This window comes from Balaenoptera musculus, chromosome 9 (genome assembly GCF_009873245.2).
Source record: "Balaenoptera musculus isolate JJ_BM4_2016_0621 chromosome 9, mBalMus1.pri.v3, whole genome shotgun sequence".
In the NCBI taxonomy this organism is placed as follows: Eukaryota; Metazoa; Chordata; class Mammalia; order Artiodactyla; family Balaenopteridae; genus Balaenoptera; species Balaenoptera musculus.
The window spans coordinates 43,545,646-43,834,003 of NC_045793.1; the positions used below are offsets into that span (position 1 = coordinate 43,545,646).

General features: G+C 40.3%; 2 protein-coding genes and 1 non-coding gene across 5 annotated transcripts; 1 reads left to right on the forward strand and 2 right to left on the reverse strand.

Moving 5' to 3' along the window:
• Nucleotides 1-51,217: 51,217 nt before the first annotated feature.
• On the reverse strand, nt 51,218-192,268 carry NPSR1 (neuropeptide S receptor 1). Of its 3 annotated transcripts, XM_036863888.1 has the most exons (10): nt 192,125-192,268; nt 158,624-158,756; nt 92,958-93,061; nt 87,480-87,573; nt 81,113-81,314; nt 70,947-71,023; nt 57,974-58,060; nt 52,740-52,920; nt 51,799-51,898; nt 51,612-51,659 (listed from the first exon to the last, which is right to left on the reverse strand). In XM_036863888.1, the coding sequence occupies exons 1-10, from the start codon at nt 192,266-192,268 to the stop codon at nt 51,612-51,614; spliced, it is 1,170 nt and encodes a 389-aa protein (XP_036719783.1). The 3 variants fall into 3 exon arrangements, with proteins under 3 accessions (XP_036719784.1, XP_036719785.1, XP_036719783.1); XM_036863889.1 differs by lacking the exon at nt 51,799-51,898 and having other exon boundaries at nt 51,218-51,659; XM_036863890.1 differs by lacking the exons at nt 51,799-51,898; nt 87,480-87,573; nt 92,958-93,061 and having other exon boundaries at nt 51,569-51,659.
• LOC118901420 lies at nt 73,564-73,671 on the reverse strand. The gene has a single exon (XR_005021392.1). It is a non-coding gene; the product is annotated as a U6 spliceosomal RNA (small nuclear RNA).
• A 63,497-nt stretch (nt 192,269-255,765) lies between the features above and the next one.
• Nucleotides 255,766-256,777, forward strand: LOC118900531 (purine nucleoside phosphorylase-like). Its single transcript, XM_036862937.1, is given in 2 exon segments — nt 255,766-256,457; nt 256,459-256,777. Coding segments are annotated over 2 exon segments (1,011 nt in total).
• Nucleotides 256,778-288,358: the final 31,581 nt, after the last annotated feature.

The window sequence follows — 288,358 nt, forward strand, 5'->3', positions numbered from 1 at the left end:
TTAGTTTTTGTTTGTTTGTTTGTTTTGTTTTTAATCTGCTTGGAGGAAAGACAGTTTAGCTTAATTCATGCCTGTATAATTAATTTTTTTACACAGTAACACCTTCATTCTCTGACATGTTTGAGGTCAGTTATTCTCAAATATAGTGTGCATCAGAATCACCTGGAGGGCTTGTTAAAACACAGATTGCTGCACCCCACCACAGAGGTTTCTGATTCAGTTGGCCTAAGGTGGTGCTATATGATCTGAATGTTTGTGTCCCCAAAATTCATATGTTGAAATCCTAATCCCCAAGGAGATGATATTAGGATGTGGGACACTTGGGGGTGATTAGGTCATGAGGGTGGAGCTCTCATGAATAAGATTAGTGCCCTTATAAAAGAGGCCCAAGAAAACTCCCTCCTCCTCCATCATGTGAGATCACAGCTACAAGGTGCAATCTGTAAGCTAGGAAGTGGGCTCCCACCAGATGCTGAATCAGCTGGCACCTTGATCTTAGACTTCCACCCTCCAGAACTGTAAGAAATAAATTTCTGTTCTTAATATGGTACCCAGTTTGTGGTATTTTGTTATAGTAGCCCCAAAGTAGTAAGTCAGGTAGGGCCCCCAAATTTGCATTCTAACCAGTTCTCAGATAATGCTGATGATGTTCCTGCAGGGACTGTACTTGAGAAAAGTGGCTCTAATGGATGGGAAGAGACTATCTGGAATCCTGGCCTCTAGAGGGTGCTCCATTCCTGACAGCACTTATCCCACCAGGACAGGCTAGAGGGTCCCTATACTGGGAACTGAATTTTACGGAGTCCTTTCTTTGTCTCTTAGGGAGCGTGCTTCAACGGAACTTGCAAGGAACAAAGAATAGATAAGGTGATTTTTAACCAAGAACAGATAAGGTAATTTTTAACCAGACACTAATACAGCTCACTTTCATTGTGTTTTCTGAATAGGTGGTATGGGTCATTTAAGTATTTTGAACTTGTACACTAGACTGGGCTTAGACCTGTTTCTTTTCAGTTCAGAGATGGAAAAAGAGTGAAATCATTTGAGATCAAATTTACTTTTTAAAATTACTTTGCCTAAAAGAAAATAGATATATTCAGTGATGTGTGTGGTTTTTAAAACTTCATTTTCCACTTTATTACTTTTGTTTGGCTCCAAAAATCCTTAGTCTTCTCCCTCTATTAGGGAGCAGTTAAGGATCAGCTCTAGTTCACAGATCACCTGTTTCTCTCTTCTGCCTTCCCTTTCTCCTTCCCCCAACTAGACCTTTCTAATTTAAATCCGTAAAATTGTTCCCTGTGCAGAAAAAGAGGAGGTGCTTTTGAACTTCATTACATTCTTTTTTTTTTTTTTTGTATATATAAATTTATTTATTTATTTATTTATTTTTGGCTGTGTTGGGTCTTCGTTTCTGTGCGAGGGCTTTCTCTAGTTGCGGCGAGCGGGGACCACTCTTCATCGTGGTGCGCAGGCCTCTCACTATCGCGGCCTCTCTTGTTGCGGAGCCCAGGCTCCAGACGTGCAGGCTCAGTAGTTGTGGCTCATGGGCCCAGTTGCTCCGCGGCATGTGGGATCTTCCCAGACCAGGGCTCGAACCCGTGTTCCCTGCATTGGCAGGCAGATTCTCAACCACTGTGCCACCAGGGAAGCCCCAAACTTCATTACATTCTTGAATTGATCTTTATTTCACAGTACTGTATCAGTACAAATACATTTTTACATTCAAAGTTAAAAAGGACATTAAGATATAGAAAAGTCTTGAAAACTCTTTCCTCTTACCTTTCCTCCCATGAGAGAGATTTTAAAATTCCGAATGAATGTGAGAGTTGAAGACTTTTTCTCTTAAGATTTTGAATCATTGTAGTGTAATTAAAAGGTAGATTTTTTTTTTTTTGCAAAGAGCTTAAGATAGTATTGATATTGGCTCTGCTTTCAAAGCAATGCTTTCTGTACTTTTAAATCTAACCCAAAATTCTAATTAAGTAATGAGTTGTCAAAATGACTTTCAAATAAATGGTAGCACTATCGAGTATTCTGTTCATGCAGCATGTGCATTTAAATTCAGCATAATATAATTTCATTGAATTTTTAAAAGTAGCTGGACTTTTTTTTCCTGTATGCAGATTTAATACCTTGAAAGAAAGTTGAATGTAGCAGAATTATGCTCATTCAGTTGTTGTGCTGATCGCTTTTAAAGCTTTAGTACTTACCCATTTCTAAAAAAATAGAAAGAAGTGAAAATAAAAAATGACCATTTCTGAGAAGATTTGGCATCAGGCCATGAAAACTGATTTTTTAAAAATGGTGCCTGAAGGCCAGCTCTTCAGCTTAGCTTTATGGACACAGCTAACATCTCTGGTTCTGCCCCCCTGGGTGATGATGCCCCCTCTGGTCTTCACTCTTGGTATCTGCTTATTAACCAGAGTCCAGATTCAGAGGCCTCCCTCTTGCCCTAGAACATCCTCTTCCTAGGAAGTGCAATTTGGTTATTCACTCCAAATCTATCATGAATTTGGCTTTTTCTAACAAAGACTATTTATGGCAGTCGTCCTCAAACTTGTCTGTACATCGTAAATAATTTGCGAAGCTTTGAAAATACTGAAACCTTTCCCTCACCTCCACAGATTGAGATTTAATCAGTCTAGCGTGTGTCCTAAGATTTGGAACTTTAAAAAAAGGCCCAAGTGATATTTTAGAACCAGACCTCTCTGCCTTACGTCTGTATGTCCACCCTTCCCATGTTTCTGCCCAATCGAATTAGAAACGGTAAGCAAGTTTCTCTCACACAGTCTCCTTTATTAATAATGATTGACTCTTTCTACTTTATGAATAATGGAATGTAGTGTTGAGTAGACTCTCTAAGGAAAGAATTCTGTGTTTGGTTAGAGATGAGTGCCATGGTGGCTGTAGGCGGCAGGAGAGTGGCAGCATAGGTATGTATATGTATAAACCCTGATTTGAGTGCCAGTGAGAAATGGGGATATAGCAGCCAACAAATAAAAAAACAAAAAGGAATAAAAAGAGACTAATTTAAAAATCACTTTGACATTTTAATATTAGTTGTGGAGAATCAGGTTTTTTTCTTTTTCGTGGAATGTGCTTTCTTGATCAGTTTTCATTTCAAGATACAACTCAACTCAAATGTTACCTCCTCTGTGAAGCCTTCCCTGACTGCCTATCCTTTGGCTGAGTGAACTGCCCCTACTGTCCACACTCCTATAACCCCTAAATTCCACACATTTAACATGACTTTTTCTACTGCATTGTGTCCTGTCAGGCGGGACCTGTGTCTTATTCCATTCCGAATCCACAGTGCCTCCTAGCACCATGCCTAGCAAGTGGTAACACTTAATGATTTTTTAAATAAACCATACTTTATTCAACAATGCAGTCAATTCCATTGTAGATGGCACTAAAATTTATTTTTTTAAACTAAAAGAAATGGAAGATTATGTATTCCAACTGTGGAGATGAAATAATAAGGAAACGCAGTATCTCCAGATTAGATTAATATCATACATAGGAGAAAAATGTCCTTGATAAACAGCTAAACAAAAATGAACCTCACAACATATCCTAGCTAGCTACCTTGATACATTCAGAAATGGCTGGTAACCAAATAACTACTGGGAAGCAATATGGCAAAGATGGATATGTCTGTCTCCAAAGGAAGGATTCTCTTTGGCCTAGTTTGGGTTGTGTGGCCCAGGATACTATGATGGCTGGTCCTGGGCACATTCACTGCTGGTCAGAAAGCAGGGAACTCTGATTAGGAATTTATTTCAAGTCTGGGAGGAGGGGATTTCCAAAGGATGGGGAGAGACTCACGTTGTCACTAGATGAGGATGTTAGACAAAACATGACAGCAGTCATACAATTAATATTACCATAATTGAGACAACTAAATTAGAATCCTGGATCCATTCTTTACAAACTTTTTAAGGTAAGACATGTTTATTTATTTGAGAATCAGTCTTCTTACTTTTAAAAAGGATATGCCTCCAAGGGTGGTAATTAAAAACAAGAGAAGTAGACAAATTCACAAACACAGCAGGAAATTTTAACATACCTGTCTTAGAAATTGATGTAATAAGCAGGCAAAAAGGTCAGTAAGGATATACATGCTTTGAGTAATAAAGTAATCTTGATGTAATGGTCATATATAGAACAACTACACTGAACAAATGAAAAATACACATTCTATTCTAACATGTGGGACATTTTCAAGAACTGACAAAGCGTGAACTCCAGGGAGGCATAAATTTTTAATCTATTTTTTTCACTGATGTAACCTAGAACAGTACCTGGCATATATGTGTGCTCAATATTTGTTGAATGAAAAAAATTGATGCTACGTGGGGCCAAATAGTGATTCTTAAAAAAAATTAATGATTAAAACCCCTTAATGTGAGAAATCAATACAAAATTTAAAAAAGTTTTAAATACTCCATGAATCAAAGAAGAATCTTATGATGAAAATTTGAGGAAAAAAACAGAACAATGGTATACTACAAACTACTTGAGGGATATAATTAAAGCAAATATAGAAATTTGCTTTTTTCCTATTTAGTCTAAAATGCACATATTAAACTAAAAATGAATTCAAATGTCAATATCAGGAATATAGACAAAGAACAACAGAATACTCCCTCCCCAAACTGAAGGAAATAACAAGCAGAACTTGATGAAATAGAAAACAACGATATCAAAGCCAAAGTTGGTTATTTGAAATAATTCATAATTGAGAGAAAATAAGAAGGCATAAAAATTAGGAATGGCAAATTACGGAAGCTGCAGAGAGTAAGTGGGGGAGATGTTATGCAAAACTTTGTCAATAAATTTGAACACTTAGATAAATGGTTAAATTCCTAGAAAAATACAACTAATCCAAAAAGAAATAGAACTTAGGAATAATCTTATCCCTAGCAAAGAAATTGAATTAGTAATATTTTAAGATCTCCCCTCAAAACAACAAATCCAGAGAGTTTTGCAGACCTCTTCTGCTAAACATTCAAGATACCGATTATATCAATTTTGTACAAACACCCAGAGAATAGGAGATAAGAGAACTCCAGTTTTTTGGCAACTGTAACATTAAACAACAAGAGCAGAGTAGGATTAATGCAGTATAGGAAAATTACAGGTCCGTTACATTCATGAACAAAGATGTAAACAAGAACCAAGAATGAATTGAACATAAGTTGTAAAAATACTAGTTTACCTCAAATTGACCTATATTTTAATCAACATACCAATAGGGCTTTTTATAGAGCTTGATAAGCTGAATGTAAAATTTTTATGGATGAATAATCAAGACAAATCTGAAGAAGGACATGAAAGGACATTTTTTCCTATCATCTAGAAAGATTTATCACAACAGCAGTAAAAGTATCAGCACAGGGATATGGAAATTGACTAATAGAATAATAGATAGCTCAAAATAAACGTGCATATATTTAATAAATGAAGCTGACAATTGGTTATCTATATGGAAAACAATAAATTGTTTCCCTACCTCACATCATACATAAAAATAAAATTCCAGATAGATGAAGACCTAAGTATGAGAGATAATACTATAAAATCTAGAATACAATATAGGATAATATCTTTATGTCCTCAAGGAGAATTTCCTCAAAGAAGGACTTCCTAAAATCCCAAAACAATAACTTTTTTTAAAAATTTTTATTTATTTTTCATTGCATTGGGTCTTCGTTGCCTTGTGCAGGCTTTCTCTAGTTGCGGCGAGCGAGGACTACTCTTCATTGTGGTGCACGGTCTTCTCATTGCGGTGGCTTCTCGTTACAGAGCATGGGCTCTAGGCGTGTGGGCTTCAGTAGTTGCAGCGTGCGGGCTCTAGGGTGCGTGGGCTTCAGTAGTTGTGGCACACGAGCTTAGTTGCTCCATGGCATGTGGGATCTTCCCGGACCAGGGCTTGAACCCATGTCCCCTGCGTTGGCAGGTGAATTCTTAACCACTGTGCCAACAGGGAAGTCCAAAACACTGTAAAGGAAAGGAGTGATCAATTCACTATGTTATGGTTAATAACTTCTATTCACTAAAAGACATGAAGAGAGTGAAGCAAGCCATGATGTGTAGAAGATATATGCAACTTGTCTACCTGACAAAAGATTAGTATACAGAATAAAGAACTCCTACAAAGAGTAAAAATAATGAAAAGAAAAATTGGCCCAAAACCTGGCATTTCCTGAAAAAGAAATGCAAATGGCTCATAATCTTTAAAAAAATCCAACCTATTCATAATCAGGGAAATGCAAAATGCAACCACAATTAAAACATTTATAACTTGCAACATTGGTTAAAAATTTAAAGTACTAGGAAAAGGGTGGGACAACACGAAGTCTTCTTCCTTCCCAGTAGAGGGTAATTATTTTGGAAATAAATGGCATTTCCTGATAAATCTGAGATTATACATACTAAGACCCGACTTCTCCATGCCTTAGATTTATACCCCAGAAAAATTCCTACACGTGCATCAGGATACATGCCTAAGAAGTTTACTGCCAAGTGTTCATAACAGCAGAAAATCAGGAAATCACTTGCACATGTGTCTGGAGTAAATAGAATGGATAAAGACATTGAGGTATAGTCATCCAGCAGTGTCCTATTGAATATGTAAAACTAAAACAGCTGTAGGCAACAACATGGATGACTCCTGGGGAAATAATTGTTAAGCCAAAAAGAAAAAAAACTAATTTGCAGAAGAATGCATGTGATGTGAGTTCATTTCGAGAAAGTTCAATAACATGTAAAGTTAAACAACACATTTTTAAGGGATTAAAACATGGTAAAATATGAAGAAAAACAAGTAAATTATAAGTAAAATTAGATTAGTGACTGTCTCTCAGAGAATGGAAGGCACAAAGGGGTCTTCAAAGTTGAAGTATATGTGCTCTTCTTTAAAATTGGGTAGTGGGTACATGGATGTGATTTTACTATAATTATTTATACTTTATGCATATTTTATAATTATTCTTCAACAAATATTCAATATTGAAAAACAAATAGACACTCTCAGATACTAATACACATGAAAAGGAGAGCCCACCATAGGTGTGGCAGGTGGTTGAGAGAAAATCCTCAATTTCTCTGGCAATCACAATTTGTAAATAGTATTTCCCTTGGTGCCTGGCACACCATTGGCCCTCAGTTCAATATGAAGGGAACAGAGGGAGGAGGGAAACAGGTGTCTCATTTAAAAGGCCAGCAGCAACCATTTAGGATGATAAAATCTGTTACTGAACTCAGGTCCAGCTGCTCACCGCTCAAAAATCAATACCCCAGAGGCAGTTGGTGGTGGAAAGGAAAGTTGCTTTTAATCAGAAAGCCAGCGATCTGGGAAGAAGGCAGAACTGTGTCCCCCAAAACCAAATCTGAAGATTCTGCTCGGCCATGAAAGTTTTAAAGGGAAAAGGAGAAGGAATCTCAGTTAATCATTGAGATATGGGGTCAGAGGAGTCGCCACCCCACCCCCACCCGTTGTGTGCAGGCTCCTTGACTTCTTGTGATCTTCCTCTAGATGTTATCTTGTTCAAACAGTTTGTTCGCAAGATTACTGAAGGTGAAGCTAGGGAAGAGATCTGGTCATCTGTTAATTACTTATTCTTCATTTCTACTTCTTTGATCTATGGAAGGAACCAACAGGCTAGGCAACGTACTGTGTGATCAGAAGATTTGAAAAGTGTGCTAGGGCTGGAGATGAGCAGAGCACAGGAGTGCCTGAAACCAAGTTTAGTTACAATATAGCTTTGCTAAAGGGACAAGGCAGACAGTAACACAATCATAGTAGGGGACTTTAACACCCCACATTCACCAATAGACAGATCATCCAAAATGAAAATAAATAAGGAAACACAAACTTTAAATGACACATTAAACAAGGTGGACTTAATTGATATTTATAGGACATTCCATCCAAAAACAACAGGATACATTTTCTTCTCAAGTGCTCATGGAACATTCTCCAGGGTAGATCATATCTTGGGTCACAAATCAAGCCTTGGTAAATTTAAGAAAATTGAAATCATATCAAGTATCTTTTCCGACCACAATGCTATGAGATTAGATATCAATTACAGGAAAAAACTGTAAAAAATACAAACACATGGAGGCTAAACAATACGCTACTAAATAACCAAGAGAGCACTGAAGAAATCAGAAGAAATCAAAAAATGCCTATAAACAAATGACAATGAAAACACGATGACCCAAAACCTATGGGATGCAGCAAAAGCAGTTCTAAGAGGGAAGTTTATAAGCAATACAATCCTACCTCAAGAAACAAGAAATATCTCAAATAAACAATCTAAGCTTACACCTAAAACAATTAGAAAAAAAAGAACAAAAAAAACCCCTGAAGTTAGCAGAAGGAAAGAAATAATAAAGATCAGATCAGAAATAAATGAAAAAGAAATGAAGGAAACAATAGCAAAGATCAATAAAACTAAAAGCTGGTTCTTTGAGAAGATAAACAAAATTGATAAACCACTAGCCAGACTCATCAAGAAAAAAAGGGAGAAGACTCAAATCAACAGAATTAGAAATGAAAAGGAGAAGTAACAACTGACCCTGCAGAAATACAAAGAATCGTGAGGGATTAATACAAGCAACTATATGCCAAATGGACAAATTCTTAGAAAAGCACAACCTTCTGAGACTGAACCAGGAAGAAATAGAACATATAAACAGACCAATCACAAGCACTGAAACTGTGATTAGAAATCTTCCAACAAACAAAAGCGCAGGACAGATGGATTCACAGGTGAATTCTACCAAACATTTAGAGGAGAGCTAACACCGATCCTTCTCAAACTTCCAAAATATAGCAGAGGGAGGAACACTCCCCAACTCGTCCTACGAGGCCACCATCACCCTGATACCAAAACCAGAAAATAAAAACTAAAAATAAAATAAAAAATAAAAATATAAAACTATAGGCCAATATCACTGATGAACATAGATGCAAAAATCCTCAACAAAATACTAGCAAACAGAATCCAACAGCACATTAAAAGGATCATACACCATGATCCAGTGGGGTTTATCCCAGGAATGCAAGGATTCTTCAATATACACAAATCAAACAATGTGGTACACCACATTAACAAATTGAAGGATAAAAACCATATGATAATGTTAATAGATGCAGAAAAAGCTTTTGACAGAATTCAACACCGATATATGATAAAAACTCTCCAGAAAGTAGGCATAGAGGGAACTTACCTCAACATAATAAAGGCCATATATGACAAACCCACAGCAAACATCATTCTCAATGTTGAAAAACTGAAACCATTTCCTCTAAAATCAGGAACAAGACAAGGATGCCCACTCTCACCACTATTATTCAACATAGTTTTGGAAGTTTTAGCCACAGCAGTCAGAGAAGAAAAAGAAATAAAAGGAATCCAAATCGGAAAAGAAGAAGTAAAGCTGGCACTCTTTGCAGATGATATGATACTATACATAGAGAATCCTAAAGATGCCACCAGAAAACTACTAGAGCTAATCAATGAATTTGGCAAAGTAGCAGGATACAAAATTAATGCACAGAAATCCCTTGCATTCCTATACACTAATGATGAAAAATCTGAAAGAAATGAAGGAAACACCCCCATTTACCATTGCAACAAAAAGAATAAAATACCTAGGAATAAACCTACCTAAGGAGACAAAAGACCTGTATGCAGAAAACTGTAAGACACTGATGAAAGAAATTAAAGTTGATACAGACAGATAGAGAAATATACCATGTTCTTGGATTGGAAGAATCAATATTGTGAAAATGACTATACCCAAAGCAATCTACAGATTCAGTGCAATCCCTATCAAACTACCAATGGCATTTTTCACAGAACTAGAATAAAAAATTTTACAATTTGTATGGAAACACAAAAGACCCTGAATAGCCAAAGCAATTTTGAGAAAGAAAAACGGAGCTGGAGTAATCAGGCTTCCTGACTTCAGACTATACTGCAAAGTCTACAGTAATCAAGACAGTATGGGACTGGCACAAAAACAGAAATATAGATCAGTGGAACAGGATAGAAAGCCCAGAGATAAACCCACACACATATGGTCACCTTATCTTTAAAGGAGGCAAGCATATACAGTGGAGAAAAGACAGCCTCTTCAATAAGTGGTGCTGGGAAAATTGGACAGCTACATGGAAAAGAATGAAATTAGAACACTTCTTAACACCATACACAAAAATAAACTCAAAATGGATTAAAGACTTAAATGTAAGGCCAGACACTATAAAACTCTTAGAGGTAAACATAGGAAGAACACTCTTTGACATAAATTACAGCAAGATCCTTTTTGACCCACCTCCTAGAGAAATGGAAATAAAAAGAAAAATAAACATATGGAACCCAATGAAACTTGAAAGCTTTTGCACAGCAAAGGAAACAAGATGAAACAGACAACCCTCAGAATGGGAGAAAATATTTGCAAACGAAGCTAATGACAAAGGATTAATCTCCAAAATATACAAGCAGCTCATGCAGCTCAATATCAAAAATACAAACACCCCAATCCAAAAATGGGCAGAAGATCTAAATAGACATTTCTCCAAAGAAGATATTTAGATTGCCAACAAACACATGAAAGGATGCTCAACGTCACTAATCATTAGAGAAATGCAAATCAAAATTACAATGAGGTATCACCTCACACCAGTCAGAATGGCCATTATCAAAAAATCTACAAACAATAAATGCTGGAGAGGGTGTGGAGAAAAGGGAACCCTCTTGCACTGTTGGTGGGAATGTAAATTGATACAGCCACTATGGAGAACAGCATGGAGGTTCCTTAAAAAACTAAAAATAGGACTACCATACGACCCAGCAATCCCACTACTGGGCATATACCCTGATACATAATTCAAGAAGAGTCATGTACCACAATGTTCATTGCAGCACTATTTACAATAGCCAGGACATGGAAGCCACCTAAGTGTCCATCGACAGATGAATAGATAAAGAAGATGTGGCACATATATACAATGTAATATTGCTCAGCCATATAAAGAAACGAAATTGAGTTATTTGTAGTGAGGTGGATGGACCTAGAGTCTGTCATACAGAGTGAAGTAAGTCAGAAAGAGAAAAACAAATACCGTATGCTGACACATATATATGGAATCTAAAAAAAAATAAAAAGACGTAGAGAATGGATTTGAGGACGTGGGGAGGGGGAAGGGTAAGCTGGGACGAAGGGAGAGAGTGGCATGGACATATATACACTACCAGATGTAAAATAGATAGCTAGTGGGAAGCAGCCGCATAGCACAGGGAGATCAGCTCGGTGCTTTGTGTCCACCTAGAGGGGTGGGATAAGGAGGGCGGGAGGGAGACCAAGAGGGAGGGGATACGGGGGTATATGCATACGTATAGCTGATTCACTTTGTTATAAAGCAGAAACTAACACAACATTGTAAAGCAGTTATACTCCAATAAGGATGTTTAAAAAAAATCATATAAAAAAAAAAGTGACAAAGCAAAAGGGGTTTCCTGCTGAGGGTGGTTACAGTATCTGTAAAACAACTGCATCAGACAGTGGGTCTGTGACTCTACTGTCCTAATCCTTAACTGCTTAAGCCTACTTTTTTTGACTCAGGGAGGCGTGGGAGATTTCAGCTTATCTACAAACGAGACAGGAGACATGGAGCGGTCTTTGTATTGTACTTGAGGGGGCTGGGGGCGCAGGATTCTGCTGGGTTCCAAAACCACAGGCCGTTAGAAGAAAGTGTTTGCTGGCAAGGTTGAAGTCAACATCTTTTTATAAATGGAGAAGCTGAGGCTGTGAGAGGGAAAGTGACCTGCCCACATTCCGGCTAGTACTCAGTAGTAAAGCTGAGATTAGAAAGTTGCTCCCCGGGGCCTAGCCCGAGGCACCCCATTCATCTTGGTGTGGTAGGAAGAACATGGCCTTGGCCTTGGGAACACAGTTAATGGGGCTGGAATCCAAACTCTGACACTCAGCTCTACAAGTACCGAGTCAGTTACATCTGGAAAGCCCAGTTTCCCCCTGGGTAAAATGGGGATAAGAAATAATGCCAGTCTCACATGGCTGTTATGTAGATTACATGAGGTATTGTATGTAAAAGTTTTGTAGTCAGAGTGTAATAAATGCCAGTTCCCTCCTTTACCTCCTACCCATGATGGCAGTGGATGAGGAGGCTGAAATGACGTGGCCTCGTCAGACCCCCACACCCAGGCAGGAAGGCACCACACTGGAGAGTGAAAGAGACTCCTGTGTGTACTGGCACACACAAGGGCACATCGGGGTTTCTAGTTAAGTGTGTCTTGGTGCCCCTTGCTTCGTGTTTTTGATACTCATACAGAATTTATTTCTAGTTCCAGGTGACTAAACATTCGCTTTGCATTTGTGCAAATGATTATTGTGGTTCCCTGTTTACTCCAGACACAAAGACCTTTTGTTATCACCAAAAGATCCCTCTGGTAACAGAAGAATCATGCTGAGCAAAGATTTCTGCCAAGAATCAATTTCCTGAAGTCAGGAGGCCTTATCATTCATAGTCTGTGTGCAAAGCTTTTTTATTTTAATGAATGGTAGCCTCCTTTATTGATTTCTCCCTTCACCCAGCCTCCCATTGCTTGCTGTTTCCCCCTGACTTCTGGAATCTTACCCTGGGTGGTAAAGAATTGGCGAGACATTCCCTACCCAAGGAGGTGCTGTGCAAAGCCAACTCACCCCAGCACTGGGACCTTTTAGCTTGTCTGGGAGCAGAGGTGTGGCAGGCTGGGGGGCTTTGTGGTGCCCCCAAAGGGCCACTGGGAGGTTGGCTGAAGGTCCTCAGTAAATGTTTACTTGAGGCAGATCTGGGTCACATTTTAGCTATGTGATCTCAGGCAAACTAATTAACTTCTGAGTATCTGGAGAATATTCTACATGACAGAAATTGTAGGATTTAGTTTCATTTTTTGTTGCAGTTTAACATACATATATTGAGTACCTGCTGTATGCCAGGCACTGGGAAATCATCATAGAATAAATAAGTCACGCTCCCTGCTATCAAGGAGAGCCAGAATTAAGCTCAGGGACGTACAAGTTTTATCCCAAGCACACTGGTTAGGAGCACATGTGCTGCTGAGGGTCAGAGCAGGGCATGCAGCCTGGCTTTGCCATTCTCTGGAAAAGGCTAAGGGATCTTAGGGAACACATTGACCTTTGTAAATTTCTGTTTTCAGGTCCGTAAAATAGGAATAATGATTCTTCATAGCCTGGGTGTGACGTTTAAATGAGATCTAATTTTTGTGACCAAGTTACTGCCAGCTCTCTGCGCTCAATCTTCCATTTCACATAAGAATAAAAATGATCTAGGGATCTCGTCCCACCTGCTGTTGTTTCACCTCGCTGGCCTGTCAATCACACCAGCATCTTCTTTCATCTTCTTTCCTATCGCTGTTCTCTCCCCCTCACCCTGAACTCAGCAGGCAGCTCTTTTCCTTTAAGCCCCCTGGACACGGCTGGCCAGACACCAGAGCCGCCACATCACACACTTCCCCTGAGGTCTGGGGTGAAAGGAGGGCCTGGGTGGTGGTGCTGCCATCGTGCTCCCATTAAGACCTCGGGAAATGTTTCGCTGCCTAGGCTTCCTCCCTTGGCCCTGCCCTCTGCCGGGCTGCTGGACGCTGTCCTTGCTCTGTTGCACTCTCCTTCCTCCTCTGGTCAACAGCCCCCCACTTCCAGCCACTAGTGAGCCCCCTCTGGTCAAGTCCTAAGTTCTCCTTCATTACGCAGAGCAATTTATCTCCTCATTGCCTAACCCTTTTTTAAAAAAATTGCGGTAAGAACACTTAACATGAGATCTGCCTTCCTAACAAATTTTAAGAGTACAGTAGAGTATTGTTAACAGGAGGCACAATGTTGTACAGCAGATCTCTAGAACTTTTTCATCTTGCTTAAGTGAAACTTTATACCTGTTGGTTAGTAATTCCCTATCTCCCCCTCCCACAAGCCCGTGGCAACCACCATTCTATTCTTTGCTTCTAAGAGTTTGACTATTTTAGATACCTGATATAAGTGGAATCATGCAGTATTGGGCCTGTGACTGATTTATTTCACTTAGCATAATGTCTTCAAGGTCCATCCATGTTGTCACATATAGCAGGATTTCCTCCTTTTTAAAAAGACCGAATAATATTCCATGGAATGTATATACCACACTTTCTAAATCCATTCATTTGTCGATAGACATTTAGGTTGTTTCCACAAGTTGGTTATTATGAATGCAGTGAACATGGCAGTGCTAATATCTCTTTGAGATCCTGATTTCAATTCTTTTCTCTAACCTTCTTATCTAGGTTATCTATTCCCAGGGGGCTTCTCATTCATAACCAGACATTTCTGTTAGGTTATTTTTCCCAACCAGAGGATCAGGAATCTCTTTGAAAAGAATTCCCTATCAAGCTTAAATAGCAGACACCTTAAAAACATTCTCCCTCTGGGACTTCCTTGGTGGCGCAGTGGCTAAGAGTCCGCCTGCCAGTGCAGGGGACACGGGTTCAATCCCTGGTCCGGGAAAATCCCACATGCCGCAGAGCAGCTAAGCCTGTGCACCACAACTACTGAAGCCTACATGCCCTAGAGCCCATGCTCTGAAACAAGAGAAGCCACCACAATGAGAAGCCCGCACAGTGCAACGAAGAGTAGCCCCCGCTCGCCGCAACTAGAGAAAGCCCATGAGCAGCAACGAAGACCCGACGCAGCCAAAAATAAATAAATAAAATAAAATAAATAAATTTATTTAAAAAAAATTCTCCCTCCATTTCCCTTCCCTTAATCATAGTGCCGAGCACAGATGAGCAAGTCAGGGTGGAACTGATCACTAACCATTCTTAATACTGAAAACCTCTGAGGTTTTCTTTTTGTGCTTTTCCTCCCAGATATCTCCCCAACCCCTCCAGAATAATTTTTTGCTGTTCCTCTTTGCTGTTCATTGAGAGTAGGAATAATTCATCCAAACGTAAGGAGAGGAAAAAAAAGCTTTGGGGTGGGGGGAAGGGAGGAGAAAATCAATCTCCTGTCAAAATAGTCTGGCTCCCACATGTGCCCCTTTCGCTCAGCCTTTGCTTAAAGTGGGCCTGGCTGGTTGAGACGGGATGGGCCGGGGGCTCTGCTCAGCACAGCATCTGTCACTCCCTGCAGAGCTAGGAATGCCTTCTGAGCTGAACAGGAAAATGACTAAGTGATGACAGAGAAATGGCTGCCAATTCCAAGTAGAATTGCCACCTCGGAGAACGCACAGCATTGTCTTTTCACATGGTATTTTCACAACGACCTTGCACTCCCTGCAGAGGCTTATGATCTGAAGATTTGATTCCTGTCCAAATGCCCAGGCATCCACTGACTCCTAGAGTTGTAGAGTTTTATGCTGGGAAAAATCCTTTTGAGTGAAAGGCAAAGTTATAAGCTGTGAAATTGGTTTTGGAAGTGTTACCGAACCAAACCTGGGTCCACTTGCTGGCATAATACAGCCAATCTACTGACACTGGGTTGTGGTGAAAGAAAGTGCAGCATTTATCATAAGGTGCCAGATGAGAAGTCCAGGACAACTCATGCTCAAAAGACCCGAACTCCTTGAGGGGTTTCAGGGAGGTATTTTTAAAGGCAAAGTGAGGGAGGGGAGTTGCAGGGTATGTGATCAGCTTGTGCACAGTTGTCTAATTGGTTGGTGGTGAGATAACAGGGTGGTGTCACAGGGGTTAGGTTCTCAGTCCTCAGGTACCAGTAGGCCTGGGGGCTATGTGCTCCATGATTTTCAAGTGGTTTACTTCTTCCATTTGGCAGAGGTTTTAGCATCTGTAAAACAACTCAGGAAATGTACATCAGATACTGTTATCTAGGTACTTCAGAGAGGAACTAAAGCAGAGGATATGGGGGAGGGGTCTGCCCCAGGAAGGCCCCATAGGATCCTGCTTGGTCATAGGATAGGAAATTCCTAAGGAAAGTTTCAAGAATTCCAAGGTTTCTGAGTGAATGCTGAGGAAAGAACACTGGACTTATTCTAGAAGACTTAAGTGTTAGTTTCCACTTTGACACTAACATTTTGTGTGTTATTGGGCAAATTACTTCTCTGAACTTTTTCTCACCTATAAAATGAGGATGTTGAATGGGAACAGTAATTTTCAAATTGTGTTCCTAGGGTCCTATGTGTCAATAAGTTGGGGAAATGCTGGAATAAATGACTTAGAATACTTTAGTAATGACCTTCTCAGAACCTTTAATATGCCAATATGCACAATGACTTTCCAGGACAAGGATAACCTGCAAGTTCTCATAAGCAATTAAAAGCCCTTTAGTGGAGGAGGTGGCAGTCAAGCCACTTATGACTTTATTGGTACTAAGTGAAACTTGTTCTGGACATTTAGTTACACAGTTCAAGAAGGTGGAGAGAAGCTAGAGGAGTGTAAAGAAGAGCAGCACAAGTCCTGAAGGTAAAGAAAGTGAGTCCCATGAGAATAAAAATCAATAGAAATGAGGATGTGAAGTTAGAAGAAGAGATGGATAAAAGGCAATTTGACTGCTACTTATATGAAGCTTTAATGAAGAGTTGGAGGTCATGGAGGGCTAATTAAAGGTAGAATGACTTGAAATTTAAATAATAAGAAAAAAATCTTACATGTTTGCTCAGTTCCATGTTTGCTCTTCATGCCTTTGTGTAGCTCATGATTTCCACCTGGTATCATTTTCCTTCTACAGGAAGGACTTCCTTCACATTTCCTGTGGTGCAGGTCTGCTGGTGATGTATTCTTTCAGCTTTTGTATGACCGAAATGGTCTTTATTTTGCCTTTGTTTTGAAATATAGTTTTACAGAGTGAAGAATTCTAGGTAGACAGTTTTTTCTTTCAGTACTTTAAAGATGTTGCTCCACCGTCTTCCTGCTTTCAGCACCTCCAAGAAGAAATCTGCTGTAATTCTTATTTTTCTTCCTCCATATGTAATATGTCAGTACTCTCTGGATGCTTTTAAAATTTGCCCTTTCTCACTTGCTTCTTAGCAATTTGATTGGGATGGGTCTTGGTATAGTTTTCTTCATGTTTCTTGACCTTGGGCTTCATTGAGCTTTCTTTGATCCATGGGTTTATAGTAGTCATCAAATTCGGAGAATTTTAAGCCATTAGTTCTTCAAATAAATTTTCTGTCCATACCCCTTTCTCTGTTGTCTCTTTTGGAGACTCCAGCTACTTACATTTTAGGCTGCCTGTAATTGTCCTGCAGCTTACCGATTTTTTTGGGAGGGGGTTGGGGCAGGAGGGAGGGATTCTTTTTACTCTCTGTGTTTCATTTCAGGTGGTTTCTATTGCTGTGCCTTTAAGTTCACTAATCTTCCCCCCTGAAATGTCTAATCTACTGCGAATACCATTCAGTGTACTTTACATCTTAGACATTATAGTTTTCATGCCCTGAATTTCTATGTGGGTCTTTAAAAAATATTTCCATGTCTCTCCAGAACTTTTGAGCATATTGGGTAAAATACATTTTAATAAATGATTTAATGTCCTTCTCTGCTTGTTCTACTATCTATGTTAGTTTGGGGTCAGTTTCTATTGATAGATTAATCTTCTCATGATTTCTTGTTTCTTTGCATATCTGAAAATCTTTGATTATGCCAAACATTGTGAATTTTATCCTGTTTGGTGCTGGTTATTTTTATATTCCTATAAATATCCTTGAACTTTGTTCTGTGATACAATTAAGTTACTTTGAAACAGATCTTATATGTCTTGCTTTTATAGTTTTTTTAGGTGGGTTCAGAGCTGTGCTCAGTCTAGGACCATTTATTCTCTACTACACGATTTTCCTGGGTACTCTACCCAATGTGTATGAATTATGTGTTTTTCTCTCTGGCTCGTAGAAACAGTCACTATTCACAGTCCTGTGTGAGCACTGGGTGCTGTTCTCTAATCCTTCAAGATGGTTTGCCCCCAGCACTGGATAGGTTCCTTAAGTGCATGTGCTGATCAGTACTGTGCTGAATACCCAGGGAACCTCTACAGATCACCCTCTGGGCAGTTCTCTCCTTTTTGGTACTCTGTCTTGCAAGCTCAAGCCCCCTTTACCTCCCCAGACTCTCAATTCAGGGAGTCCATGATCCTCTTTCTGGCTTCCCCCTTCATAGGCTGCAGACTGTAAACTCTCTCAAGGCTGTAATCTGAGGCAATTCTAGGGCTCACCTCATTAGTTAGCTATCTCTGGGATCACTGTCCTTTGTTGCCTAATATCCAGTGACTTAAAAATCTTTTTTTCATATATTTTGTCTCTGTTGTTATTTCAGTAGGAGGGTAAATCCAGTTCCTTTTACTCTATCTCAGGTAGGATCAAAAGTCTTTAACTTAAAATTGTAGCAGAAGATTGTAGCAGAACATAAGCAAGTGTTTTTTTCTATCACTATTAGGAAAAAAATCGTAGAGATAGGAGACTCAGGGATATTTTGGAGTCCTCGTCTTGGAGGCCTTAATAAAGGGGACAGAATGTGAGGGCAATCTGACTGTGACATCTGTCACCCCATTGATCACGAGGGTTGATTTGGCTGATCTGTCTGGCTAGGCAGGTGTCCCCTTCCTCCCTCAGTGCTCCACAGGCATCCCTCCCAAAGCTGCACACTTAGTTGAAGAGGACAACCTTCACTTATAGAGGAGAACCAGCCTTTAGTCAAGGCTACATGAGTAGCTGCACTCCCCTGCTAGAACCTCCAATCAAGCTCTCCAGGTCCATTTGCAGGAAAACGTAGGGTAGTCAAACTTCCAAGATTGCAGACACATCCAAATGTGGTGCTGCATATGGCAGTCTGCCTTTCTTTAAAAAATAAAATAAATGAAGTGGACAAATGGCATTAGTAATGGGTGGTTATTTATTAAGATTTCTCTCTGATGTATGTGACAGAAAATAAATTCCAACCTTCAGCAAAAAGAGTCATTTATTGGCTTAATACTTTTCTGGGAAGTCCAAGGAGTTGGGCCAAGCACATCTGTCATTCAAGATATGAATGGCCATTCTAGATCCACATCTTTCCTTAACTCGAGGGCCAAAACAGAGAGAATAATCCTCTCCCCAGCAGAAGTAATCTGAATGGCCATTTAAGTCATGTGAACACTGCCAGATTAATTATTGTTTCTAGAGAAATGATTTAAATTACTCTCTGGTTGTTTAGTTTGGATTTTGTTTCTCAGCATCTCCACACTCCCCTCCAACCCTACCCATCCCCATGATTGATAGTTTTATTAGAATTACGTGCAGTGGGGGAGGGAGGGAGTGGGTAGTCAAGATTTTACCCATGAAACATGAGAGAGCTATATGAGATGATCTTACAAGATTTCCACCTACTCTAAAAATTCATGATTGTAAGGATCAAAATGAGTATAGAAAGGATTTGAAAAATATCAATTATAGGGCTTCAGACAACACACAGTAAATTGATTCCCTTTTTAGGAAGCATTTCTTAAGGTTTTATTTTTCTGAATTTTTTAAATTAACGTATAGTTGATTTACAATGTTGTGTTGATTTCTACTGTACAGCAAAGTGACTCAGTTATACATATATATACATTCTTTTTATATTCTTTTCCATTGTGGTTTATCACAGGATATTGAATATAGTTCCCTGTGCCATACAGTAGGACCTTGTTATTTATCCTGTTTTTCTGATTTTTTAAAGTAATGCGTGCTTATAACTGAAAATTTGCAAAATTGAGAAAATCTCACTGCCCAAAGAAGACCCCTGATAACATTTCAGCATATATCCAAATTGTTAAAGAACTTGATCGATTTGAATTAAAAGAAGGCATACCTGAATAAAGTCTGTTGCTAAGTCTCTTGATATTTCATGCTTAGAGAACAAGTTGAATACCAAATCTTGGCATTTATGCTCCTAGTAACAGTGAGCAGATTTTTCAATTAATTATGGCATGTATGCACTTTTGAAAGTCTTATTCCTTTAATCACTTACTAGTTGCTGCTCTACATTGTGCGGATATTCAATAAAAATGCACATCATTAATGTCCAGTCACTGCTGCTCTATCCTGCATTACAAAACTTCACTGTAATACACAGCTTATCTTGACATATTTCTGAACGGTCTTTATATAAATAGGAATGGTACGGTATGGGTTGAATGGAACCCATGGTTAATTTTGTGCTCCTTCTACTCATTCATTCCTGCATTCATCATTCATTTATTCATTTATTCAACAACTTTTTATTAAATTCCTTCTATATTCCAGGCGCTTACAGGGTAGTAGAGAAATAAATGTGAACAAAACACACATGGTTCCTTTCCTCTCATAGTTGGAAGTTTAATGGGAGATATGGAAAAAAATAAGTCAATGAAATAATTACAAACTGTGATAAGCCCTATTAAGGAAGCAAAGAGTGTTGAGATTTATAAAATTTAGACCAGACAAGGTTCTTCTCTCTTCAAACCATCCATAGCTCTGCATTGCTTATATAATGCAGCCCAACTCCTCAGCCTGACATTCCAGATTCTTTATAATATGGCCCCTACCTGATATTCCCAGCTTCCATTGCCCCTAACACTCAGACACATGTAAATATTGAGCACTCCTTGGACATGTATGTAATGCCAAGGAGCTCAGATTTTGACTTGCTAATACTGATAAAGAACCTTCGAGTAGTTCCAAGTGAGGCAGTGACACAAGCTCATACAATGTATACTTTGGATGGTAACTTTGCAGAGTGGAGTGTGCAGGAGGACCTGGTCAGGTGGACGCGTGGGGATCTGTTAGGAAACATCAGCAGGGCTTCAGCAACAGCATATGGCATAACCTGAAGTGTCAGTGGGAGTGACAGATCTACAAGATACTGAAGTGGTCCATTCTCTAGGACCTGGCTGTGAGGGCCAGGAGAAGGAGATAGCAAATGACTCCCAGCCTCCTGGGCTTGAAGAGGTTGGCGAGCTGCCAGCTGAGGCAGTAAAAGTAGCAGTAAAATGGTGTTAAGGTAGTAATACTACTTTAATCAATATATAGATTCTTCCAGAGAAACTCAGAAATAATTTCTTCCTCTGGGGCTCATCAGAGTCTTACAAAAAAAGTACCCAGACTTCTTGCCAGTGGTTTTCTGACATCAAAAGACATGGCAAGAAACGTTATTTCATAAGCCTCTAACCTGGGGTCTCACAAGGGTGGTCTATAGGCTGAATCTGTCTTACAGACCAGTGAGCTGTCTTTTTAAAACATAGGAAGTTCCCCCCTGAAATTTCTGATTTCCAGCTTCTCTTAATTAAAAATGAGATCTGCTAAAATGTTCATGACACCAATTGGCTGGAACTGAGGGGTGACTCTCTCCTTCCAAAGACGTCTGCCCCTCAAGTTCACCAGGGGCCCCACCACTCCCTAATGTCCATCTGGACAGCAGAATGAGAAGTCCTCCGTGACTGTTCTGTATAAGGACTCTTGTGCAGTGCTTGCAGGGACACGTGTGAGACCATGGGGCACACAGGTGAGGTCATAAACACAGTCACCCTTCTCTGGTTCAGAAGGCTTGGATCTTCCCCCACACCGCTCCTCCAGGTGCCTGGCCCTGGAGTGCCCCGCGCCGTGGCTGCTCTCCCCACTCCTGAGTCTCTCCCCCAGCAGCATGTGCCTTGATGGGGTCAAACCCAACACTCTGCCCTGTAGCAAGGAGTCCTGGAGGTGAACTGCAGCCTATCTATTATTTAAGCATTGTTGGCAATAACACTTTCAGTGATATTAATAGGAACAATTATAAAGCACTTAGTCTAGATATAGGACTCCTTCAGTGCACCTCAGGGTAGACATTATTATTCCCAGGCTACAGATGTGGAAACAGAGGTACAGAGAAGTACCTCGCACAGGGTTACACCATGGGTGATTAGGGAGAGAGGAGAATCTAGGTTAAATCCTTAGCACCTACCCTTGAAAAATTTCTTGAAAGATTATATATTTTTAAATACAAATTATTCCTCTTACATCTATTTTGTTAAACCTTAGTATTATGCATGTTTGGAATTATCTTTAAACAGCCACATCTATCTGGAATTGCTGATTAACTCTAGATAGTGGGCCATATGCTTTCCTGTCCTGCCTCTTTGTGCACGTGTCTCTCCTGCTTAGGTTGTGGTCCCCTCCTCCTCCTCTTCTTCGCCCATGTGAATCTCTACTCTGGAAGCTTCCAGTAGCAATTTGCATATGCCTCTTTTAAAATTTTTTTTAATTAATTTTATTTTTTTACTGAAGTATAGTTGATACACAATGTTGTGTTCTTTCAGGTATACAGCAAAGTGATTCAGATATATATATACATATATGATCTCTCTTTCTCTCTCTCTCTCTCTCTCTCTATATATATATGTATATGTTCTTTTTCAGATTCTTTTCCCTTGTAGGTTATTACAAAATATTGGGTATAGTTCCCTCTGCTGTATAGTAGGTCCTTATTGGTTATCTATTTTATATACAGTAGTGTGTATATGTTAATCCCAACCTCATAATTTATCCCTCCCTCCCCCCACCACCTTTCCCCTTTGGTAACCATGAGTTTGTTTTCTGTGTCTGTGGGTCTATTTCTGTTTTGCATATAAGTTAATTTGTATCATTTTTTTAGATTCCACATATAAGCAGTATCATATGATATTTGTCTTTCTTTGTCTGACTTACTTCACTTAGTATGATAATCTCCAGGTCCATCCATGTTGCTGCATATGTCTCTTATAGGTGGCATGGACACATTTTCTGAGGCAGTCTTGATTTCAAATATTTGGTCCTATTGTTATACTTTCTCACAGCTTGTGTCCAGACCATGGATTCTTGATTCAAAATATATGACTATGGTGTGTGTACAGTCCTTTTAATCTCTACTGAGAGTTTGGTTTTTTTTAACTGCACATGAGTCTCCCTTATGAGACAATGAGGTCCTAAGAGCAGAAATCACATCTTACTCATGTTCATGCTGCAGCCCAGCTTAAATGATAAAGAGCATTGCATGGAGTGGGCAGAGTTTGTCTTGCATCCATTTAGATATCAGTTCTCTTTACTTAATAGCATGTTCAGATTCCTTTTTCTCTCTCACCGTCAAACCAGCTTGGTTGAAATGATAGAAACTCACTCTGAGGCATCAGAGACTAATGCCGATTTTGTTTGGTACTTAATTTTCAATTGGCATCAAAGACCTCATCCAGAAGCATCCACATAGAAAAGGTGGGTGACTAGAATCCCATGTGTGTGAGGGCAAGTGCATATTAAAATGGACAACCATGGTGAGTTCAGAGCAGAGGTACTGAACCAGGGGTGATTTTCCCCCTTTCTTTCCCCCTCAAAGCAATGTCTGAAGACATTCTTAGTTGTAACCTGGGGAGGGACCTTCTACTGACATCTAGTGGGTGGAGGTGAGGGATCCTACAAAATATCCCACAGTTCACGAGACAGCCCCACAACAAAGAATTTTCCAGCCCAAGATGTCAATAGTTCTGAACTTGAGAAACTCAGGTTGAGAGGGTTTCCTATTGCTACTGTAACAAATTTCCACAAACACAGCAGCTTAAAACAACACACATTTATTATATTATAGTTCTGGAGGTCAGAAATCTGAATGGGTCTCACTGGGCTAAATCAAGGTGTCAGCAGGGCTACGTTCCTTCTGGAGGTTCTAAGGGAGAAAACATGTCCTTGCTTTTTCCAGCTTCTAGAGGCCACTCACATTTCTTGACTTGTTCCTCCTGCTCTCTTTCTTCAGCAATGTCAGGCCAAGTTCTCAGGTGCCATGCCTCGGGTTCTCCCTCTGCTGCCTCCCTCTTTCACTTAAGGACCCCTGTGATTATGATGGGTCTATCCAGATAAACTGTGATAATCTCCCTATTTTCAGGTCATCTGATTAGCAACCTTAATTCCACCTGCAACCTTAATTCCTCTTTGCCCTGGAACCTTACATACTCATAGGTTTGGAAATTAGGATGTGGGTATCATTGGGGGCCATTATTCTGCCTACCACAGAGGTCTGTCCATGTCCTGCAAGTATTGGCCACAACACAATCCTAAATCAAATGCATTTACTGGCTTTATCAAGACCAATTTTCAAGTCATTTAAGTAATGCCCAAATACCATGATATGATTTTAAAATAATTATGTGTGGACGGCTCAAGATATATAATTGATTTCATTCCCCTTCAATTATAGTTACTTACTGATCAAGGCCTACCATATGACCTCCTATGGTATTATTTCCTGAGCTGTAGGACTTGTTAAGGGCTCTGGGCTCAACTACACTGGCCTCCCAGTGTCAATACCTGGTAAGAGGTTTACACACAAGGATCAGTAGCCAAACGGAAATCAAGGTGCCTTTTCATTAAGTGCCAGATGCCACAACTCTCAATGTAAAGATAGGAATCCAAGAGAGGCTTCACTCCTCTTCCCTGAAAATGTAAGACCTCAGCCTAAATTTCCTACCCAGTTACAGGCAGAGTGGAGGTGGAAGAGAAAGAACCCTGGCTGGGCCTGCCGAGAGACTGAGGCCCCGCCCAGGTCTGCCTATCAAAGGACCCATCATTGTCTGCTCCCTTAGATCAACTTAGAAAATTAGGTTAAAAAAAAAGGTAACGTGATCTTAGGTGGATATTGGAGAGTTAAATTACCCTTAGGAGGCATGTTGGAATTTGGGGGCCTTCAGCAAAAGGATTGAGGTTAGCAGTGGCGGTACAGAATGGGCGGTGGAGAGAGTACTGGTATTGGAATCAGAAGGTTCTGTGTTCTGGTGCTGGCTCACCTCCGCCTGGGAAGGCTGCCTTATATAGCTTTCCAGGATCTAAGCCACTGTCCTGCCCCCCTGCTGTCCTACAGCGTGGTGTTCCAGCCCCCTTCAAGCAGGGCAGGTGCATGCAAATTACTATTCCCTACAGAAAACGCACCTGCGGATCGGTGGTCATTATTTTAGGAACACAGTAGGAACATTGCTCTGATTCCAGGCACTCTCCAGCTTTTGATAGTAAGGCCTGAGTACCTGGCATGTCACAGAGGCTGCTGTTGTTTCCTGGGTTGCCATGTGAGCCCAGAGAAATATTCTCCTTTGTAGCCAGTAATATGATTTATTTGAAAGAAAGTCTATAATGAACATGTGCTTCAAATGAAAGAATCAGGATGGTACTGCCAGAGTTCAGCCTGTTACGCTAATGCTCTGCAGGGTGGTAGCTTGAAATTGCTTTTATTAAGGGAATGGAACACAGAGTGGAGAAATGGAGCCTGCTGGCAGCCAGAGGTCTCCTATCTCTTCACTTTCGATTTGCAAGCATCTGGGATGCCAGCTGCGGTTGGCAGGGTGGTTTGCTGGTGCTGGCCTGGCAGGCTGACTGGGCCTGGAGAAGTGCCTTCCTTGCATCCCACGGTCTGCCTGAACTTGCTTTCCCCAGCTCTCTTTCCTCTCTCTGGATGAGAGTCAGGAAAGAAGAACAGACCCCATTGTCCCCACAGTGCCAGGGTGAGGCAGGTCACGCTTTAGTTAAGAGACCTGGTGACAGGTAGAATGGCTGTGTCCCACTGGCGCTAACATACACAATGCCGTCAGTGTGGAGGATTCCAACAGGCTCTGGGTGGACACTGGCCTACCACCTAGGTGGGTGACCTTGTTGGCAACATAAAAAGCATTTTACCAAGTGAGTGAGTGACACAGAGATGGCCTGGGGACCTCAGAAGGTGCGGATGTTGCCATTTGCAGCATATCTTGGCCCGTGAAGTTTTGGAAAATGTCCAAAGCCCCCATGTGCTCCCATCAACCCTCCCTGCACTGTATGGAAGTGTATTCATCTCCTACAGCCACTGCAACAAATTAAATCAAATTTAGTGGCTTAAAACAACACACATCTATTCTTTTACAGTTCTGAAAGTCAGGAAGCTAAAACCAAGATCTTAGCAGGGCTGTGTTCCTTCTGGAGGCTTCAGAGGAGAATCTATTACCTTCTGTTTTTCAAAATCTAGAAGCCACCTGTATTCCACTCCACTCCAGCTTCTTGCTTCTGTCATCGCATCTCCTGCTACAGACTCTGAGCCTCCTGCGTCTCTCTTGTCAGGACCCTTGTGATTACATTGGGCATAATCTCCCCATCCAGGGATCCTTAACTTAATCATATCTGCAAAGTTCCCTATACTGTAAGGTAAAAGGTTCCAGGACTGAGAGCTGAACATCTTTGGAGGGCTATTCCTCAACCTACCGCAGGGGGACCACAGCTGGTGGTGGTGTGGGACGGGGAGACCACATCAAACCTTGCCCCATCCAGCCCAGCAATGCCTCCTCCAGTGTGGCGGCGCCAGACACCATGTCAAAGGGCGGCTCTGGACCCCACTTGCTAGGATAGGCCTCCCCTAGCCCCTTTCCATGACCTCTCTCCTGAACCTGATGCTGCTCATCTTCACTCTGCTGGCAAGTGACCTTGCAGCTCCTTCTCTCCTTTCGGACTTTTTCTTCATCACTAGAGTGATCAGGTTGGGCCATTTCCTTTGTTCTATCCTTGGATTCTCTTATCCCTGTCCCACTTATCCTCCTTGTGGCCCTACTCAATTGAACATTTTCCCCAGAAAGCTTACCATGGCCCAAGAAGTTCTGTGAAGTTTGAGAACATTAACGTTACAACAGAAATGCAGAAATATACCATCTCTTGAAGCCAAAGATAAAATCTGAGGGTAGCATGTGGGAACAGGGATGAGGTCTCAGTGCTTCGGGCATGATGACCAAGGGCAGAGAAGAAGTAGAACCAGGGGGACAACCTGGGGGCAGGAAGCAGAGATTTGTCATAGGTGCGGGTGCCTCAAGGTGAGACCTGCTTAAGAAAGATCTGACAATGAATGAGAAACCCCCAGGGGATGCTGATGAGACCTCTGCTCAGGAAGTGTTGTCTCTGGGACAGAGGAGACAGTCACTGCTTAGGGCAGCTGGCGGGGGTGGGGGTGGGGTCCCAGGAGGACAGACTGTGAACCCAAGACAAGACCTGGACCAACCAGAGAAGATCAGGAACGTGGGAGGGTGAGTTTTCTCACTTATTAGTGGAATCCATCTTTTACCACGTGTGTTAGTTTCCTGAGGCTGCTGTAACAAATTCCCCAAAACTTAGTGGCTTAAAAGAATAGAAATTTATTCTCTCACAGTTCTGGAGACCAGAAATCTGAAATCAGTATCAGTGGGCTGATATCAAGGCATAGGACTGTGCTCTCTCTGGGCGCTTTGGGGAGAATCTGTTCCTTGACTCTTCCAGCTTCTGGTGGCAGCCGGCTTTCCTTGACTTGTGGCTACTTCAATCTCTGTCTCTGTCTGACTTGTGGCTACTTCAATCTCTGCCTCTGACTTGTAGCTACGTCAATCTCTGCCTCTGTGGTCACATTGCCTCTCCTCTGCGTGTGATCTCTCACTGTGCTCTTTTATAAAGGCACTTGTAATCACATTTAGAGCCCATCCTGATAATCCAGGATAATCTTCCTATGTCAAAATCCTTACTTTAGTCATACCTACAATGATTCTTTTTCCTTATAACATTTACAAGTTTCAGTAGTTAGAACCTGATATATTTGGGTGACCATTTTTCAACACATGACACCATCTTTACACCAGCCTTGTCAATGGCCATCAGCAAGGAAGGGGGATAAGTGACTGCATTTCCAGCCTCTCATCATAGCTGTGACCTTTGTAAAATCAATCACGAGGTGAATGCCAATGATGAGGACCCTGACATTCTTAGAGAAAAATGCACAGAACTTTCCCAGGCAAAGAAGACAGAGGATGTGTCTATGGACCTATGGCCTGGGCTCCTTGTTAAGTGCACCATGAAACCCTCAATGTACCAACTTCTTGACAGATGATGGAAGACAGATGACCTGTTCTAAGAATTCCTTTTCTTTGGTTCTTTTCTCTTCTAGTCACTGTTTTCAGAGATAGTATCATGGGAGGAAAAACTGTGGAAGCAACTGAAGACCCAATGCCATAGGCAACTCTTCTGTTGTAAACACAGGGCCCTCAGATCCAGATCCTACCAACTCCCAAGGCTTTTTTCCTCTCTCTCTCTCTTTTACTCTTTCTCCCTCTCCCTGCACATGGCTGAGTGGTAAGATTTTTAATAAGAATTTGTAATTGAAATACATCAATTCAAAGTCTCAGTATCAAAATTTGTTGCCCTTTCCCCCTCTATCTGACATTGGGAAAATCACTACCCCTTTCTAGACCTCAGTTTGCTCCCTTATAATTTGGAGGGAATGAACAGAGAGGGCAGAGGCAGGAAGGGATGTCTAATGTGAAAAAGACTGTATAAGGTAGTGGAGAAACTCAAGCTTGAGAACCAGGCAGCCCTGAGTTAGAAACCTGCCTCTGACACTCTGCTACTCAGGTGCTCTTGAGCAAGTTGCTTTCCCTTTCTGAGTCCCTGGCTCTTCATCTGTAAAATGGGAACGACAGTTGGTGTGAGGATTGTTTATGGGTTGAATTGTACTACACAAAAAGAGATACTAAGTCCTAATCCCCAGTACCTGTGAAGGTGACCTTATTTGGGAATGGGGTTGGTGCTGCTGTAAGGTGTTAAGATGAAGTCATACTGGAGTAGGGGGGCCCCTAATCCAACATGACTGGTGTCCTTATAAGAAGAGGAGAAGACACACAGGGAGAAGATAGTCATGTGACGATGGGGGCAGAGATTGGAGTGGAGCATCTACAACCCAAGGAATGCCTGGGACTACCAGAAGCTGGAAGAGGTAAGGGAGGATCCTCCCCTGGAGGCTTCAGAGGGAACATGGCCCCGCCAACACCTTGATTTCAGACCTCTGGACTCCAAAACTGTGAGAGAATAAACCTCTGCTGTATTAAGCCACTCATTTTATGGTTGTTTGTTATAGCAGGCCTAGGAAACTAATACAGTTGTCATGTCTACTCAGGCTCCTCTTGGCTGTGACAGTTTCTCAGATGTTCCTTGTTTTTGATAAACTTGGATTTTGTAGAGTGTCCTTCTAGTGGAATTTGTCTGATGATTTTCTCATGATTGCACTGGGGTTATGTATTTTGGGGAGGAAGACCAGAGGTAAAGTGACGTTCTAATCACATCATATCAAGGGTGCATACTATCAATATGATTTATGACTACTGGTGCTGACCTTCATCACCTGGCTGAGGTAGTGTTTGTCAGCTTTCTCTACCACAGAGAAAAAAGCTTATTCTCCCTTTTCGTACTGTGCTCTTTGGAAGGAAGTCACTATCTGCAGCCCACACTTAAGAGGTGGGAAGTTATAATCCACATCCTTGAGGGTGAAATATCTACCAACCTTATTTAGAATTCTTCTGTATGGAAGATTTGTCTCTTCTTCTCTATTTATTAATTTATTTAATTATTTTAATATGAATATGGACTCATGGATATTTATTCTACACTGTGGATTATGATCCAACATTATTTTGTTGTTCAAGTTGTTTCAGCTTGGCCATGGGGGCTCTTTCAGGTGGCTCCTGAGTCCTTTTGAGATACCCCCATCACTGTGGGGTTTTTTCCTTCCCAAGAACTCCCTTATTTCTGGCACTACAAGATGCTCCAGGCTCATCTTGTATATTTCCTGCCCCAGCCGTAGAATCAGCTCTGGATAAACCCTGGCTTTTTGAATTAGAGAATGGTATTAGAAATCACTGTGTGCTCACTGCTACTGGAGTGTCACAGCTTTTAGTCCCTCTTAGCTGACAGAGCAAGAAAATATATGTGGGTTTACTAATCAGTGTTTTTCTAGGTTGCTGTTGACCTTAGATTTGGTACTTCTTGGATTCCTCCTCTTCATATTCCTAATAGGAATAGAAATTGTTGGGTCCAGACAAAAGGGTCTATCAGCAGGACAAGTCTATTAAAATGCACATAATGAATGAGTCTGAATGGGCTTTCTTTCTTTATCCTAATTATCCATGTTTGTCAAGTCTGTACCCTTATAGCCTCCCTAGTGTACCTCATAAGGTTCTACCTTGGGACTTAGACTTACGTTGTTCGTTTTACCTACCATGCCTGGCTGGCCCTTTACCTTCTACTTATCCAAATTTTCCCCATTTTTCTAGGTCCAACCTGGGTGGTTGCATGGGTGTGTTCCCATTATCATGATTCATCAAATTGTACATCTAGGATTCGCACAAATTTTTAAATGTTGGCTATACTTCAATAAAACGTTTACTTAAAAGATACCTTTGATCTAGGTAGAAGGCATCAATGACTTTGCTCCCATGAGGTTGTAAGTAAACTTCATGATACTAAAAATAAAACTTACTCTTATGCATCAGTTAAAATATATTTGTCTTTAAGAAACTCCATCTCAAGCTGGTTTAAACAAGGACTTTATTATCTCAGGTTACAGGAAGTTCTGATGTAGGTGGACTTCAGGCACAGCTAATTTGGTGGCCCAGTGATGGCACTGAGGACCTAGGTCTGACTGCTCAGGCCCCCTGGGCGCTGACTGTGTCCTCGGTGCCAGCAGCCACATTGAAGCATCACTCCCAGACCTCTCAATACTCAGAGTGTCTCTTCCTGTGGCTCCCCCTAAAGAGCAAGGGAACCTTCTCAGCAGCTTCCCCCTCTCAAAAAAGTCTTCCCTTCACACCCCCTGAGTCAGAATTGAAAAAGGGAAGGGAAGAATCTTGGTATCTTTGTGTCAGTAACAAATGCTGTCACTCCTCCTAAGGAAGGAAAACTCTTTCGGGCAGGTGAACATATGAGGCTCACATTCCAGGGATTTTCCTCCTAACCGCCCTCAACAATTTATTTGTTGGCTCTTCTCTGCCATGTCTTCTGATATTGCTGGAATCTGGTTTGAGTGGCCATCACCTTCTGGACCTGCCGGAGGAGGTGGGCAGTGAAGGGTCAAGCAGTACCCGTTATGAAGGAGGTTGCATGCCCCTGGTGCCCTGGTGGTTATTATGGACCAGGAAACAGCTTCAGCGCCCCGACTAGGGCTGCATTGTTGGTAAAATAGACCCTAGACCTGGGCTCCTGGCCCAGGATTTTAGAGGTGGGCTCCGGGCCACAGAAGTGTTCCTTCAAAGTATTTAGCACAGTTCTAATTTTATATTTTTTGATGATTAATTGATTAATATCTTCCCCCCTACTATTCTGTAAATTCCCCAAGACTAAGGAACATGCCATCTATTTTGCTCAGCTTTGTACATCCAGCATCCAGAATAGCATCTGGAACACACAAGGGTTCACCACTATTGCTTGAATCAGTGAATATAGTGGAAAGGGTATAGGTTTTGAGATCAAACCAATATGGGTTCAGTGCCTAACCCAGGAGGGCCTTTCAGTTTCCGGCTTTGACCAGGGCCATTTAACTTCTCTGAGCCTCCAAATCTCCATCTGTAAAATGAGGAGAACACTACCTACCCTTTAGGAGAGCTATGTGTTAAGCTCTCACACATGTTAGTGTGTCCCTTATTTTTCAATCCTCTGACCCCAAACACCCCACCAGACTGTTTCTTTATAAATCAAATGGGGACCAAAGGCTTATCTCATAGAATGGTTATGGAAATTAAATAAAGTAAAATTTGTGAAAGAAGGTGCTATGTAAAAGTTGGTGCTAAAATTACGAGGGCCATCATTTAAAGAGGCAGGTAGAAGAGTCCTGAAGTCTGTGTCTACCTCACAAGATTTTCCAAAATACACAAACCTTCTTACCCTGCAATTGATTTTGCTCTATGTCATTTAAAGACCTCAGTGGCATTTTTGAGGGTAGATTATGCAAAGCTGTATTGACTATTTTTTTAAATTTTTTAATTAGTTATCTATTTTATACATATTAGTGTATACATGTCAATCCCAATCTCCCAATTCATCACACCACCACCACCCCCGCCCCCCTGCTTTCCCCGCTTGGTGTCCATATGTTTGTTCTCTACATCTGTGTCTCTATTTCTGCCTTGCAAACTGGTTCATCTGTACCGTTTTTCTACATTCCACATATATGCGTTAACATACAATATTTGTTTTTCTCTTTCTGACTTACTTCACTCTGTATGACAGTCTCTAGGTCCGTCCACATCTCTACAAGTGACCCAATTTCATTCCTTTTTACGGCTGAGTAATATACCACTGTATATATGTACCACGTCTTCTTTATCCATTCGTCTGTTGATGGGCATTTAGGTTGCTTCCATGACCTGGCTATTGTAAATAGTGCTGCAATGAACATTGGGGTGCATGTGTCTTTTTGAATTATGGTTTTCTCAGGGCGTATGCCCAGTAGTGGGATTGCTGGGTCATATGGTAGTTCTATTTTTAGTTTTTTAAGGAACCTCCATACTGTTCTCCATAGAGGCTGTATCAGTTTACATTCTCACCAACAGTGCAAGAGGGTTCCCTTTTCTCCACACCCTCTCCAGCATTTGTTGTTTGTAGATTTTTTGATGATGCCCATTCTAACTGGTGTGAGGAGATACCTCATTGTAGTTTTGAAATTAGTGATGTTGAGCAGCTTTTCATGTGCCTCTTGGCCATCTGTATGTCTTCTTTAGAGAAATGTCTATTTAGGTCTTTTGCCCATTTTTTGATTGGGTTGTTTGTTTTTGTATTGACTATATTTAAAAAATTTTTTGTATCCTTAATACTCTGGCATTTGGTGCCTTGATCTTGGAGAGACTGCCCCTCCCAGGGCCAGCTAATTCCTAAAAATAGCAAATGATTTCCCCAAGAGTGCACCTGTCATATACAAACCAACCAACCCAGAGCCCACATGTACGTCATCTCCTTTACCAAACTTGCACACAACAAGTCAGTATTCCTCCTGCTCTTAATCACCCTAGAGCCAGGTGCCAGACACCTAGAGACCACCCACACAGCCCAGAGCCTGCTGAAATTCTTCAAACTTTCCCATCCTAAGTTTACTCATTGTACCTACCCTGCCTGGCCCATCCTCTCTGGGGAAAACCCTAATAAACAGCTCTGGGCCATGTTCTCTTCTCTTGCCTCTTCTGCCTCCTAACCTACCCTGGTGCTTCTCATGTGGCCCTGCATGGCATGGCACGGTGTACTTGTTTCTAGGGATCTGTGAGTATGAATTTCTTCTTCTGTGACAGTCTTGTCTGTGTCATACCTGACTGAAGAAAACCTGGGTATATTTTAACACAGAAACAGACCCCAGGACCGAAAGCTCTGGGTGGGGGAGGGTGGAAGGGTGTGCGTATGTTGGAGGGAGGATAACAAAGAACCCCCTTCTCATCTTCTGAGAGGACATTCAGTGGCAGAGGCTACGTGGACAGTGGCCTCAGACCCTGGGAAGGGTTCATGAATTTCATGCCAATGCACAGAAGACCATCTGCACTGCTCAGAAATAAGTGGAAAAAATATTATTTAATACCCTGGAGACTTAACTGGAATAGAATTTGCAGGAATTTCCAGTAAAAGGGTCAGAAAAGAAAACATTCTGTTGAGTATCTACATTGTGCTTGTGTCAGGGACACAACAGCCTCCCAAAGAAGGTACTATTTAGCCTCTTGTTACAAATGGTGAAACTGGGGCATGGAAGTCCGTTGCCCAGCTTGTAAGTGGCGAGGCTGGGACTGGGGCACATGTGTGTTGCTCCAAGGCCTCCCTGACCCCATCCGCCTGTTGTCTCTAGACCAGAGTGACGTCATCAGACATGCACACAGGGACAAGGGAGCCTGAGGTCACCCCCGTCCTTTGGGCAGTGGGGGTGGAGAACAGAAGTAAAGAAGAGAAAGGAATAAAGAGAAAACCCTATAATCCTATCATCCTACCACCCAGATATCTATGCATCTATATATCTAATGTGTGTGTATTTGTAAAATTGGAAGTATACTGTTTATTATATACTACAAAACATATACATGCACACACACACAAAAACAATTGGAGTTACACTATAATATTGGCATTTAACTACCTTTTATTAACAGCATTTTGCACAGTTGGATGGTAGTATTATTTTGCATAAATCAATACTTTTCAAGTTTGGCTGTGCTTCATAACAGCCTGAGGAGCTTAAACCTTTTTGTAAATTCCTGGGCTCTTTCCCACATGCTACTCTGTCAGAATTTCTAGGTTTGAATGCTGCAATTTCACAAGCCTCCCTGGTGGTTCTGACATAGCCCAGACTGCTGTGACCCATTTGCAGAACCACTGGTGTCCGTGTGCCGTCGTGAGCAGTAGGAAGTAGCAGAGGGCCCAGGACCACCTGCAGCACGTGGTGAGAGCAGAGGAGCCAGGAAGGCCCCGCTGGCTGAGCTTCTGCCTTTCTCCTTGAGGGCATCACGCAGTCAGCCTCCTGGAGCCGACATGGAAGAGAGGACTCCGGGAAAGAGGAAAGGCTTATCGAAATGAATACGTGCCGGGGTCTTCCTATGTGTGACTTCATTTTGATAACGCCTCACAGGACATATAGCCCACCCCCCACCCCTTTTTATTCTGTGAGCATCTCTGATCATTTCTTTCATCCTCTTCAACTCTTTCCCAAGGGCTGGACCCTGCTGCTGTGTCTGGGTCTGCTGAGGGGACAGTGGCATCATGGCCGACTCCAGCTGAGTGGCTTCCTCACAGCCTCACGGATGCCCCTCAGGTGTCAGCTCTAATCCTGTCCCTGGGGACTGAGCAAATCTCTAAGCCCTTGTGAGTAAACACACAGTCCCAGACCAGCAACAGTAATCTCACCTGGAAGTTTGTTAGAAATGCAGAAAAGTTTGTTAGAAACGCATTTTCACAAGATCACAAGGGATTCCTATACACACTGAAGCTCTGTTCTAAGGGGTAACATCTTCTAAAGAGCATAGCTGCTTCCGGTGCCCTACACTCAAGGGTCTGATTTGAGGGGTGAGATCAGAGGCTGCAAGTTCAGGCAAGCCACTGAGAGGCCCAGTAAGGGCACCGGGACCTGCAGCTCCATCACTGGATTGGCCTGGAGATCCCCAAGTTTAAGGTGAGGAATCAAGCCATTCTCCAAGAGGGTGTCAAGCCCCAGCACTTCCTGGAGGCCTCCAGCTGTGCTGGCTCATGCCCTTGGTGACACCTGGCTGCTATTGTTAGGGAAGAATAAGGACCAGCAGGGACAGTGGCACTGCAGATACTGACTAAAGAGGCGAGGCTCCTATCTGTATTTGGAATGACAGGCCAGATTCTGTTTTGGAAAGAAACAATGGCTCTTTCTTCACTAGATGTTACAGGATTTCAATGGCAGGAACCAGCCAGATAGGCGAGGGGATGATTAAGAGACAAAATGCAAGATATTGTGTGTACACCACACTTAGTCCAGCCCTGAAAGCATTATTGTAACAGGCTTTGTTCACATAGCCCCTGCCTGGGCCCTACCACCTTCCTCAGAAATACTGTAGGCCTTGGACATGCCGAGGTCTATTCACCTCTTCTCCAGAAAATGAGGGTGAAGCTACAGCAAACCCTGATGGAGTCTTGGGAGGGGGAGTGGGGAGGGGGAGATGAAGGGGCAAAGGACATGTGGACAAAAGAAGGTGACAGTGAGGGTTGGTTAGGTCATAGACCACAGCAGATCAAGGAAGAGATGTTGGGAGCCAGATCAGTAAGTGTTGTACTGGGGCTTTGAGGAGAAGAGAGAAAGAAGAGGGCAGATGAGGGCAGGGAAATGTCACCACTGGTTCACACCATGAGACAGGATATCAGAAAGCCCGAGTTCAAACCCCACACGCCTTAGGGCTATGTGGCTTGGACATTTTGCGTGCCCTTTTTGAGTCTCATTTTCCTCACGTCTAAAGTGCAGATACTGACATGTGCCTCTTGAGGGGATGTGACAATGAAATTAAATGAAATGGAGCATGAGAAAGTAGCATACTTGGCACAAAAATCATGAGTTCTAGTTCAGAAAGATGTCGCTTTCTGTTGCCTGTCGACTAATACACACCACCACCCCCAGCCCTGCCATTTTCACCCTCTAAGAAAGGTTCAAGTTGTGATTCCAAAAAGCAGTGTGTGGGGAGGGCGCGAGGCAAGTCTGGTGGTAGTTAGAAGACTATGGCAATTTTCCTAGTGGTAGTTAATTATGGTCTGAGCTAAGGTGGGGCGTGTTGGAATGGAGAAAAGGCAGCGATTTTAAACAGGATCTGATGTCACCAAATTTGCATTTTAGAATAATCACTTTCAAGCACTCTGAATGACTGGGCCTGTGTTTTCTCCCCTTGAATTGTTTTATTGTTTCACTTGAATTGTTTTACTGTCCAATCCCTTTTTCACTGATTCTTGCCCTCACCTGGTAATGAAGGACAATTCCTTCCTCACAGTTTCCAGAGAGTGTTGTTCAGGAACAGTTCTGTCTGCTATCATACTGGGTCCTGGGTCAGCCCTGTCTTGGAGGGTGGCAAGGTGGACAATGTTCTTTCCGTGGTCATTATGGGACTCGCTTCCTCAGAACCCTGGCCCGAAATGCTGCGCAGAGTGAGCTTTCCTGTGAGGTCTTTCCAATTCCTCACGAGAGGTTCGTCTCAGCTCTACCTGGAGCCACTGCTTCCTTCAAACAGGCTTGGTGTTGCAGCCGGGGCCCCTCGTCGTCTGGCCGTCCCCACCCAGGCCTTTGGCAATGTGAGGAGTGGCGGTACCTCTTTCCCCATCTATATTCTATTTTGACAGTGGTGGAGGGGGGACAAAGCAGCCCTGATGGGTTTAAACTGGAGTTGCTGAGGTGGCAAGCACAGTGCCGGATACCACAGGACTCCCAGTTGCTCTCCTCTGAAGAACCAGGCCTGTGTTACCGGGCCGTGCTGGGCACCCAGCTCTTCCCTTTAGCGGGAGTTCACTCTCTCTCATGCCAAGAGCAGGCTCACCCCCACCCACCTCCTAGACAAGCGCAGATGCTGCTGTGTCCCAGAGGTGGGCCCTGCTAGGGTTGACGCTGGGTGTCTAGTGCAGCTGTATGTTCAGATCTCATCCCTTCCTTTGACTTGGGGGATTACCCTCTGCTGAGGGACCTTCACCTCTCATTGGTCAGGGATGCTGAAATTCCCAGTCTCAGTGTTCTCTGCAGCTAGGTCAGAGCTACTCAGAGATGGATGAGCCAGGCAGGCATAAGGGAGTGAGGGGAGGTGCTGGCTGGGGGATGCTGAGGGGAGGTGCCGAGGGGTACTGCCGCCTCATCTCTCCCTAGCTTTCTAGTGGAGGATGATGAGGGGTTCCAGACTCCAGCTCGCTGTTACTTCTGGCACACCCCCTGAAACCTGCCTTTCTCCTGCCGATTTCTTGCTCTTTAATAAAGGAAATTCACCAGAGGTTTATCTAATAGTATTCTAATGTACACCAGATTATTTGGCTACTTGGCTAGTTTGAACTGTCAGTCAAATTCATCTCATTTGATGGCCTCACTAACTTCTTTATTTTAGGGGCAGAAGATTGAGATAATTCAATATATTATAGCTTCCCATGTTATAAATTTTAAAGATTGGGAATTTTTTTTTTTTTTTTGGCTGCACCGCACGGCACGAGGGATCTTTAGTTCCCCGGCCAGGGATCAAATCAGTGCCTCCTGCAATGGAAGCGCAGAGTATTAACCACTGGACCACCAGGGAAGTCCCAAGATTGGAAACTTTTAATAAAACTGACGGGCTTTCTCCATCTGGGGTAGATGTGCCTCATTAGTTTATTCATTCCACAGATTTCAAAGTGTCTCCTTTTCATATCTGAACTCCCTTATTGGATGTGAGACTATGCACACGCACAAAGTCCAGCACCACGATGTCCTTGAAGAAACCTCCTTTGTTTCCCCATGTGGCCTGGAGAATTCTTCTTGCTGTGATGTCTTCTTCTTTACCCTAAACTCTGAGCCTCATAATAACCTAAAGAATAAAGCAAAGATTCACCTACTTATTCTCCTTTCTTCCCAAAGTGCCGATCTTGCCAAACTCTCTATTATTTATTCACAACTTCTTCCCAAAGCTAGTTGCTCGAGCCACCTGACAGGTAGGTAGGAAGAAGCTCACATGTTCATGGTCTTCTAGGGGATCACTCATCACAGTCTGATAACATTTATGGAAATGAATTGTTCTGGTCAGGCAAGGCACAGTGATGCACTCAAGTTAAGTCAAGGAAAAAAAGGGTTATTATAAGGACAGATGTAGAAGGAACTGAACAACTGTCAGATTCAAGATACCGCCGTGGATGGGTTCCTCCAAACTGTGTCCTCTCTCTCTCTTTCTTTCTCTCAGGCCTCCCTCCCCCCTCCTCTCTTCATTTGCATTTCTCTGTACAACTACCCCATTGTCCTTTCTCTGTCAGTCAACTTCCTCTGCTTACTCATGGGTCCTGCTGTCTTATGGGCTTGAAAGTGTCCATTGTGACCTCTCCCATTTGAATCATATGAAATTTAGGTTTCAGTTCCCACTAAATGACTCAGTCTCTTGTCCATAGTATGCTGACCAGTCTGTGGATGAGCCCCCATGGATTGGGGGTCTACCTTGGTCTAATCCGCTTTGATCAGGAGGTGCTAGGCCACATGGGACCAAACGTTGGCCTGAGTATTAAAGGCTGTGCAGGACAGTGTCCTTCAGAAAAGACTGTGGGTGTGGTAGGCACACTAAAGGGAGCCCAGGCTGGCATTATTCCTGCTATGGTGAGGATCTGAGCTTTTCTGTCTCCATTTCAAGCAAAGGAAGGTGGTCTCCAGGGCAGGTGGACTCTGAGGCAGGGAGTTGCTGAGGCCACAAACTTCCCTCAGAAAAAGCCTGGTGATTTGTAAGTAAATGCCACTATTCTTTAAAAAAAACAATAAAAGAATGTGCTAAGGATCTCCTGTTATGTCTACTGAGAATGACCCTTTGTGGACTCTGAAATTGGGAGCAGGTAGAGAGGCAGGTCAAGAAGGGTTGTTTCTCCTTTAACTTTCACCCAACTTTGTCCAACGAGGACTATTTGGCTGGCTTTCCGTGGGCTAGTCACAAGAGAGAAGCAAATGTAGTTCTCCTCTATTTTATACCTAAGGAAGTTAGGAAGGGGTGTGTCTTGAGAAAGAGCTAACTGAATCTGGATGGGGAGCAAAGGAAAGATTGTTGGAGGTCAAAACAGGAGGTGCACAAAAAGAAAACACTCTTTTGGTGGGGAGATAGATCCTTCCCTGGGAAGGTGTGATCATCTTAGTCTCTGGAAAGAGGACCCCTCAGTCCTACCTGGTGGAGCTTAATCTGATTGGTTTGAATGTGGGAAGATGATACTGAACATGCTCAGCTCAGCTCCACTCTCTTCCTCCTGGGCTTGGGCTGTCCACAGGGTACAGAAGTTTTCTTCTGCTCCTTTGTGTCTCCCCTGCACAGCTAACTCCCTGCTGTAGGAAAACCTATCCTGGGTCAGTGCTTCCGGGAACCTGGTGGGTATATCAGGCAGGGTAACCTAAGTGCTGCAAGAAACAACTTCTGGAAATTGCTTAGCTTCACCCTTTTCTAAGTTCTCAGAGTTCTTTCCATTCAGCTTGCAGATGGAGTTGGGAAGAGCATGAGAAATACTCATGGGAAGTTTTTATGGATCATGCTAAAAGGGAGCACATAAGGGTGTTGTTTTAATTTCCCTTCTGTCATCTTTTGTTTTATTTTATAATCTGTTCAAAGCTCTCATGGGAAGAGAGAGGCTATTTTTGGACCCCTCAATTCCAACATTTGGTGCAGGTCCTTGGAACATTGAGGAATAAAACATAGGCGTTGAATAACAAATTGGGAGGGAATTGGACTCTAATTTTCCTAGAACCTTAAATCACAAGGGGAAGAGAATATGATTTTGGACCTTAAACCCTTTGGACTTTAATATCTTTGGACTTTAACTTAATCATTGACTTTAGTCATTGAAATTTAATTTCTTCCCAGAAAATTCATGGTGAGAAGGGGTTGATACTCAAACTTGGAACATCTTGTAATTGGTATTTTATTGCTGGAGTATATTACCGTCATTTAATTTCTTTGTAGAACATATAATGATCTATATTTAGAGTGACAATATAATTTATCACCCAAACTAGGATAGTTTTGAGAGAGAAAGGAGGCTCTATTAATAATTATGCTGGGACAACAGGCATAAACCTATACTGTTTGGATCGAACTGGGCTGTACAGTCACTCTAGCTATATTGGACAATGTGGAGAGACATCATTAGGAAAGAGAAATGGAATAGGGAATTAATTTCCAGCAATGTAAAGATTTAATTAATGGAGATTTTCTGACTCACGTAGGAACCCTCTGGGGATCAGTTCTAACTTGTCCACCAGTGGTCCCAGGAGGATCCACAAAGGAGCTGTACCAGTCAGGGGCCATCCAAGGGAAAGAGCAGCTACCATCCCTCAGACTGGGGGAACAAAAGGAAAGACATGGAGTTACCCTACGAGTTCAGAGGAGGGCCCCAGGGCAGATGCTGGGATTCTTGGAGCAAGCTCTATGCACCCGAGGAGAAGTGTGGTCTGAATCCTGCTAGTAACTCTGAGGAGATGATGAAGCTGATGATTGGAATACAAGAAAGAAGCCCCTCATACTCCCCAAAGTGTGTTCTTTTTTTACAATATCCTGCCCATCTCCCTTTGGCGGACCCTACCTAACAAGAAACAACTGTCAAAGGAGTTGGGAAATGTGGTTTGCAGAGTCCCTGCCCCAGCTTCAGCATCAAAAGTGGAGTGGAGGGTGGGCTTGGAGCTGAGAAACAGTAGGGACATAAAGGGCCCAGATGCTGTGGATGGTATTGGGGGAGTGTCTGATGAAAGAGGAGTAGAAAGGTCTTGATAGGACTTCTGGTCTCCTCATCTGAGGATCACCACACCCCTGGTTGACCATAGGCTAAATAGTTAAAGCACAAAGGGGTTGAGAACAAACAACTGGGGAAAGTCGATGGTGGGTGATGCTTCTTCATTTCTGATGTTTCCTTTCATGTGGAGATGCCACATTTTCAACTTTTATTTGCTCTTCAATCGCCCAAAGGGGAAGGAATGGCCTAATCTGCGTCAGGAATTTGGAGAGAATAAACTGGGCATGCTCAGCTCAGCCCTCCTCCTCTCTTGGATGCAGGCTGCTTGCAGGATGCTGATGTTCTTCTCTGCCCCTTCTTCTGTAAATCTTACTAGTTCACTAATATTTATTGACACCTACTCTATCCCAGGCACCGTTCTGGTCCTGAGGATATAGCAGTGAACAAAATAGACAAAGATACTTGTCTCATGGGAGATGCAGGCAATAAGCAATAAACATAATCAATAAGTACATTATATAGTGTATTGGGAGGTGATAAATGCTGGTGCAAAGAAAAACACAGAACGGTGTGAGAGATCTGGATTGTGGGGTTGGCAGCTGCAGTGTTAAAGAATGTGGTCTGGGTAGGCTCACCTAGCAAGTGCATTGAGCAAATGAGGAGAGCCATTTGTCTGCCCACACTCAGAACCCTGTAAACACCACAGCTTTTGAGGTGAATACTGGCCAGTCTGTTTCTCAGTCCAAGCACCACTCGTCCCCAGTCCTGGACATGCCCTGAGTATCTTGTTTGAGTAGGACTATGGGCTGTGGCTCCCAGCAGAGACAGGTTTAATCACTAGGTTTACCTGTTGAGGTGTCGTCTTGGAGCAAAGCCTCAATCATAATTGCCTATAATTAGTGCTTTACCCAGCTTTGCAAACAGAGGCATGTGGACCATTAGCCTACCCACCTCACCCTGCCTCAGTTTTGCAGCCAAGACAGCAGTATTAAAGCAATAGCTATTGCTATTGGCAAACAAATGTGCACACTGTTTTTCTTTAAGGCAGCAGTCTTCAAAGTGTGGTCCAGATCCTGGTGGGTGGAGAGTACCTTTCAGGGAGGGTCTGTGAGATCAAAACTATTTTCATAGTAGCACTAGAACGTTTTTTGCCTTTTTCATTTTCATTCTCTCATGTGTACAGTGGAATTTTCCAGAGGTTACATGGCATGGAATAGCACAACAGATTGAGTGCAGAAGCAGATTAAAATACTTCTTTTTTCCCTAACTACATATTTGTGTGAAGCCTGATTTTCTTTATATATTTCTATCAAAACAACATATTGCCACAGATTGAATGCAGATCTGAAAATCCAGCTGTCTTCTATCAAGCCAAACTTAAAGAGATTTGCAAAAAGTTAAAACAAGTCACTCTTCTCGCTAAATTTTTTTTTGAAGGGGGAAATACAGTTACTTTCCATATAGGAGATATTTATGTTAATATGTAATGAGTTTATTATTGTTATTTATAAATGAATTCATAAGTAAATATTAAACATTTCCCCCCTTTAAATTTTAATGCAGTAAATATCTGTGGGTATAATCCACATAAACAAGCATAAAGGGGTCCTGAGATCAAAAAGTTAAGAAAGGCTGCTGTCAAGGGCTTCAATGTGATACCCCATTTGCATGTTGTTACGGCCCCCAAAACATCCCTTCAGAGGCATCCTTCCTTGTTCCCAGACATCACATAAACTTGTGGCCATACTTCCCCACTTGACTTTCTTTTGGGGTATCTACCTGCATGCAGAACTACTTTATACTAAGGTCTGTCTTCTTGGGTTGGGGGGGAACAGCATTTAGTTCAGAGTGGAGGGAAGAAATTAGAGTTGTCCTGGGTTTACCTAACAGATATCTGGAGAGTTGCAAGGTGATCAAGTTGGACTCTTAGAAGAACATTTGTCCTCAGGTTGGACCCAGGGCAACTGGACAGAGGTAAGGAAAGGTGGCCCACACATTTCGTGGCCATGAGGAACTTGGGCTCTAATGACCCGGCATGCTTTTGAGTGCTGGCTCCTCAGTACTGGCCCATTGAAGAGCTGCACCAGAACCCCCTGCACCAGAATCATCTGAGTTGCTTGCTGTACATACGGATTTCCAGGCTCTACCCAGAAACCAGTGAATCAGAATGGGGTTGGGGATCTCAAAATCTGTACTTTTTTTCTAACCCCTTGGGTGATTCTGTGATGCAGCCAGATTTGGGACCATTTGATCAGCCTTCTTAAACCCTGTCAAATCGTTACAGAGATGGATTACATGATTTTGGCCCCAAATATTTCTTCTAGCCCCCTCCTGCAGGCCCAAAGTACCTACTTTTTAGCAATTAGTTCTTTGGGGATAGGTAACACCACCTCAAATGTTCCCTATTTACATGATATCCTATCTGGAGGAATGCTGATTCAGCTGTGATCTGGGAGTAACATAGCAGGTGTATTATCTATCTGCTATACATGAGGGATGAGAAAGGGCAGAAGGGATGGAGACAAGGAAGAGCAGACTCTTTGTAAGTACATGGGAGGCTAGGAGTAAAAACTTCAGGACTCAAGGACCCCTCAATAGGCAACAAGAGAACAGAAGCTAGTTATTGATTTCTGCTGAACTGACACCCAAGGCTCTGCAGAGGAGCCAAGATATATTTCTGCAGATTTTGAAAAATGTTGGCATCAAATATTCCTATTACTGGATGCTAATGATACATGCTGGCTCAGATGCAGAGAAGGAACCCAGAAGGATCTTTCAGCCATCTCATCTGTGCTGTTTCTTGTATGTAACTGAGACCCAATTGATCACCTCTCTGTTTCCAGTCTGGCTCCCTTCTCTGCACAGCTTCCAGAATACTGGTCCTAAAAGGCTTTTTAAAAATACAGTCTTAGAAACTCTTTTTATTGTGCAATGTAACACACACACATTCATAAAAGTGCACAAAACGTAAACATATCGCTTAATGAGTAATTAGAAAGTGAACACCCAGAGCAAGAAGTAGAACCCTGCCAGCCTCTTCTCTGCAGGCTCCCTCCTAAGCACAGCTCTTCCCTCCCCACAAAGGTGCCCCAATCTTGGCTTTTATAAAAAGTAGTTTCCTTGCTTCGCTTTAGAATTTTATCGTCCATGGGTGCGTTCCCAAATACAATAGTGTAATTTGGCTGTTTTTGAATTTTACATAAATGAAATCATATAGTATCTTTTGGTATCTATCTTCTTTACTTTTATATTATGTTTTTAAAGAATGTTTCATGTTGTGGCAGGCAGCTAACGTGGGAGTTTTGGTCATTTTTGCTGCTGCAAAGTAGTCTATTGTATGAAATATACCACAATCTATTTATCTGTTGTACTGGTGGGCATTTGTTTTCCTCCAGTTGGGGTTCTTATAATCAATGCTATTATGAATATTCTTTCACAGATATCAAGGTACACATAATTATACTCTTCTGTAGTATCTGTACTCAGGAGTGGAATTTCAAGGCTACAGGGTACATGCATCCTTAATTTTTATTAGTTAAAGGCTAGAATGGTTGTACTAATTATTTACCCACAAGCACAGAACGAGAATTTCTCATACTTCACATCCTCACCAACACTTGATATTGTCAAAGTTTTTTAATTTTTGTCAATCTGGTGGGTGCATTTAGTATTTCATTGTGGTTTAATTTACTTTTCCCTGACTTTTAATGAGATTTAACACCTTTTCATGTGTTTATTGGCCATTTGGAAAATCTCTTTTCTGAAGTCAAGCCTTGCCCATTTTTCTATCTGCCTTCTATTGTCTTTTCTTAGTGATTTGTATGAGTTTTTATATATTCTAAACACTACATCTTGGTCATTTGCAAATATCATTTCTCATTCTATAGCTTGCCTTTTCACCCTTTTTTTGATGTCTTTTGGTGAACAGAGTTTCTAATTTTAGGTAGTCAAATTTATCAATCTTTTCCTTTTAGAGCAGCAGTTTTTGTGTTTTGTTTAAAGAGCTCTTTCCCTATTCAGAGATCTTAAAAATATTCTTCTACATTGTTTCTTCAAGGTATTTTGTCTCATGCAGTTAGATCCAGAATCCACCTGGAACCACTTTTGCATATAATCCACCAGGCTTTCATTTTCAATTTTTCCCATGTAAATGCACAATTGCCCTCACATCATGTATTGAAAGGAACACCCTTTTCCCATTCCTCTGCAATGCTATCTGTGAAATAAATCAAGTTTTCCTATATTTGATCATCTTTTTCTGGACTCTTTTTTCTGTTGCGTTTGTTAATTTGTCTACTCTGACACAATACCACAACTTTTATTATTATGGCTTTGTGATAAGTTTTGGTATGTGGTCAATCAAACATTCCCATTTTTTTCTTCTTAATCAAGAGTATCTCGGCTAATTTTGGCCCTCTGCTTTTCTATATAAATTTTTAGAAGCACCTTGTACAGTTCTATAAAATTCCTGCTGGAGCTTTGTCATTGTATTAATTTTATGGATTGATTGGAGAAGAATGGATGATTTTATGATATTCAGTCCTCCAAATAATAATCATGATGTATTTATTTCTATATTTAGTTCTTCTTTAATACCTCTTAATAGTATTATGATTTCTCCATAGAGATTTATACACCATTTATGAACTTCATCTTTTAAGGATTGTAAATCATAATTAAAAAAATAAATTTCTATTTGTTGCTGTCGTGTGGAGATGATGTAGGTTTTTGTATATTGATTTTGTATTCTGCAACCTTACTAAACCTCATGATTACTTCTAATAATTTATCTCATTTAGAATTATAATAGAATTAATAATTCTAATAATTGTATATTATTTTTGATATTCCACTATACATTTATATCAATAATACTGATTTTTATTATTCATTACCAGTTCTTACACCTTTCTTCTTCTTTTTTTTTGCTTGCTCCACTGTATTGGCTAGGATCTCAATATGATATTGAATAAAAGTGATGATGCTGGCATTCTTTACTCATTCATTATTTATTTCAAAGGGACCACCTCAAAGTTTTATCATTAGGTTTTTTGGTACATAGCCTTTAGAGTTAGGAATTTCTTTTTATCTCAAGTTTTTGAAAATCTTTTATCATGCCTGAATGCCCAATAATTTTATCAAACATTTTCCTGTATCTATTACACTGATTTTTTTTTAATCTTGTAATCTATCAGTGTAATGAGTTATTTGAGTGATTTTCTAATATGAAGCCAGCTTTGCATTCCTGGAATGAATACAACTTGGTCACATGCTTTAGTCTTTTTATATTTTGCTGGATTTGGTTTGCTAACATTTTATTTGGAACTTTTTATTTTCATGACAGAAGTTCACTTGTAATTTTCCTTTTGGTAATATCGTTGTAGGGTTTTGGCATTAAGTCTTTTTTAGTCTCATAAATATTTTAAAAGTCACTCTTTTTGTAGTCTCCTGAAGACTGTATAAAATTGGAGCTTCTTTGTACTTCATTGGTGTTAGAACTCACCAATGAAGTCATATTCTTTCTTTAGTAGTTATGATACTTACTACTCATATTTTCTGTTTCTTCTTCTGTCATAGTAAGTTGTCCTGTTCATTTATATTTTCAGTTTGTTTTAGTATAAGCTTGATCATAATATCTTTTTATTATCTCTTTATTGACTTTAAGACCTACAGTGATATCCTTAAAATAAATGATACTGCTTATTTGCGCCTTCCCTCTTTTTTCTCCTTTGCCAGTCTCACAAGAGGTTTATAATTTTATTATTTTTTCAAAAAACAGAATTTTATCTTTTGAGCTTTTAAAATTATATGTTTGTTTTCTTTTTTCTTTTTTCTTTTTTTTTTTTTGCCATGCTATGCACAGCTTGCCGGATCTTAGTTCCCAGACCGGGGATTGAACCCGCACCCTTGGCAGTGAAAGCTCAGAGTCCTAACCACTGGACCACCAGGGAATTCCCATATGTTTGTTTTCTATTTCATTAATTTTACTCCTACTCTTATTATTTTCTTCCTTATATTTCCTCTGGGTCTATTTTGGTGAATTTTCCTAAGTTCATAAAATAGATGATTTATTCATTGACTTAAAGGAAAAGAAGAAAAATTCTTCTTTTTAGTGTTTGTCTATATCCTGCACATTTGATATAATTTCATTATCATTCAGTACAATTATTTTCTACTTTCCATGTATTTTCTTCTTTGACCATAAGTTATTAAGAAATATATTTCCTAATTTCCAAACATATGGTAATTTTCTAGTTATACTGTTGCTCTTGAGTTCTAGCATAATTGCATTGTGATCAGAGAAACCAGACTATATGAGCTCAATCTTTTGAAAGCTTTTTATTTTTTAATTAAAAAAAAATTTTTTTTTTGGCTGTGTTGGGTTTTTGTTGCTGCACGTGGGCTTTCTCTACTTGTGGTGAGCGGGGGCTACTCTTCGTTGCGGTGCGTGGGCTTCTCATTGCGATGGCTTCTCCTGTTGTGGCTCGTGGGCTCTAGAGCACAGGCTCACTAGTTGTGGCGCATGGGCTTAGTTGCCCTGCGGCATGTGGGATCTTCCCAGACCAGGGCTTGAACCTGCGTCCCCTACACTGGCAGGCGGATTCTTAACCAGTGTGCCACCAGGGAAGCCTCCTCAATCTTTGAAAGTTTTGAAGCCTGTTTTATGGCCTGGCATATGGTCAGCTTTTATAACTGCTTCACATGTGCTTGAAAAGACTGTTTACTCTGGGGTGGCAGGATAAAGTGACCTACCTGTGTTACTCATGTTGTTCCAGTTGTGCAGATCATTCCTTATTTTTGCCTGCTTCAATTACTGGAATTAAGAGTGATAAAATTCCCCACTACGGCTGTGGATTTGTCTGTTTGTTTTGTAGTTCTGACAACTTTTTGGAATACATACTTTGAGGCCATATTGTAAATGCATAGAAATTTAGAATTATTATATCATCTTACTGAACTAAAACATTTATCACTTGAAATGTCCCTGTTTAACTCTACTAGTGCTTTTTGCCTTAAAGTTTATTTAGTCTTTATTAATATAGTCTCACCAGCTTTCTTTTAGTACTGTTTCCACGGAATGCCTTTGTCAACTCTTTTACTTCCAAACTTTCTGTGTCGTCGTGTTTTAGGCATGTCTTTTGCAAACAATAGTCTGACGATCTTTGATTATTAACTGGAGCATTTAATCTGCTTACATTATTACAGTTACTGATATATTTGGACAAAAAAAATCCACCATTTTCCTATGTGCTTTCTATTTGTCCCAGATGTTCATGTTCCTATATCTCTTGTTTCTTGCCTTCTTTTGGACTGCTAGAGTGATTTTATCATTTGTTTTTCTTCTCTTTTACCTTCGAAGTTATATATTTTACTTCTATTATTTTAGTGATTACAACATGGATTCTTGAAGTTAAAACATGCATTCTTGGTGTATCAATGGCTAATGGTAATCTATATTTTACCCTCATTCCAGATAATTCAAGGATTTTAAGCAATTTAACTATCTTTAGTTTCTTCTAGACTTACACATATACTATTGTTGTGTGTACGAATATGAATACTGAGTCACCTCTTTGGGACTTCTCAGGGGGTCCCTGAGCAGACTGAAAACCATGAGACTACATGACCCAAGCCTCTGTCCACCTTAACATTCTATATGCATGGAATTGCACATTAAAAATGTTAACCAAACCAGCCCTGCTGAGGATAATGCATTCTTAAAATGCAACTGCAGAGAAATGAAGCATGTGTTTTTCAGGTTTCCAAAAGCTAGGAGGTTGGCCCCTAAACAGGACCATCTCCTTTCAATCAAATACAATTGAAAAGCTGCAGAAAACACTGGTAGAGCTGCATATAAAATGAGGTATATTCAGATGATGATAAAAGAACTGTAGTTGCCAGTAGCCCTGTAGTTCACCTAAGATGATTCTAGAAGAGCAGAACTGCTTTATTTCCTGCCAAAAATATTTTTGTTTTCCTGTTTCCCCAGCAGACCCAGGCTTGTGGTCCCTTTTGACACTGTGGATGCAGAAGGAAGAGTCAAAGTCCTTTCTGTATATGGATGTACAGATTTGTCCAAATGAAATGAGGAAGCAAATTCAAGCTGCATGTTTGTTTGGTTGAGAAGGAATACTTTTTTTCTCATCATTAATCACAAATTAAAGCCATTAAAAAGGTATTACCAGTTTCTGGGGGGAAAAAGTGGGAGATGTTGCTTGGCAAAATTAAACTTCCATTAAATTATGCTCAACACAAGCCCTGAAAGTAGAGAAGTTTTTACCATTTATATTTTAGTTCAGTAAAACGGAGACACATTTTCTCTAGCATGGCTAAATATATTAAACACACTTATTCTCGTTATCCTGAATTTTCACCTGTGCCTAAAGCTATGCGATAATGCAACCATAGGTTTCTTTGACATCTTGGTGTGGGAAGTAAGCACCTTTATTTTATATAGCACCCTGCTGGCTTCTCTGCCCCAACTTGGGCATCCAAGGCTACAAACAGTGACATCACAACACTAAGCTGCTCACTTTCTCCAAGAGCTCAAACTGTATTTCCCAATTAGGAAATGATGTTTCTCTCACTTCATGGTGATGGAGGGGGAAGTTACAGCTTCTAAAGAGCAAATAACTCAGCTTTGAGTCATATAGTCATTGGTCCCCTGGGGAAGAAATTCCAGAAGCTCTGACTCTCTGGATGTAATTTAAGTCTTTACAATCTCAGAACCTGTATCTCTAAAGAACCCACAAGACCCTCTGCTCCAGACTTATTTTGTTCCCATCCTACAGATGAGACAGTTGATGCTCAGAGACATTAAATAATTTGTCCAAGGTCATAAGACTATGGAACAATTACCAGTGTTCCTCAATGTTTAAATCATGTTTCCTCAAGCTCAGAAAATACATGAGAATGAAGATTCTAGAATCCACACCAGTATGAAGCAAGTTTCATTTTAATGGCCGCTTACCCTGCAGCAGCCTGTACCATCATCTTACTGATCTCCAGTCTTCACTGGGAATGGGAGACACAGCACCACAACAACTACAAAATCACATTCACAGTTTTTAAGGAGCACAGAGCCCCTCACTCAACTCTCTCCTTAACTTTCAGGGTCTATTGATAGGTGAGGTAGGCTTGTAATGTCTTTTGCAGACCAGAGCTTGACAGAGATTGAAAGCATCTGTCAAAAGAACCCAGGCCTCCCATTTTGCCATTTAGGACAGCGGCCAGATTTTGCTCTGTTAATAGGCTCCCATGCAGGCAGTTATTTTAGCAGTGATTCTGTGGGTCTTCTGTGGCACATCTTGATTTAAAGTGAAATGTCAAAAAGCACTTCTCAACCACTCAAAGGTTCCAGGGTTTCTCACTTTTAACTGATTGGACAGAAAGGAAGGCAGCCTTCAAAACTGTTCTGTAGACATACAACTAGATTATTCAGTCTCTTCAAATTCAGGAAATAATTCGGAGAGATGGTGACTGAGGAATCTGATTTCTGCCTAAGAAATACTTTCCCTAAGGTCAGATGGAATTGGAAAGAGAGTTTATGGGGAAAATGCCACTGTGACCTTAAATGTGAAATCTTTGGGTTGACACCATAATGAGGAATAGAGTGCTATTAAAATATATTGCAGATTTTAATAACCCCACTAGCAGTAGACCAAAAAAAAAAAAAAAAGGCTTAAGCTCAGAATAATTCTAGGAAGGAGGGTTTTGCCAAGGAGATTTTAATGTCAAGAATGTATGTGAGGCTAAAAATAAGGAGCTCACGCGCATCCCAGAGCCGTGGGTGTGGATGTATATATAATCAAATTAAATTATTCCACTTCTACTTATGGAAAAATCTGATGATAAAAGTTGACTAGAAAACATTTAGTCATATTTCACTTGGATTATGCTTATATATACCAAACTCTGGACTTGTCAAAGTAAGCCTCACCAGCGCTTCCCAGCCAAGGTGTTAGATAGACAATGGGTACAACATGCAAAAATGATAAAGATCTTACAGCAACATCATGCCTGGAAAAGCCACAGGAATTCAGCTCCCAACTAAAGAGAGAGAAGTGTCCCTGAGGTATGATGAATAGAGCCCAGAGTGGCCTAAATGTAGAATGCAAAGGGAGGAGCTTTCAGAGAGCCGAAAAGCCATGTGTTGAGACCCAGGTCCCAACTCTCAGAGCCTGGAGGTCAGGAACCCATGACTTTTTGCACTATTTCTTTTCCTACCAGGGAAAGTACCCCTCAATTTCAACCTTGCTCTGGAGGGCCAGCATTTGTGTTCTCTCTACAAATCATTTGTTGATACAATGAGACTGTGAGGTTGGCTGCTGCCAACACATCCATCTGCCAACCAAGGCCATCTGCAGAGGAGATGCAAAACTCCAATGCCTGGAAGTGAATTTGTTGGCATTTCAAGACAAACATCTCTTTGGCTACAACTACTGAAACTTAAATCCAAAAATGGGACGAAAATCTAGGCCCAGGTAAGACTTTTATTTACTTCTTAAACTGTAATTATAAGACACATGTACCATGCTTCTTTAGTTCCCTCTGCTTGCCCAAGCCTAGGCCCTGGGCCAGTGAAGTCTCTGTCCATTGATTCTGGTGCTGACCAGTGGGACGGACAGCTGGGAGTGGTGGGGAAAGAAGGGGCATCTTTCCTGGCTGGTGTGAACAGTATGTGACTTCATATTGGCTAAAACTTGGCAATGCAGGTGACACACACTCATTAGGATGTTTTCCTTGTGCATCCCCCAAGTGATGAAAAGTGCAGGGTGGAGAAGTTGGCTCAGGCTTCGTGCACATGCCCAGGGTGCTGATGGGGACCCAGGAGAGCTGATGGGGCTCAGCCTAGCAATACCACTGCCTCAGGGTCTACATGAATTCTGGCTTGGACAGAATCTGCATCTCATGCCTCTCAGTTCTCTCCCGACATGTCATTCTGGAATCCCGTGATCTTTGCTCCCTAGAGAAAGAACAGAGCAGAGAGGAAAAATAATTTGACCTGATGAAAAGGGAAGTAGGGATGTTAAGAGCTAACAGTTATGGAGAATGTATTAAGAACCAGACATTATGCTAAGCACTTTATATGTAATACCCCTCACCTTCCTTCCCCACCACTCACAGCCCTCCTCCCTACTGGTCAGCGCCAGAGCCCAATGGACGGAGACATCACTGGCCAAGAGGTAGGCACTGCTATTAGCCCTTTTTTACAGGTGAGGAAACAGAGGTTTATGGAAGTTAAATAACTTTTCCTAGGTCACATGTAGCTATGAATCAGCAATGACAACATCAAACCCAAGCCTGAAACCATTCTATGATTCTATCACGGAGACAAGAGGAAAGGGGAGGGGAGGGGAGGGGAGTGCGGCAATGAGCGAGAGGCCAGAGGCAAAGCGGGGCAGGGGATGGTAGCCATTCTAGTACTTATCAATGAATTTTAGGATCATTGAGAAATGCTACCATCCATAATTCTAGAAGGACTTGAAAGATTTTGTCAGTTGATGGAGGAGTGATCCAGTGGAGGGCATGAAACCCAAACCTGAAACCATTCTACGATTCTATATCCTATGGATTTTTCCACCTACTCCCTGTAGCTGTGCAGTAAAACAGCTGAAAAACAGCAGACTGAGTAGATGTGGGAGGGATCTAATTTCAGCTCTGCAACTAATTATTCATATAATCTCAAATGTCATGTAACCTTGTGAGCCTGAATTTATCTGTAAAATGATAATAATGCTTCATGTTCTGCTATCACCAAGGCATTGTATTGCGACAACTCATGTAGAGAAGCTTTGAACTAAAAATTAAAAGGTCTTCTATATGTGACCTGATTAGGATGGCTGCTATAGGAGGTGATGTGATATAGGAGAAAGCATGAGCCATGGATGAGGCTGGATATGAATTTGTCATACTAGCGGAACATTTTTGACCCTCCAGTGTCTCATCTATAATCTGCCAGAGAGCTCTGGCATGAGGAAGACACAGGTTGGAGGTGACTGCAGTGGGCACCCCCATGTCTGACCCAGGCAGGAATGCCCCTTACCCACAAGGGAAGCAGATGGAGCTGCTGAAAACACAGTAGATGAGGGGGTTGATGGCGCTATTCAAGGCCGGCAGGTTCTGAATGATCACAGAGGCATAGAAACGCTCCTTAGTGTTTGGAAGGAGGCTGAAATTGTCCAAGATATCGAAGAGGAAGTACGGACTCCAACAGCAGATGAAGGCTGGGGAGAAAAGAGCCATTAGCACCATAGCAGCGCACAGCCCAGGGGGCCCTCTGTGTTGGCCCTGATTGCAGCTTCAACTAGGAGCTTCCTTAGCACCTGGAATCTCTCAGAAATATTTAGAACAGTTGTGTGTGTGTTAACATTAATGTCATATTTACTTAAACACACATATCTACACATACATACATTACATCCCACAGATGCATTTCTAAAATTGAGTAAATTTGCTGGAGCTTCTCTATTCGTAAAGGGAGACTCTAATTTGACCACTGTAGGGATTACTGAAAGGCTGGGAACTGTTCAGCACGGCCTTAGCCTCTCATTCTACACAGTGTGAAAGAAAACCCAGCAAAGCCCTTTGGAGACTCTATGGGAAAAGACAGAAAAGGGAGCACTTTGCCCAGATAGTAACTCCTGATTTGGGGTAGACGAGGGGAAGGATGGTACCTAATGTTTCAAAACACAGCCTGGCTAAGTCACAAGATTCTCAATTTTCTTTTCCATTTCTAAGTCAACCACTCCAGAAAACACCGACCCTATACCTCTTACAAATCAGGTGGTGTGGGTAAGACTCTGTCTGATTTCTGTTTGGATCCAAATCCTCAGAGGAAGGGGGTGAGAAATGGAGATCCAGAGTGTGATGGCCAGTTTTATGTGTCACTTTGACTGGGTCATGGGGTGCCCAGATATTTGGTTAAACGTTATGTCTGGTTGTTTCTGTGAGACTGTTTCTGGATGAGATTAACATTTGAATTTGTAGACTAAGAAAAGCAGATTGTCTTCTCCACTATGAGTGGGCATTATTCTATCCACTGGAGTCTTGAATACAATGAAAAGGCTGAGTGGGACTTCCCTGGTGGCTAGTGGTTAAGAATCCACCTGCCAATGCAGGGGACATGAGTTTGAGCCCTGGTCCAGGAAGATCCCCCATGCCACGGACAACTAAGCCTGCGTGCTGCAACTACTGAGCCTGCGCTCTAGAGCCCACAAGACACAACTACTGAGCCCACATGCCACAACTACTGAAGCCCACACACCTAGAGCCCATGCTCCACAGCAAGAGAAGCCACTGCAATGAGAAATCTGCACACCGCAATGAAGAGTAGCCCCCGCTCGCTGCAACTAGAGAAAGCCCGTGCTCAGCAATGGAGACCCAACGCAGCCAAAAATAAATAAATAAATTAAAAAAAAAAAAATCTTCCTAACACTGGTTAGGGGAAAAAAATTAAATAAATAACTAAGGCTGAGTGAGAGGCGAGTCACTCTGTCTGCTTGACTGTCTTCTAGCTAAGACTTTGATCTTCTTTTGCCTTCTCACTTTGACTCAGACTGAAACTTATACCTTTAGCTCTCCTGGGTCTATAGATCTGGGGACTTCTCAGCTCCACAATCATGTGAGCCAATTGCTTATAATAATCTCTTTACATATATATCTATCTTTTATTTCTCTGGAGAACCCAGATTATTACCACACAGATAAACCTTCTTGAGGTTGACTGGACACACACATGTGCTCTCCTACTTTCTTGCAACATCCTCTCCACCCTTTTTCTCCCCCTTTCTCACGCATAGGATTTTTTCTGCAGAGAAGTCAGGCTTCCTTTACCATCTGGCTGCAGGAACCAACTTTCCTCCGTAACGCTTTGACTGACACATTTTTTACCCCAGACCTTGGCAATCTATTAAAACGGAGCAATTCAAAACACAAAGACCACTAAACATTCTGGGCTAAGGTAGTGAAGCCTGGCATTGGCCCAGAATAGTGGTTCAGGGGCATGGAGGGGCAAAGCTTCCATTTGGGGGAATTTTTTAAATGCGTGTTTATGTATTTGTGTGTGTTAGGGGAGGGTTCCGGTTTACCTAGGGATACCGGTCCTCCTGCACGATGTGGGCAGTCCCACCCATGTCCCATACATCCTTCAAATGTTATGTAGCAGAGAACCCTGTTTATAATGACCCCAATCTAGAAACCTAACTCTGTTTTATATATGAACACAATATTTTAATTAAATACTGAGTCTTCCAGAAGTGTAATTCCCTTGCAAATAGAGGAAAGATTACTTTGTTTAATTTGGAACTTTAGCAGAATTTGCTCACCTGTTGGGAAAATAAAGTCACTGGCAGCAATACTGCTTTATTTTTCACGTCTCCATGAAAACACACCTGCATTGGTTTTCATTTGGAGCTATTACTACTTCACTGGGCTGTGCCCAAGTATTTCTATATTGAAATTTGTGTTATTTTATTATAAATTATTTTCTTTCTAGTCCTCCTTTATATTACTGTATATTGATCCTTTAAGAATTACGTTAACTAGATAGTTTTATGTATACATTTCATTTCATGGTGGTAAAGGGGCATTACAGAATATTTGTTATAGGAAGGAGCGTTTTGGTCTGACTGGGCTGTTGACACTGGCTGACCTCCTTGTGGGCATCGCTGCTCTCTGACTAAAGGGAGCCCAGTGCCCGGGAATATAGTCCCTGATTACGAAAGGCTATATTGGCTCTGAAACACATGATAAGTTTCCTAACTCAACATCCAGGGAATGTGTATCTGTGCTTCTGTTTATCTGGGAAGGCAAGATAATCTTTGATCTACTTCAGAAGCTTCTGGGAAGGGATTTTGAGCCCTGGTGGGTGGTATATGCTCTATTCCCAGGTCTGCCTGCAGTGTTGTTTCGTGACTATGTTCTGCTCTCTGCGTCACACTGTTTGTGGTCTATTTGGCATTTTGCAGTTGCATTTTAGAAAGGTGAGATGGACGGTTCTGGTGATTTGATACACTAGAAGAGCTAACATGAGAGCTATGCTCCCAGAGCTCCCAAGAGCTGCAAGAAGGGTAGGGAAGGGTAGTATTTGAGCTAAATAAAAAGGAAATGGTACAAATCCCTTTCCTTCTTGCATAACCTCATTCATTCATTCAACTAATATTAATTAAGCACCTAGTGTGCGTGGACCCCCTAAGGCCTTGGTGATAATAATGTAAGGAACACAAAAGCAAAGTCATTGCTCTCATGGATTTCTTATGCCAGCAGGAGAGACAGACAATAAGCAGATCAATATATATCCTATACTGTCAGGTAGAAGTAGAAATATGAAGAAAAATAAGGTAGGGTAAAGATTACAGGAGAGCTATTTAAGACTTACAAAGGAGGTCTTTCTGAAGAGGTGGTATTGTTGGAAAACAAGATGATGTGAGGGATAAGCCATGCCACCATCTGAAGGCAGAACATTTCAGGTGGGGGAAACAGTGCAAGGTATGAACAAGTTGACATTTTGAAGAAATAGCAAGAAAACCAGTGTGACTGTTATAGAATAGGAAAGGAGGAGAGCAGGGGAATGGGGCTGGAGTCTTGGCTGGGGGATAGATCACACAGGCCATATAAGACATGGGAAAAAGTAGGACTTTATTCCAATGTAATGGGAAGCTATATGTGGGTTTGCAGGGTAGTGATAGTGTCTGATTTACATTTTTAAAAAGATCACATTGGCTGCTTTGCAGGGAAGGAATAAGAGAAGATCAGTTGCAGGTTCCAGGGAGAAGTTGGTGGGATCTTAGACCAAGGAAATAATTGTATAGATGCTGAGAAATTGTTGGATTCGAGATCTCTTTTGTAGGTAAAACCTCTAGGCCTTACTGATGGACTAGATATGTGAGGTGGGAGAGAAATAGAATCATGACAGACGGATGATTCTTAGATTTTTGGTGTGGACACTGGGTGAAAGATGCTGTCATTTACTGAACTGGGGACAACAGGAGGAAGAGTTATCTTGCAGGAGGTAGGAGAGCATGCTGAGACTTCTGGGTTTTCATGTCGAGTATGATAAGCTTATTAGAAATTATACACAGAGATTTCAAGTAGAAATCATAGATCTAATTTCCAAGCAAAGGAAGAGTTCCAAAGAAGGATGAATCAAATGTTGCTTAGAAGTCAAGTAAGGTAAAGATCGAGAATTGATATTTGGCATTTTGTTGGTTGTGGTGACCTTGATAAGGATGCCTTTACTAGAGTAATAGGAAAGAAAGCTAAGAGAAATAGACTCCAGAGAATGAGAGGTGAAAAGTGGTGGAGTTCTGCTAGAAAAGAGAGTGTTAAAGAGGGTCTGTTATGGGAGAGTTTATCGAGGGAGCTATTACAGTATGCTTGTGTGCATACAATCCAGGCAAGGGGCACATCTGTGGGGGAGAGGAGATGACTGGAGAAGCAAATCTTGAGTTGGCAGGAAGGAATGGGATACAGGGCTCAAGTGAGCATTTTGGATTTAGAAAGAAGCAGAGACAGTTTATCCATAGTATAGGAGAAAAGACAGATAGAGATGCAGGTAGGTCCATGGATGTGAAGGCAGGAGAATGAGGAAGTTCTATTCTGATAGAGTATTTTCTAAGTGAAATAAGAATCAGGATCATTAACTGAGAGGGTAGAAGGGAGAGAAAATTTTGAAGGTTTGAGAATAACAAAGAACGTACAGCAATCTGACATATATTAGGTACTCTAGAAATACCTTTTTTTTTTTTTTTCCTGAGATGAGGTGACTTTATGGGTGTTAAGAGTAGAGAGAAAGGAAAAGGAAAGGGAAGACGACAGTAGGGTGGAGAGAAGATAAGGCATCCATTAGGGAAGGATTTATAGTGACCTTGACATTAAATATCCAGAAGAAATGGAATGCCACTTTTGTCTTCCTCTGGCTGATGGACTTCAGCCCTGGGGAGAGTGTGCCTTCAGGAAAGCAACTGGGTCAACTGGATGATGGTGAGCATCAGCTTCAGCCAGTTATGTCCTAATTAGATTTTCTCCACATTATCCACCCCAGGGCTGTGGTGGACAACAATATTCATAAAGAGAGTGATTAGAAACCAAATGTCAGCCCTTGAAGGAGGCATAGATGGACTGATTAGCTCCACATATTCTTATCTAATCAGACAAAGGTAGAAGTGCCTGTAGACAAATTTTTTAATTGTATGGGCTCTCTACCTACCAGGTTCTAGGTACAAATTTGCTTTTGGAATGTCCACACAGTTCTGCAACAAAAGGAGGGACGTTGCTTACCAAGAATGATGACAATGCTATACTTGATGGCCTTGATTTTTGCCTTTGAGATGAGGCCTCGGTTGGAAATGGTGCACCACTTTCCATCTGCAGGCACAAAAGGAGAATGGTAAAATAAATGCTGCTTCTGCCAATAGGAGCATCATAGGTTAGACCCACAGTTGTCATGGGACCACTTCCATCTTCCTCACCTATGCCCAGGAAGACCCCCCCTTGGACATTTTCCTAAAGATGGCTCTGGTCTGGATGCTGGAAACTGCTCAGTTTGCAGCTTAATATAAAATGCAAATGCATTGGGACATCCAGACTCTCTCAAGAGGCTTGGCTGGATGCCCTGAATCAACTGAAGCTGGAATTAGCCATGTGACCACAGGGGGCGATGCTGAGACACCCGTCTTGTCCCTTCAGCAACCTAGGGCAAAGCGGTTTGCCTAGAATTGTTACCCCAGACTAGCGTACTCATTTAACTCAGAAACCCTACTCTCAACAAAAGCTCAAGCCAGGGCTATAATAAAAAGCTGTCCCAAATAGGAGCCTGGTTATAACTTTAAGCCTATGTGGGTTGTTTGATAGTAAAACGTGTGAGGGTTAAATATAAGAATCCACTAGAATGTAAGCTTAATGGAGACAGAGACTTTGTGTTGTTTCTGCATCCTCTAAACTTAGTGAATGATTAACAAATATTTGTTGAACGAGTTAATATAAACCTCTCTCTAGTCAAGAAGTAGTGGTAAAACAAATATTGATTAGGATGGGCAGAATTCAGTGCAATAGTTCTTAGTAGAAGGAGTAGTTAGATGACAAATTTGGGGATGGAGATGTTGTACACAGGGTGCCTTGATGTTTTTACTGTCAGGGCTTCCACCAGCCCGTATGGTGCCTTTGTGAAAATTGTGTAAAGGTGCCCTCCCTCCGGATATATGCAGACCTGCCCCAGGGCATACCTTCAGTGAGGGAGTCATGGATAGAATGCTAGCCCCACACACCCTCAGCTGGGTGCCATTGATTAAGGCTCAAGGGGCACAACTCTAGTGGTGGCCCAGGTCAGAGGCCCACCCAGGGCGCCTAAGTCATATGGGGCAGGGCGGTTATACCCTAGAGGCCAACCACTGTGCTCGCTGGTCCTCACTACATCGTTCAGATTTCACGTTTGAAGCGTATTTAAATCCTCATGGAAACTGGTGTGAAATTTACCTTTGCACTATTTATTCTACCCCCTCTGCAATCCAATGCAGTCCAACCCACCAAGCATAGCACATCTGCTGAGAGATAAGGACTGAACAAGATAGGCTAAAACAGAGTTCCTCTTCTCTAGGAACTTTCAATCCAGCAGGAAAGATCACACACTCCGCACACGGCTGGGTGAGATGAGAATGAGGAAAACCAAAAAACCGACTATGAACGAAGAAGGAAGCCATCCCCCTACCGTTAGGCAGAGGAGGCCGTGTGGCAGAGGCAGAGATTCCCAAGGCAGAGCTGGGGATAGGGGCGTGGGATTGGGAAAGACGTGTGAAGCAGAGGGAACGTCCTCAGCCAAGACATGGAAACAAGAAAATGTAGGAAGCGTTTGGACCTCGGTGAGTCATCTCGCTTGGCTGGAGCCTGAAAGGACGCTGGATTTGAGAGTGGGGAGAAGAACTGAGGCCAAAGTGGGAAGACCTTAAATGTCTCCCTGAGGAGTTTGGGCTGAATTTCTGAGGCAGCTGCAAGCCATCGAAGCTTCTGAGTGTTTTCACAGCGGGAACACTTACTCACTGGAGAGGACAAACGGTTAGCAGGAATCCTAGGAATAAGGGGCTTTTTATGTGCAATGAACTGAAATGCTAATTAGAATTGATTTTTACTTCTTAATGTCTCCCCTGGAAGGCCACTCTTAGGCACTATTAGGGCCTTCAAATCATTCTGTGCATTTCACAGCACCACAAAACTTCAGTGGTGTAAGGAAGCAAATGCTTCAGAAGCATTTACAGCCGTGGTTCTCAAGTGAGGGCAATATTGCCCCCTGGGTTATATTTGGAAATGTCTGGACACATTTTTTTTTTTAATTAATTAATTAATTTATGGCTGTGTTGGGTCTTCGTTTCTGTGCGAGGGCTTTCTCTAGTTGCGGCAAGTGGGGGCCACTCTTCATCGCAGTGCGCGGGCCTCTCACTATCGTGGCCTCTCTTGTTGCGGAGCACAGGCTCCAGACGCGCAGGCTCAGTAATTGTGGCTCACGGGCCTAGTTGCTCCGCGGCATGTGGGATCCTCCCAAACCAGGGCTCGAACCCGTGTCCCCTGCATTGGCAGGCAGATTCTCAACCACTGCGCCACCAGGGAAGCCCCATGGACACATTTTTGATTGTCACAAATGTTTGGGTGTGGGTGCTGCTGGCATCTAGTGGGCAGAGGCCAGGATGCTGCTAAACATCCTTCAGTACACAGAACAGCCCCTCGCAAAAAAGAATTATCTAGTTCAAAACACTGATAGTGCCAAGGCTGAAAAGCCTTGATTTTCAAGGTGATATCTTGGGAAGGATACAGACTTTAGGGTCAAACCTGAATACACCCTCCAGCTCCACAACTTACTAGCGGTGTCACCTTATGCAAATTGCCTACTGTTTCTAGCCTCAGTTTCCCATTTCCAAAAATGAAGCATAAAACACCAAACTCACAGAGTTATTTTGATAATTAAAATAAAATAATGTATTCAAGATGCCAAGCCCCACACTGAGAATGTCAATTCCCTTATTAGTTGAGATGATGGGTTTTAACGGTATTTCAGGAGGTATGAGCTGCCTTTATGGAAGTGAACAGACGGTATTACCATATACATTTAGATAGGCTATTATACAATGTTATCTGTATATAGGAATTGTATACATCAAATAATTATCAGGGTGGGATTATAGCCATGGGAGGCAAGTAAAAGACAGCAGATCAAATTGTATCTTTTTGGGCTTCCCTGGTGGTGCAGTGGTTAAGAATCCGCCTGCCAATGCAGGGGATACAGGTTCGAGCCCTGGTCTGGGAAGATCCCACATGCCGCAGAGCAACTAAGCCTGTGCACTACAACTGCTGATCCTGCGCTCTAGAGCCTGAGAGCCACAACTACTGAAGCCCGTGCGCCTAAAGCCCATGCTCTGCAACAAGAGAAGCCACCGCAATGAGAAGCCCACGCACCACAATGAAGAGTAGCCCCTGCTCGCTGCAAGTAGAGAAAGCCCACGTGCAGCAACAAAGACCCAATGCAGCCAAAAATAAATAAATAAATAAAATTAATAAATTTATTTTTAAAAAATTGTATCTTTTCAAAGTATCTCCATTTGCTGGACTAACAGCTGGCTCCTAAACAGTATGGCTCTGAAGACTTAGTTGGTTTTTCAGAAAACTTCTCGAGAATGACATTTGTGCTCTGAAATCTGCTTAAAATGGAAACTTGCAGTACTTTCCACAGAGCAAATGGGTGACAATATAATCAACTCCTGCCCTTCGATCTCCCAATGAAATCAGTGAAAAGCATATTTAATCTAACCACTCTAGGAAATGCAAAGCCTCCAGCTCCTAAAGATGGCTCTTCAAAGTGAGCTGAGCTACAAAATCCCAGTATTCTCCTTTATTGGGAGATAAAAGGATTATTTCTACTCAGACCTTGGGGCTGAGCTGAGGCCAGAAAAGCAGTGAAATTCAGCTGTCACTGTGCATTAATAGGGGGCAGCCTAGAGGCGGTGGGTCGATTAGATTCAGGACTGGAAGCAGCATGCTGCCTTAGGCTGTCTTAGTTCAAGGATGCAACCCTAGTGGCGGCCCATGCTGGAGGTTTAGTCTCCAAGTGGCCAGTTCCTGCTCCTTACCTTCCCCATGCTTCATGCCCCTTGCAGAGTCACTGGGAACCTATTTTTCTTGTGCACTGAGCCCATGAAGGGGGAGCAGTTGGTATCTAGAGATTTTAAGTGAAGCAGAATTTATTCCTGGTGGGTGGAGGGGCCATCAGTGGACCTACAATGAGTCCAGGTGATTTGTTTGTTAACAAGGAAGACTACCTGGTTAATATTTTTAAATATTTTTTTTCATATGTTGGGAACTTTATGTACTTCAGGTTTATTTAAAAAATTAAACATTTTAACAGTTATGCCTGATTGCCTGATTTCTAAAATTTTAAACTTAAAATTCACTTTCAATTTCTGATCATTGATGACCTCTTTATCTACGAATATAACCTGAATGTTAACTATTTTTAGCATGTTATGTCTCATCTGCTTAGCTGCAGGACTTTGGCGACTTCCTTTTGTTTTTTATAGGAGGTCATAGCTAGATATGAGGAGGTATGACCTAACTTACCTAACTCACAGCCTTTTCTGTTCCTCAGCTCCTCAGCTCAGGCAGAACCAGGAACCCTGACAGACCTAGAATAATTGTGGCAGAGACAGGTTAGCTATCCACCAAATCCTTTCTTTGCCCCCAGGGCACACAGAGAGACTACATTTCCCAGTCTCCCTTTCAGCAGGGGGTAGTCATGTGACTAAGTTCTGCGTCTAGGAACATGGGAAGAATCCATATGTACCATTCCCAGGCCTGGCTCAGATAAACCCCATGAGTAATCCTTCACTCTCTCTTCCCCCCTCCCCAGACTGCTGGATGCTGATGCTAAGCAATACCTTAGCAGCCGTCTCTTAAGAGTGGCAGAATCTCCATCTGCTTGAGTTTCTGAATGACTGTGTATCCATCCCTTTGACCTTTACTGTTAATTGGACTTTAATTGAACAAGAAACAAACTTCTATTTTAAGGCTGCTGTATTTGGGGGTTTCTCTGGTATAGCTTCTAGAGTTTCCTTAACTAAAAGCAGAGGTTGGGTCTTCATATGCAAGCGCTGGTCATAACACAAACCTAAAACATGTGGCATTGGCCTAGTGAGCAGGCAACAGGTATAAGGAAACTGATAGGGAAAAGCTGGGGACACTAGAGATGCATTGGATAGAACCGTTATATATGATGCTTGGAAGGCAGATTGTGTGCCTACTGAGACTGGACCCCCAGGGAGGGTACAAGGGTGGTGTGGAGTTAGGACTCTCCAGAGAAACAGAACCAATAGGGTATATATATGTGGAAATTTGTAATAGAAATTGACTCATGCAGTTATGGAGGCTGAGAAGTCCCATAATCTGCTGTCTGCAAGCTGGAGAACCAGGAAAGCTGGTGGTATAAATTCAGACCCAAATCCAAAGGCATTTTCATGGAGAAATACCAGGGGAGATGATGGTATAAGTCTAAGTCCAAATGCTGGAGAAAACAGGCAACCAATGGTATAAATCTCTAAATCCTAGTCTGAAGTCCCAAGAACCAGAAATGCTGATGCGCGAGAGCACGGCAAGATGGATGTCCCAGCTCGAGCAAATTTACACTTCCTTTGCCTCTTTATTCTATTCAAGCCTTCAGTGGATTGGATGATTCTCACTGGCATTGGTAAGGACGATCTTCTTTACTTAGTCTACAGATTCAAATGCTTCCAGGAATGCACTCCAGACACACCTAGAAATAATGTTTTGCAAGCTATCTGTCTAGGGCAATCAAGTTGACACAGAAAATTAACTACCACAGTGATAAACAGAATGTTAATAGTGTGTGTTTGATTGCCACCAGCTGTGTTTAGCAAGTATCAAAAAAAGAGATGAACTCAGACAAGAGGTTGGTTGGTTTATGAACAAAAATGAAAGGAAGTTAAAAGAATGTTCTAAAATTTGGGATCTTGTAGAGTTGCAAGGGTCAGTTGCTCCTAGCCCCTCGTAGCAACAGCAGCTATATACTTTGCGTGGGCCGGGTACAAAATGAAATGCGCATGTGTATACCTTCTGAGTGTGCAGGTCTTGTGCCGATGAAGCCTGAACCCAAATTCAGTTATTACAGTGAGGGGTTTAAACCAGCAATGAGGGGAAGATCAGACTAAGGATGTGACCTCCCACCTATGGTTTCAGGTGGCCTCAAGCTAGCTTCCATTCAGTTAGGGGAAAGGGATTGGGTGAGGAAGCAAAGAAACAAGTCAGGCCTGAGAATTATTTTCAGAAAGACTTTTTGAATATGATTGCTGGCATGTGAAACTGACTGGAAGCAAATAAATCAGAAGTCTACTAAGTTTTTTAGGAATGATATTGCCAGATGAACCATGAGGTTTATATCTTTGTCAGTACTTAGAAATAGCAGACTTTAAAATTTTTACCAGTCCTGTGAGTGGAAAATTGTATCTAATTGAAGTTTAAATGGGCACTTTCCTGATTTATCAATGAGGTTGAGAATCTTATTTTTGGCTATTTCTCTTTTCCCTCCTATGAAATGTCTGTTTGTGCCTTGCTCATTTTTCTTCTATTTATCTTTTTAAAAAATATATTTGATTGATTTTTAGGAGTTCTTCATACATTCTTCATACATTTTCCCAGATTACGTGTTGCAAATAGCTTCTCCCACTTTTTGGCTTGACTTTTAAATATAAATAGAGTCAAATTTATCCATGAGTTTTTTGGTTTAATGTACCTTGTATCTTGTATCTCATTTAAGAATTCCTTTATTCTAATGTCATAAAAATAACACCCTACATTTTCTTTAAAAATTTTTAAAAGTCTTACATTTCACATTTAAGTCTATAATTTCCTGGAATGTAATTTTGCCTAAGAATTGAGGTGAAGTTCCAATTTCATTTCTTTCCCTATGATCTTCTGACATGTATCAAGTTCTCATATATGTGTAGTTCTATTTGGGGGCTGTTTTATTTTCCATTTTTCTATTGAATTGTGTCAATACCACACTCTATTAATCATTCTAACTTTATGATAAATCAATATTTGGTACAGTAAACCTCTACTACCTTGTTCTACTTCTCCAGAACTGTCTTCATGGCTTTTTCTTGGCTCTTGAAATTTCCATGTATGTTTTTAAATTGGCTTGTCAAGCTCAATAAAATGTCCCGTTTCAATTTTGATTGGAACTGCATTAATCTGTAGATCATTTGAGGAGAATTGACATCTTTATGGTACTGAATCTTACTATCCACGAACATGCTATAAGTGTCATTTATTTATATATGTATATATATATATATATATTTTTTTAAACTTTGGGTTTATTTATTTATTTATTTATGGCTGTGTTGGGTCTTCGTTTCTGTGTGAGGGCTTTCTCTAGTTGCGGCAAGTGGGGGCCAGTCTTCATCACGGTGCGCGGGCCTCTCATTGTCGCGGCCTCTCTTGTTGCGGAGCACAGGCTCCAGACGCGCAGGCTCAGTAATTGTGGCTCACAGGCCTAGTTGCTCCGCGGCATGTGGGATCCTCCCAGACCAGGGCTCGAACCCGTGTCCCCTGCATTGGCAGGCAGATTCTCAACCACTGCGCCACCAGGGAAGCCCTGTATATATTTTTCATAAAGTCCTTTATGTCTTTTGCTGAAGGTGTTGTTTGCAGAGAAGCCATTTTACTCTCATGTACTGATGAAGAAAGGTACTTAATGGGCTTATTTCAAGTTCATTTAGTTAGAGGTGAACAGGACTCTAACCCAGTTCCTAATCTGAAGATTTTTCTTCACCTCGTTCTTCCCCATTTAATTGGAAACATGTACTTTGGATATAGCATGGATCACATCACATCTTCTAAGTCATAATGGACAGACTCAGTTATATCAGATATGTTATACTTCATCTATTTCATGGGTGCACCTCCCCCATCTCCTGCCCCCATGTGATAAATGTTCTGTTTTATAGGAGTAAACACCCCTGGGCATCAAGAGCAAGCTTATTTATGAAAGATAACCTATGGGATTGGAAACCTCATATTCTCTACCTCTCACCTTCCGTGCACTTGTTTTTGGGAAAGTCTGTAGATCATTTATTAAATAGTTCTTTCTTTTCCTTTCTGTCAGCCTTTGAGGGGGAGAAATAGGCATACTTGCCAGAAAGAAGAGTGATTCTTAAACTTGAATTTTGCAGCCCATGTTTACAAAGTGAGCTTCTGTTCACACTAATCATTGCTTATGTCCCCTCGTTGAGGAGCAGTAATCCTGGGGTACTAACACCACTGGAGATCCTACTTACCAGACAACTCCAGAGCTACTTGGCTGTAATGACAGAAAACCAAGTGAGTTCTGCTTATGAATAAGATATAGAGAGTATACAGGCTTTTGAAACCACCATCTGCCTGCTCCTCATTCCAGAAAGGGGTCAGTGATGCTGATATAAAGATATAGATAGACCACTAAAAAATAGGTGTGATGGACATATAAACTTGTATTAAAGAATAAAAACTGACTGTAGCCACTTCCACCTTTGGGGAGGAGTAATGGCGTACTGTGTATCAGTGGGAAAATGGATCTCTATGTGGCTTTGTAATATCTCAGGGACTAGAGGATGGGGGAAACCCAAGAGTGCAGGGACTGGAAAATCGAGTAGCAGGCAGATATGGGGCACTCTGGAGAGAGACAGGGGCCCAACCACAGTGGTGAACGGCCTGCTGAGAAAAAAGGGGTGGGAGACACCCCGGGTGGTGGGGTAGCTGACAGAATGTGGAAACTTTTCATCATCTCAAACCTAAGGAAAATAAGGTGAATTCCATGGTTCATTGGACCAGGAGCAGAGGGGACAGAAGAGCTGTTGGAGGTGAGACAGTGGGGTAAGGACCCAGAGGGACAGGGAGAGAGGACACAGCAGTCTCCTGGAACTGGCAGAAACCACAGGACAAGGGTTTAAAGCAATCTGATTTAAATCTGAAAGTACAGGAAGACCTCAGCCTACTTAAACAAAATTAGGTCACCTTTTAGATTTTTAAATATATCAAAACAAAACACTTCGGGAGATGACTCTGGAATAGTGCTCTGAAGGCCAAGCACAGCAGGGAGGCTGGTGAAAGACAGCCATGCCAACAATCCTGTTTGGGTGTTTTAATTAAAAAGATGGTTTGTCTGTTTTTTTTTAGCTTGAGCTCTTTTTTCAGTCATTCACCACCTTCCTTTCTGTCATGTCCTTCTTTCTGAGAGGGAGCTTGATGTAGAGGAGAAAACATAGGCTTTCTAGCCAATCATATGTGCATTTGAATCCTGCTGTGCCATGCGCTACCTATGAAAACAAGCAAATTGCTTTACCCTCGAGCCTGTCTTCCATGTGCAAAAGATAGACGATAATATCACCTTTCAGGGTTCTGTAAGGATTCAGGGAGGTAAAGTACGGAAAGGACCCAGAAGTGGCTGACAGTAAGTGCTCTGTCTGTCCCTCTGTCTTGTCAGTCTGTGTTGACAGACGGAACAAACAAATGGATGGTGGCCAGATCATATTTTAAGATGGAACTCTGACCCACACTCTGCAGCAACCAGCCCAGGAAACCAACCCATTATCTACAGTAACCAGACCAGGAAGCCAACCTGCTATGTGCAACTCAGACTTGGAGGAAGTCAGACCACTGTCTCTATCTCGCAGTCCATAAGCCAAATAAGAATACCTGTAACAGTCTACCCCAAATAGCCAAGACTTGATAAATGACTGACAGCTTCTTTAATATTTGCCCCTGTTTTTTACTTAAAGCCATCCTGAGAAAGCCAAATATACACCCGTAACCCATCACACAGGATGCCATGCTTCTAGTCAGCGCACTTACAGCTGCCACATGCCAACAGCCACCAATCAGGACGTACTGGAGGCTCTCTCACTCCACTGCCTGCTTTTGTACTTCTGCCAAGAGACAAGTGATGGTGGCTGAGTCCCTTGCTATAGCAAGCTTTGAAAAAATAGCCTTTGTCTGTTCTCATTTGGTTGGTCTTTGTTTATTTCCACCATCTCTTTTTTTTTTTCCTGACTCTTCCCCTGTTATGGACTGAACGTTTGTGTCCCCACAAAATTCATAGGTTGAAGCCCTAACCCCCAATGTGATGGTATTTGGAGATGGGGCCTTTGGGAGATAGAGTTAGATGAGATCACGAGAGCAGGAACCCTATGATGGGATTAGTGCCCTTATAAGAAGAGACATTAGAAAGATTTCTCTGTCTCTCTCCTCTCTGCCATGTGAGGAGATAGCAAGAAGGCAGCAGCGGACATCTGCAGTCCAAGAAGAGAGCTCTTACCAGGAACAGAACTGACTGGTACCTTGATCTTGGGTTTCGAGTCTCTAGAACTGTGATAAAATAAATTTGTTGTTTAAGCCACTCACTGTGGTATATTGCTGTGGCGCCTGAGCATACTAAAACATCCTCCTTTTCCCTATGCATCCTTCCAACCCAAAGCTCTGGACCTTCCAAAGCCCTCTGGTCCCACTACACTTGATCTGTTCACCATCACACTAGGGTCATGCACTCTGTTAAGTGACAACTCACTTGAAAAGCTCCCCAGGCAATGCAATGATATATCTATATATCTATACAGATATGTATAATTTAAAAATTAATATGATTTCCATTTGTAAAAGATAGAGATAATTTTTTAAGAAATGAATATATGTATACAGCCTCAGCGTTAGACCTCTCAGTATCCAAGCACAAAAAAAAAAAAAAGAGGAAAATAAAAATCAACTAAGATTCTACCACTCAGAGATAATCACTATAACATTTAGTATTTGTCCTCCCTGACATTTTCTATCTATGCATCCAGCTATCATCTATCTGTACATGCACTTATATATTCTATTGTATATTATATATTCACACATTTATAAAGGCAACACCATACAGCTTTCTCCTTCTTAATCTAATACATCGTAACCATCTTTCTAAGGCAATAAGTATACTATACAATAATTTTTAGAGCTGTAGTATTTCATTGTATGGCTGTATAATTAATGTACTTAATCCCTCATTGTAGGATGTTCATACCTTTTTCAGTTTTTCCTGATTATAAACAATAATTCGTATATTTCCTTTTCTTTCCCTTAATCAGTAGTTTATTTCCTTATAGCATATAAGGTAGCAATCATGTGTATTTATTTTTTTACTTATTTACCTATCCATCTATTTCCAAATAGTTGTTTAGTTTTCTCAACAACACTAATTTTCAAACAATCTCTATTTTCCTATCAGTTTGAACTACTTCATCATACCCTAAATACCTTAGGTTTCCTTTAGAGTTTCTGTCCTGTTCTATTCCCCCTTTCATGTAATTCTATGATTGTTCAACAACTATTTGGTGTATTTCTTTGATATCTGATATAGGAAGGATGCCTTCATCCATCTTTTTTTTCAGACAAATATTCTGATCTTTGACCATCGCCAGCCACCCACAAAGAATAAAATGAATGTATCCCCTCTGATTACTCTTGTTCTTCTAGAAGAACCAGAGTGCAAAGACTAGACCAGCATGAGGGAGGCACAAGGATCTGTGCTGAGCCACAAGCAAATGATAGATTCTTCATGGGTGGAAAATTTCCCAGCAGCCTGTGAACACCTCTGGGTTATACTCGTCACTCAGAGTGGAAGTCAGCTGCCTGTGACAGTGTCTCCTACTAGACCAGAGGCTGTCAAACATGGGTCCACATTAAGATCATCCGAAGAGCTTTTCCAAAGTAATGATGCCCACACCCCACCCCAGATGAAGTAAATCAGAATCTCCTAGGCAGCAGTTTCTGGGTACTGGTGCATTTGAAAAGCTCCCTGGGAAACACTCTTGTGCAGCTAGGGCTGGGACCCAGTGCACGAAACTGTAGGCTTCCTATAGTCAAGATCCATGCTATTTACTCCTTAGCATTCTTGGTCCTTTGGACCACTCCTGACACGTGTTGGAACACAGCAGAATTGAACTGAATTCAGATGAAGACACCAAGACTTACACATCTCTACTAATTCTCCTAGGGAAAGGGATACAGATTATTAGTGCCCAATAATGAATCCTCTTAACTTTCTCTCAGTTACACTAAAAGAAGTAGCTTCGATGTGGAGGAAAATGAGCTCTGTCTTGGTCCAGTAAAGGTAACAGCTGAAAGTCTGAAAAGAGGAAGACTTAGAGAGAATCTAATCTGTCCCCTCATTTTAACCCCTTGGAGTCCAGAGAGGTTAAATGACTTTGCAAGGTGGCACAGCTCTTAGTGGCACATCTGGAACAGAAACGAACTCTTCTTACTCCAGGGATCGGTGTTATACCTTGCTGCCCTTGTGTGAGCCTATGTGGGTGAGTATGTATATGTGTGTGCATATGGGCGTGTAAGTGTGTGTGTGTGTATGTGAGACTGGGTGTTTCAATGTGTGTGTACATGGAATGGGAGGAGGTGTGGAAGCTCCATGGGCGCAGAGCTGGTCCCCTCCTTCAGAACTAGTCGCATTAAAGTAACTAGACACCCAGGAACACTTTCTCTTTTCTTTCGGGCACGTTGGTTTGCTGTGTTCTCTCCAGGTTGTCCTCAGAGGCCCAGCAATGTCTGCCTGGGAAGCAGGGTAGGGTTCCAAGTCTCAGCACCGATTATGTAGGCGGTGCTCGGCATTAAGGTTTGCTGAAGCGGGATTTGGGGAAGGGTTGTAGCTGGCAGCCTGAGGCTCATTCTGCTGTGCGGTGGTGTGCTGGGACAGTGGGGACGGCATGAACCATGCCTTGACTGTCCTAGGGTCCGGACTGTTCTGTGGATAGATGGCAGTTTTCTTGTGAAAGTAAGCCAAGCAGAAATGTTTGTCCTCATGTTTTGCTGAATGTGCGGCTTCCTCCCTGCACTGTCCTCTCTTTTCATCCCAGAGTCCTCCAGGGGCCCTCTCTCCCAGACCTACCAGACTAGGGTGACCCTCAGGTCCTGGCTCAAAGGCTGCTTCGAAGAACTCTGCTGGCACAACTTGGCCAGGCCCAAAGTCCTCCTTCCTCACTTTTTAGGGAAGCCACGTGGAGAAAGCAGAGCCTGCCCAGGACAGCCTTTGGGGGTCTGACCTGCCAGCTGGGCCCTGATATAACAGAGCAAGCTTGTTATAACCAGAAAACCCAAGCTCATATTTGCTAGAGGAAAACCGGTACAGAAGCAAAATTAGCTAAGAGTTGGGTAATGCAGATGAGAGACTTACCTGAGCAGCTGGAAATCACCGTCTCATGGGCTTTACTTTTGACCCAAATAGTTCTGATCACAATGGCATAGATGACACTGTGGAAAGGACCAAAGATACTATTAAAATGTCTGGTGGGTCCATACTGTGAAGACTGCTCCCAGTTCCCTGAGTGTGAGGTGTGGAGTCAGAGGTCTCTCAACCACGGTCTGCCTGCCTCTGTAGAGTCACAGTAGATGGCAGCTACTTCTTTTTTTTAAGCCAGGAGGCTTGGACCTGGTGAAGTTAACTGATTTCTCCAAGATAACTCATGTGGTCAGAGGTATAGCTGAGGTTGGAATCCAAATACAGGGTTTGGGGTCAGATTTAGATTTGTAACCAGCTCTACTACTTGCTGGTTATATGACCTTGATTTTAGACAGGCTTTCATGTGCCTCCATGATTCCCGCCTCGAGTGTTCACATCACTGTGTCATCCTCTCCCCTTGAGTGTGGCTGGACCTGTGACTTGCGTCTAATCGATGCATTGGGGTGAAAGTGATGGGATGTCTGTGATTACACAAGTGTGTAGCACCTGTCTTGCTAGTGTCTCTCTGTATTCCTAGCTTTGAAAAAGCAGGTTGCTGTGAGTCCTACAGCCCCAGGAAATCAATTCTGCCAGGAGCCCAGGGGAGCTTGGAGGAAGATCCTTCCTCACTTGAGCCTCTGATGACACCCCAGCCTTGGCAGACACCTTGATGGCTGCCTTGCCTAAGCAGAGGACCCAGTTAACCCATGTCCAGACTCCTGACCCACAGAAACTGTGAGATAATAAGTGTATGTTTTAAGTCACTAGGTTCATGATAATATGTTACCCAACAATACATAACTAATACACTGAGCGAAATAGGAGGAATGTTTGTGTCCCTCTCCTCCCCCAATTTACATGCTGAAATCCTAATGCCCAATGTGATGGTATAAGGAGGTGAGGCCTTTGGGAGGTGCTTAGATCATAAGGAGGATGAAGTCCTCATGAATGGGATTAGTGCCTTTATAAGAGGAGACCCCACAGAACTTTCTTGACCCTTCTGCCATGTGAGGCTACAAGGAGAAGTCTGCAACCTGGAGGACAGCCCTCACCCGAATGTACTGGCAACCTGATCTCAGACTTCCAGCCTCCAGAACTGTGAGAAATACAGTTGTGTTGTTTAGAAGTCACCTACTCTGTGATATTTTGTTATAGCAGCCCGAACCCACTAGACACTGGGCCTCAGTTGAGACTGTCAAATCGAGGTAGTAATACAAACCTCTTAAGAGGTTTATAGGGATCAAATGTGACAACATTAAAGTGCTATGCACAGGGCTTGAAAATTAGCAGAGGCTCAATAAATGCCATTTTCTTTCCTCTCTTTCTTCCCCAATTTTCACATAATATCACACCTACTTTTACATGATATAATCTGTACCTAAAAAGAAAAAAAGTGTTAACGACTCAAAAGCATTAGCAAATTTTGTATCCTTTGTCCCTTTGATAAATATAAACATGCATGCCTTTCTTTAATTAGTTATTTGACATTTCTAATTTATTAAGAACCTTGACTAAAAACTTTGAGACAAAGCACTTCTTCATTTTAAAACTGCACTAACTTCCCTCTTGAGAATCACTTGGTTGAAAAAAAAATCAAGAGTTCTAGTTTGCAGTAGCTGACAAAGCACTAATTGCTTTTAATGATCTTTAGAATATACCTTAATTAATGGCTGTGGTAAAACCCTCCTTATTGATTTTCCCCTGCTCAGAGGAGCGCTCTGAGTGTTCCAGGAAAGCTCGGGGCCTTTTTGGAGCATCCTCACTCCTTCTCATATACCTGCCCAGGGACTTTTCTGGAAATTGTTTGTCTACATTAAAGAAAAAATGAGAAAGAAAACTGCTAATGAGTCTATTCTTTACCCTAAGTTGAATATTTGTTAGAGCAGGGAAACTTTTTCCCAGGTAAATGAAATACAAGGAAAGGTTACAACCACCATCAAGCATTAATTGTGTACTACAATTGCAACCCCAGGACTTAATTGATCAATAATTCAAATATTTGTTGACCATCAACCATATGTACAATGGAAAATTAAGAAAGATTTTATGTGTTAGGGGTTTGGGCTTTAGTCACCCGCACCTCGTCTCCTTAGGATCAATCAGGCAGGTGGAAAGGCAGTACCAGCTTTACTGTTAGCCAGGAAAACTAATAAGTAAGATGCCTCTTTAGTTTATTCCCCAAATCCAGCCACTTCTCAGGGTGTAACAGTCATGCGTCAGAGAGGACTCTGAATACATTGATTTCCTTCTTCTTGCTGATTTCTTTCATCTAATTAATCAACAAGTTCTGTGGACTGTCCTTCAAAATGTCTCCGTCACCTGTACCTTCCTCTCCATTCCTGATCTTCACTATCACTTCGGACCCTTATGATCTGTTTTTGTTTAATATTGATATTTCGATGATTTTTTTATTGTGGTAAAATAAACATAACATAAAATTTACCATTTTATCCATTTTTAAGTGTATAGTTCGGTGGCATTAAGTGCACTGACATTGCTGTGCAACTATCACCATCATCCATCTCCAGAACTTTCTCATCTTTGCAACTGAAACTCTGTACCCATTAAACACAGAAGTATGCATTACTTTCACAAATTAATATGGTCATCCTTATGCAGGGGCCATACTAATCTTCTCTGTATCATTCTAATTTTAGTATACATGCTGCCAAGCAAGCACCCCTTATAATCTCTTGCCTGATTATTTGCCATAGTCTTCTAACACCTCCACTCTGCTAACATCTTGAATGCCCACACCTCCTGCCATCAGAACTGGAGCTCTGGGACAGAGCAGCATTCCCTGGCTTAAAAATCCTCCAGTGCCTCCACTTTCCTACAAGATGATATCCAGTCTCTCAAGCAGGGCATCCAAGCCTCCCACAATCTGTCTCTGCTTTCTTCATCTCTATCATCCTGCCTCCCTCCCTGCCCACTGTCTCTCAACACATTTTTTCTGTGTGGGCAACAGGAGAAATCAACTAACTAACCCCGATTCCATGCTTAGTTTGTGGTTGACTTTGGGTGAATGTGAGATCCAAGGTCTTCCATTCTCTGTGTCTGCTTTCCTTTCTTCCTGAAAATATTTTTTTTAGCCCATTCTCCATATATCACTTTGCTGTGAAACCTTTCTGAGCTGCCTCTGTTCCTCAGTGACAGTTAGCTCCCCCTTCCTTGGGGCTCCATGCTGGTGTAACACTAGGCACGCTGACTTTGTCTATGGCAGTTGTATCTTAAGATCAAGCAGACCTAGAAATAGCCCATTCTCAGAAACAGAGCTGAGGAATAGCACCTCCATTCTTTTGGGTCAACTTCTTCCATGGTCTTTTCTTTATCTCCACTCCCTCAGCAGGTGTAGCTTTTCTTCAAGTTTCTTAAAAATCTGAAACCTAAGGGTCACTAAGATTGAGTAAAAATACCTCTTCCCTGCAACTGGCTGGTTTATTTCTTGATTTATGGAGACAGTCCAGACAAAGACCCATTTTCCTTCATTACCTTCATGAAGGCAGCTCCTGGCGGTGGGAGAGTGCGGGAGGTCCCAAGCCAGAGGAAGACCTTTCAAGTGGCATTAAGTACTCAAGAGGATGCCTGAGGCCAGTTCCTGAGTCTTGCTTCTGGATTGTGTATGAGAGTGTCAGGAAACAGAACAAAAATTCTCTCTGTCCTCAAGACACATGGAGAGCATTCCACTCAGACCAAAAGTGCCCCCTTTCACAAACGCTGCAGGACTCAGCACAGGCCTGGGGACTTTGAAGGGTGCCCATCACAGTCTTGGAGCCACAGGCTCCATCTCTGCCTCCACTTTGCCTCATTTTGGGGCCCTGAGGATGATGTCCAGTTGTGCTCTGAAGTTCTCAATTAGACGCCAAGCATAGGGAGGGGGAAGTAGGGGGAGCTGATGCTTCACTTAGCACGGTCCTTTTTACTCTTCTCCTAGCAGGGGCTTAAGGATGCTCCCTGACCAAAAGTGTCTCTCCCCTTTATTACTTATTTCACTAGTACTAATGCTATGAAGATAAAATATAGGGAGATACAAGAGTATATAATAGAAGGCTTGGCTTGTTCTGGGGGTCATGGAAGCCTTCCCAGAGGAGGTGAAATTTCAGCTAAGATCTGAAGGATAAAATTGATTTTTTAAATGCAAAAGAGGATGATCATTCAGGCAGAGGGAACAGCATGTGCAAAGTCGCTGAAACAGGAGGGATCATGTGCATTTGAAGAACTTAGAGAAGGCCAGCATGGCTGAAGCATGGTGAGTAAGGTAGCTTGTGTGCCTTAAGATAAGGATGGAGAGTGAGGCAAGAACCACATCACACATGGCCTTTAGTGCAGGGTTAGAGGTCTTGGACTTTATCCTGAAACAATGGAAATCCACTGAATGGCTCTAAACAGGAAAGTAAAATGATTGATTAACATGTTTTTTCAAAGATCAGACATTGTTCAGTGTGTATAATTTGTTTCTATACCTATGTATATGCTGGTGTATGAATTGAACAGTCCTGGAAGGGTATATAGCCCGGGGTCCCCAACCCCCGGGCCGCGGACCGGTAGTAGTGCATGGCCTGTTAGGAGCCAGGCCGCACAGTAGGAGGGAGCGGCCGGTGAGCGAGTGAAGCTTCATCTGTCACTCCCCATCGCTCGCAATTCCACCCAAACCAGGCCCTCCCTCCCCATCCCCCCATCCCCCCACCCCCGCCTGTGGAAAAATTGTCTTCCACGAAACGGGTGCCTGGTGCCAAAAGGTTGGGGACCACGGTATATAAGAAATTCTTAACAGTGCTACTTCTGAGAGGGGACAGGGCAGAAGTGGAAGGAAGATTTTTATTTTTCATTTCATACTCTTTTGTGGCTAGAATGGGGAAATCTTCCAGAAGCGCTTCAGAGAGCTCCCATTTCATTGCTAGAACTGGATGACGTGGCGTTCCTGAACCATATCACATGCTGAGGGGAGGGGTTTGCCATGAGTGGCTTAGAGTGGAAATGGATTGGGAAATTCAAACACAAGCATCCACCATAACCTGGCAGGCTAGTGATAATGGCTTTTTCAAAAGACCTAACTCTTGCCACCCCTCAGGTAAAAATATATAAGATGTCACTTCCTTCACTGATGCGATGGGTCATCTGACCTTGGCCTTGGACTTCATGTCATGGACAGTGTGGCTAGGATCTTGGGCCCTTTTCCCCACCATGGCCTTGTAGGCCATAGAACTGTACTGACCTCAGCCTGGGGCTTTCCCACAGTCTGTTCCCATTTCCCCAAGCAAAATAAGATGGATTTTTCTTTTCGTGTAACATAAATCAGTGCTCCATGACAAACGTCCTTTCTTCCACTTATTCCTTTGCAATTGTCGGCTCTGGATCTTTTAAGCCTCTACCTTTGTCTCACAGAGTAAAAATGATAGGAGAATGAGAAATCAATTAGGTAGCAAGAAAATAACCATAGCTAAGTAAAGCAATTACACCAGGGCTGAAAACCTTTCCCAGCAACAGTTAGACAGTTGTGTCAAATAAATTTTGAAACAACAGGAGTTGTGTTGACCCAGAAAAACAGTGTATTGCCTTTATTGTCAGTCACTGTGGTTTCAAGTCTTGGGAGCCTGATTTAATTAATGACAGAACAGCTAAATCTTTATCCATACACAGCTCTCATGACAGTTTGCCACTGACAATACAACTCCTTCCTTCCTCTCTTTCCCTCCCTCTCTGCCTTTCTTCCTTCCTTCTTTCCTTTCACATATATTTATGGAGTATCTACCATATGCCAGAAACTGACCTAGGCACTAAATAACCAGAAATTTCCATACTAGGGGTGTGTGTGTCTCTGTGTGTGAGAGAGAGAGAGAGACAGAGATGGAGTGACATGACACTTCTGTCTGATTGATGAAGTTCATCAGTCAGGTCTGCATTGTTTATTTAATCAAACATTTATGAAGTGTCCATTGTGTGCTGGGTTTGGAGTCTAGAGATTAAGAGACAAGAGTCCATGTACTCAAGAAATGTAGCCACACTAGCAGGCAATGACTCTCCCGTGAAGCCTTAATGGCAACATGGACAAACTGAGGCGGGATGCGGCCTAGGATTGGCAGGGGCAGCTCCGTGTGGGGTTGGTATTTGAAATGAGACAGAAAGAATGTGAATCATTTTGCCAGAAGCAAGGCAGGGTGAGTCTGGAGGAGTGCTCAGGCATAAGGAGTGATGTGCACAAAAGCCCAGGGTGAGAGGAGTGTGGGTGTTACAGAAACAAGAGATGGCTTGTTATGGCTGCAGAAGTGGGTGCAAGGAGAGTGTGTGAGCAGCTCTCCAGGAATAGCCCAGAATCTGAAAAGGACCAGCGATCAGTCTTAGCAGATATTAAATGTATATAAGCTAGACTAATGAAAACAATGTGGTGTTAGGGGCAGAAAAACCACTAAGTTAGTTATTTGTGTGTTTTCTCCTTTTCTTAACTATGTCAATCACTACTAACTGGAAACAAATGAAACATATTCAAAGTGAAGAAACAAATGACAAACTAGGGAAATTTTTGCAACATATTAAAAAAGAAAAAGGTTATTGCACAAAGAATTCTCTAAAGATAGAGAATAGAGAAATAAAAACAGAATAAAGTGAAGGGAATAGAAAGCTCAGAAACATAAGAGCATTTATAATATAAATATGCATATGATAAAATACCATTTCATACCATAGAGAAAAGATAAATCACTCAGTAAGTGATATTGGGACAAATGACCCAGCATTAAAAAAAAAAACCAGACAAATTTAACTTAGAATCTCTAATTCATATTACATAAAATCAAATTAAACATCAAAATCAAATAAAAAATATTTAAGGTGATATTTTTAACATACTCTCAACACTGAAATTATTTTCAAATAATTAAAATTATAAATCATTAAAAAGTTAAAGTATAGATAAGTTTGTGAAAGGGACAATTTCCTAAGAAAGAAAAGAAATGAAAAAATGTAAAGAAAATTGTGTGTAGATGTGAATACATTAAAATATAAAATGCTTATTTATTTACAGAAAGCCATATACATTTCATTCATATTTTCACATGCATTTATATAAAGTTTTGCAAAGTGCTTTCCTATGATTCTTTTTTTAAATCGAGTCATTTGACTTTCTAATTTAGGTATTCATGATTTCTCTCCTTGATTATGTCAGTCTTATTAACTGAAAGCAAAATAAAATCACATTCAAAATGAAAAGGCAAACTAGGGACAAAACAGGAAATATCCTAATCGTATAAAATAGGAAAAGTTTTTATATAAAAAAATATCTCTAAGAGAGAGAATAGAGAAATAAAATAAAATGGAGAAAAACGGGTAAAAGAATACGAATAGGTAATTTACTTAAAAAACAAAATAATAACGAACATATAAAATGTGTTCAACCTCATCTGTGATGAAAGAAATGCGAATTAAAACAACAATAGTATATATGTATTTTTGCCTATCAATTTGGTAAGAATATACTATATATATGTATATATATATCTGTATATAAATGTGTCACACATGAGCTCTTTTGTCTACTCAATCTTGGAATTAAGAATTTAACCTTATCTGAAAGAGTCACTAGCAACAGAATCAAGCTCAGGGTACCAAAGTGTGATTAAGAAAACAACAACAACAACAAAAGAGCTGAGCTTTAGCTCTGAGATGAAATTATAGCAACTTATCCCTCAACTAGCTGGCAAACAATCCTTCACAACAACTCCATCTGGGCCTGGTCCTTGGTTCAAGAAGCGGGGAGTTGCTATGCTGCATCCCCCAGAGAGAAGCTTCTCTCCCGCAGAAGCCTGGCCATGGAAGAGGAAGAGGGAAGATGATGACTGAGTAGGTAGGAAATGCTTCAGGGAGCTCAAGGACAGACAGAGCAAGGTCACTGAATTTTCATGGTTCTACCCCAGCTGGAAGCAAGGAGCAAGGAGCAGGATTTACTGAGGCCTTTGTCTGACAAGGGCTGAGTGATTTTGAAATCATCCCCTTTAATCATTAAATTAGACTTTGCGTTTTCCAAGGACACTACAAAAATGCACAAGTTGGGCCGTAGGCAAGTTGGAAGGAGAAGAAGAGGCAGCTCGAATTAATGGGGGAAATTTCAGACGTGAAAGCCCCGCATGAGGGATCTGGCCAGACAGCATGTTGTGAGCCTGTGGTTCACGGCTGCATCCGCCCTGCTGAGCAGGGGTTTTGACTGATTCAGGAGCTGATGGGAAATTAATCAGGAGAGAAGCAGGGACATTGCTGCCACCGAAATCGTTATGTCAGTTGCCTGTGACGGCCTGAGTCACTTCCTTACAAATACTTTCTTACCGCTGCAACTGGCCTGTTTCCTCTTCCATGGGCTTCTTTTAATGTGGCTGTTACTTACCTTTGATTGATTGTCTAAATAACCTTCATCTTCCCTTCAGGTTTCCCCCCAGATTCAGCTTGGTGGAGAGGAGAGCAGTAAGTTGAAATACAATATAGATGTTAACTTGTAGATTGAGCAGAGATGACTGGACAATATCTAATCTCAGTAAGGCTGAGGGGCTAACTGTGGGAATCACTCTGCTCCTGTCCAGCTCAACCTCTGATGCTGATGGAGAGCAAGTCATTTTGCGTCTTTTAGCCCTAAGTCTACTCGTGAAAAGTTTAGGGGCTGGACTATGTGGTGGATAACATTTTTTCCAGCTTTAGTATCTTAAGGGACTAAAGACGAACAAAGAGCAAGAACAAGAGATTCCTATGATGTCAGAAAACACTTGAAAAATACCCAACCACTTAATCTAAGAAATGCACATTGAAACAATGAGGTACTTTTTTAAACCTCTGTGGTCAGCAAAGACTTAATAAAGAAATGATACCACCTTCCTCTGGATCAGGGGAGGAAAAATGAGAGCTCTTGTTTACTGTTGGCAGGAATACACATTTTTTAATAGGGCAGTTTATGCATATGCATCAAAAGTCTTAAATGAGCATCATCTGTGATCTAGCAATTCCATTAGAATGAGTTCTGAGGAAATAATCAGAGACTCATGAATAATTTTAAGTACAAAGATTTTATCACAGCATTATTTATACTATTGAAACCCAAAGGCTGATTGATCTTCCTTTGCCCAGGACGAATTACATGACACTCGATGGCAGGCTTGGGGACACTCAGAAGGTGCAGGATGAGCAAGGCCCATGTACTACTCAACATGCCAGGTGTCTCCTGCACTTCCTGATCCCATCCACCCATGCAGAGCCATCTCTTTCAGAGATGATCCTGCCATCTGACCAAGGGAGACCCTGCCTTGTCCCGGTGGTTGTGGTCTTCTCTGTTGAAAGACCGTCTTTGGCCCACCATTGGCTGCAGGACAAAGGGAACATACTATGGCTTGGTTCCTAAGGCCCTTCACAATTGAGTCTCACCCCATCCAGAAAGAGCTTATTGCCAACTTCTTTTCCATTGGCACTGCCTGCCTGTCCTTTCCTGTCACCATACGCACTCTGACCCCTGGTTACCAGGGAAACTGCTTTCTCTCCACCGTCCCCTTCTCCTATCTGAAGCCTTCCCTCCTTCAAAGGATGCCTCCAAGAAGTGTTCCCTGCCATTATTTGACCTCATCGCATACATTGTCTAGCATATTTTTGTGTGTTCTTCATTTTTTTTGCTCAGTTTTGTTTCAAGTTTGTCTTTTCGATTATAAGATCTCTGAAACTGGTACTACTACGTCTTATATTTGAAGGTTGCATGATATAGGAGAAAGAAACAGGGTATGGAATCAGACAAACCTGGGGTTAAATCCTGCGTCATGTTGGGTAAGTTACTTAACCTCTCTGAGTTTGAGTTTGATCACTTATAAGATGGGGATAATAGTTATTTCATAGAGCTGTAGTGTGGTTGATGAGATCAATGTTAACCACTTGGTACAATGCCTGCCCCACAGCACATACTCAGAAAATGTCAGTTCCCTCCTCTTTATCCCACTTTGGAGGAGTTGAGCTTAGCACGGAGCAGCTTTAGATAATATCTTGTCCCCTAGCCCGTTCCCCAAAGGACACTAGGAGCAGTGAGCGACCTGTAAGGGAGGAGAGCGGCAGTTGGTGAACCGCGAAAGCCCCTGTATGGGTCTGGCCTGCTGGCCTCTTACCTGATGATTGTCAGGGGGATGAAGTACACCAGGAAGGCCACGATGGTCATGTATGGGGTCCAGTAGGAGTCGTCGGGCCACAGGGCCCAGCACTGCACTTCACCATTGGAGAGTTTCCTTTTCCCAAATATGATAAGGGTGGGAATGGAGAACAGGAAAGAGAGGCTCCAGGCAATCACGCTGAGGACCTTGGCCTGCTTTTCTGCTCAGAGAAAAGAAAGGGATGCTTGGGCATCTGGAAACATCCTTTGGGGGCACGCTTGGTGTCTAGTGTGGAAAAAGATCATGGTGGAAGAGGGATTCTGGAACTCTCAGAGCCTCAGTTTCCTCATGCATAAAATGGGGATAATAGGACCAGCATCTAAGGCTGATGCAGGGATTAAAAAGAGTATGCTTACACAGAAGCTAGAACACTGCCTGGCATAAGGTCAGTGTTCCCCAGTTTCTCCTCTTTTTCTTCCCCGATTTACCTGCTTGACTTGAGATGCTGATGCATCCATTCCTAAAGTATTACGGAGCTCAGTTTGTACCGCATACATTTGATAGGTTGCTGTGCGAATGCTTGTCTCTTGTACCTTGCCCATCCTCAAAGGCAAGGATGGGACCTTTGGTCTGTCTGTCATCCTTCTCTCGTACCTAGCACTGTGAAGCACTGTGACAGTGTTTGAAAGCTGTTTGCTAAACGTTAAGTAACCTTCTTTCATTTGAAGGAACAAGGGAGGAATTGTAAGGCAGAGAAAGAACACTGGACTTGGTTCTAGAGAGCAGGGTTCATTCAAACCAAGCCCCGAAGCCTGGTAGATATGACCCTACACACTAGATTTGGGCTCTTTCAGATGTGATATTTTGACCTTGGGCAAATCACTCAGTCTCAGCCTGAGTTCTTCTCTTAAGTGGGATTAAAAAAAAATACACACTCTGCTCACCTAACCAAGTCATGATGAGGCTAGAGAGAGACATTTAGTATACATGAGAGTGCTTTTTGAAAACAGTTGTTTTGATGTGATGCTTTCTGTTAAGCTGTTGTTGAAGGTCTTCATCTTCATCCCCATGGTGGCTCTGCTGTCTGTGCTGACTGGTCCTGGTGGCCCTTCTTCATCCAGGGTCAGGAGACCTCCCTCCACCTTCCAACTTTCAAATTGGAAAGCAGGTGCATGTTTCTGGGCGGGGAGGGAAATGTAGAGTCCGGTGGTATCGTAGAGAGGTGTGTAGGGTGTGGTCAAGGAGCTATAAAAAGTGAGAACAATTCTAGAAGAAACTAGGGACTCTAGTAGAATCTTGAATCCCAAATACTTGGGAGAATAATATCTGGGGTTCTGTTCTTGCTGAACTGTCACTCTGAAAAGAGTTATTAGAAAGATTTAGAAAACAGATACTACTGGCACACTGAACAAGCAGGAACCTCGGGGTGGAATTATAATACAGTCTTTTTAGGTCTTTCCGTCGTCCCCGTACATGGATCCAGTGATCCAGTGGAGTGGGAGCTCTTCTGCCTCTGTTTGAAAACTCAGCCCCTTGGTGTCAGTGATAATTAGGCAGTTAAAAAAGCCCCTGCAGTCACCTTAAGTGGTAAACAGTGCTTCAATGTAGTAATGAACTTAAAAATTAATAAGTAGAATCCCAGATAATAATAAAGATTCAAAATTCCTAAGATGACTTCAAGTTAAGTCTTCTCTCCTCAGATGGGCCTGCATCAGGCATGAACCTGGAGTCTGGGAAGGGGGCCGAGCCCTCTGCTTGCTTTTCTCATCTGCTGTTCCTACTCCTCCTCCAGGCTGCCAACAAGTCTGGGGCCTCTCTAAGCTGGGGTGCGGGGGGCAAGGAGGGGAGAGGGGACAGGAGAGCTCTTACTTGACTAGTAGTGTCACAAGATGGCTTTTTGTCCTGGCTCCTGTTTAAGGCGGATGCTTCATCTCCGGAGGAACTTTCCCGGGTTCTCTGGAAACTCCTCTCCAGTTCCCAGTTGCCTTACTTGGTTGGCCTCTTTCCACTGGCTGGCTGCTCCCATTCCTCCCTGGTAACCTCCAGCCTCTTTCCTTTTCATGTTCTGGTAGCTCAGGCTGAGGCTGGGTGACAGCCAGGATCTTCCAGACCTGTCCTGGAGCAGGTCCACAAAATAAACCCTCCAAGGGCCAGTGTGTGCAGTGCAATTTAAAAAACACGGACAAAATAACATTTTTCCATGGTTAAACTAAACTACCACTTCTTCAAAGTATTAAGTATTTAAATTGTTTCCAATTATTTTGTATTATAAACAATTCATATGCATCTCTTTGCACTGCTCTGGTTATTTCCTTAGGATGAACTCTTAGAAACTGAAGGTTTGGGCAAATATAGCTAAGTTTCCCCCAAAGTGTCTACAATTTATGGCTCCCACTGGAAGTGTACAGAAGTGTCCTTTTCCTTACAGTCGCCCAACACTGAGGATTCTTCCTCTTAGTCTAGTTATCTTGTTGGTAAGATTTCCTATCCAAATGTTTAATCTTGCAGTTCTTCAATTAGTAGAAACAATAAGGGAAATAAAATAAAAATTAAAATTATTTATAAATAGTAAACATACTTAAAAAGCAAAATGACAAATAGGAAATATTTGTATATGACAAGCAAAGGGCTAATATCCTTCTTATAAAGAACTCTGGCAAAGAAATAAGATCACACCAATTGAAAAAGTGGGCAAAGGACATGACAAAATTATGAGAAATTTTTAAGAAACAAAGCGACAAATAAATGAACGATATATAGAAATGATCTTTTTGACTACTAAAGAACTGCAAGATTTCTTTCCTAGAAAGATATTTTCCTCACCAAAATGATGAAAGTTTTACCCATACCCATACCCTCTCATGTTTAAAATTTTTACTTTTTCAATCCAATTGGAATTTACTTTGTAATGAACTGTGACATGTAGTGATCTATTTTTTTAAAATGGCTAGACAGCTATTCTAACACCATACACTGGCAAATTCATTCTTTTCTAACTGATTTGGAATTCTATATGCTTTAGATAGGTTCCAGTATCATATTGTTATAATTATCAGAGTTTTATATTATATTTTCATACCTGCCACTATATCTCGCTCTTCATTATGGGTTGATGTTTTTCTAATTATTCTCACAGTTATTTTTACTAAAGAGCTTTAAAACTGACAACTCCTCTGGAGTTGCTGGCTAAGGAAATTACCACTTTAGTGAAAAGCAATAAAACACCAGTAAAAATTCCCGACCCCCCATTTCTGCTCTCCTTCCCTTGGTTTTGTTACCATTGCCATGTGCTTGCTCAGCCACTGGAGGGTTCCCCCTGGCTTCCACTGGCTCCATTTTCTGTGCTGCTCTGTGGGGAATCTCTTTCTCCCGCCTTCTCTCAGCTCCGTCACATAAACCCCCAGCCCTGCCCCTCACAGCTGCCCTTACCTTCCAACGTGCTGGAACACCAAGGTGACTCTAGCCCAGGGTTCCCTGGACCTTCTTACACCCTGTTCCACCAACTGCCACATCCTATAACCGTGCGGATCTTTTCAACTTCCTGCAAGGCCACGCAGCTTTCCTAGGGGGCTTGGCATCCTTGTTAATATTTAATCTGCTCCCTGTGTGCTGGGAATTCCTTGAAGTTTCTGGTCTTTGGATGGTGTCTTTCCTTGGCTCCCATCCCAGCTGCAGGTCTCCTCCTATTTGTATGCTTCTTCCATGACTTCAGTTGGGATTGGGCAGAGGAAGGGAAGATGGCTAATTTCTGTTTCCAAGCTTGCATCTTTCCCTGAAGCTATTAGAGATGATTATTTGCCAAGTGCCCTAAATGAAGCGTCTATTAATTTTATAGTGAGGAAGTAAATTGCTTTACATCTTTTAAAGAACACTATAATATTCATTCCTGCCTTTCCTGTAACTTAGGACATGATTTATAATATTGCACAGTATCTCCCAGAACCAGTCATATTTCCCATAAGCTAAACAGTTGATTAATTTTTATCTAATGAATACGGTGGTGAGACATGTAACTGACCATGTTTCCCTCTTGACTGTGGATCCCAAAGCCTCAACCTCCAGCAAGTGTCCTGGGACACCCCTCACATGTTTTCTTATACTTATGTTCACTTTACTCCTATTTCTTCGCCTTGAAATACTCTGGTGTGGGTGTCTTTTTGTACACCAAATGCAATCCTTCCCAGAGCCTGCAGGACGTAAATAAGTGGTTGGCTGAGTAAGAGTATCACACTTTTGCATACATATATCATAAAATGTCTCTCCCATTTACCCTCATCCCCTCCCCTGCATCCTTCTCTGCCGGAGAAGATGCTAGAGCATGACGCTGTCTGTAAAGCTTGGTGCGAATTGCACACCTTCCTACACTCACACAACCTACAAAAAGCCTGAGAAACAGGTATAAATTCGATCTTAAAATTACTTTCAATTGCACACAACACACTGATATGTTTCTGGTATAAAAATTCCCTAAAGGCATGTAAGTCCCTGTGTTCTCTATGGAGAGTCCAGCTCCCATCCCCAGAGGTGAGGACCAGTTGGTGTGCATTTTTGCGGGCAGTTGTTTATTATTCTGAGACCTCACTTTTTCTTGCATTCTCTCACACTCTTCTCTCTCTGTCTGTACACAATATCTAGCATTGTTTTGAGTTTTTCTTTACAATAATGTTATCATACAGTATGCATACTGCATGTATGTTGTTTTTATTACTCAATATATGATGTAGATGTTTTCATGTCAATGCATATTACTCTCCATGGCTCTACCACCTCCTCACTGAGAGACAGTAATCAAGGACACCTAAACCGAACCCAGACCATCTGGGTTCAAATCCTGCCTCTGCACCTACTAGCTGTGTGACCTTGGGCACACTACTTTAACTCTTTGAATTGTAATTGCCCAGATTAAGATGCAAATAATAATAGAATTTACATCACAGAGCTGTTGTGAGGATTAAAGTATTTAACATATGTAAAGAACTTAGAATCATGAATAGCACATAGTATGCAATCAATGAACCTAAGCTACTGAAATGTCTACATAGGATGCTAGCCTTTCCTCCATTGAGGGACACCAAGGTTAGCATTGAATTCCTGCTATTCTAAGCAATGCTGCAACACACAACACATGCGTGTGCATGCACAGATGTGAGTGTTTGTCCAGAGAAGATACCAAGAAGTAGAATTTCTATGTCAAAAGGCTGCACATTTTATATTTTATTAGATATTATTAAGTTGCCATTCAAAGTATCTGTGTCAGTACTGCCTGATGTATTTAGTAGTATCTGATGACATTAATTCTACTTATTCTAAAGTTCTGCTTGCTCTATTAATTTTGCTTCCTTAGCTGTAAATTCTGCAGAATGGTATTTTAAATGTATTATCTATTTTCCACAGTTTGGCTTTTGTCACATTTTTTGTGATATTTGATTGCACCTCATTTTTGTAGGCAAGGTTTCCTATTAGGTTCTTCATTTTATCAGTTTCACAGCCTGCTTGGGAAAGTGTAGTATGTTGGCTTCTTATTTGCTTTTGGGGGTCAAAGAGGTAAGTGGGCTCTGCCTGTGGGCGGAGTAATAGACAATTAGTCCTGTGACTAGGTACCCACCATCCCTCTAAGCTGTCATTGCTTCCCAGGGCCCCACTCTGTTTCTCCAAATCCAATATCTCCACGACTTGGAAGCAGAGACCTCCATCCCTCCTGCACACCTGGGAACGGGAAGGGCAGTGGGAAGGGAGATGTGCTGTGATTAAATGTCCTCATTGTACTCCAGGAATCATCCTACCAGTTTCCTTGAGTCCTTCTTGCTCTGGACATTTACACGATCTATTTAGGAAGACCTCTGCCATATTGCTGCATCATCATCTGTGTGTATTGTGGGTTGTGTGGTTTCAGCCTTCCCTCTGACCCATCTGCTTCCTTCTTTCAGGGATTCTTTGCTATCTCTGGATCAAAGAGGGTTTTCCTTGTTTCTATTATAATTATAAATTAAAACATCTTTCCAATTATTTCCATGGTTTTACGGTAAGGAGGGCAAGGTGCTTGTTTCTGGAAAATAAGCAAGTAGAAGTGGGATTGTTCATTAGTTTGGATAGGTATGCGTGTTGACACTGCTCTTAAAAAAAAAAAACCAAAAAACCTGGCAGCGTCAGCATCAAGGTAAATGGTCACAAAGTAGGCCCAGCAAAGCACCTTTCCTAGTGGCTCTTGGCCATCTATAGAAGCCATCAGCATTTTCCCAGGCACCCAAACTTTCTTTTCTGCATCTTTTTGGACAATCAGACTCATGAAGTGGGGGACGAAGTGGGAGAGGAAAAGACCATTACTAAGAGGATAATATTAGTGAAAACCTTCACCCAAGAATAGTACTTGTTTGAGCCAGCTCACCTCCTTGCAGGAACTTCATGGGGTAGACGATGGCATGGTACCTGTCTATGCTGAGGGACACCAGGACATACGTAGAGGCATAGAGCAGCACAACCTGAAGACAGAAATGAGAGGAGGTGAGTGGCCTCACAGAGGTGAGGAAATGCACATCATGGAAAGAAGAGCATTTTGTGCTATTTAGAAACCTTGGCACTGAACCAGAGGATGGATGACGTTTGGAGTATGGACAGGAATGACTGACTCCCATGTCAGGAAGAAGATTGCTGTTCTTGGTGCTGGGATTTGCACTGCTGGCTGTGACAGGTGAGAGTGCTTCCAGCTCTCGCTTGCTCACTCATTCACTTGGCTTTTCGGAGAGGCCGCATTTCTCCAAGGATCAGTCCCTCTTGACATTTGCGTGGTACATTTGTTTGTAATTGACTTTTAAAGCTAAACTAATTTTCTCTGCCACAATTGACATTCCAGAATAATTAGAAACAAACGTTCATTTGCCTTTTATCAATGTGAGCTGTTGAGAGATGATAGAAGGGATCTGGCTTCAGGGAGCCCATGTGCTGTTTTGAATCATTTATCACCATCTGTGCTGACACTCTCAGAGCTCCCCTGCCTCATCCACTTCTGCAGCAGAGCTGTTCACTAGGGTCAGCCCTTGGGTCCCCTCTTCTGCCTTCCCACCCTCTCTTTTATTAAGCTTACCCATGCCCTTTAGTGATATTTGCATACTTTGCAGAGAAGGAAATTGGGATATAAGAGGTTAATATCTCTTCTGTGAAGAGCATACTCAAAATGTAATTAAATGAAATACCCCTGAAAGGATGATCAGGGTGGAAAATTTTCGAATAATTTTGAGCCTCATTTCTACCAGGAGTCTAGCCATATCACTGCTTTGTAACCTTTGGGTCAAATTCAGAGTGGTAGAAAAGTAACTCGAAGAGTGAAATCTAAGGGTGAGTGTCTGAATTTCTTCTAAGATGAAATAGAAATAACATGACTTTGGTAGTAACCTTTGTCTGAATTTGTATCTTTTTGTTCATCCCCTGGCTCAGACAAACAACCATCAACTACATCGTTGTTCTTTATTATTTTTATCTCTGTAACACTACCACAAATGCATCCCAGCATCAGTGTTGTAGAAGGTGCCGTAGGGAGGGCGTTCTGAAGACTGATCAGAGATTGAAGGCTCCCCTGAGGGATATAAGAAGAAATTCTCGTCTTGCTAAAAAGGTGATGAACGGTCAGAGAGATAAATGATGGCCAAATTTTACAACAACAAAAATAAGATGACTGTCTCCTTAGAGAAAACTGGGATTTTTATATGGGATCCATGAATACAGAATTGTTAAGGCTGGCCACACTCAGTTGAGGAGATAGTATCAGAGAAGGATGGGAAAGAGAGCTCCCAAGGGCAGAACCCCATCGGGTAGAATGTTGTGATGAGACAGTCATAAGAATGGCGGCATCCGCGGCTGTGTTGAGTGAGATGACTCACACAAGTTCAGAACCTGAAGCAGGAGGAAAGGTCACAGTAGAGTGCCCAGAGGAGCAGGCAAAGTCGATAAAAAGAGATCTACTTTGAGACACAGTCAAAAAGAATATTTAACTTCAGGAGTCTTCAAACATCTAGGCAGGGTGGGAGGGAGACGCAAGAGGGAGGGGATATGAGGATATATATATATATGTATAGCTGATTCACTTTGTTATACAGCAGCAACTAACACAACAATGTAAAGCAATTATACCTCAATAAAGACGTTAAAAAAAAAAAAATAGAGTGATGGCCAAAGGTATATTGAGCAACTGAAAACTAAAAGAAGGCATTCATTACAGTACTACTGTTAGACAAATTAAGTTCAAAGAAAATAGCACTACATGGAATAAAGGGATTATTTATATTGATAATAGATACAAGACACAATGGCAATAGAATATTAATAAACCTAAATGTAACAAGTAACATAACTCTAAATATATAACTAAGATGTTCAAAGTTCTACAGAGGAAAAAATCACAATAATACATAGGTAGAAATAATTAAACAAACTCTAAGAATAATACACATTATTGTAAAATATCTTGGCAGTATTTCAAAAATTAGTCATACACTAAACTACCAAGAAGAAAAACCCTCAATAGATTCCAAAAAGTGGAATTTATACAATTCACATATCTAAAACAACAAGCAATAAAAGCTGAAATTAGTATCTTCTTTTTTTAAAAATACCACTTGGAAATTTAAACACCCTTATAATTAACTTGAGTCAAGAAGGAAATTAAAGTATAATTATAGTCAATTCATAAATGTCAACAATGAAAATTCTACACGTCAACAACATATGGGATACCATTTGTAGAACAGATGGCAGCTTGAGGACATATGTCTAAATTCTCACTACCCCACCCTCGATTCTGACAAAAATGACCTAGGAAATATGAAACCAAAAAAAAAAAAAAAAAAAAAAATCCTTGTAGAAAAGTGAGACTTAAATGCAGAAAACTTAAAAATTTTTATTTAGAAAAATGCCAGATTGGATTCATTTAAAGTAGAATCTCTGGACTGACTTTAAAAAAAAGTCAATATACTTTATTTTTTAGAACAATTTTACTTTTACAGAAAAAATTGAGCAGATAAGACAGAGAGTTTCCATATTAGCCCCCCTTCCCCACACTTTCTCCTCTTATTAACATCTTACATTAGTGTGGTCAATTTTTAAAAATTGATGATCCAATATTGATACATTATTATTAACTAAAGTCCAAGGTTTATATTGAGATTCGCTCTTTGTGTTGTACAGTTCCATGGGTTTTGACAAATGCGTAATGTCATTTATCCATTATTGCAGTATCATGCAGAAGAGTTTCACTGTCCTAAAAATCCCTTGTGCTTTATCTATTTGATCCCTCCAAATCCCTGGCAACCACTGATCTTTTTACTGTCTCCATGGTTTTTCCTTTTCCAATGTCATGTAGTTATAATCATACAAAAGTAGCCTTTTTAGACTGGCTTCTTTCACCTAGCAATGTGCATTTAAGATTCCTCCATGACTTTTCATGTCTTGATAGCTCATTTTGGTTTATTTATCCATTCAGCTTCTGAGGGGTATCTTACTTTTAGTTTCTGGCAATTATGAATAAAACTGCTATAAACATTCTTGTGCAGGCTTTCATGGGGATATAAGTTGTCAACTCAATTAAGTAAATACCTAGGAGCACAATTGCTAGATCGTATGGTAAGAGTATATTCAATTTTATAAGAAACTACGAAACTGTCTTCTAAAGTGTACCATTTTGCATTCCCACAAGAAATGAATGAGACCTCCTGTAGCTACACATTCTCAGTACCATTTCATATTGTCAATTAAAAAAAATTTTTAGCCATTCTAATAGGTGTCTAGTGGTATCTCATTGTTGTTTTTCTTTGTAATTCCCTAATGCCATGTAATGTTGAACTTCTTTCCATATGCTTGTTTGTTATCTGTGTATCTTCTTTGGTGAAGTGTCTGTTCAGTTCTTTTGCCCATTTTGAAGAGGGTTGTTTGTATTCTTATTGTTGAGTTTTAGGATTTTGTTGTATATTTTGGATATAAATTCTTTATCAAATATATGTTTTGCATATTTTTTCCCATTCTGTGCCTTGTTTTTCCAGTCTCTTGACAGTGTCTTTTGCAGAGAATAAATTTTAAATTTTCACAAAACCCCAACTTTCAACTTTTTCTTTTATGGATTGTGCTTTTGATGTTGTATCTAAAAAATCATTGAAAGACCCAAAGTCCCCTAGATTTTCTCCTATGTTATCTTCTAGTAGTTTTATAGTACTGCATATTTCATTCCAGTCTGTGATCCTTATTTAGTTAGTTTTTGTGAAAGGTGTAAAGTTGGTTGGATTCTTATTTATTTATTTTTGCAAGTGATGTCCAGTGACTCCAGCAGCATTTCTTAAACAGGCTATCCTTTCTCCATTGAATTGTCTTTGCTCCTTTGTCAAAGATCAGTTAGACTTTTTGTGTGTATCTGTTTCTGGGCTCTCTATTCTGTTCTATGGATCTGTTTGTTGATTCTTTTCCAATATCATGCTGTCTTGATTTCTGTAGCTTTATAGTAATTCTTGAAATCAGATAGTGTCAATCTTCCAACCATGTTCTTCCTTTTCAATATTGTATCTGCTATTCTGTGTCTTTTGCCTTAAACTTCAGCGTTTGTCCATATCTATAAAATAACTTGGTGGGATTTTGATTGGGATTGCATTGAATTTATAAATCGCATTGGGAAGAATTAACATCTTAACAATAGTGAGCCTTCCTATCTATGAACATGGAATATCTATACATTTTAAGATATTGTTTGATTTTTTTAAACAAAGTTTTTCCAGTTTTCTTCATATTGATCTTGCATATATTTTGTTAGATTTATACCTAAATATTTCATATATCTGGTGCTAACATAAATGGTACTGTGTTTTTAACTTTAACTTCAAATTTTTTATTGCTGGTATATGAAAAAACAACTGGCTTTTGTATATTAACCTTGTATTCTGCAACCTTGCTATTTTTCACTTAATTGTCTACATAGACAAACTTGTCATCTGTGAACAAAGATGTTTTTATTTCATCTTTCCCAATCTGTGTACCTTTTATTTCTTTTTCTAGTTCTTTTGAATTAGTTGGAACTTCCAGTATGATGCTGGATAGGAGTGTTGAGAGGAGACATCCTTGCCTTGTTTCCAATCTTAAGAGGAAAACTTCTAGTTTCTCACCATTAAGTATGAGGTTAGTTGTAGGTTTTTTGTAAATGTTTGTTATCAAGTTGAGGAAGCTTTTCTCTATGCATAGTTTTCTGAGAGTTTTTATCATGAGTGGGTATTGGATTTTGTCAGATGCTTTTTCTGTATCTATTGATATGATCATATAATCTTTTCTTACCTTTTGTTGTTATGAATTACATCAATTGAATTTTGAATGTTGAACTGGCCTTGCATACCTGGAATAAACCCCACTTGGTCATGGTGTATGAGGAAATAATGAGAAATCTGCAATCTGGAAGGCAGCCCTCACCTGACCATGCTGGCACACTGAACTTGGATTTCCAGCTGCCAGAACTGTGAGAAATAAATGTTTATTTTTTATAAGCCACCTACTCTGTGGTATTTTTGTTATAGCAGCCTGAATGGACTAAGACAGCCAGAATACGTCAAAAGGAATAGTAACCCAGAAATTTTACCTAATGCTTGAAATATGAATGTTTATGTTCTTATTGTTTCTTATTTGTATTTTCTTTATATAGGTATTATTTTTAACAACCAAAAAAAAAAAAAAAAAAGAACCATGAAAAAAATCTTAGAAATTTTGCTTCTCGTTTCAAATAGAAAGAAGTGAGCAGTTTGTTGCATCAGAGTGCAGGGTTTTATATTATCTTCCTTATGAAGAGTCCAAGAGCTCATTTTGGTGTCAGTTTGTCTCATCACATTTGGAAGGTGCTACATACCTGCAAATAGCGGACTACTCGGCAAACCAGATCAGGTGCCATGAAGTCTCCAGTGAATCTCCAAATGATATCTGTCAAGATGTTAACCAGTCCTGTGAAAGAGTCTAACAAAAACACACAAGTGGTTGATTTCAGTCTCTTTCAAATTTGCAGCTATGCTACAGTAGAAATGAATTCCTGGGGAGATTTTTTTTTTTTTTTTTTCTGATTTGTTAGGTGGCCATTGAGGGAATGTAAGACAAGGCAGGAGTTACTTGACTTTATTACTAGAGCCTGTCACCACTCAGATGTAGCTACTCAGGAAGGAGTTTTGTAATGACTGAAGAGGAATTATATTAATCACAGAGTTGACCTTTTAAGTCAGAGAAGAGGAGTTTTAAAGGTGTTTAGACCTGTACTAAAACAAGGACTGTGTGAGGATCAATAAAGGACAAAATTGAGAAAAGGAAAATATTTATTCTCATGAAGCCCCTCAAAATTTCCCTTTCTGCACCCATCATTTTACAACTTGGACCTCTCGTTACCTCCCTATATCCAGGTATGGCCCCCTTCCCCAGGTTCCTCTGCTTTCTTCTTCTTTCCCCTTTCAAATCCACCTTTGGAAAAAGTCAAGTGCATGATTTATCAATTTCATTGACTTAGTTGGTTAAACTACAGAGGAATTGAGGCCAAGATATGAGACCAAGGTTAGAGATTTTGTACTCATTTCTATAGTTACAGACTATATAAGTTGTACGGATGTCTCCAGAAGCTATGGTAAAATATGCTATATGTCTAGAAGTTCCTTCTCCCCCCACCCCCATGACAAATATCTTTAATTGATTATGTGATCCAGAATCTTTCTCAAAACAGTGCTTCAGGGATTCTCTGCTGATTGATGAATAGGACTGGAATTTAAGACTGATTCACTGACTTAGGGTCACTTTCTTGGGAGATGAGTTATAACACTTTGTCAAGGACCTGAGAGGCAGGAGGGTAAATCTCCCCTTTCTGGATCTTCACCATTAATAGGGTGAAGTCTGAGCCCCTAGTTTAGCATCAAAGCCTTCCACGATCTGGTGTTGCCTGCCTCTTGCCAAGTCCCTAGCTGGCATTTTTATATTGAACACCAGTGTTCTGCCTGTCTCTTCCTTTTTGTTTCTCTATAAGTGACAACAATTAGAAGCATTGGCAAGCACACGGGAACTACCAGAAAATTGTCAGAAAAATTGGAGGAGAGAAATCTCATGGCAGTTCTGGGTAGTCAGAGAAGTTCTAACTGAGAAGGTCAGATGAGAGCAGGGTCTTCAGAGTTGTGGGCTTGTGATTTGATCAAATAGGAATTTTACGGAGCTTTTCATGGCAGATGTGGACTCATTGAATGAGTGGAATGGACATTGGAGTTACTTGGATATGCTCTTTTGGTTTATTTATTCCTTAATTTAAAAATAATGAGGAAAAAAAACCCAAGCTTATGTTTCTCTAGATCTAAGTGGCTCTATGAACAATTACAATGTACTCCAGTAAAAAAACTTTCCCCCTGGAGCTCAAGCTTAAATAAGCCCATCTCCAGGAGGAGACTATCAATAGACTGTGCCACTGCATTTGTTATTTGTTATTAAGCAAATGCTGCTCAATCTGATTGGTAAAAGCTATTTAGTTGCCTAAGTAATTGAAGACATTGCAAATAAGCCTTTCCTAAATGGTAATTAACAGGACCTTAGGAACAAAGGGTACACTTTAAAGGCTTAATCACTTCCATGTATTACTCTTGCTTTTTAAAATTTCTTCTGTGAACGATTTTAGGAAACTGTTACACTTAGAAAAGCCAAAACCAGCTCCTGGCAGGCTTTAGTGTTCCTTTGACAGGTTCTTGTGGGTTCCCAATCCGAGCCTGAATATGGGTGGTGTGGGGAGAAATCAAAATAAGATGACACCTGGGCTGAACCCTGAAGGGTCAGTAAGGATAGGTCAGGGGAAAAGGGAGGGAAGGACATTGATTCTGGCATAGATGACAGCATGAACAAAGTTATAGGGGTGAGACAAAGTGAGATGAGAAATTAAATGGCTTGTGCATATGAAACAACAACAATTTGTTGAAGCATAAAATAGGTACTTGAAAGTGGCAAGAAATGGGCATTGAGAGACAAGAATCCAGGGATTTTAGGGTCTTATGTGCCAATTAAAGGAGCTTTTGTTTTTTCATATACTGAGGGAACAATTAAATGTTTCTGTACTCAGATATGTTTTAAATAGATTTATTTAATTACTGTAGTGGTTGTGGCGGGGAGGGAGGGGGAGATCAGTATGGTAGGTCCAGTACTGGAATAACCATTTAGATTTGTTAGGGAACTGTGCAGAAGTTCAAGAAAGAGATCATAACAATGAAAACACGACGATCCAAAACCTATGGGATGCAGCAAAAGCAGTTCTAAGAGGGAAGTTTATACCAATACAATCCTACCTTAAGAAACAAGAAACATCTCAAATAAACAACCTAACCTTACACTAAAGCAATTAGAGGAAGAAGAACAAACAAACCCCAAAGTTAGCAGAAGGAAAGAAATCATAAAGATCAGATCAGAAATAAATGAAAAAGAAATGAAGGAAACTATAGCAAAGATCAACAAAACTAAAAGCTGGTGCTTTGAGAAGATAAACAAAATTGATAAACCATTAGCCAGGCTTATCAAGAAAAAAAGGGAGAAGACACAGATCGATAGAATTAGAAATGAAAAATGAGAAGTAACAACTGACATTGCAGAAATACAAAGGATCATGAGAGATTACTACAAGCAACTCTATGCCAATAAAATGGACAACCTGGAAGAAATGGACAAATTCTTAGAAATGCACAAGCTTCCGAGCCTGAACCAGGAAGAAGTAGAAAATATGAACAGATCAATCACAAGCACTGAAATTGAAACTGTGATTAAAAATCTTCCAACAAACAAAAGCCCAGGACCAGATGGCTTCACAGGCGAATTCTATCAAACATTTAGAGAAGAGCTAACACCGATCCTTCTCAAACTCTTCCAAAATATAGCAGAGGGAGGACACTCCCAAACTCATTCTATGAGGCCACCATCACCCTGATACCAAAACCAGACAAAAATGTCACAAAGAAAGAAAACTACAGGCCAATATCACTGATGAACATAGATGCAAAAATCCTCAACAAAATACTGGCAAACAGAATCCAACAGCACATTAAAAGGATCATACACCATTATCAAGTGGGGTTTATCCCAGGAATGCAAGGATTCTTCAATATACGCAAATCAATCAATGTGATGCACCATATTAACAAATTGAAGGAGAAAAACCATATGATCATCTCAACAGATGCAGGGAAAGCTTTCGACAAAATTCAACACCCATTTACGATAAAAACCCTCCAGAAAGTAAGCATAGAGGGAACTTACCTCAACATGATAAAGGCCATATATGACAAACCCACAGCCAACATCGTCCTCAATGGTGAAAAACTGAAACCATTTCCACTAAGATCAGGAACAAGACAAAGTTGCCCACTCTCACCACTATTATTCAACATAGTTTTGGAAGTTTTAGCCACAGCAATCAGAGAAGAAAAAGAAATAAAAGGAATACAAATCGGAAAAGAGGAAGTAAAGCTGTCACTGTTTGCAGATGACATGATACTATACATAGAGAATCCTAAAGATGCTACCAGAAAACTACTAGAGCTAATCAATGAATTTGGTAAAGTAGAAAGATACAAAAGTAATACACAGAAATCTCTTGCATTCCTTACACTAATGGTGAAAAATCTGAAAGTGAAATTAAGAAAACACACCCAGGGCTTCCTTGGTGGCGCAGTGGTTGAGAATCTGCCTGCCCATGCAGGGGACACGGGTTTGAGCCCTGGTCTGGGAAGATCCCACATGCCGCAGAGCAACTAGGCCTGTGAGCCACAATTACTGAGCCTGTGCGACTGGAGCCTGTGCTCCGCAACAAGAGAGGCCATGATAGTGAGAGGCCCGCACACCGCGATGAAGAGTGGCCCCCACTTGCCGCAACTAGCGAAAGCCCTCACACAGAAACGAAGACCCAACGCAGCCAAAAATAAATAAATAAATAAATTAAATTAAAAAAAAAAAAGAAAACACTCCCATTTACCACTGCAACAAAAAGAATAAAATATCTAGGAACAAACCTACCTAAGGAGACAAAAGACCTGTATGCAGAAAATTATAAGACACTGATGAAAGAAATTAAAGATGATACAAATAGATGGAGAGATATACCATGTTCTTGGATTGAAAGAATCAACACTGTGAAAATGACTATACTACCCAAAGCAATCTACAGATTCAATGCAATCCCTATCAAACTACCACTGGCATTTTTCACAGAACTAGAACAAAAAATCTCACAATTTGTATGGAAACACAAAAGACCCCGAATAGCCAAAGCAATCTTGAGAAAGAAAGATGGAGCTGGAGGAATCAGGCTCCCTGACTTCAGACTATACGACAAAGCTACAGTAATCAAGACAGTATGGTACTGGCACGAAAACAGAAATATAGATCAATGGAACGGGATAGAAAGCCCAGTGATAAACCCACGCACATATGGTCACCTTATCTTTGATAAAGGAGGCAAGAATATACAGTGGAGAAAAGACAGCCTCTTCAATAAGTGGTGCTGGGAAAACTGGACAGCTACATGTAAAAGAATGAAGTTAGAACGCTCCCTAACACCGTACGCAAAAATAAACTCAAAATGGATTAAAGACCTAAATGTAAGTCCAGACACTATAAAAGTCTTAGAGGAAAACATAGGCAGAGCACTCTATGACATAAATCACAGCAAAATCCTTTTTGACCCACCTCCTAGAGAAATGGAAATAAAAAGAAAAATAAACAAATGGGACCTAATGAAACTTAAAAGTTTTTGCACAGCAAGGGAAACCATAAACAAGACGAAAAGACAACCCTCAGAATGGGAGAAAATATTTGCAAATGAAGCAACTGACAAAGGATTAATCTCCAAAATTTACAAGCAGCTCATGCAGCTCAATATCAAAAAAACAAACAACCCAGTCCAAAAATGGGCAGAAGACCTAAATAGACATTTCTCCAAAGAAGATGCACAGATTGCCAACAAACACGTGAAAGAATGCTCAACATCATTAATCATTAGAGAAATGCAAACCAAAACTACAATGAGGTATCACCTCACACCAGTCAGAATGGCCATCATCAAGAAATCTACAAACAATAAATGCTGGAGAAGGTGTGGAGAAAAGGGAACCCTCTTGCACTGTTGGTGGGAATGTAAATTGATACAGCCACTATGGAGAACGTTATGGAGATTCCTTACAAAACTAAAAATAGAACTACCATACGACCCAGCAATCCCACTATTGGGCGTATACCCTGAGAAAACCATAATTCAAAAAGAGTCATGTACCACAATGTTCATTGCAGCTCTATTTACAATAGCCAGGACATGGAAGCAACCTAAGTGTCCATCAACAGATGAATGGATAAAGAAGATGTGGCACATATACACAATGGAATATTACTCAGCCATTAAAAGAACAAAATTGAGTTATTTGTAGTGAGGTGGATGGACCTAGAGTCTGTCATACAGAGTGAAGTAAGTCAGAAAGAGAAAAACAGATACCGTATGCTAACATATATGTATGGAATCTAAGAGAAAAAAAAAAAGGTCATGAAGAACCCAGGGGCAAGATGGGAATAAAGACGCAGACCTACTAGAGAATGGCCTTGAGGATATGGGGAGGGGGAAGGGTAAGCTGGGACAAAGTGAGAGAGTGGCATGGACATATATACACTACCAAATGTAAAATAGATAGCTAGTGGGAAGCAGCTGCAGAGCACAGGGAGATCAGCTCTGTGCTTTGTGACCACCTAGAGAGTTGGGATAGGGAGGGTGGGAGGGAGGGAGACCCAAGAGGGAAGAGATATGGGGATATATGTATATGTATAAATGATTCACTTTGTTATAAAGCAGAAACTGACACACCATTGTAAAGCAATTATACTCCAATAAAGATGTTAAAAAAAAAAAAAAGAAAGATCACTGGTACCTAGTATATGTCAAATTGGAATAAAAATATAGAGAAAGATGCAAAATTGACATATGTTTTATAAGGTAAAATAAGAAGGATTTGGTGACTATTAGATGTTTTAAAGGTGAGGTAGAGGGAGAAGTTGACAACGTATTGAGTTGGCCAAAAATTTCGTTCAGGTTTTTTGTGACATCTTACGGAAAAACCCAAACGAACTTTCGGGCCAATCCAATGTTAAGGTCCTGGCTTGTGCGGCCGTGGTAGATGGTGGTGCCTCCTGCAAATACGGGAGGATAAGCTCACTCTGTTTGGGTTGCTTCCAGGCTTCCTAAGATTTTGTGTGAACATAAGTTTTCATGTCCTCAGGGTAAAAGCTCAGGAGTAGACTGTTGGGCCATAGGGTAGGTAAGTATGGCCTTTCATAAGAAACTGCTGAACAGTTTTCCGGAGTTGCTGCACCACAGTGATGCTCACCGAAAAAGTATGATTCAGTGCTTCTGCATCCTTATCAGCACTTGGTATTGTCTTTATGTTTTCTTTCAGTCATTTGACAATGTATGTAATGGCCTCTCATTATGGCTTCAATGTGCATTTCCCTAATGGTTAATGACATTGTTGCTGTGGTCATCCTCACCCTGTACAGGCTTCAAATTCCTCTTTGGATGCTCTGTTATGGTGGGAGCTGGGGTTGCTGGAGGGTTTTAATGCTGCACTCCTGGCTTTCAGATGCATCTCTATTCCTGTAGCACTGTTACTATTTACCACGCAATGCTTGCTAAGCTGGTGGTTGTAATGCTCTGTTTTGTCCTGGCTCAGCCTCAGTCTCACATAGACCTGTACACCTGGGCCTTGGGGCTGGGACATTTTCAGTGTTCCAATTCCTCCCTCCCATGGCAATCAAACTCCTGCCTTGTTCTGTGGTGGGTCGTGTGTGGGAGAGAGTTTCAATCTCTTCCCCTAGTGGTAGGAGACTTCTAATGGCATTGGTATAGTATCCTGGACCAGCTGCTTTTTACCTCCATCCCAAAGACTGAGGGTTTTTTAATGTTTCTGTGCCCTTCGCTGTGCTCTGGGGGCAATAGAATTTGGTCCCACAGTGGCCTAGGGTTTTTATTGAGAGAAGTGACTGGCAGGAGGGCAGCATTTCATGCCTTTCCTGCAGGCATGGCCTAAACCTGCCTGTATACCTGCACACCATCTCTGTAACAACTCCTCAATTCTGCCATTGTAGTGTGGAAGCAGCCATGCGCACCCCTCTAACTGAATGGGCATGGCTGTGTCCCAATAAAACTTTATTTATAAAAATGGGCTTTGGGCTGAAATCGGCCTGTGGGCTGTAGTTTGCCAACTCCTGGTCTACAGAATAAACTCCAAATGCCCTGTTGTGACTTTTGGATCCTTCCTGCCTTTCTCTTCAGTGTGATCTTCTCTCATCCTATCCTAAATTCATACTTCAAGAGAAACCCTTTCAACCAGCACATTAATAGTGACATCCAGTTAGTTGGTCAAAACATTGGTTAAAGAAAGGAAGCACACCCACAAACTCATCTTAAAATATCTTAACGTAAAACATTCACGGACATTTATTTGTCTTTTCTTTAACACAGGGCCAAGACTTTTATTTGATTTTATGCCTCATCTTTTTTTGTATGCATAAAATACCTCCATAATGCTTTTTTTTTTTCATAATGCATTTTTTATGATTTCCAGTTCTGGTTTCTTTAGATTAGAATGAGAACTTGAGATATCAGCAAAGCAATTTGAAACAGAATCTCATTGTAGGGATTTTTTATAATCCTCCTTCATTCTTTTATATTTCCATTCTCTGGGCTTAATTCTATTGCAACTTCTTTTAGTGACTCAGTAAAAATAAAAAAGTCAAGTCTTTTCAAAGTATCCAACTTAATTTTCACAGAAACAACAACTTTTCAATGTTGTTTATGTTAATTATATAATTTCAGTAATGAGTACAACTGGCATAAACTGACTGGGAACAAACATCTGTGACTCAAATAACCCAAGAGGTGGAAGCAGAAATGGACAGGCTCATTAGGGTCCATCCGTCTTGTCATGGATGCTAGTTAGTCAGGGTGTTTTCTGCTAGTTTGCAGAAAGAGTGGAAGTGTTCGTTAATCCAGTGAGGCACTTAAGATGTAGCTGAGAGAGCTTCTACTGGGAAGCCCCTACTCCCTTGACCATCCCCAGCTGTTCCCTCTGCCAGCCCCTTTCTTTATGTTGGTCCCTTGACTTAGGAGGTTCTTTATGCATCTCTACCTGAAGGATATCTCCTAACTTTTTTTAGGTTTAGTTCAATGTTACCTCCTTTATGATGCCTTTTCTTTTCTTCTTCCTGAAGACTACTGAGATTGGCTGATTCCCTCTTCTGGGCTTCTCCCTACCCTACTATCCAAGTACCTGTAACACATTAACATTTTAAAAATTTCTTTCTAATTCCATTATACTGTGGGAGGATACAGATTTTTTTATTCACCTTCACGTCTCCAGACCCTAACATTGTCTTATTTAGTGGTAAGAGCTTGGTAACTTTCCACTCAGTGAATGACTACATTATTACTGCTGTTGCTTGATTGGCTGGCTGCAGCAGAGGTGGTGCCACAGAGCAGACTGAGCCACATTAACGATCTCCTTCAATGTAGATTAAGATAATGATTACAGAATCCAGATGCTGGAAGGAGGAACATGATTGGAAATTTTGATCCCTCAGCAGATTTCTAAAAGAGCTCTCTCGATTCTAAGATCTCTGCTAGGTTGCAAGACCACAGTGGCTGTGCCTTACTCATGTTTATAGTCTCATCCCTTTTTATAGTGTCTTGCCAGATACTCAGTGCTTGCTAGATAAAGAAGGAAATGTTGGCTTATAAAACAGATTTGCAAACGTCTTGAAAATGCAAGGCCACCAGGGTAGGATTCACTCTGCATAGAGAGCAAGTTGAAGCTCCATTTCTTAGATTTCTACTTGCTCTGAGTTGATGTTTGAACTTTCCCATGCAGAGCAGAACTATTGGAACAATGAACACCTAGCAAGCTGAGTAACTCTTTTTCTTGGTAGGTGAGTAGTACATGAACATTTGTTGCACTGGATAAGGGGCTATTGAATACAAACACAATTTTTATAACATCAACATTTCTGATAATGTAAGATCCTTTTAGCTCCAACTATGGGTTACGGATGAGAGGTGCTCTGGTTTTACTGTAGGGACACTCTGGGTAACAATTTCAACTGTGAATCTCCAGGGTTTATGATGCTTCTAGCTCAATTCAATGTCTTTAGTGTTGTTTGTTTTGTTTTTAAAGCAGGGGAGGTGATAATAGTTTATTTGCTTGCAGTTGCACAAGAAACTATTTTTGATATTACTAAGGATCCCACTCTCTCCCACTTTTCTTTTTTAACAACCATATGCTGAGAGCACTCTAAATGAAACAAGATTTCAAGACATTATGTGAAAGATTTTTAATGATAGAACTTGCATTGCCCAAACTGATGTCAGGTGCTTAACTGCCAATTAAAATTATTTCTCAAAAAAGTAAGTTCTTGTGTCTCTAAGTTTTGGGCTCATTTTACAATACTAATATGATTCTGGCACTGTGCCCTTCGCCAAGGTTAAGTACTAGCTGAGCTTAATGGCCTAAACTGTCAACTCCCCAGCTCTTTATTAATCCCGGGAAAGTGGCCTGCACCTCAGTCATTACTGCTCAATTAGGTAAATAATCATCACATCCATTCTCATTAGAGCACTCTTCACAGAAAGCTTTTGTTCCTGAGATTTTTCAATTAGTCTTAACAAGTCATAAAATGCCACTAATGTCTTCCTTTCTCCATTGGTCCACCAAACAAATAAAAATCATGTGTCTAATTAAAGAAACCCAAGTCCTCCTAAAACCTATTCCCTTTGCTTCTGTTGTGCTCAAAAGCCAAGAATCTCATTGAATGAGGCCAACTGGCCAGCCTGGGTCACTGATCATTGCTGAGTGGTGAAGAAGTCTTACACTGGTACGTGCAAACATCAGGTTCAGCAAGAGAAAATGTTTGCTTGAGATGAGGGAAGATAAGGCACTGAGTCACTGCTATTTCTCCTCTTCACTTTAAGGGGAAATTTCTTGAGGCAGGGTCGTACTCAGTCATCATTGCACAACACGGGACTCAAATTGACTCAGTATAAATGTAAGAAATGGACAACTTGTTTCCTCTTTTAATGAGATTGTGTTTTCCTAGTAAGAAGAATTGACATCAATGACCTGGGATGTTTAGAAATCTAAGTGTAGGGGTGGGGAGTTCCATTTGCAGTTATCCAAGAGACAGTTCTTTGAATGTCTTTTTTTTTTTCCCTTTGCACTCTTGCCCAAGGACAGCTGAGTTGTAGTAGGTTGGGACGGAAGTGGTCAATAGTAACAAGAAATATTTGGTTCTCATCTCATCCTGCTGAAACCAGGTATAAATTTGTACATAGGGACATGAGACAGACATGGAGATACACTGCTCAGATCCCTCTTCAGGAAAGAAATTGCTGTCGAGCTGCAAGGAGTGTGGTTCACTGGCATCCTCCAGCTGTTAGATTCTCAAGGTTTGCCTCAGCTTGAGATCATGTTATTCTTAATCCAAGCTCTGCCAGTGCCTGAGGTGCAGGTAGAAGGGTCTAGTCATTTCTATGCAACATGGGAATCCTTTAATGAGCTGGCAGAATCTGGTAGGTTGCCATCATGCTCTGATGGGTCCTCCTGACCATTCCTGTTTCTTTCCTTTTCTTTTCATAGGTGTTACTTCCCCCAAAACCTTTGCATGCCTAATTCTATTCTAACATCTGTTTCCCAAAGAATCCAACTTGCAACAGGAAGTAAGGCAGGAAGGGACACAAGATCATTCATTGTCTTGGGATGGTCTTTATGGCTGCCCTTTTGCATAATCTAAGATCTTAGCATATATCCTATTTCACTGACCCTACCCAGGACTGTACTGTGCACTTCTCTGTCATCAAGGGCTTTGTAGTTAATATATATTGTTTAATAATCATAGAGGACCGGGTAGCCTCTATGCTCTGTTAATCCCCAAACAATGAAAACCTTCGCTGATATATTCCTGACGCCCATGAGACTAGTTACCCATCCATAAATCTTAAGTTAGGAATGCATGTCCTGTTTCCAAGCACCTACCCCATACCCTAGATTAACTATAAAATTGTCTCAGTGGCCCCTCGTCAGTGTGGACTACAGCTGCGAATGCTTCTGGATCGTTGTCTGCCTGAACCTGATCCCATCCTGTGAGTAGGTTATGCTATAATTAACTGATCCATTGAGTATATGGAGCTTCCTGCCTCGTTTTTTTGGTCTCAAGATGCCTTCTCAGTTCAATGGGCACTTTTCATTCCCTCTGTCCTCCAACAGGCTTCATGCTTTCAGATCCTATTGAAGGTCTGTGAGAATCACTGATTCACTTACTGTAAAGATGTTGTTGAGAACATTCTACTGAAGTCTTATCCAAGTCCTGTATATAAGGCTGCACAGAATCAGTGTTCATGCTCAGGAAACATCTTATGGTGCATTTCCCTCAAGGCTGGAAGGAATCATATCTGAGGAGTTTTTACCCTTAGTTTTGGCTACTAGGAAGCACAGGATGAAATATGCTCAGTCGCAGTAACTTTGTAGTACCTCAAAGCTTAAATTTGTTTTTGATGTTGTTGTCTCTGTAGTTATGGTTTAATATTTTCCATGACTCTCGTATTTTATTTTGCATTTTTCATTTTATTGGGTACGTCTTACATGTTATAGGCAGTGGATGCAGCGTGGATCCTGGAGCCTGACTGTAGGGATTTGAATGCTGGTTCTGCCACATAATAGCTGTGCCATCTCAGGCATGTCACTAACCGTGCTGAACATCAGGTTCTTTGTAAAAATATGATAATAAGAGTACGTGATTTATAGGGCTATTGTGAAGGTTAAATGAGATAATGCATGTAAACTGCTTGGTAAAATGCTTGGTGTAAACCCTGAGTACCTCTGATGGGGGGTGATGCGATGAGTAGGGCTGAATGACTAGATGGAATGCTGCATGGACTGGAAATGAAAGGGGCTTCATTGTAAGGTAAGTTCTGAGCTCATAACCAATTTCTGGAAGATAGTTTTCTGAAAAGAATTGATAAATAAGTGGTTGAGGCTCTGATTAAACTAGATCAACAGTAAAGACTGGCTGTTTTATCTGCTATAAGGCATGGTAGTTAATACATTGGGCATCCACTAAGAAGAGGGTGGTGATTAAGTTAACTGAGTGCCTGACAAGGCGAATAGAACCAAGCCAATACTTGAGGGAGCAGAACTCAAGATAGACGAGCTGTGATGAGTGGCTCAGGGATTGGATAGCTATTTGTTAGCAGGGATGCTGTTTGAGGGGCCATGCTTTGTTAGGCTAGACCGCTCTGCGCATTATAGGAAATTTCACATCCTTGGACTCTGTGATAACTCCAAATGCCCCACCGTTTCTAAATACCCAAGGACTGCTTCTAGTTGAGAATCACTGAAGTATGAAAGGATATTTGGGCTTAGATTGAGAATATAAGCTGATGTCCCTAGAACATTCACAGTTCCTGTAGCCCTTTCACTCAAATGTATCCTGGTCTACGTGGCTCCTTGGAGTTGGCTGATTTCAGGCCTGGGGCTGGGAAGAATACAAGATGAGCCTGGAAGTAAAGAAGTGCCTTGGCCTCATCTTTCCAGGTGATGCCTTTCCCAAGAAATAGCTCTCTGAGTCTGATCCTTGTCTTTAAGCAGGATGGGGACAAATATTGGCAGACTATCCTTGTGCCAGGCATTGTGCTAGGCAATTCACAGACATTCTCTTATTTAATGCAGTGTTTTGTATGAACATATCTGAGCCAAACTCTACTTTGCACATAAATAGAATTAGTGACCACTCAGGGTGTGCATTCAACTTTGGTTCAGTGAAATTTGGAGTATAAATTGGACTTTTATGTACTTCTAATTGAATAGAATATTTCTAACCAGATGAAACGATTCACTCTAAAGTGCAGTACAACTACAGATACTCAAAAAAAAATCACAGAATCTTAGAAGAAGCAGGAACACTATCATTGAACCAACATAGAGACTTCTGCATATGATGAGGATGAACCTCAAAAAACAATGAAGGCCAAGGTAGACAAAATTATGTACATAATCTCTTTCTAACAAACACTGTTAACTGTCCATAGAAAGGCAGTAATATAAGTTCTGCTTCTTGTGGTCATTATGAGGATTAAATTAAGTAAAGCACATGTCTCAGTGCTAACCACAAAGGAGGACCTGAATGCATGGTACCTGCTCTGCTCATTTCCCCAGAGAGAAAGGAAGCTAGGAGAATTTAAGTAATGTTTTGAAAGCCACAGAAAAAATAAATGGTAGAACCAGGCTTCAAACCCAGATCTCTAGACTCTGCCACCTGTTTTTGTATAGTTGTCAGACTAAGAGTCTTTTTTTTTTTCAAGAATTTTGAAAACACTTTTTTCTACTCAGTAATTTCATATCAAGGATTCTCTAATCAAAAAGATAAAATATAAAGACTTACATCTATCTCAGATGAAGAATCTTTAAAAATGTTTTAATTTTTGAAAAAATCAAGAGAAGAAAAATTTTCTGTGGCACATGAAAATTATATGAAATTCAAATTTCAGTATCCACAGGTAAAGTTCTATTGGAACACAGCCATGCCCGTTCAGTCACATATTGTCCGTGACTGCTTTTGTGCTACAAAGGCAGAGGTGGTTGGTTGAGACAGAGACCATATGACCCCCAAAGCCTAAAATGTTTAATATCTGGCCCTTAACAGAAAAAGCTGGCTGACCTCTGCTCTAGAACTTAAGACTCTGCTCTTTTCATTATGCCCAAGTGCTGGTGGATCCAGATTGCTTGTGACTTTACCAAATCTTCTGGCATTCTTGGGGAATTATTAAATTGCCACGCAGGTTGCACTGAAGTGCTTCCTGCTGGCTTACGTTGGAGAGGTTTGAAGGTATCAGATGGGACAGATTCCTTTCTTTCACCTTAGCCAAAATCCAATCTCACTCTCTTTCATGTTCAAAAGGATCTGATTAACTAGGACATGAAGGGGGAAAAGAACAATCTATGCTGTTGGGCTGGGCTGAGCGGGCGTTTGGAGCTGCTGTATTTCAGCTCCTCCTCCTCACTTCTGACCGGCTCCCCGGACGCCCAGCCCTGTCTAATGGAGACTGTGCACCAGAGGTTAAAGTACAAGGGTCGGGGACCTGTGTTCGAACTCCGCTTGCTAACTATGATTCTGGGCAAGTTATTGAAACTCCCTCAGTCTCAGTTTCCATAGGTCAAAAATGAGAGTAATAAGAGTATCTATAGCTCAGATAATTTGGAGGATTAAATGAGAAAATAAAAAGGTTTTTTGTTGTTTTGCAAAGAGTTGGTTCAGTAAGCATTCAGTAAATATTAGCTATTGTTATTAATTTTTCTGCTTACTTGTCAGCAGGGAAGGAGTGAAGTCTCTGATCCAAGTTAAAATGCCCTAGAAGGTGTTTTTAAAACATGTTTTCCATGTTTTTTTGAAAAAGTAATGCAAACACACAATACAAAATTCAAACAGTACAAATAATAAAAATAAATGTCTCACCAAACAATGAGTCTGAGATGTTCAAGGCAGTAATAGTCATAATAGCTCTAAACTGGAAATTACCCAAATGCCCATCACTAGTAGAACAGAGAAATCGACTGTGGTATATTTATACAATGGAATGCCGTTCAACAGAGTGAATGGTCTATAACTACAGGCAACAATGATGACGAATCTCTAGAACAAATGCTGAGCAAAAGAAGCCAGACAGCAAAACACACACCTAGATTCCATCTAGATAAGGTACAGAATCAGGAGAAATCTCACCTTTGCCTCAGGGATTACCCTGGGTGCAGGTGAGGGGTGATGATGGGAAGCTGATGGGAGGAGGCTTGGGGGGCAGCTAGTAATGCTCTTTTTCTTGATTTGGGTGCTGGTTACACAGGTGTGTTCAGTTTGTGAAAATTCATCAGCTGATTCTTGTAAATGCTTGCACAGGATTAGACTTCGTATTTTGACAAAATAATAAAACCTAAAAATAAAAAGGCACCCTCCTCCTGCTCTTGACTCCTAGTCACTCAGTCCCCTCTTCAGAAGCAGCCACTGTTACCATCAAACAGAATATCCAGAGACAGTCACTGAGTGTATAAGAACGTGTCCGCCTGTATGTAATATGTGCATTATTATTGTTCTTCTTCTTCTTTCTTGAGAGCAAATTTTTGTTTTATTTTATAAGGACTTTATTTTTTAGAGCGGTTTTAGGGTAACAGCAAAATTGAGTGGAAGTACAGAGCGTCCTCATATACGAGGGTTCACTCCTGGTGGTGTACATCCTAGAGGTTTGCACCGAAGTATAGTAATAAGTATCCATCATTATAGTATCCTTCACTGCCCTGAAACTCCTCTGTCCGAGAGCAAGTTTTGATGTACCTTGTCTTATGTCCAGTCAACCACCAGCTGCAAAGGGGATAGTAGATCTCAGGAGAAGGTCAGGTAGAGCAGAGGAGATGAGAAGGGGTCCTGATGCTGGGTGACCCTCTTGGACCTGGCAAGGTTTCCACAAATGTTTGTTGAACTGTCAAAGGGAATTTAAGTGCTTCAGGATGGCTGGGCCTTCTTCCTAGTGTTGGGCTGGGCCCCAGATAAAGTCATCCTATGCTTTCTTCGTGTTTAAAACTCTAGGTATCCCATTGGGCAGTCCTGCTCCCCAGGCCTTCTGTTCATGATGAGCATTCAGCTCGGGCTGTGATTCAGAATAACACCCTCTTCTCTGTGCAACAATGTTCCTCATTCTGAAGCTGGCAGTGTCTGACAATAGGGTGAGATATTTGAAACCAGGACCACCATGAAACATCTGGGAAGATATTCTTGTATTTCTGGTCTTTTATTCTGTCTTACCCTTGTAGCTGGTAACTTTCTCCTGTACTTTTGGCAGCATCAACAACCCCAAATATTATTCATCCTCTAAGACCCAATGCAAACTCCACCCCCACCATGAAGTTTCCATCAGGATTCCCTGGAGGTCTCTGATTTGCATCACTTTATTTAGCACTTATTTACATAATCATCAGTCTATAATTATTGATTTCTGTCTACTAAGCTTCAAATACCATGCCATATGCTGGGAATTCAAGAAAGAAAACTCTATTTCTGTCCTCAAGTAGCTCACATTCCAGTGTCAAAGGGAAGCGTGTAAAATATCAAAGAGTATTACATGATATCGGTATAAAAGATGCAGTAATTGATTAAATCTGCTACAGTAGGAACCAAGAGTACAAGGCAAGCTTCACAGAGGTAGCCCTTGAGCTCTGCACCTTGAAGAATGAGCCGGGCTTTGTTAGACAGACCAGAGTGAGAGAAGGGCACTCAGGTAGTAAGAGCAGCACATGTGAAGGTATGGAAGTATAAAGCACATATTGTCACTCACCATCTAACATGTCTATGTCATTAAATTTACTAGTCTTTCCAACCAGATTGTGAGAGACTCATGGATAAGACTCATAACTTAGGCTTCTTTATCCCCCATTTCCCCAAAAACCTAGTAAAATCCTGGTTATTAAATTAGATAGACACAAGAGTAAGGGCAAACACAGGAAGAGTCTCTTAAAAGATGTAACCAAAGACCTGAATTTTAAATATTCTAACAGATTTGCATTTTTAGAATGTGAACTCCTCATCAGATTTGGAATATAAAGGAAACCTTCTAAAGAGATAAAATTGAACTTTAATTGGAGCAGTTGTTATAATCAGGGCCAAACTGAGACGAGCAGCTGGTGTCCTCCTCCCTTTCTTCCCTATTCAACGCCCCACCCTTGAGTCCCCGGGACTTGGCTCTCAGGTTCTCAGGAGGATAGGAATTATTATTATTGTTATTTTTTTAACATCTTTATTGAAGTATAATTGCTTTACAATGGTGTGTTAGTTTCTGCTGTATAACAAAGTGAATCAGTTATACGTATACATATGTTCCCATATCTCTTCCCTCTTGCATCTCCCTCCCTCCCACCCTCCCTATCCCACCCCTCTAGGTGATGTTCATTGCAGCTCTATTTACAATAGCCAGGACATGGAAGCAACCTAAGTGTCTATCATTGAATGAATGGATGAAGAAGATGTGGCACTTATATACAATGGAACATTACTCAGCCATAAAAAGAAACGAAATGGAGTTATTTGTAGTGAGGTGGATGGAGTTAGAGTCTGTCATACAGAGTGAAGTAAGTCAGAAAGAGAAAAACAAATACAGTATGCTAACACATATATATGGAATCTAAGGGAAAAAAAAAAGATAGGAATTATTTTGATTGTAATTGGGCCTGACCTGTGACACAGTCACTATCTGAATCCATTGTTGGCCACTGAATTGCTCTGTGACCTCGGGCAACTTACTTAGACATCTTGGGTCTCAGTGGCTACCTTATAAAACTGAAGTAAGTATACTTACTTCGTCAAGATTAAATGGTATAAGTGTTTGAAACATAATAGACTCTCAATAATGTAAGCTTTCCTTCCTTTCTTCTCCTCACTTCCTTTTCTACCCGCTTCCCTTTTTCCTTGGAATGTTCAGGAGGAAATTTGGGGGAAGAGAGAGGCTAGAAGACAGTGAATGAAGAGATTCTGAGCAGCTTATGGAGACCTTGGGAGAGGTAAATGGATGGACCCAGAGGCAGTTTAAGACATTTTGCCGTGTTTCGTGCAATTTACTGCCGCAGGTAAATGCCGTTGCCTCTGAGAGGTTTCCTTGAGACCAAAGGTGGAGGTTTCTTTGGAAGAAATATCAGGCCGGGACCAGCCACAGAGGGGGCTCGGAGTTGTTAGGGCTGCAGGGAAGGGATAGGGCATGATTTATCCAGAAGAAGAGGAGATTCAAGGTCACACTCTTGACTTCAGTGTGTGTGCCTGTCACGCCTTCCGTTCAAGGCTGTCACCTGGGAAGAGCATTAGACTTCAGGCTAATAATATAAGGCTGGGCTCAGGGTCTTCTCTCTGTATTACCTTGGAGCTCCCAAGTTGCTTGCCTTAGGAGGAGATGATTAGCCCCGGATCCTCAGTCCACTTGTCAAAAATTCAGGCACTGCGGGGAGAGGGATGCACCTGCGTCTATGGTTCTGTAATGACTCACTAGGATCCTTCCCTGTGTCACCCATCCCACTCCCAGGCAGGAGATTCCCAGCGCTCCACTTAGCCTTCTCCCACCTGCTCCCACCCCCATGTCAGCCCGCCAAAGCCAAAGAGCTCTCAGCTGTAAACAAATCAAACTGACAAACTAATTCTCGGGAGCTAATGGCTAAAGGCACTTAATTCTCTCAACAGCATTTTCGTTTTAATGGGGGCATCAAACCTTGGCCCAGGAGGGACTCTCTAACGGAGGGATTCCAGGTGGTGTGGAATGCAGAGAGGAACAGAATGTGCTGGCAGCTTGCCCAAGGTCACACAGCGAGGTGGTGGCAGAGCTGTGAGTCAAACCCAGCCACCTCGACTTCCAATCTCACACTGATGGAGGCTGCCTCTTGTTTGGTCACACTGGGACTCCCTGCCCCATTCTTGAGCTGCGTCAGTGACTGTGGCCCAGCTTGAGTGTGCAGAGGCTGTGATGTGAGCCTAAACCGTCCACCTGCACTGCCAGAACCTCTCAGGAAGAACAGTAGCATTGAGGAGGCTTGATCAATAAATATGATGCAAATGCCTAGAGCAATAACATTCCCTTCCATTACCAAGCTAACAGTCCCCGTCAAGAGCCTGCCTGCTTTCTGACGGTTTTATTTTTCCTGGTTTGTCAGCCTGAAATCAGGGTCTGACTGATGTCCGTATGAAGCATAAAAGGTACATGACTGGCAGAGGCCCAGTTCCTTTTTCTCTGAATTAGAGACCCTTGCTCCATGAGCTGGCAAGAGGCCCGGCTTTGTGCACAACAGTTCTGTTCTCTGACTGAGAGCCTTGCTGAGCAGAGCCAGACGGTAAACATTCCTGGAGCCATGATGAGCCTCATTTGGGATGCGGTCTCCATAGAAAGAAAGCAGCGAGGCAGCGGTACCCAGATCCCTTCCCTCCATCCCCTCTTCATCTCTTCCCACCTGTCACCCAGCTAAGGGATCCCGGGATCCGAGCATTCGTTACACTTCTGTTTGTAGTTGTACAAGAAAAATAACATTCTTCATCTTCTAAAACTGAAATTAATTGCTACTATGAACTCTTACTGTGCTGGATGTCAAAACTTAATTGCAGTCAATTAAGTGTTTACCCTTCTCTTGTCTCTGTAGTCCTCTTAAAGTTCTAGAAAGCTTATTCAGTATCAAGCCCTGTGTGTGTGTGGGCGGGGGGCGGGGGGGTCTGGTCACTGGCGTCATTCCTTACCCTCATTGACATCTACTGAGTTGATGTCCCCAACTCCATCTTGCATTTGGTTGTCAGTAGATCAAAGTGGTGCCTCCCTTTTTTCTAACTGCAGGACCCCTTAAAGGCACCAGCTCTCTCTGCTCTTGGTTGCTCAGGGTACATTCTCTGTCCCCACAACAGAATGCAGGGTCCAGAGATCATATGTGGCTGTTTCAGGCTCTCTGCCTAGATACCCACATACACATTTCTTCTCACTTTCAGCGCTACGTGGAGGGGGAACCCAGTGCCTCACTCATTCCCCGGACTGTCTCTTGAGAAAGTGGGTAGAGTGAGTCACAGATCTTCTTCCTCTTGAATTTCTCCAGCTTGTATCTCCCCTCCCATATCCTCTGCAATGTTTGTCCTGTGGTGGCTCAGGGCTCAAGGTCTCCTTCCCAGCAATGCCCTGATGTTCAAGCTCCTGTCTCCTGCACGTGCTCTCTGCATCCCTTCCCATTCTTAGATCCACATAGCCTGGCTTTTCATTTTTTCTTCCAAATCATTTGAAACTCAAAAGTCAAGAAGTAGACTATTTTGTTTTCATGTTCCTTTAATAAACCTTCATTGTAGCAGCAAAAACCTCATGATATAGCTCTCTAAGTGGAGGATTATGTAGTGATAGAAATTCTAAAGAGGAGAAGGGGAAAACACATTGGTTAAGAATCAAAAATATTATGTAGCTATATGATGTATTTTTTAATTGCTTGCAGTCTATCTCAACCAGAGTTCCAGAGAAAATGATTGGCGCTTTCATTTTCTCAATGTTCCCAGCATTGGCATCTTCCTAAAAGTGCCAAGGGCAACTCCCAAGGATAATTCTCGATGCATAGGAGAGAAAGAATTCATTTAAATCAATGGATGCTTTAGGGAGGTGATTCTCAGTGTGATCTGAGGATCCCTAAGGGTCCCTGAGACCCTCAATCTATCGGGTCAAAATTATTTTCATAATAATACTAAGACTTTATTTGCCTTTTTTACTTTCATCTCTCATGAGTGTACTATGACCTTTGAAAAACTCCACTGTGCAAGCATGAACATCTGTGTACACACAGAAATCAAGGGTTCAGAGATTTCATATATTGGAAATATCAGAAAAACAATATTATATAGCATTTAAAAATACATTAAAGAAATAAAGCAGGGGATTATAAATTTGATGATATTAAAAAGTGACTCTCTAATTGACCAGGTATATTAAAACAAGAACAAAGTAAAACTTTTAGAAATGACAAAAAATTACATAATAATTAAAATTAGTATCTCAATAAACATGATAAAGAGAAGACTGGAAACAGATGAAAAGAGAATCAGTAAGCTTGAAGAGAGATCTGAAAAAATCAAATTGAAGGCAATAGAGAGAGACAAAGAGGTAGATCAAAGAGAAGTTAAGAGACATAGTGAACAGAATGAGAAAGTCTAATAAAAATCTCATTGGAGTTCCAGGAGGAGATGATAAAGAGAATGGAAAAGAGGCATTATGCAAAAAGATAGTGCCTAGGAATTTTATACAATCAATGTAGGATGTCAGTCTCGGGTACAGGAAACCTGAAAAAGTCCCCGTTTAAAATATCTCATACTATTTTCAGACAACGTCACAGCTTTTGGAAGAGGAAATGGTTTCTCAGAGATAATGGATGTTGTTCTGAATCACAAACCAAATGGAGTGTTTATCGTGAACAGAACACTTGGGGATCAGGGCTTCTTCATTGGACACCTAGAGTTTCAAACACAAAGAGGTCATGGGGAAACTTTATCTGAGTCCAAGGCCAACACTGGAGAGAAGACCTGGTCATTTAATTCACTTTGATGCCAGATGAAGGATCAGGGCTTCTTCGCATCTCTTCTGCTCTCCCTGTTCCTCTTATCCTGAGGTCTACACCCCACCCCTTGGGAGCAGGTGGTCAAACCGGACACAGGGCTAGACACATGAGTACTTGTTCTCAGGAAAGCAGAAAAAGGAAGCACCTAAAACATAAAAGCTAAAAATATTAAAATAAAAATGACATATGAGTAATATGTCAAATATTAAGTAAGAGAAAGACACTATAGCTACACCAATATAAGATAAAGTCCTTAAAGTTAAAAGCATTACTAGAGACAAAGAATTACTGAATAGTGACTGAAAGTTCAATTCACCAGGAAGATGTATCGATTCTAAACCTGTTAGAATAAATAAAGTAAAAACTTAATAAAACTGCAGGGACAGGCTTCCCTGGTGGCACAGTGGTTAAGAATCTGCCTGCCAATGCAGGGGATACAGATTCAAGCCCTGGTCTAGGAAGATCCCCCACGCCACGGAGCAACTAAGCTCCTGCGCCACAACTACTGTCTGTGCTCTAGAGCCCATGAACCACAACTATTGAGCCTGTGTGCTGCAACTACTGAAGCCCGTGCACCTAGAGCCCGTGCTCTGCAAGAAGAGAAGCCACCGCAGTGAGAAGCCCGCGCACTGCAACGAAGAGTAGCCCCCGCTCGCCGCAACTAGAGAAAGCCCATGCGCAGCAACAAAGACCCAACGCAGCCAAAAAAAAAAAAATCAATAAAATAAATAAATTAAAAAAAAAAACTGCAGGGAGAAATTGACAAATCCACCACCATAACTGCAGATTTTAGCAACCTCTTTTAGTTATTTATAGATCAAGTAGATAATAACTCACTAAGGATAGAGAAAATTTGAATCACGCAGGAAACAACCTTGATCTGATGTAAATAATTAATAATACTTCTCAAATCTGGAGCACACATATTTTCAAAGGCACATGGCACATTATAAAAATGTTATGCATTACACCGTATGTCAAGTTTCATCCAATTTCATAAAACCTAAAACATAGAAGAAGTTAAGCTAGAGAATAATAACAAAGACAAGCCTGGTACTTTTGAAAATTAAAGTTCTAAATAAAAATTTGTCAAAATTGTCAAGAAAGAAATCATAATAGAAATTATAGATTAATTAATCATAATGAGATAGAATGAAAATAATATCTATCAGGACTTGTGAGATGAGATTAAAGCATTTTTGACAAATACTTAGGGTGCCTAAATGCCTATAATAGAAAAGAGGAAAGTGTGAAGCCAAATTATCCAAGTATCTAACTTAAGAACATAAAAAAGGTGGGGGTGATGTTGCTGAACATGACAGAGTAGGGAACTCCAGTGCTCCATCATTCTAGCAGCTAACGCGCTAGTGAAAACTGTCAGGGTCAACTTCCACAGAACTCTGGAATATGTTGGGCTGGCCAAAAAGTTCGTTCGGGATTTTCCATAACATCTTACGGAAAAACTCAAATGAACTTTTTGGCCAACCCAATAGTAAATAACTTACAACAACCAGGAGAAAGCTTAGTGAAGAAAGAAATTGGTGCACTGTAGTAAGAGAGCGCTACAAAATTTTAAATTGCCCACTTGCTACCCTCCACTCCCCAGGTCAACAGTGGCCACAAAGACACTGCACACCTGGTGCAGGTTGCTAGTGCCACAGGGAGCAATACAAACCTTATTCTCAAAGAGCTGTGGTTGTTTGTTTTGACCTGTCTGTCTACTTCTAGGGGACTCCTCTGCATGATGGAGAAGAATCTAGGAACCATATTTTCTAGATTCTCTTTCCCCATGTGGTTCCAGGTTAGAGTTTTTCAATGTGAAATTTGAAAAGGAAAAGTGAGGAGAGGCCATTATTGTCAGTAGCCATAGAAGGCAGATGTATGAGCAACTGCAAGGTGTATAGCTTCTCAGGCTTCTGGAAGAGCCTGCTTTGCTTCTGCAGTTGAGACAGTTAATGGGAGCTTTGGCATAGACCTTGAGAAATGCTGCAGTTCCCCAAAGAACATTTAAGAACCACAAGCTTTGGAGGTATTTCTTTGATCTTCTGGCTTCAGTCTTCTTGATCTTCACTCTTGTAACTCTGCTCCCACTTAGGAAAGCACCAATTTATCTACTCAATCCCTTGATTCCTATAATAATTAGAGTAACTCTGATTTCCAGACCAAATCTTGACTGGTACAGATGAGAAAGAACCCAAATGGAATAGGTTTGGGGAGGGAGGATCAGGAATTAGTTTGGGACATGAATTGTTTGAGATATCTTTTTGCAGCCATGTATAGTAGGGTTGCATATTCAAGTCTAGAGTTCAGGAGCAAGGACTAGTCTGGAGATATAAGTGGGAGACTTGTTGGCATATAGATGGTATGTAAAGTCATGCTGCTGTGTGAGGCTGTTAAGGAAGTGTGGCTAGATAAGAGTAAAGATCTGTGGACCAAGTTCTGGGACACCCAACACTAAGAGATAAGGGAGAAGATGAGGAGCAAGGAAAGGAGATGGAAGGAGGGACCAATGGGTGAGTGAAAAACCAGCAGGGTATGGTGTTCTAGAAGGCAAGTTTGGAAAGCTTTTTGGGGAGGAAGGAGTAATCAACTGTGTCAGATTCTGCTGACAGCTCAATCAAGATGATTGAGAACTGAACATCGGTTATGCTTACCAAAAATATGGAAACTAAAGAAAAGTAGAAATTTGGAAGAGGAGGATCATACGTTGTATCATCACCAAAAACAACAGTTATTTGAGTTCATTTTTCCATGTAAGTCTTTACTTTTTTCTATAGCTGGAGTTCACTGTGCATATATAATTTTCTATCTTGCTTTTCACTTATTTAGGAGAGTTTTTCTATATTATTAGAAATTTATTACTAAAATTATTTTTACTGGTAAACTATACTCTTTGAGTGGATGTAGCATCTGTTATTTAACTGTTCTTTCAAAGTTGGACATTTAATTTGTTTACAATTTTCTACTTTATAAATAGCTTTGCAAAATGTCTTTGCAAAAAGCTTTATCAGCAGTTTTATATGACTTCCTCAGGGTAGATTATCAAAACCTTAACCGCTATTGAAAAGAAATGAACATTTTTAAAGCTCTGTTTTAGGCTTTTGGAAATTAACTCATTAAGCATTACTTTTCACAAGCCCCATTCTTTTTTCTCTGGGTTTGGATTTGCGACCTCTCACTTTTCCAGCTCTTTTATTCCAATAATCACTCAGTTCATCTTTTGGAAGAAAGAAGGAAGGCTGGCATGGGGTTTGTAGGAACCATATGTGTGGCATCCAAATGTACATTCATTTATTCATTCATTCAGTTATCAAAGTCAGCAAAAAAGAGGAGAGGAACAGGGCTCTGGGATAAGAAACAAGAGGGATGGCCTGCCATGAATGGCACTACAACTTGGCCTTCATTTTAGCTTTAACCTCCAGGGTAGTCTTTTCTCTGAAACTTCCAGGGCCTTCCCATGAAGCACGACCATCTCTGCCTCCACACATGGGTATGCATGGAGACTGGGGAGGGAACACAGTAAACCATGGATTATTCCTGTGAATCACCCAACCATGGTGAGGCTCAGGGAAATGGAAAGTCAGAGACTCACTGAGGTTTTACTGGTCATCTGTTGGTTTTGCTTACCCTACATATATTTCTTCTCCTGATGACAGTATCTTAATTACCTTTCCCAGAGAAGGCCTTAATCCACATGATTTAGGTGGTGTTGACTCCATGCCCCCCGCCTAGTGTGGACTCATGACCCAATCAGAGTTGTCTACTCCATTGTCGTAGTGATTGTTTATTAGCATTAAGGATAATGTAAGCCTAATGCTGCTGGGGTTCCTTGTGGAGAGATCCTGCCTGAGAGAAATACCTTCGCAGGGAAAAATACAACCATTAAATGAGAGAACAAGCAAGAGAAAAACAGGTAAGACCAGTAGGAGTTGACAGAGAACACATTTGCAGGTGGACATGGGTTTTCAAGAAGACTGAAATCTAAGAATTGCTATGAAACTTCATAGCCATATAGACCAGTTTGCTGAGAAGTAGTGTCCTCTGATGAGATACTCCAACTCAGTCTTAAAGAAAAGGAATGATAAATCTAATCTCAGATAGGAGCAAAATCTTCACAATGAGATGTTGCTATTTCAATATCCAGATCTCCGTTGAGAACAGGCATCTATAATCAAGCCATATTTTTCTTGTAACTTTTGAAAGAATATAATTTTCCTGACATTAGCAAAGAATTATTTTTCAAATTATATAAGCTTTCTTTGCTGATTGCCACTCCAAGTTTGTAGATTTGTAGGGCAGGTTAGGTTTTGAAAAGACTACACGTGTATTCAAAGCTTGAAATATATTCAAGAAGTTCTCCATATTTTCCATCTTAAGTGCCACCCGATCCTCCAAGCTGTTCAAGACCTACACCATGAAGTTAGACACTTCCTTTTCCTCCATTTCCATCAGTCAGCCATCATGAAGGTCTATCTCCTAAATGTTTTTGAATATATCCACATCTATTGCCATCGCATAGTTCAGAGCAGCATTCTCACTTCTCATCTTGCACCAGAATTATCTGGGGAACTTAAAAAAATAGTGATGCCCCAGAGATTCTGATTTGTTTGATCTGGAATGGTATTCAGGAATCCATAGTTTCCAAAGCTCCCCAGCTGACTCTATGATCCAACCAGGGTTGAGGACCACTGGATTTGAGATCCTTATCATCTTTTTAGGACAATGAAAATAGTCTCCTAAGCTGTTACCTTGACTCCTCCAGTCTGGTTTCTTACCAGTCTGTCTTCCACCAATCTGTCTGTCCATTTCCAGGGGAATCTTTCAGTGAAATTGGTTTCCAGGAGAACCAATCTGATTCCATCACTCTTATGGTTGTGAGCCTTCCGACTTAATCCCTACACATGGCTTGAAACTCAACTCATGGTCGGCTTCCCGCCTCCCATCTCCTCAGTATCATCTCCCGTGACTTCCCCCTCCCAGTTTGTTCTATAGCGGTACCAATGTAGTCTTTGATATTCTAAGACAGAAATATGTCAAGACAGTTGTAAAACTCTGTTTTCTTGAATGTCACATAATTTCTTTCTATAACTGAAAAATTTGTGACTTCCATGACTCTGTAACTGCAGGACTAGGGTGATTTAAATAGCAATCACAGTATATTTGTCATGAAAATAATCTCCAGACAATATTACATTACATCTCTACAGTAACACTAACCAAGAATGATGAATGATGTTAACTATTCTTATAGAATCCACATTTGTACAGAGGTGTGTGATTAAGGTACCTCACTTCAAAAAGGCCTATTATCCACATTCTGCAAGGAAAAAATATATTTTTAAAATTTCCAACCAACTTTTATTTTTCAACATATACTATTTAAAGCCTTTATGGCACTTTTGCTGGGCAGGGGTTCCTGTACAGTCAAACACCTACTAACACTCTAAGTTAATCACCATTTTATCATTCATTTATTTTATCTCTAACTGGATGAGCAGTTTTTGAATTAGTGAGGCAATCATTAAAACAGTTTCATGGATCCCCTTTACCTCTTTCTAAATGTTGCCCTTGTTATCACTCAAACTTTAACCGATAACATGGGTTAATATTTCTCTTCTTTGTCATTTACCTAGAACTTCTCTTTTCTGTTCAAGAACTGTTAACCCTTCGCTGTCTGTCACCTAGCATTGGCAGTTAGTACAAAAAAGTAGTTTTGTGGCTACTTTTCACAAAAGAACAGCCTTGTATCATAAGCGTGTATGTGTATGTGCTGACAAATACACAAAAAGACGTCTAATAGAGACGTGACTGCTGAGCATGTAGTTAACCTCAGGCACTAGTTTTGTGATGTATTCTGCACACTACCCTTAAAGCATGGATGAGTCAAATCCAGCCTCAGTGAAATTAAAATCAATGAAATATATGGACCCCAGAATAGTCCAAAAGTGACCCTAAGATTCTGTTACGGATAAATAGAATAGTTCAAAAGCAACTTGGGAATTCTCACCGAGTGGCCTAGGTGATGAGCCAGTGGGGACAGTGGGTTTTCCCCAGGTCAAGAGGTGGGACTGCACCTGAACTCAACTCCCATGGGTCTCAAGCTGGCAGCTGGCTTTCCTAAACAACTGCGGTAAACAACTGACCTCTACACCAGACTGCCTAGTGGTCAAGAGCCCCTTTTTCTGCCACCACCACACCCTTCCCCCCATTGATAAACTTGTTCTATCCCTTGGTAAATAAGAAAGGTGAGCAACTGGGGAAGCTGGGTCCCTCCCCTGGAAGGTACACTCTGGCCAGTCCCAGCACTCCCCGGGGTAAGACATTAGGGAAATGTGCTCTTTTTACTAACCCTCGCTTTGTAAGTTTCATTTAAAAATCTGTCTTTTACCCATAACCAGTGAGGTGAACTCCAACCTGAGCCCTATTACCTGATAGACATTCAGTGTCAAGTGTGAATTCTGGAAACTGAGAATTCAAGTTATTACTGCGCCCCATGCCGTCGTCCTGTGCCCATCTCCTTCTTGCACATTCTATTCTGCCTACAATCCATTCCTCCTTTGGGCACCTGGAGAACCTCTGCTGAGACTTCAAGATCCATCTGTGCAGAATTAACTCTTGTCCCCTGGCCTTCATCTAAAGCAGAGAAAATCATCACCCTCTCCTCTGTGCTATCAAAATTGCAACAGACCTAGGACGTTCTCAGTATTGGGACATTGTTTTCCATGATTGGCCCAACCTAGGAGCCAGGGATTTACCCTAACTATTCATTTTTAATGTACACTTACTTTTTTATTGCATAAGTAATATATAATGATGAAAAATTAAAAAGTATCGAAAAGCAAAACATGACCCATAGATAAACACTTTCTAACGCTTTGTTGATACCTTTTCAGATTGTATTTAATAGAAATGGCCTGATGCAGTACCAGTTTCCTGAAGCCTTCTTTCTTTTCTTAGTAGGCAGACATGGCATCTCATTGTTATTGTTTTTTGCATTTATTTAGTTCATGACATTAAACATTTAAAATAGACAATGATGAATTGCATTTCCTTTTTGTGTTTTCCTATTCACATATTTGTGTTTGTTTTTCTATTAGGTATTTTTCTTTTTATTATTGATTTGTAGGAAGTCCTTATTTGGTGAGTATATCAGCTCTCTATCAGCTATGCAAATACTACTTATACTGTAAATATTTAAATTAGTTTATAATTTTATTTTTAAAAATTTTAACTTCATAATTTAAATTTTGTTTTATATTTTTGAATTCAAATCTGTTAGTCTTCCTTAATAATTTCTACCTTCATGTCCCACTTAGAAAAATTCTTCCCCACCCTAATTATTGAAATATTTTTCCTAAAAACAATTTCATGTTTATGTTGGAGTTTTAACTCTATTTTGATGCTTATCTTAGTATGGCTTCCTCCTTTCTTCCTTTCCTTTCTTCATTCCTCCAGCAAATGTTTTTTAAGTACCCATTCTGTTCAGACACTATATTTTTTGGCACTGAGGAAACATCGATGTATAAGGATGACACAGTTCTATCTTCATAGAGTTAACATTGTAATGAGAAAAACAGATAAAAACACAAAAACCAAATAATATAGATTATAATGGCGCGGAGGGATAAGTGCTATAACAAAATATCAAGCAAGGTATTGACATTGAATCAGGTGGAAGTGTGTTATATAAATAAGCCAAAGATGGTCTCTGTATATTAGCTCCTAGGTTGCTTGTTTCTTCATTGCAGACTGAGATCCGTTAGCTCAAAGGCCCACTGGCACCAACTCAAGTTTTTACATCTAATTATTTTATATATAGCCCATATAAGCAGATTTTTAGCCACTGACAGCCTTCCTGTTTTGTATACCCTGAAAAACTGTGCCCAACATCTGTTAGCTTTATAGCCATAGCTATAGCCATAGACTGTAAAGACCTCAAGCAGATGCTGTCAACTTTGGAACTCCCTGACCTAGACTCCCTGCTGTGCTGCTGAATGACATCACCTAGACACATAAACCCCTCTCTGATCTCACTCCCACCTTACCTTCCTTCCCTTCTGAACGGTGACCCCTGCACCGTAGCCACTTGACAGTCTGGCTGTGAGGGACTTCCTCACACGCAAACTTGTCAAAGTGGCAGCTTGTGTGTGTTACTGGTACCTTGTGGTCACATCTTTTTCATTGATCAACCCCCAAATCCCTTAAACCCTCTACAGGGTGCTATTTTAGTTAGGAAGACCAAGGAAGACCTCGCTGTGGAAGGAACACTGAGCAGAGACCAGGAATAGCTTTGGGGGAAGACTTCAAGTCAGAGGGCCAAGCCAGCACAGAGGGCTGCAGGCAGCACAGAGTTAAGTATGTGCAGGAAAGCCGGAGGGCTAATCTGCTGGAGCACACATCCTGCTCTGATTATTCAGCCACCTTTCTTTCCCCTTGTTCATTTCAAAAGCATTTTTCTTATTTCCTGAAGTCCTATGTATATTTGATTTTTCCCGGCTTTTCATTCTGTTCCTTCATTTTTGAATCTTAAGGCAACATAGCCTTGTTTCAAGATGAGCAGTTACATTTTACTTATTGTTTCCCTTGTTATAAATTTCTTGGGAAAATATCAAGAATATGTGTTTCCAGATGTGCTTTAAAATAGTATCTGCTAGTTTTAAAATTAAAAATCCAATTGGAGTCTTCATCTGAATTGCATGGAACCACAATTTTAATTGCAGTCTTTACAATGTGGACTTTTCTGACCAGAAACATTGAATGGATTTTCAATTATTAAATTTAAAAAATGTCACTAAGTTAACTTCTATTGATATAATTTTCTTCATATAAGTCACTACATTTATTTTAAAGTGTATTCATATGCATTTTGTGTTATTGAAAATGCAATCTTTAGTTTTTTATTATATTTTCTAATAGGTTATTGCTAGTATATAGAAAAGCTAATTGCTTTTTATATTTGTTGGTTTTATAATCAGCTACTTTAATTAAATCTCTTATTAGGACCAATGGGATTTCCAAACAATCTTGTGTTTCCTTCTAAAATAGTCACATCATTTGCAAACTGATAATTTAACTCATTGTTTTTCACTTACACCATTTATTCTGTTGTCTTCTTATTGGGTTGTATTAGCTAAATTCCTTAGAGAGTTTCCTTTTGAACTACAGAAACTTTGTATGTGTTCATTGATTTTTCTATCAGAGGTTGTTCTATTTTTTCAAGATGTTTAAATCTTGTAAAGTTCAGGGATATAGCTCTTCACTGGGATTGAACATACTTTGATTCTTTTATTCACAAGGAGATGGAAATTTTAGGACACAGAGAGGCAAATAGAGATCAGTCAATGGGCTTTGCTCCTCCTCTATTCCCTCTCAAGTGAAAGTCTCCAGAGATCACCGCACTGCTACAACTCCAGGGCAGGTGGGATGCTTGCATAGACTGGATCCTGGGGCTGACAAGGCTCCTTGGGAGAGGATGATGTGCTCAGGAGTGTTTTACTCAGAACTGAACCTCCGACAGGGGAAATAGGTGATGGTTCTTGCAAAGGGTAGGTGGGAGGGGTTAAGACACCCTGATTAATATCCTTAGGTCAGAAACTGTGGGCACACTCTGAAATAGAATCTAACTTTCAGTTTTCTCTTGGGAGGCAGAGGAGCAAGTTTCTCTACTCTCCTTAAAAAAGCAAGCAAAAATGCGTTCTAAACAAAGAGCTGTAATGAGAAATTTTACGTTCTCTCTCTGCTCCTATTTGCAGCTTATCTGAGAAGTGACCCACAGAAAGTGTGGTTAAGTGCCACAGTCTTCAGGCCGATGGGCTTCCTGTGAGAAGAAAAACAGTGGATACAGTTGTCAGGGATCTCAAGCCCAGCAGAGGGGATTTTCCTGAGGGTCTTTCATAACATCAGATTTGGAGCTGAGAGTATTTCTTCAGAGATGCTGTTCAGATACTTATGTTCAGATACTTGGATGGTTTCTGAAAAACCTTAGATGAGCAGACAAGAGTTGAGGGAGAATCTTGGCCAGATCAAAGTCCAGTTATTTTTGGAGACTAATGCCAGAGCACTAGCTCCACCTAGAGCTTTTGAACTTTGTCAGGGGCTGAGACACTGCCCCATCTCTTGGTTTTCTGAGTTCTGGGCTGGAGAATGGATTCTTGACGGGTATCCCTTCCACTTACTACAAAGGAGGTTTTTGTTTTTCTTCCCACAAGCTGCTCTGAATCTGGTAAGAAAGTCTCAATTTTTTCTTTTTTTTTTTTGCCACATGGATAGCACTCTTTCCTATCATCAAGGATACATATATATATGTACACATTTCCCCCTATATTTATGTTATATTATTTCAATAACAATGCTTTGGGGGAGGGCAACTAAACCCATGTAGGCTCAATTAGCCAAGTTGAAATGGCTCTTAGTAGTGTGGTGGTGTGCTTCCAATCCATGCATTTATAAACACCCCTCAGATCAAGACTTTATAAACATAAAAATGATTTGTGAGATTGACTGACCCTATATTCAAATAAGATCTATGTGCCATTTATTTATGTCATGCATTCAGTCCTCCACTCAGCCACTTGCTTATTTGTTCATTCAATGAGTCTTTAATAGTATCTTTATTATCTTAGTCGGCACTTGAACAAGATATTGTGGTGGTGGTTATACGAATCTACATATGTGGCAAAATGGCACAGAGCTATACCCACACATTTTACCTGTGTCAGTTTCCTGATTTTGATATTGTATCAGAGTTATGCAAAATGTTGTACAAACATCATTGGGGAAACTAGATAAAAGGCATGAGGACCTCACCCTACTGTTTTTGTAACTTCCTTTGAATTTATTATTGTTTCAAAATAAATTTTTAAAAATCTAACAAGATGAACTTGAGTCTTTCCCCACTTGGAGATCATTGTTTATAAATGAATTATAAAAAGCTGCACGTGTTGAAGATTAGCATCCACTTCTTTTTTTAAAAAAAATAGATTTAATTTTTTAGAGCAGTTTTAGGTTCACAACAAAATGGAGAGGAAGGTACAGAGTTCCCATATACCCCCTACCCCCCGACATGCACAACCTCTCCCCCTATCAACATCCCCCGCCAGAGTGGTGCATTTGTTACAATCAATGAACCTCCAAAGTCCATGGTTTACATTAGGGTTCACGCTTGATGTTGTACATTCTATGGGTTTTGATAAATGTATATAATGACATGAATCTACCATTGTAGTATCATACAGAATAGTTTCACTGCCCTAAAAACCCTCTGCACTCTGCCTATTCATCCCTCCCTCTCTTCTAACCCCTGGCAACCACTGATCGTTTTACTCTTTCCAGTTTAATTTTAGAATAGAATGGTTTTAGAATAGTTTTATCTTTTCCAAAATGTCATATAGTTGAATTCATACAATATGTAGCCTTTTCAGATTGGCTTCTTTCACTTAGTATATTGCATTTAAGTTTTCTTCCGTGTCTTTTTATGGCTTGATAGCTCATTTCTTTTTAGTGCTGAATAATATGCCATTGTATAGATGTTCCACAGTTTATTTATCCATTCATCTACTAAGGGACATCTTGGTTGCTTTCAAGTTTTGGCAATTATGAATAAAGCTGTTATAAAAATCCATGTGCAGGTTTTTGTGCGGATATAAATTTTCAGCTCTTGGGGTAAATACCAAGGAGTGTGATTGCTGGATTGTGTGGTAAGAGTATGTTTAGTTTTGTAAGAAACTACCACACTGTCATCAAAAGTGGCTGTACCATTTTGCATTCCCACCAGCAATGAATGAGAGTTCCTGTTATTCCACATCCTCACTAGCATTTGATATTTTCTGTGTTCTGGATTTTGGCCATCCTAATAGGTGTGTAGCAGTATCTTGTTTTAATTTGCAATTCCATAATGACATATGTGGAGTGTTTTTTCATATGCTTATTTGCCATCTGTATATCTTCCTTGGTGAGATGGCTATTCAGGTCTTTTGCCCATTTTTTAAATTGGGTTTTTTTTTTTTTCTAACTACTGAGTTTTAAGAGTTCATTGTGTATTTTGGTTAACAGTCTTTTATCAGATGTGTCTTCTGCAAATATTTTTTCCCAGTCTGTGGCTTGTCTTCTCATTATCTTGACCCACTTCCTTTTCATTAACAAGCTGGTGACAACAATTAGCTTGCATAGTACACTAAACAACCTCTCCACTGGGTTTTGCCCACATTCTGGGGACACTACTGTTCTCTTGACTACATGAGCAGTTCTGTGTGTGGGTTCTGATTAGGAGCACAGGCTTTGGGATGTGTTATCCTGGATTTAATCTGGTTCTACTGTCCGTGAGGTGTGCATAAACACTGACTTAATCTCTCTGTCCTCAGTACCCTCAGTCGCAAATGGAGATCAAACCAACACTCATGCTAGGGTGGCTGTCAGAATGAGCTAATTCCAGTAGGGGATTTGGCATGGCACAGTTGATGGGACATAGTCAATTCTCTAAAAGTGTTATTATGGGTGTTATGATATGTATTGTGATGTCTTTTTTTGGCTGAGTGTCTTAATTACTAAGTTTTACTCTAAGAAATATGTTCTCTTTTTGGAATATGAGTGATTTCAGGAATGGTTATGAAAGCTGTATCTACAGTCACCTTGGTGACAGTCAGAAGTCTACTGTTCTGAGAGCTTGTGCTGAGAAGGGGTTTAGAGGTCCCCTCCCTTTTTTGTTCCTGTTTAAAGTGGAATTTAATTGTATTATTAATTTGGGTAGCTTGATAACACGTATTGTGTGTTACCATTAGACATTTCTCTCACCTAACTCCATGGGCAACAGATATATGGGGATTTGTGCTTAGTTAGTTCTGTCCAAGAAAATGAGGGCTTCACTGCATACTATATTACTATCTAACTTTTCATATAATATAATGATAATAATAATTACTTCCATTTATTGATTACCTACTGTAATCCTGACGCTGGGCTAAGCACTTTGCATATATACACTAGCTCATTAATTTACATATATTATTATCACACCCACTTGATAAATGGGAAAACTGAGACTTAGTTAATTGGCTTGCCACCTTCACCCAGTTGGTGACACAAAGAGCTGGGATTTGACTCTGGACCCTATGATGCCATGTTCCTAACCACTATGTGCATACCACCACCAAATACCTGACTCGAGATTCTCAAAACATTGTTCCAAAACCACCTGGGTAAGGAAAACTTTGAGGGGGTTGTTTAAAGAAATCCAGCTTCCTGGGATCCCCCGCCCCCCAACACCTATTGAATCAGGCTGTCTGCTTTCTGTCCCTTTCTGAACACATCTTATCCCCACAAATGTTTTACACTTATCAGAAGAAAGAGAACTTCCAGATCATGGGAGGAGAGAACAGATGTCAGGAAGTAAAGTTGTGTGGGCTTATTGGTAGAACTAAATGAGTTTATAGCCAACTATGAACAAAGGCTGCCAAACTCTAAGGGAAAACTTACATAATATGTTTCCTTTCTCTAGCATTCTCAGGTTTGTTTTTCTGAATCTGTTTCTGTGGCAATATGGCTATACTATTTTAGAGGTTTTCCTTTATACTAGTTATGCTGAAGGTGATGAAAAGAAAAGTCAACATTAATTACACTTTTCAAGAAACCAGCCGGTAACTCAGGTTTGGATGACTTTGAGGGCAAAGGTCAAAGCAAATGTTTAATAGGTCTTTCTTGATAACAGCATATTCTTTAAAATAAAAGTCTAACTCCTCAGTGTGGGAGGTAGATGGGTTTTGGTTCAATCAAATGGACAAATTTTCTCCCTGACATCTGTAGAAATTGTTACCTTCTTCATGTTGATTGTTATAAAGATAAAATGAGATAGGTTTGTAATAGGGTCTGGCAAACTAAGAAATATTCATATTATTTCATTATGATTATCATTATTATTGTTAGAAATTATATCTGGTAAGAAATGTTGAATAGGTCAAGTGAAAAACAGTCTTTTTTTGATAAAGAACTTCAGTGAAGATTTGGAATGGAAATCCCATTGACCTGTCCTATTGACTTAAAAAGTCTGCTAAAAATAGATAATTACAGGCTACTGTATGGTGTGCCACTTAGAAATTTGTACCTCCTTCACCCTGCATATAAAAGGATGCTTTGTTCAAATCCTCTGGCACTTGGGGTCTTCAGGGAGAACCTGTCAGTGTGATGGATCTTCATGTTCTGACAGGAGCTCCCATATGCTGGATGGTATTTTGGATCAGGTCCTTGTGGGAAAGGACCCTTCATTCCCAGTGAAGGTCACAGTGATTATTACTGGGTAATGGGACATTGTTCTGTTATTGTAAGTCATTGGGGTCAAATGAAAATTTTCTGGAAATAGTAAGTGTGCTGTGCTTGGCTGGTCCAGGATTCCCAGGAGTTCTCCATTCAGGTGTAAATGAGGTGCTCAGCACAGAATAAGCCTTTTCTGCAAAGCAGCCTTGGGCAGCCTGTCTGGAAACTGCTACAGCCAGGATGGATGGATTCACTTTGACATAATGTGCTCAGAGTTTCCAGAGGGAATTATGCTTTCCTCTCCCTTTGAAAATGTTAATTCAACGTTGGTGGGTGTGTTTGCAATTTGGCTGGGAAAGACCACTGTAAGACGGGTCAAATAATGGGACACACACTTCTGGCTGAAATGGCCTTCCCTCCCTCTCCATCTGGCTGACTCGTCCTTATTTTAAACTCCAAGGAAGCATGATTTCTTACTGCACTGTAGGTGTCTGCAGCCTCACTCCCATAAGTAACCAATCTCCAAGCTCATCAGTTCTTGTCTTTGGAATCACTCAAGTCTGCCCACTTTTGCCCATTCCCACTGCCACTTCCTGGCTTCTGGCTGCCATCATCTCTCATCTGATTTGCTTCAATTACTTTGTCTCTTATATTGGCCCTGCAATCCTGTTTCTACCCTTGAAAATCTAATTATGTCACAGCCTTATTTAAATCGCTTACATGCACCTTGCAGAAAAACTGGAAAATCCAGATGAGCCAAACAAACTAGGATAAAATAGAAAATAACAAGCATGCAAAATCTTGCCATCTAGATATAACAACTATTAACATTCAACTGCAGAAATTTTTAGAATTTATTTTCTATTTACATGCATATATTTTTTTCTAAAGTAGAATTATACTGTAAATATTGGGGTTTAAGTTGCTTTTTTCTTTTTAACATGACAACATATTGTAAACAAACAGGACAGGGGATCCCTGGAGAAAGAGAACCAGGCATGGCTTTCTTGACATAAGAGAAGCCATTTTTGGCCTAAACCATTTTGTGATCTAAGCCTGGCCACAATGCTTGCCCTTGAACACGTCTCAGTAATTAATGATCTTAAAGGAACAAAAGAACAAACAGCTATTATCAGGCAAAAGAAGAAGCAATAGCAAAGATTATATATCAGTTGCTAAAGACTCCCAGTTTTGTTTCAATGGTAAAGATTATCCTAAAGCATTCAACCACCAGATCAACTGGAACCCAACGGATGCTGATGTCGACGTTTTCTGACCCTTGTGACTTCTGTCAACTAAAGCTTGGACTCAGTGGACCACCCAAGCCCCTTCATGAATATGCATGAACCCTTAGCTTAAAACTTCCCCAGGGGCTTCCCTGGTGGCGCAGTGGTTGAGAGTCTGCCTGCCAATGCAGGGGACACGGGTTCGAGCCCTGGACCGGGAAGATCCCACATGCCGTGGAGCAACTGGGCCCGTGAGCCACACCTACTGAGCCTGTGCTCCGCAACGGGAGAGGCCGCGACAGTGAGAGGCCAGTGCACGGCGATGAAGAGTGGCCCCCACTCACCGCAACTAGAGAAAGCCCTCGCACAGAAACGAAGACCCAACACAGCCAAAAATAAATTAAAAAAAAAAAAAAAAAAACTTCCCCAGTTTTGCTGTTGCGGAGACACTACTTTGGGAAAGAGTCTCTGTGTTCTCCTTATTTGCTGCAAGTAATAAGAAATCCTTCCTTCTCCCAATCTTTGGCTTGGTTATGTCTTTTGGCTTGATACCTACCAAGAAGTGAACCCATATTTTGGGTAACAGTATCACAGCTTATTACCCTATAAATGGACATTATCTACATTGTTCTATTTTATTTCGTCATAGATATAAATTATTGTTTATATAACCAAGGCCACCACTGTTTTATTCTTATTCTATTTTTTTTTCATTTTGTAACTAACATTGTAAATTATATCCTTGTTTAGAAACCATTATACCATCCTTAAATAATGGCTTGGGGGAAATTTTTCTACTCATAGAATTGTTGCGCTAAGGGTATGTACATTTATATACATCCTTTTTCTAGTATAATATTTGATACATGTTTTCAGTTTACAACCACATGTACCAATTATTTATGATTATCTGTGTTTTAATAATTTTAGGACTTCTGTACATGAATGACTTCTTCAGTTTTAGGCCTTTAATTCTGCTCCAATTCTCCACTAGTTGTGGAAAACATTTACATATATTTTTAAATATTCAATACTAATGCCATGGTTTTTACACCACTGTGAAACCAAGCAGGAACCTATGGGGCCATCCCAGGTACAAAAGTCCCTCATGTCCCCCATTTCTTGTTTGTAGAAAAAAAGCTTTAGTCTCCCAGCCCTTCCCTGAGTTCCAAAGACCAGACTCAACCAGTTACTAATTAGGGAAGTGAGGGAATGCAGAAACAAAGGAAAAGCAGTCAAGATCAACAGTTCAGCAATAGTTCCTCCTCAAGGGATATATATATAACAATCTGACATGTGTCTTCAAGTTGTTCTGCAGGAACAAAGACCGCCCCCCGCCATTGCCGAGGTGGAGGATGGTGGTATACCCCAGACTGGTTGGAACCAGAAGGTTGACGTTTAAGATTCCTGAAACACCACCCTGTTACCTCACCATGAACCAGTCAGAAGAAGGTCCATGAGATGGCCATGCTCCTATGATCCCCTCCCCTAACACTGTCTTTAAAAACCCTTGCATGAAAGCCATGGGGTGTTTGGGTCTTTTGAGCATGAGCTGCTCATTCTCCTTGCTTGGCCCCTGAAATAAATGCTGTAGTTTCCTCCACCACAACCTGGTGTAAGTAGATTGGCTTGGCTGTGAGGCAGGCAAGTGGATCCAAGTTTGGTTTAGTAACAACTGTATACCTGCATTTGTCATTTTGTTATGTTCATACAGGAAAGGTAGCTTGGAAGCCTAAGAAACCCTGAGCCCCCAAACTATCCCTTAAGATGATAGATGTCTTCTTCTAATGATCTGATATTTGGTTTACGGTGGGTATTGTAAGTAAACAATTTTGTTCTGCCTAAATCTTTGAGGACTTTTCCTTCGATCATTATAATTGCAGTGCCTGGCACATGAAATAAGTATTTGTTGAGTGAATGAATAAAAATGCTTTGCTAAGACATGACTAGATGATGGTGGAGGTGGGGATACCCCAGGTATATTTTCAGTTACTGTGCCTAAGTATGGTAAGCTTTTGGAATCTGCTTCCACAAGCCTCTTTCTCCCCTTTTTTGCAAGCTCAGGAAAGATTTCTTATGTTATAGGTTTGATTCTGCTCTTCTCTATTTTTATTTCTCTTCCGGGAACACTCTTTGCTGACTTTATTCCTATCTCCTCTTACTTTGTTTTGACTTCCTTATCCTTTCACTTGGCATTCTGGAAAGGCTTCTCAAACCTGCCCTTCCAGTAATTGATGGGATTTTCTGCACCGCAAATTGACCTTTTTTGGTTGTCGTTGCCTCAGGCGTTGTTTTAGTGGCTCCTTTCCCCACAATGGCACCTTTTGTGCCATCCTCTTCCTTTCCTCTCCCTGCCTTTTTGCTTACAACACTGTTCCTGCTTATGCCTTCTTACATCTCTGCATGACACTAAAACATTTCCTTGAAATATCTTTTTTTCTAGTCATTGAGGTATATTTTTTTAGAGATGTCTTTTTCTTCTGAGCCTTCCAGATGTTATTTCTTTTTTCTTGGTATAAATTATGCTTCTATAGCTACAAATTATTTGATGGATTTCTTCTTTTTCTCAAAAAATAACCAGATTTCTTTTCAGATTTGATGCTTAGAAGCAGATAGGGTAAATGAATGACTCTTATTCCCACTCTCTGTTCAGCATATGGTGAACCAATAATAACCACCCTTTATTGCATCCGGAGGCCAGGTCAACGTGCACAAACAGCTCCAGGCCAACTCCAAGTTTCTGATGGGTCTTTATCCAAGGGAACTCATCCCTCTCTTTCAATTGCCTTATTCTTTAGGAGTCTTAATTATAGTAGTTAGGTATATACACACACACCCCACACATACCACATACACACACACATACACTTATCACATACACACTGCATACTAACACATACATATTCACTCAGTACATCATACACACACACACCACACAATACAATGCAACACATACCACACATGCTACATGCGCACACAGGCATACACACATATACTACATGCCCCACGTGCCACACCCACACACGTACCACACCACACAAAACCACACAACTCCCAGTGTGGCCCGTTACCAGGGGACTTCTCTCTGCTCATACACCCGGCTCCTCACTTGTGGGACTACACGTGACATTATATCCTGAGTCTGCTCCTACATCCTGACCATTTTTCCCCTGGGACTTGTATTCTTTCTAGAAAGTAGTTTATGAGGTAGAGTCCATCCTCTGCTTGCCTCAGAGCCTGGCAGCCTCTAAGGAGGAGCTTCTCCTCGATGGGTGGGTCAGATCAGGCTGCAGACAATGCCTCTGTCTCACTTTGTTGACAGTCTGTGTTTTGCATGGCGCAGAGGGCTCCTTGGCTCAGTGTTTCTCAGTGCGGCTCCATCTGCTTTATAAGTAGTGTCTATTCCTCTCTGATTCAGACATTAGATTGTCTGTCAATGATGGTTTTCAACAGTAATGAGAGTTTTCATTTTTTCCCATATTTTTAGAGTGAGAAAATGGGACAGGTTGTATTGAGGGCTGTTAGCCAGGCACAGTCGTGAGCTGGAAGTCCATCTAGATTTTTTGCATAAGAAAAGGAAAACAATCTGTCTGGCATAACTATGGGAATGCATTTGGAGTCCTAGTTAAAGAATCAGGTATGAAATATACATTTATTTAGTCAGGTGCCAGCTGTATGAAAAATCCCTTTCTTGTTTCCCATAATATTTCTGAAACTTCTTAACAGTGCATAGAGGCAAAATATCATCATTATGCAGGGACAGCGTGTTATCGCTTTTTTCTTAGGGCAGATCTTTTCTAGGTCACCTGCTGCTTCAACATAGCTCTGAACAGTCTAGCGTGCTAACCATCTGACTCCATTCTCCTAAGTCGTGAGAGAGAAAACGGCTTTGCAGCAAATTATGCCAGGCATCAGCATTTAAATGAAAGGAGGGACAGGCTTCCCTCCCACCCTTCCCTTGAGAGGTGCAGGGATGGGAGGGTGTTTGCATACCCAGCACACGTGCTCTGAGGGCCTTTCTCCTCAGTCTAGCCCTCTGACAACCAGTGAGGTTACCATTTCATTTCCCATTCATTGTATATACCTCCCCAGTGCCGTTATTAGGTACTGAGTACTCATTCACTCCTGGCATAGTCACCATACGCCATGAGCTCTGGATAAACTTACAGAACAAACCCCATCTTCCACCATTCTCTGCTCCGTGCTGTCTCTGGACACAAACTCCAAGGACTCCTTGGAGTCTTCATCTTAAATCTTAATTATGAAAAAGTGATTTTTAACCTTTTTTGGACCTTTGAGACTTGTATGATGTATTCTGGAGCTAAGGAATGGATAGTTTCAGAACAGTCCAATCACAGAAAACAATCCTCTAACACAGAGGTCTTCAGGTGGGGTCTAGGGACTCCTGGGGTCCCTTGAGACCCTTTCTGGGGAGGGGGGATGGTCTGCAAAGTCAAAACTATTTTTACAACAATGCTAAGATGTTATTGCTTTTTCTCTCTTTCTTTCATATGGTGTTTTCCAGAGGCTACATGATATGCCTCTGTTTCTCTGACACCAACTGGGTATTCAACGGTCCAACTCAATCCTGACACTGACTGTCAGAGTTGGTATGGACTTCACAGGTTAAGAGTTCAGTCCCACAAGAATGCCCACTTCAGCCATCTGCCACAAATGGGGAGCCCAGGGGACACACACTTCTGCCTGGCTGACTGCAGATTTGGGAGTTCCCACAACCTTCCCTGCCCCTGTTTGATAATTCATTAGAACAACTCACAAATCTCAAGAAAACCCTTTACTTATGTTCACCAGTTTATTATAGACGATACAACTCAGGAAACAGAAGAGAAGCACAGGGCAACGTGTAGGGGTGCGCACATGGCTTCCGTACCCTCTACAGGAGCACCACCCTTCACCACTTTGATGTGTTCACCAACCAGGAAGGTTCTCAAACCCTGTTTAGGGGATTTTATGGAGGTTTCATTACATTCATTACATTACATTAAATCATTGGTCATTGTTGATTGAACTTAATCTCCAGTCCCTCCAGAAGGGGTAGAGCTGAAATTTCCAACCCTCTAATCACAGGGTTGGTTCCTCTGTGTACCAGCTCTCACCCTGAAGCTATCTGGGGGCCCTCCAAGAGTCACCTCATTAATATAAACGCAGGTACAGTTGAAAAGGGCTTCTTAGGAATAACAAAAAGTGCTTCTCTCACCCCCATCGCTCAGGAAATTCCAGGGATTTTAGGAGCTCTGAGCCAAGGATGGGACAAAGATTAAATATATGTATTTCCTACTATATCACACATATAATATCATAGCTGACTGATGAAGAAACAAAGCAATCATTTTTTTTTTTGGAAAAAAAGTTACTTTTCATAATGTATGTATGTTATTTCTGTTAATATTTTATTACTGTTATTTAAAATAAATAAAAAATATTTTTAATTTCTCAATTTTACTTTCCAAAATGGTAAATAATTCTAGAGATAAGTTAATCCACATAAACAAAAGTTCTTTGGGAGCCTCAATATTATTTTAAAGTGTGTAAACTAAAAAATTTAAAACTTCTGCTCTAAAATATGATGCCCAAATAAATCCCAGCTAGATTTGCTCATCCATTGTGTTTATTCCTATGTTTATACTCCCCCAGAGGGCCACAGTGGCACATTTAGAGGTCCAGGGGATCTCAAATCCTTTAACTGAGTGGCAGAGTGGGCATTTGACATATTTATTGGCCCTCAAAATCCCCCATGCAGGACGTGTCCTAATAAAAATGCCTTTGGTTCCAAAGCCCACACTTGCTGGATGGGCACTCTGATTACTTCCTGTTTGCGGATGAATAGCTCCTCAGATTACTGTTATACACTCTGCAATCCCAGGATTTGAAAGTAGTCTCCTCCTCGGGTGAGACCCTGAGAACCCTACGAGGCCTCTGGGGGTACGACTCATTTGGGGACATGGCTCATTCAGAGCAGCCCTGCTCCAAATGGTACCTCCACAGTGACCATCTCTGGAGTTCCCAGGGTTCTCATTTGGATCCTTTTCCTTCTCAGCTGCTTCTCAAATCCTCAGGCTTTTCATCCTCTCTTGTATCTCCCCCTCGTCTAACCTGCTTTCAGAAGAGAAATCTGAGAAATTCATTTGTACTGAGGTAAATGTGACCGATAACTCTTGCTATATATCTTCTCCCTGGAATTTTTATATTTTAGCTAAACAAATGTGCCCTGCCTTACAGAATTTTAAACATTAGAATGTGAATGGTGGTAAAATGTTATTGGTAGTGGGAATTTTCTGGTATCCAGTAAAGCGCACCAAGAAGGGAATTGTCTGACTTCTCTCCCTCTAAGAGAAGCCCTCGTTCACAAAGTAGCAGCTGCAGGGCTCCGTGTAATCTGCTCCTGAACACCCCAGTCTAGGCGTGAAGCAGACAAGAATAGTGGCAAGTTAGAGACAGAAGGGAATTAGGACCCTCAAGCTGTAATGCCCTCATCCCAGAGCGAGACCCCACAGTGCAGTTCTGTGCTCCCAGGAACTGTGTGGCAGGTGTGGAGAGGGGAGAAGTGACCTGTCTTAGGCATTTAGATGGGAAAAGGGGGGAAAGGGAGTGGATAGGGATACCTGTCCAGTACTTTAAAGGATCCTGGTTAAATCATGATATCTAGCATTATTTAGGACTCATGTATCAGACACGGTACTTAGCACTTTTCTTCCTGATCCAGTATAATTCTCGTAATGACCTCATGAAAAAAGAAATACTTTCATCTCCATTTGACCGATGAGGAAATTGAAGCAGAAAGAAGTCAAATAACCACCTTGCAAGATCTCCCAATAGAAAGTGGGAGAGCAAGGATTTGAAGCAGAAACACTGTCTCTGCAACCTGCTGCCTGTACGTATGCTCTCCGCTCTTCTCAGGTCAGGGTTAATGTAGGAAGACAGCGTTTTTGTGACAGTGCTCAACTCTTCCAAGGTACCAGCTAAAGTGCCCAGAGGGGTGTGATGTTTGCCATCATTTTATACGTTGGTAAATACCATACATGGGCTCATTTCCTCTGTGGTGGATGGATGACGATGCCTTTGTTATAATCATCTCACGCTTCAAGTAACAAGACTCTCCATTGATAGAATTTAGAGCACAGCCTTCATCTGAAGTACGTTCTCTGCTGAATGGGCACTGAAGCATGTCTTACCTGTTTGTAAGCTGAGACCTGAACAGCTCAATCCCGAGCACAATTTATACCATGTTCTGGCACCTCAACTCGGGGGCCACCACGTCATCACTCCTTCTCCAGGTTTTCTATGCTTCCTTCTTTGAGTTTAACCAATACTATTTCCCTCATTCTGACTGTGGCTTCACTCAACTTTCTTCTCTTGGAGGCACATCCTAGGATTGCTTCCGCTAACACCTCTCCAAGCTGAACAACAAGCTTTCCCACCCCTGTGCTGCCCCCACCAATAACTCTCCCATGAGAGGGCTCCAGCATCAGGGCACCCCTAGGGCTACAAAATGAGCCCACCAGGTCTCCAGAGTAACAGCGTAGATGAGGCTTATGCTGCCTGCAGTAGCAGACGACCTCCAAATGCAGAGTGAGTCAGGCTGCTTTGCTCTAAAGACCCTGACGTGTCAACACAGCCTCCATACTCATTACTGCAAGTGGAGAGACAGACAGGGTAATCTTTTTTTTTTTTTAACATCTTTATTGGAGTATAATTGCTTTACAATGGTGTGTTTCTGCTTTATAACAAAGTGAATCAGCTATACATATACATGTATCCCCATATCTCCTCCCCCTTGCGTCTCCCTCCCACCCTCCCTATCTCACCCCTCTAGGTGGTCACAAAGCACCGAGCTGATCTCCCTGTGCTATGCGGCTGCTTCCCACTAGCTATCTGTTTTACATTTGGTAGTGTATATATGTCCATGCCACTCTCTCACTTCGTCCCAGCTTACCCTTCCCCCTCCCCATGTCCTCAAGTCCATTCTGTATGTCTGTGTCTTTATTCCCGTCCTGCCCCTAGGTTCTTCAGAACCATTTTTTTCTTTTTATTTTAGATTCCATATATATGTGTTAGCATACGATATTTGTTTTTGTCTTTCTGACTTACTTCAGTCTGTATGACAGACTCTAGGTCCATCCACCTCACTACAAGTAACTCAATTTTGTTTCTTTTTATGGCTGAGTAATAATATTCCATTGTATATATGTGCCACATCTTCTTTACCCATTCATCTGTCTATGGACACTTAGGTTACTTCCATGTCCTGGCTATTGTAAATAGAGCTGCAATGAACATTGTGGTACATGACTCTTTGTGAATTATGGTTTTCTCAGGGTATATGCCCAGTAGTGGGATTGCTGGGTCGTATGGTAGTTCTAATTTTAGTTTTTCAAGGAACCTCCATACTGTTCTCCACAGTGGCTGTATCAATTTACATTCCCACCAACAGTGCAAGAGGGTTCCCTTTTCTCCACACCCTCTCCAGCATTTATTGTTTGTAGATTTTTTGATGATGGCCATTCCAGACAGAGTCATCTTAAAGGGACTTTTTCATGGCTTCAGCCTGGAGGTGACACAATCACTTCTGCTCACATTTCATTGGCTTGAACAAATTATATGACCCAATCCAGAAGGGAAGAAATATTTCTGCCAAGCCTTTAAGGTAAGGTCACAGAGAATATTCTGTACGGCTGACTGACAATTCCTTGGTAGAGGCTCCAATGATATGATTTTCTGAAGCATTTCTAAATGTTTCATTGCATGAGCTACTTTATAATCCACTTGTGCTGGATTGGCTGTCAAAAAGGGGATTTCCTTGGGAGAAGGACTTTCTGAATTCACATCCCCATGTGCTTATTCCAACAGGAATGCTGGCTTTGTATAGCATTGCCTTTACATGCTTGAGCTTCTTGATTTATTAAATTAGGTATTCTTTCTTTGCCGCCTTTCAAGCAGTCCAAATTGTGAGGCAGTCATAGATCTCCACTCTATTCTGAAGCATCAGCAGGGCAGAAGGGAACCTACCACAACCTTGACAGCTATGCTCCTCTCACTCTCTTCCCCACATAGGCTGTCCTCAGTTAATCTTCTTCCAGACAGAGGAAACACAGTAGGACTTGTCATTTGTGCTAATCTGAGCAGACATCTCCACTGTGAATTGTGTTACCCTGGGGCTTCTGTTCAGAGATCAATGCTGGGCTGACATGGGAGGTTTGTGATCCTAGTAAAATTTCTTATAAACGTGCATGTGGTCTTATGTCCTTCAAAATAATGGCACATCTTCATTCATTTGACTCCTGGTCTCTGTGGCACTCCTTGATGCATAGTTAAAGTCACTTGGTAGCCCATCTACCCATCTAGCCCCGACCCCAGCTCTGCTTTACTCCTGAGGCTAATCAGGAACTGGGTCTTCAATGGGAAACAACCCTGCAGACCCCCACTTAGTCAGCCTTGGAGCTCACATCCCAGCTAAATGGCACCTACCTTCTACCTGACTTCATCTTCCAGGGAACCTATCACCTTTGGGAATTCCGAGGCAGTCCTGCAGGTGCTCTAATGAGAAGAGGTCTTTCTATGGGAGGAGTTTTATGATCATTTCTGAAGGGTGCCATTGGATTGTCTTATTCTGAATCCATGTTTCTATTTGGCTTTTACACGGGAATTCCCACAACCGCAGCCAAGGACTGACACATTGCCTGATTCCAGTAGCGTGGTCACTAGTCTCTAAAAATCCACTCCCGGCCCGCCTCCCACGGCAAAAACCATGTTTCCTGTTATTCACACCCTTGTGTGGTCTCGTCTTGAATCTTGGCTGGTGTGTGGCTTGTGCCTGGTCAATGAAGTGTGGCAGAAGTGACACGTCATGACTTCTAAGCCTGGTCCATAGGTATCCTTTCAGCTTCTACCCTGTGCTCTTGGAACCGAGCTGCCACCATCCAAGGAAGCTCTGGAGACACCCATGTGAAGAGGAGCTGAGGAAGCTGTCTTCTAGTCCTTGCTAAGCTCCCGTGGTCAGTCAGCGTCACCATGCCAGCCACGCCATTCAAGCTATTCCTAGACACGTCCCAGACATCATGGACCTTGCTGTGTCCTGCTTGATTTCCTGACCCTCAGAAACATGAGGGGCAGTAAACTGATATTTTAAGCCACTATCTTTTGGGATTATTTGTCACATAGCAATCAATGACCAGAACAGGGGACCCTTGTTTATGTGAAAGATGTCCTCCAGAGGTGTCCAGTGGACTTGGTGCCTGGTGTGTGGTGCACAGTGGGTTTGAGATCCTATTTCCTGAGGCTCTCATATCTGCAGGGACCTGAAACAAGGCCTAGGACAAATGGTTGGCTTCCCAGCCAGTGGGGAGATTTTCCATTTCTCAGTCGCAGACGATGCAGTTTCCCCAATTCCAGGCTTCATTCAGGCAGTCCAGTTCCGTGCTCGAGTCCTGAAGCCTTGACCGTCTCAGAGATGTGACAACATGGCACCTAAAATATCACATCTTGATTCCCACTATATTCTGCAGGGCTTCAGCTCCCATAGCCTTCCAGCCTAAGGATTTGCTCTTTATTTCTGGCACGTGAAGATTTCACCTTCTGCCTTTAAGATCAGTTATTAATTTTTAAAAATATATGTTTTTTCTTCTAGAAGTTTTAATTTGGGGTGGGGGTGAAGGTGGGCTGCAAAGGAGGAGTACCAGAGGCTGCTCCATCTGATATTTTAACCTCATTACCTTATCTTCTTTCTAGAATATTTTTGGGTATTTGCCCCCTACATCACAAGACTGTGCTAGCAAAACCATGAATGTGCTAACTCTTTTAAAAGATGCAAATTCTTTCAGAAAAATGAAACTATGTCGTTGTTTTCTAGATGATTAAATTCATAGTTGTAGTCTATTGTTCCAGGATGGCTCTGACAATTGAAATGCTATTAGCTGTGGGGACCAGCAATGGCAGTTACAGATCAGGGAGGCACCATCTCTGCCCAGTCTGGTCTTCTTTTTAACAAAGAGCTGTGTCCTTAAGATCATGACCGCTCGTAATCCATATCCACTGTAGACAGCAGCTAATGGTGCCAGGCTGCTCACATGGATCTCCTAGATGATGTAGAGGGTTTTTCCCCCATTTATATTTAAATAAAACTAGCAGATGGGAATTCATCTGTAACATTCAGCAAGAGAATTAATATACTGAAATGTGGCCCTTTGACAGTTGCTCAAATGAGTATAAGGCTATCAGGGCAAGTGAATGGAGGAAAAAATAATTATAGAAGGAAGGAAACTGGAAACAGAACTGAGATGATTATGTAAGTCCTTTGAGAAATGAATAAAGGACCCTCTCAGAAGTAATTAAATCTCTCTCTTATATCCACATGCTGCATTCTGGCTTATACACTTAAACACGTCTCCGGTTCCACTGCATCTCTGCTCAAAGACATCAGTGATGACCCAGTGCCCGCATTTATTACACTCCAACTCCTAGAGTTGGTCTTGGGTCTCGGATGCTTCTGCAATCTGGCCTCAATCTACCCCTAGAATAGTGATTCTTAACCTTGGGTGCATTTTTGAATCACTGGGGACATTTGTAAATTGTGGGTGACTTCTCACATACACAAAAATAGACCAAATATTATAACTTACATGCATGCTAATTATATCATTGTCTATATAGTATCATACCCACCAACAGACTTCAATGATAGAGTTGAATTTTGAAAAGATCATTTTGGCTACAGTGTGAAAAAAGACATTATGAAACAACAACAGAAGAAAGTACAGCTGGGAATGTAAGTGAAAAAGTAGATTGGAGAAGTGGGAGAGCTTCAGATGGGTATCTGCAGCATTAGACAATTAAGTAAATTAATATTACTTAAATATATACAAAATGTTAGAACTGTGGTGGGTTCTGAGTGTAAGGGGAAAGAGAATGTATAAAAACAATATGAAACAAAACATCCACCTTGACATCAGGTGTTTCACAGTACAGTGAGAGAGATAATATAAACAAGCAGCTGTAACTGAAGTGGCATAAAGAACAACAAATAAATTATAATGGGGGAATAGAGATCAGATCATGTGGCGATGTTTGTGGAATAATTAATAATAATACTGATGTGTGGGTCCCACCCCAGTGGCGCTGATTTAATTGGTCAGGATAGGACCAGGCATCAGTACTTTTGCAAAGTCTCCATTGACTGGAATGTTCAGTCAGTGCCAAGGAGTGTGTTGTATGGTCTTATCCACGCTTCCGGGCTGCTATGGGGAAATGGAAGGGATACTCCTCCAAGAAGCCTGGGCTCAAGTCTCAGATTTCCCAACAATGACAGCAGAGGACAAGAGCTAACATTTCTTGAGCAGGATCTGTGCTGAGCATTTCATGGACATTTTCTTAGTGTTTCTCAACCCTGGCTGCATATTAAAATAATCTGAGAACTTTGAAAAACTACTAATGTCTTGGTTTGGCCCCAGATCAATTAAATCAAATCTTTGGTATGAGTCTGGACATATTTTTTTTTTTTTTGTAACTGCTCTTGCAGTTGATTATCTGCAGGATGTTGGGAACCACCACCTTTGGGGTCCACTAGGTGATCATATTTTTATAAACCTACTCACTCCTTTATGGAGTCCCTGTTCCCTAGCCAAGCAAGCCTGTTTGCCATATGCTGAAAACATCACTAAGAAGACCCACAGGCCAAGGAGAGCTTCTCAATTATCCAATATCAGGCCAGGTAAAAAGGTCTTTCTCTTATTGGCTAAAGGACTTCTTTTCAAGCTTCTGATTAGTCTGTGAGGCTCCAGTATAGGAAGTACAAAGAGCACATTAGTCACTAACAGTGGAATCTAGAAATAGGTAATTTACATTTCCTCCCTCTCTTTTCTCTCCTCTACCTGAAGGGAGGCCATTGTATATTTAGTTAAGGATCTTGGGGAGAGGGCCAAAATAACTGGGGATAGCCCTTCCCATACAAACTTGCTGAAGTTTGGTCAGAAAGTAGCCTTTCTAGGTATTCCAAGTAGGAAAGGTTTTAGATACAGGGAATGAGACTTAAGAGGGCTTAGGGAAGCTTTGGCTTGAGTTCATAAAATCAGAAAGCACCTGAGAGGCAACAAAGCACCTGCAGATGACCTTAGTTTGCCCATGGCACCAAAGCAGGTGGTTTACAGGAGCTCACCAGGAGCCTGCAAACTTCAAGAATCTTTGGAAGCACCAGGAAATCAGGTAACTTCCAAGAACTCGCTTAGAAGTTGCTGCTGATAATCGCATGTTTGCCATCTGCTCGTGTTCTGGCAGAACGGCCACTGGAGAAAGTGGTTTCTCCTTCTCAACTATCTTCCAGATCTCATGTCTGTACCCCTCAGGGGCAGAATGTGACCTGGAAGTAAATGGGAAAAACAATTCTGGGAAATGCAGCCTTCTCCCCTGTGATGCAAAGCAAAACCTGGAGAGAGGCAGTGATCACATGGAATTAAGAACAGACAATCTGGCAAAATGAACTCAAGGTAAGTCAAGACAAGCTTATTTGGGGGAAGACTTAGAGGGGGAAAAAAAGAAAAGGTGAGAAAAAATGTAAATGGGAAAAAGAAAGCTGAAGAAAAAATTTCTCTTGAAAGCAGAGTATGTAGCCAGCAGGAAGGTGCCTCTGTGTACTTGTCCCCACGAGGCTCACAGAGTGACTTTCCTGTGGTGATTTGAAATCTATGATTTAGTCCTCAGCACGGCATATCCAGAAATTAGGTGTTCAATCTGTAACCACCTCCCCCAAACCTCACAGTTTCCTGATAACAATCTATACGAGAGACTTAAGTAGTCATCAGAAGGTGGTTTCATGATCGTATAATCAGAGAAAGAATTGGTGGCTGGTCTTGGAGACCCCTTCAAACTGTCCTAGACCAGTGTGTGTTTAATATCTGCACCCACACGAGACTTCTGTTCCTCAGGGCTTGGCACACTGTCTGTTTTGCTCACCACTCAATCCCTGGCGCTTAGCATAAGCCTGGTGCATGGTAGATGCTCCATGAGCTCTGATTAATTGAATGGATACATAATCATCGTGAGGCCTGATGACATATCCTTGATTCAAAGGACAGAACACTACACTAGTGACCTGATTTAGTACTTCTCTCTCTTGGTCAGTAGCAGATACTTAGTTCCATAGTTTCTCTCCTTTTATTAAAAAATTTCATATTGTCAGTCTTTTTTAATCTATAGATCTATATATATATATATGATATGTGATATATAGACATATAGGTATAATATATATCCGTATATATAATATATGATATACTGTATCTGCATGTATTGTAAACTGTATCTCTGTATATTATATATATTTCTCTATATATTATATATACAGTTACAGAAAGTTATAGATATATATTACATAATGTATATATCTAATGTATATACATGTATTATTACATATTATATTATCATATTACTATTTAGAGGATTGCATATTACTGAATAATCTATAGCAAAGTAACTATTTCAGTGGATCTAGAAGACTCTGCCTTTTCCCATCATGGATCGGTTTAATAAATTTAACTATTAAATGGAAACCTTCTTTCCCTTTCTTTTACATCCGGGGCTTGGAGGTTTGTGAGTGTCCATCAGGATTTCCTACATGCAGATGCCAAGAAGCTCTACTAAAGGCATACCCCTCACCTGTGCTCTTCCAGCACTACCTGGCCAGGTGTCTTCCAGCGGGCTCCATGTTCCCTTCTATAGCCTGTTTTCTCTACACCGACTCTCTAGGTGGATTAGACCAAGCTCCTCAATGTCCCATTGATTAATTGATTGATTGATGATTGATGGAGGAAGATCAAAACTTCAACACTAGATTGTTAAGCTAGGGCTGACTAATAATTTGCTGAGCAACAGGTGTGGTAAAGATGTTCTTCCTCGGTTCCCTGGCTTTGCTTATGCTGTGCCCTTCATATGCAATACTGTGAGTTCCTCCTGCCACCCACTGTTTAATTCAGTTTAATTCTCTCTACTTTTCTGGGAGTGGTTCATGGTGTTCCAAGGAGCCTTCCCAAACAACTCTGTCCTACTTTGTTCTCTTTTATTCTAATCTACTCTGTACATTTGGCTATACTAGTCATTTTAGTGCTAATTATATTCCATTATACTTTTCCTAAATTCCTTCAACTTTGTGTGTGATAATAAATTCTTGAGATAAAGGAACATGTCACATATTGGGGAGTGTGTGTGTGTGTGTGTGTGTATTCCCGCATAGTGCTTAGCAGAATGTTAGGACCTGTAAATATTTTATATTCATTTTTCATTTATTCATTTGTTCATTCATTCTCTCAACAAATATCTATTGAATGACTACTATGTGTCCAGGTCCTTTTCTAAGTTGTTATAGAACAAAAATCCCTGCCCTGTATTTTAGGGAGTGTAGGCAAACAATAAACAATAAACTCAGTGCATAAGTAAATTATAGTATAGTAGAATGTAACAATTGCTGTGCAAAAAAAAGGAAAAACAGAACAGTGTGAAGGAAGTCTCAGGAATTCTGGGATCTAGGGCTGGTGGGTTGTATTAATTAGAAACCCATAAGAAACTGATATTTGAGCAAAGATCTGAAGAACACGAGAGAGTGAGCCATGCAGACATCTGGAGAAAGAGCTCTCTAAGCTGAAGATACAGCATGTGCAAAGGTTCTGAGGTAGGATTGTGCCTGGCATGTTGGAAGAACAGCAAGGGGTCCTTTGGGCTGGAGCAGAGTGAATGAGGGAGATAGCAGTAGAAGAAATCAGAGAGGTAATGGAAAAGCCAGATCATGTACCTTAAAAGGTCTTTGTAAAGCTTTTTGGATTTTACTCATGGTAAACTGGGGAGTCATAGGAGGGATGTGAGCAGTGGCATCACCTGATCTGATTTTTATTTCAAAAGGACCTTTCAGATTGCCAAGTCGAGAGTATTCCAGAGACCTAAAGAGTAGAAAACCTTCTCTTTAAAGGGTCAGATAGTAAATATTTTAGGCTTTGTGGGCCATATGATCTCTGTCAAATCTGTTCATTTCTGTGCCATTTTAGCACATAAATAGCCAGGGACAATATGTAGACAAATGGGCCTATCTGTGTTGTAATAAAACTTTATTTACAAAAACAGGCAGTTGACAGAGTTTGACTTATGGACTATAGTTTGCCACCCTTGGCATAGACTATAAAGAGGCAACTACAGAAACAGGAAGACCTATCAGGAGGCTACTGAAGTAATCCATGCAGGAGATGTTGAAAGCTCAGAACTGAGTGGAAGCAATAGAGATGGCAAGAAGTGGTTGAATTTTTTTTTAAGGCAGATGATTTTCTGATGAATTGCATGTGTGGTGTGAGAAAAAGAGATGAGTCTAGGATGACTTCTTGTTTGTTCTAAGCAATGACAAAGATGTGCTGGCAGCAGTTGAGGTGTGGAAAGCTGTGCATGAAGAAGGGCATTTTTAGACGTGTCAAGTAAGCGGTTGGCAACACAAGTCAGAGCATCGTGAATTGGATTAGCCTAAAAAGTATGCTACAAGGACACGTTTTAAACTCAAGTGTTGATTGCTCAAATTTGAGACAATGACCCAATTGTACAAAAAGCTGGGGAATTCAGAAGCATGCAATGATATTACCGTGGAGGAAGAAGTTGGTCATAGATCATGTCCAGCCTCTGTTTGTATAACAGTGATCACACTGTTACTGCCCAAGAAACAGTAAGCCAAAGAAAACTGAGTTAAAAGTCACTGAGAGTTGTAAAACTTCCATTAATTATTAAAATTAGAAACAGGCAACAATTCTTAATGTTAAAATTTTTGGCAGAGTTCATCTAGAATTGAGCCAATAATTTCTGAGCCAAGGACAGAGTTGCACAGGACAGAGTTGTGGTGCCTGTCTGTATACTAAGTTGCTCTACTCTGAGAATCCTCAAGGTGTGACCACAAGGACCCTTTGAACAGGTGCTGGTGGCTCTCAAACCCCTTTAGGGGAAAAGGACCACCTGCAACTCCAGGTTCCTCATTCTTGCGTCCTCACGCTGCAGAGGGGCTATGGGGCAGGGCAAAAGGCACTTGAAGACTTTTGCCAGGCCACTTACCCTCTCGGAGCCTTGTAATCCTCATCTGGAAAACGGGAATATTTATCTCACAAAGCTGGTATAAAGTTGAAAGTGATGATATTTGTAAACATCCTGAAGGTTTGTGCTCACCAATCACCCTTCTATCTGAATATCAGGGAGACAAACACAATTGCAGTTCATTTGATCTGTGTAAGTTCCTGAGTTGAATCGAATAAGCTAACTTTATAACTTCATAAATTTTACTTTTCTCAGGCAGAGTTTTATTGTTTTTAATCTTCAAAGATATTTGGAAGGCTCCCAACTCTTGGGTAGAGATATATTCTGCCCTGCTCTGGATTCCAGGCATTAACTGCCCAGCTGCCCCAGTCCTGAAGCCCTGAGAAAAATCTCCCCCTGACCCCTCCCCTGAATAGAAACTCCTGAGGATTAAGAACTCTGTCTTTTCCCCCCTACCATTTGTAATGAGGTTATCTCTCCAACATCCACTTCTTCTTTTAGTAAGAACCCAACTTTTAGTTCAAATATCTCATCCCAGCCAGTGTGCTCTGGGGAAAGCTAAATCCCTAGGAGTGGGGCGTTTGACTTCAATCTGAGCTCATCAGTAATTGCATATCTTGTTCACACTGATTAGTTCACATATGAGCATATAGCTCAAGTTAGGTTGGTGAGGTGCATGTACGTGTTTGCTAAGCACTGCCGGGAAGGGTGGCTTCCTACATTTCTAAGGAAATTTCTAAAAGTCAGTCTTTCTCTGTGCATGTGGACAAGAGTTCCCCAGGAGTCATTAGTAAGCATCCTTTATGGGTTCACTTGTGTCCCCCTACCCCCCCCCCCGACAAAATGTTGTTGAAGTCCTAATTCCCAGTACTTCAGAATGTGAAAGTATTTGGAGATAGGGCCTTTACAAAGGTAATTAAGGTAAAATGAGGTCATATGGGTTGGACTTAATCCACCTGACTAATGTCCTTATAAGCAGAGGAGACTAGGACACAGACATTCACACAATCGAAGAAAGACCATGTGAAGTGTAAAAATTGATAAACAGAAACCTCAATTAAAATAGAGTCAGGAAGCCAGAAGGGGGAGCTCTCCTGTCGTATGAAGACAGCAGAGCCCAACAGGAAGAAGAAAGACTTTCTCTTCTTGCCTGGCAAGAGCTCAGCCAATGAGAAAACGTCAGCACAACTCAGCCAATGAAAAGCCATTATCGTTTGAACTCTCAAGTCCTCCAGTGGACCCTTTGTTTCCTGTAGCCATCCCAGCTTCCCTTTCCCCTCTTTAAAAGAGTTCTCCTCTCCTTCCTGTGAGAGGACTTGCACATGGCTTGCCATACTTGCACACCCTGAATGGCAATTCTTTACTGATCCTGAATAAAACCTTTTTTTTCTGGAGAAATAATTGTCAGTCTATTTGTTATAGGTCAACAGAAGACAAAAAAAGAAGATGGCCACCAATTCAAGGAGAGAGGCCTCAGAAGAAACCAAACTTGCCAACATCATCATCCTGGACCTGTAACCTCCAGATCTGTGAGAAAAAATTTCTGTTGTTTAAGCCACCCAGTCTGTGGTAATTGTTATGGCAGCCCTAGCAAATGAATACAGCATCCTACAACCAGGATGAGGAACAAGGCTGAGGGGGATGCCTTCTACCATGTCAGAGACAGGGTCCTTGGTGGCATTCCTGAATTGCTAAGCAAATCAAGCCCAAAGCTTATTCTGTCACTGAACTTTGCCTGACAAAAGCAAAATTGTCCCCCTTTTTGCTTTATTGTTTCAACTGTAACTAATAACCAAGTACACCACTGTGTCCTTAGTACCTAGAACCAAGCCTCATCGTGGTAAGTGCTTAATAGTATTTGTTGAATGACTAGAGGAAGGAATGAAAGAATAAGCCACAAAAGGAATTGTAGTGTGTTGATCTGGGAAGCCCAGTGAGGTAGCAAGCAGCAGAGGAGTGAGTCAATCTTATTATTATTACTATTATTACTACATTCCATTGGACACGTTCTATGTGGACCAGGAGACAGATATTACCATTTTTAAGCAACAGAGCTAATTCATAAAGGTGACCTGTACTCATTATAACAAAAGTTGTTTAATTGGCAGACATCTGAAAATGTAAAAAATTCCCCTCAATTTCTACAACTGGAAATTTCTAATTAGAAGCACAGGACTACTAGAGCCAGATCACTTCTGGTCTCTTAAGATCATCCAGATAACTCCTTCATTTTAGAGATGAGAAAACGAAGGCTTAGTGAGGTTAACTGCCCTTTCCAGGTCACACAGTGTGCTAATGGTGGAGCAAAGGGAGGGAACAAAAAAGAAACCCAGTTTCTCTAAAGAAGAAAAAGTTTTCCTGGGATAAGAGTTCATTCCTTTTAGTTAAATTATTCCCATAGTAATAGGACAATACCTTCTTTTCCTGCTCAAGAGAAACTGATTTTCTTTACAAACATAGACCATCTCTTCTCAGAGTGGGAAACAATGATGGTATTGTATAGCTACTGTATGAGTAATCTAAATGAAAAGCATGCACATTTATTCAGATGTTAGCCAATCAAGCAACTTTTAGTGGAATGAGTGAGTCATATGGTAGAGAAATTTTGTAATGTTAAGTAGAAAAGAATACACAAATGTCAGAAAAAAAATCCTTTTAAAAAAACCCTTTTAGTTCAGGAAACATACTTAAATCTTAAGCAGTGTGTTTTGTGTTCTTTTTACACTTTAGAAAAACTTTGGCATTGTGGCATAAAAGGTGAAAGATGAGATAATAAAACATTAGGTAAGTTGTAAAAAGAGAAATACTGAGAAGTTGACAGCGATAAAACGGTACTGGATAATATAAGGAATGAACGTTTTGAAACTGCTCAAAAGAAAAGCAACTCTTAAGATACTTTAGAAACATTAAAAAGTAGAGTTAACACTGCTAATCAAAATCAAATCAATAATTAGAAAAAGTTTTAATAGTTAGAAGAATAGGACCAAGATATCTAAATGGTGAGAGAGAAGTACCATAGTTACTGACATATGAATAGTTAGTGCTCCTGAACATAAGAACAAATGGAAGATAATCAATATTCAGACATAAATAAAATGAGCTAAGAAATCACTTTAATCTGCAGATCCAAAGAGCTTACTTGGCAAAAAGCAGAACTGAGATAGTGGATCAATAAATAGATATAAACAGGTAAAAGTATGAATCCTCAAAAAAAAAAAAAAAACTAGGGGACTTCCCTGGAGGTCCAGTGGTTAAGACTCTGAGCTCCCATTGCAGGGGGTGCGGGTTTGTTCCCTGGTAAGGGAACTAAGATCCTGTACCCAGCTCAGTGCAGCAAAAAAAAGGAAAAGAAAATCTGGAAACAAAAGAAAAAATCTGGTAAGCTATAAAGGAAGAAATTCCAGGCTGACTTTAGACTTCTCTGTAACGTGGGGTGCCAGAAGTCAGTGGAGCAACATCTATGGTGATCTGAGTTGTGAATTCAAGATGTCCTCATCTATACTGCCATTGTTGTGGAGGCAAGAGAAAGTCTTTTTCATTGATGCCAGGTGCTTGAGAATCCTATCCAGGCTGAAAGAGGAAAAATATTAGCACTCAAAGTACTCCAGAAAACTGGAAGCTCTATCAAAATAAAGGAACCAAGAATGGGGAAGCCAACTATTGGTGAGCACTGAAACATTCAAATATAGAAATACTTGCTGATAATTATTGCAAGCATAGTCACAAAGCAGAAGACAAATGCGATAAATATATTTTTTTAATGAGATTTTATTAAAATGCTTAGTCCCGTGCTTGGAAAGTAAATGCAATAAAAATTAAATAGATGCATTTAATATTAATATCACATAAATAAAATTTAAGCAAGCTAATAAAAGAAACTAGAAGGATTGTGTGTGTGTGTGTGTGTGTGTGTGTTTGTAACATTAAGCACTCAGACCTATATTAAAGATATATTAGTCAGGAGCCTTTAGGAGCCAAATAACAAAATGTTAAAATTTATAAAATAAATATTGATTAAAAATACTGGGAGAAAATGAGAAAAAGTGTGAAACTTTTTAACAGCACTTTTAGTCACTCATGACATATCAAACAGGCAAGAAGTACATGTATGGAAATAGAGAAAATCTGAAGACTGTAAATAAGAGCAAATTCAGAAAGATAAGCACAAAGAATACCTTGAGAGGGCTTCCCTGGTGGCGCAGTGGTTGAGAATCTGCCTGCTAATGCAGGGGACACGGGTTCGAGCCCTGGTCTGGGAAGATCCCACATGCTGCGGAGCAACTAGGCCCGTGAGCCACAGCTACTGAGCCTGCGCGTCTGGAGCCTGTGCTCCGCAACAAGAGAGGCCACGATAATGAGAGGCCCGCGCACCGCGATGAAGAGTGGCCCCCACTTGCCGCAACTAGAGAAAGCCCTCGCACAGAAACGAAGACCCAACACAACCAAAAATAAATAAATAAATAAATTTAAAAAAAAAAAAGAATACCTTGAGAGACTGAATATACATATGGACAATGACCAGACTGTATATAAAAATGGAACTCTGAACCACAACCTGAAGTAACCAGCTCAGGAAGCCAACCTACTATCTGTAGCAACCAGTCCAGAAAGCCAAACAATAACTGCTGTAGTGATCTGCCCCAAATAGGCAGCCCTTGATTAATAACTGACAGCTTCCCTTATTAATAACTGACTCTGCTTCCAACTTAGGACCAAACAGAGAAAGACAAATATGCAATGCTAACCAATCACATAGGATGCTGTACTTCTGGATAGTCTGCCTACTGCTTCCCATGCCAACAGTTTCCAATCAGGGCACACCTGCAGTCTTTTCTTTCTTTTTTTTTTTGTGTGTTACAAAGCTTTCCCACTCCTCTGCCTACCTTTGAGTCCTGCCAACACAAATGATACTGACTGACTTCCTTGCTATAGTAGGCACTAAATAAACAACCATTGCTTTTATTCATTTAGGTGATTTTTTTTTAATTTCCACAATTTTAATTATTATGTCCTAATTTTTAGTAAATGTTAAATATTTTTCAAAATAAATAATTACTTGTTATACCTCAAAGGTACTTTTAGTAAATTCCAAAGAGCAGGAATCCTTCTAAAAATATTCTCTGACTGCAAGGCAATACAATTAAATGTGAATTACAAAATGTTAAAGAAAAATAAAGTCACCTGGAAATTAAAGATAAAAATAACCAAAAACTACTAAATAGTTATTTAGTAGTGAAAGAGGAAATTAAAAATTCAACACTAAAATATTTGGAAAATAAAAACAATAAGAATTATCTCATAAAATTTATGAATTCAGAAAAAAATCCATAGTCTTAAGCATTTTCATTATGAAAGGAAAGAATTACAAGTAATATCATCAAGATGGCAACATAGATCATTCCTGACTTCAGTCCCCCTCACAAGAAGACCGACTAGCAAGTGTCCATAGACAAGACATGATTGTGAAAATGCTAGAACACAGGAGTGAGGTGAAACAACCCCCTGGACCACAGAGACCAAGAAGGACCACATTAGAAAGGTAATTTGAAGAACTACACTCTGACAGCATCATCCTTCCCCCAGGCAGGCACAAGGCCACACTGAGAGGGCCCTACTGGGCCTACAATTTCTCCAGTGGGGAAAAAATATCCCAAAGTGAGCATCCACTTCCCCCAATGTTGCAGGATGCTTCCCAGGATGCCCTCTCTGGTCTCAACTCACAAGAATCACTGGGGAAATCTGCAGGGCTTGACCACTGTGGATCAGAAACAAGCAGAGAAGAAGGGTGGAGCTTATAGCAACCAGTGCTCAGATCTTGGCAGATGACATTTCTCTTCACACATGCACCAGAGCAAAGATCACAGATGGTGACCCCATTTGGCTAGGGAGCTTAGTTGGTATTTTTGCCTGATTTGGATTGCAGGCTATAAAATCAACATACAAAAGTCAGCTGCATTTCGATGCACTAACAATTATCTGAAAAAGAAATAAAGGAAGCAATCCCATTTTCAATAGCATCCAAAACAATAAAATACTTATTAATAAATTTAATGAAGGAGGTGAAAGATCTGCACACAGAAAATTGTAAGATACTGATTAAAGAAATTGAAGAAGACACAAATAAATGGAAAGATACCCCCTGTTCATGGATTGGAAGATTTAATATGTCCATAATACCCAAAACAATCTATAGATTCAATGCAATCCCTGTCAAGATTTCAATGGCATTTTTCCACAGAAATAGAAAAAAATTCCTAAAATTCATATCAAACCACAAAAGACCTCAAATACCCAAAGAAATTCTGAGAAAGAAGAACAAAACTGGAGGCATTACACGTTCTGATTTCAAAATATACTACAAAGCTGTAATAATCAAAACAGTATGGTACTGGCATAAATATAGACACATAGACCAATGAAACAGAATTGAGAGACCAGAAATAAACCCATGCATATACAGTCAACTAATAGTTGACTGTAGGGAGCCAAGAATACTCAATGGATAAAAGATAATTTCTTCAATAAGTGTGCTGGGAAAACTGGATATTCACATACAAAAGAATGAAACTGGACCCCCTATCTTACACTGCTCACAAAGATTAATTTGAAGTGGATTAAAGAAAAATGTAAGACCTTGAAGCCATCAAACTCCTAGAGGAATACATAGGGAAAAACTCCTCGAAATTGTTCTTGGCAATGATTTTATGGATATGACACCCAAAGCATAGGTAACAAAAGCAAAATAACCAGGCAGGAATATGTCAAACTAAAATGCTTATGCATAAAAAAAGAAATGATCAACAAAATGAAAAGGCAACATATGGAATGGGAGAAAATATTTGCAAACAATATATCTGATAAGGGGTTAATATCCAAAATATATAAGAAACTCATACAACTCAATAGCCAAAATAGAAATAATCCATTTAAATTATGGGCATAGAACATAGACATTTTTCCAAAGAAAATATTCAAATGGCCAACAGGTACAAGAAAAGATACTCAACATCACTAATCATCAGGGAAACGCAAATCAAAACCACAAAGAGTTATCACCACAAATGTTAGAATGGCTATTATCAGGAAGACAAGAGGTAAGTGTTGGTGAGGATGTGGAGAAAAGGGGACTTTTGTACATTTTTGGTGGGAATGTAAATTGGTGTTGCCACTATGGAAAACAGTATGGAATTTCCTTAAGAAATTAAAAACTCCCATATGATCCAGCAATTTCACTCCTGTGTATATATATCCAAAGGAAATAAAATCTCTATCTTCAAAGTATCTGCACCTCCATGTTTATGGCAGCATTATATACAATAACCAAAACATGGAAATAACCTAAGTTTTCATCAGTGGATGAATGGATAAAGAATACATGGTATAGGGCTTCTCTGGTGGCACAGTGGTTAAGAATCTGTCTGCCAATGCAGGGAACACAGGTTCGAGCCCTGGTCCAGGAAGATCCCACATGCCGCGGAGCAACTAAACCCGAGTGCCACAGCTACTGAAGCCCGCACGCCTAGAGCCCAAGCTCCACAACAAGAGAAGCCACCTCCGTGAGAATCCTGCGCCCTGCAACAAACAGTAGACCCCACTCGCCGCAACTAGAGAAAGCCCACACACGGCAACAAAGACCCAACGCAGGCAAAAATAAATAAATTTATATAAAAAAAGAATACATGGTACACATACACAATGGAATATTATTCAACCATAAAAAGAAAGAGATCCTCCCATCTGTGACAACATAAATGAATCTTGAGGGCATTATGAAATGTCAGAGAAAGACAAATGCTATATGTGGAATCTAAAAAAAAGAAAAAAAAAAGAACTCATAGAAACAGAGGACAGATTGGTGGTTGCCAGAGGTGGGGATTGGGGGAAATGGGTGAAGATGATCGAAGGGAAAAAATTTCTCGTTATAAGAAGAATAAGTTCTGGGGATGTAATGTACAACATGGTGACTGTCATTAACAATACTGTATTGTATATTTGAAAGTTGCTTAGAGAGTAGATTTTAAAGGTTCTTAACATACTCCCCTCCCCCGCCAAACACAAATTGTAACTATGTGAGGTGATGGATGCTAACTGAACTTATTGCAATAGGTACATACAGCATATCATTACTTTGTACATATTAAGCTTATACATAGTCTATGTCAACTTTATCTCAGTAAAGCTGAAAAAATATTTAAAAAATGAATGAGCAGAATTAAAATAAATAAATGAACTGAGTATGCAACTCAAAACCCCAGGGAAAAAGTGAGTGAAATTAGCATTGGAAGTGGTAGTGAACTCCATGGATGGCCTTGAATACCTCAGTCTTCCTGGTCTCACCTCCCTTGCTGAACCTCTCAATTTTCTCTGCTGTCAGATAATTAACAGGAAGGCTTTGAGGGTGGCACATACCTTCGTTTATTAGTAAATTGCTCTCCAGAAAGTGCTTTGAGGCAAAGCTAATTTCCACCAATGTGAGAAGATTTGGTCCTATCAGAAGAAGGACATTATTTGAATATATGCCAAAAAAATATATTTTCTGTCTTTCCTTGGTTGAACACTCAATGGGAGTTACTCTCATTAGCTCCCCTTCTTTATGGCATTTGAATAAAACAGACAAGTCCATCTTGAAGATGATAAATGACTAATAAATTTTAATTGGCACTTTAGCTCGTAAAATATAAACAGTCATTAAATTCATCCAGTAGATTGTTAAAATGGAAGTGCTAAAAATGGCAGAATATGCCAAAATAGCAGCTTTAAGAACTTCTGGTTTCCTTCCGTTCTCAAGGCTAATCCTACAGTCAAAATTCCTATGGAAGATATAGAGAAGAATTAGGGATCAGAAGGGTGGAGAAGAGGGAAGTGAATTAAAATATACAGATGCAAAATAAAAACAATTCTTCAAATGTCTGGTAAATGATGTGTTCTTTGTTTTCACAAATACTAGTGCTGCTATAGTTACTGTAAGGGAAAGAAAGGCCAAATTAGGTGTGGCTTCTTCTCTGATACACTAGCTAGGGTGGAAGAAAATGCTCCTTTTAAAAATAAGCAAATTAGACTTGAGTAGGTACAGATAGAACATTTACAGGTGAACAAAGAGAATCCGTGTCCTCAAGGAACTGGTCATGATTCTATAACTATTGCAAGCCAATAGGGCTTTTGTTTTCAGAGTCCTTTTTAAACAAGACTCAGTGTGGATCTGTGTTGGTAGCTTGTAGAGCATTTGTCCCATGACATTTTTCATCATCTTTTAATCCTGGATGACCTAACAGGACATTGGCCAGTTTGAAGCTCACAAAAGTGTCTTCTTTTGATGCAGTAAATTCATGTCTATAAATTTTCTTAAATAAATAATAAAGAATGCTCACAAGATTTAATTGTGAGAATATTCATTGCAGAATTGCTAATAATAGCCAAAAACTGGGTTGGGGGGAAGGTTATGTGAATAGTCAACAATAGGAGTTTATCTACTTAATGGGGCAGTCATCCAATGGGTCACTGCAGTGTTTGGACAACATGCGAAGTGCTGGCCTTCCAAGACATGAGGTCTGAAGAAGAAAACATGGCACTCTGGAGGAAGCACCTTCAAAGCAGTCAAATGGGTAGTCAAACAGAGATTCATTGTCTAAACTTCTCAATTCTCAATGGAAACTGAAATACGGAAGACAAGCTATGCCAGAGACTGCTACTTATCTCTGTTCTCTCATTCTTCCTTAGGAAAAGAAGCTTGATTTTATTCTGGCCAATGGGTTAAAAATGAACAAACAAAAACATTTACCAGCTTTTCTTCAGTTAGAGATAACAAATGAGATGCAAGCAAAAATTAATGGGTGGGAGTTCTAGGAATGCCAGTTAAGAGGACACATAGCTGGCATGAGCCCCTCTTGTCCTTCCTCCTGTCGTCCTTTCTGTTAGACTAGAATCTGGGGATGGTGGTAGGAGTTCTAGCAGCCATCTTGAGCCAAGAGCCATCCATACCATGAGGTGACCTTGAGTATGAAAGTCCTTTAATGTAGTAAAAATATACAGGAGGCTGAGACCCCAGTGATAAGAAAATAAAATATGAGCCCTGGACCGTCTACCTCCAGAATTCTTTACATAGGTGAAAATAAATCCTTGTAAACTTAAGCCACCATTATCTGGATTTTATAGATGTGCAGCTGAATCTAACTCCAATTGATTCACCTACTAAATGGAAATCAAAATGTTCCTTAAAGAATCACTCAAGGATACCGGCCTGTAAGTAGGAAGCTGCTCTTAGGAGGTGAGTCATGATGGAAAATATTATTTAATGAAAGGCATTAATATTGCCTTACCCAGTAATAACTGTTAACGCTTATTTTTCTCTATCAGAAGAGCCAAGAATAATGTCTCTGAATTTAATTTTTCAAATATGTGTGTCACTGATGATGTCAGTTGAATCTGATGATTCAAGAATATGTTTATGTGAAAAAATTTGGTCATCCTATAAAACAACATTGGAGAGTCAAAGACACAACTGGTTGTAGCTGAAAGTTTTAAAAATACATAATATTCAATTTTAATATATTTGCTTTGCTATAATGCAATCTCCCTCTGTTGCCAGAAACATTTGACAAAGTCTTTTAAACATAGAAAGTTATGTTTCTGTGGATGATTTTAAAGAATATAAAAGAAAGGGGAGCTGAGGGCCTTGTTAGCGTCAGTATGGCTTAAAAAAAAAAAAAAAAAAAAAAAAACACTAGGGAAGGTGAGATGCCTGTAAAAGAGAGCAAAGGTTCAGCAGAATTAGCAAGTAAGAACCAGAAGTGATGACTAAAAATATAAAGTCCAGAAAATTTGAAGAAATCTTGGGGAGGCCATTAGCATAGGATAGGGGACTCAAATCAAGTTTATGTAAATCTGAAAGAATAGGATCCTTCAGCTGATACCAGAGTAACCTTTTTATACATACTGAAGACTCAGATACGTATTCTCAAATCCCTTACTACAGAATCTGAGATCATGGTGAAATGTGTATGAAGGAAATTTTAACACCTTAAATAAGAAGTTAGCCTAATCTCAGACTCTAGGCAAACCTTCTCTCTCCAAGAATTCTTTAGTTGAAATGCTCCTGATCTGACCCCTTGAGTTTTTCCAGAGGGAATTAACAAATTAATTTATCTAGACTATCCAGAACATTCATGAGAAATTAAGCCCAGGTTAACACAGCAGACTATGGATTTGACTAGAACACGCAACTCTTCTTTTTGACAATAGATGGTGAAATTTCAGTTGTTCATTTATTATTATTCTTGACAGTACTTTCAATTCTAAGCTGATTTCCTTACCACCTCTAAATTCTTACACTCTAGAAGAACACATAGTTTTGTAGAATGTGGGTTACAACACTGTAATTGAAAAAATATGGTGAAAGAAAGTTACTATACCCTCATCCAAGAATTTTGCATTTACTCGATAATCCTAATTACCCTTTACTCTATTTTCTGGGATATATTCTTTAAGCTCATAAGACGGTATGATATGGTAATATCACCTTAGTGAACCATGGAGGCTGCTGTGTATAGGCAAAGTAGAACCCTTTAGAACGCTTTGGTAGCACTGATAATGATATTTTCAAGTTTGTTGTATAAGAAGTTATTTTTATAATGGAATCATATAAATATTTAAATATGTTAAATTTGCTGGAAGAAAAATTCAAATTTGAGTTTTATATCCCTATAGAAATTTCTCCCAAATTTGCAGTTGCATTTTGGACTGATAATACACCAATTCTATTGGTAAAATAATTGAAAGTGAGGAGCCATTGGAATTCTGCACACACTGCAGTTATGTACCTGTGATGGCCAGCTGAGTCACAAAGAAGGTCATTCTCGACTTCCTCTTCCTTCTCCGTGTAGAGAACAGCACGATGGCATTTCCAACAATGGTGAAAACAAAGAGGACCCACAGAGTTATCAACTGCTCAGTCTGTGAGAAACAAAGCAACACAAAACTGGTGTATCAGTGAGGACCAGGGTACTTTACAGAATGCAAGGCTCAGGCTTTGGTGTTGAAATGTCTTCCTTCTGGTCTCCTATCCCCACCTGTCAAAGCTCTACTCTCAAGAGAACAAAGACACAGTGGTCCTTATTTATACTGGCAGCAGTGTAAATTGATGCAACCTTTAAAAAGATCCATTTGGAAATATATGTCAAGAGACAAAAATGTATACACAGTATTCTTGCCAAGCAATTTTAAGCCTATGTGAAAGAATTCTAAGTTTGAAAAAGACCACTACAATCACAAAGATGTGCATATTTATTGTAAGAAGAAATTGGAAATTGTTGGAAGATAATAGGATAGTTAAGTAAATAAAACACTTCAATTCAGTGAACTATTATGTAGCTATTAACAATGACAGCATGAAGATTATGTGGCAACATTAAAAATGCTTATAATATAATGGTAAATTGAAAAACATAATAAAATTGTATGTTGGGTGTGATTACAACTCTGCAAAATTATACATGTAGGGAAAAGACTGAAGTATACTAAAATGTTAAGAGTGGTTATTTTAGGGTAGTGTGATTATGGGTTATCTTACTATTTCTCCTTTGACAGGATTGTATAATATAGTAATATTAAAGTTCCACTGAATAATGTATAATTAGTAAAGGTGAAAAAAGCAGGAATGCTACTCATTTAAAACGTCAAGTTCTTCATAAAAAGTTTTCCACTCTTCCTTCAAATGGAACTTTGCATCTACCTAAAGTCCATAGCCCAGAATAAGCAGAACCCCGGGGCAACGGGATGGGTTGGACATAAGGACGGGGTGGGCTGAGCTGTGGGTGAGGAACAGGAAGCCAAGGGGATCCAGAGGCAAGTCGGAGATCAGAAGCCAAGAGACTTCAGCCCAAAAGGTCTGGGCAGAGTCCTGGTAAGAAGGCACACGTCTAAGACTCGGATGAGAAGTGCTTCTCCTGTTTGGAGAAGATGGTAAGAAGAGCCTGAAGAAACCCCTTGTGATGGTAAAATTGTATGTGTCAACCTGGCCAGGCTAGAGGACCCAGCTGTTTGGTCAAACCCTAGTGTAAGGTGGTTGTTGTGAAGGTATTTTATAGATGTGATCGACATCTACAACCACTCGACTTTAAATAAAGCAGATTACCCTCCCTAATATGGGTGGACTTCAACCAATGAGTTGAAAGCCTTGAGAGCAAAAGCCGAGGCTTCCCAGAGAAGAAGGAATGCTTCCTCAAGAATTCCTTGTGGAACATAGAGATCAAGCCTAAGTTTCCAGCCTGCTATATCCTTTAAGGATTTCAGACTTGCCAGTCCCCACAATCACGTGTACAAATTCCTTAAAATAAGTCTCTCTCTCTCTTTCTCTCTTTCAATAAAATATGTTATCTATCTATCATCTATCTATTTATTTATCTATCTATCTATCTATCTATCATCTATCTTCCTATTGGTCCTGTTTTCTGTGGAGAACCCTGCCTGACACACTCCCTGAGAATCTGAGGCATCACGGCAGCACTTCTTATATACTAAATTAATTTTAAATTATACAATAACAGCCAAATAAATTCTTCTATAATAATTCAGATAAAGCTCAAATCCCCTTTGTCCACCACTTTCCATCTTGATCAACTCTTTCCATCTTGATCAACCCATCTTGCAGAAGGTAAATATCCTTTTGATTACATTGTATATCCTTCCTATCCTTTGAAAAATACGTCATAAGCATGCACACACACACACATCCATAGCAAATAAATATCAAGCTGATATTAAAGTTCTCCATCTCACATTTACAGATGGGTCCTGAGGCCCTGGTGGAGGTCAGGGCCTTGGAGCCACAGAACGGTGGAAGTTAGGGAGGGTGGGCCTTGTGGTGGTGCCGGGGGATGGGTGGGTGCACAGCTGGAGTGGGAGGACCGCAGGGTGGATGACCTCTGCTGCTTTGAAGGGCACAGGTGGCGGATACTTCACCTCCAGCATGCTTACATCATCTCCTATTTGGAGAGCAGAGTCTTTGCTCAGTGCCAGGCCTCCTGCTTTTTCTCTGGTCCTTTTCTAACCAGAAGGGTCACATTTTTTTGGATGATTCAATTCTCTAGCAGCCTACATATGGGTGGCACTGAGAAAGCATCAGGAATGGAAACTAATTATTTTGAAAAGGGTTATTCTGAGTGGAGTGAGGGAAAGAGTTTTTGTAGAATTCTGTTCTTTGAGATCGATGGACGACTGTGCTGTCAGGAGAAAATACAGCAGGGGAAGCCTTGATGTACCAGACTGATGTTCTCCATTCAGGATCTTGTGTGTAGGTGGTGGGACATAAATAAGTGGTTTGAACTTGGAGGACCTACTTTATAAAACCGTAGAGCAACTTGGGGACCAATGCAAGAAAATAGGTGGCTTGGAAATCTCTCTTAGCAGAAGGTCTCACGGACACTATGATACTGATAGATGATACAGGGGATACATAAGGCATCTATGTCCCCAATATGGTCGTAATGTAGTGTGCTGCCAGGGAAGATGATGGCACCCTGGGGGTGTTCATGGTTCAGAAAAGATCAAGGAGCCCTTGGAGCAGGTGATGTGACAGGTAGGGGCCTGCGAAGTCCTTTCCAGCCCTGCTGAGAATGCAAATGAGGGATTTTCCACAAACTTCTCCTATTTCTCTTAGGAAACCTTTTTCATCTGGAGAAGCGTTTTGATGCCTTAAAGTAATTTCTTGTTTTGAATTACAAAGCACTGTATCACATTCAGCAAATTTTCTCTGCTTGGGTAGTGGTGGAGGGTAGTTTATTTCCACAGTTTTCCAGTACTACGTCGATCTCTGTCGAACTCCTTCAGCCTCAGATGAAGAAGGAAGGGAAAAGTTAGAATGCTTGTGATGTCTCTTTGTCAGATCAGAAATCCAGCTCTCCACGGTGAATGGGGAGAGAGTGGTGTCGGGAAGCAGACAAAGGAGGAGGCCTGGCCCTCTGCAGGGGACGGTGGAGTGTCGGGAAGGCAGTGAATACAGACTGTTTTCCTCACTGAGTCGCTTGTCTTCACCAGCACCATCCCCAGGCCTGCCCAGCTCCCGCATCCCTTTAGCTGGGAGAAAGCAGCTGGCGTGTGCGGCATTCAGCGAACTTCCCACAGAAATCTGCCCCAGACTCAGCCTCTGGGCTGAGCCTTCCTGTGGTGGGATTCCCTGGGGGCCGGCCCCCCCTCCCCGATTCTCCAGGGTGACTCTTACTGCACGGGAGACAGAGAGAGAGAGTGAATGAGTCTGCTGCCCTGTGCTCAGGCGTCTTACCTCCTCTACACCTTATAGAGATAACCTCCAATTTTCCAGCAGGTGGGTATCAACCTTCCCTATTTTCTACTTCTGACTCTGATTTTTTCCAACTAAAAATTACACTCTGAAGCCCTTTTGGCTGAGAATTAGAGTAGGAGAGTTAATCAAGTGAAGCCAGGGTAATTATGAACTAGAGGTCAATGCCTTTTCTAGAATACACCTCTCTTCATGCACCCCTTTCCTGACATAACTAGTGCCTTTGGTAAGCACAGTTAGGCCACAGTTCCAGAAATGCAACACTGAACTGGGTAAATGATTTGCTTTTCACAAAGTGTGTTGGTGATTATGCTGCTGGCACCAAGAGATTTCCAGAAATCAAGTTTCTCTAATGGAGGAGCCCCCTGACCTCCCAGTGGGCATGGAACGGCTGCTTTCTTCATCTTTGGACTGCATGATCCCGACCCAGGCATCCAATCTCTTCAAAGTAGGCTTGGGGATCAGAACCGCTCTGCTGGGAGCACAGAGTGACAAACACTGCAAACCAAATTATCCCGCTTAGATGTATCAGTGAATTGGATGTCAAGTCCCAGGAGGGCTGGAGCAGTCAGTGCTGGCTTGGCTGAGCCTTTTCTTAGGAGCTTGCAGTAACTGTGCTTTGGGCTGGCCGTCCCAGGGTGCTCTGTGAACAGGTCAGGGTCTGTTCTCCTTAGGATTAGATGATGTGTATGGAGCAGGTTGAACAAATCCTGTGAAATCACGTCCACTCCTTCTGCTTTGGAGTTTTCTATTGAAAGACAATCTCAACCTTAACTCACTGGCTCCAGGAAATTTCCAGATGAAAGAAGTTCCCTACTGTTGCTTTCCAAGAGCCATGTTTATTTATTTGTTAATTCATTCGGTATCAGTGAATTGTCTCTAGTATAAAGTGTTGGCACTACAAAGGAGACTAAAACATGTAGATTGTATAAATGATACCCAGCCAAAATTAAATCCTGTTTCATCAAGTTGTACAAAGGTCATTAAGTATGAAAACCATTACATAGTTGTAGGATCATTTATTCATAGTATGCTTAAACCCATGCTTGCACATACACCTAAACACACACGCATCCCAGGGTAATATGTGGATTTGGAGAATTATGACAATAGGAATTGGGGAAACAAGTTTAGAGGCATTTGAGCATCACAGTCAAGTGAGCCATTTAGTAGGAAAGTGAGTAGACATTCAAACCAGCCTGATTTGGAATCAGATGCTTTACTACTTGCTAGATGTGTGACACATCAGTAAGTGGTAACCTCTCTGAGCCTGTTTTCTCATTTATAAAATGAAGACAAAAATAAAATCTGTCTCAGGATACTTGTGATGGATAGATATGATGAAAAAAATGGAGATTTCTAGCTCAGTGACTGATGCATAGTACACAGAAAATAAAAATTGGTTTATCTCCTTTCTTAGTTTCATGGACTACATTTAGGTTTGAGCACTGATTTATAAATAACTCACTACTTTTTAAGAATGATGCTTGAATTTACCCTCTTCGTCCTATTTTCAGTTCCAGTCTGCTGAAATTTCACTTGAGCCTAACAGGTCTTCCACCTGCGCCTCTTCCCCACAGGTACGGATGGTATACCAACACCATTCTCAGAACCAGTATTTAAGAATATAGTTGGGGATTAAATGCCCCCTAGTGGTCATGTGAGGCAAAAATTCAAGCCAGATGCTCAATAGTGAGTAGAGGGAATAGGTGAATTTGGAATTTTTCAGTGACTAGAGACTGTTTTAAACTCGTTTAAATAGTTGTGGGATTATGACTAATTGGTTTTTAACCTCAAGTTACTGAGGTCACGCAGTGACGCCAGCTTCCTGCAGATCAGAAAATTACAACCTTGGTTTGAGAGGGATGAATTGCAGTGTTCTCTTGACGTTGCTGGTGCTGCCATGGGGCTGATACCTGGGATTTGACTCCATGCGATATGCTTCCAGAGCCAAAAAGATTTCCATGAGGCCAGGCATTAAGTCTGAGTCAGCATTTTGGACTGGCATTTTATCTTCCCCATAGAAAGTGATTAATAAATATCTGATGGATGAATATATGGTTGATGACAAGGACAAGGGTACTTATAAGTATCATAAGAGGTTACTTGAAAAGAAAATTATCTCAGGAAATACAGGACATTTAGCTGTATGACTTGTTGAAACTAGATATGTCAGATTTGTCTGGAGAGGAAGACATGATTTATTCAAATCCAAGGAATGATAATCCTCTTTTCCTTTGCAGTCCCGGAAACTGAAAACAAACAAAACAAAACAAAAACAAACAAAAAAACTCTAAGGTATCTTTAACAATCACAGAGTGAAAAGGAACTAATGTTATCTGAGCGAATCACATTTTAATCTAGCACCTGACTGACTTAGTTTGTAATGCATAATAGGTACTCAGTAAATAGGTACTCATTGATCAGGCTGCCAATCGTCACAGCCTGACTGATGAGATGACACTATCCTCAATCTTATGGGTAAGGAATTAGGGCTCAGAGAAGTTGCCATCTAGGATACCTGGCTTCTAAGCAATGCAGCTGGAGTTTGAACATGGCTTTGCTTGACTGAAAGTCCATGCCCTGCTTACTGTAGTGGCTTTCTGCTCAAATTTTAGGCCAGAGATGGTGAAGCTGCCTCATTTCTTTTCAATTTTCAAGTGGGAAACAGATCTTCATTTTCCTTCTGACCCAAACTTGTCTGAAGCTGGGTTTCTGGAGCTGAGTCGGTTTCATGACTGTCTTCCCCAGGACTGAGAGTAAGGTCAATGCTCAGTAGGTGTTTGGATGGATGGACTCTGGAGTAATGTGTGGCTTCCACACAACAGAAGTTGTAAATATCATACAAGATGCAGCTGCATCCTCTGCCCCAGGGATCACAGGGCTTTCTCTACCCTTTACATTTTCATGTTTCATTTTATGGTTCTTGTTATTTCTGTGATGTTGAAGATGAATATCTCAAACACAGGAAGGAGAGAATACATCATACTTCCCAAGAGAGGAAATGAAGTCTCAGAAGGTTATGATTCAGCCTCAGTTCTCAGCCAGCAAGCCAAGAAGCTCTGCTGTCCTGTCACTGAGACCAGTGTACCACCTGTCATTCACAGCATCAGGCTCTGAGGTCTGCTCCAAGCCTCAGTAATTGGCTTAGGTGGGTTGGAAATATCAAAAGCAGAGCTCTGAAATCATCTAATTCCATTGAGGCTGAATCACTATGTAACACAGGGAGCATACAATTCAAAGTGAGATAGGCAGGAGCAGACTGCAAAGCTTTGGATTCCCAAAGCTGCTTCATTAGACTTGGGGAATGAGATGCATTAAGAGGATCTGTAGACCCTTGGGCAGTGACCATTTCTGAACCATTGGAAACCTGTCATTCAGGAGTTTGTCCCAATTTTTCCCTGTGTCTTGCCCTACCTGCTGCTTCAGAAGCATTGCCAGGTGGTCAACAATCACTAAGGAGGTCAAGCAGGAGGCGTGGGGGTAGGACCAGGCTTGCTCATGAGTGCCTGCCTTGGCTACTTCCCCACGACCCCCTCCTCCTGCCGATGCCCCTTTGGAAAATCTGCATTTTCACCACCCTCCCAGTAACCCAGCTTGGAGACATCCTTGCAAATACCATGGAATTATTGTCATCACAACCACTTATCTGCACTCGCATTTTCTAGCTGTTTTACCTGGACCTCTGGGAATTCCATTTGGATTACTTCCAGGATAGCCTTCATTGCTAATACTCAATTATGAAAAAATATGTAACGAGACTTTTTAATTAGTTACTATTACAAAAAAATTAGAGAATTACATAAAGCTACATGTAAGTGTGGATGTTAATTCCAGTCTTATATTTTTGTAAGGCTCTTAATATCATTTTAACAGGGGTCTTGAACAGAAATGTAGGTTGCACCCTCTGACTAGGGGCTGGTAGGACCAGCTGGCAGGAGGCCTCCTGCATGTAGAAGAGAGAACATGAATGGAATGGGAGGTATTGTCGCAGCCTGGGTCTGTTGAGGTTGACTGTAGGGCTGTGGACTGAGATGGTCCCAAATATCAATAGTTGGGAACTAAGTGTCATCCTGTGATCTCTCAGATCACAGATCTGAGTGTACCAGAGGGGGAAGGCATTTACCCTGAGGGGAGAGCCTTGGCATATACCTATATGTTGGTGTAGGAATGATACTCAGGCCCGAAGTAGGAAGCTGTCCTTGAAGTCATGTTGCTGTGACAATGATTATACTGGTTTGCCGTCTGTATAATCAAGCTCAACAAACATTTATTGAGAATCTAGCAGCAAAGTTCAACATATGTTGGGAACTTTACCATAGTTCCACAGAAGTTCCATAGTACCATAGAAGGAAGGCTAGGACAGGGAGCTCCTAGTCTGATGGTAGAGGCATATATGTAAACAAAAATTTTCATTGTGAGCTACTGTAATGGAGATGCTGTAGGATCCCCAATAAGGGACATGTAGTAGAACTTGAGGAGGGACTGGTCATGGTTGGTCAAAAGGTATATCCTGGAGAAATTAATATGTGAGTTGAGTCTGAGAAATGAGTAGAAGTAGCCAAACAAACAAGTAGGTTGCTTGGCAAGAGTATGCATGAAGGCAGACCGAAAACTTTCAGGTTAGTGATGACAGACAAGGACCATCCATGAACATTAAGTGTGGTCACAGATCAGAGAAAGGCTTATAATGAGAAACTGGACTTGTGTCCTAAAAACTATTTCAAAAGTGGAGAAAGGTCCACCCTGAGTCTTTGTCCTTAGTTAAAAGAACTTGCTACCAAGAGGAAATATTCCTCCCCATCCGGAATCTTCCCCAATTGTCTTCATTGCATGTACTACCTTTGCCCTACTTCTCAACACCATCATCGTAGGTGACAGAATACAACTTTAGCTCCCTCAAACTGGGACTGAACAAGAAAGCAATTCACTGTCTAACATTTATGTCTTAGTTTAGCCTCCAGGACATATTGAATAACTGTATTATTCAATACAGCTCTTTCTACTCGGACCAAAAAGGGTTAGTTACTAGTCTGGAGTATTTGATCATTACTGCCATGGGTCATATTTAGAGTTTAATTAGCAGTGTCAATTTCCCACTGCCTAATTGTTCTCATTCATATCAGGCTTTGGTGCAAATCAGGGACTGCCTTTGCATGACTGGCTGATTCAGCTTTCTGGTTACTAGTGAATCCTTGAATTTCACCAGAAACAGAAATGCATGTGTCCCACATTCATTTTAATGTGAGTCCCTTCTTGTGATTCGTTCTTGAATCACAAAATGACCTCCAGATTAATCACAAATAGGGTATATTGGAAGCTTTGAGGCAATTAAATTCTGGGATTCCATCTGAATTCCCATAGTATATCAGACCACAGATGCTAGAAATCATCTTAAAACCCACTGGGCTCCAGTCTAGGTAGAAATTAATATTTGTTGAACAAATGAGTGAAGTGTCTGCTGTGTACCAAGAACTGAGATTAACATTTAAATTGCTATTTGAGCTCTAGATCCTTGAAATATAGAACACTAACATTTGGATAAATTAGGACCAAATCTCTACAATGTAGTAGAAACCAAAGTAATTCTATGTAATAAAAATACCAAGAAACTCTTCTTCCTCATGATCCACATAATTAAAAAAATAACACTGTGGGAATTTGTTTTCTGTTTTGGAGGTGCTACTAAACAGGGAAAGTGTCCGAGGAAACTTCCCCCTGAGGGCTCATCTCAGCTCAGACCATGATACAATCAATCTGTCATTTCCAGTCCTTCCAGGAGGCTCAAAATCAGGTAGCTAGGAGAAATCTGGCAGAGCGAGCAAATGGAAGAGCAGAGCAGATGCGAGGCCAGGGCATGGAGCCGAACATCCTGGTAGATGAGAACAGGTGGGGGAAAGGGGCATGAGAAGGGCTCTGTATGAGGATTCCAGGGAGACGGTTCTAGTCCTATATTGCTACTCTTGGCGGCTTCATTTTCTGTGCGTCTAAGTTGGGTGGCTGGTCAACAGAGTTTAAAAGGCTAATGAGTTAGTGTACATCCAATGACCGCTGGTCATCTGCCTTGGTTTCCACTGTCCTCTCATTCTCTTGCCTGCGTTTCTAGTCCCCTACATGCTATCTGATCCCCTACATGCAAGCCTCCCCAGCCCAGGGTTGAATACTAATCCTTCCACCTCTCATTAGTCACTTCATAGGCTCCCTGGGAGCCTATCCAAAGTCGACACATGCAGGCACCTGCCTGACTCCAAGCATCACTCCCACTCCACCCGAGCCTCTTGGATGTCGATGGAGTTGGCCACATCACCTTGGGCCTCTGCTCAGGAGCCCTGGTGCCTAGCAGAGGCCAGTGCCCTGGGCCAGGTTGATCCTCTAAGCCTGATGCCTGCCTCTGTCTAATCCACCTGCCTACTAGTCTCAACTTAACATGGAAGCCCGAGCGCACTTTATGGTTCAGCCCATCCCAATGATAATAGAAAAATGACACAATTGGAAAACGGAGTTTTAAAGGAATAGATAATTCACAGGTTGCATGCTTAATCCAGAAATCACTATTAAGATACTAATTGGGGGTCAGAGTGGGGAAAAAAATTCTAAGAGGAGCAATATGAGAGAGGGGAGAAAGAAATGAATTAGGAGAATCACTGCATTCATCACTAAATTCCTGAATTCTGCTTTGGCTCTGAAAGTGTGTAAACTTCATTATTTAAAGACTGCATCCCTCTCGCACCCACACAGTTCATTACTAGGGAGACGCTGGCAGGTCTTCAGACCCTTCGATGTGTGATTCTTGGGGGCCAGTGCATTATCTGGAACCCTTTCTTCTTCCATTTGGCCTGCTTTACCATCACAAAGGTGTCTGCTTTCAGATGCCTCTTAGAGCCTCCCTTGTGATTTGTCTGCAGTGGAAATAGATCCTTTCATTTGCTCTCATGGAACTGCAACTTGCAAAATATTTTTGAGACATTGCATAGTGTATTTTACATGATTATTTTCTTGATTCTGATAATAAAAGCAATAGGTGCTCACTGTCAAAAATTTAGTAAAATATTTTAAAAGTACAAGGACAAAACCCCGTCTGCCAGAGAGAATTTCTCACTTTCCCATTTTTGGTATATTCCTTTTTATATTTTCTGGCTACATATCTATATATCTGGATATGAGTAGGTATTTATATATCTGTAAAACTTGGAATATATTATATATGCAGTTTATTTTGCTTTTAAAAAAGTTTAACATTCAATAAGGAACAATGATTATTATAGGTGCATAATATTTCTTAATATTCCATCCTGTGGCTGTGTCACAATTTTACTTTTCTACTGTCAGATATGTACTCAATGAAATAATCTAACACAAATGACTATGTCTAAAGTTTCCTTGAATATTTCTTTACTATTCTTAAGGTTTAATCCTGCAAGTAGACCTACTAAGTCCAAGTGTAAATGTATTGTTCATGCTTGCTGTATATTACCAAATTGCTCTCTAGAAAAGTTGGGTTAGTTGTCCCGATTTACTTTCCCACCAACAGTCTACAAGACTGTCACATGCTTTTGTAACATTTGTCTTTAATCCTTACTAATTTGATATGTCTCATATTATGCTTCATGGTTAAGTTTGAATTGTTCAGACCACTAGCAAATAACATTTTTTTATACATTAAGTCAGCATTTAAACTAAAATTGTTTTTATTTCCTTTGCCTGTTTTTTCTGTTAGAAATATCTTTTTTCTTCTAAGAGCTTTTATATATTAAGGACTTTAGTCATGTTATATTTGTAGTACAACTATTTCATATTATAATATGTGATATTATATTTATGTACATATAAATATTATATATTTATTTTTATTGAAAATACTTTTCTTAGTTTTTTTGTTTCTCCTTACATTTTTATTGTTAGGCTTAGAAAGTTCTTGCTCATCCCAAAATTACTCTGCTAATTATGCTTTTTGCTGTCTATTTTGTAAAAACTTAGTTACAAAATCCAACAGAAATTGATCTTACAACTTTACATGAGGTAAGAATCATCACTCATCCACTCACTACTCTTATTGCCAAAATATTCATTTCTTCTTACTAATTTTTGTAGTGTCTTTGTAGTAGTAAGTTCATATATGTACTAGGATTTTATTTTCAGGGCAAACTATTTGTTATTATTAAACTGTCAATTACTGTGCTAATTCTAAAATGTTTTGCTTAATGCAGGTTTATATTTATTAATAACTGATAGAGAAAAATCCCTCTTCCTCATTAGCATTTGTATTCAAATCTCTTAGCTTTTCTTACCTTTTTTAAAAGAGCTTTTAAGTTATTTTGTCAAATTAAAACAATCACATTGAAGATTTGATTAAATTTTTTAACATTATTAAGAAATTTGCAGAGAATCGACATCTTCACATAATTTAGTCTTCCTATCCTGGAGCACCACATACCTTTTCATTTATTCAAATATTTTATATACTTCAGTAATGCTTAGCATTGTGAGTTATTGCTCTCTTAAATTTGACTAGTGCTTTCTAGTTTGTAAAGTACCCTCTTATTTTCATGATCCTCTCAACAAGCCGACCAGGAGTTCTGACTTTTATCTAGAGACTACGGTTCTTGTCCTGACTACCATTTAATTGCTGTGTGACCTCGGTAAGATCACTTTACCTCTCTGGGCCTCTCAACACGATGTTGCAGAGCCTTTTTTGTGGTATGTTCCAGGGGACATTGTCTTCATGGTGCGCATAATTAGAGGTAACACTGTAATGTTATGTGGTCAAATAAATTTAGGAAATTAAGGTTAAGCAGAATTAAACAGGTTTCTTTACTGTAAGGCTTCTCAGAAACTTAAATAGGCTAATACATCTTCTAAGTGTATGATGATACATAATATGTGTTATTTCCCAAACTTTTTTGGCTATAGTCCCCTTTACCTGCTTAGCAGCTCACATAATTAGGCTTCTGTGGAGCATCCTTTGAAGAATTCGGACATGGTAGAAAATGCACATGCTTGGGAACCATATCTGGGTTCGAAGTTTTGGACTATGAACTATTGTGTGGACTTATCTTCTCTGAGCCTCATTTTTCTTCCCTGTAAATCGAGGATAATAAAGCCCAGCTCAGAGTTTTAGTAGTTGCAGACTGTTCTGATCACTGTAGGGGAGCAAAATTTGCCACCCCCAAATGTATCTCTTTGGCATGAGGATTAATGCAGGTTGATTATTTTTAAGAAACAGAAGATGGGGGGGGGGGTGGAGTCAAGATGGCAGTGTGGGAAGATGCAGAGTTCATGTCTCCCCACAACTAGGGCACCTGCCGGATGTAGGTGGGGGACCCCGATGCCCAAGGAGATGGGAAGAACCCCCAAGTGAACTGGTAGGATGTGGGGGGAGGACAAGTGGAGGCCGGACAGGACTGGCTCCCCTGAGGTGTGGCTGAGGGGGGGGGAGGGGTTCTCATGCTTGGAAGGACCCTCGGGGGCTTGGATAAGGGGGGAGGGTGCCTGGCATTTCCCCTGCCCAATTGGCCAGGGAAATCTGCCTGGCTCTTGGCCAGGTCCTACGCCCTCAGAGGTCCCCTCTGGGCGGGGTTAGTCCTGGGGGGGTAGGAGGGAGGCCGGGAGAGAACAGGAGAGGCAGGTGGGAGGGGCCCTCCAGGACCAGAGGAGTGGAAAAGACCAGAGGGAGTTTGCCCCACCCACTTGAGCCCAGAAAGCCTGCTGGGCTCCCAGGTAGGGTCCCCCACCCTCTGAGACCAGAGGCGGGAGGCATGCCTGGGCCCCTTCTGTTCTGCTGAGCCTAACCACCCCCCACCCCCCCACCCCCCAGCCTTTTCCATCCCTGTGGGTCCTAAACATAGGCCCTGCACACTGCCCAAACCTCACCCTTGCTTAGGCCCTGGCCTTCACAGCCAAGGCTTTTTCCATCTTTTTATTTTTTCTCCTCCTGTTTTTTACTATTGTGGTTCTGTTCACCTTCTGGTTGTTGTTTCATCTATATTTTTATTTTTATATTTTTTCTAACATAGCTGTTAATTTCCTGGTCTAATTTTAGTTTTTACTTTGTTATTGTTCTCCTTTTTTTTTTTCTGCCACCCCGTGCGGCTTGCGGGATCTTGGTTCACGAGCTGGGGATTGGGCCAAAGTTCCTGTTGTGGGAGCTCCGAGTCTGAAACACTGGACTAACAGAGAAACTCAGACCCCAGGGAGTACTCATTGGAGTGAGGTCTCCTGGAGGTCCTCATCTCAGCACCAAGACCCAGCTCTACCCAACAGCCTACAAACTCCAGTGTTGGAAGCCTCAGGCCAAACAACCAGTAAGACAGGAGCACAGTCCCACTCATTAAAAAAAAAATGAGATGGCAAAAAATATTTCACAGATGAAGGAGCAAGGTAAAAACCTACAAGACCAAATAAATGAAGAGGAAATGGGCAATCTACCTGAAAAAGAATTCAGAGTAATGACAGTAAAGATGTTCCAGAATCTCAGAAATAGAATGGAGGCACAGATTGAGAAAATACAAGAAATGTTTAACAAAGATCTAGAAGAACTAAAGAACAAACAGAGATGAACAACACAATAACTGAAATGAAAAATACACTGGAAGGAATCAATAACAGAATAACTGAGGCAGAAGAACGAATAAGTGAGCTGGAAGACAAAATGGTGGAAATAACTGCCAAGGAGTAGAATAAAGAAAAGAATGAAAAGAATTGAAGACAATCTCAGAGACCTCTGGGACAACACTAAATGCACCAACATTCAAATTATAGGAGTCCCAGAAGAAGAAGAGAAAAAAAAAGGGTCTGAGAAAATATTTGAAGAAATTATAGTGGGAACCTTCCCTAACATGGGAAAGGAAATAGTAAGCCAAGTCCAGGAAACACAGAGAGTCCCATACAGGATAAACCCTAGGAGAAACACACCAAGACACATATTAATCAAACTAACAAAAATTAAATTCAAAGAAAAAATATTAAAAGCAGCAAGGGAGAAACAAAAAATAACATACAAAGGAATCCCCATAAGCTTATCAGCTGATTTTTCAGCAGAAACTCTGCAGGCCAGAAGGGAGTGGCAGGATATACTTAAAGTGATGAAAGAGAAAAACCTACAACCAAGATTACTCTACCCAGCAAGGATCTCATTCAGAATCGATGGAGAAATCAAAAGCTTTTCAGACAAGAAAAAGCTAAGAGAATTCACCACCACCAAACCAGCTTTACAACAAATGCTAAAGAAACTTCTCTCGGTGGGAAACACAAGAGAAGAAAAAGACCCACAAAAAAAAACCCCAAAACAATTAAGAAAATGGTAATAGGGACATACATATCAATAATAACCTTGAATGTAAATGAATTAAATGCCCCAACCAAAAGACACAGACTGGCTGAATGGATACAAAAACAAGACCCATATATATGCTGTCTATAAGAGACCCACTTCAGACCTAGGGACACATACAGACTGAAAGTGATGGGATGGAAAAAGATATACCATGCAAATGGAATTCAAAAGAAATCTGGAGTAGCAATACTCGTATCAGATAAAATAGACTTTAAAATAAAGACTGTTACAAGAGATAAGGAAGGGCACTACATAATGATCAAGGAATCAATCCAAGAAAAAGATATAACAATTATAAATGTTTATGCACCCAACATAGGAGCACCTCAATACATAAGGAGAATGCTAACAACCATGAAAGGGGAAATAGACAGTAACACAATAATAGTGGGGGACTTTAACACCCCTCTTACACCAATGGACAGATCATCCAAACAGAAAATAAATAAGGAAACACAAGCTTTAAATGACACAATAGACCAGATAGATTTAATTGATATTTATAGAACATTCCATCTGAAAGTGGCAGAATACACATTCTTCTCAAGTGCACACGGAATATTCTCCAGGATAGATCACATCTTGGGTCACAAATCAAGTCTTGGAAAATTTAAGAAAATTGAAATTGTATCAAGCATCTTTTCTGATCACAACGCTATGAGACTGGAAATCAATTACAGGGAAAAACACTGTAAAAACCACAAATACATGGAGATTAAACAGTGTGCTACTAAATAACCAAGAGATCACTGAAGAATTCAAAGAAGAAATTTAAAAAATACATAAAAACAAATGACAATGAAAACGTAAAGACCCAAAACCTATGGGATGCAGCAAAAGCAATTTTAAGAGGGAAGTTTATGGCAATTCAATCTCACCTCGAGAAACGAGAAAAATCTCAAATAAATAATCTAACCCTACACCTAAAGCAACTAGTGAAAGAAGAACAAAGAAAACCCAAAGTCAGTAGAAGGAAAGAAATCATAAAGATCAGAGCAGAAACAGATGAAATAGAAATGAAGAAAACAATAACAAAGGTCAATAAAACTAAAATCGTGTTCTTTGAGAAGATAAACAAAATTGATAAACCCTTAGCCAGACTCATCAAGAAAAAAAGGGAGAGGACACAAATCAATAAAATTAGAAATGAAAAAGGAGACGTAAAAACTGACACCACAGAAATACAAAAGATTATGAGACTACTACAAACAACTATATGCCAATAAAATGGATAACCACGAAGAAATGGACAAATTCTTGGAAAGGTAAAATTTTCCAAGACTGAACCAGGAAGAATTAGAAAATATAAACAGATCTATCACAAATAATGAAACTGAAACTGTAATTAAAAATCTTCTAACAAACAAAAGTCCAGGACCAGATGGCTTCCCAGGAGAATTCTATCAAACATTTAGAGAAGAGCTAACACCGATCCTTGTCAAAGTCTTCCAAAAAATTGCAGAGGGAGGAACACTCCCAAATTCATTCTACGAAGCCACCATCACCCTGATACCAAAACCAGAAAAAGATATCACACAAAAAAAGAAAATTATAGACCAATATCACTGATGAACATAGATGCAAAAAGAAAGGTACTGATGAACCTATTGGCAGGGCAGGAATAAAGACGTAGACATAGAGAATGGACTTGAGGACATGGGACAGGAGGGGGAAGCTGGGGCGAAGTGAGCAACATCGACATATATACACTACCGAATGTAAAATAGATAGCTAGTGGGAAGCAGCAGCATAGCACAGGGAGATCAGCTTGGTGCTTTGCGATGACCTAGAGGGGTGGGATAGGGAGGGTGGGAGGGAGGCTCAAGAGGGAGGGGATGTGGGGATATATGTATGCATATGGCTGATTCACTTTGCGGTCCAACAGAAACTAACACAGTATTGTGAAGCAATTATACTCCAAGAAAGATCTAATAAAAAAAAAAAAAGAAAAAAAAAGATCAGGAAGTCTTTCTTTTTACCTCCCCCATAGCTGCCTAGAGATCAGAGTTCACTCTGTTTCCCATTGTCTCTGTGTGGCCGAGCAAACCTTTATTTATCAAACATTTGCTTTTCCATCTCCTTGTGAATTGCCTTCCCCCCCTTTGAGGTCCCAAACCACTACCCCCAACATTCTCTTTCATCTTTAGCTGAAGATGGGATTTAAGGTGAGAGTTTCAACCACTTTGGTGAGTTACTCAGTTTTCCTGGGTCTCTCCCACGGATACATGTTATTAAACCTTTGTTTTGATTTTCTACTGTTAATCTGTCTCATGTTAATCTAATTCTTAGAACAGCCAGAAGAACCCAGAATGGTAGAGGAAAATTTCTTCCTCTCCAAAGTCACCAATACTCCCTGCCTTTCCCAGAGGGAGGATTGTATTTCTCTACTCCATCTACTCTACATCAGATCTGACCATGAACTTACTCCAGAGCAGAAGTGATATGTGCCTTTTCTGGGCAGAAGCTGCAAGAGCCAGTGCAGGGTTCCCTATTCTTTCTGTCTCTCTGTCCATCTGTCTGTCTTCTGACTCTGGTATTATGCAAGCCTGTGTTGTGTTCAACAATAATCAGTATCGAGGGTGCAAAGAACAAAAGAACTTTATTTGGGGGTCTTAAGAATTGCAATTTGGGAGACACAGATTGGGATAAAACCAAAAGAGTCTTCCAGGGAAGAGAAAGAGTCAGGGGCTTTTAAAAACAAAAAGCCACAAGGTTGTTAAAGTTGCCTAGCGACAATTGTGATTGACTCTGATGCAAGTCAGGAAATGTTTGCCCTTGAAGAATTACAAGTTGTTTTAGAATATAATAGGGGTCTGATAAGTAGATTGGCTGTCATGAGTTATTTTAGGGTAAGGGTTTCATAAGTATCTTGAGTTTCTGGCAGATGTTCTGATGCCTTTGTTAGGACAGTAAGTGGTCAAAAAGTCAGATTCCATCAAAGATGACACAGGCATAAGTCACACTTTCTCCATGGCCTCTGGCTCCAGTTTAGAGAGCTCACTTAGCAATACCTGCTCCATTTTGGTTTTCCTTCCATGGCTGAGATGGAGCTTCCATCAGTCTGGGTCCCTAAGTGACTACAATAAGCAGAGGCCCCTTGCTAAACTGTAATAAACATGTGGCATGAATAGAAACTAAACATTATGGTTTTAACTCTCTGATAATACCTGGTTATTAGTTACCATAGCATAACCTAGTTCAACCTGAGTTAATGAAAGAGTAAATAAGCTGATCAATGGAAAAGACTAAGTGCTTGGCAGAGTTAGCTTTCAATCAATTAGTTTAAGTTTTCTTTTGGGTTAATAGTTTCTTTATTCTTGAATACCTTTTGCATTTTTATCCCAACCTAGAAAAAAAAAATTCTCAAAAGGGACTAAATACATTGGAAAGGTAATCAAATTTATTCTTAACCAAAAAATAATCTTCTATTGGCATGGATTGCTGTGTGTTGCCAAGGGCAATGGTCCACAATACTAGATGAAAGAAAGGAAACTTGTACTTAGGCACTAACAATATTCCCTTTCATTTTTATTAAATTAGGAGTTGTGAATAATGGTTCTTGAGCAAACACTTGGGTTCAACACCTGTATGTGAATGGAATTCTCAGTGCTGTGGGGAAATCGCTTGTCCAGTGCAGAGCCTGGAACACTGCAGGCCAGGGTGAATCACAGCTCCAGCCCAGCAGAGGAGCAAGGCAAGGAGACTTCAAGAGCTGGAAGAAGAATAAATAAGGGGTACCTTCTTCCCTCTTGTTGCTGCTTTTTCAAGAAACTCCAACAGTCCTCTAGATCCCATATAACCTTCACTATCTCATGCGCAGGGAGCTCAGGAGAGTAGGGGTTTATTTACATGAAGCAAAGTTCTTTTAAAAATGCCTTGGAAGATTAAGAAGGCTGTGGGAGAGACACCTGAGGGAAGGAATTTGTTTACTCAGAATGACTTTTATGCAAATACTTGATATCAGTTTATTGAGGAAAAAAATTGGGGGATGACAGGAGGACTAGACAAAAGAAGGAGAAAAAGAATTTTTTTAAGCAGAACATGCAAGGTCCAAGCTGAATGCCCTGGTAAGGATGAAGGCAGGCAGAGGAGGCTGGACAGGGAGAAATATGGTTTGTGAGAGGGTGGGAAATCTTAATCTGGGTTCCTGTGAATCATGTCAAGGTTATGCTTGTTTCTTATTTCTCTCCAACCACCTACTTCTATCTGTAGGAGAACTATCAATGGAACTAAAAAGAGGAGGAGTCCGGGGACGTTTCTGCTCTATACACCTTTAAGAATGGGTAATAGTCTGGATGGGTGGAGAGTGTGGGAGGATGAAGAGTCTGTGAGGCTGGTCTTTGAGGAGAAGGGCATTCGCCCACCCTCACCCCTAACCCCTTCTGGGCTGGGGGGACCCTCCCAAGAGACTAGGGAGGAGAACTTCTCCATGATCATCCTCCTTCTTCTCTCCCCGCAAACTTCACCTTTCACATGAGATGTGGCTCCTTCCGTTCCTCACCATCCTGCAGGGACATCATTATTGTTTTGCTCCCAGAGCTGAGTTGCCTGGGTCCGGAGAAACCGTGTGATGCGGTCAGGGTAGCACGATATAGGATTGGTTTAGGGTCCAAAGCCCATTTCTCACACTTTTCTTGGTTGTTTTAAACTGTCAGGAAGGGTTGTGATTCCTTGTGCTTCAGGGAGGAGAAGAAAAATCCTCTTATTGAGCCATCATGAAAAAATGAGCCATTGTTTTGGGTAGTTTTTTGAACTAGTGTTTTTAAAAGCACTTTTAGTATTTTTTTTTCATAGCATTACCTAAGTGAATCACGCGGTCATTATCTGAAATGTGAAGAATAATTCTGAAAAATGTGGGGCTCTTTTCTTTGGGAAGGGGGAGAAACCTTCTCTTTCTTGGTTACTCGGAAACATACAATCCATTCTGAATCACTGTTTATAAAACTCTGTTCGATCCCTTTGTAATCTAGATAATAGCAGGATGAGAAACATGAGAAGAGCCGGCCCCTGCACCACCCAAAGGTAGAATATATGAAATGTCTATTTGACTCTCACTTTCAACGGCTTGGCTTCAGTACTCTAAATGTGTAGTTTTGCACTTGGTATTTGTATCACTTGGGAAAGTGTTCAGCTCAAAAATAAAAGTAAGCCCACTTAACCATGGCTTAAACACATAAAATTGTTTTTCTCACATAATAAGAAATCTGAAGATAGGTAGCTGCTGTCCTAACTCATTGAAATTGCCTTAGCTTTTCTTTTGTGTTTGCAAATGGCTGCTGCAGCTCCATGCATTGCGTCTGAATTCAAGGGAGGAAGTAAAATTCCAGCCACGTCTTTCTCTTTTTATCAAAAAAAAAAAAAAAGAGAAACCTTTATCAGAAATCTCATAGACTTCCAATTAGTTTCTCAAACTGTGCTACCTTTTACTACAAGGGAGTGTTCAGCTGGAAAAGTGAGAAGGAGGTTGAGATTTACTATGGGGTCAACCAAACAGCATTGCTATCTACAGGAGTCTATTCAGGACCTGTTCCTGAACACACTTTCCCCTTCTCCAGGCTCATGTAGTTCCTCCTTTCACCAATGCTGTTGATGTTTTCCAAAATTTGGTAGCATCATCAATATTCCTCACTAGTATTAAATATTATATAGTAAAGATTCATGCTAAATGGCTAATGGTTGATGTCTACTTGTAAAGTAGAATAAAGAGGACCCTTGGAAAACATTCATAGAGCTATATCCTGAATTCTTTGTCAATATTTATGCTTAGCACGTGCTAAGTCTATGATAGGGTTCATTGACTCTTCAAGATTCTCTGAGGGTCTTATCAAGGCTGGGCATGACTGGTGTCACTGGAGGCAAGTGATAAAACAAGATACAGCTCCTGTCCTCATGGAGCATAGTTTGTAGACACCATGAGATAGATAACAAATGCATAGACATATAATGTCATTAAATCAAAGACTCTTGAGGAGGTGACGTTTAAGCAAAACCTATGTGAAGTGAGAACTTCATTATTCTGTCTATTTTGATCCATACTTTGTGCTTTTGGAGGTTCCTCCATCTTGAATTCCGTACTAATCTTCTAAATCTGTATCCCGTTTCAGATCCTCTGGGAGTTTTAGCATTACCTCCACTATGCTGTCACTTGGGGGTTTATAACTTTTAAATGAAACATGCTTTGAGGAAAGATACATCGCTATAGAATAATTTTTATTAAGTAATACTTTCTACAGAGGAAAATTCACCCTTTGAATGCTTAGTTTTGTGAATTTTGACAAACTTAACCATCATTGCAATCAAGATGTAGAATAGTTCGATAATCCAAAGACAGTCGCCTGTGCTCTTTTGTAGTCAACCTCTTCACAGCAACCACTGATTGGTTTTCTGTTCTTAGAGTTTTGTTTTCTCAGCAACATCATGTAAATGAAACCATTATAGCATTTTGAGTCTGGCTCCTTTCACTTAGCATAATGCACTTGAAATTCATCCACGTTGTTTTGTGTATCTGTAAGTTTATTCTTTTTATTGCCAAGTAATATTCCATTGTGTAGATGTACTACAGTTTATCCATCCTCTAACTGCTGGACATTTGAGTTGTTTCCAGTTTCTGGCAATTTCAAATGAAGCCAGTATAAGTATTGACATATAGGCTTTTATGTAGATATAAGTTTTATTTTTCTTGGGCAAATACCCAGCAGTAGGATTTTGGGGTTGTATAATAAATGTATGTCTAACTTTATAAGAAAATGGCAAAAAGTTTCCAAACTGTCTTTACCATTTTGCTTTGCCATCAGTAATGTATGATGGTTCTAGTTGCTTCACGCCCTTGCCAGTTCTTGATATCATCAGTATATTTTTATTTCAGCCATTCTAATAAGTGTGTGGTGGTATTTCATTGAGGCTTTATTTTGCATTTCACCAGTGATCAAGGATGTTAAGCATTTTTTCATGTGCTTAGTCACCATTTGGTGAAATATCTGTTTGAAAGTTTCCTATTGTTTTAAGTTGGGACTTTTGTTTCTTTGTACTGAGCTTTAAGAATTATTTATGTCTTCTGGATAAAAAATATTTATTAGATTTGTGATTTATAGATATTTCCTCCTAGTATGTGGTTAGCTTTTTTATTCTCTTAATAGCATCTTTTAAATTATAGAAGTTCTTAATTTTAACAAAGTCCAATTTAATAAAGTTTTCCTTTATGGATTGTGCCATTAGTGTTGTATGTAAGAAATTTTTGCCTAATCCAAGGTCACAAAGTTTATCTCCTATATTGTCTTTTTATTTTATTTTAGGTTTGTTTTATTTTAGGGTTTACACTTAGGTATGTGATCCATTTGGGGTTAATTTTTATGGGGTGTAAGGTTTGGGCAGGGGTTCCCTTCTTACATATGGCTATCCATTTATTCCAGCAACAATTTTGCTTTTCTCCATTGAATTGCCTTTTTATTTTTGTCAAAAATTAAGTGACCATATATGATTGAGTCTATTTCTGGACTCCCTATTTGTTCCATTTCTGGTTGTCTATCCTTTCCTCAATACCACACTGTAGCTTTATAGTAAGTCGTAACAAGCTAGTGTGAGTTCCCCAACTTTATTCTTTTTGAGAATTGTTGTGGCTGTTCAATTTCCTTTGCCTTTCCACACACCTTTTAGAATCATCTTATCAATTTGAGCCCCCATGTCATCGTCCTTCCCTGCCTCTGCCGATCTTCTCTGATTCCCCAAACCTGCATATGATTGGACAGGAAGTCTCACGTCTTTTTCCTGTCCACTCTCAGGCAATCCTTGTCTGAGCACTGACACCACTCACTGGATCATTATAACTGACTCTCTTTCCTCAGTGTCCCCTCCCTACATCCCATCCAGCACTCTGCAGCCTGATTAATCTCTCTCAGTCACAGTTTTCACTGCTAACACTTTTGCTAATAAAACTTCAAAGATTTCTTCTTGCCTATAAGGAAAAAAAATCCATATTGTTTAGTCTAATGGTCCACTTGGGCCTTTTTATCTCTTTCTTTTATCTAAACTCAAAGCTTCTGTTTACCTGTCTTCAATGAAGATCGACTTGATTTTCTATGTAGAAATCCTTTTTTTTTTTTAATTCCCACTTCATTTTTATTTTTTTTAACATCTTTATTAGAGTATAATTGCTTTACAAAGGTGTTAGTTTCTGCTTTATAACAAAGTGAATCAGCTATACATATACATATATCCCCATATCTCCTTCTTCTTGCGTCTCCCTCCCTCCCTCCCTATCCCACTCCTCTAGGTGGACACAAAGCACCAAGCTGATCTCCCTGTGCTATGCGGCTGCTTCCCACTAGCTATCTGTTTTACATTTGGTAGTGTATATATGTCCATGCCACTCTCTCACTTCGTCCCAGCTTACACTTCCCCCTCCCCGTGTCCTCAAGTCCATTCTGTACGTCTGCGTCTTTATTCCTGTCCTGCCCCTAAGTTCTTCAGAACCATTTTTTTTTTAAGATTCCATATATATGTGTTAACATACGGTATTTGTTTTTCTCTTTCTGACTTACTTCACTCTGTATGACAGACTCTAGGTCCATCCACCTCACTACAAATAACTCAGTTTCGTTTCTTTTTATGGCTGAGTAATATTCCATTGTATATATGTGCCACATCTTCTTTATTCATTCATCTGTCGATAGACACTTAGGTTGCTTCCATGTCCTGGCTATTGTAAATAGAGCTGCAATGAACATTGTGGTACATGACTCTTCTTGAATTATGGTTTTCTCAGGGTATATGCCCAGTAGTGGGATTGCTGGGTCATATGGTAGTTCTACTTTTAGTTTTTTAAGGAACCTCCATACTGTTCTCCAGAGTGGCTGTATCAATTTACATTCCCACCAACAGTGCAAGAGGGTTCCCTTTTCTCCACACCCTCTCCAGCATTTATTGTTTGTAGATTTTTTGATGATGGCCATTCTGACTGGTGTGAGGTGATACCTCATTGTAGTTTTGATTTGCATTTCTCTAATGATTAATGATGTTGAGCATTCTTTCATGTGTTTGTTGGCAATCTGTATATCTTCTTTGGAGAAATGTCTATTTAGGTCTTCTGCCCATTTTTGGATTGGGTTGTTTGTGTTTTTGATATTGAGCTGCATGAGCTGCTTGTAAGTTTTGGAGATTAATCCTTTGTCCGTTGCTTCATTTGCAAATATTTTCTGCCATTCTGAGGGTTGTGTTTTCATCTTGTTTATGTTTTGCTTTGCTGTGCAAAAGCTTTTAAGTTTCATTAGGTCCCATTTGTTTATTTTTGTTTTTATTTCCATTTCTCTAGGAGGTGGGTCAAAAAGGATCTTGCTGTGATTTATGTCATAGAATGTTTTGCCTATGTTCTCCTCTAAGAGTTTAATAGTGTCTGGCCTTACATTTAGGTCTTTAATCCATTTTGAGTTTACTTTTGTGTATGGTGTTAGGGAGTGTTCTAATTTCATTCTTTTACATGTAGCTGTCCAGTTTTCCCAGCACCACTTATTGAAGAGGCTGTCTTTTCTCCATTGTATATTCTTGCCTCCTTTATCAAAAATAAGGTGACCATATGTGTGTGGCTTTATCTCTGGGCTTTCTATCCTATTCCATTGATCTATATTTCTGTTTTTGTGCCAGTACCATACTGTCTTGATTACTGTAGATTTGTAGTAGTCTGAAGTCAGGGAGTCTGATTCCTCGAGCTCCGTTTTTCTTTCTCAAGATTGCTCTGGCTATTCGGGGTCTTTTGTGTTTCCATACAAATTATGAAATTTTTTGTTCTAGTTCTGTGGAAATCCTCCTTTTTAACTTGCTTATGTCTCGTTCTGTCACCTCCCCCTCACCCCTGTCTTTTCTCCCCTTATCTAAGTGACTGCATTCTCTTCCCTTGTATCATAATTATTGACTATCTCTTTCCCCCATTAGACAGAATTGTCTGAGAATGACGTACCTGTTTTGTTCATCTTTGAAACCCCAGTGCCTAAAGTAATAGTCAAGCCCATCTGTGATTCTCAACTGGGTAAGGTAAAGGGGTACATGACATATGGGGAAGAAAGGAATACAGTTTAAAAGATTGTATTCTGCATGTTTATACTTTGACTTATTTTTAGATATGATATTTAATTTATTTTGAAATTTAAATTGAGAGAGAAATATTTATGTTTATCTATAAGTGTTAAGAACTTAAAAGGCTGAAATCACCTTAGTAATATTTGTTGAATGAAAGCATTAGTTTCCCAGCCCCTTAGGACAGTGATAAATCCTCTTTGGCTCCCTAGTCCCTAGTATAGGGTCCTACCCAGCAAAAGCAGCTGTAGTCTCACTGTTCACAGCAGAGACACATTTTCTGCTTGAAGTGTCCAGAGGCAGCAGACAGGAACCATGTGTGACTACTTGATTGAGATTCTAGTAGACAAGGCTGACACATTCACCCCACTGGAGCAGATCCTGTTGTCCACAAGTGGTGCCCTCTGCCCTCTGCACTTTGCAGAAGATCTCTGTGGCTGAGTTTCTATAATCAGGCATCAGAACACATAAATGGAGAGCAGGGATGTGAATGTTAACACCCTTGTCCAAAACCTGCCCGATGTTTTAGGGCTCAGAAGTGGATGGCTTCCAGGTCTCAGATGTGGAACCAGAGCTGACGACAAGGGAAGGGGAACAGACAGATCTTGGATGTTGTTTGCTTCAGGTCTAATGACCTGTCTACACATCCTCCCCGCCAATAGGGCATGCTGTGGTGTCAGGAATTCCCTAAAATCATGGTACCTTTAAGTTCAAACCCAGTGGCTTGTAGAATAAGGATTAAGACTCCATCCACTCTAATGTGTTCACACAAATTTACTGAGACCTTAGGAATAAGCTTGTTATACAGATTGTTTCTTGATATGCTCTTTCATTCAACAAAATATTTTTTGACCATTTGTCTACCATGTGTCAGGCACTACACTAGGGGTAGTGGGATCTAGAGCTGCCTTAAAATGACTGACATCTTGTGTGTGTGTGTGTGTGTGTCTGTGTATGTGTGTGTTGGTCTATGTTTATGTGCACACATATGTCTGTGTGTGTGTGTAGGTGGGCATGCATGTCAAGAGATGAATCTTGTTGCACAGAGATTTGAAGTGCTTTGGAAGCATAAGAATAGTGATGATGCTGATCTACTAAACAATCTGAATTCTTCACAGATGAGGGGGCAATTGAGCTTAGATGTGATACCAGAAGAAAAAGCTGTGAGAAAGGCATTCCTGCCAAAGGTAATATTTCCCTGGAATATGGTATTCAGTGCAGCATGGTACAGGAGGAGAGGAGAGGAGATGGGAGGGGGTGTTCCAGTCAGACTGTGCAGAGCCAGAAGGCCAAGGCTGAAGAGTTTGGGTTTTATCGTGCAGAAGGTGAAGGTCAAACCAAGCTTTACAGCAGTGTACTATGTTCCCCGCACTGGGGGCATTCAGTTAAGCTACATTTCCTATGCCCATCAGCTAATTAATTCTTGCCAACGGAATCAGAGTCAGTCATGTGTCATTTCAGGCCAAAGCAGATAAGAGATGCTTTGCCATCTCCCTTGGAAACTGCTTGTTCTAGAAGGCAGAGCTACAAGTTGATTTGCTTGTAACTGGGACGTGAGAGAAAAATAAACTTTTGACGTGTTAAACCACTGAGATTCAGGGTTTAGTTTTTCACTGTTGCAGAGACTAACCTATCCCGACTAAAATCGGCAGTAGACCATGTTTATTTTTCCTTTTCTTTTTCTTTGTTTCTTTCTTGCTTCCTTTCATTTTATTTTTTAGAAAGTACACACCTCTAACTCCTATCAGACTTCATGTTCACATCTGGTTACAAAAAGGAATGCTATTTTAAACCCTCCTAGAGCGGATAGGGAGTCAAGTGAAATCATGTGATGTCAAGTTGTTAACTGTACGATGCTGCAAAGGGTAAGAGACCCGTCATTTTCAGGCAGCTGTCAATACTGTCTAAGTGAAAAAAAAATTAGTCCTTAATGACTTCATCATGACCTTGGGTGGTTTTGCCATCCTGTGGCCCAGAAAATCTTTCTGCCAGGGTAGAAGCTCATCTCTTCTGGATGGGATATAATTTCCCATCTCTGTAAAAAGCCCTTCTTGTAGTGGGCCATTAAGCTTGCATAGATAAAAATTAGATATTGTATAAGGACAATAAAGTAAGAAGTGGAATCTTCTCTAAATATCCTGTTCTACATTTTTCATGGTCTAGTTGAAAGAAAAGAAACAGCTCAATTCAACACCACTGTTTGAGGGCCTAATGCATATTAAAAAGCTGTCCTGAAGCTCCTCAACTGCAGGGGTCTCTCAGAATCTTCAGAAGCTTCTTCCGTGTAGATAATGGGGGCTCCTCATCTCACAGTCAGTAGCTTTAGAAAGGAGTGAAACAACTAATCTTTGGGGCTATAACAGCTAACATTTATCAGACACTGTACTCTAGGCCATCACTGTTCTTAACGGCCTCACAAGCATTTAATCACTTAACTCGTCACAACAGCCCTCTGAAGGACACTTAATTCTCAGCATCATTTGTCAGGTAAGTAAACCAAGGCACAGGTAGAAGCAAACTGCCCCAAGTTCACAGCTCGATGGTGGCGGCACTGGGACCTGACCCCAGCAGTCCGACTTTACAGCCTGTGCCTCACTACAGTGATGGGGAAGATTCGAGAGCCTGAGTTTACCTGGGGATGACTAGGCTACTTCTTCTGCCATCAGCTGGACTGAGGTCCAGAGAGAAGCTAAGTTTGGTTACAGAAAATAAAGTTACATTTCTTGTCCACTTGAGTACATAGCTCGAAACATTCTTACCCACTATATCAACAGGAAATTATTTCAAGGATGACGGGGTGACATTTGTTTTTGAAGCATTCATGGATATGCTCCTTTCTACTTCCTTGAGAAAACCTCCCAGAGTCCAGGCAGCCAGAGAACTCTACCCCATCTGCCCTCAGGGTGGTCTTTACTCCAGCAACGCAGACAAAGAGAAACAAGTCAGCTCGGGGCTTTCAAAAATACCTCATGGAGGATATCATAAATAGCTTGAAGAGAAGTGTCTTTTTCCTTTGCAAGAGGTTGTGTCATTTGAGCATTCAGAGCAGAGAGTCTGGAATAATAAATTTGTCAGAAAACAGACAAGTCAGTTTCCCCACCAGAGAGAAAGCAGGCAGCGGGAGACAGGCGTGTCAGACGGTACAATAGTGGTACAGAATGTGAGAGGCTATTGTATTGGCCCCTTCTAAGGCTACCACAAAGAGAGAGCAGGAGACCAAGGCTGGGAGCACAGGATTAAAAGGTGCTGAGCTCCACTTACTGTATAGGAACCAGGGGATGGCAGCCCCTGGGGATTTACCCAGATTTTATGGCGTGGGAGTTGAATAGATACGATGGCCACGTGAAGAGAGAGAGGACCAGCCCAAATTTGGGAGGGAAGCAGTCAAACTTTTTATTCCCAGGAAGGATCCAGAAATTCAGCCGAAGTTGAGAGAGGGAAAGAGGGAGATGTGGACACCCGTGTACCTGATGGAAACGAGACAAAGGTACGCTGCAGCAGAAAGCAGTGCAGTCTGACCTGGGCCAGATGGAGATCCAGACAAGGGTCTGGAACTAACATGACCACTTATGAAGGCCAGACAGTCCTCTTCATCTTAGCTGACACCAACTCGCCCAGATTCCTCCCAAGGTCAGCCTCCCTCCCTCACTCTGACCACACACATGTGAACACACACGCTGTAGAAGCGTCATTCCTAGAGCTTAGATGCCTTTCCTGAGTCAGAAAGTGGGAAAACCCTTCGCAGCCTGGAAAACTCTGCAATTCTGAGTTTACTCCGAATGAACTAAGATTGTTTCCTGCCATCAGATATATTAGTGATCCAAAGAGAAAGTTAGTTAAGGAAGTTTCCCTTTTTCACACACTAGAGTACATAGCTTGGGAACTGCACAATAGCCTTGTGGAGCCAACAGATGACACGTGTGCCTTTCTTAAGGACATGGAGTGAAGGTGAACATGGTAGAGCTGGCCCAGGGCAAAGGATTGGAAAGCGGTGTGCAGAAAAAGGCAGTGATAGCAGCCCTTTAATAATTATCTAACTGGGCAAAATTAGTAGTAATTTCCCTATGAACAGCCACATTATTCAACTCTCGAAACTCAAAATGAACATACTGAATGAAACTGATTAGAGGAGGACAAAAAAATGTAAATGCAAGACCCTTGTTATAACTTGCAGGAGATACATTGGGAGGTCCAGGACTGAGGGCTCCTGGATTCCAGGAAGGGCATCCCTGACATTGTCCTGGGGTCCAAGCAGGAAGTGAGACTGGCAAGTCCTGCAGAGCTGTGATGGGACAAGGGGAGGGTTCAGGGAAGCAGGCAAGTGGGCAGAGAGGAGCTGAAGTGACAGTCACTGAAGGTGAAAATGCTGGTACACAGTAGGTAGAGAGAGATCTTAGAAATGACTTGTCAGCCTAAATATAATAAAAACAAGCACAGTATACTTAAGCTTCTTAAATTAAGCTTTTCCTAAAGCCTAGTGTGAGATAATTGGGACATGGGTTGAACTGGAATTGGCTTTTGTTATATTAATGAGGAAGGGTGTGTTAACAAAATTAACAGTAAGACTGCAGGCAAGGGGTGCAAAACAAAGGCAACAAACTGTCCAATCACCCTCAAGCACTTAGAAGCAACCATTTACATATAAACAATAGTTAGACTAATTGCATATCATTTGTAATGACCCACTGAAGGAGATTCAATAAAAGATCTTCTTCAGGTAATATTTTCACAGTCTTGGTTCATATTTCTCCCCTCACTTGAGAGTAATAAAACTGAGTTCATTTGCATTATTTTATAATTTTGGCAATTTACTAATTCAGGCAGGTTTCCCTCCCAGTTACTTTGAATTAATTTTCTCATCATTAAGAATCAGGGATTCAGGAAACATTGCTAACGAATTCACAGTCAAAATTAAAGGCTATTAAGAAGAGAGTTTCAGGGCTTCCCTGGTGGCGCAATGGTTGAGAATCTGCCTGCCAATGCAGGGGACACGGGTTCGAGCCCTGGTCTGGGAGGATCCCGCATGCTGCGGAGCAACTGGGCCCGTGAGCCACAATTGCTGAGCCTGCGCGTCTGGAGCCTGTGCTCCGCAACAAGAGAGGCCGCGGTGGTGAGAGGCCCGCGCACCGCGATGAAGAGTGGTCCCCGCTTGCCGCAGCTAGAGAAAGCCCTCACACAGAAACGAAGACCCAACACAGTCATAAATAAATAAATAAATAAATAAAAGAACGTGAATTTCTAAAAAAAAAAAAAAGAAGAGAGTTTCGTCTTTGTCTTCCACTTGGACAGGCTTATATTCAGGTCCTCCATTCACTTTCTGATGAGCCAGGTCTCATCCTTCTTGAAAGTGTCTGCTAGATTCTTGAAGCCCATATAATTGCTTAATGCTGGGGGCTAGGAATGGAGGAGGTGAACTGGATGAAACCTTGAACGTATGAGAAACTGGAAACTGTGAAGGAAACTGGGGTCTGAGCTGAGAACCTTGAACCCAGGACCACAGAACGTTAGTCATGTGAAGCCCACGATAGAGGAAGGGGGAGGTGAACTCACCTCTGCCTTCCCCGCTGATATCCAAGGACACACTTAGGTTGACAGAGTAGGTTAGAGCAGTGGGGAGCAGGTGTTAAGAATTTGGAGATGGAGATGGGGAAGAAAGAAAAGGCTCTGAGCTTGTGAAGAAAGGGCTAGTAAGATCTAGACAGGGATGTCTTGCCTCCTGCCAAGAGAGCTTTGGGTTCAGAGGAGAAGTAGAGGGCTACGTAGGTAACTAGATTAGAAGTCCAGGCATGAAGACTCAGTAAGGCAGCTGAGGCTAGGTAAGGCGGCAACGGGGTGGGTATGGGTTCTCCAGGGCTTAACCAGGTACGAGGTATGATGGCACAGCTACTTCCGTACCCACCCACTGGCAACTATAACTTAGCTTCATCACATTGGTTTAGAAATGGAATAAGGATGAGCCGAATGTGCCTGCAGAGAAGGACCTCGGTGAGTACAGCTGATAGAGACCCAGCAGGGCAGGGGCTGATGTGTGGAGTAGCAGTTAACAAGACCCCCACCTCTGTCACTAAGAAAGCAAACTTCCTGTTGCCCAGTCTGACAACATGTAGACAGTAGACAGAAACAGAACACCACACTTCATTTATTCAGTAAATGTTTATTGAGTAAGCCTAGCATGGTGCTGGTTTCCGGAGAAAACATGAAACAAACATCAGGCATTCCTTTCACTCAAGGAGCTTAATAGCTGTTACACATTTACCTGATGCTTATTGCTATAGCAGCTAAGGAGTGTTGGATTAAGTGTCAAGGAGAGAGATACACTCCAGGACACTACTGGAACTCAGAGGAGGGGTGGGACAGGGGGGCTTCAGGGAGGAAGCAACCCAAGAGGAGCCTTAAAGAGTGGGTAGAATTTAGATAAACACAGGTGAAGATGGAAGGCAGTTCCAGATGGGAAGATACAACATGGGTTGAGGATTAAATGAGATACTTCGCAAAAGTCATTTAGAAAAATTCCTGTCACCAAGAAAGCCCACAGCCAGTGAAAGGTGTGACTATTGCTCTTGCTATTAGCTCTGGTAAGGCTGTTACCATTTCAATTTTGATGACATTTTTACTGCTTTTGGAAAAGGCAACGGAGATGAAAAGGACATGTTTGGGAGACAGTAAAGAAGCACATTTCTGACTTTCTTCTTGAGAAGGTTGTGGGATAAAAGGGTCACAGTTTTCATCAGAACAAGAGGAACAAGAGTTTGCATCCGAGCTGTTTCTGTGTCAACCGTGCATCAAACCTGCTTGTGCTCAAAGGGGACCACGGAAAAAGTTACACTAAGACACTTAAGCTAGTTCCCACCAACACCACTACTGACTTCTGTGTAACTAAAAATCACTGTTTTAATGAATGATTATATCTCTCAAAAAATGAAACAACATTCTAAGCTCCTGGCCAGACATAATTTCTCTCTTTCTGCTCCTCTCCTTGTCTAATGGTCCAATTGCTTGAGAGCAAACTTATTAACAGAAATGAGATGGAAACAATGTGATTTTCCTTAGTGCCTAGAGATGATGTTGCTAGGACAGTACAAACACTAGAAGAGAGTGAGAAGGGATTTGTTTGTCCAGATACTCAGAACATCCCCTTAGGAGCTGTATTCAAAAACTGGCAAATGAGATTTCAGCCGAGAATGATTACTGCCTGAATCTCAGAACAACTGCCTTATTGCCGATTATTATCCCTCTTGCAGTGGCCTGTCTCTCCGTTCTGTTTGCTGTCATGTTCTATCAATATCAAAGAGGCTGCAGAGGCAGCATCGCTGAGAGGAGTGGTGCGTTTCCTGGGTGCAAAAAGCCTGCTTCTCTAAGATAGAATCTCTGGACCGACCTGCAGGCTGATTTCATAGAGGGGATTATTCAGTCAACAGTAAATGGCCCCAAACTCCAATTTCAGCTTCTATTTTCTGTCGTGGAGCCGGGCAGCTGGGCTGTGTGTGAGCATGCCTGCGTTAGGAGGTGGTGCCTAGGGATGGTTCCCGTGCAGTCAGCTGAAGTGACTCGTTCGGCTCTGCTTTGCTATATTGTCCCTTGGTCTCTCCAGCACCAGTGAGGCTGGCTCCCGGGACAGCTCCCCGCTGAAAGTTTTATTCTGAGTGTTGGCAAAGAAGCAAAGCTCCAAGGTGGATATTACAGCAATTCTGCTTTGTCGGTAAAAATCAAATCATTTCAAGGACACCCAGAGGATTAAAAAAAAAAAAAAAAAAAACCGCTAGAATTTTTCCTGAAGTATTTTCCTTTTTGGTATAAAAGACCAGTTTGAGCCCTGGGAATTAGTGTAACACCTGAAAGCACCATCAGGCAGCCTGTGAAGTAACCTGACGTCCCAGCATTCCCATGCAAGAAGCAGGACACTGTTTTCCAGATGCCCGGTTTGTTCCTGACCACAGTCTTGTTCAGAAGAGGAAACAGTATTAGCTTAATGAGGACATTTTCCTCAATGTGGCCCTTGGATACTTTGAAGGTGAAACTCACCAAACTCTGATTTCCTCATCTGTTTTAGGAGGGCAACTTGTTGCAAACAGCAACACCACCAACTACAGTCAAAGCCCCTATTTCTCACTGATGTTCAATGCAAAGGCTCAACAAAGAAAGTGTGATCCTTCCTTCCTTCCTCAGCGCTGTCTCTCACTGCATCAGGTACTGTCCTGGGCAATGTGGGCTTTCCACCCCTCTGATGTTCCTAGCAAAAAACTCACAACAGTAACCCTTACAAGAAACAGACATTTCAAGCACTACTACAGGATCAATTAAAAGTGCTTTCACCTAAGGAAAAGGGGAAAATTAAAAAGTCATCCACTCATGAATGTTACTCATGATTCACACATTTGCAGCAGCAGCAGAAAAACAAACAAACAACAAACCCCACCAGTACTCTTAAGAAATTACAATATAGGTCCCTGCACAGTATGAAAAACTCATTGCTTTAGATCATCAGGTTTTTTTTTTTAAACTCTTTTCAGTAAAGAAAATAAACTACACTCATTCACAATATTGGCTACGCTCTTTTAACTCAGTCTAACATTCTACTTTGTCTTACGACTTAAAATCAGTGTTCAGAGTGGAAGGCAGGAAACTCACCTTAAAGGAGTAGTAGAACGAGCCCCACTCCTCTCCTTCCACCACTGCAGTGAAAGTCACCGTTTCCGTGCAGAGGGTGGGAGAATCCAGTGTCTGCCCAGTCCCGTTGGACTTGGGGCTGCCCTCCGTGAGGTTGGCCGGCATGGCTCAGGTGGGGCTGAGCCCAGCTGTCCCTGCGCCTGCAGCCAGGGACAGAGTCCTGCCCTCTCGTGAGAGCGGGGCAGCAGCTGCAGCTCTACACCTCCCCTGCCTCCCTAAGCTTCTGCTGGAGCTCAGCTGAGCAGAGACACAGAGCCCTGTGGAGCCCACCTCACTAGAGAGCCCTGCCTGCTTCCTGAAGCCACGTGCTGCTCAACACCCCACATTCCCGCCCAGCACAGGGGGCCTGGTCCCCAGGGCAGGCAGGAGCCCCTCACAGCGATCCACGAGGCTCCCCGGACAGGCCTCCCTGCTCAGTTGTACTTTTCCTCACTTCCAGGACAGACCGCCACACATTTGCTCCAGCTTCAACAATATAGGAATTTGGACTCAACAGACAGTGGATTCATTCAGGTCATGTTTGCATTTCTGAAATCAAATCATAATGATGCATTTGTTCCAGCTGAGGATGCCTTCTGACTTAAAATCCTCACCCAGCCATTTACTTAGTAGCCTGAACGTTATTTCAGTAAATGTGGGCAAAGGGCACATTTGTATTTCACACCTGTGGTTCTCCTCTAGGTTTTCAGAGGGCAGTGCTCAGAAAAGCCTGGGGTCTGTGTTTGTCAGTCAGCCACGACCCCTCATGATGTGACTGGGATTGGTGTCTGGTAGATACTCTTATCATCTTGATGTTCTTTTATTTGATCTTCAAAACAACTCTGCGAGGTAAGCAGGGAACATATTTTTATGTTCTCATTTTACACTGGAAGAGACTGCTTCTCACTGTGAAATGACTTGCTCAAGATCCCACGGCTGGTGATGGAAATGAGATGATAACTCATTTCTTCAGAAATTCCTAGACAGAGATGCTTTTACTGTAACATACACTGATTTGCATCAAATCTCAAGGGCCTATTGAGGCATGAAGTTAACATGAGTAAGGGGAGCAGGCCAGGTGTAAAGCAAAAGGACTAAGCTGCTTGTACTACAACCAAGCATGATACCTGATAACTTACACTGAAAATGCTCTGTGAGCCAAATATGCGCAGCCACTGGTTAACGACACCTAGTATAAGAGGTAGTGATGGTCATAAAAGAATATAGCCCCCATGATATTTCCTGGGGAAGTTGTAGCATAATCCATCCCGCCTAGGAAGAGTGCAGTATGATAGAGATGAGAAGATGTTAAGTCTATACTGAGGGGTAGCAAATAAGAGGGAGCTGTTCAGGAAACAGGATGAGCTGTGGACTCGGGAAAGGGTCAAAACAGGACGACAACCCAATAGCAAAATGAGCAAAGAGTATTCTGACTGGCAAACACGAAAAAAGTGCTTAACCATTAAATTAAAGAACAACAACTTAAAACAGACAGAATTTTTATTCATTGGCATAGTGAAAACTAGGGCCTGACTACCCCAAGTGTCGACGAAGATGAGAAGAAATGGGTGTACATTTTTACTTCTGGTGTGAGAGTTAGCTGATATGGTCACCTTGAAGAGCAATTGGTCAGTATCCGGTAAAGCTGAAATTACACGGTCTATAATTTCCATCTCTTGATCTGGGTTCCTTACATGTATTTAATTTAGGGAAATTCACTGCACTACACACATAAAATGCATGCACTTTTTTTGTAGGTCTGTTTTACTTCAATAAAAATTTATAAAATGAAATCTGTGAGAAACTTCTGGGAAAGGACAGAAGTCAGTTAAGTCATAGTGTGGTCAGGATGAAGAGAGAGAAAATGGTAGATGCCATGGACAGGGAATAGATGGAGAGAGAACCTCGGGTTGTGCTGTTTTCTTTCCACTCATGGTCCAGTTGGATCAGTTTTTGACCTGTGGCGACTCAAGAGAAATGTTTATGTATGTGTACAGGAAACATGCACAAACATGCCTTTGCAATATTGCTTGGAAACAAACCAGAAGTAACCTAAATATTTATGGTGACAAAATCAATTGAGAAGGTCGGAACCAGAAACTACCCACATACCCATCAACAATAGACTGGATAAATAAATTTCTATGTAATCATATAATGAAATAATATACATCAATGAGAATGAATAATCTATAGCAAATGTAAAATTTCTCAGGGCTAAAGAATGGTGTAAGACCTTAAATTGAAAGGCTACAGCAAGTGTGAAACAGCATAAAAGTCTAAACAAATAATAGTAAATTTAAGAATACTGAAGACAAGAAAATTCTAAAAATTTCTAAAGAGAAAAAGCAGAACTCTTACAAAGAAACAAACTGCATAGATATCTGATTGTTAACAATAATATCAGATGCAAGTACCTAGAATTTTATATCTAGAAAAGTTATAATTTATGTGTGAGTATAAATAATGATTTTTTTCTGACATTTGTGGCTCCAAAGTGATCTAGTTTGGAGGGTGATACGATTGGCAGATGATCTTGACATGAATACCAGACTATTTTTAAAAAGAAAGAAAAATAAATGTATAATTTGAGACATTTAGTGACACCATTCTGCAGAGCAGCATATTTTATACATGATGATATGACTTTTATACATTTAAAAAACCCTCATCTTTTGCTATTTAGGGCAAGTATTGGGTTGACCAAAAAGTTCATTTGGATTATTCCGTAACACATGGAAAAACTGAACGAACTTTTTGGCCAACCCAATACCTTTTATTGGGTCAATAATTGGGAGCACTCCTCAGTCCTAATATAAATTTACCACACAAAGAGTCCAAATAATGGACTATCACATTCACCATATTCAGTAGCCGACACCTGGAAACCTGATTCTGGAAGTTCATTTGCAGGGGGTACAAAGCAAAAATGTGGGGATAGCAGATTCCAAGTCTGCATCTGTCTTCAGAAGCTTCTCTGGATATTGTAGTCAGAGCTAAAGAACGGAGCAGGGTCTCAGGTGACTGTGAATTTAGTTGGGATTTTCTTTCAAGGACCAGTGATACTCGCGGTGTGACCTAAGGACTGGGATATCTACCTCATTACCTGGGAGCTTGCTAGAAATGCAGATTCTGAGGCCCCACCCAATACCCACTGAATCAAAATCTCTAGGGGTGGGGCTAAAGAATTTGTGTTTTAAAAAACCCTCCAGGTGATTCTGAAGCCTGCTAGAGTTTGAGAAGCACTCTCCCAGAGAAGCATGCCAAAACTCATGGTGTCATCAGAAGGGTGAACTGAGTGATGTTGGGTGGAGGAGCATGAGTGGAATTGGTGAGGGATTGAAATGCATCCATTGGCGTTTAGGCATAAAATGAATGTGATTACCTTTTGACATATTTCCAGAATCAATTCTGTTGTTCTCTAACATGATGCATATAAAAATGGTATTCACATGCCTAGAACATTCTCTCCTGTGTTTACTGAGATTTTGATGAATTCCCCCAAATCTGTAGGGAAGTAAACTGTGTCACAATATTATGATAGCTGATAATTGTTACAATTCATTTCCTTCAGGGATAGTAACTTTCTATAGCTTTGGGAATAGGCACCTCGTTTGGGGCAATTCCTCATCCTTAGTTGTAACATCATCCCTTGCTCTTTCACTCAACACTTACCAGTCAGGTCTCATGGCAGGAAAGAGAGTCCTTGAACCTCTATCAAGAGCTTGTTGCTTTGTGACCTCTTGGTAGCCTTTACTTTGCCCATCATATTGCTCATCTCAGTTTAATACTTTGTTTAAATATCTCTGCTCTCTGATAGACGATAAGCTCCATGAGGGTAGGGATCACAGCTGTTGGGTTGACTGCTTTATCTTTAACATCTAGCACAGTGCTTGGCACACATATGATAGGCATTAAATAGATATTTGTTGAATGAATGAACCCATCAGAGTGCAAGTGTGTGAGTGTGGTGTTGTTACAAGGAATACCTTGAAACTTTTTTAATTTAACAAAAAAATGTAAATCATTGGAAAATGTCAGTACTTTGACTTTATTAATTAGCTATTACCCCAAAACAACAATACCCACAAACCCAGCATGTTGTGATGGTGCAGTAGAGAATCTTTGCCTTGAATATCCAACAGTGCTGGGGGCTGGCTCATGGCAGAGCTTGGCAGGTACGCTCGCAGTGACTCGACTCTGTTTTGAGAGCACTGGTCTCTGCCCAGTATATCGCTAGAGGCAGTGCACCATTCCCCACCATGCCACCTCCCTAATACAAGCCTTAGTAAATGGTTTGCTGACAGATTGCAATGAAGTGAACCTCAAACCTCTACATTCCCTGTAGAAACTGGGAGCCCCCTCAAAGCCCTGTATTTTACATGCTCACTGCTCACCAGGGTGGGGTTCTCAGTCCTGGTTGCACATTGGAATAACCTGGGCTGCTTTAAAGAATATTAATGGTTGGGTGTCACCCTCAAAGTTTCTGATTAGATTGTTCTGGGGTGCAGCCTGGGCATTAGGAGTTTTAAAGTCTCCCCAGGTGATTCTAATCTGCCTCCAGGAGAGGGAAACCTTGTCCTAGGAGGGCAGCAAGCTGCCCAGCTCCCACTCTGCGATTTTTGCTGCCTGCCGGCGGCATTCATTCTGGGTCCGCCATCCTGTCTGGCTCTGCCTGGTCTTCAGCCCCGAGGGCTGTTTCTGGTGCTCCTGGGACCCATAGTGAGCCTGACCTCATTTCTGGGCTCTGCTTTCTCAAGAGCCAGTTTGAGCCACTGGACACCTGTAGTCTCAGAGGAACAGAGAGAGGGAGGGAATTTTCCTTTATCTTTGGGCCACCAGATTTTCCTCTTTCTTTCTCAGCACCAGAAGTCATGGTGAGCCTCCATTTTGGAGACCCTCAAGCACACAATTTGAATCACATTACTAGGACTAAGTATTGCCTTCCTTAAAAAATATCCAACTAGAGCCTGAAAGAGGGATTTTCAGGTAAGGAAGGGAGTATAGGTTGTAAAACTCTAAATCGTCTGTCCCTTAGATTTTCTCTGTTCTTGGGGTGGTTCAGTAATTCATTCTGTCTTTCTGACCTCAGGGTAGTGGGTCTCTCAGTTTAGTTCTTATACCTAAGAATGTAACAGATCCTGGACTGGGGCTTCTCAATAAGATGCCACCAAGGCTTGGAGATAGCCAAAGAGAAATTCGCACAAATTGCTAAGCGGTAAACCGCTTTCTTTACCAGGTGTCATTTATTCTTCCTGCTTTGGGGGCACATTCAGGCTGTGGGGCTTTGGAAAAAAGGTTGTGTCTGGGGAGTTTCACCTTTTATTTTTTGTCCGACTTTGTCCCAGGTACGTGTCCCGTTCTTCTCTCCTCAGGCTCTCCCACCCCTTCCTAAATCAGTCAAGCATTTAGTTTGGAGGAAGGCACCTCACGTGGCCCCAGGCAGGCAGTGAGACCACCCCTTGTCCCTCACTACCTTGGTTACTCTTTAATCTCTGGTAGCTCTTGAGACGTGGGCAGAGTTTCTGCCCTGATGGAGAACCTAAAGGTGTCAGCTGAAGCAAATGTCCTCAGTGGTCAGTGTCAGGGACCACACGGAATCAGGCTGACTGCTCCCAGCTGGCCTCCCATTGCCGGAGTGGCTTGAATATGGGGAGTTTCCCCGAATCTCAGGGCACCGATAAACATTACACCTAATGGACAATCTATGGGGACATGTCTGCCATTGCTGACTATCGGATATTGCTAGATGTCAACAAAAGGACGGCTGAGAGCTGACTTGGCTTCCACAAGGCCCTCTGCCTTTGGCTCACAAATGACCCTCCCTGCAGTGACTCTTTTCCTCCAAAGCACTGACTGGTGTCCAGCTCTTTGGGCTTGACAGGCGGATGCCCTTGGGCTACAGGTAACGAGATTTTACGAGGACTGAAGGAAAGGAATACACACATTTATTTTGAAATAGTATCTTGACATATTCTGATCATTATGAAGAGGTTAAGATTTTCTTGGTTTTGTTTCGAGGCCTTTCTGTGTTCTTTGCTCTCTACTCTCAGCCTCTTCCCCCTCTAGATGAAGGTCACCTTTCCCAGGGTACTGGCTCCTTTCTTCACCTCTACTAGAATCCCCTTTGCTCAAAATCAGTCTCATAGCAGACGCATACCCCTTGGAGTTATCCGGTAGCAGCATTTATTTTAAGTCTTAACCTTCCCAGTATGAAAAGCTTTGACCCGGGACAGGAATTTCAACTTCAACAAACAAAACAATGGAGAAGTTTGGAAGAGAGATGCTCAACGTTCCACAAATCCCCCCAGCTTCATGCTTCATACATTTATCATGGGAACCCTGGCTACAGCATTTATGTCCTTAAACACATACAGTGTTTTCCTGGAATGCTAGAAGAAAAGAGTTCATAAGCTTTGGAATAAAAATTATAGGCAAAGTATTTAAACTTGTTTCTTATATATGTATATTTAATGGTTATTAGGGTCCAACTCAATAGGAATTGCCATTCTGCCTCACTGCAGTCTGAAAGTCCAAAGGTTTCTCATCAGTCCTATGTAAATGAGAGAGATAGAGTTCTGGAGCTCCCAGGTACCTCCTGACATTCCCAGCACTCATTCGTTATTTGAAATTTTGGCATTTTCATGTATTAACTGTGACCTGGGCTGTCAGCACGATCTGGATCCAAAGCTGGCTCTGATTCTTCCTTTCTGTGGATCCATGGACACCCCCAAGGCTCTCTTTACTTGTCTGTTAACTGGGATGACAATAGTGCCTGCATCTTGAGGGTGTTGGAGAATTAAATGAGATAATGCTTATCCCTTAATGCTAATTGTCTTCCTTCTTTCCTTCTCCTTCTTAATTATGACTATTATTTTTTACGTGTGTAAGTTTTTCTGGGCTCTTCATTTAGTCTCCAAGCTCCCGAAGGGCAGAAGCTGCCCCTTTTCTTTTTGGGTCCTCTGACAACATTGAACTTTACCTGAACTCTGTGATCTTGGAAAACAGAGAAGTTTACCATTTCTCTGTGGTCCAGAAACAGCTTACTGCAGTAACCATTATTCCCCACATGACTGAGATCAGACTCACAGATGCCTCTGTGTAGGTGATCAACACCGACAACAAAGCTAGACACAGACCCTCCAATTCCCTTTCTTTGTCTCATAAATGGTTAGCTAAGCTGTCTAGTCCCCACTGATCAATCAGAACAAAATACTGGTTAAACAAACTTTGTTAAGATTCTGTCCTTTCCGCAGGCTGAACTTGGGCCCCCTTAGCCTGAGACAGCTTATAACCCCTGCTTAACTAACAGCCCTTCACTGGAATAGACTGACGGCTCTGCTGTCAGACCATGCCCATCTGTCCATCCCTCTTCTCCACACCTGCTTCTTTCCAGACTCATAACCCCTTTTTGCCTAACCCTGGACATACCTGCAGATCTCCTGGTGGGAAGATTCTCCTCATTGCAAAGGTCCTCCTTTCCCTATTTGCAAGTGGTCTCTTGCCCCTCTTGCCACAATCCTTTCAAATAAAATCTCTTCTTACCAAAGTCCCAACTTATTCTTTGACAGCTCCAAACTTTTCAAAAATGCATGGGCTACTGAATTGAATTTGTTATTGGTCATAAAAAATCTGTTTAAGCAATTGCTATATGAGGGATTCATTATGCAGGTGATGTGGGGAAGTTCATGTTTCCATTGGAGAGAACAGATATGACACTCCAGGTTAAATCACAGAAGGACAGTGAAATAACATAAAAGGAGGGGACACAGGCAGCATGTGATTCATCTCCAAGTGAATAATAAAGAGAATTAATATTCTGACTTTGGAGGAAGATAAGATCATAGTTTTGAGGTTTACATTTGGATGTTGGTGTTTTTAATTACTTTGGATGAAGCACACAACTTTTCTTTTCTACCAGTGTGAAGAATGGTTGAATAAGTGTGGGTTTAAGACAAAGGACATTAACTCCTCCGGCAGGATTTTAATTCTCTGATACCAGAATGTGCCACTGCCTTCAGAGACTAAATTTCTCATGGTTAAGGTGCTAAAAGACACTCCATCCTCCACGACTTTTCTCTCAAAGGGATGAACTGACAGTCTAAGGTTGCAGTAGCCATGATGTCACAAACATTATCTAAGTTAGATACATCACAGCTGCTGCACTTGAACCTTTACTCCCTAAGTGCCTGTTTAGAATCTATGTAAACATGCATTGGTTAGAGGAGTTTTAATAATAGTGCTAAGAGTAGGAAAGGATCTGGGGGAAGGAAATAGGGAATTCCACCTAATCACTGTGCTGGGTGCTTGACCTTTATCACAACACTTAATTCCCAGAATATTACTTTAAAGTAATATGTACAAGTTCCCCATTTTAAAGCTGCAGAGAGCTCTTGGTAAAGGAGACCTTTTCAAGTAGAGAAAAAGAATTAGAAACAATCATTGACTCCATGTTGGTTAACTTTCCCTAGTCCCTTTATTTTTGCATTGCATTCTGATGTGGTAGTAAGGGCTCTGAATCATTAGTATGAAATAATAGTAGTCTCTAAGAGAAAATTGCTTTGAAGGCAGAGATAAATCCTTGGGATACTGGAGAAAAGATAAAGGCAGTATTGCATTTGGTAATTGCTTGCTCTAATAAGCACAGAGGTTACTCATGTTACAGTGATTAAGAGGTATAGTCCCTTAAAGATATGGAATGCAATGTTCTACTTTAAAGAGGACACTGGAAGAAATATGATATAGCAGTTCATGCTTTCAGGGTTGTATTTTTCTAGTTACAACAGTAAAACTTTTTAAATAAATACCTGAACATGCAAAGACACAAGTTGTATTAACTGCTAATGTATTCATCAGTCCCCAGGTGAAAGCATACCATACGTTCTGCTTTGCATTCTACTTTTTAATTTCACATATTGTAGGCTTTTAAATCAATAAATATAATGGTTGTTTTTAGTGTCTCTCTGTAATGCTAATATGTGATGTTCCCGTGATTTATTTAATCATCTTCATGATAACTGAGTTTTAGTTGTCTGAATTTTCAGAAATTGTGCACTGAACACAATGAGTCTTTGAGCACTTGTCTGATAAATTTCTCAAAATATTTTCTTGAAGTATGATTGCTGATTTTTCTTTATTCCTTCTTCTGTCTCCATTTTGCTGTTTTCTAATCTGAACCCTTGGATTAAATAATTAACATTTATTTTCATTCCTTCATGTTTAAGGCAATGAATTTTCCACTAAATATGCTTTTAGCTATGTCACGTAGATTCTGATATGTATTATTCTTATTATTTATTATTTCCTACAGTATATGTAATAAGTGTTTTGATTTCTTCTTGGAGCAAAGAATTACTTGTGAGTGGCTTCCAAATTTTGCTATTTTTGTTCAATCCAATGTAATTTCATATTTTATTTATTCTTGAATTACATTTTGAAGACAAAATTTATATTTTGAAATGTTTAAAAATTTTTATATAATCAATTTTTGAAAAAAATCCATGGAATTCTATTTATAAGACAATTAGTTTACACACACACAAATACTTTCATATGCATATCTGTCAGGGCATCCTTATTAATTCTATTGTATTCTTTAGAACCTCCATTTCCTTACATATTGGTTTTTGTCTACTCAATTTTTCAAAGACTCAGAGAAGTTTGGTTATGTTTTCTATTATAATTGAAATCCTGTAAATGTCGTCTTTCATTTCCTGTGGGTTTCACCTGTATGTTTTAGTGTTGGATTATTGTCATAGAAAATTTATGACACATACTCATGTTGGACTATATCATTTTACTCTAAGGATCATCTGTAAAATGGGCATAATTACAGTCTGTGCTTCCTAGGGTTGTTGTGATGGGCAAACAAGTTGCTGTATGTGAAGGGCTCAGTGCAGTTGCTGGTACATTGTTATCTGGTATTTATTATTGTTAATGATAATTTATATTTAGAACTCTCTTCAACTAAGAGAAAATTTTAAATAATATCTTTAATTTTTTAATGTTTTTTCTCTCTTGCACTCCCCAGAACACTGTTACCCTTTTTTTGGTTCTCATTTTATGTCATTCATATCTATCTATCATCTATTTTCTGATCACATTAATCTCTTTCTCCTTTTCCTCTGTATTCTCTGTGATGTCTTCAGTCCCATTCTGATCATGACTAAACTAGTGTTGGGCCTTTATTCTTTTTTTTTTTGAACACCATTTATAATTATGTGATGGCATTATTAATTCCTTGAATTGTTTCTTTAGCACTACCATTTACTTTTAATATAATTCTGTCTTTTCATACTATCATCTCATCTTTTATTTCCAGTTAGGCTCACTTTCGATATATGAAAAAGAGGATATAATATCAACCTTATCATATCGTTTATATGGTAAAATGATATAATGCACTTAGAACAGTACCTGGCATATTGTAAATGTTTAATACATAGCTCAAGGGTTTAAAAAAAAATTCCTACAGATTAAATTTTTTTCCTATTCCTTAAAGTAATTTTTCAAGTAATAGTCTTTTTTTAAAAATAAATAAATAAATAAATAAATAAATAAATTTATTTACTTATTTTTGGCTGCATTGGGTCTTCATTGCTGTGCGTGGGCTTTCTCTAGTTGCGACAAGTGAGGGCTACTCTTCGTTGAGGTGTGCAGGCTTCTCATTGTGGTGGTTTCTCTTGTTGTGGAGCACAGGCTCTAGGGCATGCGGGCTTCAGTAGTTGTGGCACATGGGCTCAGTAGTTGTGGCTCACGGGCCCTAGAGCACAGGCTCAGTAGTTGTGGCGCACGGGCATCGTTGCTCTGCAGCATGTGGGATCTTCTCAGACCAGGGCTCAAACCCGTGTCTCCTGCATTCTTAACCACAGGTGGATCCTTAATTACTGTGCCACCAGGGAAGCCCACAAGTAACAGTCTTTATTTTTGGCTGTTATGTTTATTTTTCCTTAATTTTTCAGAACTTTAAAGCTAATTCCATATTGTGTCTTTCTAAACAGTTTTATTGTGATGTAATTTACATCCCATACAATTTGCCAACTTGAAGTATATAATTCAATTGACTGAGTAAATTTATGGAATTGTAGAACCATCATCACCACAATCCAGTTTTAAAATATCTCCATTATCCAAAAAGAACGTCTTAAATCAATTTGCAGTCGTTCCTTATATTCACCTCAGCCTGAGAAACCACTGATTAACTTTCTATCTCTGTATATTTGCCTTTTCTGGACATTTTATGTAAAGGGATCATAAAATATGTTGACTTTTGGGTCTGGCTTCTTTCACATTGCATAATGCTTCTGAGGTTCATACATATTGTAGTGTGTATCAATATATATTTTTTTAATGCTGAAAGTGTTTCATTGTATGGATATTCTCCATTTTACTTATCCATTCACCAGTTGATTGACTTCTGGGTCATTTCCACTTTTGGTGAGTATGAATAATGCTGCTATAAACATTCACAAATAAGTCTTGTGTTTGTCTTTGTGGACAAATGTTTTCATCTGTCTTGGATAGATTACTGGTTGTGGAATTTTTGAGTTGTACGGTAAATATATGTTTAAATTTTTTTGCTTTTTATTTAGTTTAATTTTTGAAACAGGTTAGAGTATTACATATTCCAAAATAAAAATAAAAATAAAAAGCATTAAAATGTCATTTTTTCCCCTTTATTCTGTATTTTAAGACTTTAGTTTTTTGGAGTTGTTTTAGGTTCACAGCAAAATTAAGGGACGGCACAGAGATTTCCCATATACCCCCTGCCCCCACATATACATAAACTCTCCCATTATCAACATCACTCACTAGAGAGGTACATTTGTTAACATTGATGAACCTACATTGACCATCATAATCACCCAAAGTCCATACTCTACATTATGGTTCACTCTTGGTGTTATACATTCTATGGGTTTGGACATATGTATAATGACATGTATGCATCATTATAATGTCATACAGAGTATTTTCACTACCTTAAAAATCTTCTGTGTTCTGCCTATTCATCCTTTCTCCCCCTAACCCTGGCAACCACTGATCTTTTTACTGTGTCCAGTTTTAGTTTTAGAATAGAATAGTTTTATCTTTTCCAGAATGTCATATAATTGGAATCATACAGTATGTAACCTTTTCATATTGGCTTCTTTCACTTAGTAATATGCATTTGTTTCCTTAATGTCTTTTCATAGCTTGATAGCTCATTGTTTTAGTGCTGAAAAATATTCCATTGTCTGAATATACCACAATTTATCCATTCACCTGCTGAAGGCAATTATGAATAAAGCTGCTATAAACATATGTGCTCAGATTTCTGTGTAGACATAAGTTTTCAACTTCTCTGGGTAAATACCAGAGTGTGATCCCTGGATCATATGGCAAGAGTATGTTTAGTTTCTTAAGATACCACCAAATTGTCTTCCAAAGTGGCTGTATCATTTTGCATTCTCACTAACAATGAGTGAGAGTTCCTATCGTTCCACATCCTGACCAGCATTTGGTGTTGTCAGTGTTCCAGATTTTGGCCACTCTAATAGGTATGTAGTGGTATCTCATTGTTTTAAGTTGCATTTCCTTGATGACATATGATGTGAAGCATCTTTTCATATGTTTATTTGCCATCTGTATATCTTTTTTGGTGAAGTGTCTGATAAGATCTTAGGCCCATTTTTTTTAAGTGAGTTGTTTGTTTTCTTATTGTTAATTACAAGAGTTCTTTGTATATTTCGGATAACAGTCCTTTATCTGATGTGGTTTTTGCAAATATTTTCTCCCAGTCTGTGACTTGTCTTTTCATTCTCTTGATAATGTATTTTGCAGAGCAGAAGTTTTTAACTTTAATGAAGTCCAGATTATTCATAACTTTTTCCTGGATTATGCCTTTGGTGTTTTATCTAAAAAGTCATCACCATACCTAACGTCATCTAGATTTTCTCCTACGTTATCTTCTAAGAGTTTTATAATTTTGTATTTTACATTAGGTCTATGATCCATTTTGAGTTAAATTTTGTAAAGGGTGTAAGGTCTTTGTCTAGACTGATTATTTGTCTATCTATTTATTTATTTATTTATTTATTCAGCATGTGGATGTCCAATTGTTCCAGCAGCATTTGTTGAAAAGACTGTCATTGCTCCATTGTACTGCCTTTGCTCCCTTGTCAAAGATCTTTTGACTACATTTATGTGGGTCTATTTCTGGGTTCTCTATTCAGTTGCATTCATCTATTTGCCTTTTTTTTTTTTTTTTTTTGCCAATACCATACTGTCTTGATTATTGCAGCTTTATAGTAAGTCTTTAAGTCAGGAAAATCAGTCCTTCAACATTGTCCTTCTCCTTCAATACTGTGTTGGCTATATTGGGTCATTTGCCTCTCCATATAAACTTTACAACCAGTTTGTTTATAACCACAAAATAGCTTCTTGGATTTTTGTTTTGATTGCATTATATCTCTAGGTCATGCTGGGAAGAACTGACATCTTGACAATATTGTTTCTATCCATGAACATGAAATGTATCTCCATTTATTCAGTTCTTTTTTTATTTAATTCAACAGAGTTTGGTACTTTTTTCATATATACCTTGTATATATTTTGTTAGATTATACCTAAGTAATTGGGGTGGGGGGCTAATGTAAATGGTATTATATTTTAAATTTCAAATTCCACTTGTCATTGCTGGTATACAGGAAAGTAATTGACTTTTGTATAGTAACCTATTAACCTTTTATCATGCAACCTTGCTGTAATTGCTTATTTGTTCCAGGAGGGTTTTTCTTTCTTTTTTTTGAGTGGGGGGAGGGCTATTCTTTCAGATTTTCTGTATACATAGGCAATATATCATCTGTGAACAAAGACAATTTTATTTCTTCCTTCCCAATCTATATAAATTTTCTTTTCTTGTCTTGTCATATCATATTAGCTAGGACTTCCAGAAATATGTTGCAAAGAATTGTGAGAGAAGACATCCTTGCTTTGTTCCTGATCTCAGTCAGAAAGCTTTGAGTTTCTCACCGCTTAGTATGATGTCAGCTACAGATTTTTTGTAGATATTATTTATCAAGTTGAGGAAGTTCCCCTCTATCTTAGGCTGCTGAAAGTCTTTAATCATGAATGGGTGTTGGATTTTATCAAATGTCTTTTCTGCATCTATTGATATGATCATGTGTTTTTTTTGTTTGGTTTTCTTTTAGCATGTTGATGTAATGGATCACATTAATTGATTTTAGAATGTTGAACAAGGCTGGCATAGCTGGGATAAATCCCATTTGGTTGTGGTGTGTTTAATTTTTAAGAAACTACCAAACTGTTTTCCAAGATGGATGTACCATTTTATATTCCCACCAGCAATGTATGAGGATTCTAATTTCTCCACATTATGACCTCCACTTATTATTATATGTCTTTCTGACTATTGCCATCTAGTTGGTATAAACTGTTATCTTACGTGGTTTGGATTTGCATTTCCCTAATAACTAATTGTAGTGAGCACCTTTTCACGTTCGTATCAGTCATTTGGATACTTTCTATGGTGCAATGTCTATTCAAATCTTTTGCCCATACAAAAAACTGGGTTATTTGTCTTCTCATTGAGTTGAAAGACTTATTCATGTATTATGGTTTCTATATGTGTTGTTGTTGTTTATTGCTTTATCATCTTAGAAAGGGGTGTAGTCTATACAGCCTTTCTATTTCCATATACTGATGTGGTAGATGCTTTCTTCCTGAAAAGAGCAGATTTATATTAACATTGTGTCATTTAGACTGAGGACTGCAAGGAGAGGGCAGGAATCCAGACAATCAGATCTCTGGGACTTTTCTTTCTGCACATTTTCTCATATTTTAAACTACTTAATCTGATCCCAAATTATAAGAGTATCTTAATAGAAAAAGTAACCTTAGAGTTACAAATTTTTCTGTTAAGTCAGGATGAATCAGCCTCATTTGTGAGAATTTGTGTTAGAATTCAACCTTGGATAGAATTTCAACCTTGGATAGAATCACATGGGGAGCCTTATACATAACCGTTTCCTGTGATTCGCCTCCAGATTTTGTTATAATAGCCTGGGGTACAGGTTGGGCAATGGGGATTTTAAAAAGTTCTGCAGGTGATTCTAATGTGCAGTCAAAGCTGAGAAGTACTGAGTTAAACAAAGCAGTTGTGCCTGAAGGTTTTCTGTCTGTTGACAATAAATGACCCACCCCTACACATTTAGTTGGCAAGTAAATTGGTTAGCCTGTGTGCATGGCCACATAACTTTCAGATTGGCAATGTATATGTGGGCATGGGGTTTTCACTCAAGTCAGAGGAAGAAGGCACTGCAGTTAAGAAACTGTTCAGAAACTGTCTGAGAAAAGCTGAAAAAGGATACTCACTTTGCCTTCAGCTAAACCTCTTCTCAAAATTTTCCTACATGCCGCGGGTAGAGAGGCAGGAAATGTTGCCATCCTACCTACTTTCTGCACTTTACTTACTTTCCATAACACTATATCAGTGATTCTCAAACATTAATGTGTTTCAGAATCACTTGGAGAGTTAATGAAGAATAGAGAGACTCAGACACATTAAGTAGGTAAAAGCCTGGACCTCTATATTTTAACTATTTATCAGATGATTCTGATACATATCAAAATTTGAGAATCACTGCACTAAGATATTTTCTTGAGAACTTTAATTAGTAAGAGCCTTAAAAAAAGGAGATTTGTGGGCTGTTTTGATGCATATTCTGCTGTGGTTCAAACTTCGATTATACTTAGTAGAAATTTCTTGAGCTGTTATCGTCCTACTTTACTTGACTTTTGTCTTTAGATGCATTCCATTGGGTTGGCCAAAAAGGATATCAAACACTAAGCACAATCAAAAGCATAACGATAAGGAACAACACTTTATAAATACCTAAGACTTTAATCACATAGTTTATTCTTGCCTAAAAGTCTGGAGATGTTCTGATTGTATATTGTTGTGTCACAAACCACTGCAAAACTTAGTGGCACAAATCAACAACCATTTTATTGGGCTTACAGGTTCTGGGAATCAGGAATTTGGACAGGCCATAGCAGGAATGGTTTGTCATTACTCCATGATGTCTGGGGCCTCCCTAGGAGAACTTGAAGACTTTGGGTAATTTAAATGACAGAATGTTGGAATATTTCTGAGAACTTTATACTCATATGTTTGGCACTCGAGCTGGGATGTCTCTCTGCTGAGCTCAGTTAGGACCGTTGACCAGAGGGCCTACACAGTCTTTTCATATGGCTTCCTCAGAGCCTGGCAACCCCAGGGTAATTGAACATCTTGCATGGCGGCTCAGGGATCCCAAAGTGAGCATGCTTACAAATAAGTTACAGCTAAATGGCCTTTTATGACCTAACCTTTGAAATTATATAGCATCACCGCTATCATATCGCCCTCTACTGCTTAAAGCGATAACAAATCCAATTTGATTCAGAGATGAACATAGACCTCCTTTCTTTATGAAATGCTTTACACTTTAAAACCCCACAAGAGGAGAAGCAGTCTGTCAGGGATAACCTGGATTGACTAAACTTCAGTGTAGGATTCTCTTGTTTAACAAGTAACCCATCTTACGGTAAACAGCACTAAAGTTTCATGTATGTTATTCGATTCCAACTTATACAGTATGATTAGCATTCTTCAGTTATTTTTTTTTTATGTTTGGTGGTTTCTTTCTTAAATTCTTTTTTCCCGCAATTTTATTGAGATGTAATTGACATACAGCCCTATATGGGTTTAAGGTGTACAGCATAATGAATTTTTTTTGGCCGTGCAGCACGGCATGTGGGATCTTAGTTCCCCGACCAGGGATCAAACCTGTGGCCTCCGCAGTGGATGTGCCAGAGTCTTAACCACTGGGCCACCAGGGAAGTCCCTACAGCATAGTGATTGGACTTGCGTACATCACAAGATGATTGCCATAATAAGCGTAGTGAACATCCGTGATCTCATATAAATATAAAAGAAAAGAAAAAGAAAAAATATTTTTCTTTGTGATGAGAACTCTTAGAATTTATTCTCTTAACAACTTTTGTATATAATATGCAACAATGTTAATGATATGAATCATGTTGTACATTATATCCCTAGTACTTATTTAACTTATAACTGGAAGTTTGTATCTTTAACCACCTTCATCCAATTTCCCCTCAGCATTCCTCAGTTAATTTTTACTTTTAAGTATTATCATGGACTCAAGACTTGCTTATAAATTAACCTTATTCTAATGGATCCTAATTATGATTTTTCTGGTTGGTTGAGTGCTCTGTTGTGTAAGCACTCACTCAAGCTTCTACTTACCTGTCTCTATACTATCTCCAGAATGTCTAAATAGATCACTGCTCTCCAACCACAAACTGTCCCAAGCCCATCTTACTCTCCCATCCCAAGATCTGGCACCCCTACTTTATAGGGAAACTCTAATTACCTTTAGGAAGAAAATATAAAGATTGAATGCAGACTATAGGGGCTGTAGGTTTCTATCACAATTCCTGACTTCGGATGGAATGATACCAGGCATATCTAGGTAATTTTAGTTTCAGAGTAAAGGTTTTTCAAAGTCCACAGTTCATGTCAATGATTTCAGTTTCTACTTTTATATCTTTCTCAAGTATAAGGGCTTCTCAGTCAATTATTTTTCCTTATCTGAATTGCCAGCTTTTCTTCTTCTCTCTTCACTCTTATATGAGAAATTGGTACCAGAATCAAAATGTCATGCTCCATATTGTCACACTAAACTCTTTTTAAAATTAGAATGCTGTAAAGAATCTTAGAAATAGCAATGCTGATGTGCCTTTGTTGAAAATGAAATTAATAAGCTCAATCTCCTGTCACTCAAATAAGAGAAAATTCATTTCTCTAAACCTAATGTATGCTGATATCAGGTATCCTGCATATGTCAGCTGAAGAGGAGGTTCTGTCTGATTCAGGAGACCACCTAGGCCTCCCTAAGAATGTCCTCTTTTTTCACTGTTGCAGAAAATGCATCTGCCATTTGACCCATGCAAGAGAGAGATTAACACTCTTAAGGTAGGGTGACAGGGAGATGTACAGTCCCTGGTCTCAGTAAGTCCAACCAGTTACAAAGTTTCTGCACAACTAGTGGAACAGCACCAAAATGTCTCTTGGCAACATATTCACTGGATCATAGAAGAAGGGAATCAAATTGCTATCCCCATTCCTTGCAAGCAAGATGGTGAAGTCAGTTCTTGGCTGGATGTGGGGTATCTGGGGAAGTCTTGGTTAGCTGTTATGACTGTGGTTATATAAAATCAGAGAGGGAAGATAATAGTGAGTTAGAATTATATCTTGCCCAAGGAATAAGGACTCTAGGATAACAAGATTCCTGTTCTTTATGTGCTGGCATACTTCTGGTTGTCTGAAAACCAGAGCTATCGCCCTAGTTTCAAAGACCCTCTCCCCAAGGCAAATGACATGGTCAGTATACCATCCCAGTGATTCAGAAGGCAAGATACCAGTGCCCATGAGTGTTTGATTGGGGTGGGAGTGATGGAAATGGTCCTTAAGAACTCCTTACTGCCACCTAGCTTACTTGATGTGTTTCTTCAGTGGCCTTTCCTAAGTTGGTCTTAAAACGACATCCTCAGAACTCAAACCTATATCCAATACTTTCATGCTTATTCCTGCTTGGCCTGGCTTCTCCAACTTCCCATTTATTTCCTGACTTTGTTCTAACACAATCTTGGCTTTGGATCTATGAATTAGATTTTGGGAATCCTCCTATACTCTCTTTCTTGGGATACTCTCTGGAGCAGCTACTCTGGGTGAGACCATGATTAATGATGAATTTGCAGTGAAACAGAAGCTAGGGCAACATGAGTGGGGCTATTCAGATTGTCCTTTTCCCTTACTCCCCATCAACTATAATGTAAATATGTTCTACAATGGATTTGGCTTCTCTGTCTGAAACTGGTGACTTTTAGCCATCTGGACAGACTCAGTGCCCCATAGATGGTGTGGGAAAAGCATACCTGGTGATGAGGAGGAGTAAAAAAAGAGGTTGCCCACAACTTGAGTTCGGGCCCATTCAAATACGACAAGGAGACTGTGGATTGTGACTGGGGCTTTAGGGAGGCATCTTTATACTTTTATTTTACCTAGAGCAGAAATTGAGGGCCTATACTGACACTTAACAGCAAATTTCTTTTACTTTTTTGGGGGCATTGATAGGATAGTTTCTTATGTTTACACACACACGCATATAAATATCGAAAGAATACGTAATTTTAAGCAATATGGGCTTTAGATGAAAATGTTTGACTCAGTATAATTTGAAAACAGTAATTTTCAAAAAAAATGCTTTCAGATACTACAATTTCCCTTCCTCTTTGGAGAAATGAAACTAGGGACCCCTAGGCTTTGGGGTACCTTGCTCAAAAGTACATGACACAAGCTGTTCTTCTCATCCTCTTTCTCTGTAAGACAAAAATGATTATGTGGAGGTTTCAAGGGGATTTTCTTGAGGCTTCCCAAAACTTCTTCCCAGATGCCCCACCCCTTTGCATTTTCACTACCTTTTTCTTTCCTGATAACCGAATAGGGCCCTTTAAGAAATAAAATAATAAATTAGGGGAGAAGGGAAAAGGGTGCTATGTCTTATTTCCTTAAATATATTATAAATTTTGTAGAAGTCAGGAATGTGGCTTCTTCTCTTTGTGTCTCCCGAGTCACCTAGGTAAGTGTCTCCCCCGCCCAGGCCCTCAATTAGAATTAATAGACTGTGTCATGTTGTCATGTTTACCTCCTCTATTCCACCTGCTATTTACATCTGTTCAATGATCAGAGTCTGCCAATGCTCCTCTTTGATGCTTTTTGGAACCTATCTATTTCTCTCCATCTCCACCATGCTAATCTTACTTCAGGCCACCATCATCTCACACCTGAATTACTGAAACAGTCTGATACAGTCTCCTTGCTTCTAAGTCTTGGTTTTGAGTTTTATATCTTTCATCTTAGTCCTGTATCACCCTGTTTTATCTCTTCCATGTGTTACAGAGCCTGGACTATCCCCTTTTCTATTCTCTGGCCTTGTGGATGAGATTGGCACACGTTTGATACAGAGTGAACATCTGTTGAATGAGTATCAATGGAGCCATCTCTAGCTATTTAAGTGGATTACAGGTGGGTACCTGAGAGTTTAATGTTTAATGGTCCTTTTATTATCTACAGTGGCTACTGGGTACAGCTAATGCTGAAATTAATTAGATTGACTAAAGGATGAAGTCACCACAGTTGTTAAACCTTAGCATAAACACATTGTGCTTAAACTCAGAATAAGGTAAAATTTAGAGCATGAAATAACAAAAGAAGGGAGAGAAAGAAACTGATATTCGTTACATTTCTTTTATGAGTCAGTGGAATTGAGCACTTTATACCTGTTATTTCTTTTAATCTTCAGAAAAACATGCTGAGATAGATTTTAGCCTTCACACTTCACAAATGAGGAAATTGAGGAAAGAGTAATACACGGAGCAGGTTATGGAACAGGGATTTGACCCAGGTAGTCTGATCCCACATCCATGATCATTCTAATATTCTGCAGTGGCCTAGGTGGTTGCTCTAAACTCTCTTGTGGTATTTGACTTGGGCCTGTAAGCTGAACATTCTCTTTCTGGGTTCTTTAGGATGCTGAATGGCATAAAACATCATTCACAGTGAACTAAGAAGCCTATGTGTCAACAATGAAATGTCACTCACAACAGGCAGGTCTCCCCAAGAACCTGGTATCAGAGGCAAATCCAGATGAGTGATGCTTCCTGTGAACAAGGTCCATTCTTGAGCGTGGAAGTGCTCTGTGGTGAGAGGTGGAAAGGCTGATCAAGTCATCTTCCTCTGGTGGGCTTGTGCCTCCTCTTTGCAGCTGTGAAATAAAATCCATGCTTAAAACTTCTTAGCTTGTAGGATTTCTGCACCTCGGGATCCTCAACTTGGGTCTTTTCCCCTAGGTCAGATGGAAACACAAGTCAATAGTCCTCTGGCTCAGACAAATCAGAGTCAGACATCATGGCAACGGGGCTGCTGCTGGTGAACCTTTGGGAAAATTGCTGTTATCTCAGACAGATGAGTCCTAACATATTGTATTCCAGGGATGTCAAATTGTCTGCTAAAACTTTAAATTTTATAATACTAACTCAGATGGGAAAAATGAAACTTTATTACACAAATCAACTTAGTTCATGAAATACCATTTCTGTTCTATAGTAGAAAAAAAAGCATCATTTTTCCAGTCTTTTAATTTTTGGGTAACTCATTTTAAACTCAATCTCTGAATTGTTCTCTTTCTACTTTTTCTTCCCATGTCTCTGATGTCATCACTTTATGCATCTGCTATGGGCTCATGAATCCCTGACTGCACTCCAGCTCTTAATTCTCAGTTGTCTTCTGGGCCCCTTCTGGGGAAATGTTGGGAAATTTTTGAATCTCTTCCAAGGTCTGAGATGGGTTGGTCTTGATATGCTATTACTAATCTATAGCAGTCTACCTATGTTGATGCAAGGCACTTTGCATGGCTGTCTTCTCTCTGAATTCCAGGCAAAAAGTGTGGTACAAGCCCTTTCTGTATTCACATCCCCAAGCCTATTCTATCCAATACCCTGTCAATGGGTCAAACCTGCAGAGAAGGGCATCCAGATGTCAGACCCCAACATTAGCATCTATTTTCTTGTTCTTCATTTCCAGTCCTCTATAGGAAATATTCTTCTCTTCCCTGTGTACAGTGAGAAAACAACTGTTAGGTTGAATTCTCCTCCTCCTGCCTTACTGTATAAACTTTAGACTCTGAGTTCATCAGGAATTTTTGGAAGAATCTGGATCTAACAGTGAAAAGTTAAGGCTTCCAAGATTTATGGGCCTTTTGCTTCTACAGCTTTATAAAAATGTCACTTAAAGATTCAGTGACTTCCTCGTTCTGAGCTGTATCTACGTTGACAAATTGGGCAGAGCATGTAGGAAGTTACTGCCGTTGTCCATTTGATGGTGTATCTGCTTTAGGATGCTGTGGGCTGCAAGGAGCAGAACACTCAACTCACAGTAGATTAAACCATGGAGACGTATTATTTATACCCCAGAAGGCTGGAGCTGAGCAGTATCAGGGGAGGTTGGGTGGTCCAACAAGGCCATAGGGGACCTCTTGACCATTTTTATCATGTTGCCAAAGTCTCTCCTCATGATTACAAGATGGCTGCCATCCCTAGTCATCATATTTTCACAGGTCAGTGTCCAAAACAAAAAGCAAGGATGGTAATGGGGAAAAAAGGGTGGGGGTTGGTGGAGGAGGGCATTCTTCTTATCTGTCTCTCTTTTCCTAGAGGAAAATATTTTCATGGTGCTCATGAAGGTACTGGCAGTTATCGCTTTGTATCTTGGTGGCAAGGAGGAGAGCACACAGCAACCCCTAGCTGTAAGCGAGTCTGGAAAATGGGTGCCTGGCTTTTAAAGACTCAGTAGTGGGAGACAGCAAGGAAGAAGAGTGTTAGAGATGACTGAAGAGTGGCTGAGTTGGGAAATGGGGGGAAGAAACCTAACTTTATGTCAACATGTTCTCCTTCTCTACGTCAGCCCTGGATGCACTCGCCACTCTGCATGCCTGCTGCCTTTCCCACACCCACTGAGGATGCCACTAATGGACCACGGCACTTAGTCCTGCTGCACCCTAGTATATCCTTGCAGTTATTCTCAAGACAGTACCATGAGAAATTGATCAGGTTGGCTTAAAAGGTAAAATCTAGGTTCTGTTTTGGAAACTTTTGACAAAAATATTATCTCTGGCTTTAGACCATTTTGATTTGATTCTCCAATTCACTTCTCAGCAACTAGCTACCTTTGGCAAGTTAAATCTCTCAGCTTTGATTTCTTCCTGAGGGAAATGAAGGCAGTGATGTACATACCAGGCTTTGTAAGGAGTAAATACAAATGTACATATAGAGCACCTGGAACAACACAGGTGCTCAATCAATGTGAGGATTAACAACAAATGACTGGAGTAGTCAGTGTGCTCCCAGAGTTGAGAGAAAAGGACCCCTTGAAGATAGGGAAAGTGAGGGTAACTCACAGAAATGCTGCCGATTGTGTAGACTGTGTGCACCTTGGGAATAGGTAGGGACAAGAGAGAGGCAAGATGACAGTCTGGATATAGGAATAACTAGAGAAAAGTTGTGGAGATAAGAACTTGAAAGTAATATTAGAAGAAGAGTGGAGACTTCAGGCTGTGAGTAGGGGGAGATAAAACAAAAACTAAATGCTGGCAGATTTTGGAGTGTCCTCAGTGACAGGCTAACGAATCTGAACTTGATTCTGTAAGAAAAAGGAAGGCGTTGGAGATTTTTGAGCAAGGAAGTGGTATGATCCCATCCTGATTTACCTGAGGGAAACTTTTCTCTCCTTTATCATAATATTTAAAGACAACATTTTGATTGATAGTTGATGGTTAAAAAAATAGATGTCAATCTGCTGGTTCTCAGGAGCAACTTTATGCCTTATGACAAGACATTGGTAATGTTGGTTTTTTTAAGTTTAGCTAATTGAGTGATAGAAAGACAGAGACTGATTATTACAGAAGTATAAAACAAAGCAGGGAATCCTCCTATGTAGGCTTGGATTTTTTTTTGCATGTCTTTGGCATATATTTTTGTATATAATTTGGATATAGTATTGATATTGGAACTGACCTATACTTGGAGGATTCTGGAACAAGATTAACTGGTTCAAATCCCAGCTCCTGCACTCTTTGCTGTGTGATCTTGGGAGTTACTTAACCCATCTGTGACTCAGTTTCTTAATAAGTAAAATGAAGATAATAATAATAATGCATTTTACATGTCATGCATTTTAGAATAGACAGTGTGCGGAACATAGTAGGTGCTCGATAAATGTTATTAGTAGTAATTGCTCAACTTAATTTGTAAATATGTTTTACTCTGTCAATCCCCATTTAGTGACAGTCTCACTTGCAATGAACCTTGATGTGATCTGGCTGCAAAGGGAGAAACCTGCATGTATGGAACGTCTGTGTTGCACCAAGTAGTATCCTCTCTATAACTACTTATTAAAAACTTAGGCTGCACTGGGAACTGTGCCAGGTGGTTTATATATGTTATTTATTACCTCCATTTTGCTGATGGGGAAACTGAAGCTCAAGGAGAGTTTTAAAGTTTACCTAAATCACATTCACCTAGCTAGCTATGAGAGAAAATTCCAACTGAGGTATGTGCGATATCAAAACTCAAATTATTTTCGCAAGGACGTCACAGAAAACATTGTGTGCTGGGGTTAGGCAGTCTGGGTACTATTCTGAGCACCAGTCCTTAATAACTCCACAATGCAGTGAAATTACTTAATCTCTCTTAAACTATTTATAAAAATGGATATAATATTATTGTCCTGCTTGTTCCAGAATTGATATGAGGATTAAATGAGGTAATAAATGTGAAAGTGGTATAGGAGCACTCTAGTGCTAGACAACTGAATGACGTTTGAGTGAAGGAAATAAAGATATCATCATCATCATCATCATCATGGATAAATATAAGGAGTAAAATTAGAAAATTTCAAGAGAAAGAGGAAATCAAGTATGGGCCTTGTACAGGGCATGTCCCATCTCAGCTCCACAGTACCCTTCGGCAAGTTAAAAGATGGAGGAATTAATATATAACATAGATCAGGACATAAAGGGAATTGTGTGGAAAGTAAGGCAAGCAAGACTTTTGAAAGAAATAAACATCATTGACTTAGAAAATAATTTACCCATAATTTGGATGAAATTAATTTCTCTACACAGTTGACATCTGATTATCCACATCAGTTAAACCTTCAGGTGAAAAAAATTAATTTTATTTTGTGAATCAAAAGATGGAATGTATTTTAAGAAGTAACACATGCATGCTTGCTTCAGCAGCACATATACTGGAAGTAACACATGCCGACAATTCATTTGAGCTGCTTGGAATGTTTTGAAAAATTAAAAATTTGTAAACAGAGAACACACTCATGTGTCTGTTGTAGTTAAAGACCGTATGTTGCCTGGATAAGAATTCATTCTCCTCCTCATTGTTTTTCGGTTATTTGCTTGTAATGGGACTCTAATCATTAACCATTTGTGACCGTTCTCTAGATCCATATCGCCTCAAGTTGTTCATTACAATGAAAATATCTTTTGGAAGAGAATAAATCAAATAGTACATATATATATTTGTCATCTATTTAAAAACATTTAGGAATTGAAAGGGTACCTTATGCCCTCATAATTGTGTGGGAACCATGGCGTCCTCTTTATTTTAAGGTTGTACTGTCTGATCTCTAAGATCTTTTCTGCTTTGGAACAGAAAGAGTTGGCAGGGAGAACATTACCTCTTTCACACACGTGGAAATAGTGCTGATCGTACACGCACTATGCTAACGTATTAATAGAGGATACATATAGGAAGATATATATTTTTTCCAATTCATAACTCCAGCTTTTTGGGATTCTCTCAACTGTGCCAGATGGCGAATGAGGTCTCTAATCAGGTCTAGAATTTAAAGGAGAAAGAGAATGTAACTACATCTTGGAGATAGATTATCTACTTTGCTTCTAAGAAGCTCCTGCCAAGAAAACTTCAACCAAGAAACAATTTATATCATTTAAGATTTAAAGGAAAGAAACAGTTGTAGTTGTGTTTTTCTTTGTCTACATAAGCCTTTTTGAAGTGGAAACAAACAGTGCCTGATCAAAGTTTTAAATATTTGGCCAGGAATATGACCAGGCCACAGATACTTTAAGTTCTGTTAGAACAATGATTACAGTACAGCATCATAAAGTGTGTTATTATGACTGTCATCAGGCTCCTGGCTGTAGGGCTAAGTGGTCTTTCACATGGAACTCAATGAATCGACAGAGAGCTGTTTATTATAGTGACTCACACGAGACCCAGGTAAGCAGTGGCGGCTCCTGGATGGAGCCAGCCCAATATTTCCTTTAACTTCCTTCAACCTGTTTAGATGCAGTAGTCTGGCACCTTCCTTCAGGGTCTTGGAGCCTGTGTTCCAATCACTTTCCTTTCAGTCCTTTAATTTTTACCTCTGCCAAACAAAGGGAGTGGCAAATAACAATTTTCTTTACACAATTGGAGGCAAAATGTGCTTTTTATTTTCCCTGAGATTTTATGAGCTAGGGGGCGGAGAAACAAGATGTCAACTCAATGTATAATTGTGAGAAGACAGAATAGTCATGTTTTTACAATTTTGTGTTTGTAACATATTTAGAAGACCTAAAAGTTTACAGAAAGAAGGAATAAGCACAGACTCGAGAAGAATCTGGGGTATCATGAGCATGTGAATTAATATGAGAACCATACAAGACATACTTAAATACAAAAATATATATGCTCATATAGTAACCATGAATTCCATGATTAGAGTCAATGCCCCTCCAAGGGAATTACATACAGTATTGTATTTTACCTTAATAACAACTCTATGAGGTCGATATTAGAAGGAAACCGATGACCAGGGAGATTAAACAATTGTTTCCAAGATGCAAGGATACATTTTCAGTAGTAAATGGAGAGACAGGTTTCAAAGCCAGCTTTGTCTGACATTAAAGTTCCTGTTGTGAATGATGCCTTATGACAACAGAGCATTTGCAGAAATGTTGCTTTCTCCTCTCTGTTTGCTGCCCTTACCTTTCCTTGCTTTTTGTGATCCATTGGACTGTAAGCTTGGTGAGGCCATGGACTGCATCTATCATATTTAAATAATGCCTCCCAACACCAAGAACAGTGCTTACCACAGAGCAGGTGCTTGGTTGTATTGTTGAACGAATGAACGAAAGAACCAGTGAATAGCTGAGCTTCCTTGATGACTTTGAATTGAAAAGCATCTCAGAAGGGTTGAACTCTGAATGTGAAGACAAACTTTTTAACCAATTAATTTCATGTATATTTTCCTTTTCTGTATGTACAAGAGTGATATATGATAAAAATCTGAATAAACTTAAAACAGCTTTTTAAAACAACTTTCTGATTCATTAGAAAGCTTCATGTGTGGTTTAATTAGTGTTGTTGTTGTTGTTGTTTTTATAATTTCTTAGTGGTACATACAACGTTGTCTCTTTTAATTCATTGATTCTTAGAGTCTATGACTTACTATCTACACAGTAGCCAGGAGAATTTTTTTCTTAACTTAAATCAACTATTTTCTCTCTCCTGGTCATCCCCTCTAAGTAGTTTCTTATTTCACTTGGAGTGCATTGCAGAGTCCTTACCATGGCTGATACAACCTTGTGTGACCTGCTCCCTCTCTGGCCTCATCTTCCTGCCTGACTCCAAGCCAGCACCTTTCCAGCATCGCTGGCCTTTTTGCTTTTCTCTGTCAACATGCTAGATACGCTTTTGCTTCAGCATCTTTACACTTTCTCTTCCTTCGACCTGGTATTGCTTTGTTCACAGATGTTCCTAAGATGCATATCATTCTGATCTCTGTTCAACCGTTACATTTTCAGAGTCCTTCTTGATCACTCTCTAGATCCCTGCTACTATCTTTTCATACTGCTGTATTATTCTCTATAGGACTTATTATCCCCTGACCTTCTGTCACGTATTTGTGCATTGTCTGCCTCACTCCTGCCTTTCCCTCTCAGCGCTCACTGGAACGGCAGTTCCAGCAGAGACTTGATCTGCTTTGCTCACTGTTGTATCTCCAGTGTGTTGAACAATGTCCAACATGGAAAGTTATAAGCAAACACTTGCTGAATTAGTGAATGGATGAATACATGGATGAATAAGGCTCTCTAAGACCAACACAGGTCTGCGGGAGTGCATGATAAAAGGCCAGGATACGACGCACCACCGTATTGTTGGAGGTGGGGGAGGGCATATCATTTAGAAGGCCTGAGAGTGAATATACTTTGTACCTGAGGGAGGGCTCTTAGGGTCCAAATTCAGAAATTCAAACTTGTTATTTGGTGCAATGGGCACTAAGAGCAGGAAATGAGATAAAAATAGCAGGAGCTGCAGAGAGCCGAATAAATAGAATAATAAGGTATGAGGGCCTCTCAGCATCGGGAAGCTCAAAGCCTGTTCCTCTTGAGCACTGACTGAGCGGGCGGAAGACGGCTCTGTCTTTTGCCATTTTACTAATTAAGGTAAACAACTCCCCCCACTTTTTATTCCAAGCCTATTTTACTCTGTTTTGGTCCCCAGTCCTCCTTTTCACTCTCAGAAATAGGCAGAGTCCTGTTATTTGCAGACACTCCAGACAGGAGCTGTGTGGCATGTACTTTTGCTAATATCTCTCAGCTTCAAAACACTCTTCTGCACTCAGCTTCTAACCAGGTCTCTGCAAACACCATTTGCTTTGTCAGCCTGCTCCCTGCTTTGTCTGCTATGTCTGGGGGAGCTAGAGGGAGGGTGGCCGGCTGCACGAGCGAGAAGGGACAGCTTCGTCCGTCTGTTTCCTGTTCATCTCAGCAACACTCTATCAATGGCTGTTCACCCTGGCAGTAGCAGCAGTTACCCAGTTTGTCGGTAGAACCAGCCTCATGGTCTCCCCTCAGGGATTGCAGCGCTGGCCGGCCAGGGACCCCTGCTAAGAGGTTTAAGTCCCAGCTCCTCAGGAAGCCTTCCACAAGGCTGTACCAACCAGGCAGTGCCCTCTCCTCAGAGGTCCCCATCCTAGTTCCTCGGGACCCCTCCTCTAAGCATTGACATTTTAATAATCCCAGTTCCTTCCCTTTGTCCTCCCAACCCTAGGGATAGTTGCTAATTCTTGCGTTACAACCTGTGTAATACCTCAGAGTCCCTTATTTGCATTTTCAGTTCTCCAAAACCTAATTAACTGTACTTTGTATTACATTTTTTTGTAAACATAATTGGTGTGATTGTTACCTTCAGGCTGGATCCTGACTGAGAAAAACCTAGAGGAAGGTTAACTGGTTTTTGGTGGAGAAGTTAAGGGGTTCTCATTTTACTATTTCAGGTTGGCATCAAAATTATCCTCCCAATCAAGAACTACATTCTAATACTATTCAAATAATATGGATGGTGTTTTGACAGGGAAAAGAAACAAAATTAAAATCTAAGGGAGAGGGAATACATGTTATAAAATAAATGTTACTAACTATGAGAACCATAAAACGGACCTACCTGAATTATAGAGGTTAACATGATAATAAAAGAAACAAATGTGAAAGGAATTCTTCATGGAGATGATTCATAATGTACTGTTGAAAGAGATAAAAAAGGAATCAGGTGTAATATACCTTATTATTTCAGTTATATGTGGGAGTAGAGAAGGGCAAGCAGAAGTCAAAATACGTTGAACATTTTGTTTGATGGTCAACGTCAGAGAGGCAGTTGTATATTTCCTATTGGTAGATGAATTTAAGCTCTTCTTTTCCCCCTCTAACATAAAGTCTCTAAACGTGATAAAGATAGCTCATCTTTATGTTCAATATTCAAGGAGCCAACAATCTAATTGCTCTTAAACACAGAAATACAATTATCCTTTTATTTTAAGTCATTAGTGTTAAATATTTATTTTAGAATAACTAGACAATACAGATAAGCCAAAAAAACCATCATCCAGATGATGTTAGCATTAATATCTTGGTGTGTGTTCTCTAGACGTTTTCCTATGTGCTTAAGTATTTATGTATGTATTTATATGCCTATTTGGAAATATATAAATGTTTATAACCCGTTTCTTTCCTTAAAATATATCATGAATATGTTTTCCTCACCAGTAAGTATCACAGAATAGTTATGTTGCCTTATTGCCTGTTTCCTCTCAGATTCATTCCCCATCTTTTCCTACACTCTTCTGAATTGCAGGGAATTACATATCCCAGATGCCATCGCCTCACTAATTTGCAGAGAGATTCACCAAAGGGAGGAACTGGTCAAAGATTGGAAAGGAAAAAACCAGGGTATTTCTCCACCTTTCTCTTTGCACTGAGTGTTACTTTTGACAGCCATGAGTTTCTTCCTTGGTTCCAGCAGGAGTAGGACAGTCCTTTCTTTTATGGTCCCAGACTCGCCTGGAACCTTGCTCTGGTACCGTACCTCCCATAAGAAGGTCTCGACTTCTGGTTCCAGTGACACCACTTCCTCCCCACCATCAATCCAGGTGTGGAGGTGTGAGTGGCTTCCTGCTGTTGTTAAATTCTGCATTGCCTCATCATCCCATTTGCCTTCTCAGTTTTTCTGTCACCTGTGTAACCACTTCCCTGATTGCACTGTGACTGACAGTGACTCTACTGCCGGAACCTTTTCTGCTGTATGCATATGCTGTGATATGTTTAATATTGCTTCTTTATTGAACAGTTGGGATGCTTCAATTTCATACCATTATAAACAAAGCTACAGTAAACATCTTGGCCCTTTAGTCTAACTACACCTTTATGGCTTTTTTTAAACCAAATTTTGCCCAATTTCCCTCAGTGCAGGTTAAAACATTTAATATCTACCAAAAGTGAGTAATGATAATGAGTGGGATGATGACAATAATTATTAACATTTTATGAGTGCTTACTACGTGCCAGCCTTTCTTTTCGTATAACCATGTGGTTTACTGTTAGTGCATGCTAGTGTAGCATGCATTTTTTTCCTTCCCATTTATTTGAGAAAATAATTTGTTTCTCAAATTAAATTTTAAGGGGCTGTAGGGGGCACCAAAGTTAACTTTTCAAAAACAATTCATTGACATTTTGATTGAAATGATTTTAATTTATAGGTTAATTTGAGAAGAACTGACACTTTTATGACATGATGTATTTGTTTGTGTAGGTTGCCATAAAAAATTCCACAGGCTGGGTGGCTTAAACAACAGACATTTATTTTCTCATAGTTCTGGAGGCTGGATGTCCATTATTAAGGTGCAGACAAGTTTGATTTTTGTTGAGGGCTCTCTTCCTGGCTTGTAGGTCGGTGTCTTCTTGCTGTATCCTCATATGGCCTTTTGTCAGTACACGTGGAGAGAGAGAGAGAGAGAGAGAGAGAGAGAGGGAGGGAGGGAGGGAGAGTGAGCTCTTTGATGTTTCTTTTGTAAGAACAGTAATGTTACCGGGTTGCAGCTCTACCTTTATGACCTTATGACTTCATTTAACTTCAGTTGCTTCCTTATTCCATTTACAGCCACACGGGGGATTAGAAATAATCTATTGGAAGGAGAACATACACAAATATATGCATTGTAGTACCACTCATTTTAGAAAAAAGAAAAAAAGGGAGGGAGAGACCTAAATATTTATGGTTTAATGAACCATGGTACATAAAGCATAATGAAACATGAAGCTACTATGAATACATTTTTACAGATATGGAAAGTACTTGACATAATATATAGTTAAACTTGACTATAAAATAGCAAGCATGGTAATATGAATAAACACGAGTGCAGAATGATGGATGGTTTATTATCATTATCTCTTTCAAAGGCCATTTAATATTACTGTGATATTGTCTCTTCTACTAAAAAATCAATGATCTGGTACTTGATTTAGCTACTTAACTCATTTCCTTCTTTCTGCTTCTTACTCTTCAGAGTGAGTGAGCTTCTCAGACCACCTCGCTCCTTTCTAAACCCTCTCTATTCTGACTTCTATCCCCACCATATAAGGGGTAACACATTTTCAAATGTCTCCAGTCACCATCACCACCTTTGTGCTAAACCGTTTCTCAGATCTTGGTTATCTTGAACTTTATACAAACTTTAATGGCATAGACTTCAATGCTATATCCTAAACTCTGTATTTTCCCCTAATGTGTTATGGTAAAACATTTCAACCATAGAGAAAATTTGAAAGGATGGTACAATTACAGCTAGGTTAAAAATTATTTGTATTTTATCACATTTGCTCTCTTTTCTTTCTCATATTTATGTATATTTCTCATATATATACGCATATATGTTGCTTTTGCTGAAGTATTTTAAAGTAAGTTATGGTTATGATATCTCACTCCTAAATACTTCTTCATGCAACTTCCCAAAGTAGGACACTCTTCCTATTTAGCTACATTATCACACTTAAGAAAACTAATAGTTCCCTAATATTATCTAATGCTCAGTATATTTAAATTTATTTAGTTGTCCCAAAATCTTTTGTTACTGTTTACTTTTAACCAAGCCCCAATCAAATTTGATATATTGAACTTGACTATAGAGTCTCTTACTTTCTTTAAAACTAAGTCTCCGTACTTCATTTTCCCATGATATTTTCATCTTTTGAAAATCCCATATGTATATATGTGTTTAAGTTCATTTGTTTCCACTCATGTTCAGTTTTATAATTTGCTCTTTTTTTCCTTTTTGATTTAGTTTTATGTTTGGACTACATGTAAGATAGTAACATGATTTGAAGGTCAAAGGTGTAAGAAAAATTATTATCATGATACTCCCAGAGATAACCATTTTCATAAGTTTCTGGTTCATTAGTTCTGTGTTTCATTTTGCAAACATTAGCATATACTTAGTTCTTGTTTCCTAAAAAATTGATATGTTAATTCCCCTTTCTTCTTACACAAAAAGTTGCATGCTGTAAATACTGTTTTGTAAAAACCATCACATTTCTCTGTAAGAGCTGTGTCATAGTCTGTTGTGTGGATGACCTATAGTCCTTCATTGAGAGACTTTTGTTATTTAGATAATGTCACAATTAATGACCAAATGCATGCACTTTTTCTTAGTTTTGGAGGTTTATTTTCAGGGCAGATCCTGAAGTGGGATTCTTGTGTCATAAGGTGAATGCATGTGTAGATCGGTTAATTGTTTCCAAATTCTCTTCCACAGTCAACATTGACTTCCTGATACGCTCCATTTGGCTACCAGAACACTATATTTTTTTCTCGACTCCTGAGTTTTTTATTGTTTACCAGAAATAATTTTCCCTTCCAGCTATATCCTTCATCCATTTATTCAATAAACATCTGCTGAGTGTAATGCAAGGTACCAATATTTGAGAGATGAACAAGTCACAGTCCCTGATTTCAAGGAGCTCACAGTCTAATGCAGAGAGTAAACTGCAAACTGATATTGAACCATAAGGAGTGATGTGTTGATCGAAGCATAAACGAAGTATTATTGGATTCTGTGGGGAATCCAGCTTGGACTTGTTGAGGAAGTCTTTGAAGAGGAGGGATCTTTGAGATGGTTCACATAGGAAGTGAGAAAGGGAAAACAGATGAACAGAACTTTGTGTCAGGACATTGTGATGGAACCTAGTATGCTGAGGGATGGGAGAAGGTCAACGAGGCTGAAGCACCAGGTGAGGCAAGAAATGAGACTGGCCAGGTTGCTGGAGGCCGGCTCCTGAAGTATGTTGTATGCCACATGAGATCTGGATTTTTATCTCACAAAGCAAGAAGAAAATGGGATATAATTAGTTTAAACAGATGTGTGTTGATTATATGCAAGATATCATACTAGGTAGTTACTGAAGATACAAAGTCAAAGATAAAAAGATATGAAGTCAAGAAGCCCATAGGTGTGTTTGAAAGAACTAAACCATTGAGTAGAGCATGCACAGGGTACCATGGAAGCACAAAAACAGGACGCTAAATTCTTCATCTGCCGTATACCTGCTCCTCCTCTTGGATTCTCATTTTTTCATGAAGTAGTAAAGTGGTTTAAGCCACAAATCCGTGAGTCATTTTTACCACCTTCTCTTTCCCAACCCACACATCCAATACATCACCAAGTCCTGCTGATTTCACTTTCAAAATGGATCTCAGGGGGCTTCCCTGTGGTGCAGTGGTTAAGAATCCGCCTGCCAATTCAGGGGATGTGGGTTCGAGCCCTCGTCGAGGAAGATCCCACATGCCACGGAGCAACTAAGCCCGTGAACCACAACTGCTGAGCCCGCATGCCACAACTACTGAAGCCCGCAGGCCTAGAGCCCATGCTCCACAACAAGAGAAGCCACCGCGATGAGAAGCCGGATCACTACAACAAAGAGTAGCCCCTGCTTGCCACAACTTGAGAAAGCCCATGCACAGCAACGAAGACCCAATGCAGCCAAAAATAAACTTATTTAAAAAAAAACGTTCTCAAAACTTTCCTGTCTTAGTTCAGGCTGCTATAACAAATTACCATAGACTGGGTAAATTAAACAACACACATTTATTACTCACAGTTCTTAAGGCTGGGAAGTCCAAGATCAAGATGCTGGCAGGTAGGGTGTCTGCTGAGAGCCCAATTTCTGGTTTGCAGATGGCCATCTTCTCATTGTATCTTTACTTGCAGGAGAGTAGAAAGACAAAAACAAGCTCTCCTCTGTCTCTTTTTATAAGGTCACTAATCCCATTTGTGCGGGCTCCACTCTCATGGCCTAATTAGCACCTGCAGGCACTACCTCCTAACACCATCACACTGGGGTTAGGATTTCAACAAATGAATTTGGGAGCGACACAAATATTCCATCCATAGCATTTTCTTCTCCATTGTCCTTGAACTGATTTTGCCTAGACTGTCAGTCTCCTTGCTTTCAGTCTTTCATCAGTCATTCATAGCAGCTAGAGTGAACATCTTCCACATAAATATGATCCTGCAAATGCTTACATCTTCCCAGTGCACGTTGCGTAAAGTTCAAACCCTTAACGTGTCCTAGATGCATATATGATCTGGTTCCTCTCCAAACACTCCAGTTCATCTTTAACCATTTTCCCTCTTACTTACCTTCACAGGTTTGCTCATAGCTTCTGGAGCATGCAAACCTCTTTCCACCTCAAGGTATTTGTATATGCTGTTTTCTCTGTCTGGAGCACATTTCCTCTTACACCTCTTCTCATGGCTACCTTATCCCTCAGGACCATGTCAGTTGCTCAGGGAGATCTTCCCTTACACCTAATCTGCATTAAGTTCCACTCTGACTTTCTCAAAGCATCATGAGCTTTTCATATATGTCTACCAGGGAGGAACTGCTTTCCCACACCCAGAGTGTAAAAAACCTCACATCTCTCTTATTTTCTAAAGAACATAGTCCACAGCTCAAGAGTCCCATTCACCAAGAATAGGAGCTCATTTCGATGGGAAGACCCTGTTTCCTTCATCTGTGTTATCAGCTTGGCTCCTTCTGCTAAGTGATGCTGCTGTTGAAGGTTGTCCACCATCAACTACTGGCCTGGGAATGGACTACAGATATGCTTCCTTATCCCCCGAAAGTTTGGTCACCAGGGTCTTTGCCAGGATACCAAGGCCTGGGAGCTTAGTGTGTGTACCCAGGGTTACCACCCACCCATCTCAACTGAAGGTCTTCCTTCTTCAGTAACAATAACGTTGAAGAAGGATCGTAGTTTCTGTCACCTGCAAATGCATGAAGCTCCTCCTCCTCAATACCACTCTTCATGAACTCAACTCCAAATTTCATTTTGGGACCTTCTCCTCTATCTTGTATGTGCAAACTTTGCCTATCCCATCTGCACTTTGTACAGCCCATCCTATTACCTTTGCTGTGTCTACACCCACTGTGTTCTAATATGGTAGCCACCCACTATCTGTGTCTATCAGCACTTGAAATGTGGCTAGGGCAACTGAGATGTGATGTGAGTGTAAAATACACTGGATATTGAAAACTCGATGTGAAAAAATAAATCTAAAATATCTTATTAATAACTTTACATTAATTACATGTTGTAATTATATTTTAGATATTGGGTTAAATAAAATATACTGTCAAAATTAATTGAACTCACACTTTTGTGTGTTTTAAGGTGGGTTATTAGAGAATTTAAAACTACACATGTAACTTATAATATATTTCTGTTACACAGTGTTGTTCTAGACCTTCCAAGACAGAGGTTTGGACCTCTTCCCCATTTGAAAGCCCCATCTCCAGGAGCTGTCAAAGCCTGAATATCTCTCTGTAGGAGGAAAGGGAGAAATTACCTCTGTTTCTTTTCTTAAGTCAGCTACAGCCAAAAAAAAAAAGGCACAGGGTAATTTCTTTCTTAAATTATTGATACACCATCATCCTGCCACAGCAGTCTAACCACAACCTGTAATTATATGTGAATTATTTGGTTAATGTTTGATTCATCCACTAGACTATAAGCTCCATGAAGATGAAAATTGTTTCATTTTTGCTCACGTCTAAATCCCTAGCATCTGGGGAATCTTGAGAACTTTCAAGATATGTATAGAATGAATGAATGGGGGTATGGTGAGGAAAGGGTGTCAAGACGAAATGCCTTGAGTTAAATTCTGAAGAATGAGTAGAAATTAGTTAGATGAGGAAGACAGAATTACGCTTCAGACAGAAAACAACATGCAGGAAGGATGAAGCCGTGACTCAGCATGCTCCCACTCCGCAGAGCAGAATCATGATTGGCAGAAGCCACATCACGGAGGTCTTTTTTTTTTTTTTTCTTTCCAATAGGTACTGGTGATTTTGTCTCTTATAGAAGAAAACAAGAATATTAAGTGTATGATGCTCTCAGACGGTGGGCCAGGGGTAGGGGTAGGTAGAGAGAGAGCAGGAGACAGCTTTGTCATAAATTACATATCAGAGTGAAGACAGACAATAAACTTTAATGGAGACTTGTGAGCTCTGATATTGAAAACATGTCTGAATGTGTCTGAAATCCCAGATCTCCTTGAGGTAAATTTCTCTATCATCAGGACACTTGTGTTTTATCCCTTAAAGTAGGTATCAAGGAGTGGAGCAAAGTGCTAAATAAGGTATTCACCAAATATGTGCAGGAGCAAGAAATACAAAAAAACCAACCTAATTTGTTTGTTGGTGACACTGTGGGCACATCATACCAATCGTTGCTAATTAACCTTATTATTCTTAGCAGTAACGTGTGCTTCCCTGGCCACTACTGCACAAGATACTGACCTTTGGCTGGGTCCTACCAGCTGGCACGTCCCCTCCCCATTTCTCTATGCTTCGTCCCTGGTGTCAGAGGTGTCACAGCTCTGGCTGTAGCCATCAGCACGTGTAAGGGTAGCATCACTGTCTGCGTCCCTCTGCCTCACGGTGACGGACGTTTTCCTGTGGCTGCTGCTATTGTGTGCCGCCTCACCCACTCCAGCCTCTGAGAGGCAACCTTTGGTGGTGACTCAAATTCTGCATTTCCTTAGAAGTCACTTTCTGACCCTGACCTGATCCAGGATATAGGTTCTGTTTGAGTTTTCTATTGCTGCTGTGACAAATGACTACAAATTAAGTGGCTTAAAGCAACACCAATGTATTGTCTTAGAGTTGAGTAGATTGGTAGTTTGCACACACAGAGTGGCTCAATTGGGCTCTCAACTTTGAGTCTCTCAAGGCTGGAATCAGGGTGTTGGAAAAACTGTGTTCCTGTCCTGAGGCTCTGGGGGTAAATCTGCATCCCAGCTCATGCAGCCTGCTGGATGAAACGCCCTCCTTGTGGTTGTGGGACTGAGGTCCCCATTTGCTTGTTGGCTGTTAGCTGGGGACAGGTCTTTGCTTCCAGAAGCTACCGGAGTTCCTTCTCATATTTTCCATGTGGCCTCCAGTAATGGCATGTTAAGGCACTCTTGTGCTTCAGATCTCTCCCACTTCCCTTCTGCCATATCTTTCTGACTCCAGCTGGAGAATTCTCTCTGCATTTTAGGCATCACATAGCTGGACTAGCCCTCCTGGATAATGCAGGGTAATCTCCCTATTTTATGGTCCTTAACTTTAACTACATTAGCAAAATCCCTTTTGCCATGTAATATAACATAGTCACAGGTCCAGGAATAAGAGTACATACATTTGTTGGGGGGGGGGCTTTGTGGAATCCCTTACCTATCGCTTGAAGCAGCTGATATGCACCTTGTCGCTGATATGAATTGAAGCCTTCCCTTGGGATGACCCCAGGGATGCTATGAAAACATTACAGGTAAACCAATTTCCTAAATATTTAAGGGGAAATGTAAAAATAATATAAACAAACAAACAAACAAGAAAAAACAACCCCCTCAAGGCAGCTTCTTGAAACTATCAGTGAAAAGGCTCTGTCTCTAGAAGCATAGTTGTCTGCATCAGGTGGAATCTTTTCTTCATATTTTCCCTTGCTTCTTAGGAAAAACAGAGCAGGGTCCTTTGACTAAAATGGCCAAGCTACTGCCCCTTTGCTGGCATCCCAGGCGGGGTCTCAGAAGAAGCCAGCCATGGTTCCTAAAAAGCAGCAGAAGGCTCCCATCTCCACAGGGTATGAATCTCCCAGAGGTAAAAATAGCAGATGGGAATTTGAATCTTACAATTCCATTTCGGGAGCTTACTTTGAGCCTTCCCAATTAGTCAGAGAGGAAAATTAATTCTTGCCATGTATCTTCCTAATCAGTTAAATGACTCTCATTAGAATTGTTAAATAACATATTTTCAAATGAATTGATAATTAAATGAAGGAAGAGACTCAACTCCCCCCCATCCCCAGGAGGCGTGATGGGAGGCAAAAAGAAGAATTTTATCTGTTGTAACGCATTTTTCTTGTTTTGTGTCATTGTTTTCTGAAGAAGCAGCCTGGTTCAGAGAAACAAGTGCACTGTGGAAGTTCCAGCAGCACGTGGGTGAGCTGAGTGACCTGGGACATGTCACATGCCAGTCTTAGCCTTGTGTCTTTAGCTGTAAAATCTGGTCCCTCTCTCCCACCCTGGTTAGGCAAGTTTGCAGACGCACACATCAGCTCTATTACTCAAATGGACCTGGCAGAACTTAATATGAGACTCAGTACAGCGCGGGGGTTGATAAGAACAGCTGACATATATAGCGTGACTAGTCACCAGGAATTGTTCCAAGCCGGTTCCAAACATTTTGTGGTATTCAGAGTGACAATAATTTTTTTTCATGGCACATCTGGGACAAAAGAAATATCCATCATTTCCATTTACTAAGTAGTTAGGTCTCAACAACTTATTATTTGTAATATTATATAGTATATATTATAATATTATGACATTATTATAATATTTATGTCCTAACAACTTAAGTAGCCATTTGAAAAAAATGACATACACACATTAAAAGAAAAGACAATACTTTTATTTCATTGTAAAATAACAAAATTACTTGTAATGGATGTGTGCACCTGTTGGGTGCTGCGCAACGTCTCAGATGTAGGGATCAGACTGGACGTAGCCACACTCAGCCCCGCCCCGCATTGATTTTGGGATGGTACTTGCCTTTTTTCCACAGTGTTCATTGAAAACCCAGCTTCGTGAAGATATATCATCATCAAAAGGAAAGCAGTGTAATCTAATGTTGCAACTGTGAACTACTTCGAGCTAGGAGTTTGCTCAATGTCTGACAGATGTCAAGTATCACCACATTTCCCTTGAAAATTTTAAAAGTCCCAGCAACCCTATATGAGTTCCTCGTGGTGCCCTGAGGCACCTTGGCTCACCGGATAGGAATCGCAGATCTGAGAACTTTCAATGTATTAACTCATTTAATCCTCACGACAGCCCTGTGATTTGCTGTCTCTATCACTACCCCACATTTTGGAAATGAAGACATTCCAGCACAGAGATGTTAGGAAACGTGCCCAAGGTCACACAGCTAGTGGAGGCAGAATTCGAACCGAAGTGTTTTGGCTCTAAAGTCCTCACACTGCACAAGTGCACAGGCCAGGGATCAGGGAAAGCTGGCTCGACCTCTCAGGATCTGCTTGACAGCTAACCAACTAGGCCTCTAGGCCTCAGTGTCCTTTTCCGATAAAAGGGGATCATAACAGTTGCTCTAAGGATTAAATGAGACAACAGAGACCTGAGCTTAGTGCCATCACTTAAAACTGGTAAAATTTTGCAAAGGGGTTCACTTGTCCATCGTTCTTTCTTTTTCCCAAAAGAACTTTGTGAGATAGAATTTGGTTTTAGGCAACCAAAGCCCAGAGATAACTCAGAGGACATTGCATTAAGCCTGTGGTGAACTGCTTCAAACCTCGCCGTCTGGGTACAGGTCTCCCTGAGGGTAATCTTTTTATATCACTCCTTCTCACTCTGGCCTTTGTAAGAGAAAAGAATTGAGCTTTATGGGGGAGGTGTTTCCTATCAACACAGGGTAAGGATTTTGAGGAACTGATAGAAAACATCAAATATTTTGATTAAAAAAGCTTTGTTTTTCTGTGGATATAAAATAAAGGGAGAGTGAAAAATATGTAGAATCCTACTTATCTGACAAAATAGAAAACAGAACAAAACAAACAAAAAACCCAAAAAACTTCTCCAAATTAAAACATGAAGGACTGTGGGAGAAAAAATTGTCCCCTACCCCCTGACCAATTTCTTTCTGCTCCAAAGTCTAAAATTGTTTTGTTCATGTCCCGCAAATGTGGAAAAACCATTCTGACGTGTTCATGTCATATAGCCCAGGGTAGCCTCCCTCATGGCAAACACTTCCCTCATAACTTGTGCCCGTTTCCAGAGCTTTTCTTACGCGTGAATTACAGTATTCTGTTTTAGTTAGCAATGGTCTTTGGTAGCTGTGGGCTTCTCCTCTGTACTACACAAAATAGTTTAATAGAAAGAGGATGAACGGTGAAACGGAGCAAGCCATGCGTTGAGTGTCACTCCATTCTGCCACTAACAGTTGTATGGACTCTTGAAGTCTCACCTGTACATGTCTGCATTTTCTCATCTGTAATACTGGGATAACAACATTTCCCTTTCATTGTCATTGGGAAGATTACCTTTGATAATAGATGTGAAGATGAGGTATATAATAGACATTGTATTGACCTTTTCTCTAACTGTAAACGTTCTATCCATGTTTTCTCAACTCCAGAACATTGTTTCTGTTTTCCTATCACCTCCACCCTCTTGGCAGAATATAGGAATTCCTGGGCTGTTTTCTTCAAGGATGCTTTTTTCTACCTTAAGCATTTATTTTCCTTATTCATATTTATCTTGTTTTCCATAATGCTAATACATTGGTTTCTGAATTTATAAAGAATTTGCATGTGCTACGATTTGCGTAGTATGTCTCATTTGGCTCCTTTTCGATGGGAATGAACATCAGAGACCTGCTAGAGTTACAAGGACATTAGAGAGATAACAGAAAGAAAATTAATGAATAAATCCAAAGTATCTTTCAAAACAATTTCCCACAGAGCAGATTTTCTCAAGCCATCTTTTCACTCTTTTGGGAACAGATAATATTTAAGAAGTTTTGTCCCAGAGCATTTTCTCTGTTGCCATTTCCACTAGAAGTAACCTTAAGCCTGAATGAGACTTGCATAATTTAATTCTTAGAAATTGAAGAAATTTTGGGCCTTCATTGCAGAGATTGATAGAAGAGAGGATGGTTGGACTACTTAAAAGCTAGCCTCCCTCTTATTTGATGAGTTAGTACTAGCAAGTTAGTTCATTTTCAACTATTTAAATAGAAAGGACAGGAACCTGCGTTAGGATATTTAGCCAAATGTGGCAGTGGTGGCTCATGGGTGGTGGTGTGACACACGTTCCAATATTAAAAATTATATTGCTAATAAAATAATAAAAAGTTTGTTCAATGCATTTAGCATTTTAGGTACTGTGTTTAATACTTCTTATGGGATTTTTTCATTTAAACGTTACTCAACCTAAAAAGGGAGGCATGATAATTATATTTTATGGATGAGGATATTGGGGCTTTGAGAAATTAAAAATTTGCTCAAGATCACAGGGCTGGCAAGTTAGAGGGCCAGCATGATTCTCAACCCTGGTGTCACATTAATCTTGGATATATTTGGGAAACAAAACAAAACATCTGTCTATGCTCTTTTTAGATACTTTGATTCAATACATTGGAGTGGAACCTAAGAATGTGAATTTTAAAAACTCAGTGAGTGATCCACTGCCATAATTTGCCTAAGGAGCAAAGATTAGAATTTCTGGACAACTGCTGATTTATTATATCAACTAAACATTCTACTTACAAGATGCTACTTTAATTGTGATTAAATTATACTACTTGCCTTTAATTTTTATTAAATTATATTATTTATCTGATCCAAGAATTATCAGTTTATTCTATACACTAATAAAAAGTTTATGTTCAAAAGAGATTGGTTTGCAAATTCATCTTTTTTGTTTATTCCATAAATAATTATTAAGTACCTGCTATGTACTTGGCTACCTTGGGGCTACAGAGATTTAAAAAAACCACTATCTTTGCCCTAAAGGACCTTTCAGGCTGTGGGGCAACCTGAAATAATCTGAGAGTATGATAGACTGATACGTTGAATGGATTACTTTCTTTGGCTTAAATGATTTATTGAATGCATACTTTGTGGCAGCCTCAGGAAAGCTTTGGAGAAACAGAGATGAACGGAACAGTCACTACCCTGGAGCTCACATTCTAGCTGGAAAGACACCACATACTAAACAGTCAAAATGCCACATAATAAATCCTATAATAATTATGAACAAGAGCCATGCAACCCAGAGAAAGGAATGTTTACCTCCAACTGAGGGAGTCATTGAGTAGGTAACTTTCAAAGCTGGGTCTTGAGTGAGAAGTGCCAGGCGGATGAGCAGAGGACAGGAAAGGAATCTTACATGCAGGGCTCCAGAAGCATGAATTGTTGACGATTGTCCAGAATTTTCAAAGAAGTGGTGAGGAATTCACAGTTATTGGGACTGGGAGGGGGGGTTGCCATTGCCAGTAGGAGAGCCCAGTAAGATAGCCATTGGCAGGAGAGGCCCAAACAGCCATCTAGAATTAGCCCAAGTAAGCTGCTATCTTTGGTTTCCAAACCAAGCATAAGTCAGTCTGAGTGCCAAATACTGGTGCTGATCCCCTATACAACTGTGGGACGGAGGGTAGGAATGAGTCTCTCCTCAACTGGATAGTAACAACTTTATAGCTAATATTATGAGAGGTCTGATTTATAAGTATTTTGTGATTATATTATTTACTATTCATAGCAACCCTGTAAAGTAGGTACTATTTTTATCTCCACTTACAGATGTGGAAACTGAGGCATAGAAAATCAAGTAACTTGCTCAATGTCACATGAGGAACTAAAATCAGGATCTGAACCCAGACAGTTAGACTTCAGAATCCATACGTTTTGCCATGATTATTATCAGTTTTGTTAATAGTTATATATCAGATGGCCTATGGGGATCGCTTACTGCATGTCAGGAACTGTACTTTACATACAGTGTCACCTTTTAAAAATCCAATGATGTAGTATTTTTACTCCTATTTAACAGATGAGAAAACTGAGGCCCAAGATTACACAGCTGGTAAACAGCATGGCCATGACATGAACCATGTCAGTCCTATGCCAACGTCTTTGCCTTTATGCCACTGCACAATTCTGCCTCTACTTTAAAAAATAACCAAGGGACCCAGGTAGGTGCAATTGTTACCAATAAGAACTCTAGTCCACTCACCCAAGACTCAGAAAAGCCAATCTACTGACTTCCTTGTGGTGAAGGAAAGTACAGTGTTTATTGCAGGGCGCCTAGCAAGGAAGTGGGAGACAAGCCTCAGACTCTCCTCAACTTGGTCTTTGAGTTAGAGGTATTTTTATTTTTATGTTCATAACAATTGCTTTTATTTTTTATTATTTAAAAAAAATTTTTATTGGGGTATAGTTGATTTACAATGTTGTGTTAGTTTCAGTGTACAGCAAAGTAAATCTGGGAGTTAGAGGTATTTTTAATGAGGAAGAACAGAGAGGCTGGGATTAATCATCATCTTGTGATATTTCTGTGCTTAATCATAGTTTCAGGAGTCAGGAGGTCTTTGGTTTATAATTCTCAGGCCAGGTGGTCCACAGCTTGGGGGTCTATTAGTTCATCTTGTTGGGAGAAACAACCTGGGTTTGTACCTTAATGATGGTATCTACAACAGCAATTTTAGTACATTAAAGATGTTATCGACAACAGCAATTTTAGTCATCTGATTCTCGTTGATTGGTGTTCAGTTAGCACAGGATTGAGGTCAGAGGGGAAAAGAAAGGGAATAAAGTTTTGGGTAGAGAGGTTAGTCCTAAACTCAGTAAGGGAACTCAGTTTTAGGGGGACTCGGTTTCACAGTTACCCAATTTTCTGGGTTATAGCTTGGGCTAGAATAACCTGGTCCTTCAGTTTCCAGAAAAGCTGAAGTTATTAAGTCATGCAGCTATTAAGGCATTTCTCTTCTACCTGAAATGACAAAATGATAAGGAAGAAAGAGAGAGAGAAAGAGAGCTCCCCAGTTTTCCTTCTCTGTGCCTGTATCTCTCCCACTGGGTCCCTGTCCACCCCTCTCTTACTTATTCCTGGATTAAGGTCTTGCCCTTGAATGTTCAGGGCCAGTGGGAAATTGGTGAGGAGAAGGAGCCCTAGATGTAAAGGTGTTTCCACAACTAGAGAAAACTTTCTTTTAGGGAGTTCTCAGAAGAGTATATCAGGTCCCAGAACCCATTTTCCTCTCTGCTCCTTACATTGTAAATCTCATCCTTTAGCAGGACTGAGAATCCATAGGATGTTTTAGGAACCCTGTATTCCAGTATTGCATGTGTCAGGATATGTACTTGTTCAAATTTTTTAAAAAATTTATTTTATTTATTTATTTTTGACTGCGTTGGGTTTTCATTGCTGAGTGCGGGCTTTCTCTAGTTGCCGTGAGCGGGGGCTACTCTTCGTTGCAGTGCATGGGCTTCTCACTGCTGTGGCTTCTCTTGTTGCAGAGCATGGGCTCTAGGTGTGTTGGCTTCAGTAGTTGTGGCATGCCGGCTCAGTAGTTGTGGCTCGCGGGCACTAGAGTTCAGGCTCAGTAGTTGTGACGCATGGGCTTAGTTGCTCTGTGGCATGTGGGATCTTCCCGGACCAGGGCCCGAACCTGTGTCCCCTGCATTGGCAGGCGGATTCTTAACCACTGAGCCACCAGGGAAGCCCCACCTGTTCAATTTGAGTCATAGTCTCCCATCACTTCCTCCCTCTAAACTCTTTTGGGAGAAAATCTTCCTGCAGAGAGCATAAATTCTGTTACTCTCCTCCATGCTTCTCATCTTAAAGGTACCTACTCCTCCAGACTCCTTACTTCCAGGGAATTTCCTATTTGGAAGCCCACTTGACCACAGATATAAACTCTGTTATCCAGCCCTGCCTTTAGTAACTGTTTCCAGTAATAAGATATTCTGCTTACTCTTTGACTTATTTTTCATGTTGGGTGGATCTCAGCACTTGGATGTTGTTGAGACTACTTACTTGCCCTGTGTAAGGTCATGGATCATGGTACTGTTACAATGAACAGATTTATAATCACCATGTATTTTCATGGCCATTACCTTAGTTATACTCATCCCTTTCAAACTTTCTGGGGGAAGGGAGAGGCAGGGAAATTACTCCAACAGTCTCTCAACTGTGTATGATCATCTGCTGGTTTATAAGCTTTTGAATGAGATATGCAGAAGACATAGGCTGATGATCTGATGTGGCTCCCATCCCGTGGAGTCGTGAGCAGAAGCCAGACAGCACTGACTCAGGAGAAAGGGACTGAGGGCACTGCTTACAAACTCTGCATACAGCGACATCACCTTGGTAACTTGAAATCAGCATTGATGGGCATATTTACATCAAGGAAAGTGGCCTATGCTACAAATCAGGAATTTTAAATATATATATACATATATATAAATAATAATAATATAATAACATATATAAATATATATATACATATATATATGTATATATACATATATATAGAGAGAGAGAGAAAGAGATCTGTCTTACCAGCACCCCACTTTCTCCATTTCAAATATCTCCACACTATTTTTCTAATTAAAGGGTTCAAGTAAGTATCCCAAATCAGTACAGAATTTGATGGCTGGGAGTTGTGACTTTATCTGGTTTTCCTTGAACTCCATAGGAAAGCAGAGAGCTGCAGGAGAAGTCAGAGACAAGACCTGCTGCTTAGGTCTTTGGAGAGTGTCCCATGTGGGACATTCCCTTTTTCAACCAACCCTCTCCACCTCTACAGTCCTCTGTACTTAATCTCTCTATTCTCTCTCCTTTCTCAGGACATTCCTCTCTTCAGTAGCCCCATTAACTCTCCCCACGTCTAACAAACACTGGCCCTTGTCTACAGCTCTACGCTAATGAAGTTTTTCTCTTCCTGGGCTTCTCTTTGTTCTGAAGAGGGTGGAATGATTCTTTTTTGGGGGGGGGGTAACTGGCTTAAGTTACATGTCTGCTTTCTCCATCCGTGGGGCTATAGCTTATTTTCTCCTGAATCACTTAAAGAAAAACGCATTAACTACTATGATTATGTATCTCCTTCCAAAGAGAAGCTAGAGTTGGCTCACTTGAGGAACTCAAATTTACATATTAGCAATGACATTGACCCTACATTGGTCTTCTGCTGAAGATGCAGTAGCATCCTTCCTGGGCCCATAGATGGAGGCCCCATCATCAAGGAGATGTCCTTTATATGCTTCAGTTCAGTCATTTGTTGTCTTGATGTCTTATTGTGTTTTACTCATGATTTGGGGCTCTCAGACAAGCGTGGTAGGGAGAGGCAGTTCTCTTTAATGTTTGCAAAGATAATAAAGAGACATTGTAGGTTTCAGGGCTCTGACTCAGTTACTTAAGTTTTAAGTCCCCATGAAAGGGATCACCCCAGGATAATAGCCATTGCAACCTTATGTTTACAGCAATAAATGTAGCTTCTGCTCAAACAGCTTCTATAAAGCTGGAGGAAGGCTATTGTAAAGGAACTCTACTATAGCCCCAAACCTACTCATTCATCATTCTGCTAATGCAGAGAGTGCAATTAAAATACAGCTTTGTCTGTAAGACTTACTTCAGTTTATCCCTCCAGATTTTTAGGAGGCACCCACTTGTTGAAGATTAATACTCTGCATGAAGAGGATTCAATACTCACACAATTCCAGCAGTCAAGAGGAGATTAGGGAAATCATTCTACCTTTTGATTGTTGGCTCCCAGCTACCCCTAATACATTGTTTGAGGCTGCTGATTTACTTTTCAATTTCTACAAAGTCAAGAAATGTTTTAAAAATAATATTTTACTTTCAATGCTGCAGCATAGTGTAATAAGTAAGAACAAGAACTTTGGAATCAGTTACCTGGGTTTGAATTTCAACCCTATTACTTACTAGCTGTGTGGTGTTGAGAAAATTACTTAACCTCTGTGTGTCTCTGTTTTCTTCTCTGTAAAATGGGAAAATTTTTGCCTCATAAATTTGAGCATTAAATAAGCTAATGTTTATAGAGCTTTAAAAAATAGTCCCTACATATAATAAGGGCTGTATAAGTGTTCATTAAATAAAATAAAACATGAAATATTAATAATAGCAGTAAAATTATAATCTGCAGCTATTACTTTTAGTAACAAAGTGAATACAAATTCTTCATGACATTTAACAGATGAGGAAACTGAGACTCCTAAAGATAAATGATTTCTGAGAGCCAGGAGAATGGTGTAATCCAACAGGGTCTGGATTCTAACTTGTGGTTCCACGACTCGTCCCTTGCATCATAAACTGAGCTGGAAGAGAAAAGTCAGACCTGCTGGGTGACACTGTCTTTGAGGTACACAGGATGGACACCCCGGGACAAGAACCAGGAAATGAACAAGTGGAAAACTTTAGACTTTCAAACTTATTTATTGATACTTGTCATTTTCCAGATATTCTAAACTTTCTTTCCTATATTTACCCTTCCAACTAAGAGAAAGTATGGTTTTGATGTGAGTGAAAATAACATTGATTCAGCCTCTTGGTTTGTTCCATCTGCCAAGTGATGGAGAGGTGTCTTAGGATTGTGTGTGTGTATTTAAATGCTTTTTTAAAAAGCATGACTCATAACAAGTATTTTTCAGTTGTCACATTACTTTTCAGAACTACCTACAAACATACACACAAACACATATTTATTTCATACATAAATTTAAAAATATGTATATATATAAAACTTTAATTTTTTTCAAATGCCTGCCATTTTCCACGGATTGCTGACACTTCCTGCTTTCCCACTGTGTAAAATTTTGGCAAAGTTATTATTCTCCACACTGAGTTTATTCTGCTTAGCTGAAGCACCCTGCACTAACTTTAACTCGGTATTTTTATGTAGTTTCTTTCAAAGGAAATTGATACTGTGACTCATCAGTGACTAGACATGAGTGTTCTATCAGGCAGTGTGGTAAAGTCCAATTTCTAGACATTTCTGGTTGGTGATATCCTGGATGGCTAACATTTTTCCACCTGCAGCCCTGCTAACACAGAAGAGTGCAGTGGTTTACAGACTGTGCTGGCAGACCCTTGGAGGCAGCAGTGGTGAACGACCAGTATGCATTTGTGTGGCTGACAATGGTGACAGGTGCATTCCTTTTGATTGTTCTGTGACTTTGCCTTACCATGTGGTTAAATATTCTCATTATAACCTTCCCCAGAGGTCTTATGGCCATGCCTCAGGGCAGGATCCAGCAGGTGGGGAGGGTTCAGCAGGTGGGTCTCCAGGACCCACTCCTGCTTTGAATTTATCATCTTTTTGTATTGCCTTCCCCATCTTATTTCATCAGGAGAAAGAGTCCAGTGGCTAAAAATATTGTGAACCAGTGGTGTGTGTGTAAAGAGTATAGTGTTGAGTCAGAAGATCAGGATAGATCTTCTGTCAAAACGAGTAGCGACACCTTGAGAAAATTACTTAACTTTCTGAGTGTGGTTTCTCAATTTAAAAAAGGAAGAGGTTTGACTAGGTGACCTTCAAGTTTTTTCTCCCACTCTAACGTTGTGTGATTCACTGGGACTAATTACAGAACAATTATGCCAGCCGCACAAGCTGTTATTAAAATAAAGATGTAGACAGAAATGTGAGAAGAGAAGGTCAGTGGTTGCAGAAGTCAGGAAGGGAGAGAAGGTAAAGGAAGCACAATATATGAAGCACAATACATTAGCACCACGGGCTCATCTTACAGCCGAGGAAACAAGGTAGTGTGCCCACGTGAGCCCAAAGTGGCCAAATCACCCCATGAAATATTACTAGATTGCATATCAATTTTCCATGTTGACTAGGGTTTCAAGCAGATTAAGAGCTTGAGGCTGTAGATTTGAAACAGAAGGCTGGAACTCAATAAAGTAGGAAGCTTGGTAGGTTCTTATGTTTGGTCTCTGTGGGAAATCATGATAGTTGCTTACCTTGATTTGCTGCAGACTCTCCCGTGGGTGAGACTGCTGAATTCCTGGAATTTTTGTCCTTGGATGATTGGGCAGGCCTGGGAGACTCAAGGGCTTCCTTAATTAAGATCAGAGGAAATAAATGGTGAGATCTAAATGTGTTAGGGTAGGATTTTTAAAAATCTGCTGACACCTGAGGTATCATATTTGTTTCATTTGGGGAAAAGCTTACTTTTTCAGGATTTCCACCTTTCTGTCTGCCTCTATATCTCTTCACTCGCTGGGAGAAATGATTGCTGAGTGCCAGAGGCTCTGATGTGAGCTTTTAATCTTTCAAAAGCCTGTTAATATCCAAATCAAGATGGCCCACCACTGTGGAGATAATGCATACATAAATAGTTAAAGGAAAATGACTTAAAATTTCTCTGGTCAAATATGGCAACATCCTGGTCCTTCTGGTAAAGCCCCATAGAACTCATCATGAGAGGTAAACATTGGCCAAATGACAGATTCCTGTGAGTGTAAATCAGGAACTCAGGTTAACCGATTTGTGTAAGAGAAGAGACAGCTCTTTGGAAATTCCATGATTTAGTCCTTTTCTTTGATATGAGCGCTTTGTGGGAGGAAAAAAGAAAATCATTTCCTATTCATTGCACAGAACTCATTTACTTCACTTCCATGCAGTGATTTTTCATTTTTATGACTGTAAATTACTGAGGTTCTTTTGTGGCCTGAAGGCTGAGGAGGTGGTCCTCAGAGAGCCAGAACCAGACGAGGGTAAACAAATGCCCAGCCCTATTAATTATTAATGGACCCTGCCCTATTACTTTGTCTAAAGTTTCTCAGGTGGGCAGTTGCCTCATAATTTTACTTTAGCAGAATGAGAGTTAAGGAACCTTGGTGCAAGCACACTGTTCCCTTCAATCATTTCATCAGAATGGCTTTCATTTCTCAGGGACTTGCATGAGAAAAAGGAGGAAGATTGAACTTCTTAAATTCCTTGAAGGCCATACACATTTTATAGATACCATATTGTGGAAGAAGGAAAGCTGTCAGGTGAGTAATTTTTAATAAAGCCCCTTTGCCTGCTATTTTTTTTTTTTTTTTTGCCCGCTATTTTGTTCAGCCTTTTGTCTTGACCAATTTCCTCTTTGCTTTTGAGGAGAGGTAAGTAAGGGTGGTGGCGTGGAAGGAGCAGTCAGTTAGGTGTCAAAAAATATAGATTTGAACACCTGTCTGAGTCTCTGAATCAAGCTCTCCAGCATGGGGGAGAGTGATCATATTTTCCCTTACTTCACACAAAGGTAGTTGAAACACAAATAAAATAATGTCAGGATGGGGCTGTTAAAAGTTCACGGTTATTACTTGTTTTTCTCAGGAAGAAGCTCAAAGCTTTTTGCTACTTCACTCTACCCTTGAGAAAGAGTTGTTGAGGGGAAGAGGTCAAGATTAAGGTCGTTTTATTGCTCAGTGAGAGAGTGTGGCATCTCATCCCCTGATGGACAGGGGAGCTCTTTCTGGAGTTCCACTGGTGGGAAGTGAACTCTAGGGGAGCCAGCTCAGCTGTTTCCACCTCTTTGCAGATTTTTGGGTACCACTTAGACCACAGGCACTGAGGCTGTTTAATATAGAATTTGAGTTCAGTGTTTTTCTCCCTAACTGCTATATTTTTTATGGTCAATGTGGGTTTTTTGTTGTTGTTGTTATAAATGTCTGTGCTTTCTTAAAGGATCATTATATGCTCAAATAGCAAGGGTATTTGGGGGTTCTAGAGTGTAAAGCTAAAAGACCAATCTCAACCATTTTCAAGAACAAAAATAAAGTTTCTTTGCAGTACAACAAATGCTGACCAACCCAGAAATGACTGCTTCACACTGACAATATTGGAACCAGAAAACCTTTCCTCTGCAACTGCCTTAAGAAAGCCGGAGAGCTACACACACACACACACACATGCACACAAACACACACCTCAGAGAAAGGCTTCCAAGAAGTGTGATGAGTAGAGCATCGACCATGGGCCATTTAACCAGAGATGGTTTCTTTCTGTAGCTGTCAGTGACCCACCCACAGACCCTCACCCAGCCCGATGTCACTGGAAGAAAGGTCCTGCACTGCCTGGGGTATTTGCTGTGTGTGGGAGAGGGCACTGCACCCGCCCATCCCGCTGCCCAGCAGGCTGGGAGTCCCAGCAACGTTCTCCACCTAAGAGTAATGAGAACTGTTGTCATCAATGGTAGAATCTAGGTGGTGGTGTACACACAGGCACAATCTTTACACTTTTCTGAATGTTTGAAAATTTTCATAATAACATGTTGGATGGGATGGTATTGTGAAAAACAGACATGGGAAAATATTTACCATACGTTGTTCAGTAAAAGTGAAGTGAAGTTTACAAAGCAGGGTACACTATGATCATACTTTTGTAAATATAAGATGCATATGTATATTTATACATGTTGAATGTATACATACACGTATAGAGATAGATAGATATGTATATGTCACTTTCAATATCTTTACCTGTATTAAAATATTTCCAGAAGGAAAAACAGCAGAAAGATAACAATTGTTAGCTGCAAGTAGTAGGCATACAGAGAATTTTTTAATTAATTAATTAATTAATTATTAAATTAATTTTTTATTGCTTCTCTTGCACTTCCAGGTATTACACAATGTATCGGTTTATATAGTCAGATTAAAAAGCATATCATTTACAAATTGTGTTTTGAAGAGTGTTTAATGACTGGGGGAAATAAGGATATACATAGTTACTGTTTTATGATATGATTACAATTGAAAAACTACATATGTGATTATGAAGGATATAAGAGCTTTTTATTGCTGTTAGCTAAGAGGAAACAAATAAGAGTATATTGGAAGTTAAATCACAAGGGTAGGCTTCCCTGGTGGTGCAGTGGTTGAGAATCTGTCTGCTAATGCAGGGGACACGGGTTCGAGCCCTGGTCTGGGAAGATCCCACATGCCTCGGAGCAACTAGGCCCGTGAGCCACAACTACTGAGCCTGCGCGTCTGGAGCCTGTGCTCTGCAACAAGAGAGGCCACGATAATGAGAGGCCCGCGCACCGCGATGAAGAGTGGCCCCCCGCTTGCCGCAACTAGAGAAAGCCCTAGCACAGAAACGAAGACCCAACATAGCAATCAATCAATCAATCAACAAATAAATAAATCTTTAAAAAAAAAAAGAAAAATCACAAGGGCAATGATGCTTATCTCTGAGATGTGCTTTTATGGGGAATTTGCTTTCTTACATTCTTAAAGCGTTTTGTATATCCAGACTTTCTACAAGAACATTTATTATTTTTACGAATAAAAAAATCCATTTTATTTTAAAGGGAGAAGACCTAAGTTCTTATTCCAGGTCCAACACTTTTTGTATCTATGCTTATCTCATAGGACTGTCATGAGTTTCAAATGTATGAGAAAACACTTTTTTAAAGGTAAAAATGAAGAAATGATAACATATATTAAGGTAGTTTTCTTACAGCTTTTCAAACTCAAGAGGTGATTTTAAGCATTAAGAATGTAAGACTCTTAGTACAAATAAAATCTTCAGGCTCTACTGATTCACATTCCTGAGACTCATTTTTCATTGAATAGCCAGAGCATAACAGGCTTCATATGTCATTCTCTAAGTCGAAGGGCGGTAAGACTCCATAGCAGGGGAGAATTTTATTCATCCTGTGTGTTCCAGGGCTCTCTTTATTCTGCACTCAGAGCCCAGAGCGACATCGCTCATTGGAAACATGTAGAACATGTAGATGGGCTTGACGTTGGTACACAGAGGCAACTGTGAGGCACCCTCAGTCCGTTAGAGCAGGGGTGCCCCAAACTCTTCCCCAACCCCCGGCTGCACAGCAGGAGGTGTTCAGTGGGCGGACAAGCAAGTGAAGCTTCATCTACCGCTCCCCATCGCTCCCCATCACTCGCATTACCACCTGAGCCATCCCCAACCCCATCCCGGGAAAATTGTCTTCCACAGAACCGGTCCCTGGTGTCAAAAATGTTGGGGACCGCTGTGTTAGAGTGTGGGAAAGCTTGACTGCCATCAGTTCCTTCCCTTCCTGTATGTACACTCTTGCCAGTTCTTCACCAAGCAGAGAAGGTTATCCCTCCACTCGCTTGATCCTGGACTGGCTTGAATGCTTTCACCAATAAAATATGGTAGAAGTGACATTGTGTCAGCTTTGGGGCTAGGCTTTAGGAGGGCTGGCAGTTTTTGCTTCCTCATGGCTAAGCCCTGAGCTGCATGTAAGAAACCCAGGCTAGTCTTCTGGAAGAGAAGTCATGTGCAGGAGCACTGAGGTGCCCAACGTGTGACCTTCTTCCACTAGAACATTTGGTCTCTCTTCCTCTGCCACATGTAAGGCATCTACCTCTGTTAGGGAACCATGAGCTCATCCAGCTTTATTAGTGACCAGGTTGGCAGGTTTAATTTCTGTTTTGAGAGTGGCACTGAGAGGAACAGATGGTCCAGGATGCTCCTTGGGCACCAGCTCTAAGCTGCAGTCCCCAGTCAGCTTTATCAGTGATAAAGCGCTTGTGTTCTCCATCTGTCTGACTACGTCATCTGATTTCTCAACCTTGAGGTGGGGATTGGGAAGAGGTTTGAGATATTACCATCTGCTCAAACCTCGACACTTGAGAATTTTCCTTTATCTATGTAATTAGAAAAATTGCCAGGATGGACTCTAGCATGGATCCCTTGTCATTGATTTTTGTCTGCATTGCAGGGAGCTATTTCAATTATGTACAGATGTCTCCAGGTCATCAGAGTATTATGATACAATTAACCCCTGCCATACAAGCATAATCAGCCCCAAAGTTTTAGCTAGTGGGCAAAAACACACATACATTGTATTTTTAATATTAATATGAAAACTGCTGTGTTTCTATTAATGGAAAAGAAAGTTCAAGATTTAAGCTATTAAGATCAATGATGAGTGTTGGTAATTACATACTGTAGATAATTACAATCTCGATCATTATGCAATTAAAATAAAGAGAAAACTCGTGAAGTAACAGGGATTTTGGTAATAGTGGTAACATTAGTGTTTGCCATTTTGCCAGTTTATTGTTTTGTTTGTTTTGTGGTGCAAATGACAAGTGATGGTTGAAATGTATCTGGGGCACAATTTTGTTACAAATTAAAATATTATTAAAGATAAAACTCTAGCTCTAAAAATTGACAAGTACATGAGCAAAAATTTATGTCATGTGCCTCTGAGCTGACTACAACCAGCTTCAATATTGTAGAAGTGAAAAAAATCCTCTCTTGTACAGCAGAAGTGGGTAGTTTATAAATGTGTGGGTGTACAGTGTGAAAATATAAAGGTAGCAAATGAATGGATGTATGTTTTTGATTATAGCTTCTGTTATTCTTTGATCTTTCATTCTGGAACATCAATTACTCATATCAGTCCTCCGTATTCATCAATTCTTTTATTGTTTAAATCTCTGTTCATTTTTTGAATATTCTGGGAAGCTATCCCATTTACCTCTCCATCATTACCCGTAATCCCTGCATTTCTGTGCTTATTTCATGAAGATCATAGTTTCTTAAATGCTTTTGACAGATAATAATGATGATGCCAAAAGTATTTTGAAGACTAACAATGTGCTACTCCAAATAGTCATTGTTTTGTGTACATAATCCCATTGCAGATATTAGGAATTGGAGTCTTATGAAGGTCAGGCAAACTGTACAAGATTGTAAAGTTATTAAATAATGAAACTGGAATACAAAACCTTGTTTCTCTGATTTCAAAGCCCATGTCTTCCACCACTAGATTATATGGTCACACAGTTTCTGAAATTTTGCTCTGGGTCCTGCCTAGATCATTTTCATTTGTGTTTCTCCTCTGAATCACCCTTATGTAGGGCCACTTTGCATTCCCTTCAACGAACAGAAACTCTAATAGGCTTAACAGATGTTTTCTCTTTCCTTTTCTGCTGATAACGTAAATTTCCTTGTTTCCATTATCCATTTACGTTTAATCAACCAAACAAAAATTACTTCTATTTGTACTGTTTTTCACGGTTCCTGTTTATAATAAAAGAGGTTCCTCATCCTGCCAACAGTTAATTTCTCTATCTACCCTGCATCTCATACCCCTTACAGCTCTTTCATCAGGGACTTGCTCCATTGATTATTCTCTCTCCTCTCTGCATGTTCCTTCCCAATGGCATTTGAAAAAATCCTCTCACATTTACAACAAATTTAAAAAAACACACAAAAAGCTCCTTCAACCCATGTTTTCCTCTGACTACTTCCCTACTTCTCCTGCCAACCCTCCTGAGAAAGTTTTCTAAATTTCCTGCCTTCACATCCTCATGCTTTACCGATTTCTCAAGCTCCAATAATGTGGGTTAGTGACCCACACCTTGGCCCCATTGTCCCATGGCGTGGTTCTCATTTGTTGAATCAAATGGGCACCTTTTCATGCTTGGCTCAGTTGCCCTTCAGCATTATCTGTCTCTGTGTACAGCCCACTCCTAGAAACTCTCTCTCCCGGGCTCCCTTCCTTGTACAAACCATCCTTGTGTTTTCTTCCTGCTTCTCGAGATGCTTTCTCTGAGTCTCCTTAGCAGGCTCTTGTGTCTCTACCCATCTCTTAAACGTTCACGCGACACATTCTTTAGTGCCCTTTCCCCTGCTCCTTTCTAGATGTGTTTTGAAGACATCTGCTACTTTCTGTACGCACTGACAGGAACCTAGATTCTAGCAACAGTGTTCAACCTAGTTTCCCTGCTTTTGGTCTTGCTCTAAAATACAGATCTAATCTTGCTGCTTCCCTACTTAAAATACTTTAATGGTTTCTTTGTGAACTTAGGTGAGATTCAAACTACTTCCCATGCCTTAAACTTTTAAACTGGGCCAAATTAATGTTGATTTACAAATTTATGGATTAGTATTCCAGCAGCATGGCAGGATCCTGTGTTGATGTATGAAAGAATACCGTTTGTCACAAATTTAACCTGTGACCCATGTTCCTATTGTTTGAGTTTCAGTAGGCTGGGTTACCTTAACAAATAGACACCAAATACAAAAAAAAAAATATGTATTTCTTTACATCATGGTCTGAGATGAGTCTTTCTGTATGACAGGCAGCTCTCTCCTGTTTAGGATTCAGGGAACTCCTATGGCCTCTGCATTATATGTATCCAGCTGACAGAAAGATAAGGAGAGCATGGGAAGGCATCAGAAACTGAAGCACATAATTTCCACTTTCCTTCTCTTCACAGTAACTATTCACACAGTTATACCTAGAAGAAAAGGGTTGGCTCCAGTATTGATATAAAAGGAAAACATTAAAAAGAATGATTGAGAGCTTGGTGTGTGTCAGACAGGCAGGTAGGTAGTGATTGTGGTTGGATTGCAAGGCTGCTCTTTCGGAGGTCCAGGCAGGACGCCATGGAAATTTGAGGGGTTGTGGCTGCAGTGATTGTGAGGGATGGGGTGTGTGAGCTTATTCTTTATCATTTTCCTTCTCTCAGGAGCGAGACTAGCTGGCCTGTCTTGTCATTCCATATTCAGCATCATATAATATTTTGGCTCCTCCCTCTGCCCCCCACTTTCTATTAGGCAGTTGGAAGAATGAAACTTTTTTAAAGAGAAACATGTCATTCTCTACAAGAGTCCATTGAGACTAATTGATTGAGCCTGTAGGAGCCAGTAGACTCTGTTCTCTGAGGAACTTCACTGGAACTCTGATTCCAGCCAGAGTGAACTCTCAAACCAGGAAATGAGCCAAAACTCTACTGGGGATTTTCTCTCCTTTGCAGCAAATGCTTCTGCATAAAGAAAAGTCCACAAACTTTTCCTTGGGTATATTTAGCAACAGAGAACTGGCCCCGAAAATGTTTCTCTTGCAATCTTGCATTCTAAGACAATGGAATATTAGCATTTAATAATTACCGCTGGTAACAGGAAAATGCAAACCTACCTCTTATCACACAATCGAAGATGATCACTAAAATTGTGTTTATCTGGGGCAAACTGTTTTAGCAGACATCTACCCAGGAAACGCAAATCCTTGTGTGATATTGGACACGTTTAACCTGGTTTGCACATGTATAGAGTATTGCTAGTAATAGCTATCTCATAAGCTTGTCATGAGGATTAAACAAAATACGCTATAGGAAAGCACTTTGCCCAGAATAGATGCCCGATAAATGTTCATTCCTCACCTTCCTTCCTCCCTCTTTCCCTCCCTCCTCCTTTCCTTCTTCTCTCCTTTCCCTTTTCACAATCCCCTCCCATCTCCTCCTTTTCCTTCTGTGGTAGAGCTGAGATTTACAGGAAAGGACCATGGAAATCTAGATACAGAGGAGACTGACTCTGGGTACCACAAGGGAAGGAGAGAAAAGTCAGAGAACAGGGCAAAGGGAAGGCAGCAGGTGAGAGGGATGGGCTTGCAGAGCCAATAAAGGAAAAGGTTTTGCAGTTAGAAAGTGTCATTTGGCACTGGTGATATCTGAGGCTTGACGAGGTCAAAGAGGTATAGATCACAAGTTTCCTGCAATCAGACCCTACGGCTGAACGCAGGGCCTCTCCTGGCTGAGTCGGCCTCACATATTTCAGTGCCTAATGAGAAACAGCAGGGTAGGGTGTCCCCAAAGCCCACTCCATCCCCTGTCCCCCAACTTCTTCCATATCCTTTATTTGTAAGCACTTATTTGGGAAGTTCTTTATCCTCTACCCCAAATTTGCCTGCCAATCTTCTGTGTATCTTTTGATACTCTGTTTAAATGGCCCTTAGTCAGTGTAATTAATTCTTGCAGGTGTTCCCCAAAGCATCTTGACTGCACTTCAGATGTGCATTTATTAGTTCAGTTCAGGACGAAAAGCACTGTGGGGTCTCCCATGTTCCATGCATTAGGCCAGGGGGTGAGTGTGAGAATATATATGACTGAGACAGGGTCTCACTCCCAAGGCCATCCCAGTAGGGACAGTGGTTCCCAAAACCCAGATCTCACTGGACAATTCATTTCAGAATGCATGGGGACCATGTGTTCAAAATGTATATTTCTAGGCCCTACTCCCAGGTACTCAGGTAAAGATAAGCCTTGAGGCTGTATAATTTAAGAAGCTCTCCCAGGTAATTCTGATGTGCAATCAGGTTTGGGAACTTCTGGAAAGGTGAAGGAAAAGAAAGCAATTTAGAATATTCTCTCTGATGGGGTTTGGATTGTTGGTGTTCTGTGTCACCAACTCTAGCTGGGTCCAAAAACTTCAGAGAACAATTAGGTGAGTTTACATCTTAATGTACTGTCTTAAAGGTTTAAGGTCCTAACATTTGGTTTGGTTAAGGTTTAGCCTGCAGAGAAGGTAGGTGAGCAAGCCCCTGTCATTGGACGCACGTGCAAATAGATAGCCCAGGTGAAAAGAACATGAAGACCTTAGGCTTCTCTGGTCTTCTGCTCTGGTGCCTGGATTCTAGCTGGCTTAGCAATGTGACAGGGAGGTTGGTACCAAGGACTGAGCTGTGGACAGCAGCCTTCCTCCATGTTGTCTGTGGAGTCCTTTCTGACTACACGTACCTCCTTTCTCTTGCTCTCACTCCCCCCCCAACTTGGAGTCCTGGTTTCATAGCCCAGGCCACACCGTCTGATGTTTTGTCCCTTCTTTACCTGGTTTATTGCTGTCATTCCCTCACTCCCCTCTTGGCTCTATGTGCAGCTCCATCCTTGGTGAGAAACCCTGCCTTCCAGCTAGGGACTTAGAGTCCTGCCAGGCAGACTAAGCCCACACCCCCCACTGTTAGAGGAGGTGACTTCCTACCCATTTGACCACCTTCACCATGTTCCACAGAAGGCAGTTCTGTGCCTGAGTCACCTGAGACCTCCCTGGGGAGCCAAGAAGATGTGTCTGAGGTCCCTTTCATGTCTCTGCAGAGAGAAGTACTCCTTGATGGGTTCCCAGAGGGGCACAGGGCACTGGCAAACCAGCCAGCAGGAACAATAAGACTTCAAGCAGAATGGTCCATGGCGGCATTAAAAGTGATTACTCGTTCCTTTGGGGAGGTAGATGCCACTTCAGAGAACTGGAGTTGAAACCTCTGCCCCAAGACCGTGAAGCCAAAATCTTTCTTCCTGAGGTGAGTCTAAAGTCAAACATGGACAACATCCTGAAGGGGATGGGAGGATGTATAAAACAAAACAATGCAAAAACAAAACCCATTTTCCTGAGAGATTTAACAGAAATTGCTTAAATCATCGTTAAAAAAAAAGGAGGCGGGGGGAAATACTGGGATCCCAGAGCATTAAAAAGAGACAGTCTTTCATATCCAAGCATCTATAAGAGCTAGAGACCACGAAATACACTGGGCAAAAGGGCTTGATAAACCAGGGCTAGGTGGTCTTGGGCTGTGCCCTTGGGACAATGCTGGTGCCCCTATGAAGGGTGGGTGGATTAAGCCAAACCTCTCGTTCTAGGGAGCTTTGTTGTCTCTCCCTTTCCATCTTATCACCTGCTGCTTCCAGGTCATTCTGAGACAGAAAGGATCTGAGAAAGGAAAACAGGTGGAAATATCAGCAACTGTATTCGTTTCCTAGGTCTTGTAACAAATTACCACAAACTATGTGGCTTAAAACAACAGACATTTATTTTCTTATAGTTTTGAGTGCTAGAAGTTCAAATCAAGGTATGGGCAGGCTCACGCTCCTTCCGAAGGCTCTACAGGAGAATTCATGCTTTTCTCTTCCAGCTGCTGGTGACTCCAGGCCCTCCTTGGCTTGTAGCTGTCTGACTCTACATTTGCTTCCATCATCACATGGCCTTCTCCGTGTGGTCTCCCCTTCTCTTCTGAGGACACTTGTCATTGAATTTAGGGCCCACCCTAATTCAGGATGATCTTATCCTGAGATTCTCAACTTGATTACATCTGCAAAGACCCTTTTTTCCAAACAAGGTGATGCTCACAGGTTCTGGAGGACAATCAACACACTATGGCAAACTTAGAGGAAATATCCTCTAAAATAGCCCTGAAAATAGAAACTGAGACCAGCCTCTTAAGACGGCTCAGGTCACAAGCTGACTCTGAGTTATACTGCTCATCTCGGTTGTCTTCAGCCATTCATCTGGGGGTCACTGGTCCCCTTCTTCACAGCCATCCAGGCACACTGGCTCTGCATCAGGTCCTTGAATTCACCAAACCCCTTCCCATCTTGGAGTCCTCACACTTTCTGCAAGGAAAGCCCTCTCCTGCACCTTTTTGCATGTCTCAGTCCTTCTCAGTCTATAATTCTCATCTCTAATGATTACCTCTTCCCAGACAGACCTTCTCTGACCACCCTGTTATTATTATTATTATTATTATTTAAATATTTATTTGGTTGCACCAGGTCTTATTTATTTATTTATTTTTATATTTATTTTTGGCTGTGTTGGGTCTTCGTTTCTGTGCGAGGGCTTTCTCTAGTTGCGGCAAGCGGGGGCCACTCCTCATCGCGGTGCGCGGGCCTCTCACTATCGCGGCCTCTCTTGTTGTGGAGCACAGGCTCCAGACGCGCAGGCTCAGTAGCTGTGGCTCACGGGCCCAGTTGCTCCGCGGCATGTGGAATCTTCCCAGACCAGGGCTCGAACCCGTGTCCCCTGCATTAGCAGGCAGACTCTCAACCACTGCGCCACCAGGGAAGCCCCACCCTGTTATTATTATTATTTTTAATCACAACTGCTGTTTGTTTCCTTTAAAGTACTGACCACAATTTTCAATTACTCACTTGATTATTTTCTCTTTTCCCCACTAAACTGAAGTGACAAGTAGGCAAGAGGCAGGTCTACCCTGTTTACCCTGTTTACCCTACATACCCAGCACCAGGTACAGTGTTAGAAAAGCTAATAGTTGATAAATAAGGATGGAATACATTGAATGAATAGGCATATGTTTGTGACATATGCATTTCTTTTCTTATTTTTTGGACTTTCTTACGTGATTATCTCAAATTTATTCTTGTTGTTATCTAAACCCTGTTGGGATAATAACTGATGGACGGACTTTTGCTTCTGCTCCTCTAAATAGTTTATTGTATCTCTCTGAATTCTATGGGAATTGAGAGCAAAACAACTAAGCAGTTGTTTCTGTTGCACCAAGCACATTGGGTGCAGTGTTTTGTGGTCATGACAATTTCCTCCAAGGAAAGGCATTCAGATCAAGGGGGAAAGGAGGCCATAGCTACAAGGGCAATTGTCAAGCTTGAGGGAGTATAGTAGTAAAGATGGATGAGCAGCCTGTCAGCTCCCATGCTTGTGGAGACTGGATTTTGAATTTTCCCTGCTAAAATGACAGCACCCTATGTAGCCTTAAACTATAATACATTTCTCACACTTTGGTGAAGATTCCTTTATTGAAGCTTTCTTCTTCCTTGTCTTTATGGAAATGATACATTCTTATTGTAAAAATTCAATCATTATAAAAATGTATAAGACTGAGAGTTAAAAAAAAGTTACCCAAACTCCACCACTGAGAAATATAATGAGCATCAGATGGGCATGATTCCAGTCAGCTCTTTGTGCATATATACATATGGAAGGATGTATGGTTAGATAAATAGTCTGAGAAGTAATTTTCATAACAATGGGATGATACTTTACATTATATAATATTTTTGGTAAGAAGGTATGAAATTTATTTTTATATGAATTAAACAGAAGGAAAAGAATTTGATTTGAAACTGAAGTACTTGCTGAATTTGTTATTTTTTTAAACAGAAGAACTATTAGATTCTAGAGGATCCTTCTAAAATTAAGGGAAAAATTACTTTAATTACTTCAAGAATTGCCACAGTTATTTACTGTTCAATCTACATTTAAAGGAATCCATGCTTCTTACCAGACTGTCTTCATTCTGAGTTTCTTTATTTGGGCATATAGCGGCTATATTCCTTAAAGTTTAAGATTGATTACCATCTTTTTTTCATACACAATTAACATTTATCACCTCCTTAAGTTGTTCTAAATCGTATGTCTCAAGAATTTACCTCTTTTCTTGGAATTCTCTCTCCTCATCCTCCAATCTGTATAAATCAGTCTACATATCCATAAAACTGTTAATTTGGGAGCTTTCTTCTACTATGCTCCTACTTTGGATTCACTGTTTTTAAAGATATCATGTCTTTCTCTTTCTTAATTACATTCTTATTTTGCTAGAGAATATTTTAATCAACTCCCCAATAATGCATGTTGAGAAGAAAAACACTTGAGTCACTTCGTATCTCAAAGAGCCTTTATTTGTTTGAATGATAGTTTGGCTGGGCTTAGAATCGATTGTTATGGGTTCTCAGGGGTCATTTCATCTAAAACACAATCTGAAGACTCATTTCCACTGGGAATATTCCTTTGTCTTGTTATCTGGAGATTAACTCACTGGTTTTTCTTCTTCATTTCAACTGAGGTCTAATTTACATACAGTTTGGTGAGTTTTAACAATTGTGTACATTCGTGCAACACTACCTCAAACAAGATATAGAATATGTCTGTCCATCACCCCCAAATGTCTGGGGTCAACTCCTGCCCACACTCAATAGAAGTAGCCACTTTTTAATCTCTAGTACCATAAATGAGTTTTGCCTTTTCTAGCACCTCATTTATATGAAACCTAACAGTATATCCTTTTATGGATAGTTTCTTTTGCTCAGAGTTTTTTTTTTTTAGATTCTTTCATATTATTGCATATTTCAGTAGTATATTCCTGTTTATTGTTGAGTAATATTTCATTGTATGAATATATCACAGTTTGTCTATTCGATCTCCTGAAGATAGACATTTAGGCTGTTTCTAGTTCTAGAGTATGCTGAATAAAACTGCTATGAGTGGAATGTTATTCAGCCATAAAGAAGAAAATCTAGCCATCTGCAGCAACATGGATGGTCTTTGAAGGCATTATGCTAAGTGAAATAAGTCAGACAGAGAAAGACAAATACTGTATCATCTCACATATATGCGGAATCTAAAAAACAAAACAAAACAAATTCATACATATGAAGAACAGAGTTGTGGTTGCCAGAATTAAGGGTGAGGTGGTTGGGGAGTGGGAGTGCGTGAAATGGGTGAAGGTGGTCAAAAGGTACAAACTTCCAGTTATGAAATAAATGTCATGGGGATATAATGTATAGCGTTGTAACCATAGCTAATAATATTGTATAGTATATTTGAAAGTTGCTAAGAGAATAAGTCTTTAAAGTTCTCATCACAAGAAAAAAAATTATAACTATGTGTGGTGATGGATACTAACTAGACTTACTGTGGTGATTGTTTTGCTCTATATACAAATATCAAATCATTATATTGTACACCTGAAACTAATAATGTTAAACGTTAGTTTTATTTCAATTACAAAAAAGAAAAAATGAAGAAGAACATTTCAGAATTTTCTTAAATATATCAGCCATGCATATGTTCATATTAAGATCAGTTAATTTTTAATGTAAAACACCAAAAAAATCCCTGCTATGAACATTCTTGTAAAAAAAGACTTTCTGTGGACAAACGTTTTTATCTCTTTTAAGCAAATTCCTATGGGTGAATATCCCAGTCATAAAGATGACATGGCAAAAGGAGCCGGTGTGTGTGCATGCACGCGCCCACACGCAGGCGTTATGGAGGGAGGTTAGAGGGACCCTACTCCCCCACCCACATACAGGGAAGAGATCTTCTCAACCCACGTGCTTGTCACAGATTCCCATCCTAAAGTTTAGATTCACATATGAAGGTTATCAGAACACTGCAAAGTGTCTTTCGTCTTATATCAAACACGGACCTCAAGTGGCAGTGATCTGTGGTTCTGGGTTAGGAGGTCTGACTGACAGATTAACTCAGGCCCAGATCTTTGACTACAACCAAATACCAAACTTTCTCAAAAGTATAGTGCCAGGTCATGCTGGTCGATTGGTGTTTGGGATTTTGAATGGCAGAGCCTGTGTGATGATGCAGGGCAGGTTCCACATGTCTGAAGTCTACCTGCTCTGGAAGGTGACATTCCCAGTGAGGGTTTTCCGGCTTCTGGGTGTGGACACCCTAGTGGTCATCAATGCAGCTGGAGGGCTCAACTCCAAGTCTGAGGTTGGAGATATCAGGCTGATCCTTGATCACATCAACCTATCTTGTTTCCGCAGTGAGAACCCTCTCAGAGGGCCCAGTGGTGAGAGGTTTGGAGTTAGTTTCCCTGCCATGTCTGACACTTATGACCAGGATATGAAGCAGAAGGCTCATAGTACCTGGAAACAAATGGGGGAACAGAGAGTTACAGGAAGGCACCTACGTGATGGTAGCGGGCCCCAGTTTTGGGACTGTGGCAGAGTGTCATCTGTTGCAGAAGCTGGGGGTGGATGCTGTTGGCATGAGCACAGTACCAGATGTTATAGTTGCAAGGCACTGTGGACTTCGAGTCTTTGGCCTCTCCCTCATCAATAACAAGGTCATCTCGGATTATGAAAGCCAGGAGGAGGCCAATCATGAGAAAGTACTAGAGGCTGGGAAGCAAGCTGCTCAGAAATTGGAACAGTTTGTCTTCATTCTTCTGGCTAGCATTCCACTGCCTTATGATGCCAGTTAACCAGCCCTGGAGTGGTCTGGCCTCTCCCTTATGGGATCCGAGGAGCTGCTACCTACTTTGGCCTCTTGCTGGAATCACATGCCTCTGCCCTTAGGTAGTGGCAGAAAGGAGTGTTGCCTTCCCTACTTGTCCCACCAGACCCTTCTGGTGCTGAGTCCTCTTCTGCTCAGTTGTCATCTCAAAATGATTTCCACCCCTATTCCTCTTCAAGAACCAGAGCCCAAGCCCTACCATACATCCGAGGATATGCCCAGGATTTGACTTGCGGCCGTCAAACTCAGCACAGTAGCTACTGCTAGCTTCCTGAGATGATCCTCTCACATTCCTGGGGGCTCAGTTCTGCCTCCTCAAAGCACTGGAGACCACACAAGGAACAGCCTATTCCTTTTGGACTTTTATAATATCATATTTTGAGAATAAAGAGAAAGATGGAAAAAAAAGACATAAAGTTAACTTTATTAGAAATTTCCAAACACTTCTGAAAAATTATTTCCATTTTACACTTCCACCAGCAATGTGTGAGATTTCTAGTACCTCCATATTTTTGCTAACATTGGACTGTCAGTGTTTTTACTGTAGTCATTGTACTGGGTATGTAGTCATATGTATTGTGGTTTTAATTGGCATTTCCATGATGATGGAAAATTTCAGCATCTTTTCATACACTTAGCATTGGCCATTTATATATCTTCTTTTGTGAAATATCTGTTTAAAATTTTGCCCATTTAAAGGATGTTTAAAATTTTTTTTTTTTAGATATAGAAGATTTTTAAACTAAGTATATTCTGGTTACAATTCCTTTGTCAGATATACACATTTGAAATATTTTCTACCTGTGTTTCATTGCCTATTCAGTTCTTAATAGTGTTTTTAGCAAATTGATTGCAGTATAATTGTGACACAATAAACTACACATGTTTAAAGTGTACACTTTGATAAGTTTTGACATATATATTCACCCATAAAGCCATCACTACAGTACAGATAATATACTTATTACTCCAAAAGTTTCTTTGTCTTCCCTTGGAATCTATCCATCCTGGCCATACTGAGGGAACCCCATTCTTCAGGAAAACAATGACCTAGTTTCTGTCATTGTAGATTAGTTTGATTTTCCTAGAATATTATATAAGTAGAATCATAAAGTCTGAAAATTTTTTGTCTGTTTTATTTCACTCAGGTTAATTATTTTAGGATTCATCTACATTGTTGTATGTATCAGTAGTTCATTCTATTTTATTTCTAAGTAGTATTCCATTATATGGATATACCACATTTTGTGTACTGTTCACTTGTAATGAACACTTGGGTTGTTTTCAGTTTGAGCTATTACAAATGAAACTGTTGTGTACATTCAGAAGAGTCTTTGTATGGATATATACTTTCATTTCTCTTACTAAAGCACCTAGGAGTGGAATATGAGTTCCAGTTCCTTCAAGTTCTTACCAATGCTTGATAAAGTCAGTTTTTAAAATTTTAAGCATTGTAGTAAATATGTAGTGGTACATCATTATGATTTCAATTTACATTTCCCTAATTAACAATGAATGTTAAGCATCTTTTCTTTGCTTTTTGCTTGCTTCCCTGCCTCCCTCTTTCTCTTTTTCTCTCCATTTTTCTTTCTTACTCCCTTCCTTCCTTCTTTCCTTTCTTTCTCCCTCTTTCCTTCTTTCTTTCCTTCCTTCTTTCTTTCTTTCTTTCTCTTTCTTTCTTTCTTTCTTTCTTTCTTTCTTTCTTTCTTTCTTTCTTTCTTTCTTTCTTTCTTTCTTTCTTTCTTTCTTTCTCTCTCCTTCCTTCCTTCCTTCCTTCCTTCCTTCCTTCCTTCCTTCCTTCCTTTGTTCTCCCTCTCCTGAATTCTCTTTCTCTCTCTTTTTCTATATGGTTCTTCAATTGTTCCAGTTCTATTTGTTGAAGAAGCAAATTATTTTTTCAATTTTGTCAAAATTTTCTGAAACTCTTCTCCTCCCTTGATTGATTTATCTATCATGACTCTATACCAGACTGTATTCATTGCTCTAGCATAATAAAAAGTCTTAACATCAGATAATGTGTGTTCTCCAGTTCTTTTAAAAAATGAACTATGTGATTTGTATTTCCAAACGAATTATATATTCAGTTTTGTAAATTTCTACAAAATTCCTATTGGAATTTTGAGTGGGATTGCAGTAAATATATAGATCAACTTGAAGAGATGACATCTTAAAAATATTGGGTGTTCTGATCCATAAACATGGTATATGTCTCCATGTGTTTAGATCTTTAATTTCTCAGCAGTATTTTATAGTTTGTTTGTAAGCATATCTTTCAGAATTTTTGTCATGTATATCCATACGAATTTCATGTGTTGATGTTATTGTTAAATGACATTACTTTAATTCAACTTTCTGATGGTTCATTGCCAGTATATAAAAATACAACTGGTTTTTGATATGGATCTTATACTCTGCAACCTTGCTAAAATTGTTTATTAATTCTAGTGGTTTTTATTGTAGATTCCATAGGATTTTCTTTGTAGATCATCATGTCTTTTACAAATAGAGCAGTTTTATTTCTTCCTTTTCAGTCTGGATACCTTTTACTTCATTTTCTTGATGTTTTGAATGGCTAGAAATGCAATGTTAAATAGAAGTACTGACTGTTGAATCCTTTCTCTGCTCATAATCTCCAGAGGAAAATATTTAGTTTTTCACCATTAAGTGTGGTATTTGTTAAGGTTTTCATAGATGCTCTTAATAAGGTTGAAGAAATTCTCTTCTACTTCTACTTTACTAGGAGTTTTAATCAGGAATGAATGTTGAATTTGTCTAATGTGTTTTCTGTATCTATCGAGATGATCATATGTTTTCCCCCTTTTTATTCTTTCAGCATAGTGCATTACACTAATAAATTTTCAAATGTTAAACCAATCTTGGATTCCTCAGACAAACTGACTAGGTTATGGTGTGTTAGCATATTCATGTATTCTTGGATTCAATTTGCTAACTTTTAAATGACATTTTTTCATGATAAATGTTGGCCTGTAATTATTTTTATGTATTTCATTTTAGTATTAAAGTAAAGCTGTCTTACAGAATGAGATGTCTTTTTCAATTTTTTGGAAGAGTTTGTATAGAGTTGTTACTTTTTATTAAATGTTTGTAGGAGTTTGTCAGTAAAGACTTTGGTGCCTAGAGATTTTATTGTGGAAAATTTTACTGTAATTGAGAAAGTTTTATTCTATTATTAGTTTGTTGAAGTCTATCATGAAGGATGTTAAATTTTGAAAAAAGGGAGCAGAGTAAAGTTAGGTATTTATTGTCTCAGCTCCCTCAATGTACTACTGTTAAGCTGGCCATGTCCTTCAACTGAGTTCACAACTCTTCTCAAGTTGGTACTCTCTGTACAAGTATCCCTTTCCATGCAAGTAACTACTTCCTCCCCTTATTTCTTCAGGCTTAGGAGTAGTAAGAACATCTCACTATTACTAACCCCAGGGCACTACATCATCCTTCATCATTTCTCTACATATTTCCAATGCTTTTGTAATTTGTGCCTTTTAAAAACTCTGCTGGAATTATCCTATTTTAGACATGCCATCTGTTTTTTGCAGTGAACTTAACTGATACATGTCAGATGGTCCCTAGTATTCCTACTATTATCTAATGTTTTATAATTTTATGAAAGGGTCTTTTACCAGGCTTGGCTCTTTATCATTGCAGAAACCATTTCAACAAGAGTTGAAATACTCCTGACAAGATATGCAGAATACCTTTTCTGCAAGCCAAAGCCTACACAACCTGCAAATACATCAGTAGCCATACATTTTCTCCATTCGCTTGACTTTTTAAAAGAACCTAGAATTGGCTTTTTCTGTGTTGCTCCAACTGAAGTTTATTTTCCGACAAAAAGAACATTCACATAATAGGCAAAGGTAAAATTGATTATCTTTGTGCCCATAATTGTCAAAGATAATGCCCTCTAAGTAGTAGTGTGATTGAAAAAAGTGGTGTGAACCATCTGTTCTTTCTTTGATATCTGTATACAAAAGGAAGCTTTGGTTGCTTTGACATTGCAAGTGCTATGTGCAGTGTATTTCAGTTCATGATTCTGCCTTCTGAACATGCATTCTTCTCAAAATCTTTGCTAAGAAAGATTGGTCATTTACACAAATACGCTAAAATCAAGTGGAAATTCTTGGAACCTTTAATTTTAGGGTTCTCATTGTGTTGGAATTATATTTTATTGATAATTATTTGAAATGCTAGTCATATGTTAGAGCACAGAAATATTTTTTTGGTAGATATACAGTTGAATAGTAATAAAATTTGGCCAAAAAATAAGAAACACATAGGAAAGAATAATAACAAAGCAGTGTTCTCTATCTTTGAGGCATCTGGCAATCTGCCTCTGTGTCAAGGTACTGCTTGTTCTCACTGAGGTCAAATTCCTAAGAGAGCAGGTGCTTTCATGTAATGGTTTATATAGCATGGAAACTTCTATTTGTTTCCAAAAAATTTAATAAAATAATAATTGGAGTTAAAATTTTTAGAAGATGTGTTCCAGGCTGTGAAAGATCAAAGATTGAATATTAGGCAAGATTGTAAAGGAAATTTATAATTGTAAGGTTTCATTTAGTATATACTTATATCAGAGATCTGATCTTATAAGCAGAGAATGAATCCTGTTAATTATGTTGTAGGCCAAAAAAGAAAACTCTAATAATTTCTTCAGAGTAAAAAGTATAAAGGTCTCATTTGACCACAATGCAAGTAAATCGGCATTAGCAAGGTAGCCTAGGATTGTAAAATGGCTCCTGCCAGGGTCTCAGTCTCCAGGGGGCATCCCAGTTGGTTCCTGCTTCTCTAGCAGATGCTTAAAGATTAGTTAGTGGGTCTCCTTCACCTTTGGTCCATGCACCTTTCACTCTGGTGGTTTTGCATTGGTTTAGGGGTTGAGTGAGTCTGTGTATGAGCTCTTTAAGAGTGTTTTCCATTCCTTCCTGTTCTATATTTTGTTCCTGGACATAATCCTTGTTGGTTTTCAAAGCCAGATGTTTTGGAGGCTTGTCTCCTCTGTGCAGGATCTAGGAGTGGCAATGCCTGATGTGGAGCTGGAGTCCCTGGCTGCTCAGGAAAAAGATTCCTACCTTTGTGAATCCTCTTGATTGTTTATCGCTGTGGCTGCGATGTGGGTTTTTTCTTTGGTGAGGCCGAATCTCTGCTTCTCCTATCCGTCTTGATGCTGTCCTTTTCCCTTTGTTGTGGAGGCTCTGGTCATCTAGTTTTCAGGTTCTTTTTTGAGGGAATTTTTCCACATGTAGTTATAGATTTGTTGTGTCTGTGGGAGGGGGTAAGTCCAGGATCTTCCTACACCACTATCTTTAACCCTCTTAGATATATATTTTGTGCATATATTATCCCTATATGATACTGATTTTAATCTATTTGTTAAATTTTTTGAATAGGTACAACTTTCACATAGTTTAAAATTTTAAAATGCATGTATAAGTAAACAATAAAAATAAACTATTTCATCTACACATTTTCTCCACCTTTACATGTATTCCCAATGGTTCTAATTATTGATATTTTTTCAGAATTTCATTATGCTTATACAGGTTATTACAAAGGGAGATTCTTTTTCTTTCCTTCCGTTTTTTTACACATATTATGTACATCGTACTTTACTGCCTTTCTTCACCAAATTTATCTTGGAGATCTTTCTATATAGTGCATAAAGAGTGTCCTTATTCTATTTATTTATTTGTTTGTTTGTTTGTTTATTTATTTATTTATTTATGGCTGCATTTGGTCTTCTCTGCTGCGCACGGGCTTTCTCTAGCTGCCGCGAAGGGGGGCTACTCTTCGTTGTGGTGCATGGGCTTCTCATTGCAGTGGCTTCTCGTTGCGGATCACGGGCTCTAGGAGCATGGGCTTCAGTAGTTGTGCCTTGTAGGCTCAGTAGTTGTGGCTTGCAGGCTCTAGAGGGCAGGATCTGTAGTAGTGGCGCATGGGCTTAGTTGCTCCACGGCATGTGGGATCTTCCCGGAGCAGGGATTGAATCCGTGTCCCCTACATTGGCAGGTGGATTCTTAACCACTGCGCCACCAGGGAAGTCCCAAGTGTGTCCTTATTCTTTTATAAAGCTGAATAGTATGCTAATGTTTGAAGACACAGCAATTTAAAGAGTAGTATCCAATATAGGAACATTTGGGTTGTTTCCATTCATTTGTTAGTTCAAATAATACTGCAAAGCATAAACTTACACACATTAACACACACACATCATTTTACACACGTACAAGTATATCTGAGACTCACTTCCAATGGTGAAATTGTGGGGTCAAAGGATATTTGCATTTTAAGTTTAATGGATATTGTAAAATTGCACTCCATAGGAATTTTTATCAACTTATACTTCTAATGACAGTATATGAGAGTGTCTATTTCCCACAGTGAAGAGTGTGGCCCAGAGAGCAGCAAGCTGGCTGGACACAGGAAAGAGATACTGGAGTGAAAGATTTTAAGCTGACTGAAGTTTTCAGTACAGTGTACAGGAAAGAAGGTGACAGCAAAGAGAGGACCTTCAGAAATCTGCAGAGATCCTTTTAAGTCTTTGGCCAACTCTGAAGGAAGTTCTTGAGGCTGATAGGAAATGACATTACATGGAAACTGTGATCCACATTTAAAAAAATCAAGAGCACTAGAAATGCTAAATAAGTAAATAAATATGACTGTTTCCTCATTAACTATTTCTTGAAAGACAATTGTTTCTTTGACTCAAAAATCATAGCAATTAATTTTGGGGTTTATCACATACATAGACATAAGATGTATGAAAATTATAAACCAATGGAAGAGAGAAGGCAAAAGAAAGCGTGTTGTTTTAAGGGTTTATATTATATATGAAGTGGTATTTGAGATAGACTGTGGTAGGTTGAAATGCTTACTGTAATGTCTAGGGCAGTCACTTAAAAAAACTGTCAAAAAAACCCAGAGGAGATCAAACGGAATACTAAGAAATACTCAGTTAATCTTTTAAAAAGCAGAGGATAAGGAAAAATAGGCAAAAAAAAGGAGTTAAATAGAAAAAAATAGTACAATGGTAGACTTCAACCCAATCTTATTAATAATTACATTAGATGTAAATAGAGTAAATAATCAATTAAAATGCAAAGGTTGTCAGATTGGATAAAAAAAGAGAGATCCATAAATGCGACCTACAATAGACACAAGTTAAAAATAAAGATACAGAGAGGTTAAAAGTAAAAGAGTGGAACAAGATAATGTGCATGCAAATACTCGTCAGAAGTAAACTGGAGGCATTATACATTAATATCAGACAGAATAGACTTTAAGAAAAGGAGTGTGTTAAAGAGGAATGTTTCATAAGGATAAAAAGGTCCGTTAATCAAGAAGACATAACAACCCTGAATGTTATGTACCTAATCACAGAGCTTCAAAATACATAACTAAAGGAGAAGGAGACAAATCCACAATTATATTTGGAGATTTTAACACTCTTCTCAAAGTTTTAGGAGAAATATAGACAATAGAAGGGTAGACAACACTAGTGTTCAAACTAGTATTCCCGTTCTGGTGTCAGAAACATTTCCTTCCCAAAGCAGAAGATGCACACATCCCCCTATATCTCTGTGGTTGACTGAGGTATCAGTTATCAGGATAATCACATGTCACCTGATCAAGTAAATCTGGAGTTGGCATGCATACTTTTAGATATAGGTAAACATATCTACTCTGTGCACTCTGTTTTTCCTCCCACATGAAGAATCACACTGGTATCCCTAGAGACCTGACAACTCCATCCTTACCTCAGACCCTCTTCTTTAGAGAATGGGAATATATCCAGAAGTGTGGCTGGGAGAATTGGGAGGTATACATTTAAAGGTACAACATCTACAGATTTTCCATAGAAGAAGTATAAAAATATGGCAGATTTAAGGAAGAAATGTCTGTTTTAAACCACACTACATGTGACAGCCAAAGAAATAGTCATATGTGTGTCCAATGAGCTAGAAATAAACTTCAATAGAAATATTTTGAAGAAATGCTAAAGTCAGTTCTGCTTCCTATAAAATGCCATCATTATGAGTTTAGGGAATGGGAAGAGGGACTTCTGCTCAGCTGGGAATACAAGCAGCCCAAAGGCAACTTTGTGACCGAAGACATAGCTGGCATGTGTTCACCACTAAAAGCCATCTCTGGAGAATTTCCAGTGATTCATTCAAATCTCCAACAAAGAGGAAAATAGTCAGTCCTGGAACAATGGACAGTTTGAGCTGGAAAGCTGAGCTCTCAAGCAAAGATCTGGCCAGATTCCTACCACGTATTTTATTGTTAAGGAGTCAAGTTTTGGGAAGGGAGCAGAAATGGAAAGAATTATTAAGTGAATATACATTTGGTAATAAAATGGATGCTTTTGCAAATGTCTAAAAAGACTTGTTTCAGTTTTGATTATAATACAATACATATAAAACTGTAAGATGTCAAATAGAGAATTATAAAATTGAAAGTTCAGACAGCTCTATGTGTAAACATATTACCAATAAAGCTACTCAATTTCTCTAAGCTTCATTTCTCTCATATGTAAAGATGCTAGTAAGAGATCGCTCATAAGACTGACTTGCATGTTAAAAAAGACAATCCATGGAGAGTGCTCAGTAAGTGTTGGTTATTATGTTATATTGATATTAGATATATTATTATATATGTAGGATTATTTATATATTCTGTTTTGTAACTTCCATTTTCACTCATCAATACTCAGATAAATTTCTAAACTAGGAATCACTATGTGTTCACTAGAGAAATGAGGAAAGGAAGATGCAAGTGGAAATTTTCTATTTAGTTTCAGTCTTTATTTCTTAACACTCTTCTATCACAAAGTCTTCTTATTCTTGCCAATTACAGAAAGTCGTTAATTCAAAAATTATTAAAAGCTAGCTTAGGGACTTCCCTGGTGGCGCAGTGGTTAAGAATCCGCCTGCCAATGCAGGGGACACGGGTTCGAGCCCTGGTCCAGGGAGATCCCACATGCTGCGGAGCAACTAAGCCTGTGTGCCAAAACTACTGAGCCCGCGTGCCACAACTACTGAAGCCTGCGTGCCTAAAGCCCGTGTTCTGCAACAAAGAGAAGCCACCACAGTGAAGAGTAGCCGCAACTAGAGAAAGCCCTGGTGAAGCAAAGAAGACCCAACGTGGCCAAAAATAAATAAATAATTAATTTAAAAAAAACCACCAAGCTTAATTGAATTTTCAGCCCAGGGATACTTTGGAAAAGATGTAACTGAAACAAGGGATGGAAAATTTGGACTTGAAGATCCCAACTAGACAGCTAGACAGCTTCCTTCTCTTGCCTGGAGTCCCCATTTTTATCCCATTATACTGTTTTACTTTATTCATAGAACTTCAATCTCTCTGAAATTATCCAGATTATTTGTTACTGTCTTTTTCCTCCTAGAACGAAAGCTCAATGTAATCAGTGTCATTCTTTTGTTGCGCTCAAGCCAGAACAATGACACCCTACTAATGTCATGGCCAGAGTATGGGACCTTACAGGTATTTGGGCTGGTTTGAGGCATGCTTCGGACCCTTTCAGGAAGTGACTGCCTTTGCAGAAGATGCAGCTCGGCCAGCGCAAGTCACGGAGAAACGTAAATAACAAAATTGTCAAACAATAGTCCCGATTTCAAATAGCACAGTATTTATAATCCAGAACGTCTTTATTGGAGTATAATTGCTTTACATTGTTGTGTTAGTTGCTGCTGTATAACAAACTGAATCAGCTATACGTATACATATATCCCCATAGCCCCTCCCTCTTGCATCTCCCTCCCACCCTCCCTATCCCACCCCTCTACCACTCACAAAGCACTGAGCTGATCTCCCTGTGCTATGCAGCTGTTTCCCACTAGCTAGCTATTTTACATTTGGTACTATACATATGTCAATGCCACTCTCTCACTTCGTTCCAGCTTACCCTCCCCCATCCCCGTGTCCTCAAGTCCATTCTCTACGTCTGCGTCTTTATTCCTGTCCTGCCCCTAGGTTCTTCAGAACCATTTTTTTTTTCAGATTCTATATATATGTGTTAGCATACAGTATGTGTTTTTCTCTTTCTGACTTACTTCACTCTGTATGACAGACTCTAGGTCCACCCACCTCACTACAAATAACTCAATTTCGTTTCTTTTTATGGCTGAGTAATATTCCATTGTATATATGTGCCACATCTTCTTTATCCATTCATCTGTCAACAGACACTTAGGTTACTTCCATGTCCTGGCTATTGTAAATAGAGCTGCACTGAACATTGTGGTACATGACTCTTTGTGAATTATGGTTTTCTCAGGGTATATGCCCAGTAGTGGGATTGCTGGGTCATATAGTAGTTCTATTTTTAGTTTTTTAAGGAACCTCCATACTGTTCTCCATAGTGGCTGTATCAATTTACATTCCCACCAACAGTGCAAGAGAGTTCCCTTTTCTCCACACCCTCTCCAGCATTTATTGTTTATAGATTTTTTGATGATGGCCATTCTGACTGGTGTGAGGTGATACCTCATTATAGTTTTCATTTGCCTTTCTCTAATGATTAGTGATGTAGGGCATCCTTTCATGTGTTTGTTGGCAATCTGTATATCTTCTTTGGAAGAATTCTATTTAGGTCTTCTGCCCATTTTTGGACTGGGTTGTTTGTTTTTTTGATATTGAGCTGCATGAGCTGCTTGTATATTTTGAAGTTTAATCCTTTGTCAGTTGCTTCATTTGCAAATATCTTCTCCCATTCTGAGGGTTGTCTTTTCGTCTTGTTTATGTTTTCCTTTACTGTGCAAAAGCTTTTAAGTTTCATTAGGTCCCATTTGTTTATTTTTGTTTTTATTTCCATTTCTCTAGGAGGTGGGTCAAAAGGATCTTGCTGTGATTTATGTCATAGAGTGTTCTGCCTATATTTTCCTCTAAGAGTTTTAGAGTGTCTGGACTTACATTTAGGTCTTTAATCCATTTTGAGTTTATTTTTGTGTATGGTGTTAGGGAGTGTTCTAATTTCATTCTTTTACATGTAGCTGTCCAGTTTTCCCAGCACCACTTATTGAAGAGGCTGTCTTTTCTCCATTGTATATTCTTGCCTCCCTTATCAAAGATAAGGTGACCATATGTGCGTGGGTTTATCTCTGGGCTTTCTATCCTATTCCATTGATCTATATTTCTGTTTTTGTGCCAGTACCATACTGTCTTGATGAGTGCAACTTTGTAGTATAGTCTGAAGACAGGGAGCCTGATTCCTCCAGCTCCGTTTTTCTTTCTCAAGATTGCTTTGGCTATTCGGGGTCTTTTGTGTTTCCATACAAATTGTGAAATTTTTATTCTAGTTCTGTGAAAAATGCCATTGGTAGTTTGATAGGGAGTGCATTGAATCCGTGGATTGCTTTGGGTAGTATAGTATTTTTCACAATGTTGATTCTTCCAATCCAAGAACATGGTATATCTCTCCATTTGTTTGTACCATTTTTAATTTCTTTCATCAGTGTCTTATAATTTTCTGCATACAGGTCTTTTGTCTCCTTAGGTAGGTTTATTCCTAGGTATTTTATTTTTGTTGTTGCAATGGTAAATGGGAGTGTCTCCTTAATTTCTCTTTCAGATTTTTCATCATTAGTGTATAGGAATGCAAGAGATTTCTGTGCATTAATTTTGTATCCTGCTACTTTACCAGATTTATTGATCAGCTCTAGTAGTTTTCTGGTAGCATCTTTAGGAATCTCTATGAATAGTATCATGTCATCTGCAAACAGTGACAGCTTTACTTCTTCTTTTGCAATTTGGATTCCTTTTATTTCTTTTTCTTCTCTGATTGCTGTGGCTAAAACTTCCAAAACTATGTTGAATAATAGTGGTGAGAGTGGGCAACCTTGTCTTGTTCCTGATCTTAGTGGAAATGGTTTCAGTTTTTCAACATTGAGAATGATGTTTGCTGTGGGTTTGTCATATATGGCCTTTATTATGTTGAGGTAAGTTCCCTCTAAGCCTACTTTCTGGAGAGTTTTTATCATAAATGGGTGTTGAATTTTGTCAAAAGCTTTTTCTGCATCTATTGAGGTTATCATATGGTTTTTCTCCTTCAATTTGTTAATATGCTCTATCACACTGATTGATTTGCATATATTGAAGAATCCTTGCATTCCTGGGATAAACCCCACTTGGTCATGGTGTATGATCCTTTTAATGTGCTGTTGGATTCTGTTTGCTAGTATTTTGTTGAGGATTTTTGCATCTATGTTCATCAGTGATATTGGTCTGTAGCTTTCTTTTTTTGTGATATCTTTTTCTGGTTTTGGTATCAGGGTGTTGGTGGCCTCATAAAATGAGTTTGGGAGTGTTCCTCCCTGTGCAATATTTTGGAAGAGTTTGAGAAGGATAGGTGTTAGCTCTTCCCTAAATTTTTGATAGAATTCTCCTGTGAAGCCATCTGGTCCTGGGCTTTTGTTTGTTGGAAGATTTTAAATCACAGTTTCAATTTCAGTGCTTGTGATTGGTCTGTTTATATTTTCTATTTCTTCCTGGTTCAGTCTTGGAAGGTTGTGCTTTTCTAAGAATTTGTCCATTTCTTCCAGGTTGTCCATTTTATTGGCATATAGTTGCTTGTAGTAATCTCTCATGATCCTTTGTATTTCTGCAGTGTCAGCTGTTACTTCTCCATTTTCATTTCTAATTCTGTTGATTTGAGTCTTCTCCCTATTTTTCTTGATGAGTCTGGCTAATGGTTTATCAATTTTGTTTATCTTCTCAAAGAACCTGCTTTTAGTTTCATTGATCTTTGCTATTGTTTCCTTTATTTCTTTATCACTTATTTCTGATCTGTTATTTATGATTTCTTTTCTTCTGCTAACTTTGGGATTTTTTTGTTCTTCTTTCTCTAATTGCTTTAGGTGTAAGGTTAGGTTGTTTAATTGAGATGTTTCTTATTTCTTGAGGTAGGATTGTATGGCTATAAACTTCCCTCTTAAAACTGCTTTTGCTGCATCCCATAGGTTTTGGCCCATTGTGATTTCATTGTCATTTTTTTCTAGGTATTTTTTGACTGCCTCTTTGATTCCTTCAGTGATCCTTTGGTTATTTAGTAGCATATTGTTTAGCCTCCAGGTGTTTGTATTTTTTAGTTTTTTTTCCTGTAATTGATATCTAGTCTCATAGTGTTGTGGTCAGAAAAGACCCCTGATATGATTTCAGTTTTCTTAAAATTACCATGGCTTGATTTGTGACCCAAGATATGATCTATCCTGGATAATGTTCCATGAGCACTTGAGAAGAAAGTGTATTCTGTTGTTTTTGGATGGAATGTCCTATAAATATCAATTAAGTCCATCTTGTTTAATGTATCATTTAAAGCTTGTGTTTCCTTATTTATTTTCATTTTGGATGATCTGTCCATTGGTGAAAGTGGGGTGTTAAAATCCCCTACTATGATTGTGTTACTGTCGATTTCCCCTTTTATGGCTGTTAGCATTTGCCTTATGCATTGGGGTTAAATTCTTTGTATTTAAGTTTTCATAGTTTGATTAATATGTGTCTTGGCGTGTTTCTCCTTGGATTTATCTTGTATGGGACTCTCTGTGCTTCCTGGACTTGATTGACTATTTCCTTTCCCATATTAGGGAAGTTTTCAACTATAATGTCTTCAAATATTTTCTCAGTCCCTTTCTCTTTCTCTTTTTCTTCTAACCCCTATAATTTGAATGTCGGTGTATTTAATGTTGTACCAGAGGCCTCTGATACTGTCCTCATTTCTTTTCATTCTTTTTTCTTTATTCTGCTCTGTGGTAGTTATCTCCACTATTTTATCTTCCAGGTCACTTATCCGTTCTTCTACCTCAGTTATTCTGCTATTGATCCCTTCTAGAGAATTTTTAATTTCATTTATTGTGTTGTTCATCATTGTTAGTTTGCTCTTTAGTTCTTCTTGTTAAACGTTTCTTGCATTTTCTCCATCCTATTTCCAAGATTTTGGAACATCTTTACTATCATTATTCTGAATTCTTTTTCAGGTAGACTGCCTATTTCCTCTTCGTTTGTCTGGTGGGTCTTTACCTTGCTCCCTCATCTTCTGTGTATTTCTCTGTCTTCTCATTTTGCTTAACTTACTGTGTTTAGTGTCTCCTTTTTGCAGACTGCAGGTTCGTAGTTCCCATTGTTTTTGGTGTCTGTCCTCAGTGGGTAAGGTTGGTTCAGTGGGTTGTGTAGGCTTCCTGGTGGTGGGGACTGGTAACTGTGTTCTGGTGGATGAGGCTGGATCTTGTCTTTCTGGTGGGCAGGACCACGTGTGGTGGTGTGTTTTGGGGTGTCTTTATTATTATTATTTTAGGCAGCCTCTCTGCTAATGGGTGGGGTTGTGTTCCTGTCTTGCTAGTTGTTTGGCATGGGGTGTCCAGCACTGTATCTTGCTGGTCATTGAGTGGAGCTGGGTCGTAGAGTTGAGATGGAGATATCTGGGAGAGCTCTCGCCTATTGATATTATGTGGGACTGGGAGATCTCTGTTGGCCCAATGTCCTGAACTCGGCTCTCCCACCTCAGAGGCTTAGGCTTGACACCCAGCCGGAGCACCAAGACCTGGTCATCCCCACGGCTCAGAAGAAAAAAGAAAAGAAGGAAAAAAAAAGAAAGAAGGAAAAAAATAAATAATTAAAATAAAAAAATTTAAAAATATTATTAAAATAAAAAAACAATAAAAAAGAAAAGAGAAACCAAACCAATAAACAAATCTGCCAATGATAACAAGCACTAAAAACTAAACTAAGATAAACATATAAATCAGAAACTACTCAGTCACATACAACTAACCCCAAGTCTACAGTGGCTCCCAAATTCCACTGCCTCAATTTTGGCATGATTTGTTGTCTATTCAGGTATTCCACAGATGCAAGGTACATCAGGTTGATTGTGGAGATTTAATCCGCTGCTCCTGAGGCTGCTGGGAGAGATTTCCCTTTCTCTTCTTTGTTCACACAGCTCCTGGGGTTCAGCTTTGGATTTGGCCCTACCTCTGCATGGAGGTCTCCCTCTGGTATCTGTTCTTTACCCAGACAGGACAGGGTTAAAGGAGCGGCTGATTAGGGGGCTCTGGCTCACTCAGGCCCACGGAGGGGAGGGTGGGGTATGGAATGCAGGGCGAGCCTGAGGCAGCAGAGGCCGGAGTGACATTGCAACAGCCTGAGGCGCGCCTTGCGTTCTCCCCAGGAAGTTGTCCCTGGATCACAGGACCCTGGCAGTGGCGGGCTGCACAGGCTCCTGGGAGGGGAGGTGTGGATAGTGACCTGTGCTTGCACACAGGCTTCTTGGTGGCTGCAGCAGCAGCCTTAGTGTTTCATGCCCATCTCTGGGATCCGTGCTGATAGCCGCAGCTCACGCCTGTTTCTGGAGCTCCTTTAGGTGGTGCTCTGAATCCCCTCTCCTTGCGCACCCCGAAACAATGGTCTCTTCACTCTTAGGCAGGTCCAGACTTTTCCCCAGACTCTCTCCCAGCTAGCTGTGGTGCACTAGCCCCCTTCAGGCTGTGTTCACGCAGCCAACCCCAGTCCTCTCCCTGGGATCTGACCTCTGAAGCCCGAGCCTCAGCTCCCAGCCCCCTCCTGCCCTGGTGGGTGAGCAGACAAGCCTTTCAGGCTGGTGAGTGCTCGTCGGCAGCGATCCTCTGTGCGGGAATCTCTCCACTTTGCCCTCTGCACCCCTGTTGCTGTGCTGTCCTCCGTGGCTTTGAATCTTCCCCCCGCCACCCCCTGTCTCCGCCAGTGAAGGGGCTTCCTAGTGTTTGGAAACTTCTCCTCCTTCACAGCTCCCTCCCAGAGGTGCAGGTCCCATCCCTTTTCTTTTGTCTCTGTTTTTTCTTTTTCCCTACCCAGGTACCTGGGGGAGTTTCTTTCCTTTTGGGAAATCTGAGGTCTTCTGCCAGCGTTCAGTAGGTGTTCTGTAGGAGTTGTTCCACATGTAGATGTATTTTTGATGTATTTGTGGGGAGGAAGGTGATTTCCACGTCTTACTCCTCCACCACCTTGAAGGTCCTCCCTAAAATCCAGGTTTTAAAAATATATTAAAAATAAATTCTCAAGCAAGATAATTAGTAAATAATTTTAAAGTTTTAAAAAATTCCAAAACCTCAACACAAAAGGTTTCCATAGCAGCAAAAGGTTTAATGAGGAGAAAAACAATCCCTTTTTGTAAGTAACAACGTTTTATACCTGCACATCATTTTTCTCTTCTCATACAAACCACACTTTTATTATTTATGAACAAATTTCATAACACGTATTTTCCTTCCTTACTTTTTTTCTATTTTCTCATTTATTTATTTTCTTTCTTTACGTAAACTGATGAATAGATTAACATCTCAGGAAAATAGAACTAAAATGCTTGGGCTTTCACTCTGAACCATTAACTATTCCATCAGATTTGATATATGATGACTTTTTTTGTGGGAAGGCATTGCCATAAATGCACTGGATTTTTAATGAGCCAGCTATAGGACAGGGGTGTGTGCATGTATATATGTGTGTGATAGGTACAAAAAAATCATTGACTTTTCCTTTCTCTTTCAAATTTCCCTACTACTACCCATAAAATTCTTTTGGGATGTATTAAGTAATGACAAAAATCACAATGATTACTCTTTATTGAACTTGTCTGTCAGGATATCATTACAACAATCCCATGAAGGAGAGAAGAAACAAGTTTAAAATGATGTGCTCAAGGTTATATATCTGATGTTAATAAACTGATAAACTAAAATAACTCATGTTGACCCCATAGCCATGGTGTGTGTACTTTGAGTTGAGAAGCGCTAGCAAGGTAGCTGCCAGTGACATAAATGCAGAGGCTCCTGGAAATATCTCCTGCTCTTCAAAACACTTCTGATCACTTGCTGATGCTTGATATTTTTAAAAATAGACTTAATTTTTTGGAGCCGTTTTAGAGTCACATTAAAACTGAGTGGAAAATGCAGAGAGTTCCCATACACCTCTTATCCTCTGATGCTCAGCCTCTCCCACTATCAACATTCCCCCACCAGAGTGGTACATTTGTTACAATTGATGAACACACACTGACACATTATAGTTACTGAAAGTCCATAGTTTAATTCAGATTCACTCTTGGTGTTGTATATTCTATGGGCTTGGACAAAGGTATAATGGCACATGTATCCACCATTATAGTATCTTACGGAGTAGTTTCACTGCCCTAAAAGTCCTCCGTGTTCTGTCTATTCATCCCTCTCTTCCCCCTAACCCCTGTTGTGTTTTCTTTTTACTGCTGAATAATATTTCCTTGTCCGGATGTACCATAGCTTAATCATCCATTAACCTACTGAAGGACATCTTGGTTGCTTCCAAGTTTTTGTAATTATGAAAAAAGCTGCTATAAACCCAAATGTGAAGAATTTTGTGTGGACATAAGTTTTCAAATCAGGAAATATCTCCTGCTCTTCAAAATACTTTTGTTATTTTGTTATAAATTCTAAGCATCACTTGCTGATGCTTAGAATTTTTCTCAGAAGTTCCAAGAGCTTCAGTTTTGCAGTAACCAATGAGACTTAACAGTGCAAAGGTCTCTGGCAGAGATGATGTTCTGGACTCACAATAGTGTATACAAAACTACATCTGAAACTTTCTTGAAAATAAGCACTGGGGACAGCTCTGCATCTAAAACAAGGTTACAAAAGAAGTTGCCAGAAATTGCAAAAATATGAAAAATGTAAGAAATGTGCATCAACGTGAATTACAAAGTTTTGCTCCTATTTGTTATTTGATTTGTTGCTGTGACCAATTATGTTTTTATCCCTCTCTTGGTCTCTAGAAGTCTTCCTTAGCAACTAGAAATGCGTAAACTTAGCTTCTGGCTTCCAAGCTCTCCCTGACCAAGTGGTGCATCGGAGTTCTGTCCTGTGTTGATACAAAGAGAGAGAATGCTCACATCCACATTCCCCCATCTCAGGAAACACGAGTTCCTCTTTATATTTAAAGGAAGAAATGTCAAGATGACTTTAAACACTTTTATTTTAAAAAGATTAGTGTGATTTATGTATTTAAAAAGACAATACAGGAACATGATGCACATCAGTGGTGCCCACCAGATATTACTTGCACACCCGTATTTCCCTGTTGGGTGTCCAGTTTGTTTTTTTTTTAAACAGGAAAATTTCTTTGTAATGATGAATTTGTTAATACACAGTTCTAGAATAGGGCCTCTCACTGGGCCACAAGGAGGCAGTAAGGGAGCAGGTCTGAGAAGGACCAACACATTCCAGAGCCCACATTGCACTGACACTCATGTTGGGAGTGACCATCACGTAACTCCTCGAAGTTTGGCCCACGCACCAGTTCAGTCAAGATCAATGCCACTTTCAGTTCTTCAGCTTTGGCCATTGGAGATAAAATCTACCATGAGGACAGGATATCAGGCTTGAACTTCTCTAAGCAAACAGTTTTTGTCACATCACATATGTGTTTCTTTCTAGCATCTTTTTATATATATTTGCTATTCTGTAATTAGCATTTAATGTTTCTATTTCAATAAGAAATCAAGTTCTCTTAGCCTATTTTCCATATTATGATTGGAAATAGTATCCATTGATGTCTACTAGGCAAGCTGCAAACTGTAGGATGTATCTATACTGTATCTTTACCCTTCTCCTGCTAGTAGTTTTAATTAGGATAATCTGAGAACTTACATTCAGATTACCATTATGAAAAATCATATTAATTAATTTATTATTTTTCAAAAATTGTTTTTACACTTTTACCAGGTTGCAAAACCATATTAAAACTTAAAAATAAAAAGAACATTGCTACCACTGGATCTTAGTTAAGATTATGGCAGTAGAAACAAGGAATGCATGTTAACTTCATTTATTTGGTCAGTGTGTGTGTTTTAAAACAACCTGCTAGGTCTTTGATTAAAAAAAAAAAAAACATTTGTTTTTAAAGAGAAAAATAAAATAAGCCATGCTTCCTATGGGGAGAAAACATATTTACAATAATTATTTGGACAGTAAGTCTAGTTTTAAGTAGTTTCATTATTTTATATCTATGTGTTTATACCACATCTTCATTTTTCCTGAGTTATTATTATTTTTTAAGTGGCACAATTATTTCCTGAGGAACATTTTCTGGAAGGGTATGAGTCCTTGCGCATCTGAGAGTATCTTAATGATTTTACTCATTAAGTAAATAGTGGTGAGTACAGAATTTTTCCTTTCAAAAGCTATGCAAACTTTCCCTTGAGAATCTCACTGAAATGTTCCACTTTCATTTAGTATTCAATGCTGTAAACAAGAAATGTGGTTTTATCCTGAGATTTTTTTTTCTTCTATAAGAGACTTCTTTTCTGTTGTAAAGCAAGATTTCTTTTCTTTTTATTATTAATGTCATTTGATATTTGACAATCTATTTCCTGGTGAAGATTCAAAGTTTTCTTCAACTTAGGACACTTTTATTCAATTATTTCTTTGATTTTGCTTCTCCTTTTGCTCAGTTTCATCCTCCAGTGTTACGCATACCATGTGTGTTGGATCTCCTGGATCATTTTTCCTAGTCTCTTGCCATTTTCCTTATTATTATATTCTTACTTTTATTTTTTCCTCTGAGTTTGAGACAATGTTTTGTGCTCAGCTTTTATCAGCTTCTCAGTTTCCTTCATTATTCAACTGGCTAGTGACTGCCTCCACAGTGTTTTCTAAAATGTACGAATTGAGCTTATTATCTGAAACAATGCTTTCCTGATATTGAATATTTCTTTTCTAACATCTTTTTCCTACAATGTCATCTGGAATCTCATTCATTTTTATCCCAGTTCCTTACCTCTATTCCCCTTCTGTTGAACAGCTAAACCTTTTCATTTGGTGGTTTTTATTTGTTTATTCTTACATACAAGAGCAGAAGAAGATATGGCATAGACATGCTAAAGAATTTTCTCTGTGTTAAGTGCAAACTAAAAGTAGCTGATTCAGACCCCTTTTCCCACACCTCTCCTCTATCCTCAGAAAAGCATCCACGTATAACTTTGGAGAGAGAATCATAGTCTCAATCCTGGTACACTCCTTGAATCATGGTCAATTTCTTTCTCTCTTAGAGTCCACTCTTGCTCCCACCCATATCCCTTCTAGCTTAGAATTCTGCTAAGTATTTACATCCACTTATTTCCCAGGTGTATTTTCCCCTTGTACACGGTAATATGTAAGAGCTTGCCAATACCTTAACCCCATTTGCCTACTCTCCAGAATTTCCAAAATTCTGAAATTCTGAATTCTGAATAGTACCATTGCCAGGATCCAGGGATCTCTATTATATTTTCTCAGTCACTTGGATGCACATGAGTTAGAGAGAAGTGCACAATAAGGGTGATCAAATTATCATCCTAAATGGAAATCCCCAGGGATTCTTGTCCTAGAGTGGCCCTATAATAAATTAGATGTCTCACAGTTAAGCTTTCTATAACGAAGTAGCATCATGCATGGGCCATCTTTCTGGGATTCTCAACACTAAACTGAATAATTTATCTGAGGTGGGACCTGAGGTTCTGATGTTGACCTTGCTGCTCATGGACCACACTTTGAGTAGAAAGGATGTAGTCATTAACAGAACAACCTGAAGTTAGCAGAACAGAATAATGTAAGCCTAATGGTCTGATTTTCTCAGATTTCCTGGGCTAGGAGCAGAAAAATACCTCCTCTAGTCTCCTCCCAGGTGAAATAGGTGCCAACTAGCTGACTTCTGCCTCATTCAGAGAAGAACTATGGTTAACAGGGAAGAAGGCCTGGGTTGGTATACATGACCCTACCACTTCTCAGCTGTATGATCTTGAGAAAACCAGTACAGCTCCAGGCTTCCTCTTTGATTAAAGGTGGGCACTATCTCCTAGGTGTACACCTGTGGTTTTCAACCGTCTCTGCACATCAAAATACCCTGGAGAGCTTTGAAAATATTCCAGTGCCCACCATCAGAAAATCGGACTTAGTTCATCTAGAGCAGTGATTCTCAAACTTGGCTTGACATGGAGAGTTTTTAAAAATCCTAATGCCCTGGCAAAACTCAAACTAAATATGTCAGAATCTCTAAATGTTAGAATCAGGCATTACAGCATCTTAAAATTTTTACAGATGATTCCAATTCACAGGTAAGTTTGAGAATCACTGACCCAGGGTGAAGGCTGGACATTCAAACTTGTTGTTGTTGATTCTAATGTGTGAACAAGGATTGAGTGTCACTGATCCAGACACTCACATAGTATTATTAGGATCTGAAGAAATTACATAGCAATCAAAGTTAACATCCCAGTAATAAGACAAACTGAGATCCCCCGCTTCCTGTTGTGATGGACTGAGGAGGACATGATATCACTTCTTTGATATTCCTGCCCAAAAGGCATAACCTGAATGTAATCATGAGGAAACACAGTAAAATGAAACTGAGAAATATTTTAAAAAATGCACAATGTACTGTACTCTCTGAAAATGTCAATCTTATTCATGAAAGACAAAGATGAATAGTTCTATGTTAAAAGAGACTAAAGAGATATGGCCACTAAAAGTAACAGATAATTCTTGGGAAAGAGGTGTTATAGAGGATATGATTAGGAAAATTGGCAAAATTTGAATACGGACTGTGGATTAGATAATAATATTGTGTCTATGCTAAATTTCTTGATATTGAAAACTGTACTGTAGTTATATAAGAGAATGTTCTGTTGTTAGGAAATATACACTGTACAGGTTAGGAGTAAAGGGGCATGATTTTTGCCACTTACTTTCTAATGGTTCAGGGGAAAATTACATATATATATATGAGATTACATAAGAGATAGGGAATAGTGCAGCATATGTGGCAAATTGTTAACAAGTGGTGAACTGGGGTGAAGGATATATGAGAATTCTTTACATATTCTTGCTTCTTGAAACTAAATCTGGATGAAGTGTGTATGAGAGTACATTGCATTATTTTTGTAGTTTTTTGTAAGTTTGGAATTATTTCAAAAATAAAAGTTGAAAGAATACAAAGTAAAGCAAAAATTAAAAAAAAAAAAAAAAAGAACTTGTATTTAGACTTGGCCTAGGTGAATGGTTATTCACTGTGCAAGTGTCAAGTCCAGCCTAGGGAGGAGAGTGATCCATGACTATGCACAGATGCTGCCGAAGCCCCTTTTGGGCTTATCCGTCTGGTTTGCCACTGTTGGGTCTACGTGGAGGACTCTGGACATCCTCGCCCGTACCCCCTAGGCCTGGGAGTATAGCTGCCTAGGACAAAGTGACAAGGACATGGAAGGAGACTAAGTGATGCCCTCTCACCCAGCACAGACAGCGGAAGCAGGGCAGGAGGCAGAGTGCCACTTCCCGTGGGAGGAAGGACGGCTCTTGCACCTTCCAATTCTGCCACTTTCAGAAGAACACCACTCACAAAGCCTCCCTCATTCTTCCTGGGTTCAGGCATGACGGGTGCCTGGATGGATGCCACGTGCAGAACGGTGTGAGTGTCATAGTTGAGATACGTGACATTAAAGCAAAGCGAAGAGCAAACAGAAGAACTGAAGGGCTTTGCATGATTTCTTCCACCTTTGCAGCCCCACGAAATGCACCAGTAAACAGTGTTATTAATAAAGCAACTCACACCTGAGCTAATTCCTACAGTCCTTTTATCATTCTACCTTTGGAAGCATTTGTTGTTGCTTCTCAGTTTGAAGATGTCTTGCCTCCTCTTCTTCTCCTTTGTCTTGGTGATTTGGTCACAACGTGGACAGTCACAGCACTAGGCTTGCCAACACTTCTGCAGTTGACTGGTAATTGGGCCCTCTGTTCCGGGTAGTCCATCCACACGTGGAGATGGGTTCTGGACACCGAAGCTCCTAACACCATCCATGTTCTGGACTTGAAACTTCATCCTGCTTTGAATCTTATTCCCCAACTTTTTCCCAGCATTCTCATTTTTGACTCCTTGTTTTATCTTTTGCCTTCAGCTCTACATTTACTTCTAGGAAACTGACAGCCATTAGAATTTCCCTAGCCATTTTCGGAGGAGGAAAAGAAGCATAGAGTGATTAGGTAATTTATTAAGGTCACACAACTGGTAAATGAAGGAATCCGAACTGGACCCACCCCTGGCTGACTCCATGTCCTTGACCTTTGTAATACATTATTCCTCTCAAAGCAGAAACTCCCTCTTGCCCTTGTACTCAGAGGGATAATATTAACAAAATGTATCTAATGTGTCTCTTCTAAGTCATGAATTAGGGAACTAGAGCTGGGCTTGTGTTTGATAGAGCTACTAAGCCTGAATGAAAAGGTGCCAGGGGTAAGGGAAAGTATGCGTATGTTTTCTTCTCTTTACTGCAGCTGACTATTCCTTTAGAGTGTACAGAAATAGAAGGAAGTGATGTGATTCCAATGAACATATTCTATCAACACTATCAACACATTAAGAGATAATTTGTAAAGAAAAAAAACCCCAAACATAGTATTAATTAATTTAAGCAAGGTCTACTTTTCCAGAAGATTCTACTCCTCTCATGTCTGGACACTGGGTTTAGTTGAAAGTAACTCACCTGCAAAGAAATATAGAGACAGCTGAATGTAGCCTGCTGCTTTCAACCTAACCCTTGCCTCGGCTGCCAGAAAGCTCTTTTCTAGCTTATTTTATTTCAGTGTCTGACTTTTGTTTCCAGTTGTGAATGCTGAATGAACCGCTTTCAAAATCTGTGCTACCCGAGCTCATCCTTCCTTTCAAATGGTTGAACCTGCTCTTCTACACGTGGTCACCCTGGTGCCTTCCTGCTGTAAATACGCATGGTCACAGTGAGTCTGAAACTCTCACCCTCCTACTCCTCCTCGGGATGCTTTTCTGATCCTTTTTTCAGCTGAGGATGTCCATTGTCTCAAGAAGTAGTCACTCCCTATGATCCTGTCTCTTGGAGATAAAGATAAAAGCCCAAGGACAGTACTGACTTGCTTGAGGTCAGACAGCTATAGGTGACTGTGCTGGAACTTAAGCTCAGGTCTCGACTCCCTGATCAAGCCTCTCTGTACTACATTATGCCTTTGAACCAGATGGTTTCAGAGGAGAGGTAGCCTGATGAGGTCCTGTCTCTGGAGTCCAGCAGATGCAGATTAAAGCCCCAGCTCCACCACTTGCTGGTGGTGGGACAGTGAGGAAGTGGACTAAACATTTTCTTTCCTCAGCTCTAAAATGAGAATTATCATCCCTAACATACAAGGTTGTAAAGATGAAAGGAGATAATATGTTAAGGTACCATAAATGCAAAGTTGTGCAGTAAGTGTAAATATCCGCCTCCACCCTTTTTCAAAAATGCCTTGGAGTGGTCAACCTGCCCTTCCCTTCAGTTGATTGAAATTCTGCAAAGACAAGTAGGGAGCCAGGGTCTTACCCATGCAGGTAGCCCATGAGCCTGAATACCTGATTCATTTCCCAGAACTTAAAACAAATCACAACTGTGCAAACAGAGAAAGACATTTTTAAAAGCCATGAAGAAGTTTTAGAAGTTATTGTTTACCTCACTTATTCAAGGTGAGTAATAGAATCCCACATCCTTTCATTGCATAGAAAAGGAAATAGTCCATGTGAGGTTGAAAATCTTACTCAACGCTCAGTGCTAATTAGCATCAGACTGGGACTAGAACACAAATTTCTTGATCTCCAGGCTACAACCTTTTAGGCACCACATATGCTGGGGTGTATGATTAGAGAAAAGTATTTGTATTTTAAGAGAATTATTTTACTTACGAGATAACCAAACGTGAGGTTTTTGACAACCATAATGAGCTTTTGTCTAATGGAATTTTATTATTAAACTCTCAGAGTAGGATTGTACATCTTTGCAAAAACTTCCATCATCCCTTTATTCATTCATTTCCTGTGAGTCTTCGTGAATTTATTGCTTTACTTATTCAATATAGCACTTTTTTTTTCTACAGACTTTGCAAGCAACAAGCATATTTCACAGCTGATAGAAGCTAAGACTCCTACCAACTCTGCCAGCTTAGTTGCTATGGTGATAAATGGTTTAAGAAAGTCTCATTTATTTGAAAATATATTTAGAAATAATTGAGCCCCTTGAGAGCAAAATGTCCAAAATTCTCTCTATCGTAGTACTTGATACTTTTCCTTCAGGGGACCAACAGCTTTTGAAGGAAAATTCTCTTAATTGTGGTGGGTCAGTTGCTTGTATATGAGTTTCCATGTCTCCTTGATTACATCTTGGGCTAGTAGGACTTGTCCTAGGCTCAGCAAATACCCTCCTTGATTACACACCACCAGGGATTAAAAGAAGTGTTGCATGGGGGATGCATTTTTCCCTGTAGTGATTATGGATTAGAGTTTGATGTTAATTAGACAAAATGTGATTAGAACAGAAATGAATGCTGGAAGCCTGACAAAGCAGACACTGGGGAGCAATGCAGGATATGAACTTGTTACTTGGGCAAACGAGCAGGAGCCCAGGCAGTTTGCATGAACATGACCTTCTCAACACCCTCCCATTCCACACATTATCCTCACTCTTTCAAGTTTCTTGAACTAGTACCTGCTGTAAGGTCCCATTAACTCTTATGTAAAAAGGAGTATTAGGCCCACTTGACATGATGGATAATAATTTATTGGGAACATTCTATGTTCCAGGACTCCACTTACATGCATTATCACTTCTAATCTTACAATAAACCTATGTGTGGAAAATACCATTTTTATGCTTATTTTACAGATGAAGAACCTAAGATTCACACTAGTTTTGGGCTGGGATCCAAGTGTATGCCCTCTGGGTGCCAAGACCTTGCACTGCCATAACATGGCCTTGGGGGGTTTGAGCCAATTCTTCCCAAGCAGACCCTTGAACTCACTGCCTTAAGAACTAGCATTCCCATCCCTGTAATGAACAGAGGTCGTAGAAACCTTGGAGCCTTGAGGCTCTTAGTGCTATTCCACACAGGACAATTTGCCACTTAGTTTAGCATGTGGCTCTCCCATCTGACCTGGCAATTATACAAATCCTACTGTCTTTAGCTCCCTTTTTTCGTATGTTGCGAATAGTAAAGGGTGACTCTCCTCATCAGGCATCAGCAGTGGCAGCATGGTGTGGTGGGTGAAATCATGTGCTCTGGAGTCAGACTGCAAAGGATCAAATCCCAGTTCTACCACTGACTGGTTGTGTAAGACTTTTCTATACTTCCATCTCCCCATTGATAAAATGGGGATGATAATACTGCCTACTTGTGAGGGTGCTCCTGAGGATTAAAAAATATGCATAAAGCTACTAGAATGCCAGACCCTTTGATATATTCTCTACCGTATCTCCAGATCCAACACACTATTGTCACTCAATAAATATATATTGAATAAATACACTACTTAGTTGATCAGGGAAATATATTTTAAGATGGAGGCTCCGTCAGCTGCAGTCCTTGAGTTAAGCCACACTGCCTACCTGTTTGGCCATATAACATGAAGAAGAAGTGCAAATTTTGTTCTTATAAAGCCAGTGAGAATTGAAGGTTGTTTGTCACTGCAGTACAGGCTAGCCTGTTTGGACAAATAGCATCTGGGGTTGCTGCTCACTTCAGCCCTGGGCCATTTCAATGGGCTTCACTACCTTACTCAGTACAGGAGTAAGCTGCACATCCTTTCTTTTTCCCCTCACAGAGACTGATCCTAAATCTTTGCCACAGAGTTCTTCCTCCTCTCATGTCTAGCCTGACTCTTCCCCAAAGAATCCTTTGGGGATTTAATAACTGGTTGCATGGAAGCCTTATGTTTCCAGGGCAAGTTTTCATTGATCCACCCTTGATGGTCTCTGCATTTACATATGGTTAAGAATAACAACTTCATTTTTCTTTTTCTGAACATAATTTAGGTCATGGAAAGACAAAAACTGAAAGGTTCACCGGGGATTATAATCCCAACGTTCTTTGAACATTTCCAATTTGTCTTGAAATATGGCCAAACCTGTTATTATTTGGCTTGAAAGAAGTGATAACTCTACATGATAACCGAAAGAAATTGAGGTACCTAATTGCCAGTACTAAAAGTTGCCCATGTTTTCAAGAAGATGCCAATTATTTTTCCTGGCCAGAACTCTGTAGAAGAATTTTTCAGACATGGATCAGTTTATGGTAACATCTGGTCTTCTATTTAGTTGAACATGGAGCTTTCTGTAAACATTTCCCTATGGCTTTTTTGTTGCTTGCTTCCTCTGGATCACATCTCCTAAACATTTCCCGTGCAAACCATGTTCCTTTGGTCTCTAACAAAGTACAGACATACCTCAGAGATATTGCAAGTTCAGTTCCAGACCACTGCAGTAAAGCGAATAACACAGTCAAGTGAGTCACACAAATTTTTAAATTTGTCATTGAATATAAAAGTTATTTTTATACTACACTGTAGTCTATTAAGAGTCTGTGCAATAGTTTTATGTCTAAAAAAACAATGTACATATCTTAATTTTTAAATATTTATTGCTAAAAAAATGCTACCCGCTCTCTGGGCCTTCAGTGAGCAGTTATTTTTTTGCTGGTGGAGGGTCTTGCCTTGATGCTGATGGCGTCTGATTGATCAGAGTGGTGGCCGCTGAAGGCTGGGGTGGGCGTGGCAATTTCTTAAAATAAGACAACACGGAAGTCTGCCACATCGATTGACTCTTCCTTTCACCAACCATTTCTCTGTAGCACGCAATGCTGTGTGAGAATATTTTACCCACAAATGGACTTCTTTCAAAATTGAAGGTAATCCTCTCAAACCCTGCTACTGCTTTAGTAAATAGGTTTATGTAATATTCTAGGTCCTTTGTTATCATTTTAACAATTTTCACAGCATCTTCACTAGGAGTTCATTCCATCTCAAGAAACCGCTTTCTTTGCTCATCCATAAGAAGTAACTCCTCATCTGTTAGTTTTATCATGAGATTGCAGCAATTCAGTTACATCTTCAGGCTCCACTTCTAATTCTAGTCGTCTTGCTATTTACTTCCTGTACTGAAGTTTTAAACCCCTCAAAGTCATCCATGAGGGTTGGAATCCACTTCTTCCAAACTCCTGTTAATTTTGAGATTTTGACCTCTTCCCATGAATCACGAATGTTCTTAATAACATCTAAAGTGGTGACTCCTTTCCAAAATGTTTTCAATTGACTTTGTTGAGATCCATCAGAGAAATCACTAGCAATGGCAGCTATAGCCTTACGAAATGTATTTTTTGAATGATAAGACTTGGAAGTTGAAATTACCCCTTGATAAAATTACTCACTCCATGTGGTTCTAATGGACAAGGTGGTTCTGGTCCATGGACAGTGAATTGTTGGAAATAGTGCCAGACTTGAAAGTAAACTGGTTTCAAATTCTGGTTTTATCACATAGGAGCTAAGTATCTTTGGGAAAGTTATTCACATATTCTGAATAGCTTCTCATGAGATAACACTGTTCATTTCATTAAGTTGTGAGAATAAAAATTTTTAAATAAAGCATATGTGATGGCCAATAGCATGATCAGGCACATTGTAGTTGCACAATAATATAAATCTGAATCTTTATTCATTCATTCAACAATTTTATTGAATGCTACTAATTACTAATATTATTATCATCCGCAGTAGTACTAGTACTAGGAGTAGTAGTAGCAATTACTCTGTACTAAATGTTGTTCTAAATGCTATAGGTATATTATCTTTCTTAATCCTCATTCTACTCCAGTAAGTTTACATATGATTATTCTAATTTTCTAGATGTAGAAACTAAGGCATGGAGATGTTAGAAATCTTGCTGAATTTCTACGGATAGTAAGTACTGAAGCTAAGATTTAGCTCTAAAAGTGTGAGACCCTACTGACTCAGCACTGAGTACTGTGCAGTGATGTGTACCAGCCTAGAAGATGAGAAAGGGTAAACAAGTAATAGCAAAGAATAAAAAGCTAAGAAGGAAGTGAACAGGAAATTAGAATAGAGATTAACGAGGTGGGAATGTTACTGATTTAGAGATATAGGTGGACTCATCTCCAGAGTAGTGATATTTACACTGGGACCTGAAGAATGAGAGGAGTAGCCACCTGGCAAAGTGTTGGAAGGAGCATATCAGGCTAAGGGTATAACAGTGTACACTGAGGCCCTCAGGCTGGACAAAACTCGGTATGTCTGGGGATCAGTGTGGCTTCACCTTAGTGCCCAAGGGGTAGAATGGCACAAACTGACATTGGAAAGGTGGGCAGAGGCCAGGATATGTAGAGGCCTTGCAGGCCGAAAAAGGGAACACTAATTTTATTTGAAACGCAATGAAGAGTTGAATGGTTTTTAAGCCATTTATATTTTTAAAAGATTACCTTCAGTGCTGTTTGAAGAATGAATTGGGTTAAAATAGGGCAAAAGAAGAAGCAGAGAAGACAATTATGATATTACAGCTGCGGTCAGAGGAAAGGTGATGGTGATTTACTCTAAGCGAAACAAAATTAAAAGTCTAATTTTTAAAAATAAATTTATTTATTTAATTTTATTTTTGGCTGCGTTGGGTCTGCATTGCTGCGCACGGGCTTTCTCTAGTTGCGGCGAGCAGGGGCTACTCTTCGTTGCAGGGCGCGGGCTTCTAATTGCAGTGGCTTCTCTTGTTGCGGAGCATGGGCTCTAGGCACGTGGACTTCAGTAGTTGTGGCTCACGGGCTCTAAAGCACAGGCTCAGTAGTTGTGGCACAAGGGGTTAGTTGCTCCATGGCATGTGGGATCTTCCCGGAGCAGGGATCAAACCTGTGTCCCCTGCATTGGCAGGTGGATTCTTAACCACTGCATTACCGGGGAAGTCCTTAAAAGTCTAATTTTGAACATATTAAATATATGATGATTATATTAAATGAAAGAAGGAATATCAAGCGGACAAGTGGATATCTAAGAATAAAGCTCCAAAAGAGAAGAAATATGGAAGTCAAGAACTTCTTTACTTCTGGTATTTAAGCCGGAACTCCTTAATATACTTCCAGTCTTCAAAGGAGCGGGGGAAATAAATGCAATCTCCTAGAGTTTGGGTTAAGAGGGAGACTGAAAAAGATGAAAAGGTATGCTAGAACTGATACCTGAAGAAACTTGAGTTTCTCTAACATTTGAAGCTTAGTCAAAGTTAAAGGATGCAGTAAAAAAAAAGACAGTAGAATCAGTCATAGAGATCTGAGGAAAATAGGCAATATGCCCCGGAAATCAGGAGAGAAAGTGTTGAAGCCATAAGGAGTCGTCATTGGTGTGGAATCTTGCTGGGAGGTGAAGGATGATGGGGACAGGGAAATGTGCTTTTAATTTGGAGAGTCCCGTTGACCTTTAAAATAGCAATTTTAATATAGTCACGAGCAAAATTCAGAATAGAGCTGTTGTAAGAATGAATGGAAAGAGGTAGAAAGATGAGGTTCTAAGAATTTTGACTATAATGGGAATCAGAGAAATGGGGCAATAGCTGAAGGGTATTGTGGAACCGCAAGATTGTTTCTGTTTTCTTTTCTTTCTTCCTTCCTTCTTTCTTTCTTTCTTTCTTTCTTTCTTTCTTTCTTTCTTTCTTTCTTTCTTTCTTTCTTTCTTTCTTTCTTTCTTTCTTTCCTTCTTTCTTCTGGTTCTGTTTGTTTGTTTTTGTTTCTAAGATGGTAAATACTGAAGCTTATTTGGATTCTCTAGAGCATGGTCCAGTAGGGAGATTGGTGGTATAAGGAAAAAGAGGGGGGAAGTAAAGGAACAAGGGATGTACTCAGATAACAGGGCAGGCGCTCCAGACCTCAAGTGTAAGAGGAGAAAGAGCTCTTCCTCACTAGAAACTATGAAGGCGAAAATATGGAGAGATAGGATGGATCTCTAGACCTGCTCATTTTACAGTGAAGAAATTCTCTTTTAAAGAGTTCGAGTGTTTTCAGTAAAAGAAGAGGTAAGTTTTGCAAACTGAAAATACAATAGGGAAAGGAAAGCTGGGAGGCTTGAAGATAAAGAGATGTAAAATCAAACGTCACTGATGAGTGAGCAAGAGGCAGATCAGCAAGTACTGAGTAGGACACTTAGGGCAGAATGTCCATCTGGAGCTAGTAATCATCAATATGGAGAGATGCCAGCCCTCCCAGGTATGTGATTTTTCTCCAGTAATACTGGCCTCTTGGGTACATACCCAACAGTGGCAGTTTTTAATGTTCATCCAGATTTTTAGATTTGTGAGGACAAGTATGATGGGGGAGAGTGAGCAGGGAGCTCTGAGTAGTGTAAACTAAACTAGGTATGGAGGAAAATGAAGACAGAAAAAAAATGTATGGCTGAAGAATGATGTTAAGAAAGGATAAGAGGAATTGCCTTCATACTTTGTAAATCGGTCCTCTTTATAAGTTAAAACATTTCGGCACATAGCCTTCATACATGCATGGATGTTTGCCTAACACTTACATGTACTCACTGCGTTCCAGTACAGAGCTAGGTGCTTTACAAATATTAACTTGCTCAAGCTTTGTAACTTCATAATAACTTCATGAAGTAGAAACTACTACTATACAATTTTACTAATGAGAAAACTAGGCGTAGAGTAGTTAGGTCACTTTCT

Bases quoted from the DNA above. Each gene is read 5' to 3' on its own strand.
- NPSR1 (XM_036863888.1), bottom strand. From the start codon at position 192,268: ATGCCGGCCAACCTCACGGAGGGCAGCCCCAAGTCCAACGGGACTGGG. The intron at 58,061-70,946 runs GTAAGTCTCTCA...TTGTGCCTGCAG, and splicing joins GGTGATTTCCAGCTGCTCAG to ATGGAAAGTGGTGCACCATT. The intron at 51,660-51,798 runs GTGAGGGGTATT...TTCTTTCTCTAG, and splicing joins GTGAGTGGTGGGGAAGGAAG to GGAGCAAAGATCACGGGATT.